Source organism: Dendrobates tinctorius, unplaced genomic scaffold (genome assembly GCF_039654945.1).
Source record: "Dendrobates tinctorius isolate UK_male_01 unplaced genomic scaffold, ASM3965494v1 ptg000040l, whole genome shotgun sequence".
NCBI lineage: Eukaryota > Metazoa > Chordata > Amphibia > Anura > Dendrobatidae > Dendrobates > Dendrobates tinctorius.
In genome coordinates this window covers 801,854-1,090,211 of record NW_027361708.1, presented here as the reverse complement: position 1 = coordinate 1,090,211, position 288,358 = coordinate 801,854, and the positions used below count along the sequence as shown (strand labels likewise).

The 288,358-nt window shown below is 46.1% G+C and overlaps 2 protein-coding genes across 4 annotated transcripts; one reads left to right on the top strand and one right to left on the bottom strand.

Moving 5' to 3' along the window:
* Positions 1–70,446: 70,446 nt before the first annotated feature.
* On the top strand, positions 70,447–128,722 carry PLAC9 (placenta associated 9). The gene is made up of 4 exons (XM_073574770.1): positions 70,447–70,683; positions 96,775–96,866; positions 120,346–120,469; positions 128,527–128,722. The coding sequence occupies exons 1-4, from the start codon at positions 70,617–70,619 to the stop codon at positions 128,535–128,537; spliced, it is 294 nt and encodes a 97-aa protein (XP_073430871.1). The 5' UTR covers positions 70,447–70,616; the 3' UTR covers positions 128,538–128,722.
* A 554-nt stretch (positions 128,723–129,276) lies between these two features.
* On the bottom strand, positions 129,277–198,273 carry ANXA11 (annexin A11). 3 transcript variants are annotated; one of them, XM_073574769.1, is made up of 15 exons: positions 198,096–198,273; positions 164,311–164,384; positions 163,836–163,930; positions 162,307–162,744; positions 162,042–162,123; positions 161,376–161,470; positions 151,392–151,505; positions 151,225–151,315; positions 150,461–150,540; positions 148,407–148,463; positions 148,187–148,280; positions 146,799–146,894; positions 143,448–143,506; positions 140,102–140,224; positions 129,277–130,227 (listed from the first exon to the last, which is right to left on the bottom strand). In XM_073574769.1, the coding sequence occupies exons 2-15, from the start codon at positions 164,360–164,362 to the stop codon at positions 130,168–130,170; spliced, it is 1,536 nt and encodes a 511-aa protein (XP_073430870.1). In that variant the 5' UTR covers positions 164,363–164,384; positions 198,096–198,273; the 3' UTR covers positions 129,277–130,167. The 3 variants fall into 3 exon arrangements, with proteins under 3 accessions (XP_073430870.1, XP_073430868.1, XP_073430869.1); XM_073574767.1 differs by lacking the exon at positions 198,096–198,273 and adding an exon at positions 197,964–198,092; XM_073574768.1 differs by lacking the exon at positions 198,096–198,273 and adding an exon at positions 174,277–174,418.
* Between the last annotated feature and the right edge of the window lie 90,085 nt (positions 198,274–288,358).

Here is a 288,358-nt window from a genome sequence, read left to right as displayed (position 1 = left end):
TAATAGAGGTCTATGCTCAGTGACCTAACGTACCCGAAAATGCGGTAGACCGCGTTCGAAGGTGCGTTACAATAATGGATGGCAATGGGTGCATTAACGGATCTGTTATATTGTGTTAGTACCGCTTAGTAACGGATCCGCTAAACGGATGGCACCTAACGCGATGTGAACCCAGCCTTAGATGAATTCCCGGAGGAATCTAGTTCCCAAAATGGGGTCAAACCTCCACTGCATTGGTACTACTAGGGCTTTGCAATTACAATCCGGCAACTTAGAACGATTCCAGCAAAATTTGTGCTCCAAATGTCAAGTAGTGCGCCTTCCCTTTTGAGCTTGTCATTTGCCCACATAGTAGTGTCCAACCACATAAAGAGTATTGATGTACTATTAAGAAATTGTGTAGGAAAATGTGGAATAGCTTTTTTCTCACTACTTGATACATAAATAAAAAAGTAACTTAAAACTAATTTTTTAGAAAGATGTTTGTTCTTCATTTTCATGGCACAATGCCATAAAAAAAACTTGAACTTTCGCACTGGTCATTGCACCAGGGCTTTTTTAGACTCTAACTTCCAGTTGTTTCAGGAAATAACACATGTATGTAGCCACAATGAAAGGACTCAGACCATATCTTTTGTATTGAAGCATCTAATGAGGGTGTGAAAGGATGTGCAGCAGTGAGAGCTGTGACATTGCCTATTGTGATTGGTGCATCTAGTGTTATCAGCTATGTATAGAGGTTTTATCGGTCATTGTAGTCCTGCCTCTGATGATAAGGAAATTGCTGTAAACTCGTCCTGGAAAAATTGGAAGAATGCTATTTTTATCTAATGAAGATCGTGATATGTAGAAATAAAATGTTAAATTGTTTTTAAAAATACATATAATGCGAAAGCCTGAGCAAAACAGTAGGTCATTTTCTACTGATAGCTCCCTTTAAAAGATATTAATCACATCCTTCTCTCAAACATCTCAGTTTCATCACAAAATCTAACATATAACCTGCTTGTGGCAAGGAATGGCACATTTACTGATTGTGCTGCCAATAACTGTAGTTTTTTTATGATAGCGCTACCAATCAAGATGAGCAATACATTCTTTTCAGTGGAGCCTCACAAACTAGAAGACACCCACTCTGTTTTAGCAAGCTTTGGCTTTCTACATAAAATATTAGCACAAGTTTTCTTAAAAACCATCTGTATTTACAATGAGTACGGTAACAGTTGTAAGAAAAAAAACTCAGACATTTGCAGGAGAAATAAGAAAACGACGGCAGAATACACAGTTGTAAAAAGAGATGATCCAGAATTGGTATTTCAAAAGAAATATGGGTATTTGCGTTACTAGACAGGTCCTGAATATGCACCAAAACATAATCTACTTTGGCCAGATATAGACTCCACACAGCTCTACTTTTCACATTCCATGTACTAATACACGGACTGGTATCATATATGACACTGCCGCAAGTTATTGTGCATTCTATCTAGATACTAAAACACTATCATAATCATTGCAAACAAACAAGTGTCATTCAAAGTGAAATATACTGCAAAGTACCATTGAGGGATTTACCTATATATCACAGCTACGAAAAATACAGCGATGTGAAGCAAGCACGCCACTACCGCCTGCAGGGGAGGAAGGAGAGGGTCTGGATAAAGAGGGGCACCTAGGGCTCGGTCATTGCCCATGCCTCTTAAGGGTAAACAGCAGACTACAGATTTCCCAACCTGTTCCAGAAGGGATCAGAATCTTCCTCTTTTTCAAATTCCAGGGCTCGACCCCTGCTGCGTAAAATCTTGGAATAAATGAATTGTGCAACAAAATTCATAATTTGCTTGTTTGTTTCCCTTTTTCTCCAGGTACCACCCCAGCAGTGGTGTCACCCCACCCTATGTGGGACTTTTTGCTTGACTACTTTGTTTTTTCTCTCTCAAGTTCAGATCAGAGGACACTGGCAAACACAGAGTGTGTCTGAGTGTTGGCTCCTGCTATATATAGGACTTACTACGCATGACAATCTGTCCCTGCCAATTTCCCTCACACCTCGGATTATGCAGTACTTTAAAGATGGAGAAGTGGCTAAGTCCCTTAGAGGATTAATGACTATTTCTCTGCTACATAACTGCCCAAGTTCATTATATTGTCAGGTTTAATCCTTTTACTGAAAGGAAAGGTAACAAAAAATCCACTATAAACATAGATACTCCACTGGCTATAACTTTTGCTAGAAATTACAGTATGCATAGACAGACCTTACATGATTTGTTTATTAGGAAATTTCCAAATTGGGGAGAACCCCAAATAAACCCTCACTAGAAGACCATTAAATTTAACATTCATTTCTGTTAATTAAAATAGAGAATATACAAAGGGTAATAAAAAGTTTTGTCCTTAATCTGTCTCAGAAGTCTGCAGTTATTTTGTGCAGTATTCCTGCTAATTTATATTTAGAAATTGTATAGCACCCGGCATGCTAATATGTATTGGCAAAGTAGGGCAACAAGTTTTAGTCACACCTATGACTAAGGGTACTGACGTGCCAGAAACGCGTCAGGTTGTTTTTAACCTTCACTTTTTTAAGTTTTGAGAATTAAATAAAGTATTTTTTACAATATCTGAATGGCTGTGCTCACCCACTCCTCCCTCCTTGCTTGTTTCCATATGGCCGCAATCACCCTCTAGAAATCGCTTTCAATTGAGACTCTGCATTACATGGCGTGGTAAGCTGAATATACCCCTCTTTTTTTCAACTTAACTTTTAATAAATCTCTATATATAAATCTGAATGTGTGTGTGTATCACCAACCAATCACAAAGCAGCAGAGTGGGACACCAACCAATCACGAAGCAGCAGAGTGGGACGCGGTTGGAGAGCAGGGCTGAGGATGGATACAGCAGGACAGTGCATGGAGAGCGGGGCTGTGAGGAAGACAGTCTTCAGCACAGGGGCCGAATAGTGCCGGCACCCTCCCAGCCCTGTCCAGGCTCAGTCGGTGCTCCCCGTCGCCAACTGCACTATCCCCCCTCTCCCCTGCAGACTCCCGGCCTAAATTTAGTCCCCGGCTTCTACTGCCACCTACTACAGTGCTAGGCCACGCCCCCGCAGGCCGCCTAATCACACGTGCTGCAGCTCTTCTCTAGCTCCGCCCACTTTGGCAAGCTCTGCCCACTCCAGCCACCCGCGCTAGGCCACACCCCCGCAGGTCACCCAATCACATGTGCTGCAGCTCCGCTCTAACTCCACCCACTCCGCCCAGCTCCCCCCACTCCGGCCGAGCGAACAATCTGCGCACCACTCTCTCCTGGTCCCGGCGTCACCACGTGTGGTGCATGGAGAGTGGGGCTGTGGAGGAAGGAAGACAGCAGGGCTGTAGAGGGAGAGAGCAGGAGAGCAGGGCTGTGAAGGAAGAGAATTGGGCTGTGGACGGAGAGAGCGGGAAAGCAGGGCTGTGAAGGAAGAGAATGGGGCTGTTGACGGGGAGAGCAGGGCTGTGAAGGAAGAGAACGGGGCTGTGGACGGGGAGAGCAGGGCTGTGAAGGAAGAGAACGGTGCTGTGGACGGGGAGAGCAGGGCTGTGAAGGAAGAGAACGGGGCTGTGGACGGGGAGAGCAGGGCTGTGAAGGAAGAGAACAGGGCTGTGGACGGGGAGAGCAGGGCTGTGAAGGAAGAGAATGGTGCTGTGGACGGGGAGAGCAGGGCTGTGAAGAAGAGAATGGGGCTGTGGAGGGAGAGAGAGGGAGAGCAGGGCTGTGGACAAAGAGTCCGGGGCTGTGGAAGAAGAGAGCGGGGCTGTGGAGGGACACCGGGACATGGATGTAGAGTGCGGCTGCGGAGGGATAAAACAGGACAGCGGGTGGAGAGCGGGGATGTTAAGGAAGACAGCGGGACCCACAGTTAGGTACTATGCCCGGGCAATGCCGGGCTCTTCAGCTAGTGTTAAATATAAAAATCAACAGAGGTTACACACAAAAATTAAAACACCCAAAACTTCCCGAATCACAGAATTGTCTAAAGCTGATCCAAAATAGTTCTTTTCATTCTAAATCAGAGACAAAAACAAATTCTTCTCAAAAGACAATGGTCATAAAGTTATAAATGCACTGTTAAGAAAACCGGTCTAAATAACCATGGACTGTTTTTGTTATACAATAGAATATCTGTAAATAGTTTTTACATATAAAAGTGGAACAGTCTCAGGCTGTGTGCACACGATGCAGATTTGCAGCGGATCCGCAGCGGATTTTACCGCGCAGAAACGTTGCATATCCGCATTGTGATGTACAGTAGCCTTAAAATCAATGAAAAAAAAAAAAAAAACGCTGTGCAGACGCTGCGGATTTTTCCGCGCGGTTTTCCTGCGGTACAAAATCCGCAGCATGTTACTTCTTTTGTGCGGTTTTCCATCTCCCCTGTCACCAAATCCGCAGGGGGAAAACCGCAAGAAAACCGCGTGAAAAATGGAAGAAATCCGCAGGAAAAATGCAGGTCATTTGACCTGCGGATTTCTTCCATTCTGTGCGGAAAAGTCCGCAGGGCCAAAAAGTAAGTCTGCATTCAGCCTCACCCATCTGTTTTATCAGAAAGAGGTGAAGGAATCAATACACCATCAGGCCGTACTATGGATCCCCATCTGGTTAGGAGTAGAGATGAGCGAACCTTTCAAGGTTCAGTTCAGATTGGCAAACTTCCCGATGTTCGCCGAACAGTTTGTCAAACATAACCAAACTCCATTGAATTCAATGGGATGCAAAACCGAACGCATAGACAATGCCTTCAGGGGGGCCCAAAAGTTGCCAAAATAGCTCAAATTAGGGGCAGACACCAGGAAAAGTGCCAGCAATTACCCACAGTAGAATTTTTATAAAATGGCAGAGCAAGCTGTCAGGCATGAGCCAGGATCTGGGACAGCATTTACAGCTTTAAATTTAAGTTCAAATTAAGAGGTGGGTGAGGGACAGGTGTAGGCCTGCTGTGCTGGGAGTCATGATAACAAATGCAACATCTCAAACTGCTTTTCTGCTCAGCTACACTCAGGTGTCACAAATATCAGCTTCGTAGACTACTATTGTTAAAAACATTTAAGGATAATACCACAGGTAGTTGACTGAAAGTAAAAACAGGCCTGACGGTCTGGGAGCGCTACTGCTACAGGCAACACACAAGAAGGAGACCCAACTTGGAGTCCAAACATTTCCAAAAATTAGGGGTGGACAACAGTAAAAGTGGCATCAATTGACCCACATTAGAAATGTTATAATGGCACAGCAACACGCCCCCAAAACGTCCGATTATCCACCACATTTGCATCCTTCAAACGGAACCTGAAAACCCATCTCTTCAAAAAAGCTTACAACCTGTAATGTCCACATGGCCACCTCAACACCATCGGACCTGCTGCAACCCCCGACCTACTGTCTCCTTCCCCATAATCCAGTAGATTGCAGGGTCCTCTTCCCTCTGTACCAGTCTGTCATTGTTAGTTTGTTTACTGTAAGTGATATTTGTATTTTGCAGTAACCACTAGAGTTGAGCGAAACGGGTCGGTCATATTCAAAAGTCGGCGACTTTCGCTGAAGTCGGGTTTCAAGAAACGAAACCCGACCATAGTGTGAGGTCGGCCACGAGGTCGGCGACCAGAGCGCCAAAGTCGCGCTTCAAAAGATGCTTCCAGCGCCCTTTTTCAGCCAATGATGGAGGACACACACTGTGGGCAACACGATGACATAGGCATCGATCACCACCATCTTTGAGATGGGCATGCAAGTGATTGGCTGGCTTTGTGTGGCATCACAGGGGCTATAAAAAGGCGTGAACGCCGACCGCCATCTTACTTCTGCCGATCTTAGCACTCGGGAGAGGTTGCTGCTGCTGATTCAGAATAAGGGAGAGCGTTAGGCAGGGAAGAAGAACCCAAAAACTGCTTCTGCTGTTAGCGATTTCCACTTACAACACAACACTTTGTGTGCAGTGACAGGGGAGGCTCTATTTTTGTGCATCAGCTCTGTTGTTTATTAGGCTGCCTTATAAGGCTCCCTGATAGCTGCATTGCTGTTTGCACACTGCTGTGCAAACTGCTTTTTTAAAAGCAAAAATACTTTTCTTACTCTTTTCTGCACAGTTACCAAGCGTTCATTTTTCTACCCTTTTGTGTGTGCAGCAGTCCTGCTTATTAGGCTGCCTGCGTCCATACTTGGACTGAGAGCATCATTGTCAGCGTCCTCAAATCTCTAGTGAGATCCAAATTCTCACCAATCCTATAGACACCCTCCACCTTGTCATACACCATCCAATTTCAGCCTGTTACATTGAGGTGTGATCTCTCCTGGGCCTGAGACAATAGTTCAGCGTCCTCAAATCTCTAGTGAAATCCAAATTCTCACCAATCCTATAGACACCCTCCACCTTGTCATACACCATCCAATTTCAGCCTGTTACATTGAGGTGTGATCTCTACTGGGCCTGAGACAATAGTTCAGCGTCCTCAAATCTCTAGTGAAATCCATATTCTCACCAATCCTATAGACACCCTGCACCTTGTCATACACCATCCAATTTCAGCCTGTTACATTGAGGTGTAATCTCTACTGGGCCTGAGACAATAGTTCTGTGTCCTCAAATCTATAGTGAGATTCAAAATCTCACCAATCCTATAGACACCCTTCACCTTGTCATACACCATCCAATTTCAGCCTGTTACATTGAGGTGTAATCTCTCCTGGGCCTGAGACAATAGTTCTGCGTCCTCAAATCTATAGTGAGATTCAAATACTCACCAATCCTATAGACACCCTCCACCTTGTCATACATCATCCAATTTCAGCCTGTTACATTGAGGTGTAATCTCTACTGGGCCTGAGACAATAGTTCTGTGTCCTCAAATCTATAGTGAGATTCAAAATCTCACCAATCCTATAGACACCCTTCACCTTGTCATACACCATCCAATTTCAGCCTGTTACATTGAGGTGTAATCTCTCCTGGGCCTGAGACAATAGTTCTGCATCCTCAAATCTATAGTGAGATTCAAATTCTCACCAATCCTATAGACACCCTCCACCTTGTCATACACCATCCAATTTCAGTCTTTTACATTGAGGTGTAATCTCTCCTGGGCCTGAGACAATAGTTCTGCATCCTCAAATCTATAGTGAGATTCAAATTCTCACCAATCCTATAGACATCCTCCACCTTGTCATACACCATCCAATTTCAGCCTGTTACATTGAGGTGTAATCTCTCCTGGGCCTGAGACAATAGTTCTGCATCCTCAAATCTATAGTGAGATTCAAATTCTCACCAATCCTATAGATACCCTCCACCTTGTCATACACCATCCAATTTCGAGGTTTCGGTCGAGAACGGTTCGTTCACCAGAAGCATAACTTCATTTTCACATTAATAATGGTTTTCAATGTTAATAGACTGTTTCATGGCATAGTAGCGGTGTGTAGTGTTGAGCATTCCGATACCGCAAGTATCGGGTATCGGCCGATACTTGCTGTATCGGAATTCCGATACCGACTTCCGATATTTTTTCAATATCGGAATTCGGCATCGGAATCGGAAGTTCAAAGTTGATTAACAGCCTGACGTCATCATGATGCGCGGTGTGTGCGCATCATGATGCGCCGTCATTTCGGGCCTTCCGGGGGTCTCTGCCGGCCTGCCGGGGGGCTGTGTGGACTGCCCGGGGTCTGTACCGGCCTGCCGGGGGGCTGTGCCGGCCTGCCGGTGGTCTGTGCACCCTGTGGGGGTCTGTACCGGCCTGCCGGGGGGCTGTGCCGGCCTGCCGGTGGTCTGTGCACCCTGTGGTGGTCTGTACCGGCCTGCCGGGGGGCTGTGCCGGCCTGCCGGTGGTCTGTGCACCCTGTGGGGGTCTGTACCGGCCTGCCGGGGGGCTGTGCCGGCCTGCCGGTGGTCTGTGCACCCTGTGGGGGCCTGTACCGGCCTGCCGGGGGGCTGTGCCAGCCTGCCGGGGGGCTGTGCTGATGTCCGGGGGTCTGTGCAAGCATCGTCCGATGGGACTACAAGTCCCATCTGGCGATGCCTGCTACCATGACAGTGATTGACACATTAGCCAATGATGGGACAGTAGTAGTCCCATCATCTGGCTAATGTGTTAAATGTTAAAAAAAAAAAAAAAAAATACTACATACATACTACATGCATGCTACATACATACTACATGCATGCTACATACATACTACATGCATGCTACATACATACTACATGCTACATACATACTACATGCTACATACATACTACATATATACTACATGCATGCTACATACATACTACATGCTACATACATACTACATATATACTACATGCATGCTACATACATACTACATACATACTACATGCTACATACATACTACATACATACTACATACATACTACATACATGCTACATACATACTGCATGCTACATACATACTACATACATACTACATACATACTACATACATACTACATGCATGCTACATACATACTACATACATACATACTACATGCATGCTACATACATACTACATGCATGCTACATGCATGCTACATACATACTACATGCTACATACATACCACATACATACTACATACATACTACATACATACTACATGCTACATACATACTACATATATACTACATGCATACTACATGCTACATACATACCACATACATACTACATACATGCTACATGCTACATACATACTACATACATACTACATACATACTACATACATACTACATGCATGCTACATACATACTACATACATACTACATACATACTACAAACATACTACATGCATGCTACATGCATGCTACATACATACTACATGCATGCTACATACATACTACATGCTACATACATACCACATACATACTACATACATACTACATACATACTACATACATACTACATATATACTACATGCATGCTACATACATACTACATGCTACATACATACCACATACATACTACATACATGCTACATGCTACATACATACTACATATATACTACATGCATGCTACATACATACTACATATATACTACATGCATGCTACATACATACTGCATGCTACATGCATGCTACATACATACTACATACATACTACATGCTACATACATACCACATATATACTACATACATACAATACATTCATACAATACATACATAGACATACAGTACATATAACATAGAGTAACATACTTACCAATACTTGTCACATTGTTCCCCGAAGCCATTGTCTTTTCCGGAATAAATATTAACATAACAAACCACAAAAATACTCACCCACGATCCGAAGCAGTCCACGAGTGTGTCCCAAGACAATCTTGGGTAGAGAACTGCAGCATCAGATGATGCTGCCGTTCTCTACGGGCTGCAGGAATCCAATGACGGAAGGTAGGTATCCTTCCGCACTGTATTCCTCCGCCACTTAAAAAAAAAAAAGTCCCTAGTCTCACTTTATGCCATTGCTGCGTGGGAAATTCCACTGTTGGAAGGTTCGGAGGTTCGTAGGAATAACGCCGCCCGATCGGCAGTTGGTCTAATTTATGGTGGGAAGTCCGACGGTATATGATAGTCTTCTATTTCAGATTTTTACTGTTTTTTGGTATTTTACATTTCTATTCGAACCTTTTTTGACTTCATAAGGGCATGACATGCCTATATCTGTGTCTCCTCCTCCTCCTTTTACTCCTCCACCTCTTTTCTATATATAGTTGCCGTTTTCCATATGTTATTTTTGTATTCTGAGCATTTTGTCTGCTTTGGGACACCTTTTAAGGTGTTTTGCAATTGTTTTCTATGTGTTTGTATGTGCTTGTGTTTGCCTGCCATTGTTTTCAATGGTGTTCGACGTTGTTCGTCGAACATTCGACAAACATTCAACGAACTTGCCTCGTGTTCGACGAACCAAAACGAACTGGAACACTAGCGGGGTGGCTCAACACTACTCCTGAATATATAGACGTACATTTTTAATGTTTAAACTATGCTATATATACCTGGTATCTGGTGATACTGTACCCTTTCTACCAGGAAGTCCTCCTCCACCCACCACTCTAAGTGTATCATTGACACCTGGAACATTGTCCCACATGTGTGATTATTTCTTGCGGATCTTCTTGTTATATTGTGGTGTGATCCATCCTGAGTGTGTGACAGTCTGTGGGTTACTCCTGCAACTTAGATGTACATTTAAAAATTACCCAACACTAGTGTATACAGCTCTACGCTTGTGATACATTACCCATTTACTGCTTTTTATATTCTGGTCTAATCCAAACTGACCAAGTGAGAGTTATTTTCTGACTGTGGAAATAAATACTGAGATTGACAACAATGACCCCTACACTGTGTACAGCTGTACTCTTCAGATCCATTATCGTTTTACAGCTTTTTATATTGTGTTGTAATCCATACTGAGCCTGAGACCGCCTTACTCTTCAGATCCATTACCGTTTTACGGCTTTTTATATTGTGTTGTAATCCATACTGAGCCTGAGAGCGTCTGTGTCTACTTCCTGAAATATCTACGGAGATTTAGAATGTTTAAACTATACAATATATACCTGTTATCTGACGATACTGTACACTTTTTCTACTTTTTATATTCTTGTCTAATCCATACTGAGCCTGTGAGCGTCTCTGTGTGACTGCTTGTATGTATAGGGAGATTGACAATCATCCTTTGACTGTATAGAGCTGTGCGCTTCTGATACAGTACAATATATCTGATGTTATTTTGGGTTCACTTTCTGCAACATTTTGAAGTTTGGTGGAAGAGGCCGTGGACATGGGCGTGGGGGGGCCAGCTGGTGCTGATGGTGGTGGTGCATCTGCTGGTAGTGGCAAAAGCACAATAGCAGCTAAGGCAGGAGGTGTTGAGCCTGCGTCATGGTCTGGCTCCGGAACGCCTGGAAGGCTACCTTTTCTGGGAGTAGGTTAACCGCTTTTAAAGCCGGAGCATCAGGAACTGGTTTTTGCTTACATTGCCGAAACAGAATCCAGCAAATATGCCCTCCTCTTCTGAAGTTTCAAAAAATGCAAGCACTGAGTCGTCAAGTGCTGGCTCCTGGTCAGGAAGAACCCCTTTCCTTGTGTCTTTCACCCCCACCAAAAGTGAATGATGCAGCAGGCCACACTTCACATTAGTCCATGTAGCTCTTTCTATCATACCATGCCTGGGTTATCAAGTCAAATCGTGAATTCCCCAGTCCAACATGAATCTGACAAGGAGTGTGGGAGGGCAGTCAGGGCAGTGGGGTTAATCGGTACCGGGCCGGTGTCTCAGAGGGATGTGTCACGTTGGTGGTGATGACCCGTTCCGTGGCCCTGGGCGTCCATGCAAAGGGGTGAATAACGTTTATAGGTGAATGATACGTGACGCCACCTGTGGTTTCTGATCAGATTGACCCTCGCTGCAGTGTCGCTTCTCAGGGACAGATGTTGTGGTGCAGCTAAGATGTAGAAGCCCTGCACAGGTAGGGCCGTAGTCGCATGGCAGATGAAAGAGTTGGTAGATGGTGTGCAGTGCAGGATGTAGCAGAGCCGTGCGCCAGGTGCAGGAGAAAGATGACAGACACAGTTGTGCAGTTCCTTTACCTGTACTTGGTAAGTGGCGTCCAGGACCCAGAGTACAGATGGAGAAGGAGTTGGTCAGCCTGAAAGCAAATTTGGAATTCTCTCTCTGCAGATAGGTAGTGTGGCCTCCGTTCTAGCACTTATCTGAGGTACTTGCAGTACTGAGTTCACTGAAGTTCCCCCTTTTGACTCTCTTTTGGAATTTTCTCATATGGCAGGCAGCCATAGCCTTTTCCTTCTGGCTCACACACGTCACTGCTGGGGCCTCCGAGCCTTAGTTGGGAACAGAGCATTTACAGCTGCTACTTCCTCCGGTTTCTGCTGCAGGACAGTCAGAGTCCCTAAAAACTCGGAGACCGGAATCCCAACCATTCGCTCCAGCTAGGAGTGAGCCTTAACTCTGCTCATCCTCCAGCTCCCCTTCTCACGTCCACACACTTCCCCTTCCCTTCACAGACTGCCCTAACTTACCTCCTCCCGACCACAGAGAGCAGCTCCTCAGCAGTCAGGTTCAGAGGTCTCCCTGCTGGCCTGGAGTGGTAACTGTGTTGTCTGTTGGTTTAACTGCTAGAGAGATCCTTCGTTGCTCCCAAGCATGACATCACACTCCCTAGGAGGAAGGTAATGCCACTGTGGCGACCGTACTCCCTCCTGGGGACGCCACAAGTGCACTGATGCCCAGCCACTGCTAGATGATTCTGCTGGTACATTGACCCAGACCACTACATTCCCCTCACACTCTACACAGCCAGAATGTGACCCTGATGAAACTCAGGTTCCCCTTCTCGCATACTATACCACCTTACACGGTGACAAAGAGGAAGGTGCAGATGAAAGTGCAGGTTCCTTGAGCAGGTGGGGGGGGCATACTCATGGGCGACGGCACAGGGCCCACCCGCCGTCAGACACACCGCCGTACTATGAGGGGCCCTGTGCCAGTGCCGTCGCCAATGAGTGGGCACCCCTGCTTCGTCAGGATCACAGCACTTGCAAAGTTGATATACTTACCTCTCCCTGCTCCACCGCCGTGATGTCTTACGCGTTTCCTGACAGTGACATTCTGGTCAGAGAGCGCGATGACATCACGTCTGTACGCCCTCTGCCTAAACAGTCCAAGTGCAGTGAGATGGAAAATGGGGATGACCAGACTAGTCCAGACAAGTACAGGGATTCCCTAGCGAGGAGACTTATTTAATTGTTTTCAATGTTGGGACAGCTATTTTTGGGGAGCACTATACTCTGGAGAATGATATATGAGGCCCACCATACACTGGAGCATTACAAAGGTGGACATCAGACACTGGAGCAGCATTTACAGGGCCCATTATTCACTGGAGCATTAGAAATGGTGCCCATTATATATGGAGCATTATTTGGGCCCATAACACAGTGGAGCTTCATCCATGGGGACCAACATATACTGTAGCATTATGTGGAGCTCATCATATACTGTTTCAAACATTATATGGGACCAATGATTCTGTATGGAGAAATATATGGGCCTCATTACTCTGTATAGCACACTATGCGGTGGCCATAATACTGTATGGAGTAATATACTGTCCGTTTTTAGAGCTATTGGAGAATTTAAAATGGATATCAGTCATGAGATGTAAGAAGTGAAGTATTTTTCATTGTACTATACCGCTATTTCTCTGCCGTATCATAGGATCATGAATTGTGGCATGTGATAAAAGAGCCCAGTGACACTCTTTGGCCCAGGGCCCACGAAAATCTGGAGCCAACCCTACCCCCCCACAACTTTAGCCAAATAACCCCCAGTTTTCAATGCCTAACTATTATTATAACGTAAATTATGGTTGACAAGCTTAAGTAATAAGAATTGATGTTTTTGGCATTAAAATGGGCACTGTTGGTGTGTTTCCTGTCCTCCACTCCCTGCCGACCTTGGTTCCCCATTGACTTGCATTGGGTTTCGTGTTTCAGTCGGCCTTCGACTTTTCACGATAATCGGCCGATTTCGTTCGACCCGACTTTTGAGAAAGTCAGGTTTCATGAAACCCGACTCGACCTGAAAAAAGGCAAAGTCGCTCATCTCTAGTAACCACGTCTCATGTACAGCACCATGGAATTATTGGTGCTATATAAATAAATAATAATAATACTGTGACGTTCATTGGAAAGCTGTAAATGCTGTCCCAGACCCCAATAGCTCATGCCTGGCTGATTGATGCAGTTCCATGCTGCAATTTGTATTGTGGGTGAATTGAGGCCACTTTCCTGGTGTCTGTCCCTCATTTGATGTGTTTTGGCAGCATTTGGGGCCGTTCTAAAGGCCCCATCTCACATAGCGAGATCGCTAGCATCACCGATTTTGTGACACGCAGCAGCGACCGGCCCCCCGCTGGATATCGCTGATCCTGCTCGAATGTCCTGGGCCATTTTTTCATCGTCGGCATCCCGCTAGCCTGCATGAATCGCTGTGTTTGACACCGACCAGCGACCTCGTTGGCGACACAGAACTCAGGGACGCAGGCTGGAATCGTTCAGAATAGCTGCTGTGTGACAACGCACCAGCAATCCTTACCAGGTCGTATCATTGTCGGGATCGCTGGTGCGTTGTTGAAGAGATCTGCCTGTTTGACATCTTACTAGCGATCATTTAGCGACGCACCAGCGATCCCTACCAGGTCGTATCGTAGTCGGGATCACTGGTGCATCTGGAGCGCCCCGAGGGGCCTGGGGGTACTCGGTACCGGGCCTGTCGACTTCCATGGGGGACGGTGTCACGGCGGCAGCGAACTGGTCCATGTCCCAGAGGCGTCCAGTAATAAAAATAGGGGAAATTTGTGTGGTGTTTATGTGGTAAAAATGAAAATAAAGTTATTAGATGGTGAAATACGTGATGCCACCTGTGGTATTCTAGTCAGAGGTGACCAGCGCTGCAGTGTTGCTTCTCTGGGATGGATGTTGGGCACAGCTATGATGTTGTAGCCCTCCACAGGTAGGGCTGTAGTCCCAGGGCAAAGATGTTAAATAAATAGTAAAAATGACTGTGAACGTTGGGGTGCAGAGAAATGAGAGAAAGACAGAGAGGTGCAGTTTCTTTACCTTTTACTGGTAATTGGTTGTAGTCCAGAGTACCACATACAGGTGATGGAATTAGTCCGGCTTGCCTGGAGGCATTCAGGGGATCCACCTTGCCAGGTGGGGATTTAGGACCTTCCTTTCTGCGCTTTGTGTGTGGGTCTCCGCTGTATATAACTATGCTGCGACCCTCTATTCGTGATGGTTTCTCTAACCTGTACGGCTGTCAGCGTGAGCCTATTCCACGGGTACTGTTCTCTTCACCGTCGGTCCCGGGCTCCTTATCCGCTGACGTGCCCTCAGGTGTTCAATGTGCACAGGAATTTACAATCCCCTATACTTTCAGATTCGGCTATGAGGATGTACAGCTCCTGTCAGCCTAGGACTCTGATGTCCCTTTTCTCTTTATTAGCGCTTCACTCAGGGGTCTGCTATATGCAGTATTTTAGCTTCCCTAGAGTCTCTCAGTCTCTGCTCTTGTCCTTTCCCTCTTCACAGATCAGCTCTGCCTATCGAGCTCCTCTCTGTTCAGCTCCCTGTCTTCATCTCTCAGGATCTTCTAGAAAGATCTCTTTACCTCACGTCCTCACATTTAACTGTCATCACCATTTCTCCTCACAGCTCACAGCTGTTTCGTTTCCATGACAACTCCCTCAGCTGATTTCTAGCTGACTCACCAACCCCCTCTGTTGGCCAGAATTTATAAGGTATCTCCCTTTTCTGACTTGCAGCAGGAAATTGTGATTAAATCTATGCTGCCTGGCATGGGGGTCCCTTTTCTGCCTCCAAGCATGACTTCACCTCTTAGAGGGAGGTGATGTCACTGTGACAACCGGACTCTGGGGTGTCACATTCCCCCCCAGTTAAGTTCAGTACTCCTGGACTGAGGAAAATATAACAAGAATTGTTAGCAGCAACAATTAATGAAAATCTACAAAGTCTTAAAAATTGTAAAAATTATCAAAAACTAGACAAGAAAGAGAAAAACAATAGCACAGTTACTGCAGCGACCAGTCCTTAAGCTGCTATCCAGGAATTGTCTTTGTGCTTGTACCTGGAGTTTGGTTGTGGGAACCGCTTTAACCCACTTTGTGTGTCATCCCTGGGCGTGGCTACAGGGCACTCTGTAGATGGGCCTGTTTTTCGGCCACGCCGGTGGCTTATTTCCAAGGCCTTTTTGGAGTAACTATTTACAAATACAGTTCTGACCCCACATAGTCCTGTGGCCCAATTGTCCTTTAACTGGTTATTGCGAATACTTTAAAAAAGGTTCTTACAGTAAGTCTCTGTAGGCTCTCATGCTTAACGGTTACTACTATACATTCTTATTACTTTATTTACATTACGTAATCTCTGTAACGGGAAGGGATCTGACCTCTAGTACTATGAGTGGATCTACGCAGTATAGGTATTTCTGATGACCTGACCTGTTCTCTGATGTCTACTGTTGGTGCATTAGTCACTACGCTATAAGTAGACTTGTGTAAGATAGTTATTCTAGACTGCCTTCTCTCTACTCCTAGACTCACCATGAGATTGTCAGATTCGCTGTTAGCAGGGGACAGATTTCCGCATTCCTCTGCAGATGTGGTATCTGTTACTGGAGCCATTTCATTTAGAGTCTCTTCTTCATCTGGTGCAGTAGGCTGATGAAAGGTTAGTACTGGTGCTACTATTGCCTGATTTACTTGTGTCCACGCACGAGGAAATTCTCCAAGTACAGTTTGAATCTTTTCTTCCACCACTACTATGGGTTGTGAAGTGTCCTGGACTTCTTTCTTATCCTTCAATTGATCAGGGCACATCTTTAGATGATCTCTTGAGACTGCTTCGAAGGTTTCTCCTCCATCTTTGCTGATGATACATACTTTGGTGTTATTAAAGTCTGAAGGTATCATGGTGTATGGCTCTGCTTCCCACTGGTCATCTAGTTTGTGAACACGTCTCTTTCTTTTAAGTACTTGTTCTCCTGGTGTCAAAGGAACTGCAGGGGTGCGTTGGTTGTAATTTCTTTCCTGTCTCTGTCTTGCTTGGGACAAACTTTTCTGCACACATTCTTGTACTTTGCGGTATTGTTGTTGCCGCTCTGTATTCCAGTCTGCATCTGGTGATGTCATCTCAGGTGTTAAGACGCCCATGTCTAAATCAATGGGTAATTTGACAGGTCTTGCTCTCATCAGGTAGGCCGGAGTGAAATTGGTAGAATTTACCGGTATATGATTATATAGATCTACCAGATCTGGCAACTTCTCTGGCCACTGGTTTCGTTCTTCCAGAGGTAAGGTCTTCAATAAGTCAATGACCACTTGGTTCATCTTCTCACACATGCCATTTGTCTGTGGATGGTACGGCGTTGTTCTGATTTTCTTGCAACCGTACATGTTACAGAACTCCTGGAACACTTCTGCCTCAAAGGCTGGACCTAGGTTGTGAGCACTTGTTCAGGGTATCCGTGCGGTCGACAAAAGTGTTGCTGAAACGCCTTGGCTGCTGTCTTCACTGTTTGGTCTTTAACAGGCACGACTACCAAGAACCTTGAGTAATGGTCCACGATGGTCAAAGCATAGGTGTAACCATTCCTACTCGGAGTTAACTTCACGTAATCCAAGGCTACCAGTTCAAGCGGCTGTTTTGTGATGATCAGCTATAATGGGGCTCGCTGGCTGTTACGGTCTTTTCTGCGCAGGTTACATGGGCCACATTCTCGGCACCACTTCTCAATGGAACTCCTCATGCCAACCCAGTAGAATCTTTCACAAAGTAGAATTTCCAACTTCTTCCAACCGAAGTGTCCTGCTCCATTGTGGTACACCTCTAAGACCATTGGCGCATCCCTCTTCGGGACTACCACCTGCCAGACCAGTTTGTGTGTGTGCGAGTTGATGTTCCTCCGACACAGTTTACCCTTGTAGATGAACAGCTTGCCTCTCTCCTTCCATAACTGCTATGCTTCCTGTGGATCATCTGGACCAGGGTGTGAATCAGCTTGTGCCAGCCACTCCTTTACTAGGCGAACAGCTGGATCACTATCTTGTGTCTCTACCCACTCATGATGGGATAATGGGTTCAACGTTACCTCTCGTATGACAAAGCGCTTATTCCTCACTCCTTGAGAGCGCTGGGCTGCAATTGGACGGTGGAAGGCTGGTAACTCGATTTCCTCGAGTTCTTTTGGATCTTCTCCCCCGTCTGGTGAATTAGGCATCCTGGACAACGCATCCACATTAGCATTCTTATGTCCTGCTCTGTACTTGATGGTGAACTCGTAGTTGGACAGCCGGGCCATCCATCGCTGCTCAAGTGCCCCGAGCTTTGCCGTTTCAAGGTGGGTTAGCGGATTATTGTCCGTATAGATGGTGAAATTTGCAGAAGCCAAGTAGCGCTTGAAGCGCTCTGTTACTGCCTAGACTATGGCGAGGAACTCCAGCTTAAAGGAACTGTAGTTGTCGGGGTTCCTCTCAGTGGGACGAGCTTCCTGCTGGCATAGGCAATCACTCTCTCTGCCTTTCTGCACTTGTGACAGCACTGCTCCCAATCCCACGTTGCTGGCATCAGTGTAAAGTACAAATGGTTGGTCATAGTCAGGATAGGCCAGGACCTCATCTCCTGTGAGGGCCAATTTCAACTTGGTGAAGGACTCTTCTATCCTTTTGTTACACTCGAATGGAAGATTTTTGCTCTTGGCCTTCTTGGATTGGCCCACTAGAAGATCTTGCAGCGGTGCTGCTATCTTGGTGAAGTTCTTGATAAATCTTCGGTAGTAGCCTACTAACCCAAGAAATTGCCTCACTTCATGGATAGTGCTGGGTCTTTTCCAGTCCCGGATAACGGTAACTTTGTCAGGATTGGGTGCCACACCTTCCGCGCTCACCACATGGCCTAGGTACTGCACCTTGGGTTTCAAATGGTGACATTTGGACGGTTTTATTTTCAGGCCAAAGTTTGACAGGGCTTCGAATACCTCGGCTAGGTGCTTCAAATGGTCTTCGTAGGTTTTGCAGAAGACGATGATGTCATCCAGGTACAGCAGAACGGTTTCAAAGTTTTTATGTCCAAGGCAGCATTCCATTAACCGCTGAAATGTTCCTGGTGCATTGCTGAGCCCAAACGGCATGTAGTTAAACTCGCAGAGGCCCATTGGTGTTGTAAACGCTGTCTTCTCTTTGTCTGCCTCTGCCACAGGAACCTGCCAATACCCACTGGTGAGATCTAAGGTAGAGAAATAATTAGCCATTCTCAGTGCAGCTAGTGATTCCTCAATTCTAGGCAATGGGTACGCGTCTTTATGTGTAATGCTGTTAATCCGCCTGTAGTCTACACACATTCTCATAGTACCATCTTTCTTCCTAATGAGGACTAATGGAGCTGCCCAGGGGCTACAACTATCTCTGATTACCCCAGCCTCCTTCATCTCTCGTAACATACTCTTGGCACATTGATAGTGTGCTGGGGGTACAGGCCGGTATCTCTCTTTAATGGGTGGATGATCTCCGGTGGGGATATGATGTTTAACCCCTTTTGCCTGCCCCAAGTCTATAGGATGCTTGCTGAAGACCCGTTCAAATTCTCAAGCCACCCGGTAAGCCCCATGCTTTTGGTGCGAAGGGGTGGAGTCGGTGCCTACGTGTAGTTGCTGACACCAATCCTCCTGCTGCCCTTCAGAGCCATTCTCTTCCACTTTGTCAGATGGAAGCAAGGGTTCTAGTGTCTCTATTACATTGTTACTGACAGTGAACAATTTAGCAAGGGTGGCATACCGGGGTAACTGGACCTCTCTCTCCCCACAATTTAAGTTGCGTATTGGTACTCTCCCCTTGCGGAGATCAACTACCCCTCTAGCTGTCAGGATAGTGGGCCTACTATCAGAATACATGGGTTCTACCAAGGCTTGGTAATCTTGACCCCTAAGGCCTATTGCTGCCTGACACCAAATTAACATTTCACTTCTGGGAGGTTCTGCAATGGGGAAAGGATCACTTACTCTGACACTGCTGACTTCTCCACCAGACAGCTCTACCTGTTGTCTCTGCATCAGGGCTCTGATCTCCTTTTGCAGGACCCATTGCTGACTGGAGCTGGCGGTCTCGGCTACCTGTTGTAACAAAACAATAATTTCTCCAAGACAATTTTCAATTACATTAGTGCCTAAAGTGATCATAGGATGGCATTCTCGTTTGTCAATATCAACTATTATCAAACCTTGCGATTGCAATTCTACTCGGCCAATCTTGATGGTCACCTCTTTATACCCCATCTGAGGCAAGGGCTGACCATTGCTGGCAAAAATGACAAGGTCTTTATCTGGGCTGTGAGTAATGTCTGAATCTGCCCAGTATTGCTTAAAAAGAACATATGGTATCGCTGTCACCTGGGAGCCAGGGTCCAGTAAAGCATTCATCGGAAAACCGTCAATCTCAACAGGCAAGACTGGTTGTCCTCCTACATACTTGTCTCGCCAATTTGGTGGGCCTTGTCGTTTTACTCCTGGGGGTTGGCCCTTTGACAGTATCTTGCTAGGTGTCCCGCCTTGTTGCAGCGGCGACAGATGGGCTGTCCGTCCTCGTCATAATGATCGCTGTCTCTCCCTCTGGTCGGTGGGATCCTCTTCTGCTGTCGCCACGGGACGTCTTCTGGACTGGAGGCCAGCTGGATCTTCTTCTTTGGAATCACTTGCAGGGAATGCACAGTTTTTGTGAGTGTAGCCACACTTTTAGTTAGTTCCTTGACTTGGATACATAAGTCTGCAGCAGAATCCTCATCTTGGGATGGCTTGTCAGTCTCAATAGAGGTCTTTTGAAAGGATGCTGTCTCCTGCTGGTATGTAATTGCAGGATGCTTAGAGGGCTCTGTGCGGCTAGGGTTCGGTTCACGCAGCACTCTGATGGCTCTATCCTTAAAGTGTGCAAAGTCCAATTCAGGATTTTGTAGGGCCATTATGCGCAGCTGTGTCCTTTGGTTGTTAGACTGGAGTCCCTCTATGAACTGCTCTGTTAATAATCTATCTTCATCTTACACGCTTTCAGGATCAACCTGCTTTACAGCCCGTAGTGCCTCCTGAAGATTAAGGGCAGAGTCCTGTATACTGTCCTGCACTCTCTGTTTGCACAAAAAGAATCTCATTTTATCTCTGTTGCAGTGCGGGTATCAAAAGTGTCTTTTAGTCTGGCTAAGATTTGTTTGACAGTTCTTTTATCAGTGTCCGGCCAGGACTTTACTTCCCTCTGAGTCGCACCAGTTAACTGGCCAATTAGGATATTGACTTTTTGGCTCTTTGACAGATGGCACACTTGGAACAAACTACATAGTCTTTTTTTAAAATCGCTCAGAGTGTGCGACTCCCCTGAGTCCTGTGGTAACTAGGCTGCTCCTGGTATATATGGCAATGATAGCGGCATTATTGAGGCTACGGCTTAGTTTTTCCAGAGCCTTTGTGCTACCAGTAAGGTGGGAGCCCCCTATATTTCCATTAACACATGACAGACCTGAGTGAGGACTTGCTTTTTTTGTGGACTGAGTTGAAGCTTTTATTGGGAACATTTTACATAACGTTAGGGATCACATTTATCCGGCGCTCTACGCTGAGCACTTTGGGGTTTCCATCTAAATCTCTGAGTGACGTGACAGATTAAACCCCCGAGGGATCCATTCACTATAAGGAGGCAGCAGATTTACTTTGGACTCCGTCTGACCTCTGTTTAGTGGTGTCCTTTTCAGAAGTACCCAAATCTGTGGCTGACGGCACTTTTATACAATCCTAAAAAGACGGACACTGCCGGGTCATAGGTCCTATGGCGCCCACAGTGCCTCCATCTGCCTCATTACAGGGAATCTTCCACCAGGGGTTCTGTCTGGATCATGTATTTTCAGAGATTTACACAGAAACCCCGGTGTAAGCGCTCACGCAGATTGCACGATAAATGTACGCTGAGCTTTACTGCAATCTTTGGGAGGCAGAATGAAAAAAAATCGAATGTGAAGAATTGGTTTTATTTACTTTTATGCCATTTGTTCTGCCTTCTTCCACGTATGATGCTGTGTGGATTCCAGTATACGGCTAAACCCTTCATCCACTCCCAGTAACAAGACTGTATGGGTGCTTAAGTCTATGTTTATTGGGATGATATGGATATGATATATGTTTATTGGGATGATATGCTTTTTGTTTTTTTGTTTTTTTTATACACTTCTGCATGTGGTAAAATTGGTAAGACAGCGTTATTCTTCGGGTCAGTAGGATTACAGTGATACCTCATTTATATAGTTTTTTATGTTTTGGCGCTTTTACACAATGAAAACTATTTTGAAGAAAAAATTATTATTTTTGCATCGCTTTATTCTGACAGCTATAAATTTTTTGTTTTTCTGCTGATGGAGCTGTATGGCAGCTTGTTTTTTGCGGCACAAGATGTCCTTTTTCAGCGGTACCATTTTTATTTTACATGCGTCTTTTTGATTGCGTTTTATTGCACTTTGTGTTGGGATAGTTTTATAGAACGGGTAGTTACAGACGTGGCAATACCAAATATGTGTACTCTTATTGTTTTTACATTTACATAAATAAATGTATTTATTGGAAAATATTTATTTTATTTTTCTCTTTATTTAGAAATTAAAAAAATATATATTTTTACACATTCTAACTTTTTTTTTTAACTTTTTTTACATTGTCCCAAAATGGGACATCACTATATAAGATCTGACACTTTTCACTGCTTAATATCAAATCAGCGATCTGACAGGCAGGGAAGGAGGCATGCTGGTGCCTGCTCTCAGCAGGTGCTCACAAGCCACCTCCCTGCAGGACCTGGAAGGAGCCCACGGCCATCTTGGTGCCGGGGGTCTCCATGAAGACCATCAGGCCATCGCAATCGCATCGCGATGTCCCGATGGAAGTGTGCAGGGAGCCCCCTCCCTGCACGATGCTTCTCTATGCTGCTGTCACTACTGACAGCGGCATCAGAGGGGTTAAGGTTAAATGCCCGCAATCAATGCTAGCATCATTCGTGGGCATTGCTGCGGGGTGTCAGCTGTCACATACAGCTGACACCCGCACCTGATCGCCGCGGCGCTCAGCGTGAGGCACGAGATCGGTGCGCCATACTAGGACTGCTGTTTGTGGGAACGCACCTCCCGCAGAGCAGTACTAGTACGGTGCATGTTGGGAAGGGGTCAAAGTCAGGTCCCTTACTGTATGACGTTAATAACAGAAGAATTTTTTGTGGCCTATGGATCAGGTCTCTATAACACACTAGATGCTACAAATTATTTTAAAGTCAGGTTCCTTACTATATGACATTAATAACAGAAGAATATTTTGTAGCCTCTGGATCAGGACTCTACAGCTTAATTTCCAACCAAATGACAAAGTGTGATACGGTTGGATGTCTAACTTTTGCAACTGAAAAATTATAACTTTTTTTAATGTGCCTTAGGTCTGCAGACAGGTTCATATCACCGCCACAAAATGACAACATGGGATACTGCAGGCTGTTTCACATTTAGCAACAGAAAAAAATTGTAACTTTTTTAATGTGCATTAGGTCTTACGTGCCCTGCTGGCTTTCTTTGAGGACCTCAGGAATGTACAAAAAAGAAAAAAAAGTGCTGGAAGGTAAATTTAACAGCCACACTGGACAGTAGCTAGCTACACTATCTGACTGATATACAACAGCCTAACTAGCTAGCTAAAATCTTGCTGTTAACAGTGACAGCGTCAGGAGCGCCTCTCTGCGCTGTTACAGTGTCAAAATTGTTAGGCGTCTGGGTTCTGAGTCTGCTCTGCAGGAATCCAGAGCCTCACATTCTGCGGTCTCCTGCTGTCTATCTACTGCAGAGAAGATTACTTTGCAGCAGACCGCTCCAGAGACTAAGTTCCTCTGTGCTCCTACTGGGCATGCTCACGAGGCAATCTCCAATTGGAGATCGGGAGTCATGTGCTCCAGATCTCATTGGTCCATCTCGGAGATCTGGAAGGTCCCGCACGGCTATAAAAAGCGCGCATGACCGTTCGGCCATGCGCTAGTATAGACTTTTCAAGCTGATGTGTGAATGGTGACGGATGTATGACTCTGGTGACTGACTCATTTGAAACCCCTTGCCTCTGATATTACGCGTGTGGATAGGGAATTAGTGCAGCAGTCAGCGCCAGTCAGTGGCAAGCCTTAGTCCACTCTGCACACCTCACCTCTACTCTAGCGTCCAACATTGCGCCTGCTTCCTAGTTTTGTCGACTAGCGGCCGTGCCCTACGCCGCACTGCAGTTGCAGCCCTCCTTGGCGTCCACAGTAGCGATGCCGCACACACGGTAGGTCTAGACGGACGCAGCTCCTCTGCCTTGGGTCCTGTGACCAGATACCGTGAGTGCATTTCCCTGTGGTCTGTGACACTAACAGGCTCAGCGTTTTCATATGTTTATGTTGCGGCGCCTCTGTGTGTGCACAGAGCCCGCTTTGCGCACTTCGGGTGAAGTCTAACCCGTGCGCATTATACCGCCATATTGCTCGTCTGTCATTACCTAGCAGCGGTGTAACATCTACTGCACGGTGGACCCCGAGCGGCGAACGCACTTTATTATTTATTTTTATTTAGTGCGTTCCGCTGTTCCTGACAAAAATGGTGCAAAAACAAGATGTCCGCTCTTTATATGGAGAGGGACATGTGATTTCAGTAGCCAATCCACAAGCCATTATGTCAGGATATTGAGGGCGTTTCCTGCGCCCTGATTGTCTAGCTGCAATGTGCATATATAAAGTTAGGGGGAAAAAAAGACTGTTTACAAGAACGCCATAGCTCTGAGCTCTGCAAACCCCCTCCCATCATTAACAACTTAATCCCATATGACGTACTATCCCGTCTATGTGCCCTGGGACTTAATTCCCAGGGACGGGATAGTACGTCATAGCGATCAGCGGCGCCCACGTGGTGAGCGCCGATGATCGCGGCCGGGTGTCAGCTGATTATCACAGCTGATACCTGGCACAATGTGTCAGGGGCGGTCACGGACCGCCCCCGACACGATAACCCCTTGCACACCGCAATCAAACACGATCGCGGTGCACTGGGGGTTAAAGGGAAGCATCGGCAGGGAGGGGGCTCCCTCCGTGCTTCCCTGAGCCCCACGGCAGCGCAATGTGCAGCGCTGCTGCGGGGGCTCCTTCCCTGCAGGCCCCCGAATTCAAGATGGCGACGGGGGCCAGCAGGGAGCCGGCTTCCTCAGCGCCTGCAAAGCGCAGGCAGGAGGAAGTCTGCTGCACTGCCTGTGACAGATCGCTGATCTGTCACAGTGACCTGGGACAATGTAAGAAAGTTAAAAAAAATTTTTTAAAAAGTGTTAAAATAATTTTTAAAAAATCGCCAAATAAATTAGGAAAAAAAAAATATTCCCCCAATAAATTCATTTTTTGGAAATAAAAAAAACAAAACAATAAAAGTACACATATTTGGTATCGCCGCGTCCGTAACGACTTTCCCTATAAAACTGTCCCATTAGTTAACCCCTTTAGCGAACCCCTTAAAAAATAAAAATAAAAAACGAAGCAAAAAATAATGATTTATTATCATACCGCCGAACAAAAAGTGCAATAACGCGCGATCAAAAAGACGCATATAAATATCCATGGTACCACTGAAAACGTCATCTTGTCCCGCAAAAAACGAGCCACCATACAGCATCATCAGCAAAAAAAATTAAAAAGTTATAGCTCGCAGAATAAAGAGATGCAAAAATAATTATTTTATATATAAAATAGTTTTCATTGCATAAAACCGACAAAACATAAAAAAAGACCTAAATGAGGTATCGCTGTAACCGTACTGACCCGAAGAATAAAGCCACTTTATCAATTTTATCGCACGTGGAACGGTTTAAACGCACCCCCCAAAAGAAATTCATGAAATGCTGGTTTTTGTTCATTCTGCGTCACAAAAATTGGAATAAAAAGCGATCAAAAATTGTCACGTGCCCGAAAATGGTACCAATAAAAACGTCAACTCGTCCCGTGAAAAATAGGACCTCACATGACTCAGTGGGTCAAAATACGGAAAAATTAAAGCTCTCAATATGTGGTGATGCAAAAACTATTTTTACAATAAAAAGCGTCTTTTAGTGTGCGACAGCTGCCAAATATAAAAACCGCCATAAATAGTAAATCAAACCCCCCGTTACCACCCCTTTAGTTAGGGAAAAATAATAAAATTAAAAGAAAATGTATTTATTTCCATTTTCCCATTAGGGCTAGGGCTAGGGCTAGGGTTAGGGCTAGGGTTAGGGCTCAGATTAGGGTTAGGGGTGTGTTGGGGTTAGGGTTGGAGTTAGAATTGGTGGTTTCCACTGTTTGGGCGCATCAGGTGCTCTCCAAATGCAACATGGCATCTGATCTCAATACCAGCCAATTCTGAGTTGAAAAAGTCAAATGGTGGTCCTTCCCTTCCAAGCTCTGCCATGCGCCCAAACAGTGTTTTACCCCCACATATGGGGTATCACACTACTCAGGACAAATTGCAAAACAACTTTTGGGGTCCAATTTCTCCTGTTACCCTTAGGAAAATAAAAAATTGGGGGCAAAAATATCATTTTTGTGGAAAAAAATTATTTTTTTATTTTCACGCCCGGGCGTTATAAACTTCTGTGAAGCACTTGGGGGTTCAAAGTGCTCACCACACATCTAGATAAGTTCTGCGGGGGGTCTAGATTCCAAAATGGGGTCACTTGTGAGGAGTTTCAATAGTTTAGGTACATCAGGGGCTCTCCAAACGCACAGACCATTCCATCGAAGTCTGCATTCCAAAACGTCACTACTTCCCTTCCGAGACCCGACGTGTGCCCATACAGTAGTTTTCTCCCACATATGAGGTATCAGCGTACTCAGGAAAAATTGGACAACAACTTTTGGGGTCCAATTTCTCCTGTTACCCTTGGGAAAATAAAAAAACTGGGGACTAATTGATCATGTTTGTGGAAAAAATACAATTTTTTTATTTTCACGCCCGGTCGTTATAAACTTCTGTGAAGCACTGGGGGGTTCAATGTGCTCACCACACAACTAGATAAGTTCCTTGGGGGGTCTAGTTTCCAAAATGGTGTCATTTGTGGGGGGTTTCCACTGTTTTGGCACATCAGGGGCTCTCCAAACGCGACATGGTGTCCGATCTCAATTCCAGCCAAAAACGTCAAATGGCGCTGCTTCCGTTCCGAGCTCTGCCATGCGCCCAAATAGTGGTCTACCCCCACATATGGGGTATCAGCGTACTCAGGACAAATTGCACAATAACTTTTAGGGTCCTGTTACCCTTGGAAAAATAAGAATTGAAGGTGAAAAGATCATTTTTGTGGAAAAAATATGATTTTTTAATTGTACGGCTGTACGTTATAAACTTCCATGAAGCCCTTGTGGGTTCAAAGTTCTCACCACACATCTAGATAAGTTCCTTGGGGGGTCTAGTTTCCAAAATGGAGTCATTTGTGGGGGGTTTCCACTGTTTTGGTACATCAGGGGCTCTCCAAACGCGACATGGTGTCCGATCTCAATTCCAGCCAAAAACGTCAAATGGCGCTGCTTCCATTCCGAGCTCTGCCATGCGCCCAAATAGTGGTCTACCCCCACATATGGGGTATCAGCGCACTCAGGACAAATTGCACAATAACTTTTAGGGTCCCGTTACCCTTGGGAAAATAAAAATTGGAGGTGAAAAGATCATTTTTTTGGAAAAAATATGATTTTTTAATTGTACGGCTGTACGTTATAAACTTCTGTGAAGCCCTTGTGGGTTCAAAGTTCTCACCACATATCTAGATAAGTTCCTTGTGGGGTCTAGTTTCCAAAATGGGGTCACTTGTGGGGCGTTTCCACTGTTTAGGTACATCAGGGGCTCTCCAAACGTAACATGGCGTCCGATCTGAATTCCAGCCAATTTTGCATTGAAAAAGTCAAACGGCGCTCCTTCCCTTCCGAGCTCTGCTATGAGCAGAAATAGTGGTCTACCCCCACATGTGGGGTATCAGCGCACTCAGGACAAATTGCACAATAACTTTTAGGGTCATGTTACCCTTGGGAATATAAAAATTGGAGGTGAAAAGATCATTTTTTTGGAATAAATATGATTTTTCAATTGTACTGCTGTACGTTATAAACTTCTGTGAAGCCCTTGTGGGTTCAAAGTTCTCACCACATATCTAGATAAGTTCCTTGGGGGGTCTAGTTTCCAAAATGGGGTCACTTGGGGGTTTCCACTGTTTAGGCACATCAGGGGCTCTCCAAACGTAACATGGCGTCCGATCTGAATTCCAGCCAATTTTGCATTGAAAAAGTCAAACGGCGCTCCATCCCTTCTGAGCTCAGCCATGTGCCGAAAAAGTGGTTCCTCCCCACATATCAGGTATCAGCGTACTCAGGACAAATTGCACAACAAATTTTGCAGTCCAATTTCTCCTGTTACCCTTGGTAAGATAAAAAAAATTGAACCTGAAGTATTTTTTTGTGAAAAAAAGTTAAATGTTCATTTTTTTTAAAATATTCAAAAAATGTGACGCACCTAAAGGGTTAGTAAACTTCTTGAATGTGGTTTTGAGCACCTTAAGGAGTTCAGTTTTTAGAATGGTGTCACTTTTGGGTATTTTATATCATATTGACCCCTCAAAGTGGCTTCAAATGTGATGTGGTCCGTAAAAATAAAATAGTTGTAGAAGGATAGGGAAAATAGGGGAAGTCAGCTCACCAGTCTCAGTTGTGATCCATAATCCTCCTGCGCACGGAGTCACCTTGATCAGGGGCGTTGACTGAAGCAAAATAGAGGATAGAATCTCCAGCGCTGGACTTCAGTTAAAAATTCATCATTTATTATAAATTCTTAAAATCGGACAAGAAAAAAGTATGAATAAGGACATACAGGCAGATGGGGTCTCTGGTGGTCTCCAACCAACGCGTTTCGACCTAGAAGGTCTTACTCATGGTTCAACCATGAGTAAGACCTTCTAGGTCGAAACGCGTTGGTTGGAGACCACCAGAGACCCCATCTGCCTGTATGTCCTTATTCATACTTTTTTCTTGTCCGATTTTAAGAATTTATAATAAATGATGAATTTTTAACTGAAGTCCAGCACTGGAGATTCTATCCTCTATTTTGCTTCAGTAAAAATAAAATGGTGTTGCAAAAATGAGAAATCGCTGGTCAATTTTTAACCCTTATAACTTCCTAAGAAAAAAAAATTTTGGTTCCAAAATTGTGCTGATGTAAAGTAAACATGTGGGAAATGTTACTTATCAAGTTTTTTGTGTGCCGTATCTCTGTGATTTAAGGGCATAAAAATTCAAAGTTGGAAAATTGCGAAATTTTTAACATTTTTGCCAAATTTCCATTTTTTTCACAAATAAACGCAAGTTATTTGAATGAAATTTTACCACTAACATGAAGTACAATATGTCACGAGAAAACGATGTCAGAATCACCGGGATCCATGGAAGCGTTTCAGAGTTATTACCTCATAAAGGGATAGTGATCAGAATTGTAAAAATTGGCCAGGTCATGAACGTGCAAACCACCCTTGGGGCTTAAGGGGTTAAACATGTGACAAACGCTCATGATACACCACCATTATTGTTGCTAAAGTGCCGAAAATACTTTTGTGGCAACGCAAATTTTTCCCCGCACTTTTACCGAATGTTACAGATTTTTACCGATTTTATAAAATTTTGCTTGTGTTTCTGATCACGAATTCGAATGTGTCATATTCATGCCGAATTTATGTTTGGCGATCGTTTTCCGAATAAATTCGCTCATCGCTATTAAGGACCTTTTCACCCTTCTGCACAGTTTTGAAATGGCCACTAAAATGGTTAGTACTGATGATGCCATCATCAGCATCACTATTCTGGTCATATATATGCTGGAGTAGACTTTGAATAGCCAGCGGGAGGAAGTGGTGGTCCCAGAGGAAGAGGAGGAAGCAGTCGAGGATAAATGGTCTCAAAGTCCCAGACTGTCGTCACACAGGTGGGTGCCAAGGGAGGGTGGATTACTGCGATCGAGAAGGGCTGGTGATAACAGACAAACTGTTAGTGAAGATGCAAGATCCGAAGAACAAATGGAGGAGGAAGAGGTGATGGGTGAGCAACTGTCAGGAAGTGAAGAGGATAATCATCCCCTCCCTGATGTTCGTGGTTGGCAGGAGGGGATGAAGGAAACAAACATCAGCGTTACCCAGCCACCAACACAGCATGGGCTTGGACCTCATGAAAGAGCCCAACATAGGAGTGCCTTCTTGCTGCACTATCTTCAACAAGATCCCCATATAGTTATGATTCGAAATAGTGCTGACAATTGGGTTGCCACTCTGTTAGATCCACATTATAAGAGAAAATATTGCCAGATTCTTTCCGCCCTGCAAAGGGACCCACGAATGCTGGAGTATTGAAACATGCGGAACCTTAAAAGAGGTTTTAAAGAGGTTTTCCACAAGACAGCAGTGAGGCACACAGTGTGCATCGCAGCTCTAAACTTACTACTTCCGGCATGTCAATTCGTCAACTCCAAAAAAATAGCTGCATTAGCAGCTGCAGTAGTGAAAGTGGAAGAAGCAATTTCTGCGAGTCCTTTGACACTTTTTTTTAGACCAGCTTGTGCACTGGCACAACAGAGTCCAAGTCTTACAAGTGGCGAACGAATGGAGAGGATGGTGCAGGAGTATCTAGAACTGAATATCAATACCATCAGGGAGGGTTTGGAACCTTTCACATTTTGGTTTTTCAAAATGGATGAGTGGCCCGAGCTTGCCTCACACGCCTTGGAGGTTTTATCATGTCTGGCAACTAGCGTTCTCTCAGAACTTGTCTTCAGCGCTGGTGATGTCCTGACAAATAAGCGCAGCCTGCTGTCCCTTGAAAGTGTAGACAGCCTAACTATCCTCAAGATAAACAAGTCATGGTTCTAAAAAGGACTTTTGCACCCCAATTGCAGAATCACAGACTGTACAGACTAGATGTTGTTGTATTTTTTAGTGTGATGCATTAATCTTGTGTAACTGCACTCTGTGATATCCTTAGTGTGGTTTCTGTGCCTGCTGTTGCTGCTGCAGATGTTAACAAAAGTTTGTGGAAATGTGATCAGTCATGGTTGGTCTACATCTGCTGGGTTGGCTGTAGTGGAAGACGTTTCGTTCCTTATTATACTATTTCTACTCCTGTTAAATTGATGCCACTTCAATGGCATCAGGCCCTAATTTTTGGAAATGTGAACACTCCTGGTTGGGTGTCCATGTAATGGGTTGACTGTGATGGAAGAGATGTCGATCCCTATTATACTATTTCTACTATTGTAAATTGATTCCACTTCAGTGGTGTCTGCCAATAATTTTTGGAAATGTGAATACTCCTGGTCCATCTGCTGGGTTGGGTGTAGTGGAAGACCTGTCGGTCCCTAGTATACTATTTACACTGTGGTGAAATTGATGCCAAATCATTGGTGTCTGATATTAAATTTTGGAAATTTGGAGAGTCCTGATTGTGTCTCTCCATCTGCTGGGTTGGCTGTAGTGAAAGAGATATTGTTCTCCATTATACTATTTGTACTCTGGTGAAATTGATGCCACTTAGTGATGTCTGCCAATAATTTTGGTAAATGTGTAGACTCCTGGTTGCTGTGGGTGAACTGAGGTCCCTTTCTTGGTGTCTCCCCCTAATTTGATGTGTTTTGGCAGCTTTTGGGGCCATTTGAAGACGTTGTGCATGCTTTCGTTTTTTGCTTCCCATTAATTGTAATGGTGTTCGGTGAATATTCAATGAATAAATCGTCGAATATTGCAAATTCGGTGAATGTGATCTGAACCGAACATTGAAATATTCGCTCATCTCTAGTTATGACCACTTAGTTTTGTGGGTGAAACAATTGTTACCCCTCTAAAAAAAAAACACTGTTTAATATTCAATTTGTAAGCCTCAGCGGTACCTTACAGATTCGATATCTCGGCCTCACCATGGCTGTGATAGGACCTAATTAAAAGTATGCATTTAACGGGGGAGTAGTTCGGCTTAATACCTATGCCGGCATGAGCTGTAATTCCGATCATGCCTGTTGTTCGCTGTTGTTGAAGCCTGCTGGGATATTAGGACCATGTAGGAGACACGCTTCCCAGCGGTAGCCAAGATTTTCAAGAGATGATATGTTTTAGTGCATATAAATGATAAAAACATGTGGCAAGACGCAGGTTGTTTTATAAAATATTGTGATAATGACAAACACTCAATAGGCTGAGGATGATTTGGATGTTTTTAATCAGAACATATGAACACTTTCTATACGGTTTCATCATCTTTTATTTCTTAAATGTTAGATAAAAATATTGATTGTAAATAGAAAGGTCCCTAGTGAAAATGCAAGTGTCTTGGGTTTTGCCTGCATCAATGGAATCCAAAGTCCTGGCAACAGAAACATCATGCAAACTCATACTGGTGTGATGCCCTACGGTGCTGATTGCAGGACTTCAAACATCCCTGTGATTTCTGTCTTCAAACATTTGCTGTGCTGTAGCGAGAGTGCTTACAAGGCTTACAAATCCCATATTAACTCATCCGGAGACCTGAAATGGCTGTGTAATCCAAGCTTGGAATGAATTCCTCCACTGAGGTAAAAGGTCACTGGGATGTCTGATAGTGTCTTAGACAATATGTCTACTTGTTCTTATAGAAATCCTTATGGAAAGATATTTTAGGTAACTTAGTAAGGAGTGATGAATAGAAGATTAAGGACTTTCTAAAATTTCATGAACTATGTATACCATCTCAAAAATCATTGTAATTTAGTGAATGCAAAAGTTGATTGTAGGTGTTAAAAAATAATAACTAAGCCCAATAGGTGAACATTAGAAGATATTAAACATGGTTTTCAGGTTCTTAAAGGGAATCTGTCACCAGGTTTTTGCTATGTAATCTGAGAGCAGCATAATATAGGAGCAAAGACCCTGATTACAGAGATATGTCGCTTACTGGGCGGTGTTTTGCTATTTGAAAACAATCAGCATTTTACCAGCAGGAGATTATCACTACAGGACAACTGGCCTCATGCATCCTAGTCCAACCACACCCCCACCACTGATTAGCAGCACTCTATCACTAGACAACCTACACAGAAAGCTGTGGTGTGGGCAAAGTAATACACAGCTCAAAAAATGAGCTCTGCTAGATCTGCAGTAAAGAAAACTGATTCTGTCACAACAGCAGCACCCATTAAACTAAGCAGCCACTGGAATCAGGATCTCTTACCCTACCTCATTCATACATACAAACATATACAAATATAGTTGTACATGTACGTGCGCTTTCGCTCCCTCCTCTGCTTTCATTAGCCGCAAGCGCGCACTGTATGTTGGGCTGAGACATGCAGTGAAACTGTGCCCACAGCGCGGTCACTCAGGAGGGGTGCACAGAGGTCATGTGATGCCGAGCGATTGTTCAGCAATAGAGGTGCTCGCAGGCAGAGAGGACAAAAAGAGGTACCGTATTTTTCGGACTATAAGACGCACCGGACCATAAGACGCACCCCAATTTTCAGAAGGAAAATAGGGAAAAAACTAATAATGTGTCAAATGGGGGTCCGTCTTACAGTCCGAATTCAGCTTACCTGGGAAGGGATCCGGCACAGGTGGAGGAGTGGTCACAGGGGTCATTCAGTGGTCCAGGCTCGTGCAGTGGCGGCTCTGTGCTGGGGCAGATTGGTTGTGCTGGAGCAGCTGGGCTATACTGGGGCAGCTGGGCTGGGCTGTGCTGGGGCAGATGGGCTGTGCTGGGGCAGGTGGGCTGTGCAGGGGCAGCTGTGCTGGGGCTGGGGCAAGTGGGTTGTGCTGGGGCAGCTAGGCTGTGGCAGCTGTGCTGGGGCTGGGGCAGCTGTGCTGGGGCAGCAGGGCTGTGCTGGGGCAGCTGGGCTCTGTGGGGTGAGGGTGGCGGCTCTCTGTGCTCCGGTGCAGGGGCGGCAGCTCCGCCGGCATTTCCTCCAAGCCCGGAGGCCCCCGCACATCCCTTGCTGGCCACCGCCATGTTGCGGTGACCTCCGGGAGCATGGACGCTGGAAAAATGGCCGCCGGTCCGGGGACGGCGCATGCGCAGGTTCAGATCTCGTCCCGAGATCTCGGGGGACGAGATTCAAATCCAGCTTCCTTCCTGTCCCGGACCTTTTGTCTGTTCCCCAGTGAACCTGGCTGAGGCAACCCCCCGGATCTTCCTGTGTTTCACCCCCTTACAAATGTACGTCTGGCAGTGGTCTGGGAGAAGCTGCTCAGTTAAGCAGACATGGCATATACCCGGGATAGTGAACACCTGGAGACTACCGATGCCTCCCAGTCACAGATTGGCTAGTCGAGCTGTCAATCAACACAGTGACAGCGCAGCATGCCCCTGAACCAGATTGGATGGCCGTGCTGTCAATCAAAGTACTGACAGCTAATCATGCCCCTGTACTGGATTGGACGGCCGAGCTATCAGTAAGTGCATCCCAGACACCCTGAGGGGTGGAACCATGACAGCTGCTCAGTTTGGCATATTAAGCTGGTCTGAACCTGGTTTTTAAATAGTCCATGTGAACTAACCCTCATAATAAAGTTTCTTTTATGTGTGAAAAAGAGTGTGTACTAAGGGCGTGGAAATGTGAATTTCATATCAAATGAGGTAGGATATACGTGGCATTGCTATGGTATAGTGTGCAAGGGGAAAGTCACATGACACGCCTCATGTGACTAAAGGGGCGGAGCGACAGGTCACATGATACCGGTAGAGCCGCTCAAGCAAAGCGAAGCTGTTCTATGTTTTACATATAGAGGCCTCACAATGCACCATATTTAATTAAGAGGGCAGAGTAGTGTGACGGTATTTGCATCATCATCTAAAGGGGCCAGGACAGCAGTTCAGGTGACCGGAATCCTATAAGGCAGACCGCATCACCATAGCAACGACCTAAACAAAAATGGTCACACGATGCGTATTATGCATCACAAATGGAGTTATCAATTTAAAGAGCATTTTCGAGCAATTAAAGATGTAATAAAGCTAAAAAAAAAAGGTGTAAATATTGGTATACAAGATCTAGCTGATAATTATATGAAAAAACAGTGTACGTGATACAATATACTAATTTTGATGTTGACATGCTGTAAAGTATAAAGATGTATAAAAGTAAAGTTTAGGATGTATAATAAAGTACCCCAGTATGAAAGAAAGGAGGAAGAGTGAAAGAAAACAGAAAGACCATCCTAAGCAAGGAAAGTACCCAAAGAAGACATATATAATAAACAAAGGAAAAGAGTATAAGACCAGGGCCGTGGTGATACCGGGCCGGTTCTTAAGGGGATGTGTCACGGCAGCAGTGACCCGGTCCGTAGCCCTAGCGTCCAATGAAAAATGATGATAAAAGGGGAATAAAGTTTATAAAAGATAGTTCGTGACGCCACCTGTGGTATTCGGCAAATAGGAGATGTTAGCCGACGCTGCTTGAGGAGACCGCTGGGGCTGATGGTGATGCAGCAGAGTTGTTACAGTTCTCCACAGGTAGAGCTAAACCCCAGGGCAGTTGTAGTGAAATAGATGGTGATGATTGTGTTTGTAGTGCAGAGCAAGTGACACAGTAAATAAATTGGAGGACATAGCAGTGTGCAGTCTTCACAAGTTTTACTCACAGTTCTGATGTTACAATCCCCAGCCAGGGTGCTGTGTCCTCAGGGTCAGTTGTCCAGCCAGCTCTCAGGTAATTTGGGGTACACTGTGTCAGAACCCCCTTCAGATGTTCCTTTCCTGGCCATCTCACTGCGCTGGCTCACTCCTCTCCTGCCCTGCGCCTTCACACACAATGTCCCAAGTCAGCAGCCTCAGATCTTGTTGGGCGATGTGCTGTAGGTCCCCTGGATCCTATCCGGCTGCCTTTTCAGCGAATGTGTTGGATGTGGCTGCCTCACATGAAGATACTGCAACCTCCATTTAGCTAGCTGAGTCCTTAGTTTCTCGACTAGTCTGGGGCCAGTCCCCTAACTGCGACCTGGTCCCTCCACCCGACTACGGTCAGCGTGGATGCGGGCCCCACAGGTGGATCTCTCACTACCTGTGCCCCTAGGACCCCTTCCTTCTCTCTTCCACTGAAGCTTATCTTTCTGTTCTTCTGTCTTTCCTTTCTCTCTTTCCACTGTCTGCTGGTCCAGGGCTGAGCTCCTCACTGCTCAAGTCCCCAGCACCAACTGAACATTTTCCCTCCAACTGTCACTTCCTTCAGTTCCCCCTGCTGCTTATGGGTCGCCCTCCCAGGGCTGTGGGGTACTCGGTACCGGGTCCAATGAGCTTCAATGGGAGATGTCACAGCAGCTGGGACCCGGCCCATGGCCCTGGGCGCCCAATTTAAAAGGGGGGAATGTTCAGTGTGCTTATGATGATCAGAGTTTATGAATGAATGAGTCGTGACGCCACCTGTGGTGCTCGGCAATGAAGATGTTGAGCCGACGCTGCAGACAGATCCTCTGGGACAGATGGTGTGGTGCAGCAATGATGTTATAGCCCTCCACAGGCAGGGCTGTAGTCCCAGGGCATAGTAGGTGAAGTGACACTTAGATGATGTAGTGTCGGGAACAGGAGATGTAGCAGGTTGACGCAGGAATAAGGGGAGGACACCAGGGCATGTAGTTCCAAAGCTTTACTCACAGTCTGTTGTGGCACCAGAGCCCGCATCCGTGCCATGTCCTCCGGGTCAGGAGCTCAGCCAACTTCCAGGCAAGATGAAGCACTCCTTTCCAACACTCCGCCAACATATGTGCCTTTTCTGAACGTCTCCCTCTTAGTGCCTTTAGTGAAGTACTCACAGTACTGAGTTACACTGGAGTTCCTCCTGTCAGATGTTTCTATGAACTCTACTTGTACGGCAGACAGCTGTAGCCTGCTTCGGGGACTCCTTACTACCTAGTCCCGGCTCACACACGTTGCTGTTGTGCCCCCAAGTCTTGTGTGGGAATCAAGTGGTGACAACTTCTATTCCTCCGGTGTCTGCTGCAGGACCATTAGTATCGATACAACCTCGGGGACCGGACTCCGGCCTTGCGCTTAGAACTTGGGAAGGGTTCTCCTCTAACCCTAATCCTTGGTTCTCTTCTTCTCCTCACGTTCTGTACTAATCTTTCCCTTCTTATGGAGAGTCAGGCTTTCTATTAATGTTCCTTTCCTGTGCCAGCGGACCCAGGTCACTGAGGTCGGCTGCAGCACTTCCTTCATCCATCCCACTCCGGGGATCTCCTTTCACAGACTGACCTCGTCAGACTCCTGTGACAAACTGACTAATTCCTACACTCTTCCCGCTCTTTTGAGTGCAAAACTAAACTCCACCCACCTCCCAGCACGTTTCGTGTTCCAAGCAGGGAGCCACCAAGGGTGCTTTGCTACACTACTATGTTGTGTGGGATGCAGGTGTTGGAGTGTGGTCAGGTGTCTCCACCTTACCTGAATGGTGGGGTACCACACCTCAGGAGGAGGTGCAGTACCTCTGTGGCGACTGAACCCTCAGGGGTGCCACACTTTCTCCACCCACACCCTCTACCTAGCTCCTCCGGAGCTCTGAAAGGTCTGGTGTTGGATGCATGTGTGTGAGTTCTGTTTGGTGCTCCTCCTTACCTGAGAGCGGAATACCACACCTCTGGATAAGATGCAGTACCTCTGTGGCGACTGAACCCTCAGGGGCACCACAATGGTTGTACTACTCATACTGAATGTGGTATCCATCAACGATTCTGTAAAATAAAGAATGAAAAAACTAATAGCATTGGGTATATAAAGGACATCAAATCATCAAATCATATTTCCTATTGAGTCCCCTAGGTGTAATTGTCTGCTAGGTATGTATCCAAAATGATTCCCGTTTCTTAAGAGCCTTGATATAATAAAAATAATAATAATAATCTTATATCTGTAGCACAAACATATTCTGCAGCACTTTACATTTTAGAGTTGACTTGTACAGACAATAAAAGACATTACAGTATAACAATAAACACATAGATCAAAACAGATACCAAGAGGAATGAGGGCCCTGCTCGCAAGCTTACAATCTATGATTGCTGCTATAATCTGAAATCTCAACTAAGATATGGAATGTTTGGCATTAATGAAAGGTTTGGGAACAGGAAGCCATTTTTTTTAACACCTAATGGTGGATTTATTATTTGAAATCCTATCTTTAATCATCTGTGTCGTCTCTCCAATACATAAAAAACTGCACGTACATTTTATTAAATAAATTACATTGTTGGACTCATATGTATAGTGACCTTTAACAGGGAAGGTTTGTTCCGTACTGGGGCCCTGCCATAAAAGGGACCTAACAGAGTTGGGGCAGCAATCTGAGTGAGAAGGTGGATGAGGGTTATGGAAGGGTTTAATCTAGTAGGGGAGGCTATTGTGAGCACTAATGTGGGAGAAGAGACTGAACAAATCCAGGTGTGAAAAACTTGTTGCATCATTCACAAGAAGACTCATGGCTGTACCAGCTCAAAAGTGTGCTTCTACTCAATACTGAGCAAAGGGTCTGAATATTTATGACCATGTGATAGTTCAGTTTTTCTTTTTTAATAAATTTGCAAAATTTTCTACATTTCTGGGGTTTTTTTTCAGTCAAGATGGGGTGCAGAGTGTACATTAATGAGAAAAAAGAACTTTTTGAATTTACCAAATGGCTGCAATGAAACAAAGAGTGAAAAATTTAAAGGGGTCTGAATACTTTCCATACCCACTGTAATCTGAGCACTAATACTAATCCTCATCAGAGTTAGATTTTGCTGCATGCCTAAAGGAGGGAGAGAAGTTGGTATGAGAAGGAGTACTGGAGGAGTTATAAGCGACTGTTGTTTGGTTTGTATGCTTGGTATTTCCTTATCCTTCCCTGTTTTGCTTTCTTCCTCTTCCTACAAACCTCGGTGGATTCCTCTGTTATATGTGAATTTTTTTTTGTGTGTGGAGTTTTCAGTTACCCCTTGAATTTGTTGCCCTGTTGGTGTTAGGTTGGTGTACTGAGGTGCACAGTAGCGCCCCCTCTTCCTTGGGTAGGGGAAGAGAACAAACGGAGGGCTAACTTAGGAGAATAGGCAAGGGTGGAGGTCTCGGCGTCTTCGCCAACTGAAGTATCCCAGGGAACAGGGCGAGCTGGGGCCCAGCCTAGTGTTAGGGCCAGGAAAGGAGCCCCTGGTCCCAGGTCACCCAACAGCTGTGTTGTGACAGTTCAGCAGCATGGAAACATCCACAAAAATCCCTCTTTTTGAAGAAACAGGCAGAGGGAGACACAGAAAGGTCCTCACCTGGAGCTTGATTTACATCCAAACAGGTCAGCTTTGCTATATAACTTTTTCCACGCTGCTGCTTGTTTTTTTATGCTAAAAAATAATGAAGAGTAGAAATGTATCTCTATGTATGTGCTGTGTATGGCAGAGATTGATTCATAGCAGCTAATCTCCTCTCCCAGCTCAGTGTGGATTGCAAATTAGACCTAGGTCATTCAGAGGGGAAAACTGGTGAAAACGCAGGATAAAAGTCATATAATGGCCAGAAATGGTGTCATTCCTTTTGTTTATGTATAAAGATAAACGGGGTGCTCACTGTTTAATGCCTGGTGCTCAGAGGTAAATCCAACACTGAATATAATACAAAAAACCTCGGCACACAAAATTCAAATGAAACTCAAATGAGCAGAAATCAAAGTTTATTATTTTTCATAATATCATGAAGACCCAAAAAGATAATAAATGACAAATGTTCCACAGAAAAAAATTCAACGTTTCGGCTATAGCGCCTTTTTCAAGAACTTATCTGTGGAAATAATAATCCTTGGACATCTGAATAAGATGAATCTTATTGAAAAGTTCTTGAAAAAAGCGCTATAGCTGAAATGTTGAATTTTTTTCTGTGGAACATTTGTCATTTATTATCTTTTTGGGTCTTCATGATATTATGAAAAATAATAAACTTTGATTTCTGCTCATTTGAGTTTCATTTGAATTTTGTGTGCCGAGGTTTTTTGTATTATATTCCTTATGTTTACACAGGACAGTTTATTCTGAAAAGTTACTTGAAGGTACAGTCAGTTACCCTTTAAATAGTGCCACGCTATTCTGCAACACTTTACACTTAATTGACAGCACTGTCCCCATTGGGAATCTCAATCTAAATTCCTTAATTATATGTCTTTGGAGAGTGGGAAGAAAACGTAGAGGAAACCCATGAAAACATACAAACATAATGTGTAGATGTTGTCCTTGCTGGGAATTGAATCCAGGAGACCATCAACAGTATTAACTACTGAGCCACCATTTACCATTTAACCATCACTACTCTTTTCTACACTTCATTTATACAAACCATTTATTACACTTGTGCAAGTGGTTTTCTAGAACAGAGGTACACACATACTGACCTAGCTATGGCAGCAAAGTGGAAACTAGGTTTGTATCAGAGACTGGAAAGCCACGACAGAAACATAATTGTTGTGGCTTCTGTTATTATTGTAGAAGCGGCCATATACATTAGGTTGAAGTAGGTAGTGGACATTTCTTGAGTGCACAATCGTCTGGGAAACACTGATTCATCTATTCTAAATAAGGATCATTTTATCTACTTTTGACTTGCTCATCTACACAGACTGACTATTGCTAACACTGCTTATTATGTGCTGCATTACACTAAATTACTCCATGTTAATGGACTCTAACATGGCTTCTTTTTTACTGTAGCCCCAGGTTTAGCTGATTTTCACAGTCATAAAATAACAGTATGTAGACTGTTCTTAAAAGTGATTTTCACAGCAGTGCAGAGGAATTCATGTAGACACACATTCAGAACTACAAATGAGTCTCCAGGGGAATTCCTTTTATCATTTAACGCAATAAACATGTCTGAAACTGAATATACCAAACCTATTGGGGCAAACCTATGTAAAATATGCCCCGATGCTAAATTTGGACCTGGGTCTACACCTCTCCCCCGCATGTTGGCAGGGCCGGCCCGAACGTATAGGCGAACTAGGCGGCCGCCTAGGGCGCTGACCCAAAGGGGGCGCCAGAGAAAAAATAGAAAAAATTATAAAAAATCTTTTCAAAAGGCAAAAAGTTTTAGGGATGGAAAGAAAAGTGTACATATTTAAGGGCAAATATGACGCAAGAGAGGTTGGTTGGGTTGGCAACAATTTCGATAGAATCTGAAGTTGCTAAACAAATTAATCTCGGTGACTTAGTGTCATCCTTTTAAAAAAAAAAAAAGGCAAGGAAACAAAAATTTTAATTACCTATGGTCGTTTTTGTTTTGTGTTATTGATTACTTTGTATATATTTGTCCTATACAACTTCTCAGAAGATTAAAGAGTTAGGAGAGCGTTAATTAATCATTGTTGTTGTGGTTTATCTTGCTCCTAAATTTATATCCTAATACAGCAAAGCACAGAAAGAGGAAAAAATCCTCCAATAATGATACACAGCAAAGGAACAACAAGGTTTACCCGTACAGGCCTCCAGACAATGCACTATCAGGGTGCAGTGGACCCATATAATTAGGATAGCAACACAGGTGCAAAAATACCAACAAAATAACCTGCTCACATCCTACCAATATATGGAGGGGGCGGTTATCTGGTATATAGATGCACAAGAAACTTGTGTTTGAAACCAAATGGGCCCAGCTGCACCCTGAAAAAAAGTGCAAAGAAAACACTTTGCTATCCTAATTATATGGGTCCACTGCACCCTGATAGTGCATTGTCTGGAGGCCTGTACGGGTAAACCTTGTTGTTCCTTTGCTGTGTATCATTATTGGAGGATTTTTTCCTCTTTCTGTGCTTTGCTGTATTAGTATATATTAGTGTTAGGTACCCGTAAACGTGGAGATCTTTGACGCAGGTTACAGGCTCACGTATTTTGGCCAAAATATCAGCTAATACTCCACATTTTTTAAATGTGTTTTCTTTGCACTTTTTTTCAGGGTGCAGCTGGGCCCATTTGGTTTCAAACACAAGTTTCTTGTGCATCTATATACCAGATAACCGCCCCCTCCATATATTGGTAGGATGTGAGCAGGTTATTTTGTTGGTATTTTTGCACCTGTGTTGCTATCCTAATTATATGGGTCCACTGCACCCTGATAGTGCATTGTCTGGAGGCCTGTACGGGTAAACCTTGTTGTTCATTTGCTGTGTATCATTATTGGAGGATTTTTTCCTCTTTCTGTGCTTTGCTGTATTAGTATATATTAGTGTTAGGTACCCGTAAACGTGGAGATCTTTGACACAGGTTACGGGCTCAAGTATTTTGGCCAAAATATCAGCTAATACTCCACATTTTTTAAATGTGTTTTCTTTGCACTTTTTTTCAGGGTGCAGCTGGGCCCATTTGGTTTCAAACACAAGTTTCTTGTGCATCTATATACCAGATAACCGCCCCCTCCATATACAGTCATATGTTAAAGTTTGGGCACCCCTATTAAAGTTAACCTTTTTTCTTTATAACAATTTTGGTTTTTGCAACAGCTATTTCAGTTTCATATATCTAATAACTGATGGACTCAGTTATATTTCTGGATTCAAATGAGGTTTATTGTACTAACAGAAAATGTGCAATCTGCATTTAAACAAAATTTGACCGGTGCAAAAGTATGGGCACCTCAACATAAAAGTGACATTAATATTTCGTAGATCCTCCTTTTGCAAAAATAACAGCCTCTAGTCGCTTCCTGTAGCTATTAATGAGTTCTTGGATCCTGAATGAAGGTATTTGTGACCATTCCTGTTTACAAAACAATTCCAGTTCAGTTAAGTTTGATGGTCGCCAAGCATGGACAGCCCGCTTCAAATCATCCCACAGATGTTCAATGATATTCAGGTCTGGGGACTGGGATGGCCATTCCAGAACATTGTGATTGTTCCTCTGCATTAATGCCTGAGTAGATTTGGAGTGGTGTTTTGAATCATTGCCTTGCTGAAATATCCATCCCCTGCGTAACTTCAACTTCGTCACTGATTCTTGCACATTATTGTCAAGAATCTGCTTATACTGAGTTGAATCCATGCGACCCTCAACTTTAACAAGATTCCCAGTGCCGGCATTGGCCACACAGCCCCAAAGTATGATGGAACCTCCACCAAATTTTACTGTGGGTAGCAAGTGTTTTTCTTGGAATGCTGTGTTTTTTAGCCTCCATGCATAACGCCTTTTCGTATGACCAAACAACTCAATCTTTGTTTCATCAGTCCACAGGACCTTCTTCCAAAATGTAACTGGCTTGTCCAAATGTGCTTTTGCATACCTCAGGCAACTCTGTCTGTGGCGTGCTTGCACAAACGGCTTCTTTCACATCACTCTCCCATACAGCTTCTCCTTGTGCAAAGTGCGCTGTGTTGTTGACCGATGCACAGTGACACCATCTGCAGCAAGATGATGCTACAGGTCTTTGGAGGTGGTCTGTGGATGGTCCTTGACTGTTCTCACCATTCTTCTTCTCTGCCTTTCTGACATTTTTCTTGGCCTGCCACTGCTGGGCTTAACAAGAACTGTACCTGTGTTCTTCCATTTCCTTACTATGTTCCTCACAGTGGAAATTGACAGGTTAAATCTCTGAGACAACTTTTTGTATCCTTCCCCTGAAAAGCTATGTTGAATAATCTTTGTTTTCAGATCATTTGAGAGTTGTTTTGAGGAGCCCATGATGCCACTCTTCATAGGAGAATCAAATAGGAGAACTACTTGCAAGTGGCCACCTTAAATACCTTTTCTCATGATTTGATACACCTGGCTATGAAGTTCAAAGCTCAATGAGGTTACAAAACCAATTTAGTGCTTCAGGAAGTCAGTAAAAAGTAGTTAGGAGTGTTCAAATCAAGAAAATGATAACGGTGCCCATACTTTTGCACCGGTCAAATTTTGTTTAAATGCAGATTGCATATTTTCTGTTAGTACAATAAACCACATTTGAATCCAGAAATATAACTGAGTCCATCAGTTATTAGATATATGAAACTGAAATAGCTGTTGCAAAAACCAAAACTGTTATAAAGAAAAAAGGTTAACATTAATAGGGGTGCCCAAACTTTAACATATGACTGTATTGGTAGGATGTGAGCAGGTTATTTTGTTGGTATTTTTGCACCTGTGTTGCTATCCTAATTATATGGGTCCACTGCACCCTGATAGTGCATTGTCTGGAGGCCTGTACGGGTAAACCTTGTTGTTCCTTTGCTGTGTATCCTAAATTTATATCCCAAGTTTTCATCTACTGCCAAGAATAGTAGGGGCGCAAAAAATAGTTTCGCCTAGGGCGCCGTAATCGCACGGGCCGGCCCTGCTTGTTGGTAAGATGTAAAGGCCCTTGTGGTGTACTAAATCCGATAAGGACATAAACGTTGCCCCCTCTCCCCTATTATGCAGCATTGTCCCCCATCCTGAGCTTCTTCCTGGTATATATGTCCCCCATCCAGGGCCAATTCTAGTATATACAGTCATGGCCAAAAGTGATTAATTATTTCCAGGAAATTATCTCCCAGAAAATTATTGCATTTACATATGTTTTGTTATGCACATGGTTATCTCCTTTGTGTGTATTGGAACAACACAAATAAACAGAGAAAAAAGGCAAATTGGACATAATTTCACATAAAAATGGGCAGGACAAAATTGTTGACACAATCTCCCTGATGAAGCTGTGTTTCACAGCGATACGCGTGGGGTGTTTGGGACTACATACCAGATGGGTCTTTATGGGTGATTTTGACTGTTCCTGTATCTGTTATAGCAATTGTTGGTATTATGGGGCTATAGGATATTATCTTGTCTAAACTGTCTTATTTTTTATTGATATGGATGTATATATACAGTCATGGCCAAAAGTATTGACACCCCTGCAATTCTGTCTGATAATATTCAGTTTCTTCCTGAAAATGATTGCAAACACAAATTCTTTGGTATTATTATCTTCATTTAATTTGTCTTAAATGAAAAAACACAAAAGAGAATGAAGCAAAAAAGCAAAACATTGATCATTTCACACAAAACTCCAAAAATGGGCCGGACAAAAGTATTGGCACCCTCAGCCTAATACTTGATTGCACAACCTTTAGCCAAAATAACTGCGACCAACCGCTTCCGGTAACCATCAATGAGTTTCTTACAATGCTCTGCTGGAATTTTAGACCATTCTTCTTTGGCAAACTACTCCAGGTCCCTGATATTTGAAGGGTGCCTTCTCCAAACTGCCATTTTTAGATCTCTCCAGGTGTTCTATGGGATTCAGGTCTGGACTCATTGCTGGTCACCTTAGAAGTCTCCAGTGCTTCCTCTCAAACCATTTTCTAGTGCTTTTTGAAGTGTGTTTTGGGTTATTGTCCTGCTGGAAGACCCATGACCTCTGAGGTAGACCCAGCTTTCTCACACTGGGCTCTAAATTATGCTGCAAAATTTGTTGGTAGTCTTCTGACTTCATAATGCCATGCACACGGTCAAGCAGTCCAGTGCCAGAGGCAGCAAAGCAACCCCAAAACATCAGGGAACCTCCGCCATGTTTGACTGTAGGGACCGTGTACTTTTCTTTGAATGCCTCTTTTTTCTCCTGTAAACTCTATGTTGATGCTTTTGCCCTAAAAGCTCTACTTTTGTCTCATCTGACCAGAGAACATTCTTCCAAAATGTTTTAGGCTTTTTCAGGTAAGTTTTGGCAAACTCCAGCTTGGCTTTTTTATGTCTCGGGGTAAGAAGTGGAGTCTTCCTGGGTCTCCTACCATACAGTCCCTTTTCATTCAGATGCCGACGGATAGTACGGGTTGACACCGTTGTACCCTCGGACTGCAGGGAAACTTGAACTTGTTTGGATGTTAGTGGAGGTTCTTTATCCAACATCCGCACAATCTTGCGTTGAAATCTCTTGTCAATTTTTCTTTTCCGGCCACATCTAGGGAGGTTAGCCACAGTGCCATGGGCTTTAAACTTCTTGATGACACTGCGCACGGTAGACACAGGAACATTCAGGTCTTTGGAGATGGACTTGTAGCTTTGAGATTGCTCATGCTTCCTCACAATTTGGTTTCTCAAGTCCTCAGACAGTTCTTTGGTCTTCTTTCTTTTCTCCATGCTCAATGTGGTACACACAAGGACACAGGACAGAGGTTGAGTCAACTTTAATCCATGTTAACTGGCTGCAAGTGTGATTTAGTTATTGCCAACACCTGTTAGGTGCCACAGGTAAGTTACAGGTGCTGTTAATTACACAAATTAGAGAAGCATCACATGATTTTTCGAACAGTGCCAATACTTTTGTCCACCCTCTTTTTTAAGTTTGGTGTGGAATTATATCCAATTTGGCTTTAGGACAATTCTTTTTGTGTTTTTTCATTTAAGACAAATTAAATGAAGATAATAATACCAAAGAATTTGTGTTTGCAATCATTTTCAGGAAGAAACTGAGTATTATCTGACAGAATTGCAGGGGTGTCAATACTTTTGGCCATGACTGTACAGTATAAGGTGCTTGCTGATGTTAGCTAGCTAAATAACATGACTGCGTAGACCCGTGAGTCTTAAACAGTGCCTTCCCCCCTCCAGCAAATCCCCCAATGAAACACAGACAGGCCTAGGTGGGTTGAAACAGGTCGGTCACAGTTTATTAATTACATAGGCATAGAAAGACATTTACACTTCGTAACGTCTCATCGTCGTAGGCCCTGTCCCCTGCCGACATGCGAGCCGGCCAACGAGCGGTCACAAACCTTTGCCTTATTCTACAACTTCCGCCAGGGAGGATCATGTGTATGACCTACACAGGACTCCGACCCCCACCCAACAACCTAAGTGCCTGCTCGACTCCGTCCTGCAAGCAGGATAAAAATATGTCAAGCCCAATGTCCGTTAGGTGAACTCCATCCGATCATAATAATGCCGCATTATCTCCTTCCAGCTGGTAGTGGCGAACCACAATGCCATATTTTCCTTTTACAAACTTTGCCATCCGCACGTTGATCTTACTTCTTGAACGCTCTATGGCTTTTGCATCCCTTGCTCCATGCCAGCTCCTGGCACTATTTCCGACCACACCAATACCATATCTGGTAACATGCAGGTAAAACGCTCTATGTCTATTGACATCACCGTACCGAGTTCAGCACTTTTCCTTTTAACAAGGTCATTGCCACCAGCGTGTAGCACCAAAATAACTGGCGGATTGGCTGTCTTAACGATGTTTTTCATTTCCGAGAAAATCTGTTGCCATTGTAGCCCTCTGACATCTCTCCATTTGAACTCAATATCTGAGATTCTTTCCTCCCGGCCCGGTTTTCTGCCCAATAGACATAGGAGTGTCCTAATACCTGAACTATGGGCTTACCGATACAAAGTGTGTTACTTAAGCATATCAGGTCTTATATATCTTGCGAAACATGCGGATTTCGAACAGCCTATTTGCTGCACTTCTGGTTCTGATACTTCTGCCTTAGCTGCTTCTGTTGCTGCCCCGATCCAGAATGAATGTGTCCCGGATTCCTTAGGATTTGCGCCGTTTTTTTCTAAGCACTGCTTAAAAATCACCTGAAACTTGTACTTGGTGAGAGGGGACCGTCTGTATGAGAGAGAAAAAATTTGCTTGCGTGCCTTAAAACCGCGTAGCGTTTGACTATTTTTATTGGGCATACTGGGCCATCTGATGAATTAACTAGGACCCACGTGCCCCTACCGGTGGGTTCGCATTTGGAGCGTCATTGCATATGACTACAGTATGTCGTCGCTGACCAATCTGCCTTTCGACGCTGCTTTTGACCGCGGCAACAACTCGCTAACACGTAATGCTCCGAAAAATGCGATAGTGAAAGCTGCAGATAATAGTGACGACTCATATTGTGACTTGCACACTGCTATGGAGCTTGCTATAATATTGTGCAATAGTTTTAGTGATATAGGGTGACGACATTCCTGACTCGGTTGAAGCCTCTTCCAGCCTTTGATAGCTTGTCTAATGAAAAAGACTTTAGTAACGTCAGCCCACCCCATCAAGTGGAAGACAAAGGCTGTACCTGATAACTGCCGTTGCGCTGATGTAACCGAGACACCTTTTTCCCTGAGCCGATTCAAAAATTCCACAGACACCTCGCATCTCACACGTCGCATTGCTTGACCGGTCTACCGTGAACTAGTGAGCACCACTCTTCCCACGCCTTACCGTAGACCTGCCAGGTAGCCGGTGCAACCGAAGAGCGGATTATTGGCATCAGTGATTGGCCACTATATCCCAAAGAGATGGAGGACACTGGACACTTGATGGGCACGCATTGGGGAGAAGCACTGTGAAAGCCTGCCAATCAGAAGATAACAATGAGTTAACAATATTAAGATCTACGTCCGTTGTTACGGTGGCTCAACACCAAATGTTGTGTTTCAGGCATAGTAGAGTTAGTCGACGTAGAAGGGCGAGCAAGGGCGGGGAGGCGGATGACATCTTGTTAAGGCTGTTTGCGGTTTTCTGATATTTGGTTAAAAATCGGATGTTTTTGTTCTCTAACATTGTACCCTATAACTCGATTGATGACACTATTGCAAAAACTTCTATCAGTGCTTGATCCCCTCCCCAGTTTGATCTAGCCAAAAGCTCTGGCCAGGTGCCTTTGCACCATTGGTTTTTGTAGATTGCTGCAAAACCGTCTCGGCTATTTCCCCCTACCGCTAGTCCTAGTTCCTTACTTGTCGTCTCTTTTGCCATGATGCAGGTATGGCCATTGTAAGATTGCAAGAATGTTTTCCATACCAGTAAATATGCCCTCAAGAGTTGAGTGATTCTAATTCTGTGGCTAGGTTGGGAGATGCCCTTTGTTGCCAGCGACAACCGGCGGGAGAAGGCCCTGCTGGCTGGCATCACCCAACAGGCGAATGTCAGCAGGCCGAGTAAGGTCTGCATTAGCTGGACTTTTTTAGCTACATAACAACTTTCGACCATCTGTATCATTTTTTGTATTTTCTCTATTGGCAAGCAAAAAACCATTGCATTGGTGTCTATTTCGATGCACAGGAAAGGCAAAATGTTACATGGGCTGACTGTTTTGTCTGCTGATAGTGGAACGCCAAATTGTTTTGATATGAATTTAAATTTTTCAAGCAGAAAGATGCAGAGTTTGGAATTTTTAGTTCTGACAAACAAAAAATTGTCGAGGTAGTGAATTAGCGAATTGCTGCCTGTTTCATAACGGACCACCCAGTCCAAGGATGTACTGAATAATTCAAAATAGTGACACGAAATGGAACATCCCATCGGCAGGCACATATCAAAGTAATATTGCTGGTCCACCTTGCAACCTAACAAGTGGATGCATTCGGGGTGCACGGGTAACAGGCGGAATGCCGACTCTACAGTATGTCTGATTTAGCCAATAGTGCTAGGGGGCCGGCTTCGCGAATTAATTCCACTGCCCTATTGAACGACCCGTATGTGACGAAAGCTTCTTCTGGAGTAATAGCATTGTTAACCGAATTGCCCTTTGGGTGAGAGAGGTGATGAATTAGCTGATATTTGCGGGGCTCCTTTTTAGGGATAATGCCCAGTGGTGAGATTCTAAAATTTTTGAATGGCACCAAAAGAAAAGGACCCGCCAATCTACCTAGTTCAACCTCTTTTTTGATTTTTTTGTTGCAATATCTCGGGGAATTTGCGCGCGGATTTTAGGTTGTTGGCAAATGTAGGTGTACTACTGAATTTGAAGGGGATGAAAAAAACATTTTTAAGGCCGGAGTATAGTTGCAGAGCTGCTTCGTTATTGGGGTAAATGTTTAGCCAGGGGCCCATCGCAGTTACGCTCACCGGGGTTTTGCCTATTAGGCGCTCTGTTTCCCTGACGGGTACATCTTGCTGCTGGATGTCCCCCCCCTACAAGCTGAGCAGTCGTGTCTATATCTACATGACGCGTGAAAACAACAGCTTCCCTCATTAAACAGCCAGCAACTGAGTGTTGGCCTGTGGCTGCGGAGTAATTAGTGGTCGCTGATCAAAAGGGGGGCTGCTTTTGCGATAGCATTAGGCGTAACCACACATCAGTCGCTTTCACTCCCCAACCTAAATCGGGCTGTAGGGCCAACCGCCTGCGAAACTCTTCATCATACCTCTGCCAGGCTGAACCTCCATGGGATTTGTAGGAATTATATATTAGGTCCTGATAAATAAATAAATCCGAACAGCGTTCAGGATGCTTCTGACCCATAATACAACCCATGACCATGAAGGCCTGTAGCCAATTATTCATAGTCATAGTTTGTGCCATTTTGGGCCTGTATCTATCGTATAACCATTCACTTGTCCTTCTTTCCTTATCTACAGTCTGTTGGTCCACTGATAGTAATGACCATATGTCCAGGTAATCCATATTCTCTGTCTAGTGTCTTTGTCAATGTGTGCACCTAGCGGGCTAATCCCACAGAAAAAAGCGTCTTTATGTAAACTAGCTGATTGAAGTGTTGTCCTATTATTGCTTGGCTCTCATGGTCGTGTTAAGTGTTGGGCTAGCGCTTTAATAGGTGCGGCTAATTTGTCGTTGGTTGTATTATGTACGACATGGTGTTCGTTGGATGTTAAAGACACACCGCTGTTTGGCGCATGATGGGTTTCTTCTGGTGTTGGATGAAACTCTGCTTCTGCTATATGTTTGCTGATGCTATCTAGCGCTTCTTGATATAATATCATTAATTGTGGATTCACTGTGCCATCTTTCTCGCCTTTTTTCTGTCTGCACACAGCACTGTATGGCCCTTCTACATCACGTTTTTCTTGAGTATTATCTCAGGTAGCCTCAGACCTTTTGATGGTTACTTTTGGTCAATCCCCATAAGTTTTTGGTTTCTACTCATGCCATAGTGTTTATATGACGTTAACCCTTTTGATGTACAGTGACTTATGCATCAGGTTACATTGTTGGTTACAATTATTTTTTCAAATGATTGCCTAATAAAGTATGTTTTTACAATGTTTATGACGTGAGGTGTGCACATCACTATTGCATTTCTTTTTCTCCTCTTTTCATGAAGAGCTATGGTAGCTCTGAAGCCTCTGTCACTCCAGCTTTATTCCCTGCCCAGCGCTACCTCCTCCTGCTTGACTGACAGCCTCTATGCTGTCTGCCTTCAGGCAAAAGAGCTGTCAGTCAAGAATCGGGAGAACACCAGACACATTAGACTGCCAGCCGATGCCTCTAGTATTAGCAGGTTTGTCCGACTTTAGTCTAAGGGTCCGCTTACAGTATGTGATACACAGCATTAAAGCTACGTTCACGCGTAGAGGAACTCCCGCGGAAGTTACAGCGAGAATTCCGGAATTCCATTCCGCGGGAAAATCGCATTTTAAATTCCCGTGATTTTCCTGTGGAAAAAATAGCAATTTGCAAGTGTAATTAGCTTGCAGAATGCTAGCGTTTTCCAAGCGATCTGGAGCATCGCTTGGAGAACTGATTGACAGGTTAGTCACACTCGTCAAACATAGTGTTTGACAAGTGTGACCAACTTTTTACTACTGATGCTGCCTATGCAGCATCAGTAGTAAAAGATAGGATGTAAAAAATATTAAAAAATTTAAAATATTGTTATTCTCACCTTCCGGCATCCCGCGCAGCCTTCCCGCCTCTCTCCACGCTCCCGGCAACTTCCGGTCCCAGTAATCCTTTGCGCGAATGACCGCGAGACGTCGCACGCCCGCGGCGTCATCGCCAATGACCGTGAGACGTCGCGCTCCCGCGAGACTGCGATGTCATCGCGGTCATTCTCACAAAGGATTACTGGGACCGGAAGATGCCAGGAGCGTGCAGAGAGGCGGGAAGAAGATCGCCAGCCGTCGGAAGGTGAGAATAACAATATTTTTTATTTTAATTTTATTTTTTACAGGGATATGGTACCCACAGCCTGGAGGACAGTCTCCTCTCCTCAGGACTGTGGGTATCATCCGCAAATGTTCTGCTTACTTTTCGCATGGTGGGCACAGCCACATTCGGAAAGTACGCAGAACAATGCATTCCTATGTGGGCGGAATCGCCATGATTCCGCAAAATTAATGAGCATGCTGCGTATTTTACCGCGATATGATTCCGCCGGGGGAAAATCCGCAGCATTAGCACAGCATTGCGGAATCCCATAGGATTGCATGGGATGCTTTTTTTTGCGTTTTCGCAGCAAAATCGAGCATTTAAAATCGCCGCGAAAGCGCAAAAAAAGCTACGTGTGAACCCAGCCTAAACGATGGCTGACCAGCATCATGTTTGCCAGTCAGCCCGTATATACAGGTCATCCCAGCTACAGATGCACAGTAATCGATCAGTAATACATTGTTCAGTGCACATAGGCTGCCATTGTGCTTTGCAGTGCAGGTCCAGTTTATACTGGAGGATGCATTGGTGAGAACGATGATCTTTTGGGCAGCTGAAAAGATTATTTCACCCAACGAATTTGCATTTTGCTCGTCCATCAGATGATTGCAGAAATATCAGGAAATGAGTATTCATGATAATGGTTCAGTATAAATGTGTAAGGGGCCTTTGTTGGCAATCATTCGTATGTTGGGCAAGGTCCAAGTTTATGGGAAATATTGTAATGTAGGACTTTAATTATAACGTAGGGGAGTTTCTTACTCAGTTTGTGCTCATCTTGTCGTACACTAAGGCTATGTGCACACGGTGCGGATTCTGCTGCGGATCTGCAGCGGATTTGGCCCTGCGGATCTGCAGCAGAACTGCAGGTGATGTACAGTACCATTCTAGCCTATGGAAAAATGAAACCGCTGTGCAGACGGTGCTGATTTTTCCGCGCGGTTTTGCCTGCGCTTTCAAATCCGCAGAAAGAATTGACATGTCATTCTTTTCTGCGGATTCCGCTGCGGTTTGCCATCTCCTCCATTGTGGAGGTGAGAAACCGCAGGGTAATCCGCAGGTAAACCGCAGGTCTTTTGAAAAATCCACGGGTGAATCCGCACCGTGTGTACATAGCCTTATATTACCATTACCGCTCTTGCCATATAGGCATAGCTACCAATAAGGTTGGTGCCACCTACAGTTGTGGCCAAAAGTATTGACACCCCTGCAATTCTGTCAGATAATACTCAATTTCTTCCTGAAAATGATTGCAAACACAAATTCTTTGGTATTATTATCTTCATTTAATTTGTCTTAAATGAAAAAACACAAAAGAGAATGAAGCAAAAAGCAAAACATTGATCATTTCACACAAAACTCCAAAAATGGGCAAGACAAAAATATTGGCACCTTCAGCCTAATACTTGGTTGCACAACCTTTAGCCAAAATAACTGCGACCAACAGCTTCCGATAACCATCAATGAGTTTCTTACAATGCTCTGCTGGAATTTTAGACCATTCTTCTTTGGGAAACTGCTCCAGGTCCCTGATATTTGAAGGGTGCCTTCTCCAAACTGCCATTTTTAGATCTCTCCACAGGTGTTCTATGGGATTCAGGTCTGGACTCATTGCTGGCCACCTTAGAAGTCTCCAGTGCTTTCTCTCAAACTATTTTCTAGTGCTTTTTGAAGTGTGCTTTGAGTCATTGTCCTGCTGGAAGACCCATGACCTCTGAGGGAGACCCAGCTTTCTCACACTGGGCCCTACATTATGCTGCAAAATTTGTTGGTAGTTTTCCGACTTCATAATGCCATGCACACAGTCAAGCAGTCCAGTGCCAGAGGCAGTAAAGCAACCCCAAAACATCAGGGAACCTCCACCATGTTTGACTGTAGGGACCGTGTTCTTTTCTTTGAATGCCTCTTTTTTTCTCCTGTAAACTCTATGTTGATGCCTTTGCCCAAAAAGCTCTACTTTTGTCTCATCTGACAAGAGAACATTCTTCCAAAACGTTTTAGGCTTTTTCAGGTAAGTTTTGGCAAACTCAAGCCTGGCTTTTTTATGTCTCGGGGTAAGAAGTGGGGTCTTCCTGGGTCTCCTACCATACAGTCCCTTTTCATTCAGACGCCGACGGATAGTACGGATTGACACTGTTGTACCCTCGAACTGCAGGGCAGCTTGATCTTGTTTGGATGTTAGTCGAGGTTCTTTATCCAACATCCGCACAATCTTGCATTGAAATCTCTTGTCAATTTTTCTTTTCCGTCCACATCTAGGGAGGTTAGCCACAGTGCCATGGGCTTTAAACTTCTTGATGACACTGCACACGGTAGACACAGGAACATTCAGGTCTTTAGAGATGGACTTGTAGCCTTGAGATTGCTCATGCTTCCTCACAATTTGGTTTCTCAAGTCCTCAGACAGTTCTTTGGTCTTCTTTCTTTTCTCCATGCTCAGTGTGGTACACACAAGGACACAGGACAGAGGTTGAGTCAACTTTAATCCATGTCAACTGGCTGCAAGTGTGATTTAGTTATTGCCAACACCTGTTAGGTGCTACTGGTAAGTTACAGGTGCTGTTAATTACACAAATTAGAGAAGCATCACATGATTTTTCGAACAGTGCCAATACTTTTGTCCACCCTCTTTTTTATGTTTGGTGTGGAATTATATCCAATTTGGCTTTAGGACAATTCTTTTTGTGTTTTTTTCATTTAAGACAAATTAAATGAAGATAATAATACCAAAGAATTTGTGTTTGCAATCATTTTCAGGAAGAAGCAGAGTATTATCTGACAGAATTCCAGGGGTGTCAATACTTTTGGCCACAACTGTATGTGCCCATGTGGCTCACTATGAATAAAACACTGTACAAAAAGATTTCTAAAAGTTCTGAAGTGCATGAGACGAGGAACCTGCAGCCTCATCCCAGCCTGTGTGTAAACCCGTAATCCATGCACTTTGTCACAGAACTGGGAAGGAGGTTTTTCATATCTGAACTCTGACTCTTCTTATACATCATGCGGTTGTTATGTGGGAACAAATGAAGTAATTATCCTGCACTGCAGAGAGTGGGAGGAAATCGGAGCTTAATCTTGTGGTGGGGTCTAACAAGAAACAGTCCTTACCCAGAGTGAAAGACAGTATTCCCATATCATAACAAGCATCACATCCTGGACCACAGCTACAGAGTCGGGAGTGGCATGGAGCACAGCCAGCTGTCTTCTATAGGAAACCAAGCTCCCGTAGACTGAGGGCTATTGTATGAAGATATTATTGGAAAGAATAAAGTCAAAGCTGTTTTTTTTTTCTTTTTAAATTGACCATTTAACACATTTGTCACCAGAGACCGATAATATAGCTAGGTCTCTATGATGAATCCTGTGTGAGGTGCGTTAGAAAGTAACATAATGGGATTTCTTTTATTTTAGTTTTGTAGCTATGAGATCACAATTCTCCAACTATTATCACTGAAGAATCCTACGGATGATTTTTCTTTCAGTGGGTATTCATACAGTACATGCATATATCTTTGACAATAGAGCACCCACATTTCTAATCTGTTGCAGACGCATGAAGGTTAAACATATTCTGTATATTCTTATGGAAAGGGTTAAAAGCTCAAGAGCTATAAAGGTTAAATGGCATTTGGAAAACTTGTGTGTTTTTTGCTAAATGGCTTTTTAAAGATTTGGGAAGCCATTCATGCTCTAGAGTTGTTCTTCCAAAAGTAAAGGCAACAATATTCTGGAGACAGTGGACAACTAGGTCACCCAACCTCATGTTAGTGTCTTCAAACTCTTTGCAGCTCTTCTACTTCCACCCCCTGATCTATATATACCTGTGTATCTGCTATATACAGGTACTTCTCACAAAATTTGAATATCATCAAAAGTTCATTTATTTCAGTTCTTCAATACAAAAAGTGAATCTCATAAAATATATTGAGTCATTACAAACAGAGTGATCTATTTCAAGAGTTTATTTCTGTTAATGTTGATGATTATGGCTTACAGCCAATGAAAACCCAACAGTCATTATCTTAGTAAAATAGAATAATAATTAACAAAAAGCACCTGAAAAGGCTTCCTAAGCATTTAGAAAGGTCCCTTAGTCTGTTTCAGTAGGCTCCACAATCATGGGGAAGACTGCTGACTTGACATATGTCCAGAAGGTAGTCAATCACATTCTCCACATGGAATATAAGCCACAAAAGGTCATTGCTAAAGAAGCTGGCTGTTCACAGAGTGCTATATCCAAACATGTTAATGGAAAGTTAAATGGACGGAAAAAGTGTGGTAGAAAAAGATGCACAAGCAACCAGGATAACAGCAGCCTTGAAATGATTGATAAGAAAAGGCCATTCTAAAATTTGGGAGAGATTCACAAGGAGTGGACTACTGCTGGAGTCATTGCTTCAAGAGCTACCACACACAGACGTATCCAGGACATGGGCTACAAGTGTCACATTCCTTGTGTCAAGCCACTCATGACCACTAGACAACACCAGAAGCGTCTTACCTGGGCCAAGGAGAAAAAGAATTAAACTGTTGTCCAGTAGTCCAAGGCGTTGTTTTCAGATGAAAGTAAATTTTGCATCTCATTTGGAAATTAAGGTCCTAGAGTCTGGAGGAAGAGTGGAGAGGCCACAATCCAAGCTGCTTGAGGTCTAGTGTAAAGTTTCCACAAGCAGTGATGGTTTGGGGAGCTATGTCATCTGCTGGTGTAGGTCCATTGTGTTTTATCAAGACCAAAATCAGCATGGTCATTAACCGGGTGATTTTTAGAGCACTTCATGCTTCCCTCTGCCGACAAGCTTTTTGGAGATGGAAATTTTATTTTCCAGCAGGACTTTGCATCTGTCTACACTGCCAAAAGTACCAATACCTGGTTTAAAAACAACAGCATCATTGTGCTTGATTGGCCAGCAATCTCACCTGACTTTAACCCCATAGAGAATCTATGGGGTATTGTCTACAGGAAGCTGAGAGACACCAGACCCAACAATGCAGACAAGCTAAAGGCTACTATCAAAGCAACCTGGGCTTCCATAACACCTCAGCAGTGCCACAGGCTGATCGTCTCCATGCCACACCGCATAGATGCAGTAATTGATGCCAAAGGAGCCCCGACCAAGTATTCAGTGCATTTACTGAACATACATTTCAGTAGGCCAACATTTCAGATTATAAAGTAATTGTTCAAGCTGGTGTTATAAAGTATTCTAATTTACTGACATAATGACTTTTGGGTTTTCATTGGCTGTAAGCCATAATCATCAACAATAACAGAAATAAACACGTGAAAGAGATCACTCTGTTGGTAATGACTCTACATAATATATGAGTTTCACATTTTGTATTGAAGAACTGAAATAAATTAAGTTTTTGATGATATTCTAGTTTTATGAGAACCACCTGTATATTATATCTGTATAATAATGACCTTATTTCCAAATCAACCAGAGCAGGCCTGTACAAACTGTGGCCCAAAGAGTGGAACAGTCAAAGGGCTGGAAACAGTGGGGTACCGTCCGTAAGTTGGGGTGATCTGATAGTGCTGAACAGGACGGGAGGTGGGTAGCCTTTGGGGGATCTTGTGTTTGGGGATTGTGGGGGATCATACTGTCTGGGCATCTCACTATAGGGGGTGACTAGAAGCAACATAGTGTGTGAGATGCTGTTGATCAAGGTGCAGCTAATTATTTTACTTAGGGTTGAATAACAGGAGTAGTATGAATTATTGCTTTTTCAAAAGCTGTAAATTATACAGTTTTTGTTAGTTATTACTGATAAGAATACAAGTTACAATAAGTCCTATCATAACATGTAATAGAAATTGCAATGAGTCAGCAGATTAAATTATGTTCAATAATGAGTAATAACATTAATATTAATGTATTATTTCATAATAATAATTATAATACTATATTAAGAATAATATGAATATTGAGCAGAATTAATTTCAGATTATTGTTTCTGCAGTCCACCAGTCATGGTCTCTCATGTGGCCCATTGCAAAGAGCCACCTCACAACTCATTAGTACAGTGGGAGCTAGACAAGCAAATTCTCATTTCAATTTAGGTCACAGTATTAGTAAAACATCTTTAACAATGTAGTAAATTAAGCACTTTTTTAAAAGTGTATCACAAGGCAGTCTTACATTAGGTTTTAAAGCGCCATGCCGTAGTAGTATCACTGAAGTAAGTTCCCTGTGGGGCCATGCATATCATGGGGGAAGGCTACTGAGGGGCCATACATGCAGTGTAGAGGGGGAGCCATACATATAGAGTGGGGGAGGCTACTGGGGGCTCTGCATACATTGTGGGAGAGGCTACTGGGTCCCTGCATACAATGTGGGGGGCTAATGGGGGCCCTGCATATAGTGTGGGGGGCTACTGGAATACTGGGGCCATGCATAGATTGTGGGGGATGCTATTTGGGCACATACATACAATGTGGGGGAGCTACTGGGGGCTATGCATACAATGGGTGGGCTACTGTGGGTATATGCATACAGTGTGGGGGCTACTGGGGGCCATGCATTATGCATACAGTGTAGGGAACTGCTGGACTACTGGGGGCCATCCAGACAATGTAGGGAGACTACTGGTGGCCATACATACAGTGTGAGGGGGGCTACTGGGGTCCATGCATACAGTGTGGGGGCCTAGGAGAAGCCATGCATATACTGTGGGGGGCTAATGGGTGCCATACATACAGTGTGGGCGACTACTTAAATAGTGGGGGCCATGTATACAGTGTGAGGGGACTACTGATGGCCAACCATACAGTGTGAGTACTGTAATTACTAGGTACCATGCATACAGTGTGGGGGACTACTAGACTACTGATACCCATGCATACAGTGTGGGGGCCTACTGGGGGCCATGTATACAATGTAGGTAGCCTACTGTAGAGTCATGCATATCATGTGGGAGGGCTACTGTTTTGCCATACATACAATGTAGGGACGCTATTGGGGCCCATGCATACAGTGTGGGGAAACTACTGGAGGCCATGAACACAATGTTGGCGAGCTACTGTAGATTCATGCATAAAATGTGGGTTGGTTACTAGGGGCCCTGCGTACAGTGTGGGGGCTACTGGCGACCATACATTATGTATACAGTGTGGAGGACTGCCTAGAATTCTTGGGGCCATGCACACAGCATGGGGAGACTACTGGGGCCCTGCATACAGTGTGGGGGGACTACTGCGGGCCATGCATATAATGTGGGAGACTACTTGAATACTGTGGGTCATGTATACAGTGTTGAGGGACTACTGGGGGTCATCATACAATAGCGGGACTAATGAGGACAATTATACAGTATGGGGGTCTACTGGGGGTTGTCATTCAGTGTGGTGGGCTACTTGGTGTTGTCATACGTGGTGTGGGAGGATGTTACCTTGGGGCCCATCATGCTGTGTACAGGGAGCTGTGGGCTCAACATGCTGTGTATATGGGGGGCATCATGCTGTGTACAGATGAGCTATATATGATGGTACGTGGAACATTATTAAATGTTATGTGGGCACTTAAGCATAACTTATAGTGCACTCAGGGTATTGTGACTGTCAACTAGATAAAGGGACAAAATGTGCACTCTTTTCTAGTGCATGTGCACATGGCCTTAATATTTTCTAGAGTGCAATTTTACCATTTAAAGGGCACAAAGAAAGCATTTTACTTTGTAAGAGGCACAGAGGTGGGCATTATTATATGGGGTACTAAGAGGATTAGTAATAGGGACGCACATAGCAGCAGCTCAGAATTTGAGTATCAGCAGGATGAGGAGTTTGTACAGATTGGTAATAGATGGGGACAGTGCTGGAAATGTTAGAAGTCATAAGTGTCTTTGTTGTAATCTACAGTATGTAGATGAGTCTCAGCTTAAGAAGTTGTCATGCCGGTCTGGGTCAGATGGAAAAGCCGAAAAAAGTGAATGACTCCATAAGAAAGAATGTCAACAGTAAGTCACTATCTGTAACTGCACAATCTCTTTTGTGTTCTTCAGGACTGATATCTACCACTATGTGGTCACTATATATGGTGGAATCAGTGTTAATTATTGTATAGAGACTTTCTGTAACAGAATAGTCATCTGCTGAGTTTCCCCTACACTTATGATTAGGGAGCGCTACGGTAGTTGTACACACGGTTACCTGGCCCACGCAGATGCCCCCCACGCTCCACCCCTAGCTATGCCTGGGGAAGTGGGATATTATACAGTAAATGATATGTTATGAGTAGTGTTGAGCATTCCGATACCGCAAGTATCGGGTATCGGCCGATACTTGCTGTATCGGAATTCCGATACCGACTTCCGATATTTTTTCAATATCGGAATTCGGCATCGGAATCGGAAGTTCAGTTGATTGACGGCCTGACGTCATCATGATGCGCGGTGTGTGCGCATCATGATGCGCCGTCATTTCGGGCCTTCCGGGGGTCTCTGCCGGCCTGCCGGGGGGCTGTGCCGGCCTGCCGGGGGGCTGTGCACCCTGTGGGGGTCTGTACCGGCCTGCCGGGGGGCTGTGCTGGCCTGCCGGGGGGCTGTGCTGATGTCCGGGGGTCTGTGCAAGCATCGTCCGATGGGACTACAAGTCCCATCGGGCGATGCCTGCTACCATGACAGTGATTGACACATTAGCCAATGATGGGACAGTAGTAGTCCCATCATCCGGCTAATGTGTTAAATGTTAAAAAAAAAAAAAAAAATACTACATACATACTACATGCTACATACATACTACATATATACTACATACATACTACATACATGCTACATACATACTACATGCATGCTACATACATACTACATATATACTACATACATACTACATACATACTACATGCATGCTACATATATACTACATGCATGCTACATATATACTACATGCTACATACATACCACATACATACTACATGCATGCTACATATATACTACATGCTACATACATACCACATACATACTACATACATGCTACATATATACTACATGCTACATACATACCACATACATACTACATACATGCTACATACATACTACATACATACTACATGCATGCTACATACATACTACATGCTACATACATACCACATACATACTACATACATGCTACATATATACTACATGCATGCTACATACATACTACATATATACTACATGCATGCTACATACATACTACATGCTACATACATACTACATACATACTACATGCATACTACATACATGCTACATTCATACTACATACTACATACATGCTACATTCATACTACATGCAACATACATACTACATATATACTACATACATACTACATACATGCTACATACATACTACATGCATGCTACATATATACTACATGCATGCTACATATATACTACATGCTACATACATACCACATACATACTACATGCATGCTACATATATACTACATGCTACATACATACCACATACATACTACATACATGCTACATATATACTACATGCTACATACATACCACATACATACTACATACATGCTACATACATACTACATACATACTACATGCATGCTACATACATACTACATGCTACATACATACCACATACATACTACATACATGCTACATATATACTACATGCATGCTACATACATACTACATATATACTACATGCATACTACATACATGCTACATTCATACTACATACTACATACATGCTACATTCATACTACATGCAACATACATACTACATATATACTACATGCATGCTACATACATACTGCATACTACATGCTACATACATACTACATATATACTACATGCATGCTACATACATACTACATGCTACATACATACCACATACATACTACATATATACTACATGCATGCTACATACATACTACATGCATGCTACATACATACTACATGCTACATACATACCACATACATGCTACATATATACTACATGCATGCTACATACATACTACATATATACTACATGCATGCTACATACATACTGCATGCTACATGCATGCTACATACATACTACATACATACTACATGCTACATACATACCACATATATACTACATACATACAATACATTCATACAATACATACATAGACATACAGTACATATAACATAGAGTAACATACTTACCAATACTTGTCACATTGTTCCCCGAAGCCATTGTCGTCTACGGAATAAATATTAACATAACAAACCACAAAAATACTCACCCACGATCCGAAGCAGTCCACGAGTGTGTCCCACGACGATCTTGGGTAGAGAACTGCAGCATCAGCTGTTGCTGCCGTTCTCTACGGGCTGCAGGAATCCAATGACGGAAGGTAGGTATCCTTCCGCACTGTATTCCTCCGCCACTTAAAAAAAAAAAAGTCCCTAGTCTCACTTTATGCCATTGCTGCGTGGGAATTTCCCACACAGCAATGGCATAAAGTGAGACTAGGGACTTTTTTTTTTTTTAAGTGGCGGAGGAATACAGTGCGGAAGGATACCTACCTTCCGTCATTGGATTCCTGCAGCCCGTAGAGAACGGCAGCAACAGCTGATGCTGCAGTTCTCTACCCAAGATCGTCGTGGGACACACTCGTGGACTGCTTCGGATCGTGGGTGAGTATTTTTGTGGTTTGTTATGTTAATATTTATTCCGTAGACGACAATGGCTTCGGGGAACAATGTGACAAGTATTGGTAAGTATGTTACTCTATGTTATATGTACTGTATGTCTATGTATGTATTGTATGAATGTATTGTATGTATGTAGTATATATGTGGTATGTATGTAGCATGTAGTATGTATGTAGTATGTATGTAGCATGCATGTAGCATGCAGTATGTATGTAGCATGCATGTAGTATATATGTAGTATGTATGTAGCATGCATGTAGTATATATGTAGCATGTATGTGGTATGTATGTAGCATGTAGTATGTATGTAGCATGCATGTAGTATGTATGTAGCATGCATGTAGTATATATGTAGTATGTATGTGGTATGTATGTAGCATGTAGTATGTATGTAGCATGCATGTAGTATATATGTAGTATGTATGTAGCATGTAGTATGCAGTATGTATGTAGCATGCATGTAGTATATATGTAGTATGTATGTTGCATGTAGTATGAATGTAGCATGTATGTAGTATGTAGTATGAATGTAGCATGTATGTAGTATGCATGTAGTATGTATGTAGTATGTATGTAGTATGTATGTAGCATGTAGTATGTATGTAGCATGCATGTAGTATATATGTAGTATGTATGTAGCATGCATGTAGTATATATGTAGTATGTATGTTGCATGTAGTATTTATGTAGTATGAATGTAGCATGTATGTAGTATGTTGTATGTATGTAGCATGTAATTTTTTTTTTTTTTTTTTTTTTACGTTCAACACATTAGCCGGATGATGGGACTACTACTGTCCCATCATTGGCTAATGTGTCAATCACTGTCATGGTAGCAGGCATCGCCCGATGGGACTTGTAGTCCCATCGGACGATGCCTGCACAGACCCCCGGAGCCTGCACAGCCCACCGGCAGGCCGGCACAGCCCCCCGGCAGGCCGGCACAGCCCCCCGGAGCCTGCACAGCCCCCCGGCAGGCCGGCACAGCCCCCCGGCAGGCCGGCACAGCCCCCCGGAGCCTGCACAGACCACCGGCAGGCCGGCACAGACCACCGGAGCCTGCACAGACCCCCTGGCAGGCCGGCACAGCCCCCCGAAAGGCCCGTACAGACCCCAGAGAGGCTGTACAAGGGCAGGAAAGGGTTTTTCTTATTCCGATACCGGAAGTCCCATAGACTTGAATGGGACTTCCGGTATCGGAATCGGCGATACCGATACTTTTTTTAAAGATCGGCCGATACCATCCGATACGATACTTTGAAGTATCGGATGGTATCGCTCAACTCTAGTTATGAGACCAAAAGGGAACATGCTGATGTCTGCTGCATATGCTCTGATTTACTGCCTGCTGTGTAGTAAGAAACCCCAGTCATATACATTTCTCCCCCAAATACAATGGCTAAGAACTTGTCTTCAGAATGCTGTCAGCTCTTTTATTTCCTTTCCATTTGCATCCTTCCTGTACCAGGAAACTACTAAATCCAATTATGTAGTATGTAGCACAACATTTACAGATGTGTGAGTAACTGAGCAGAAACAGCTATCTCTGTAATAATAGTGGTCAGTTCATGAACTGTAAGATATATCATATTAGGGGGTAAACATAGTAAACATAGACCATCGCAGTAGCATAGGGTCCTTGCTAGTGGCGTACCGCCACTGGCGGCAGGCCACGCAACTGCTATGGGGCCCCGAGGGGTGAGATGGCCCATCAGCAGGGCCGCCATCAGGGAATTACTGCCCTGACTGGCGTATGGGGTCCGGTCTCCACTGCTCATCGGGCCCCAGTGGCAGTAACTGTTGGCTGGCAATAGTTAAAAGCCACCAGCCAATCGGAGTCCGGCAGCTGACGACAGCGTGCTCGTCGCTGGCGTATGACATCATTATCATTCGGCGGAGAGTGCGCACTTGAACTGCATGGAGGGATCATCGCCGCAGAAGCGCGGCCAGGTAAGGAGAAAGTTTTTTTATTTTTATTGAAAGCGGCACGGGGGCAGGATGGGAAACGCAGGGGCAGGATGGGACACATGGGGGCAGGATGGGAGACACAGGGGGCAGGATGGGAGACACAGGGGGCAGGATGGGAGACACAGGGGGCAGGATGGGAGACACAGGGGGCAGGATGGAGACACAGGGGGCAGGATGAAGACACAGGGGGCAGGATCATGGAGCAGCATGGAGACATATGGGGCAGGATCACGGGGCAGGATAGAGACAGATGGGGCAGGATCACAGGGCAGGATGGAGACAGATGGGGCAGGATTACAGGGCAGGATGGAGACAGATGGGGCAGGATCATTGTGCAGTATGGAGACACATGGTGCAGGATCATGGTGCAGTATGGAGACACATGGTGCAAGATCATGGGGCAGGGTGGAGACACATGGTGCAGGATCATGGGTAGGATGGATACAATGGCGACAGATGGGGTAGCATCAAGGGGCAGATGGTGCAGGATCACGGGACAGATGGTGAAGGATCACAGGACAGATGGGGCAGGATCACAGGACAGATGAGGCAGGATCACAGGACAGATGGGGCAGGATCACGGGACAGATGGGGCAGGATCACGGGACAGATGGGGCAGGATCATGGGACAGATGGGGCAGGAATCGGATCATGGAACAGATGGGGTAGGATCAGGTGACATATGGGGCAAGATCTCCTGTGTATAATGGCACTTATTGTGATATTAGTATTGTGTTTTTTATTAATGATCAGTATTGTAGTATTCAATCATGTGGTGGTAATTCAGTCATGTGGTGGTAATATGTTGTCCGGCCATGGTGTGGCGGTATTTGTTCCTTGTATGTGCTATTTGGTCACTATGTGGTGGTAATATGTGGCTTGGTCATGGTGTGGTGGTATTTGTTCCTTTTATGTGGTATTATTGGTAACCATGTGGTGGTAATATGTGATCTGGACATGGTGCGGTGGTATTTGTCCCTTTTATGTGATATTATTCGGTCACTGTGGTGGTAATATGTGGTCTGGACATGGTTTGGTGGTATTTGTTCTTTGTATGTGGTATTATAGGTCACTATGTGGTGGTAATATGGTGTCTTGTATGTGATTTTATTGGTCATTTTAAAAATTGAAAAATAAATAAAAATATACCTAAATTGTATTGGATATTTTAACAAATGATTAATAGGATAGAGTAGAGCTCGTCCAAATGAGTCTACCTTGTCATTTTAGCGACTTAAAAAATCTTTTGGCAAAAGCTGCTGGCTATATGTGTGATCTGGTGATGGGAACTGTTAATGTGTGATTGGTGAGAAGTGGAGTTTTTCCAAGACAGTGCGGTAGGGCTGTGAACAGTTCAAGGGGTAGAGTCTGGGTGGAGTCTCAAGGGGGTGCCGAAAATGTTGCCAGTATTGGGCCCCGAAATTCCTAGTGGCAGCCCTGCCCACCGGAGTCGGACCACAATGGCTGTGCAGTGCCGTATGCCTTTAATTAAATGTGCACACCGACGTCACTCTGTACCTGGCTCCTCCTATCTCCTCATTTCTAGTCCTGCACTGTTCCCTGCTGAACTTTATGGCTGGCTTTGCATAAGGACGCCATGCCTCCTGGCTGAGGTAGCTTTCCAGCCAGAGAAAGCACATGCAGGGGCGACACTGCACTCTTAATTGTGCTTTTGTGTCGCCCGGCCGCGTCATTATTAGCAGACACAGCCGCACTTCGCGCTGCCATGTCTGTTGAAGTGACCGTACTCAAACATTGGGGGAGCGGCCCAAGCCCCGACGGCAAGTGGGCCCCTCTGATAGTCCAGGGCCGTTTCTGTGACTGTGGCAGTCCTGCCCTACCACATGCCTGAGGAGCAGGATGGGACACACACTGGCTCTGGACAGGTGAGCGAGGTTTGTTGCAAGCTTCCCCAATCCCCATATTAAAAATATTTCTAATGTGTGTGTGTGTGTGTGTGTGTGTGTGTGTGTGCATGTATGATGTGAATATCTGTGTATGTCAGTGTGTATGACTGTGTTCAAATATGTGTGTATGTCTGTATGTGCACATATCTGTGTATATGTTTTCTATTTCAAGGCAATCTCTTTCTTGGACAATGTTTGGCCTATATCTATAACATACATGCTTGGAGTTAAGAGCACCTGTTGATTATTTTATTTATCTACTAGCTGAAGAGCCAGGCGCTGACCGGTCATAGTAACTAATGGTTAGTTATAACAAATTATAATGATTATATCTATATATGTATAAAGCTGAGTGTAGAGCCCTGCCCACTCCGCATAGCCACATTCACTACAATATCCCACATCATCCCATCAGCCAGAGCCACCGGACAACTACCACTAATATCCCACATCATCCCGTCAGCCAGAGCCACCGGACTACTACCTCTAATATCTCACGTCGTCCCATCAGTCAGAGCCACCGGACTACTACCCCTAATATCCCACATTATCCCGTCAGCCAGAGCCACCGGACTACTACCCCTAATATCCCACATCATCCCGTCAGCCAGAGCCACCAGACAACTACCACTAATATCCCACATCGTCCCGTCAGCCAGAGCCACCGGACTACTGCCCCTAATATCCCACATCATTCCGTCAGCCAGAGCCACCGGACTACTACCCCTAATATCCCACATCATCCCGTCAGCCAGAGCCACTGGACAACTACCACTAATATCCCACATCATCCCGTCAGCCAGAGCCACAGGACTACTACCCCTAATATCCCACATCATCCCGTCACCCTGGGGTCAGAACCAGAGCGCTAAGTGGAACGGTCCTAACTTCCATACCGGGGATCCCTTTAAGAGAGGCCTGGTGTCATAACCAGAGCGCTGAGTGGATTTGCCCTGACTTCCATAACAATGATCCATTTAATAGAAGCCTGGGGTGAGAAACAGAGCGCTGAGGGATTCACCATAACTTCCATACCGGAGATCCCTTTAAGAGAGCCTGGGATCAGAACCAGAGCGCTGAGTGGATTTGCCCTGACCTGACTTGCATACCAACGATCCCTTTAATAGAACTCTGGGGTCAGAATCAGAGCGCTGAGGGATTTGACCTGACATCCATACCGGAGATCCCTTTAAGAAGGGCCTGGGGTCAGAACCAGAGAGCAGAGTGGATTTGCCCTAACTTCCATACCAATGATCCCTTTAAGAGACCCTGGGTTCAGAACCACAGAGCTGAGTGGAACTGTCCTAACTTCCATATCGGGTATCCCTTTAAGAGAGGCCTGGGGTCAAAACCAAAGCGCTGGATGGATTTGCTCTGACTTCCATACCAATGATCCCTTTAAGAAGGAAGATGTGCCTATGGGATGGAGGATGTGTGATGTGTATATGGGCACGGGAGGGGGTGATTCATTTCTGTTATGTGCTCTCTGCTCCTTTCAGGGGGCAGACAATGGCTGGGAGCTTATGTTCCCAGGGATGCTAGATTTCTCCCTCCATGTCAGTGTCTGCTGAGGTGTTGTCAAGTGGGAAAATTGGCTCATAGCAACCAATCACAGCTCAGCTTCTTTTAACCAGCTCTGGTGAAATGAAAGATGCTTCGTGATTGGTTGGTGATACACACACACACACATTCAGTTTTATAAATAGAGATTTATTTTTTTTGGGGGGGGCATTCAGACTTTTGCTATAGGGCCCTATGATTTCTATGTATGCCCCTGGTCCTGGGGAAAATAAATAACTTTGACATTATATTATTTTTCCTAAACGTAAGGCGACGGGCATTAAAAAAAATCTTGAAACACATTTCCTACAAAAAACTCATACTAGACTCAAAAAAAAAATCACAGTGCAAATTGTAATATAAGTACAGCGGATATCTTATCACCACAGTTAGTTACTATGCCCGGGGAGCGCCGGGCTCTTCAGCTAGTATCTTATAAGCACAGTGCACACATCAGACACAGCACACATATCAGACATGTCACACAAGCACAATGCACTCAGTCGTCAGACGTGTCACCCAAACACAATGCACACATCAGACACCACACAATCACACCACACACCAGACATGTCACACAAGCAAAAATGTACACATCAGATAAATCACACCACTCACATCAGACATGTCACACAAGCACAATACAGTCATCAGACACATCACACAATCATAGCACACACAGCAGACATGTCACACAAGCACAATGCACACATCACGCATTCACAGCACACACATCACACACATCACACAATCACAGCACACACATCAGACACGTTGCATGAACATACCATATCAGACAACACACAAGCACAGTGCGCACATCAGACAGGTTACACAATCACAATTGACACATCAGATACATTGCATGAACACAGAGCACACATCAGACACATCACACAAGTACAAAGCACATGTGTACAAGCCTATAACCTGCAGTAACCACCGATCGACCAAACCGCTGCACGACCAGCTCTACCCTCTCCTACTGTATTATCACCCATCCCTTGAAGATTGTGAGCCCTCGCGGGCAGGGTCCTCTCTCCTCCTGTACCAGTTATGACTTGTATTGTTTAAGATTATTGTACTTGTTTTTATGTATACCGCTCCTCACATGTAAAGCGCCATGGAATAAATGGCGCTAGAACAATAAATAATAATAATAATAATAATGTGCCACAGCACAGCCCCAGGTGCATTACTCACTTAAAGCACCACTCCAGCGTTTTTTTATTGCACCGCGGAATGGTGCTTTAAATGTAAGTCTCCCCTGCTAATTGTGTTCATGATGAATCATACTATAAATTTAGGACATGTACCTAAACAATGAAAACATTGCATAATGTATTTTTTTATGTACAGTATTCTGCTGCTATGATACATTAATAAGAATAATATGTTATTGCATATTAATTGAAAACAATGCTTAAAAATGTACAATTAAACGCACAATAAAACACCTTATATAGCTGTGTAACTGCGAATACTAGGGGTGAAGTTATTCAGGATGTTTTTAATCGTACTGCTGTTAAACCGCACCCAATATTTAATATCTTTGTATCCACTAAGGGTATGTGCACACACTGCAGATTCACCTGCGGGTTTTTTCCTGCGGAACCGCAGGTAAAACCGCAGGTAAAGTGACCTGCGGTTTTGCTGTGGTTTGGCCTGCGGTTTCACACCTCTACTATTTAAGGTGTGAAACCGCAGCAGAATCTGCAGAAACAATTGACATGCTGCGGAAAAAAAAACGCAGCTTTTTCGCAGGTAAAAAACCGCAGCGTGAGCACTGCGGTTTTGAAAACCCATAGGCTAACATGGTGAAGTACCATGTCTGTGGAAATGCTGAAGTTTTGCAGGGCCAAAACCGCAGCAAAACCGCAGCGTGTGCACATGGCCTAAGTGGACAGGTCAACTTCACCCAGAAAACATCTTTTTGGGTAGTTGTTATTCTGTATGAAGATGTTTGGTTTGTTTGTTTTGCTTAATCTCATTTTTATTATGATGAATAAGTATGAAATACAATTAAATAGCAAACATTACACATTGACGGGCAGTACAAGAAAAAGTACATTTCACCAATGCACAGTATAAGACAATACAGAATAATGATCATAGCATGTAACAGTATTGATATCACACCAAAAAAGCCAATAAATTTAAGGTAGGCAAAGCATATAAAAAAAACTTTACTGCCTTCATAAATATCCTCAACTTAAAGAGAGAGAAGAAAGAAAAGAGGAGAGAGAAGAGAGAGAAAAAAAATAAAAAAAAAGTAAAAAAAGGATTGGATAGAAGGATTAGAAGAGAGAAGTAAGGCTAGTTTCACACTAGCGTATTTTACATGCAGTGCACGGTGCCGCTAAGCCCCGCCCCCTGCCCGCTCCGTTCGGTCATCTCCTCCTACTATCGCACACGGCCGCATGTGATCAGCGCAACCTATCTTTAGCATAGGGTGCGCAGGCCGTGCGCTGGTTGTGCGCTAGTAGGATTTTTGCGTGCGCTGCGCACTTTTGAAGGTGCGCCAAAATGCAACATGGTGCGTTCGGCACACACCGGCGCACCTTCAAAAGTGCAAACTATTCTACCCTAAGCTTTCTACAGCTTGTCATTAGAAAATAACTCAGAAATTAAAACTACCCAAAGTATCATCTAAATCTGTCACCTGATGTTTTTACCTAAAGCAATAGCTCTCTAAGCATGTGGCTTGCCAGCAATGACTGCATCACAAGAGGTTCATCTAAAATCTGAAATGTTTTTGCCCTAAGGCACAGAGGGAGTTAAAGTGATAAATCTTTTTTTTTCACCCACTTTTCCTGTAAGGTTAAATGCTGGCCTTTGAATTCCATGCACGCCCTGTGTGTATAAATACAAAGGGGGTGGACTTGGGAGTCTCTCTGGACTTCTGCCAGACTGCTGGAGAACTGGCTCTGTGTTAGGCAGACATACCCTGGCCAGATTCTGTACTATCCTACTTTCAGAGCTCCTACGGTCTTCAGGATAAAGTGACATAGGACATCTTAAGCACCCTGGAGCGGAAACATTTGTGTCTTCTGTCAGCTGGATGAACATGGGCACCATCATTCCTGTTGCATTCCTGCTGCTGGTTGCACTGGATAAAAGCTTGACTGGTAATGTTATACATATTTGCATGTTTTTTAGTGTCTACATAGGAAGCTTAACTACATATGCTTCCATGGTCACTGTGACATTACCGCTGGAGGCGTGAAATAAAACATGACCAGTTTGTATCCTGGGGCAGAATACAGACTGTCCTAATAGCACATGTAGGCGGCATGTTTAGCGCCTAGAGCGAGACCGCATGGCTGGACATACTGCTGTCTACATCTGCCATTTTACATGATTACATATTTAAATAACACTTATTTTTAGGACCACAGTATTTCTTTAAATAACTATTTTTTTTTAGATTTCTCACAATGTAGCTAAAAATATAGACTAAAGTACAGGAAGCCACTTAGCTTATAAACACACATATTAAGAAATCTATGACATGACATTAATAGTATTGGTCTCATGTGGGGAGGGGACACATTTTGGGACCCCTCACACTACAGATCTCAGGTATGACCACAACTCCAGGTACCTACTATTCCTCTAAGCATAGTGATATCCAATATCCTATTCCTTCTAGAGCCAATCACAAGAGTCTAGAAAGCTAAGACATAAGTAGATATATATGCCTTCTAAATGCGGTAGAACTGATTGCACGGTCTATGTTCCTTGGAGGAGACACTTCTGACAAGCAGATGGTTCACTAGACATCATTAATCAGTCATCTGGTTGTGTGCTTTTAATAGTATTTTAATAAACGTTGGACCTACACAGAAAAGCTAAGGGGAATGTTGTGATAAATTCTGCATGGTTTCTATGTAGATGTATGCACTAGACAGGAATAAGCGAATATTGCCTCTGATCCTTTCCTATACTTACATGGCCAATTACTGTTACAAAGCGTTCTAAAGAAGAAGAAAACTATACATCTTTTTAATCATATATCTAGCACCAATAATTCCACATCTCTATAGACACTAATACCACTGTCCCCAGTATGTCTTTGGAGTGTGGGAGGACATTCCTCACAGATGTTTATAAATCTGACCACTGTCACTTATTACATAGTTACATAGGTTGTAAAAAGACCTAGGTAATATTATGTGCATTGAGGAAATCATCCAGACCTTTTTTTACTACAAGTGCATCTCACTAAATTAAAATATCATCAAAAAGTTAATTTATTTCATTTCTTCAATACAAAAACTGAAACTCATATATTATATAGAGTCATTACAAACAGTGTGATCTATTTCAAGTGTTTATTTCTGTTAATGTTGATGATTATGGCTTACAGCCAATGAAAACCCAAAAGTCATTATCTCAGTAAATTAGAATACTTTATCACACCAGCTTGAAAAATTATTTTAAAATCTGACATGTTGGCCTACTGAAATACATGTTCAGTAAATACACTCAATACTTGGTCGGGGCTCCTTTTGCATCAATTACTGCATCAATGCGGTGTGCCATGGAGGCGATCAGCCTGTGGCACTGCTGAGGTGTTATGGAAGCCCTGGTTGCTTTGATAGCAGCCTTCAGCTCGTCTGCATTGTTGGGTCTGGTGTCTCATCTTCCTCTTGACATTACCCCATAGATTCTCTATGGGGTTATGGTCAGGTGAGTTTGCTGGCCAATCAAGCACAATGATACTGCTGTTTTTAAATCAGGTATTGGTACTTTTGGCAGAGTGGACAGGGGCCAAGTCCTGCTGGAGAATGAAATTTCCATCTCCAAAAAGCTTGTGCACCTTTTTCTACCACCCATTTTCCTTCCAATCAACTTTCAATTAATATGCTTGGATACAGCACTCTGTGAACAGTCAGCTTCTTTAGCAATGACCTTTTGTGGCTTACCCTCCTTGTGGAGTGTGCCAATGACTGCCTTCTAGACATCTGTCAAGTCAGCAGTCTTCCCCATGATTGTGGAGCCTACTGAAACAGACTACGGGACATTTGTAAATGCTTAGGAAGCCTTTGCAGGTGTTTTTTTATTAATTATTCTAATTTACTGAGAAGATGACTTTTGGGTTTTCATTGGCTGTAAGCCATAATCATCAACATTAACAGAAATAAACACATGAAATAGATCACTCTGTTTGTAATGACTCTATATAATATATGAGTTTCACTTTTAGTATTGAAGAACTGAAATAAATTAACTTTTTGATTATATTCTAATTTTGTGAGAAGAGCTTGTACCTCTTGTGGTAGCGCAGTACACATTCTGACTGCTCTAATAGTAAAGAACCCTTTCCTATTTAGCTGTCGGAATCACCTTTCTTCCACCCGGAATCACCTTTCTTCCAGGGGTATCCACAGGGGGTACTCCTGTTTCTTAGTATGGTCCTTGGAAGGAATAAGTCATTTGCCAGTCCTTTGTATTGACCACACATATTTATACAGTTGTGGCCAAAAGTATTGACACCCCTTCAATTTTTACAGATAATACTCAGTTTCTTCCTGAAAATTATTGCAAAGACAAACTCTTTGTTATTATTATCTTCATTTAATTTGTCTTAAATGAAAAAACACAAAAAGAATTGTCCTAAAGCCAAATTGGATATAATTCCACACCAAACATAAAAAAGAGGGTGGAAAAAAGTATTGGCACTGTTCGAAAAATCATGTGATGCTTCTCTAATTTGTGTAATTAACAGCACCTGTAACTTACCTGTAGCACCTAACAGGTGTTGGCAATAACTAAATCACACTTGCAGCCAGTTGACATGGATTAAAGTTGACTCAACCTCTGTCCTGTGTCCTTGTGTGTACCACACTGAGCATGGAGAAAAGAAAGAAGACCAAAGAACTGTCTGAGGACTTGAGAAACCAAATTGTGAGGAAGCATGAGCAATCTCAAGGCTACAAGTCCATCTCCAAAGACCTGAATGTTCCTGTGTCTACGGTGCGCAGTGTCATCAAGAAGTTTAAAGCCCATGGCACTGTGGCTAACCTCCCTAGATTTGGACGGAAAAGAAAAATTGACAAGAGATTTCAACGCAAGATTGTGCGGATCATAGAATCATAGAATCGTAGAGTTGGAAGGGACCTCCTGGGCCATCTGGTCCAACCCCCTGCTCAAAGCAGGATTCGCTAAATCATCCCAGTCAGATGTCTGTCCAGCCTCTGTTTGAAGACTTCCATTGAAGGAGAACTCACCACTTCTCGTGGCAGCTTGTTCCACTCATTGATCACTCATTGATTTCAACGCAAGATTGTGCGGATGTTGGATAAAGAACCTCGACTAACATCCAAACAAGTTCAAGCTGCCCTGCAGTCCGAGGGTACAACAGTGTCAACCTGTACTATCCGTCGGCATCTGAATGAAAAGGAACTATATGGTAGGAGACCTAGGAAGACCCCACTTCTTACCCCGAGACATAAAAAAGCCAGGCTGGAGTTTGCCAAAACTTACCTGAAAAAGCCTAAAACGTTTTGGAAGAACGTTCTCTGGTCAGATGAGATAAAAGTAGAGCTTTTTGGGCAAAGGCATCAACATAGAGTTCACAGGAGAAAAAAGAGGCATTCAAAGAAAAAACACGGTCCCTACAGTCAAACATGGTGGAGGTTCCCTGATGTTTTGGGGTTGCTTTGCTGCCTCTGGCACTGGACTGCTTGACCGTGTGCATGGCATTATGAAGTCTGAAGACTACCAACAAATTTTGCAGCATAATGTAGGGCCCAGTGTGAGAAAGCTGGGTCTCCCTCAGAGGTCATGGGTCTTCCAGCAGGACAATGACCCAAAACACACTTCAAAAAGCACTAGAAAATGGTTTGAGAGAAAGCACTGGAGACTTCTAAGGTGGCCAGCAATGAGTCCAGACCTGAATCCCATAGAACACGTGTGGAGAGATCTAAAAATGGCAGTTTGGAGTAGGCACCCTTCTAATATCAGGGACCTGGAGCAGTTTGCCAAAGAAGAATGGTCTAAAATTCCAGCAGAGCATTGTAAGAAATTCATTGATGGTTACTGGAAGCGGTTGGTCGCAGTTATTTTGGCTAAAGGTTGTGCAACAAAGTATTAGGCTGAGGGTGCCAATACTTTTGTCTGGGCCATTTTTGGAGTTTTGTGTGAAATGATCAATGTTTTGCTTTTTGCTTCATTCTATTTTGTGTTTTTTCATTTAAGACAAATTAAATGAAGATAATAATACCAAAGAATTTGTGTTTGCAATCATTTTCAGGAAGAAACTGAGTATTATCTGACAAAATTGCAGGGGTGTCAATACTTTTGGCCACAACTGTACATGTAAATGAGATCCCCTCTGAGGCATTTTTTTTTCTAAGCTAAACAAGCCCTTTTTCAACCTCTGATCATATTAGAGGTTTTCCATCCCTTGTAATAATCTAGTTGCTCTCCTTTGAACTGACTCTAAATTCCGAATGTCCTTTTTTAAATGTGAAGTCCAAAACTGGGTTTCATATTCTAGATGTGGCCTCACAAGTTATTTGCAAAGGAGTAACAATACGTTGGGATCACAGGATTTTCTCTCTCTTGTTATACACCATAAAATCTTGTTTGCTTTTGCAGCTGCTGCTTGACATTGAGTACTACTGCTCAGCTTACTTGTAACCAGAATTTCCTTCTTCTTTTTTGTAGTCCCAAGTATGTTCCCATTTAATGGAAATGCAGCAATAGGATTACTCCTTCCCAGGTGCATTACTCTACATTTATCTACATTAAACCTCATTTCACAAGTGTTTGCCCATTCAGATATCTTATCCAGAATCCAGATCGTTTTGCAGAATTATAATGTCAAGGTCAGATTTTAGTATCCTACATATTTTGGTGTCGTCAGCAAAGACTGACCACTTCGTGTATGGGCGTTACAAGTCTAGGAGACCCGCTCCTTAACATTGGGCCTAGTTTTTAATGAGGCCTTCAATCAATTTCTCCTCATTCTCCACCACTAGATGACCAGGGTTAACGTGTTCTGTGCTGCTACAGGCAGGGTTTCTATGATGCCCATAGTATATTTTAAAAAAATGTACCCCTCATGGGGAAATGTTTGTCAGCCCATGCACTATGTGTGTGGGGAGGAGGACTCCCAGACAGTGACTGGGCCGGAACTCAGGGGACCGCCATCAGGGTTCCTGAAGGAACAACACCGGGGGGCAGCAAAGGGAGACACACGGCTGAAGGTGTCAGGGCAACAGGGGGCAGGGCAAAGATAAAAGGAGCAGAGGGCGCGCTCAGGTGGCAGTTGGTAGAGAGTGTGACAGGAGGGAGGAAGCCGAGTGACATCGAGAGAAACGGGGTACCGGGCAATGTGTTTTGGAGACACCGTCAGGATTCTGTGAGGGGTAAGAGACTCACTCACCGACAAGTGAGACGTGAGAGACTTTCACTGGAGGCTGCTCCCCGCACATGGTCGCACATAGCTGCACCTGCTGTTCCCCGCCCTATTGAGACAGGTCCGTTACCTCAAGTCGCCGCTGCGACTCGACATCTAACAGCGTCAGCAGCCTGGACACTGCCCCCCTGCCTTCTCCCACAGCTGCGGCCCTGTCATCACCGGCCTCAGTGGACGCCACCCCACCACAGGCGACAATATAGGCCCACGTTCAATCTACAGAGGGACCCTGAGGAGAGGCCGGCCAACCGTCAGTTTGGTAAACTGCATCATTACTGCGCTGTGAGACGGGAGCCGGTAAAGACGTCCTGAAAGGCCCCACCAGCACAGATTCTTCAGGGCCTGTTGTGCCCCACCAGCATAGAGTCTTCAGGGCCTGTTGTGCCTCATCAGCACAGAGTCTTCAGGGCCTGTTGTGCCCCTCCGGCACAGATTGTTCAGGGCCTGTTGTGCCCCACCAGCACAGATCCTTCAGGGCCTGTTGTGCCCCACCAGCACAGATCCTTCAGGGCCTGTTGTGCCTCATCAGCACAGAGTCTTCAGGGCCTGTTGTGCCCCTCCGGCACAGATTGTTCAGGGCCTGTTGGGCCCCACCAGCACAGATTCTTCAGGGCCTGTTGTGCCTCATCAGCACAGAGTCTTCAGGGCCTGTTGTGCCCCTCCGGCACAGATTGTTCAGGGCCTGTTGTGCCCCACCAGCACAGATCCTTCAGGGCCTGTCGAGCCCAAATCATCCCAGAATATCAAGGCGTCAAGGCAGCCGCATCAGCGACCTCTAAGCGGCCGCGTCTGCGATCCTGAATGACGCCTGGAAGGATAAGTCGACTATAGGAAATAAGGACCCATAGTTTGGCCATACGTGGCCTTCAACACCCAGACTAGCCGGATTAGTCGCATTTAATATAAGAAAAGTATTGTTTATGTTGTTCATTCCCTGCGAGGACAGATTGTTGTTACCCCTTTTATTTGTTCAGCATAGCCTCAGCGGCTCCAAGTTATAAACGTTGATTTTACAAATCATATCCTGTCTCGTCACTGCATCCTGAGAACCTGCTCAACCCTACACTTGGCGTAGTCGGCAGGATGCAGTCTCCGAGCATGGACAGTGGTGCTCCCGACCTGGGTGGAGCTGTCAACTCTACAAATAATGAGGGTCCCCTCTCCAGCATTTCATTGGGGCCATACTGAACAACCTGCCTAGATTTTCCGGCTCCAATACTATGCTATGGAGCTGAACAGAGCGGATGCGGGGGCTCTTTCGGATGCACCCAATCACCCCTGATCTGGAAGCCGAAGTGGCACTCATGGCACTAGACGGGGAGGTGCAGAGGTCAGTGATGTTGAAACCTCCGGGGCACCGCAACACTTTTGAAAAAGTGTTACAGGTAGTAGAACAGACCCATGGGGACCCTACTAATGTGGGAGAGTTAAGGACCCGTTTGTTTACTTGGATGCAGGCAGAGGGGGAGACAATCACTCAGTACATGAATGTCCTCCAAGAATTGCATACGGCTATTGAAAGAAAGGACGGGGTAGGGGTAGGACCTATTGACATTACCCTACGTGACCTACTGGTGACTGGTTTGTGAGATCCATTAATAAAACAGGCATTGCGGGAGCAGATCAGAATGAATCTCCGAATAGACTTTTCAGAGGTGGGAAGTCAGACACAGGATCGAGAGCAAGAGCAGGGGATGGCGGTCCCCGTGGGGAAGGTCCGAGGTGTGGATGCCTCCGCGAACGCAGTCGAGGAGCCTCAGTGGGTGGAGGAGATGAAGCAAGAGTTGAAAAATATTAAGGGCGAGTGGGTCGAAGTAAAGAGAAGAACCGAGACCGGGACTGGACGACCTAGCTTTAACCCCGGCCCCTGGGGATCACGCTCCCCGCGGGGTGGTCAGCCTACACAGGCCCAGTGTTATGAGTGTGAAGAACCAGGCCACTTCGCCCGAGAGTATCTGCGGCGTGGTAGATACCCACCCCGGCGGCCATTAAACTAAAGGGCTCCGGGCCGGGGGGACGCCGCTTGGAGCCGAAAACCACAACTAGGGGTGGTGGAAGTCACGAAGATATGGTAGCAAAGTGTCCGGTGGTTTGGGCAGAAGTGGAAGGCCGGGCCGTCTGGTGTCTGGTAGACACGGGGTCACAAGTAACCACCATGCCCGCAACGCACTTTCAACAAAACTTCCCGGAGGCAGCGAGACCTCAGTGGGGGCCCATGATCAGACTAATAGCCACCAACCAACTGCCGGTCCCGGTTGCCGGGGTAGTATGGGTGCAGGTGACGCTGTGCGGTAAATCCCTTGGTCGCTGAGGGGTGGTGCTAACTCACGGAGAATCTGATCAACGGCACCCCGTCACCCTAGGCATGAATATTTTACAAGAGTTCGTCAACTTACTATTAAATGATCCCACACAGAAGATTCTGAAGCAGGGTGGTTCTCGCACAGCTCAGGGACAGGTGTTTTGAATGTGTCACCAAGGAGAAAAAAGCAAAACAAGCTAAGCCACAGAAAACCAGTGTGGTTAGTAACTATGGAGATTGCAGATCCCTGATCTTACCACACAACTAGCAGTAGCCATGAAGCGTGCCTACGATGAACCCAGACGCCTCGTCACGGCCGGAGGACTACATAAGCCTAAAACCAGAAAAGGGAAAACTAACTGCCCCAGAGCAGACCCCAAAGGAATAGATAGCCCCCACACATGTATTGACGGTGAAACAAGATGAAGGCACAAACACAGGCAGGAAAATAGGCTGAGCAAATGATGGGGCCCAAACTAACTAGACAGGAAAGGAAAAGGAAGACACTGTCTGCAACCTGCAAAAAACCCTACAAAAATAATGTCCAACACTTCTGATAGCAAAATTAACCCTGAAGTCACTAGACTTCTCCCACTATATCAGCACTCTGAAATATTCTGAGACAGAGCAAAAAGAGACCGAACTAGTAAGGGACAAAAAGCCAATTGGCAAAATACTGATAAATAAGAGTGGAAATTCAGCTCAGCCCCCAGCCGGGGCTGGCAGACCACACAAAAAACTGAATAAACCAACAAAATCAAGTGTGAACATTAGCAGAAAAACTTAGCTTTAGATGAGTGGAACAGAGCTGAAAACCAAGAGCTGACAAGCCAGAAGGAATCGCCAGCAACTGAATAGGGCGCCGGCTGTCTTAAATCCAATCTGAGAATCCTGAGATCCAATCGTCATCCTCATTCTCAGGTGGCAGGTCTCCACTGATCAAACCAGCCGCACCACCTCCCATCACCACCAGAGGGAGTCCAGAAGGGGAACTCACAACTGGTGAACCCGAGAATGAACTCACAACAGACAGGTATTCCAGCAGCTGGTGCGAGGTGCACGGGTGCATCAGGACTACCAGGAGGGCGAGGCTCTGGCAAGGTCATCGCGTCAGCAGCTCCCCTGCTTGTGCTACCTCCTGGACAGACTGTGGTGGCCCTGCCAATTCGAGCCCCGATACTTTTGGAGGGCGTGGAGGTGCAGGTGGAGCCGTGCCACTCGGAGCGCTTACCTCCTGGCATACTGGTGCCCCGTTCCCTGGCTACGGTGCAAAAAGGAACCATCCTAGTACGCTGCGTTAACCTTGAAGACTGAGACACCGTTCTGAAAGCATGGACTGAACTGGCCAAACTAGTAAGGCCTTAAGAGGAGGTGCTGCCAGCTCCCGCAGTTCAATTGCGAGTACACCCCGAGGATCCTTGGGAAGTAACAATTCGAACCTTACAGGCCAACGAAGTCTCGGCAGAGGAGAAGGGTCGAAATATTCTGGAGCAGATGCGGGCCGAGCTTTCTGGGTTAACTGCAGCCCAACTTTCACAGGTAAAAACATTGCTTGGACAGTACCATGAAGAATTTGCTAGTCATGAGGATGATTTTGGGTGTACCACCGCCTTCACTCATGAAATCCCTACAGCGGGATCGGCCCCTATCCGGGAACGATACCAACAGATCCCGCCACAACTCTATCAAGAGGTCAAAACTTTGCTGGCCCAGATGCTGTGAAAAGGGGTGATATGGGAAAGTCAAAGCCCCTGAGCGGCTCCAATCATGTTGGTCTGGAAGAAAGATGGTACACTATGATTCTGTGTGGATTATCGTAAACGAAACACTTGCACTATTAAAGACTCATACCCACTGCCCCGCATAGAAGAATCCTTGTCTGCCTTGGGGAAGGCAACATATTTTTTGACCCTGGACTTGGCCAGTGGGTACTGGCAGGTGCCCATGTCAGAAGAAGATAGAGCCAAGACGGCGTTCATATTGCCCATGGGGCTATTTGAGTTTAATCGGATGCCGTTTGGGCTGGCCAACGCCCCCGGGACCTTTCAGCGGTTGATGGAGCGGTGTATGGAAGATCTCAATTTTGAGGCCACGTTGATCTACCTGGACGACATCATCGTCTATGCCGCCACATTCGATGACCACCTAAAGCGGTTGGGACAGGTACTCAGCCGGTTGCAAAAGTACGGGTTGAAGGTGAAGTCTCAGAAATGCCACCTATTTCGCTCCCAGATTGAGTATCTGGGTCATGTCGATTCGGCAGAGGGTGTGAGGGAGGCCATCCCGGGAGAAGGTTGCTGCTATCCAGGAATGGCCTACCCTCGAGACGGTAAAAGATGTGCAGACTTTTCTGGGGTTAGCCGGATATTACCGCCATTTCGTAAAGAATTTTGCATGTCAAGCTCGAGCCCTGCACGACCTGCTGAAGGGGGCTCCCGCTGGGGCCAATGGGCGAAGAATCCAGTGGCAACGCCCCCAGGAAGAGGCCTTCCGAGACCTCAAGGCTGCGCTCTCGGATGCCACAGTGTTGGCTTATGCGGATTTCTCACAACCATTCATCTTGCACACTGACGGGAGTCTTCACGGGCTGGGGGCTGTGTTGTCACAAGTTCAAGATGGCCGGGAGAGGGTGATCGCATATGGAAGCCGCTCACTCCATGATTCCGAGCGCAACCCTGACAATTACAGCTCCTTCAAGTTTGAGCTCCTCGCAGTAGTGTGGGCCATGACGGAGAGATTCGCAGAGTACCTAGCGGGCTCCGAGGTGGTGGTGCGTACTGACAACCCGCTGGCTCATTTGGAAAATGACAAATTGGGGGCTCTGGAACAGCGATGGGTGGCCCAGATGGCGAAGTTCAATTATAAAATTATCTACCAAAGAGGGGCCGAGAATGTCCATGCGGACGCCCTCTCCAGGATTCGACATACAACTCCAGGACAGAATCGTGACGAAGAATTAGGAGAGGAAATACCGTTCGCTCTCACTGCTGCCATGCTCACAACTGCCAATCAAAAAATATCTTCCCCCGAGACCCCAAGGGGCATATTGGAACAATCTCGGGATAAGTGGATACAACAACAAGAAGACGAAGAAGTTGGCCTTCTCAGGACGTGGGTCGCGGCTGGCCAATTACCCACTGACTCTCAACGACAAAATTTGACTCAAATTGCTGCGACAATGGGAGAGGTTGGTTATCCCAAAGGGACTTTTGTACCATAACATAACATCACAAACAACCTCAATGACGGTTTGGCAGGTGGTTACGCCAGGAGTCCAACTTCACATACTGGCTCGGGAGGCTCACGAAAAAGGGGCCCACTTTGGAACAAAAAAGACCTTGCAATGGCTGCAACAGAAAGCTTACCACCCGCGCTTGCCAGCTGTTGTGGACCAAATTTGCCAGACCTGCCGCTTATGCGAATTAGCCAAACCACCCGCTCAGCGAGCTGCAACACAGACCATTGTGACCTCAGCGCCCCTTGAGCTTCTGACGGTGGATTACCTGACCATTGGGCCTGCATTTCAGGGATACGAACACTGTCTCGTTATGGTAGATCATTTCACCAAGTTTGCTGTGGTCACCCCCACTCGGGATCAGACCGCAGAGTCAGCTGCCTCCGCAATTTGTAGAAACTTTATACAAGTATACGGCTGTCCTCAATGAATACATTCTGATCAGGGAGCATGTATTTTAGGAAAAGTTAGGGAGGAACTACATCATCTCTATGGAACTGACAAATCCCGGACCACACCGTATCACCCGCAAGGAAATGGGGCTTGTGGACGATTTAATCGGACATTGATTCAGATGTTGCGCACTCTGGAGAGTAACAAGAAGGCCCGTTGGCCCGAATATGTTTCTGAATTAGTATGGGTCTATAACAATCGGGTACATCGAGTTACTGGCTATACCCCCTACTCCCTGTTTGGACGAGAGGGTAAAGGGATCACGGAGGTGGAGTTGGACCCCGAAGAACCTCAGCCCTGGACCGGAGTGTCGTCTTGGGTCCGAAATCATCGCTACCGGCTGCAAACTCTTCACCGAATCGTACACACAAAGCTCCGAGACTGGGAGCACCCAGGGAAGAATGCAACCCCACCTCCTCACCTCCAAAGCGGGGACCGTGTGCTTGTACTAGATGAACGCCCCCAGAACAAACTAGAGACGCGTTGGGAAGAGAGTCCTTATCGGGTCTTACGCCGTATATCCATCCGGAAGGACCAGTGTACGAAATACGACCCGAGGAGGATGAAACACTGCCCACCCGTATTGTGCATCGTAATATGTTACGCCCGTGTATTTCCACCGACCCGAAGCAACTGGAGCCTGCCCCGTCGACATCTGAACCGTCATCCATATGTTGGGACCCGGACGACGACGAAGATCAATCAGTCCACCAATTTCCACCACCCCAGAAGACTCTCCCCCAGTCGAGCTAAGACACTCTGAGCGGTCAACAGCCGGCAAACCCCCTGAACGATATGAACAAGATCAGTTTGTATGGCAACGAACATTGATACCCCTACAGACCGACCTCAATAGACTAAGGCCCTCGCCCGAGGACTGGCGAGCTTACATGGTGGAGGAATGTGGGGAGGAGGACTCCCAGATAGTGACTGGGCCAGAACCCAGGGGACCGCCATCAGGGTTCCTGAAGGAACAACACCAGGGGGGCAGCAAAGGGAGACACGCGACTGAAGGTGTCAGGGCAAAGATAAAAGGAGCAGAGGGCGACGCTCAGGTGGCAGTTGGTAGAGAGTGTGACAGGAGGGAGGAAGCCGAGTGACATCGAGAGAAACGGGGTACCGGGCAGTGTGTTTTGGAGACACCGTCAGGAGTCTGTGAGGGGTATGCGACTCACTCACCGACAAGTGAGACGTGAGAGACTTTCACCGTAGGCTGCTCCCCGCACATGGTCGCACACAGCTGCGCCCATTGTTCCCCGCCCTATTGAGACAGGTCCGTTACCTCAAGTCGCTGCTGCGACTCGACATCTAACAGCGTCAGCAGCCTGGACACTGCCCCCCTGCCTTCTCCCACAGCTGCGGCCCTGTCATCACCAGCCTCAGTGGACGCCAACCCGTCATAGGCGACAATATAGGCCCACGTCCCATCTACAGAGGGACCCTGAGTAGAGGCCGGCCAACCATCATTTGGCAAACTGCGTCATTACTGCGCTGTGAGACAGGAGCCGGTAAAGACGTCCTGAAAGGCCCCACCAGCACAGATTCTTCAGGGCCTGTGGTGCCCCACCAGCACAGATTCTTCAGGGCCTGTTGTGCCCCACCAGCACAGATACTTCAGGGCCTGTTGAGCCCAAATCATCCCGGAATATCGAGACGTCAAGGCAGCCGCATCAGCGACCTCTAAGCGGCCGCGTCTGCGATCCTGAACGAAGCCTGGAAGGATAAGTCGACTATAGGAAATAAGGACCCATAGTTTGGCCATACGTGGCCTTCAACACCCGAACTAGCCGGATTAGTCGCATTTAATATAAGAAAAGTATTGTTTATGTTGTTGAGTCCCTGCGAGGACAGATTGTTGTTACTCCTTTCATTTGTTCAGCATAGCCCCAGCGGCTCCAAGATATAAACGTTGATTTCACAAATCATATCCTGTCTCGTGTCTCGTCACTGCATCATGAGAACCTGCTCAACCCTACACGTGTATGGGCATTACGAGTCTAGGAGACCCGCTCCTTTACATTGGGCCTAGTTTTTAATGAGGCCTTCATCAATGCCGCCTCATTCTTCGCCACTAGATCACCAGGGTGAATTTATTCCGTGACGCAAAAGTCACTAAATTTTTGTGCAAGGGTGTTTTTATGATGCCCGTTACCAATTTGAAACCAAAACAAATGTTACTCCCCCAGGGGGAACTGTCATAAAACTGAAATGTACGTATATTCTTCACATTTATTCTTATATTTACCATTTTTCCTATCTGTGGAACATTCTCTTATGACCTAGTGTATACCTCTCCAATATAAAAATAGTGAAATCCTATTACATTATATTTTTATATCCCTGTCTCTGAGCTGTTGCTAGGGACAAACATATCTCATTGAACACATTCTGGCTTCATATCTATGAACCTGTGTTCGCCCCTCCCTTTTGTTATTTTCTTTCATAGGTGGATTCACATTTTTATTTGTTTGATTTCAATATGATTTATCATTATGTCTCCTCCTTCTCCACCACTAGATCACCAGGGTTAACGGGTTCTGTGCTGCTACAGCCAGTCCAGGTTTTGGCAAGGGTATCTATGATGTCCATAAAATATTTTTAACAATTTTACTCCCCCAGGGGGAAATGTTTGTCAGCCCATGCACTTAGTGTATGGGCATTACGAGTCTAGGAGACCCGCTCCTTTAAATTGGGCCTAGTTTTTAATGAGTCCTTCCTCCACGTCTCATTATCCGCCGCCACTAGATCACCAGCGTTAACTTGTTCCATGCTGCTACAGCCAGTGTCGAATTCCGAACAAGGGTGGGTGGTTTTGCTGCTCGTAAAATACTTGTTATGGAAAAGGTTGAGGTGTACCACACAGGGGAAAATGTTTGACAGCCAACACACTTAGTGTATGGGCATTCCAAGTCTAGGAGACCCGCTCCTTTAAATTGGGCATAGTTTTTAATCAGGCCTTCCTCCATGTCTCATCTTCCGCCACTAGATCACCAGCGTTAACGTGTTGCGTGCTGCTACAGCCATTGTCAAAATCTTAACAAGGGTGGGTGTTTTTGCTGGGTGTTAAATACTTGTTATGGAAAAGTTTGAGGTGTACCCCACAGGGGGACATGTTTGCCAGCCAACACACTTAGTTTATGGGCATTATGCTTATGACTTGGTAGAAGGGCAGGCCTTGCAGTCAATCCATAAGAAAACAGAATGGGAGTAAAAAATGAATAATGTGAAGTGGATTTTCCTGTGCCCATCCAGTATGTGGGTTCAAAGGCTTATTGGGGTGCATATGACTTGGTAGCAGGGCAGGCCTTGCATTCAATGCAACATTTTTTATAGAAGCCCTCCTGGACATCTCGTGAAAGGGGTATTGGGGTGCGTCATAATTCATAACAGTTTAGGAGACCCAATGTTTAATAATGGCCCTTTAAGCAGATTAATGCTGCCTGATGCCCCTGTAAAAATAGGCTCTGTGACTTTAACAGTCCCTCCTTCATAAATGAAACAAGATATGTCTGCTTATGTGTCACACACCACATGGCCAGCTTGGGTTGGTAAATGTTACAATGACAATTCCCAGTGAATGCATTTGTTTTGGTTGAAAGCAATGTAAAAGTTGAAAAAGGCTTCAAAAACGCTGCGTCTGAACATAGCCCAAGTGGTGGAGGAACATTTTGGTCCGGGGTTAATTATTTTGCCTTATATACAAGTCATTAACCTGGAAAGGATGTACCTTAACACATTTCCCAGCAAAATCTGTTTGGTTTCGTTTTGGTATGTTTTTTGGTGCACCGGTAAAAATGGCATGAAACTCTGACAACATTGTTTACAGCTGTGAACTAGGAGTCAGTAATGCTTCCACAGGCGATCCCCATGATGTCCCTGTGTGATTTGAGCAGTGTTTCCATCATTTTCAGATGTTTTTAGACCTTAAAAGGACCCCCAGGAGGGATTGCGGTAAAAATGCTCAGGTCTCCCATAGACTTACATTGGGCTTGTTGTTCTGTCCGAGTACCCGAGTATTACAATTTGCTCGACCAGAGCAACGAGCACCTGAGCATTTTAGTGCTCGCCCATCACTAGTTACTAGAGTTTGCATCGGGGTGTTCTGGTATGCACGAAGTATCGTGGGTGTTCGAGCAACCACTATGAAAACTTGAGTAGCGAGCACATGCGCTCAACAATAGTCATCATACAATCATCTTTCTTTAACTTTTGAAAAAACCCTAACCGCAATGCTAGCCCTAACCATAGCTCAATCCTAAACTTACCCCAACCCTAACCTAACCTCAACCCTAACATTAGCCTAACCCCAACCCTAATTCTATCCTAACCCCATCCCTAACCATAATGGCAAAGAATGAAAGAAATAAAAATTGTAAAATAAAAAAAAATCTGACTAAGGATTAAGAGGGATGACATACTAATTATTGGCTTATGATCTCTGTGATAGGGTCTATCACAGTGATCAAAATGAACCAATAAGAAAAATCCCCGCTGTTGCTAGGTGCCGGCCTTCAAATGTTGGCGAGCGCATGCGTTTTACAACAGAAATGAGGGAATAAGGCCCCTTAACGGCTGCTGTTTTAATGCCTATAGGCAGTCATTAAGGGGTTAAGCTATTGCTTTCTGTGTTTTTTTACTGTGTGACAAGATCACTGACTGGCACAGCTATTTCCAGCAGCACTTGTCACACTGTTTCTCCTCTGATCTCTCACTGACAGAAGATCAGAGAAGAAACAGTGTTTTATGAGGCAAATAACATGGGAAAGTTTGATACTACAACAAAGTTTCCCAGTGTCGGCTTTCATTGGCTGGTATGACGCTGACATCATCAGGACCTGAACCAATCAGTTTTCGAGGTCAGGGGTCACAGCCAACATTTTACGGTGAAAACCCCACTTTAGAAGGTACTAGCTGAAGAGAATAGTAAATAACTACTGTTAGTTATAAAAAATTATAATGATTATATATATATATATATATATATATAAAGCTGAGAGTAGATCCCCGCCCACTCCACATAGCCACATTCACTATAATATCCCACATCATTCCATCAGCCAGAGCTACCGGGCTACTACCCCTAATATCCCACATCGTCCCGTCATCCAGAGCCACCAGACTACTAATATCCCACATCATCCCATCAGCTAGAGCCACCGGACTACTACCCCTAATATCCCACATCGTCCCATCAGCCAGAGCCACCGGACTACTACCCCTAATATCCCACATCGTCCCATCAGCCAGAGCCACCGGACTATTACCCCTAATATCCTACATCTTCCCGTCAGCCAGAGCCACCGGACTACTAATATACCACATCATCCCATCAAAGCCACCGGACTACTACCACTAATATCCCACATCATCCCATCACAGCCGCCAGACTACTACCCCGCCAGAGCCACCGGACTACTCCCTCTAATATTACACATCATCCCGTCAGCAGAGCCACCGGACTACTACCCCTAATATCCCACATCATCCTGTCAGCCTGGGGTCAGAACCAGAGCACTGAGTGGAATTGCCCTAACTTCCATACCAATGATCCCCTTAAGAGACCCTGGGGTGAGAACCACAGCACTGAGTGGAATGGTCATAAGTTTCATACCAGGGATCCCTTTAAGAGTGGCCCGGGGTCAAAACCAAAGCGCTGTATGTATTTGCCCTGACTTCCATACCAATGATCCCTTTAATAGAGGCCTAGGGTCAGTACCAGAGCATTTGAAGGCAATTGCCCTGACTTCCATACCGGGGATCCCTTTAAGAGAGCCTGGGGTCAGAACCAGAACGCTGAGTGGAATTGCCCTAACTTCCATACCAGGGATCCCTTTAAGAGAGGCTTGGCATCAGAACCAGAGCGCTGAGTGGATTTGCCCTGACTTCCATACCAATGATCCCTTTAATAGAGGCCTAGGGTCAGTACCAGAGCATTTGAAGGCAGTTGCCCTGACTTCCATCCCTTTAAGAGAGCCTGGGGTCAGAACCAGAACGCTGAGTGGAATTGCCCTAACTTGCATACTGAGGATCCATTTAAGAGAGGCCTGGCATCAGAGCCAAAGCACTGGATAGATTTGCCCTGACTTCCAAACCAATGATCCCTTTAAGAGAGGCCTGGGGTCAGAATCAGAGCGCTGAGGGATTAGCCCTAACTTCCATACCGAAGATCCCTTTAAGAGAGGCATGGGGTCAGTACCAAAGCGCAGAGTAGATTTGCCCTCACTTCCATACCGGGGATCCCTTTAAGAGGGGCCTGGGGTCAGAACCAGAGTGCTTAGTGGAATTGCCCTAACTTCCATACCAATGATCCCTTTAAGAGACCCTGGGGTCAGAACCACAGAGCTGAGTGGAACGGTCCTAACTTCCATACCGGGGATCCCTTTAAGAGGGGCCTGGGGTCAGAACCAGAGTGCTTAGTGGAATTGCCCTAACTTCCATACCAATGATCCCTTTAAGAGACCGTGGGGTCAGAACCACAGAGCTGAGTGGAACGGTCCTAACTTCCATACAGGGGATCCCTTTAAGAGAGGCCTGGGGTCAGAACCAGAGCGCTTAGTGAAATTGCCCTAACTTCCATACCAATGATCCCTTTAAGAGACCCTGGGGTCAGAACCACAGCGCTGAGTGGAATGGTCCTAACTTCCATACTGGGGTTCCCTTTAAGAGAGGCCTGGGGTCAAACCAAAGCACTCGATGGATTTGCCCTGACTTCCATACCAATGATCCCTTTAATAGAAGCCTGGGGTCAGAATCAGAGCGCTGAGGGATTTGCCCTAACTTCCATACCGGAGATCCATTTAAGAGGGAAGATGTGCCTATGGGATGGAGGATCTGTGATGGGTATATTTGGGCACGGGAGGGGGTGGATTCATTTCTATCATGTGCTCTCTGCTCCTTTATGGGGGGAGACAATGGCTGGAAGCTTATGATTACGGGGATGCTAGATTTCTCCCACCTGGTCACTGTCTGCTGAGGTGTTGTCATGGAGTGAGAAAACTGTTGCTCATAGTAACCAATCACAGCTCAGCTTCTTTTAAACAGCTCTGGTGAAATGAAAGATGCTTAGTGATTGGTTGCAAGGAAAACTGTTGCTCATAGCAACCAATCAAAGCTGAACTTCTTTTAAACAGCTCACCAGCTCACTCTCTCCATCTGCGCTGACTGCATTGGTGGAGGAGGGGCTTCTGGCCACTTCCTCCACCAATCAGCGTCTGAAACAGTTGACATGATTACGTAAATTCGTTGCGTCAGCTGTGTACTGTGGAGAGTCGGCGCACAGGAAACACCAAGACAGGAGCATAGAATCATAGAATCATAGAATCGTAGAGTTGGAAGGGACCTCCTGGGCCATCTGGTCCAACCCCCTGCTCAAAGCAGGATTCGCTAAATCATCCCAGTCAGATGTCTGTCCAGCCTCTGTTTGAAGACTTCCATTGAAGCAGAGCACCAGGGAACGGGAACGAGGTGAGTATGTGGCATTCTTTTTTTGGATGGGCATAGGGAGGCTATGGGGGTGTCGTGTAGAACATGGGGATGCTATGAGGGTAATATGCTGCACATGGGGGAGGCTACGGGAGTGTCCTGCTGCACATGGGAAGGCTATGAGGGTGTCGTGCAGTATATACATTCAGTATATGAGGAGGCCGTGGGGGCCTCATGCTGTATATAGGGAGGCTGTGGGGCTCATGCAGTATACGTGTATACATAGATATATAGAAGTCAGTGGCACACATGTAAATATATTACATACATAGAAAAGCTGACAATTCATCTGCCGTGTACTGTAAAATCACTGCAGGAGCCGATAGGATAGAAGAGATGGATTGCATACGGTAAATACTCACAGAACAGATAGATATTGTCACGCTCGCGCCTTGGCTGAATGGCGCGAGCCGGGGGTTGTGGCCCCACTGTGCCACAGACCAGACTACCCTGGAAGGGGCGTGACTGCGACAGCTACCTTGGTCTTCACTGGAGCCTCTGATGGTGAGGTCAGGCTTGTGCGGCAGATAGCTGTCGGGTGCCACTCCAGGGTGGTGTCTGGCTGTGGGGCTGATCCCAATTGGAGACAAGTCACTTGGACAGATGTGACTGACAGGCAGACTGAGACACAGGGCAAGAAGGTACGACAGATACAGGGCAAGCAGGCACGGCTTGGAGACACAGGACAGGCAGGCACGGCTTGGAGACACAGGACAGGCGGGCACGGCTTGAGACACAGGACAGGTGGGCACGGCTTGAGACACAGGACAGGCGGGCACGGCTTGAGACACAGGACAGGCGGGCACGGCTTGAGAAGGAACAGGTAGGGACCTGTTCACACAGCAGGTGCAGGGATGGATGCAGGCAGGAGTGGAATATGAAGGAACGGGTTTGGACCTGTTCACACAGGAGGTGATAGGTATGGATGCAGGCAGGCATGGAATATGAAGGAACAGGTCTGGACCTGTTCACACAGGAGGTGCAGGTGAAGGCAGGAGTGGAGAGAGAAGCTGCAGAAAGAGGTTCTGCAGCGGCAGCAGAAGTGGAGCAAAGCTGAACCACAAGGTCTGTGGAGAGAAGCTGCATCAAGAGGTTCCGCAGCGGCAGCAGGAATGGAGCAAAGCAGAACCACAAGGTCTGTGGAGAGAAGCTGCAGCAAGAGGTTCTGCAGCGGCAGCAGGAGCCGTGCAGACAGAGCTGCTAGAGTGCACAGATAAAGCTGCGAGAGTGCAGATGCACAGACAGGGAGGACACAAGGAAAGACACAGCAAGGAAGGGAGCCACGGACAAGGAGAAAGGGAGACTGATAGACAAAGGTAAGACTGAGTTCAGACAGAGAGGCCGGTACAAAGACACAAGGACCAGGATATTCTGCCTCCTGGCAAGCGGACAGAGAACAGACAAGGCCCTGGGAACAAGGCTCAAGGGCCAGGATATTCAGCCTCCTGGCAGGCAGACAAGGTACAAAGCAAGACTAGGAGTAAACCTCCAGAGAAGGAGATACACAGAACAGGGCCTGGCTTCCTCAGCAGCAAGATACTAACTGAGATTAGACATTGCACAGGCAATGTTTCAGTGGGAGTGGCAAAACTAAATAGTCAAGGGCTCCAGGTGATTGGTCAGGGACAGATTACACAGGTGCACCCTGACTGCATAAGAACCAGAGAGTTCAGGCGCCGCCCCCCTATACACACATAGCCAGGAAACATACAGGAGAGCAGAGGCACAGAGTACGGAACACAGGGCTGGCAACAGACAGAATTCACAGCATGGCTTGAAGCAGAAAGTAAGTTGGTGTGCGGGGGGATGGGAGGCCATGCAGTGATGCCAGCAAGGTTGTTACAGATATACAGATGTATGTGACAAATGCAACTAGTACAGTGTGTGTGTGTGCAGCTTACTGTACATGTATTTAATTAATAAAAGATTATTAAAAAAAAAAAATGGTGTGGGCTCCCAAGCAATTTTCATAACTAGCAGAGGGAAAGTTGACGGCTGGGGGGGCCAATGTTTATAGCCTGGGAAGGGGATAATACCCATGGAGCTTCCCAGGCTATTAATATCAGCTCACAACTGTATAAAAATCCCAAAAAAAGGCTGGTAGTATTAAAGCTCATCCATTATAATATCACATGAACCCAAGAAAAAAAGGACCAGGAGGAGTACATAAAATGTATATAGATTTTATTATTATGCAAAAATTAAAAATAAAAAGAGGATTGTAAATAGATAATTTATGATTACATACATAAGGGAATAAGCAACACCTAGGTACCACACACAAGTTGGGTTAGGTAAAAAAGTGGCAATTTGATGTAAATCACATATACCAATAAAGATAGCCGTAAAAAGTACACAAAAGGTATTAATTTATATGCAAAAAATAATAACCACCAAAAAAAGGGGGCTATACAAAAAATGCAAAAGACAGATATCTCTCAGTAGTCATATAAAGTGCAACAGTGCATTATTTAGTGATCCGAAACACGGACCTACAAAAGTAGACCACAAAAAGGAAGTTATAGTCTGATACCTAATGTGACTACCACCAATAATAGCCAAATTGCCAAGGAGGGTATATGAGACTTAAATAAATGAAATAAAGCCAAAAACCAACCTTACTGTGATGTGGGCTGAAAGACCCCAACGCACGTTTCGCTACTTAGTTTCTTCGGGGGGCGTCAAGAAGAAGAAGCTAAGTAGCGAAACGCGCTTTGGGGTCTTTCAACCCACATCACAGTAAGGTTGGTTTTTGGCTTTATTTATTACATTTATTTAAGTCTCATATACCCTCCTTGGCAATTTGGCTATTATTGGTGGTAGTCACATTAGGTATCAGACTATAAGTTTCTTTTTTGTGGTCTAATAATAATAATAATAATCTTTATTTATATAGCGCCAACATATTCCACAGCGCTTTACAGTTTAACAGTTTGAAAACACAAGTCATAAGTAACAACGTTAACAATACAGTAATTAAAGTAAAATAAGACGACCCTGCTAGTGAGAGCTTACAATCTACAATCTATTTTTGTAGGTCTGTGTTTTGGATCACTAAATAATGCACTGTTGCCCTTTATATGACTACTGAGAGATATTTGTCTTTTGCACTTTTTGTATATCCCCATTTTTTTGGTTATTTTTTGCATATAAATTTAATACCTTTTGTGTACTTTTTACGGCCATCTTTATTGGTATATGTGATTTACATCAAATTGCCACTTTTTCACCTAACCCAACGTGTGTGGTAGCTAGGTGTTGCTGATTCCCTTATGTATGTCATCATAAATTATTTATTTACAATCCTGATTTTATTTTTAATTTTTGTATAATAGTAAAATCTATATACATTTTATGTACTGCTCCTGGTCCATTTTTTCTTGGGTTCATCTCACAACTGTATAATTAGCCTTTACTGGCTATTAAAATGGGGACCCTAAAAAAATATCATAGGGTCCCCCTATAACTAATAACCAGCAAAGGCTATGCCGACAGCTGCAGGCTGATATTAATAGCCTAGGAATGGGCCATGGATACTGGCCTCCCCTGGCAAAAAAACATCAGCTCTCAGCCACCCCAGAAAAGGTGTATCTCTAAGATGCGCAAATTCTGGCACTTAGCTTTGCTCTTCCCACTCGCCCTGTAGCAGTGGCAAGTGGGGTGATAGTTGGGGGGGTTGATGTCACCTTTGTATTGTCAGGTGACATCAAGTCTCAAGTTTATTAATGGAGAGGTGTCAATAAGATGCCCCCATTACTAACCCCATAGTCACATTGTATGAAAATGCAGACACCCAGAAAAAAGTCCTGACAATACAAAAGTGACATCAAAAGTGTGAAAAAACTGAAAATATGTCTTATATTCTAGGTTCTCCAAAGTAGGCACCTTTTGCTTTGATTACTGCTTTGCACATTCTTGGCATTCTCTTGATGAGCTTCAAGAGGTTGTCACCGGAAATGGTTTTATCTTCACAGGTGTGCCCTGTCAGGTTTAATACGTGGGATTTCTTGCCTTATAAATGGGGTTGGGACCATCAGTTGTGTTGTGCTTAAAAGTCTGGTGGATACACAGCTGATAGTCCTACTGAATAGACTGTTAGAATTTGTATTATGGCAAGAAAAAAGCAGCTAAGTAAAGAAAAACGAGTGGCCATCATTACTTTAAGAAATGAAGGTCAGTCAGTCTGAAAAATTAGGAAAACTTTGAAAGTGTCCCCAAGTGCAGTGGCAAAAACCATCAAGTGCTACAAAGAAACTGGCTCACATGAGGACCGCCCCAGAAAAGGAAGAACAAAAGTCACCTCTGTTGCGGAGGATAAGTTTATCCGAGTCACCAGCCTCAGAAATCGCAGGTTAACAGCAGCTCAGGTTAGAGACCAGGTCAATGCCACACGGAGTGCTAGCAGCAGACACATCTCTACAACAACTGTTAAGAGGAGACTTTGTGCAGCAGGCCTTCATGGTAAAATAGCTGCTAGGAAACCACTGCTAAGGACAGGCAACAAGCAGAAGAGACTTGTTTGGGCTAAAGAACACAAGGAATGGACATTAGACCAGTGCAAATCTGTGCTTTGGTCTGATGAGTCCAAATTTGAGATCTTGGGTTCCAACCACCATGTCTTTGTGTGACGCAGAAAAGGTGAACGGATGGACTCTACATGCCTGGTTCCCACCGTGAAGCATGGAGGAGAAGGTGTGATGGTGTGGGGGGTGCTTTGCTGGTGACACTGTTGGGGATTTATTCAAAATTGAAGGCATACTGAACCAGCATGGCTACCACAGCATCTTGCAGCGGCATGCGATTCCATCCGGTTTGCGTTTAGTTGGACCATCATTTATTTTTCAACAGGACAATGACCCCAAACACACCTCCAGGCTGTGTAAGGGCTATTTGACCAAGAAGGAGAGTGATGGGGTACTACGCCAGATGACCTGGCCTCCACAGTCACCAGACCTGAACCCAATCGAGATGGTTTGGGGTGAGCTTGACCGCAGAGTGAAGGCAAAAGGGCCAACAAGTGCTAAGTATCTCTGGGAAATCCTTCAAGACTGTTAGAAGACCATTTCCGCTGACTACCTCTTGAAGCTCATCAAGAGAATGCCAAGAGTGTGCAAAGCAGTAATCAAAGCAAAAGGTGACTACTTTGAAGAACCTAGAATATAAGACATATTTCAGTTGTTTCACACCTTTTTGTTAATTATATAATTCCACATGTGTTAATTCATAGTTTTGATGCCTTCAGAGTGAATCTACAATTTTCATAGTCATGAAAATAAAGAAAACTCTTTGAATGAGAAGGTGTGTCCAAACTTTTGGTCTGTACTATATATATATATATATACATATATTATATATACGTCTGTGTCACTTACATCTATATATCTGTGTGTATATATCTATTCTATCTATTCTGTTCTAACCTGTCAATATTGATTTTACTATACGCGACACATGAATTGCTGGTTTTTCAAAGGACATGGTGCGTAAAAATCGGACAGCACTTACATGGTCTGAGTGCCATGCGTTTTTTTTTTTTTTTTCTCACACCCATAGGATTGCATTGGTGAGTCTCGGCCGAGTCTTGGTGACAATCGCAGCACGCTGCGATTTTACACGCACGCTGAATGCGCCCGATAAAATAAAAGGTGATGTGAGCTGCCCCATAGATTAACACTGGGCCAAGTGCTATGCGATGTGTTCTCGCATAGCTCTCGCCTGAATTCTACGGTAGTGCAACGCCGTCCTTACAGTGAGTATATTACACATTGTTAGAGCTTTTTTTCATGTTTTTTTAAATGTTCCATAAACACTTTTAGCACAAAATCACATTTAACAGTGTGTTCTAGAAAATGATGTACTATCGCAGTATAACATGACTTGAATGCACTTATAAGTTATAACGATAACAAAATGACAGCACTCTGTACTTCCTAGTCCCATATTCTACACAACAGAAATAGCGCCTCAGGTAATCACTGATCACTCTGGTGACTGACGTATGCCAGTGATTGGCTGAAGGGGCATTTCTGGCGTACTGAGGACAGGATCAGGAAGTAAAGACCAGCAGGGTAGGTCCTGGAATGGGACTGGTGGTTTATCAGGGAGGTTTACTGTTCAATAACAGGTCAAGGCATTTCACTGATAATTTATATTGCCCTGACAGCTCTTTAAGGAAAAAAAAATCAAAAGCAATGCTTTACTGGTAAAACTGAATAATATGCTTCCCATAGGATTTGTCAATGGCTGAAAGTGTGAACAGATGTAAGAAAGGATTATATATGTTCTGTAAGACTGATTGCTCTCAGTAAGGGCTTGTGCACATGACTGTATTTTAAGTGCAATCCATCAAAGGGGCAATAGGGATTATACTGACCAAATCTGTGTGTGAAAAATACTTTAGCATGCACACTTTTCCTCTAGAAATCAGATGAGACTCACCCATTCAAAGGTATGGGTGTGATAAAAAAAAATCAGACACTACAATATAGCATCTGATTTTTATGGATAAATTGCAATTCTGTAAGATAAACTGTAAATGGTCTTGTAAGGAATAATAGCTGCTATCATGTCCCACGATTTCAGAATCATACATTATTGTATTATCATTGTATTGTTGCTATGCAATCAGGTTTGACTTTTCAAGTTTGTCCTGTCTCTGTGCCTGTAGCCAAGCTCTGTTGTATATAAGCCCCCCTTCTTCCCCAGTTAGTATTTCAGTCATCACTCCTGGTTCAGACTTGTATTTTTACCTGCAGCCGTTATTGCTACCGCTGTTACTATTGTGCATAATACAAGAATTCAGCCTGATAATAAGCGCCTTCTGGAATCTGCACCCATGCCTCTGCAGTCGAGCTGATGCTATCTGACAAAGTTCTTTTTGGGAGTACTGGTTCAATATACAGACATCCATAGAAATGCTTTTGCAAGAGCCCAACACTTGCAGCCTAGTTATGGAGTCAGAATAGCGAGAAAATTGCCCCACTTTTCTGGATGAAACTTTGAATGATTTTTTTATACGCTTGTGTGGATCTATCGTAACAGAAACAAAATGATAATCTTCTAGATATGCGACCCTTTAGAAGCTAACATTCTCAATAAACAGGAAAACATGCTGATGGTAAAGTAGAATATCTATTGAGTCCTAGTTTGATTACCAGTTGGGATCACGGCGAAACCTTTTCCCTTTCTGTCAAATTAGTTTATGCCTGGTGGAGTTGACCTTCTATAAAACCCACTTTGCGTGCATTATGTGTTATGGTTGACTTGACATTTTATATAACTATATCTTATGTCCTAATTTGCTTCCTTCAAATTCTTAGATGCGGATCCGGCAAGTACCTTATACAGAGAGAGAGGAGAATGGTGTAATGAGCACCAGAAGATCCACAAACGATTAGAGGCTATAGAAGAGGTAATGTTTAGTGACAATTTGGCTCACAACCTCAAGCTGTAATCTATCAAACAAACAATACTGTAAAAGTTGAAATATTATTTCTCTATCGCTTTTTGGGGGGACACAGGAAACCATGGGTGCATGCTGCTGACACTAGGAGGCTGACACTTTGTAAAAAAAAAAAAAGTTAGCTCTTCCCCAGTAGTATATATCCACCAACTGGAACGAAGCTGATCAGTTTTAGCTTAGTGTCAGTAGGAGGCAAACACGGGGCTGCACACAGCCCCGCTTCTACCTTAGATTTGTTGTTTTTTATGACTTGCATCATACTAGTACTGCACATGTTGTGTCTCTTCCTTTGATGTGGGCTCCAGCGCTGATCCCACATCTTTCTCGGCACACATCAGCTGTTTTGAACAGCTGACATGTGCCTCTAACGATCCACCTGTGGCTGTTAACCTGTTAAATGCCGCTGTCAAGCTCTGATGCAGTATTTATCTCGCGTTTACCGGCAGTGAGACAGAAATCTCATCCAATCCATCGGTGACCACATCACGTGATTGCGGGTCACCGATGGGTTGGCATGACAACCAGAGGTCTCCAGCAGACCTCTATGGTTGTTGTCACAGCCAGATTAGTGGAATTTTTTTTCTGTTTTCGAGTACATGATATGGTAAAATCAATGGTGTTGTTCAAAAGTCCAACTCGTCCCACAAAAAACAAGCCCTCACATGGCCATATTGACAGAAAAATAAAAAAGTTATGTCTCTGGGAAAAAGGGGAGAGAAAAACAAAAATGCAAAAACGAAACAGGGCTCCATCATGAAGGGATTAATAATCTCACTTTTTCAGATTCAACTTATGACTACAGGCAACAGAATGGAATTATGTTCTCTTTTCTACCGAACGAGAACACAATGTGGGGTTGCGTCAGTACTGTTGTCTCCCTGGTGCATCCGACAGATGCCCTGAATAAGAATGTTCAGGGCATCCACACAGAGTGACAGGCGGACTGATTATCACTAGAGTTGAGCGAAACGGGTCGAAAAATTTCAAAAGTTGCCGACTTTTGGCAAAGTCGGGTTTCATGAAACGAAATCCGACCCTAGGATGAGGTCGGACACGAGGTCGGCGACTTGCGCGCCAAAGTCGCGTTTCAAAAGTTTGATTTGACTTCTTTTTCAGCCAATCAGGATCCACGGACACTGTGGGCAACGTGATGACATAGGCAGGGGTCACCACCATCTTTCAGAAGGGCATGCAAGTGATTGGCTTGCTTTGGTGGGCGTCACAGGGGTTATAAAAGGGCGTGTACGCCGACCGCCATCTTACTTCTGCCGATCTTAGCATAGGGAGAGGTTGCTGCTGCTGATTCTGTAGGGAGAGCGTTAGGCAGGGAAGAAAAAAAAACTGCTTCTGCTGCTAGCGATTTGGCCTGTACAACACACCAGTCACTGTGTATGCAGTGCAAGGGGAGGCTATATTGTGGTGGATCAGCGGTGTTGGTTGTTAGGCTGCCTTCTAAGGCTTCCTGACAGCTGCATTGCTGTTTACCCACTGCTCTGCAAACTGCTTTTTTTAAAGCAATCCCAATTTTTTTTTTTTTCCTGCTGAAGTACTGAGCGTGCATTTTTTCACACCATACAGCGGTGTACGCTCCTCACACAGTACCGTGTAACAGCTGTTATCACAGCCACAGTGAAGCTATCTGTGTGTCACTCTGTGAGAATAAGTCGAGGACATGTTCCGTTCTTACAGACCTGCACCTACTAGTTTTGTCTAGCTTTCAAACAGTTAAATATATTTGCTGTTTGATCACATTCAAAACTATAGAGAGACAGCGTGTGTCAGTCCGTATACTTAAAAAAAACACGGAGCTTGACAATTTTACGTACACCGGACAGCCGTGTACATGCACGCTCCTCTCAGTACCGTGTAACGGCTGTTATCACGGCCACAGTGAAGCTATCTGTGTGTCACTGTGGAAGGATAAGTGGAGGACTTGTTCCGTTCTTACAGACCTACACTCTAGGGAGATTCCTATTCTGCCCAATTCTACATACACTTTGTAGTTTGTGATACACTAGCCAATTTCTGCCTGTGACATAGCGCTCTGATATTCAGTGGGCCTCACACAATCCAAAAGTGTCCAGTGTCCACTAGTGTGTGTGCAGAAATTCAAAATCTCCCTTATCCTGTAGTCACTTTTTTCACATCTGTGCCATCGAGCCTGTGACATAGCGCTTTGATATTCAGTGGGCCTCACACAATCCATAAGTGTCCAGTGTCCACAAGTGTGTGCAGAAATTCAAAATCTCCCCTGTCCTATAGACACCTTGTACCTTGTTTTACATTACTATATAGTTTGTTGGATTTTGTCTACATTTCTACAAAAAATGAGGAAGGCTGGTGGAAGAGGCCGTGGAATTGGGCAGGGGTTGGCAGCTGGTAATGATGGTGTTGGTGGTGGATCTGATGGTAGTGGCAAGAGCAAAATAGGACCGAATGCAGGAGGTGTTGAGCCTGCGTCATCGTCTGGCTCCATAAGGCTTCGAAGGCTTAGTTTTCTAGGAGTTGGCAAACCGCTTTTAAAGCCAGAGCATCAGGAAAAAGTTTTGTCTTACATTGCTGACTCAGCCTCCAGCTCTATCGCCTCCTCTTCTGAAGTTGTAAAAAGTAAAAGCACTGAGTCGTCATTGGAGGCTCATGTTCATGAACCACACCTTTCCTTGTGTCCTTCACCCCAACCAAGATTGAAGGATGACGCAGGCCATACTACTGATTACTCCATGGAGCTGTTTTCACATACCATGCCTGGATTATCAAGTGAAATGGTGAATTACCCAGGCCAAGATGAATCTGACATGGAGTGCACTGATGCACAGCCGCTGATAGATGATTCTGCTGGTACATTCACTCAGAGCACTACATTGTCCTCGCAGTGTACAGAGCCAGATTCTGACCCTGATGAGACTCAGGTGCCCCTTCCCGCACACTATACCACCTTACACGGTGACACAGAGGAAGGTGCACATGACATTGAAGAGGAGGTGATGGATGACCCAGTTGTTGACCCAGATTGGCATCCATTGGGGGAAGAGGGTGCTGCTTCCAATAGCTCAGATGAGGAGCATCCACAGCAGACATCGACATCGCAACAGCTGTTATCTGGCAGGCCCGGAGCACTCCAAAGACAGGTTCCAAAAATCAAAAGAGTTGCTGGACAGCTTGTCCAGAGGGTCAAAAGATCACAGCGTGCTAGGCCGCAAAATGTCTGCCAAAGTAGGAAGAGTGCAGTGTGGCATTTTTTGAACAAAATCCTCATGATCAGGCCAAGGTTATCTGTAAGAAGTGCGCAAAGACCTTTAGCCGAGGGAAAAATCTGAAAAATTTGAATACCAGTTGCATGCTTAGACATTTAACCAGCATGCACTTGCAAGCGTGGACACAACACCAAACCTCAAGTGCCACATGTGCAACTGATCACAAAGAAGGTAGTCAGCAACGCTACATTGTTTCCCCCACTGTAAGCCCACCGGTTAGCACAGCAGCAAATGTTGAGGTGTCGTTGCAAGGCCACAGCAGTCAGGGAATCCCACTGTTATATCAATGAAATACTGAATCTAGGCCATCAAAAAGAACACCAACTCCATCACCATCATCCACCCTCTCTCAGTCCGCCCTGTCCACCGCTACTTCCACCATATGCAGCTCTCAAGTCCAGCTCACCCTCCCAGACACTATGAGTAGGTCAAGAAAGTACTCAGTCTCTCATCCGCGTACACTGGGTTTGAACGCCCACATTGCCAAACTAATCTCGTTTGAGATGATGCCCTATCGGTTGGTGGAAAGCGCAGCTTTCCGCGAACTCATGGCCTATGCAGTACCACGCTATGACCTACCCAGTCGCCACTTCTTCTCTCGCAAAGCCATCCCAGCCCTCCACCATCATGTAAAAGACCGCATTGTCCATGCACTCAAGCAGTCAGTGAGTGGAAAGGTGCACCTCACAACTGATGCATGGTCCAGTCGGCATGGCCAGGGCCGTTACGTGTCCATCACTGCGCACTGGGTTAATGTGGTGGATGCAGGGTCCACAGGGGACAGCGGTGGTGGGACAGTGCTGCCTAGCCCACGGTATAGGAAACAGTTGGCTGTAGGCGTTCGACCCTCCTCCTCCTCCTCCAGAAGCGAAAGCCCGTCCACAGAGCGCAGTCATACGAGCACTCCATCTGCAGCTGCCACTGTTGCACACGAGGTGTCCCCCTATCGAGCAGCTAGTGGAAAGCGTCAGCAGGCTGTGTTGCAGATGATGTGTTTGGGCGACAGACACACCGCCGAGGTGCTGGCCGAGTACTTGAAGCGACAAACTGAGTCATGGCTGGGCAGTGTACATCTTGAGGCAGGCAAGGTAGTTAGTGATAACGGCTGTAATTTTGTGGCAGCCATAGCCCTTTCAAAACTCAGCCACATACCTTGCTTGGCTCACACCTTGAACCTGGTGGTGCAGTGCTTCCTCAATAATTATCCGGAGTTAACAGCCCTGCTCCAGAAGTTGCGAAGACTGTGCGCGCACATCCGCCGGTCGCCTGTACACTCCGTTCGTATGCAGAAGCTGCAGCGATTGCTCCACCTTCCCAACCACCGCCTCATTATCGACATTGCAACAAGGTGGAACTCCACCCTGTACATGGTGGAGCGGCTGTGCGAGCAGAGGCAGGCCATAATGCATTTGTGGGAGGATACACGGCCAGGCACTTTGAGAGCAGACATGGAGTTGACAGGTGTGCAGTGGTCGAAGCTGAAAGACCTTTGTAAAGTTCTTCAGTGTTTTGAGGAATGCACACGGCTGGTAAGCGCAGACGACGCCATCCTAAGCATGAGCATCCCACTTATGCGTCTGCTCATGCAAACTTTGACGCACCTTAAGGAGCAGGCGTCTGCAGCCAATGTTGACGAGGAGGGAATCCTTGATGACATTCAGCCATTGTCTGCTCAGGGACCTCTCCTGGACGAGGTGGAGGAAGAAGAGGAGGAGGAGGATGATGATGGGGATGATTACTTAGGGGAGGAGGATGCATCTCGTGGGGCAAGTGAAAATGTTGGCGTGGCAAGGTATGGTACAGGGTTTGTGCGTGACTGGAGGGATGTGGATTTGCCAGAAAGTGCTCCTCCAACCAGCACTCGCAGTGCATCATTGACACCGGGAACATTGGCCCACATGTCAGATTATGCCTTGCAGATCCTAAAAAGGGACCCCCGCATTGCCAAAATGATGAACGATGACGACTACTGGTTGGCCAGCATCCTGGATCCACGCTATAAAGGCAAATTACAAAACATCATGCCACAGGAGAACCTTGACCTAATATTGGCTAATAAACAAGCAACTCTGGTAAATCGGTTGCTTGAGGCATTCCCAGCACACAGCAGCGGTGATTGTTCTCACACGAGCCGTACGGGACGGGGGCAGCTTGGCAGATGTGTTCATGGTGCACACAGCAGAAGTGGCGTTGGAGACAGGGGTTTCATGACAATGTTGTGGACTGATTTTTCAAGTACCGCTCACACAACTGGTAATACTGCATCGATGGAAAGTGACAGGAGACAGCAGTTGTCAACTATGGTTACAAACTACTTTTCCTCCCATATCGATGTTCTCCCACACAGGTCATTCCCCTTTGACTATTGGGCCGCTAAACTGGACACCTGGCCTGAATTGGCACAATATGCCTTACAGGAGCTCGCTTGCCCAGCTGCAAGTGTGCTATCGGAAAGAGTCTTCAGTGCAGCTGGATCAATCCTGACAGAAAAAAGGACCCGTCTGTCAACCCAAAATGTGGATGATCTAACCTTCATTAAAATGAACCATGCATGGGTTTCCAAGGATTTTGTCCCACCTTCCCCTGATGACACATAGGGTGACAGAAAAATGGCTTGCTTTGGTCCACCTCTTCCTGGGACTTGACCTATTTCGCCTTTTGCATCAGCTGAATGTCCAACATCAACATATGCCACTTTCTAAAACTCCCTAACTGTGCTGCCTCCCCCCCCATGGCCGGGGTCACCACCTAGCGCACGACACCGTGCGAGTGCCGTTGCCCTGTACAGGTGGGTAGGCCGACTCTTGGGCGCGGGCACTGGCACAGGGTCCCTCATAGTGCAATCAAGTGTCTCTGACGGTGGTGGTGCACACCCGCCGTCAGACACACCGCCGTACTATGAGGGGCCCAGTGCCAGTACCGACGCCCACGAGTGGGCCCCCCTTGCTTGGGCAGGGCCCCAGCATTTGCAATCTTTACCTCTCCCTGCTCCTCCGCTGTGTAGTCTGGGCCGTCAAATCCATACTGTGCCTGACACCGTCTGAGCCTGCCTCCTGTTGTATAGACATATATTTTGAATGTGTACGCTATCCATACATGTTATCCGGGGATACGGTACCCTTTCTCACCTTTGTGCAATCCATACTGGGCCTAACACCGTCTGAGCCTGCCTCCTGATGTATAGACATATATTTTGAATGTGTACGCTATCAATACATGTTATCCGGGGATACGGTACCCTTTCTCACCTTTGTGCAATCACGTGTAATCCATACTGGGCGTGAGAACGGCTGGCGAGCTGTTAAGCAACCTACAGCACCTGTGGTTTGCACACGTAAGTTTTTCATTTTTTCAGGAATGACGGTTAGGCCTAATTCCGGAACTGCGGTTGACCTGCACTTACTGGGAAATCATCGTTCACGGGTAATAATTGTAATCAGTGATCCCCATCACTAACGTTGTTCAGCGGGTTATCTGCACCTGTAAGCGACAAACGCTGGCCTTTTCAGTGTAGCGCACATGCAGCCACGGACATGTAAGGGCATGACACACCAGTTATTGGCCAATCTCATGTGCCAGAGCCTCACGTGTCCCTCTAGTAAGCCGGACTCGGAATTAAGCTTGCAATGTGTGCATCTGTTCTGTAGCTGGCATGGTTGAGGTTTCCCAGGTGGAGTTGAATTTAACCGTAGGCTCCACTCCTGGTGGTGCCCTTCTGGACATTCCTTTAAGGTTCAGCTTTGCAACCATACTGCCCACGTAAAACAAACACTTTGCCTTCATGAACGCTCTTTGGAGGGTCATGACACGTGGGAATAACGCCGCCCAATCAGTTAACCTGCTAGAGAGATCCTTCGTTGCTCCCAAGCATGACATCACACTCCCTAGGAGGAAGGTAATGCCACTGTGGCGACCGTACTCCTGGGGGCGACACAAGTGCACTGATGCCCAGCCACTGCTCGATGAAACTGCTGGTACATTGACCCAGACCACTACATTCCCCTCGCAAGCTACACGGCCTGAATCTGACCCTGATGAAACTCAGGTTACCCTTCCCATATACAGTTCCATCTTACACGGTGACAAAGAGGAAGCTGCAGATGAAAGTGCAGGTTCGGCCCACCCGCCATCAGACACACCACCGTACTATCAGGGGCCCTGTGCCAGTGCCGTCGCCAACGAGTGGGCCCCCCCTGCTTGCTCAGGATCACAGCACTTGCAAGGTTGAAATACTGTGCAGTGAGATGGAAGATGGGGACGACGAGGAGTCCAGACTAGTACAGGGATTCCCTAGCGAGGAGACTTATTTGATTGTTTTCAATGTTGGGATAGCAATTTTTGGGGAGCACTATACTCTGGAGAATGATAGATAGGGCCCACAATACACTGGAACATTCCAAAGGTGGACATCAGACACTGGAGCAGCATTTACAGGGCCCATTATGTTTGGAGCATTATTTGGGCCCATAAGACAGTGGAGCTTCATCCATGGGGACCAACATATACTGTAGCATTATGTGGAGCTCATCATATACTGTTTCAAACATTATATGGGACCAATGATTCTGTATGGAGAAATAGATGGGCCTCGTCATGAGATGTAAAAAGTGAAGTATTTTTCATTGCACTATACCGCTATTTCTCTGCCGTATCGGAGCATGATGAGTTGTGGTATGTGTTAAAGGGGCGCTCTTTCGCCCAAGGTTGACAAGCTTAAGTAAGAAGAATTGATGCTTTTGGCATTCAAATGGGCACTGTAGGTGTTTCCTGTCCTCCTCACTGCCGACTTTTATTCCCCATTGACTTACATTGGGTTTCATGTTTCGGGACGACCCCGACTTTCCCTATAATCGGCCGATCTTGCTCGACCCGACTTTTGGAAAAGTCGGGTTTCACGAAACGAAACTCGACCCTAAAAAACCAAAAGTCGCTCAACTCTAATTATCACCATCACCCCCGACCTGTTCGCCCCCCCCAGAGCCAGACATGTAAGGAGGGAAGACGGACACATTACCGGTCACAGACCTGATGACAGCCCGATGATCTGCGTCCAGCCGCCCAATGGTTTTTACCCAGGTCCTTGACGTCCGTCTTCTATCCTTGGCCTGCGATGAAGGATACGGGATCTTCAGGACCAACCAGGCAGTAAGGGGGCTCCTTAAAAAATATATTATGCTCCAACTCCCAGCTCCACAAAAAATAATAATGATAGAAAATTCCCTTTTTCACATAATAGCGATCCCCGAGGGATGGAGGGCATAATCTGTCTGTCTCGCATCTACCACACTCCCCTGCACTCTTCCATGACCTTTATTGCTAAATTTAGCTCCCGACTCATTTCTAGGTCTTCTCCGCAGGCTGGACAATGCCCCCTTCCGCCCGACCAATCACGCGCAGCGGCTCATCGCATGGCCTTGCCCACTGCTCTCAGCCAATCAGAACATCCCTGTCTCCCAGTGTGTGGGAGTCCTGCACGCTTTTTCTCGGCACCACCTCCCTCTCCTGTCAGACGCGCGGTTATCTAGTGTGTACTTTTCCTGGCTCCACCCCTCCTATCTGGCGCCACCTCCACTTGCAGATTCTCAGTTCCACAACGGCCGCTCTCAAGAGAATAGCATCCACAGGGTTCCTTCATGGCCGACTCAGCGCTACAGGAATCAGGATCCAGGGACTGAGTAATCTATGGCACCGGGGAGCAACTCTCTTTCCTTGCATAGCTCACATAGGCACATTCTTTGTCACTCTATGCCTAAACCAAGGGAGTCTCACTCCCATCCTACTCCTAGTGTCCTACATTTCCACCTGTTATAAAAAGTTCCCATCTAGTCAGACGTTGTCCCTCTGCCCAAATTGCAAGTCATCTAGCATGCATTCCCTCTAACAGCCCCCCACTGCCCGAAACGAGAGTGTGTCTTCCCCTGAGTAGGCTGCATCTCTCTCCCAGTCAGTAGCTGACTTTACCAAGGTATCCCAAACCATGGTTTCCGTCTTAGAATGATTATCTAGCCCTGCCTCTGCCACAAGACCCCTGTTTGCTCCCTCAGACCCCACTGCCCCCCAAACCCAAAAGGTTACACCAGGCAGGAGATCCATGGGTCCTAAAAATTGTGCCCGCACTAGCTAATGCTCTAGCTCATCACCATCCTCTCCATCCTCCAGGATCCCATATTTTTCCCCTTCCCCCCTCTCCAATACCACGGCTGTGCAGGAGTTAGACCCCCAGTTTGAGTCAGATGCTGATCTAAACTCAGAACAGATCTCCATATTGAGGGACATTTTAACTGTTAATCAACCCTTAACATAGAATCCAGAGATATCTTCCTCTGAGCAGACTGTATCATTCAGAAAGAAGTGCTTTCCACGAACATTCACCATCCAAAAGGAATTCACAGGAACCTTTACTAAGGAATGGGAACACCAATATAACTGAGAAGACAATCTTTGTATCCTTTTCCATCTAACCTGCTTCAAAAATGTGTCTCCCTCAGTGAACACCTTGGTCTCCCGGCTCTTCAATAGCACCATAATCCCTCTCTGATGCAGCCTCCCTAGAGGAGCTCTCTGACAGACACACCTATGCCATCACCAAATCAGACTTCGAGTCCCTCTGCCTGTCCTTTGCAGTGACATGGGTACCCAAGTCAGTTTTGACCTGGACAAAATTCCTCCGCCAGGGTATCTTGTCGGCCGCCCCCCCCTTTCGAGGTGGTGGACCTAGTAGACCAAATCGGTCGCATAAGGAAGTATCTCCTGACAACCTCTCTCGACGAAGCCGCTTGCTCCTCCTTGGCAGCCAGCAACATCGTCACCATTCACATAGTCTTATGGTTGAAGACATGGCACGAAGACACAGCTTCCAAAAGGGTTCCTCACCAGCCTCCACTTGCAGAATTCACATCTTTTCACTGAAAAATTAAATAATTACACCATGGGGTTAAGAGTACTTTACTCCCTCAACAGAGGCGAAATTCCCGCCTCTCAAAAATTGCACAGTGCAGTTTTGTTCCGTTTGGAGAATCTAAGGCCAAACGGAAAATCCAAAATCTCCAGCCCGTCAAGATAGGAAAAGGCCTTTCCTTCAAGCGGCACCCACCAGCGCTGACCTTCCAGACCAAGATCCAACAGATTTTCCTCAACATAATGGGCCGCTCCCACCTGGGAAGCCTCTCAGGGTGGGCGGACGTTTCCTTCAATTCCGGAACGAGTGTCTCTCAGTGGTCGAGCCTGGGTTCGAGAGGTTGTTTCTTATGGTTACAAAATAAAATTTTCAACACTTCCTCATTTTCATTTTTCGAGTCCCGTCCACCAAAGAACTCTTTCCTCATTCCTGTGTTTTTCAAGGCTATCAGCTCGCTCTCCAAGACAGGGGTCATCTTCTCTGTTGCCCTACCAGAATGCTTTTTTATTCAAACCTGTTTGTGGTTGCAAAGAAGAATAGCTCCGTTTGTCCCATTCTGGATCTCAAGCAATTGAACAGACATTTTTTGCTACGTCACTCCAGAGTGAAGTTCCTGTGATAGGCTCCATGGAAGCCGAGGAATTTCTATTGACATTCAAAATGCCTATCTACACATACCCCATTTTTCCCCTAACTAGATATTTCTTTGGTTCTCAGTACAGGAATCCAACTTTCAATTCACGATGCTGCCATTCTGCCTAGCCATCGCACCCAGGGTTTTCAGAAAGATAGTAGGGACGATTATATCAATTCTTAGGATCAAAGGCATTCTCGTCACCCCTTATTTAGATAACATTCTCATCAAGACTGGGTCCTCCTCAGCATGTCATTAGAGTCTACAGATCACACTGAACATCATCTCCGGTTTAGGCTGGATTATCAACATCCCAAAGTCGTCTCTGATACCAGTCCAACATATTGTTTTTCTAGGAATGCTGTTCGACACCGCATGATCAAGAGTTTTTCTGCTCAGAGAAAAGTACTCAGCACTATCATGCAGTATTTGCTACCTCAGAGGCACATCTCCTCACTCTCTCCGCTTTGTATGAGTGTCCTAGGCAGGATGGTTGTGTCAATGGAAGCAGTTCCATTCACTCAGTTCTAATCACGTCCTCTTCAACTTTTTCTTTTCTCAAGATGATCTTTTCCTCTATTAAGATGGAATAAGTCCCTAGAATGGTGGACAAGATCTCACCTAGTCGATCGCGGGAAATCGATCCTACCACTACGTTGGAAGACCATGACAACGGATGCCAGTCTATTCGGTTGAGGAGCGGCTTTTCAAAACTCAACAGTCCAGGGTCGATGGATCACCCAGTAATCATCTCTTCCCATCAACATTCTGGAGCTCAGGGCAATTTTTCTTGCTCCATTTCACTGGCAGAATTTTCTCCCCAACCACCTGATTTTGGATCCAAACCGACAATGCAATGGTGACATACATAAACCACCAAGGAGGAACTCAAAGTCAAGCAGTATTGTCAGAAGAAACGAGGATTCTATTGTGGGCCGAGCCAATAATCTCAGTAGTACATATACCAGGAGTTGACAACTGTGCCACCGATTTTCTCAGCTGAGAAGGTCTTGCCGAGAAGCGGGGGTGCCATTTATCTATTTAGATATAGATCTAGATATATAACTATATATATATATTAGTGCCACTCTCCACTGCTAGGCAGGAATAAAGGTCAGGAATTATATCTACAGGGTTGACCTAGAGTGCACTCCTTTATGTGTGGTCTGTGTCTTTTCATTGTTGTTAATACTTTTCAATCATTGTCATTAAAAGTTAGATTTTATTCTCTTTATATTTGGGTTCTTCATGTATCCTGTCTCTCAGTTCTCTCAAGAGGCAGGTGTCTGCCCTTTCCATATGCTTTCAAGATAAACTAGTATCTTTCCTGCAGATCAAGAGCTTCCTTCAAGGAGTTGCACAGTTCATTACGATTAATCGACCTCCGGTAGAACCTTGAGACCACAATTTAGTGCTCAATATCCTTCAGTAGTCACCATTGAAACCAATATGAGAAATTTCCCTTTCCTTCCTTTCCTGGAAGGTTGCTTTCCTGGTCATTATCACTTCTGTCAGACAAAACTCTGAATTCATCTCTCTCTCTTGTCATTCCCCTTATCTAGTACAACCCCTGGCAAAAATTATATAATCAACGGCCTTGGAGGATGTTCATTCAGTTTAATTTTGTAGAAAAAAAAGCAGATCACAGACATGGCACAAAGCTAAAGTCATTTCAAATGGCAACTTTCTGGCTTTAAGAAACACTAAAAGAAATCAAGAACAAAAAATGTGGTAGTCGGTAATGGTTACTTTTTTTAAACCAAGCATAGGGGAAAAAATTATGGAGTCACTCAATTCTGAGGAAAAAAATTATGGAATCACCCTGTAAATTTATTCCCAAAACTAACACCTGCATCAAATTAGATCTGCTCGTTAGTCTTCATCTAAAAAGGAGTGATCACACCTTGGAGAGCTGTTGCACCAAGTGGATTGACATGAATCATGGCTCCAACACGAGAGATGTCAATTGAAAAAAGGACAGGATTATCAAACTCTAAGAGGGTAAATCATCGCGCAATGTTGCAAAATATGTTGGTTGTTCACAGTCAGTTGTGTCTAAAATCTGGACCAAATACAAACAACAATGTCCACCAGGACAAGGTAGTTTTACATCTGATCATTCTTTCCCCCTTAGTCTCCATAACAGCACCCATCAAACTTGCAGACTCGCTCTTCATAATTCCAGAAGGTCCTCCAAAAGGCTTGGCTGCTTCTAGGTCTACCATTGCCCGCTGGGTTTGTTTTGCCATTCTGGAAGCCTGCAGACTAAGGGACAGTACGCATCTACTTGGGGTCACCTAGCACTCCACTTGAGCAGTGGGGGCTTCCTGGGCCATCTGCCATCAGGCATCAGCGGTACAGATTTGCAAGGCCGCTACATGGTGTTCCATTCATACTTTTGCCAAGTACTACAGGGTTCACACCTATGCCTCGTTGTATGCGAACCACAGTCAAAAAGGTCCTGCAAGCCGCAGTGGCTGATATGATTTGAGGAGTCTACTTTTTTACCCACCCTTGGGACTGCTTGTGGATATCCCATGGTTTACAGTGTCCTAGAATAAAGTGATAGAGAAATGAAGATTTTGGGTACCTACCATAAAATCTTTTTCTCTGAGCCTTTATTGGGGGACCCCGCACCCACCCATGTTTATTGTTGGTTATGTTATGATTGTTGTATTCTTGTTGCATCTCCTACTTTCTCACTTTCATTTACTTCGTGCCAGTTGGTGGGTTATATACTGCTGCGGAGGAGCTAACTTTTTTGCATACTGTCAGCCTCCTAGTGGCAGCAGCATACGTCTATGGTTTCCTATGTCCCCAATGAAGGCTCCGAGAGATTTTATGGTAGGTACCAAAAATCTTCATCTTGCTGATAGAGCACAGTGTATAAAAACTAGTGGCTAGCATTCCACTTGCGCAACGCAGTGTGCACTACATTGACAGTGTGGGTTACATTTATATCAGATAATTGAAGGGCCCTAACATGACTACCCAAGACTATATTACATGCCTTCACAATTTACCATTCTTTAGCTCCAGTGGGGGAGATTGATCAATACTGTTATAGAGTGCATACAGTTAGGAGTCCGTGAAAATGTGCCACGTTTATCAGAATGATCCTTTTCTAGATATCTCGTCCACCACAAGCATTAAAATCTCATGAATTTCTTTACAAAAAAAAGGATTATTAAAATGCTCCAATTTTAATAGACACTTTGAAAACAAACTGTAGAGGTAAATGTAAAGAATCCAAAATGGGAAAATCTTAGTTGCTAAATATTTTCTGAAGTAAACACTGCTATGATACTGGAATGTAACCATTAAATAGAAGCTAACATTTGATATGCACATAGCACCCTCTTGTGTATCCAAAAGAAAAAAAAAACTCCTCCAGCCGAAAATCCAGGTAAACAATGGAACTTTATTCCAGTGCGATTAAAAAATGAATGACATATTCAATTTCATCCAGCAATGTAATGTAAATTTCCTATGCGTTTCTGACTGTTAGGGTGTGTGCACACGCTGCAGATTTTTTCTGCAGAAAAATCTGCATCGTTTGGCAGAAACCGCAGGGTAAAACGAGAGAGAGACTTTTCTATGTTTGTTGTTCCCTGAATGAAAACTGCAGCGAATCTGCGTGGAATTTTCAGCAGCATGTGCACAGCAGATTAGGTTTTCCATAGGTTTACATGGTACTGTAAGCCGCATGGAAAACTGCTGCGGATCCGCAGGACCAAAAATGCTGCGGATCTGCAGCAAAAACCGCAACGTGTGCACACACCCTAAACCACTCCTTGATCATGGATAACTGAAGTACAGATTCTATTTAAATAGGTAGAAAAGGGTTGGTAAGGGAGATCACCCTCTTGTCTATGCCTGAATCTATCATCTACTTGATGTTCACTACTGATGTATAAAAATGCTGTACTGTATGTACGTTGGACGATATAAGGTTAATAATAAGCTTTATTTTTTTATATAGCGCTAAAGATTATACCATTAAGGCCAGTTTCATGCATCAGTTTTAGGGTGGTTTCACATTAGCGTTGAAGGCCGCAGCGTCGGACTGCGCACGGCTGCCGATAAGCCCCGCCCCTGCCGCGCCTCCTCCGGTAGCTCCGCCTATCGCCGCACACATCAAATCATCAAATCGTCGCACCCGCATACAAGGCATGCCCCTGTGTACCCAATGATAGGTACGCAGGGAAACGCTAGACGCATACAGCGGTAGGCGGAGCGTGGACGGAGCTTCACGGAGGAAGTAAGCAGCAAGTGTGAAACCAGCCTTAGCCATACTACATATGCTAGGAGCCCTCTTTCCTTCTGGGTATCTATACACTAGAGCACCTTATTTTTTATTTTTTGCTTTGGAGGCAAAAGAACATGCATTTTACTTCATGATTTTCACTCTGCTGCTGAATGTTATCTTTAGACATATGATGATTTTTTTTCTCCATTGATAATCCCCCATTATAAGCGTATTTTGTGATTCCTTGGATTGATTTTATCTGGTATATAATAATGTTTTTTACATACTTAGATCTTCATCTAATAAAGCTTGACAGTTTTTCCACTATTGTAGCAGTTTCTCTTTCTCTCTTGGTTTTTCGGAATAGAATGCAGAATAGAAATGACAGATTTTTAGGTGTTAAAGCTGTGCTGTGCAAATACAGAGATGGGTATCCGTGAGATAGATAATTAGTGCCTTGCTTGTTTAAATTTACTCTACATGTATTAACCAAATAAATAATTAAAACGACTTGTGGTCCCCCTCATTTTTGGTAACTTGCAGAAAGCTGGAAGCTGACATTATCTGGTTGGGAAGGTTCCTGGTTATTGGGCCCTTACCAGCCTAAAAATACCAGCCTGCAGCCGCGCCAGAAATGGCACATCACATTACATGCTCCAAATCTGATTCTTCGCCTTCACTCTTACAGATTGTACTGGTGCACTGGCAATTGGGGTAATGGGGCTTGGAGTTGATAGCTGCTGTGTCTTTGGACAATTCACAGTTATCAAGCCCTGGTGTTTGTATTGGAGAGGTGCCCATTAGCCCTGTAATAATAATAAAAAAATAAGTTTATATAAAATAAACTATTAAAAAAAAAATGCAACGCAGGTTCGACGTAGTTCAGGGAATCTGACCAAGTCCACAAATGGAAACAAGAAAAACATAAAAAGAGAGAAAAAATAAAATCAAGCCACTGTCTCTCATTCACCAATTATAAAAAAAAGAAAAGTTCCTTCGCAGGTCTGACATAGTCCAGCACTTTCCATGAAGTTTCCTGAATCCGGCTCATGTTGTGCTCAGCGAGACCCAGCGACTGTGTAAAGCAGCAACATTACTAATGTCACCACTAATCACAGTCGCCGTGTCTTGTTGAGTGCAGCATGAGCCGGATTCTGGGAATGTTGTGGGAAGCGCTGGACTATGTTGGACCTGGCATGTGAACTTATTTTTTTTTTTTTTTTTTTAGAAATTGGCAGTGTCTTGTTTTTCACTCTTATTTTTTTCATGTTTCCCTTTTTGGACTATGTTGGATTTACTGGACTACGTTGGTCCTGAAGTTTGATTATTTTTTTTTCCCCTTTTTTTTTAAAATAAATTTATGAACCAAGGAAAGAGTTGGGGAGTGGTTATTTAAATAAAGCATTTTTGTGTTTTTTTTATTACTGGGTTAGTATTGCATATGTTTGATAGACACTTTTCTGTTACTTATCTTTCACACATAAAAATCTGTAATTTCTATTCTACATTCTATTTCAGTACGTGTCACATGGATGACACACGGGTGCCACACTAATGTCATCCGTGTGCGGAATGTATTGCTATCTGTGCTGCCAGAATAAAACGGATAAGTCTGCGTGTGGGAAGCCCTACAGATTATAATGGGTGGGCTATGGGCATCTGGCTCCAGTAAGTGTGAAAATAGACGCCACACGTTCTGGAAACAAAGACGTGTGAAGGGGGGCCTTTGTCAGGTAATTGCACTAGAAGGACAGATACTTTATTATGCACAGCTTGTGAACTGAAGGATATTAACGTACATAGAAAGAGGATCTCCTTTCTGGCCTTTTCATCTAAGATATATAAAGAAGCAGGACTTAAGGCCCCGTCTCACATAGCGAGATCGCTAACGCATCACCGATTTTGTGACGCAACAGCGATCTCGCTACATGTGACATGCAGCAGCAACCAGCCCCCCTGCTGGATATCGCTGATCGTGCAGGAATGTCCTGGGCCATTTTTTAGTCGTCGGCGTCCCGCTGGCCAGCATGCTTCGCTGTTTGATCACTGGATCGTTGATGTGTCGCTGAAGAGATCTGCCTGTTTGGCAACTTACTAGCGATCATTTAGCGACACACCAGCGATCCCTACCAGGTCGTATCCTTGTCGGGATCGCTGGTGCGTCGCTAAGTGAAACGGGACCCTTACCGTATTTTAAGATGTGAAGCACAGACTTCTTTATACAATGCTAGATCCTGTAAAACTATAAGAGATTGCAAATGGAAAGCCCAAAGTAGAAGATTAAATAGATGGAACAAAGCAAGAGACAGATGCAAAGAAGGGATAATTGATAGGAGAACAATAAAAAATTAAATAAACAACTGGCAAAAACTATGCTTGATCATCATACCGCCAAGCAAAAAGTGGAATAAAACGCGATCAAACAGTTGAATTGAAATAAAAATGGTATAGCTGAAAACACCATCTTGTCCCACAAAAAACACGCTGCCATACAGCTCCCGTCAGTGGAGAAATAAAAAAGTTATAGCTCTCAGAATAGAGAAATGCAAAAACAATTATTTTTTTCTTTAAAATAGTTTGTGTAAAGTCGCCAAAGCATAGAAAAATGATATAAATGTGCTATTGCTGTAATCGTACTGACTCGAAGAATAAATCTACCTTATCACTTTTACCATAAGGTGAATGGCATTAAAAAAAACAAAAAGCAATTTCTGAATTCCTGGATTTTGTTCATTCTGCCTCCCAAAAAATGGATTAGAAAGTGATCAAAAAAAAAGTTATGTGACAGAAAATGGTACCAATAAAAAATGATACCTTGTCAGCGCAAAAAACAAGCCCTCACATGACTGTCATCAGAAATATAAAAAAAATTATAGCTCTCAAATATGGTGATGTAGAAACTTGTTTTTGCAATAGTGTTTTTTTTAGTGTGTGACAGCCAAACATAAAAGTACTCTAAATCTGGTATCGATGCAATCGCACGACCCAAAGAATAAAGTCACCTAATTATTATAGCGCCATGTATTCCATGGCACTTTACATGTGAAATCGGGTATACATAAAAAAAAAAGTACAATTATCATGAACAATATAAGTAATCGACTGTTACTGGAGGAGAGAGGACCCTGCCCGTGAGGGCTCACAGTCTACAAGAGATGGGTGGGGATACAGTAAGTGATGGGAGAGCTGGTCATGCTGCGATACAGTGAAGCGAGCGTTACTGTACTGCAGGTTGTAGGAAGAGGTGGGTCTTCAGGTTCCTTTTGAAGGTTTCCATTGTCAGTGAAAATCATATACTTTGGGGTAGAAATTTCCTGAGTAGAGGGAATGCACGGGAAAAATCTTGCATGCGATTGTGGGGAGAGAAGATAAGAGGGGAGTAGAGAAGGAGATCTTGTGAGGATTGGAGGTTGCGTGCAAGTCAGTACCAGGATACAAGTCACAGATGTATGGAGGAGACAGGTTGTGGATGGCTGTATGTGTGCCATGATTAGAGTTTTGAACTGTAATCTCTGGGCAATGGTGAGCCATTAAAGGGATTGACAGAATGGAAAGGCTGAGGAATAACGAGGGGACAGGTGGATTATTCGGGCAGCAGAGTTCAGCATAGATTGGAGGGGTGTTAGAAGGGAAGTCACAGAGCAGGAGGTTGAAGTAGTCGAGGCAGGAGATTATGAGGGCATGCACTAGTGTTTTTCCAGATTCTTGGTTAAGGAATGTACAGATCCAGGAAATATTTTTGAGTCTGAGTCAGCAGGAAGTGTAAAGGGTTTGGATATGTGTTTGAAAGAAATCAGAGTCAAGGGTTACCATGAGGCAGGGAGCTTGCTGAACAAGTGAGAGCAGCCATTGAGTTTGGTGGATAGGTCTGTTGGAGGTTTGTGTGAGATGGAAGAAAGATAAATTCTGTTTTGTCTATTGTAAGTTTTAGAAATCAAGTAGTGAAGGAGGATGAAATAGAGGACAGATATTGCAGGATTCTGGTTAGAAAGGAGGCGATATCGGGTTCAGAGGTAGACCTGTGTGTCATCAGCATAGAGATGATACTGAAAGCCGTGGGACTATGAGCCATCCCAAGCCAAGGGTGTAGATGGAGAAGATTAGGTGTCCTAGAACTGAACCTTGGGGAACACCAACATATAGGGAACGAGATGAGGAGGTGGTGTGTGACTGGGAGACGCTGAATGTCCAGTGTGTTAGGTGTGAAGAGATCCAAAATAGGGCCAAGACTGAGATTCAAGAGATGAAAGAATTTGTAGTAAGAGGGAATGGTCTACTGTGTCGAAGGCAGAGGACACAGTTCTGGGATGTATTAAGAGAAGCATAGAGTCTAGATCACGTGAAATGATTATCCCCCTCTACTCCTTGGTCAGGCCTCATCTGGAATACTGTGTCCATTAATAAACTGGAGCAAGTTCAGAGACAAGCTACCAGGATGGTGAGCAGAATGCAAAGTATGTCCTACAACAAAAACTTAAAGGACCTGGGAAAAAGAAGGCTAAATGGAGGCTTAATAGCGGTCTACAAATATCTGATGGGACAGTGTAGAGGGATCATCCTTATTCTCATTTGCACGTGGAAACACGAGAAGCAATGGAATTAAACTAAAAGGAAGGAGATACAGATTAGATATTACCAAAAAGTTTTTTCTAGTGAGGGTGACCAATAAACAGCATAAAAAAAACAATTCTTCACCTGCTGTTGATTTGTTTATTCTGCCTACCAAAGATCGCAGTAAGGCTTAGATAAGATTTATCCTGCGCTGAGCTCTTACTCCCGAGGTTTCCGTGTAAATCTCTGAAATACGTGATTCAGACGGAATCCCCAAAGGAAAATTCCCTACAATGAGGCAGATGGAGGCACTGTGGACGCCGTCTGGTCTATGATTCGACGGTGTCTGTCTTTTTAAGCGTGCGTAAAAGAGTGATCGGCCACTGTTTTGTGCATCTCTGTAAAGAAGGACATCGCTAAACAAGGTCCACACAGAGTTCACTGTAGCTATGCTGCCTCATTATAGCGAATGGATCCCTGAGTGGGGTTTCATCTGAATTGTGTCATTTGGAGATTTAGATGGAAACACTGATGTAAGTGCTCAGAGCGTAGAACGCAGAACTCAATCCACAAAAAAAGCATGTCCTCACTCAGGTCAGTCATCTGTCAATGTAAATATAGGGGGTTTCCACGTTACTGGTAGCACAAAGGCTGTGGAAAAGCGCTATATCTCCTCTCCTCTCAAAAGAAATCCAGCAAATTCTGAGCTCCCAAATGCAAATGCCCCCCCTCCCATCTGAGCTTCACAGTGTGCCTAAACCACATTTGGCATTTCTGTAACAATGAGAGCCCCAGTACAAGCGCCCCGACACGGCGGCTCTGTGCTCCGATGGTCAAGATGCTTTCTCTGGTGAGCTGGAATCTTTGCTTTATTATAACAATGAGAGCCCGCCTAATTTACGGGGTCCAAGTGCCCAGAAGCAACAGCTAGGCACAATGTATGGGTATTTTCATTCAGCAACATTCACTACTTGTTTTTGGAAAACACACATGGCATCAAAATAGTCACTACACCTGTAGATTTATTGCCATTGGGGTGTAAACTTCCAAAATAGGGTCACCTAAGGGAGGATTCTGCTCTTCTGGTGCTTAGAGGCTCTGTATATGGAGTCCGCAAACTATTCTACTGTAATTTGTTCTCTAAGAGTCAAATAGCACTCTGTCTCTCCAGAGTCTAGCTGTGTGGCTATGCAGTACTGTACAACCACATATGGTGTATTGCCATTATCAGCATAAATTGTGTGACAAATTTTGTTGACAGTTCTACTAATTTCCCCATGTAAAAAAGTAAAATCTGGGGCCAAAACAATTTTTTTGTGGTAAAAATGTAATTTTTTTGCCTTCACTGCCCAATGATATAAGATTCTGTGACACAGTCATAGTATCAATGTGATCACTGCAGCCTTAGGTGAATTCATTGAGAGGTCTGGTTTGTAAAATGGGGGCCATTTAAGGGAAGGTTCTGCTATTCTGGCAACTCAGGGGCTCTTCCAGTGGACCATGGCACCTGTAAACCATAACAGCCAAATCTGCACTCAGGAAAAAAATGGATCTGTTTGTTGTGCAATTTCTTTTATTAGCTCTTATAAATATTGAAACGGATGCAGTTTTTAAAATGGTGTCACTTTTTGGGTATTTAGTGCCATATAGGTCCCTCAAAGTAACTTCAAATGTGATGTGGTCCCTACAAAAATTAGTTTTGTAAATATTGTTGGAAATTTGAGAATATGCTGATCAACTTTTAATGCTGCGTTCACACGTTCAGGTTTTGTTGCGCGATTTTGCTGCGAAAACGCAAAAAAACAGCATCCCATGCATTCATGTGGGATTCCGCAATGCTGTGCTAATGCTGCGGAATTTCCTGTGGCGGAATCGCATCGCGGAAAAATTCACAGCGTGCTCATTAACTTGCGAAATCGCGGCGATACCGCCCACATAGGAATGCATTGTTCTGCTTACTTTCCGCATGTGGCTGTGCCCACCATGCGAAAAGTAAGCAGAACATTTGCGGATGGTACCCACGGTCCATAGGAGAGGAGACGGTCCTCCGGGCACCATATCCCTGTAAACAATAGAATTAAAAGAAAAAGAAAATCGGGAAAATCGTCCCCAGGCTTCAGCAATACACGTGGCAGCTCCTGTTCCCAGTAATGCATTGCGATGACCTTTGCTGACGTCGCGTCTCGAGATGCTGTAGCGGTCTCACGAGACCGCGACGTCAAAGGTCATTGCCGCAATGCATCACTGGGAACGGGAGCTGCAGGAGCAGCGCAGAGTCCTGGGGACGCTGCACGGGACGTCGGAAGGTGAATATAACCCGATTTTTTTTTTTTTTTTTTTTTCATTATTTTTAACATTAGATCTTTTTACTATTGATGCCGCATAGGCAGCCTCAGTAGTAAAAAGTTGGTCACACTTGTCAAACACTATGTTTGACGAGTGTGACCAACCTGTCAATCAGTTCTCCAAGCGATGCTACAAATCACTTGGAAAATGCTAGCATTCTGCAAGCTAATTACGCTTGCAAAACGCTAGTTTTTCCGTGGGAAAAATCACAGGAATTTAAAATGCAATTTTCCCGTGAAATGGAATTCCGGAATTCTCGCGGTAACTTCCGCGGAGTTCCGCAATGCGTGAACTTAGCCTAACCCTTATAACCTACTAACAAAAATTAAATTATGTTTAAAAAATGATGCTTATGTAAAGTAGACATGTGGTAAATATAAAGTATTAACTATTTTGTATGGTATAAGTATCTGGTTTAAAGGCATGAGTTAAAGTAAATTTGGAAATTCGCAAATTTTTTAAAAACTTTCCAATATTTTCGCAAATAAACGCAAGATACATCAAACAAATAACATGAAGTAAAATATGTTATCAGAAAACAGTCTCAGAATCAGTGAGCCACTGAAGTTTTCCAGAGTTATTACCTCACAGTGACAGTGGTCAGAATTGTAAAATTTTGCCTGGTCGGGCTGGGTAGTGAAGAGGTTTAATAAAGTGTTAACAGGCTTCCCTGGCAATATGCTTCACATTTTTTGGAGCTGTCAAAAATTAAAGAGTATATGGAGAGAAACAACTTTGCACATCAACGCCTTAACAAGTCATAAGATTACCATCACTCCTCACATGGCTTTGTTCTCTCTTGATCTAGAAGATATGGATTTGACATTTAAGTACGTCATAATTCATATTTTTTTAGTTTTTAAAAACATTCTGGCTTCCTGGTGGAAAAGGGAGGACGTCACTAATTTTTCTATTATTTTGGATGCCCTAGGACAACATAGTCAGCTGGAATATAGATTTGCTATTAACAATGATTTGCTGAGTAAATACAATAAAAAATTGGACAAATGGAACGCTAAATACATGGGGCTTTGAACCAGGAATGTCTTTCTTATTTTTGTTTTGTTCTGGGTCTGGTAACTTATTAATTAGTCTTAGTTTGACTTTGTATAGTTAGACTATATTATTTTAATTTAATTGTGTACTGTGTTATTATTATATAATTGTAAGTGATTTCTATGTACTTCTTATATTTTGTATTTTACACTTACACAATTTTGGCTACAATTAATCCATGTTAATGGGTTCTCTAATTTTTATAAAAAAAAAAAAAAAAATCCCCTTTCCTACCTCCCTATCCCTTCACCTCCTTTCCTATTATTAATAATCAAAAGTTCAATAAAAATTATTTGAAAATAATAAAGTGTTAACAGTAGTTATTACTTTTGTTAGTGGGTAAGGCGCTACCGTAATATGGAAGCCAACGCTTTATTTCACAATATAAAAATCTAAAAATTACAGAATTAAATTCCTTACTCATCATGTATGTTTTTCAGAGAGTGAAAACTACAGTGGAGCACCTGCATTCTGAAGTCAATTCTTTGCTTAACGCCATTTCTGGATCGTCTTGGGCTCTATCCGTTTCTCCCAGTGGTCCTCTTATAGATATATTTGAGGAAGGTTAGTAAAGATATTAGAAATATTTCACTCCCTGTGTATTGGCCACCACTCCATGTCAAACTCCAAAACAATGGCAAGAATATCTCAAAAATAATGCAAGAGAAAACTGCAAGACTATAACTGAAAAGACAAGCCTCAATATGTGCCATGATGCACTCAGTCAACGGAACGCCATCAGTCATCTGAGATAGCGGATTCCTTAAATAATGGGCATTGCAGCCACTTTCTTGGTGGTCTTTTGCTGTGCCCTTGTGATTCTAGTGTCTTACTGATAGTGATTGGCACTGAGGCACTTTGCACACAATGTGGGAAGGGGTTAAAGAGATTTTTATGAGAGAAATTCATAGTATATCCATACAATATTGACCACTATTTAGCTGTAGAAACCATGGAGCAGGAATGAGCTGAATGCATAGACTCTACATTGTAGGTTGCAGCAGCTATTAACAGAGATGAGTAAACACTGCCATTGCTGTACAGAGAACATGTAGCTGCCATGGCCACCTTTTAACTAGCACTGCAAAAGTCAGCGATCAGATACACTTCAAACCAGGGCTGTGGAGTCGGTAAGCCAAACCTGCGACTCCAACTCCTCAATTTCCCTTACACCGACTCCCACATATATTGTGTATATTTAAGTGAAAAATTTATTGTAGTACAATGTGAACATCAGACATTTAATCATTTTTATGATACAATAATCAAGATAATTAGAACATAATATATATTTATTGGAATACAACTTTAGAACACAAACTAATAAATTGTAAATATGTAATACACTATGTAATATTGATTACATATATACAGTACAGACCAAAAGTTTGGACACACCTTCTCATTCAGAGTTTTCTTTATTTTCATGACTATGAAAATTGTAAATTCACTCTGAAGGCATCAAAACTATGAATTATCACATGTGGAATTATATAATTAACAAAAAGTGTGAAACAACTGAAAATATGTCTTATATTCTAGGTTCTTCAAAGTAGCCACCTTTTGCTTTGATTACTGCTTTGCACACTCTTGGCATTCTCTTGATGAGCTTCAAGAGGTAGTCACCAGAAATGGTCTTCCAACAGTCTTGAAGGAGTTCCCAGAGATGCTTAGCACTTGTTGGCCCTTTTGCCTTTACTCTATGGTCCAGCTCACCCCAAACCATCTCGATTGGGATCAGGTCTGGTGACTGTGGAGGCCAGGTCATCTGGCGTAGCACCCCATCACTCTCCTTCTTGGTCAAATAGCCTTTACACAGCCTGGACGTGTGTTTGGGGTCATTGTCCTGTTGAAAAATAAATGATGGTCCAACTAAACGCAAACCGGATAGAATAGCATGCCGCTGCAAGATGCTGTGGTAGCCATGCTGGTTCAATATGCCTTCAATTTTGAATAAATCCCCAACAGTGTCACCAGCAAAGCACCATCACACCTCCTCCATGCTTCACGGTGGGAACCAGGCATGTAGAGTCAATCCGGGTCACCCTTTCTGCATCGCACAAAGACACGGTGGTTGGAACCAAAGATCTCATATTTGGACTCAATCAGACCAAAGCACAGATTTCCACTGGTCTAATGTCCATTCCTTGTGTTCTTTAGCCCAAACAAGTCTCTTTTGCTTGTTGCCTGTCCTTAGCCCTGGTTTCCTAGCAGCTATTTTACCATGAAGGTCTGCTGCACAAAGTCTCCTCTTAACAGTTGTTGTAGAGAAGTGTCTGCTGCTAGAACTCTGTGTGGCATTGACCTGGTCTCTAATCTGAGCTGCTGTTAACCTGCGATTTCTGAGGCTGGTGACTCAGATGAACTTATCCTCCACAGCAGAGGTGACTCGTCTTCCTTTCCTGGGGCGGTCCTCATGTGAGCCAGTTTCTTTGTAGTGCTTGATGGTTTTTGCCACTGCACTTGGGGACACTTTCAAAGTTTTCCCAATTTTTGGACTGACTGAACCTTCATTTCTTAACCGGTCCCCGACCTATGACACAGCGTATGCGTCATGAAAGTCGGTGCCAATCCGACCTATGACGCATACCCTGTGTCATGAATTCAAAGCCCCCCTGCGGGTCGGGTGACCGGGGTCACTGAAAGGTCACCTGACCCGCAGATACAGGGGGCTTTGTAATTCACCACAGGGGGCGTCGCTTCGCCCCCACGTGGCTACGATCGCTCCGATTGGCTGTTTCACTTTTAACAGCCAATCAGAGCGATAGTAATATTTCATCAATGAAAATTGATGAAATATTACAATCCAGCCATGGCCGATGCTGCTGTAGCATCGGACATGGCTGGAGACACCGATTCGACCCCCCCCCACCGGCGATCGCCCCCCCGCCACTGAATGACAGCGGCGATCTGCCGCCGCTGTCATCTGCCCCCCCTGCCATTCCCTCTGCTCCCCGCCAGCATCCGATAACCCCCTCACCCACTCTCACCGCCCCCGGCACCTTCTAAGTGCTCCCAGTGTCCGGCGGGTCCGGTTCATGGGCGCCACCATCTTAGAAAATGGCGGGCGCATGCGCAGTGCGCCCGCCCGAATCTGCCGACTGCAGATTCCATTATTTCATTTTGATCACTCTCACAGTGATCAAAATGAAATAAAAAGTAAATGAACCCCCCGATTATCACCCCCATAGGTAGGCATAACTAATAAAATAAAGAAAATATTTTTATTTTTCCATTAGGGTTAGAGTTGGAATTAGGGTTAGGGTTGGAATTAGGGTTAGGGTTGGAATTAGGGTTAGGGTTGGAATTAGGGTTAGGCTTGTGGTTAGTGTTATGGTTAGTGTTGGGGTTAGGGGTGTGTTGGAGTTAGGGTTATGGATAGGGTTGGGATTAGGGTTAGGGATGTGTTGGGGTTAGGGTTGGAGTTAGAATTGAGGGGTTTTCACTGTTTAGGCACATCAGGGGGTCTCCAAACGTGATATGGCACCACCATTGATTCCAGCCAATTTTGCGTTCAAAAAGTCAAACGGTGCTCCCTCCATTTCGAGCCCCGACGTGTGCCCAAACAGTGGTTTACCCCAACATATGGGGTATCAGCGTACTCAGGAAAAATTGCACAACAACTTTTGGGGACTTATTTCTCCTGTTACCCTTGGGAAAAAAAAATTGGGGGCTAAAAAATTATTTTTGAGGAAAAAAAAAATGTTTTTTTCATTTTCACGTCTCTGCATTATAAACTTCTGTGAAGCACTTGGGGGTTGAAAGTGCTCACCACACATCTACATAAGTTCCTTGGAAGGTCTAGTTTCCAAAATGAGGTCACTTGTGGGGGGTTTCCACTGTTTAGGCACATCAGGGGCTCTGCAAACGTAATGACGACCGCAGACTACTCCATCAAAGTCTGCATTTCAAAACGTCACTACTTCCATTCCGAGCCCTGACGTGTGCCCAAACAGTGATCCCTCCCCACATATTGGGTACCAGCGTACTCAGGACAAACTGGACAACAACTTTTGGGGTCCAATTTCTCCTGTTACCATTGTGAAAATAAAAAATTGCGAGCTAAAAATTCATTTTTTGAGGAAAAAAAATGATTTTTTATTTTCACACCTCTGCGTTATAAACTTCTGTGAAGCACTTGGGGGTTCAAGGTGCACATCTCACATATAGATAAGTTCCATGGGGAGTCTAGTTTCCAAAATGGGGTCACTTGTGGGGGGTTTCTACTGTTTAGGCACACAGGGGCTCAGCAAATGTAACATGATGCCCGCAGACCATTCCATCAAAGTCAGCATTTCAAAATGAAACTACTTCCCTGCTGAGCCCCAACATGTGCCCAAACAGTGGTTCCCCCCCACATATGGGGTACCAGCGTACTCAGGACAAACTGGACAACAACTTATGGGGTCCAATTTAACCTGGTACCCTTGTGAAAATAAAAAATTGCCAACTAAAAAAATTTTTTTTAGGAAAAAAAAAGTTTTATTTTCACTGCTCTGCATTATAAACTTCTATGAATCACCTGGGGGTTCAAAGTGCTCACTATGCATCTAGATAAGTTCCTTAAGGGGGTCTAGTTTCCAAAATGGGGTCATTTGTGGGGGAGTTCCAAAGTTTAGGCACACAGGGGCTCTCCAAACACGACATGGTGTACGCTAACGATTGGAGCTAATTTTCATTTCAAAAAGCCAAATGGCGCTCATTCCCTTCTGCGCCCTGCCGTGCACCCAAACAGTGCCCCCCCCACATATGAGGTACCAGCGCGTACTCAGGACAATCTGGACAACAACATTTGTGGTCCAATTTCTCCTGTTACCCTTGTGAAAACAAAAAATAGCATGCTAAAAAATCATTTTTGAGGAAAAACAAATGATTTTTTATTTTCACTGCTCTATGTTATAAACTTTTGTGAAGCACTTGGGGGTTCAAAGTGCTCACTACACATCTAGATAAGTTCCTTAAGGGGTCTAGTTTCCAAAATGGTGTCACTTGTGGGGGAGCTCCAATGTTTAGGCACACAGGGGCTCTCCAAACGCGACATGGTGTCCGATAACGATTGGAGCTAATTTTCCATTCAAAAAGTTAAATGGCGCTCCTTCCCTTCCGGGCCTTGCACCTAAACAGTGGTTTATGACCACATATGAGATATCGGTGTACTCAGGAGAAATTGCCCAACAAATTTTAGGATCCATTTTATCCTGTTGCCCATGTGAAAATGAAAAAACTGAGGCTAAAAGATAATTTTTGTGAAAAAAAGTACTTTTTTTTACGGATCAATTTGAGAACCACCTGGGGGTTCAAAGTGATCACTATGCATCTAGATAAGTTCCTTGAGGGGTCTAGTTTCCAAAATGGGGTCACTTGTGGGGGAGCTCCAGTGTTTAGGCACACAGCGACTCTCCAAACACGACATGGCAAGCGCTAAATATTCCAGCATATTTTCCATTCAAAGTGTCAAATGGCGCTCCTTCCCTTGAGCCCTGCCGTGCGCCCAAACAGTGGTTTATGACCACATATGAGGTATCGGTGTACTCAGGGGAAATTGCCCAACAAATTTTAGGATCCACTTTATCCTGTTGCCCATGTGAAAATGAAAAAATTGATGCTGAAAGAAAATTTGTGTTGGAAAAATTAAAATGTCCATTTTTTCCTTCCACATTGCTTTAGCTGCTGTGAAACACCTGAAGGGTTAATAATCATCTTGAATGTGGTTTTGAGTAGCTTGAGGGGTGCAGTTTTTAGAATGGTGTCACTTTTGGGTATTTTCTGCCATATAGACCCCTCAAATGTGAGGTGGTCCCTAAAAAAATGGTTTTGTAAATTTTGTTGTAAAAATGAGAAATCACTGGTCAACTTTTAACCCTTATAACTTCCTAACAAAAAATATTTTGCTTCCAAAATTGTGCTGATGTAAAGTAGACATGTGGGAAATGTTATTTAGTAACTATTTTGTGTCACATAACTCTCTAATTTAACAGCATAAAAATTCAAAATTTGAAAATTGCGAAATTTTCTAAATTTTCGCCAAATTTCTGATTTTTTTCACAAACGCAAAAATTATCGACCTAAATTTACCACTAACATGAAGCCCAATATGTCACGAAAAAAAAATCTCAGAATCGCTAGGATGCGTTCCAGAGTTATTACCTCATAAAGGGACACTGGTCAGAATTGCAAAAAATGGCCAGGTCATTAAGGTCAAAATAGGCTGGGTCATGAAGGGGTTAAAGTAATGATGGCCACTCGTTTTTCTTTACTTAGAATTTGTATTATGGCAAGAAAAAGCAGCTAACAGTCTATTCAGTAAGACTATCAGCTGTGTATCCACCAGACTTCTGGACAACATAACTGATGGTCCCAACCCCCTTTATAAGGCAAGAAATCCCACTTATTAAACCTGACAGGTCACACCTGTGAAGTACAAACCATTTCCGGTGACTACCTCTTGAAGCTCATCAAGAAAATGCCTATATATCACTGACTTCTCAGCTAAGACAAAGCCTAGATCCTCAGGCTACATTCACACCATGGGCGTAGCCAGGATCAAACCTGGGGGGGGGGGGGGTGCAGAACTTCATACTGTTCTGCAGAACCTCATACTGCACACCCCTACACTTGAAAATAAAGCCTGCACCTTAAGAAGATGTGGTGATAAATGCAGTCTATTTATTCCAACTATCAATTGATGTTGATGTGTTGCTGAAGACGAGCAATGCCTGTCCTGGGCGTCCTTTTGGGCAGCTATGAGGTGTACCTGACTGGTGCTAAAAAAAGGAGTGCAAGTGTGTGCTACCCGGCTTTGATTCGTTTTGGTACAGATAAGATATGGATAGACAGATATGGATAAATGGATAGAGCAGATTTCTAATCTGCTTTTGCTATTGAAAACATTATCTATGAGCTCAAAAACCTTTCAGGTGATGTGGTTTTTTAAAAAGCTGATCTGCTTTTGCAGCTGCAAAACGTATCCTCAAAAAATGCAGCAAAAACACTGTGTGAATGTAGCCTTAGATCAGGAATAGAACAGCCAATTATAGGACATTTTATAATTTTCCCAAATTCCTATGAATAAATATTCAGCACATTCTGCATTGAACTACTGTACCCAATTTATTATATATTTTAGGAGTCTGTCCATTTTATACCGACTCCACAGCCCTGCTTCCAGCTATTCTGTTATGGTATCAATGTGGAACCCCTTGAAAATACAAAAAAAAAAAAAGTCTTCACCGTTAACTATTATAGCTGCTTTCTATAGAGACCTGAATGTAGCTCATGAAGGCATGTTCTTCTAAGTGAACTGTGTAATCTCCCATTCCACAGGACAGGAGGACCTATGCATTGAAAAAGGCCCTTTCACAAGGTCAATAGTGGACAGTTTTTGGTCTTATTTCATTCTTGCTGCTCCCATGTATTCCGTTTTTTGTTTTTTTAACTCTATCTTCTGTTCTAGAGATGAGGATTTTTATTTAGTAATAATTTATATGGTTTTTACCAAGGGGGCGTTTATTCTCTAAGGCCATGTCTTTAGGCTGCTCAGTTTAATTACCCTGTGAGCTAAACCCCTTTGTAAAGACCATAAACAATAGCACTAAATAAAAAAAGCCCCATATCGCTGGAAATATATGGTGAATGTAAAAAAAATTAATAAAATAACTGGGATACTTGGCGCAACTACTGGATCTTTAAAAGGGGGTTTATTACAATCAAAGTATTTACAATGACATACATAAGGGAAGTCTAACTAAGAGGAAAGGGTACAATTAAAGGGACGAGGTTATAGGAGAGGGTAGTAGAAGATGTGGGATGACAGATATAAATCTGATCCTTACATATATACTAAACCAATACACATCCACACCCATATACAAGCCATGACTCCACCCTTGCTCCGGTATCCTTTGTAGTAGAGTGTCCAATCATCTTCTGGTAATATGAGAAATCACGATTGTAGTGGTCATAATCTTCCCCTTGATGGCGTCCTTGGATTTAGGATAAAGTCCTGGTGTCAAAAGGCCTGAGGGCATTCAGTTTAGGCCAAGACTATTCTCTAAGGCCATGTCTTTAGGCTGCTCTGTTTAATTACCCTGTTAGCCAAATCCCTTTGTAAAGACCATAAACAATAGCACTAAATAAAAAAAAAAGCCCCATATCGCTGGAAATATGGTGAATGTAAAAAAAATTACTAAAATCACTGGGATACTCGGCGCAGCGATAATAGAATGAAAGAAAAAACTGGCCACTTTTGACCATGGGTAACCACTTAAAAGTCTCCCTTGGGAAAGATGAAACATACAAAATTACGATATTTTACAGCTCAAGCACCTTAGCTCCCCATCGAGGGAACCTTGGACATGTAACAAAATATCAACGGTCTCTGGAACGTGCATAGCCCTAAACCTGAATACAGCACAGGTCCGATCTTTTAACCATACTGCCATAATGAGAATTCCTCTCAAGTTCCACATGTAAATTATCATAACTGTTTTTAGTTCTTCTACCAATACTTACTAATAGTACTCCATAATAAGACACAATTATTACAGGTAAATCTATGGTTACATTTTTGAGCATTGTTTTCGCCATAAAAAAACTAATGTGAATCTTTCTATTTCTTGCAGAATCTAGATGAAGACATCCCATGTTCCTGTGCAGGACAATACCTACATTTTAAACATACTTTATAGATTTTTACATTGTGCAGTTTATGACATATAAAGGTATATTTTACTACACAAGAAGCTTGTGATGTTTTGTTTTCAAGGAACTGTGACGTGTCAAATGTATTGGACATAAAACATAAGCTTTGCATACAAACTGTTTCATTTCTTTGAAACCAAACATGGACATTACCTCTGCACAAACCCTGGGGTGTAAAAAGTTGGTTGGGAAATTTGGCATATTGCTAGGATATGCAATCATTTGCTTGCTGAATCTTCGCCTGAATGAAGTATACGGGCTTTGCTGCAATAACTGTACAGTGTGTGTATGGGAGTGTGGCTGTGCAGGCAGAATTGTGAAGGACTCGGGTGCTCTGCAGAGGCCATGGGCAGCGCCCCTTGAAATCAATAGGCGGTCAATGTAATCACTACATAGGTTTTGCTAATAGATTAAGTTCCAGGAGAAATTGCATTGCTTACTTAACCCAAAACCTTATAACATGGTTCTTCAAAATGGGTTTTGGGCTGGTCATTACACATGCTGCTCTGTATCGCCCTGTTCTTGAGATGGCTGGTGGTCCCAGTGGTTCAATCCCAATGGGGTCAGCAAGTTATCCCATATCCTTGGTTTAGCTTTTCTGGATCGGTCTTGCACAATATAGACTACTGGCCCATAAAAACTCACAAAAAATAATCAGAAAACTCCAGAACTTGGATAGTAAACGTTTAATCACACATGAAACCTTTGTTAACATCTGTAGACACAATATAAATTGTAGACAGACTGGAACATCATGACATCTTCAAGAAACATATTTCACCCCTTTCACCAATTCTAAAATGTTTCTAGTCAGATCATTGTGCATGGAGAATATAAAAACCTCACCAGGTAAACAAGACTGGAGCTAACATTACACATGTTGCAGGTTCACTTTACAAAACTGTATTTATTGGAACAATATTCTTTGACGGATATTTTTTTGCTTGTCGCTCTGACACTTCAGCACGCTTCAAAAGAATCATTCTGCAGTTCATGTTGAATCCATACAAGTATATTTATTAACACCTTTAAATAGGTTGTCTAGGATAATACTTGTTGTTAGAAGAATTTTTCGAACAAAGATACATCACTATGTCCTTTTTAAAAGCGCTCTTATGCCAGACAACCTCTTTAAGTGTAGTTAATGCCCCTTTTTTTCTGCAAGTAAATATTTAAAGCAGAACAAAACTTTTGGAAAAACAGTCCCGTGACAGCAACGTAAAAATAAACTAGCAGATAATTGTGGCCTATGGAATCCACATAAATGATGAAAAATGTAGTTTGAAAATTGCAAATAATAAAAACACAGAACAAAAACAAACAAACCTAACCTAAGGAGAAGAAACACATAACACAATGTAATGAGATAGAAGACTAAAGTGTGCTTATTTGCAATAAGATTCCTGCAGGTGCATCTTGTAGAGGTGCAGTCTACCACTGACGAGCTGAGTGCCCAGTGGCTAGTATAAGGACAATGGGCAGCCAGCTCATATTGTGTCCAAGCATAGAAAATACGGCAAAAACATAGATGAGTCCTCGAGTCAGAAGGTAGGGACATAAGCTCAGTCATTACCACCACAAAGCTTCAGCAGTATCTTCTTGTAGTCTCCTGATGTGTCACCCTATGAAAGTGCAACAAGAGTTTAATACCCAGAAAAACTCTTAGGCTACTTTCAGATTTGCGTTCAGAGGCGCAGCGCAGGGCCGCCGCTAAGCTCCGCCCCCTGCCGTGCCTCCTCCGGTCAGCTTCTCCTCTGATCGCACCCTTTTGGCGCTGCGACCAAGCGCACAAAAATGCAACATGGCGTGTTTGTGTGTGCTCGGCGCAGCGCCAAAAGGGTGCAAGCGCCGACAAAAGTGTACCAGCGCACGACCAGCGTACCAAACGCTAACTATAGGGTATGCTGATCGCATGCAGTGTCCAGCAATCAGAGGAGCTGACCAGAAGAGGCGCGGCCGGGCGCGGAGCTTAGCGGCGGCCCTGCGCCTCCGAACGCAAATCTGAAAGTAGCCTAATATTATAAACATTATTCTGTGTGCAGGGATGAAATTAAAAACACTGTGTCCCAAAGTTTTGACAGTGTCTCTCCTCATAACCCACCTACTTATTGTTAGTTGTCCGATGACCATCTCTACAAAAAAAAACCATGTTGACATTGGCATGAATTTCATGCGAAAAGTCTGCAGCAATGTACAGATTTTGAATTGTTAAAGGGAACCTGTCACCCCCGCAGGGCGTTTTTCAGTTAAAGAGCCACCTTCAGCAGCACTAGAGCTGCATTCTGTGAAGGTGGCTCTTCTTTTTCTGACCCCCATTAACGCTGAAATATTGAATTTTATAACCATCTCCTCATACCTGTAATGTGTCCCATAGGTATGGTGTGTCCCCCTGTATCAGCCGCCTACCATCCGTCCACAACATGCAGGCGCAATAGCCTGATGTCGGTTCTTGGGCAGCGCGCACTGCGCATATGCCCGAGAACTCGTCACAGCGCAGGCACCGGCATTCAAAACAGGAGGATGCAGCGACGCACAGGGGCATCATGATAGGATGGTGGGCGGTGCCCAGACACAGGACAGGCATGATGGACGGATGGAACGCGGCTGATACAGGGGGACACTCCATACCTATGGGACACATTACAGGTATGAGGGTCTATTTATAAAAGTCGATCTTCAGCGTTACTAGGGGTCAGAAACAGAAGAGCCACCTTCACAGTGTGCAGCCTTAAGGCCCCTTTACAATTAGCGATGCACCAGCGATCCGACCCGGTCAGGATCGCTGGTGCATCGCTAAATGATCGCTAGTGAGCTGTCACACAGGCAGACCTCACAGCGATGCAGCGCACGATACTCACCTTTCACACACAACGATCCTGACGTCCTCCCGCCCGCCTCCACACGTCGCTCGTCGGCGCCAGCAGGAAGCGCACGACGAGAAATGGAGCCGGACATTCTCGCGCGATCAGCGATGGACAGCTGGGAAGCCGGTCGGAGGCAAGTATCACACATAGCGATATCGCTATAACATCACAAAATCGTTGACGTTATAGCGATATCGCTATGTGTAAAACCCCCTATAGTGCTGCTGAAGTTGGCTCTTTAACTGAAAAACGCCCTGGGGGGGGGGGGGGGGGGGGACAGGTTCCCTTTAAACGACATCTGTAATGGTTACCAATCGGCTATCGTTTTATAGCCTATTTACACAGGCAGACCGCACTTAAAGCGCCACTCCAGATAATTTTTTGTACTTTGTTAGGCACCATATGTGTAAATGTCATGAAGATAGTAGCATACTCACTGGATGCAGTCTTCTCCCGGGTTTCAGAAAAGCTCCGGTCTGTTGCGATGCCACGTGATTTGTGTCCGTACAATTTACACAGTGGTTGCTGTGTGGAGTGGTTGTCAGTTACTGTATTTATGAGACTCACAAAACTCAAGATAAAAAGCGGACGGCACCGCTGTTACCGTGAGACTTCAAATGATGTGCGGCATGCAGAAGCCCAGCAGCTGGGAATCTCGGGTGCCAGACCTAGAAACAGTCAATCCTGGGAATCCATGCAAAGAAAAGAGGTCGCACTCATCGAGATGGAAGTTTCACTGATTTATTGACAGATCATGAACATGTCAAGTCGGGGGAGTGACATAAGGAGTGCAAGAAAGGCTGACAACGGCCGTTAAGCGCTCCTTATGTCACTCCCCCGACTTGACATGTTCATGATATGTCAATAAATCAGTGAAACTTCCATTTCGATGAGTGCGACCTCTTTTCTTTGCATGGATTCCCAGTATTTATGAGACTGTATGAGAACTCAGAATAAGGTTAGAAATCCAGAGTCTCAAAGGCTTATATTGAGTGACGGCCGCTCCACACAGTGATACGACAGGTTACAAAAAATGGTGCAGTCAGTATGTTACTGCCCTCATGACACTTACACACAATTCTTAAAAGGGGGAAACTAATAACAAAACAAAAAAAAAAAAAAATCACTGGATTGATGTTTTAACGATGCACACTGAACAAACTCTAATAGATTATGGCTCGCCTAGCTGAGAACATTCATCCAGGACTAGGCACTGTAAATAACCATTATCTTTTGTGAAAACTAAAAGATGGCTTCAACCAATGAACAAGAGTTTTCCTCCATCAGGTGACTGGCAGCCTGTGTAGACAGATTATTATGGAACAAGTGTTCCTATGAACACCTATTCATGATAATCTTGCAGTGTAAATGCATCTTAAAGTAAACCTGCCAGTAGGACATTGCTAAGTAAACTACAGACACTGTCAGGGTACCGCTGTTACACTAATTAAAATGATACCTGGGGTGAAGAAATCCGTCTTGTGGTTCTTGTGTAATCAGTGTTAGAAGTTTTCAGTTAATGAGATGCCTGTGCTCCAGGGCAGGACTGTAGGCAGAGTATTATCTTCCTACTCTAAGCCAGAGAAACCAAGGAAAGACCTGATCATAGCGCAAACATGTTCCTCATCATAGAGACAAACTGTTTGTGCTGTGGGGTGGCCTGTGGGTAGGCGTGTTTCCTTGGTTTCTCTGGCTTAGAGCAGGAAAATAAGACTCTGCCTACAGGCGCACACAGGAGCATGAACATATCATTAACTGAAAACTTCTGACACTGATTACACAAGAACCACAAGATGGACTTCTTCACCACAGGTATCATTTTAATCAAATTAACACTGCCAATCTGACAAATCCAGTAGGTTAAAGGCCCCGTCACACTAAGCGATATCGCTAGCAATATCTCTAACGTCACTGGTTTTGTGACGCAGCAGCGATATCGCTATGTGTGATACTTACCTCCGACTGGCTTCCCCGCTGATTATCGCTGATCGCGCGAGAACGGCCTGGGCAGTTTCTCGTCGTCAGCTTCCTGCTGTGGAGACGAGCGACGCGTGGACGTCTTCATCGCCTCGTCTGACAGGTAAGTAGCGACCGCCGATCGCTGCTATGTCGCTGGTGAGATCTGCCTGTTTGGCAGCTCACTAGCGACCACTTAGCGATGCACCAGCGATCCTGACTGCGTCAGATCGCTGGTGCATCACTAAGTGTGATGATACCTTTATTTAGCAAAATCCCGCTGATGTATTCACTTAAAGCAAATCTATTATTCAAACCCAATTGAAACAGATACTACAATTTACACTATGCTTTAGGCATTTCAAAAATGTTAAATCCATCACCTTTCTGATGCAGATCTAAAAATCTATGAAAATTTTGTTCCATAATGTGTGAACGGTGTTTCTTTCTTGGAGCCTTCACTGGGGGACACAGATTACCATGGGTGTATGCTGCTGCTGCTAGGAGGCTGACACTATGCAAAATAATAAAAATTAGCTCCTCCCCGGCAGTATACACCCACCGACAGGCACCAAGCACCTCAGTTGGTCAAAAAGCAGTAGGAGAAGCAAAGAGAAAACTCTAAACATATGTACCAACCCAACAAGGGACTGTAAGACCCAACATGGTACAAATTAAACAGGGAGGGTGCTGTGTCCCCCAATGAAGGCTTCAAGAAAGAGATTTTACGGTAAGAACCAAAAATCCATCTTTCTTTATCGCCTTATTGGGGGACACATTACCATGGGACGTTCCAAAGCAGTCCCAAGGGTGGGAACAGCAATAAGGAACAAAAGTAACGGAAGGGCTTAAGTCGGCCGGTGAGCCACCGCCGCCTGCAGAACCTTCCTACCAACAACAGCATCAGACGAGGCCTGGGTATGAACCCTGTAGAACCTCGTAAAGGTATGCAAAGACGACCAGGTTGCGGCCTTGCAAATTTGCATGGCTGAAGCCTGGTGACGAACAGCCCACGAAGCCGCCACAGCCCGGGTGGAATGAGCTCTTACTCCCGGAGGGGGTCGTTTTTCCTGAAGACGATATGCTTCCAGAATGGTAGAACGAATCCAGCGAGCGATCGTGGATTTGGAAGCCGGAAGGCCCTTCTGGCGACCTTCAGAGATGACCAGCAAGGAATCGGACAGACGAAAGGAAGAAGTCCTGGCGAGATAGACACGCAGGGCTCTAACTACGTCCAGTTTGTGGAGAGACTTCTCAAGCGGATGAGAGGGAGCCGGACAAAAAGAAGGAAGAACGATATCCTCATTGATATGGAAAGAGGAAACCACCTTTGGAAGAAAGGAAGGAACGGGCCTGAGGACGGCTTTGTCCTGATGGAGAATCAGGTAAGGGGAACGACATGACAAGGCCGCCAATTCAGAAACTCTTCTGATGGATGAAATGGCGATCAAAAAGGTGACCTTCCACGAGAGAAGAGACAAAGGAATGTCCTGGAGAGGCTCGAACGGCGCCTTCTGGAGAGCGCTAAGAACGAGGTTGAGATCCCACGCGTCTATTGGCGAATGATGAGGAGGAGCCACATGGGAAACCCCTTGGAGAAAGGTTTTCACCTGCAGTAGAGAAGCTAGCTCTCTTTGGAAGAGGATCGAGAGAGCGGAAACCTGCCCCTTGAGCGTACTGAGGGACAGGCCCGCTTCTAATCCGGACTGAAGAAACCCAAGGATAGATGGGATAGAAAAGGACATTGGGAAGACTTTTTTATCATCGCACCAACGGAAAAAAGCCTTCCAGTACCTATGGTAAATGCGGGAAGAGGCTGGTTTCCTGGCTCTGATCATAGTTTGAATAACCTGACTGGACAGATCTGATTCCTTCAAGACTGCGGTCTCAATAGCCATGCCGTCAAACACAGAGACTGAGAATTCTCGTGGTAAAGGGGGCCTTGCGAGAGAAGGTCTGGAAGCCTCCAGGGGATGTCCGCGAGCATGTTGACTAGTTCCGCGTACCAAGGCCGTCTTGGCCAATCTGGAGCGACTAGAATCACTGGTACGCCTTCCGATTTTATCTTTTTGACCACTCGTGGAATCAAGGCCAGAGGCGGGAACAGATAAGGAAGTTGAAACTGGGACCAAGGAGTCACCAGCGCGTCGCATGCGACGGCTAGAGGGTCCCTGGACCTGGCTAAGAACTGCGGCACCTTGTGGTTCATCCAAGATGCCATGAGGTCGACATCCGGGGTGCCCCAACGGTGGCATATCTGATTGAAGACTGTGGGGTGCAGGGACCATTCGCCGGACGCTAGGCCCTGGCGACTCAAAGTCGGCTGCCCAATTTTCCACCCCTGGAATATGGACGGCGGAGATTGCCGGAACGTAACGTTCTGCCCAGCGGAATATCTTGGCCACTTCTGACATTACTTGCTTGCTGCGCGTGCCCCACTGATGGTTTATGTACGCCACGGCCGTGGCGTTGTCCGACTGAATACGGACCGGCTTGCCGGAGAGGAGAGGCTGCCAATGAAGAAGGGCCAGGAAGATTGCTCTGATCTCCAGAAGATTGATTGGGAGGAGAGACTCCTGTGGATTCCAGCGTCCTTGGGCTGCTTTCTGATGGAACACGGCTCCCCATCCTAGAAGGCTCGCATCGGTGGTGACGACTTGCCACTGAGGCGGAAGGAAGGACCTCCCTTGGAGAACTGACGCTGGCCGTAGCCACCAAGTGAGAGACTGCCTCACTCTGAGAGGGAGCCGAATAGGACGGTCCAAGGACAACGTGGTCTTGTCCCAGGCTGAAAGCAGAGACAGCTGGAGGGGGCGAAGATGAAACTGCGCAAAGGGTACTGCTTCCATGGAAGCCACCATCATCCCCAGGACCTTCATGCAGGACCGAATGGGAATGGGAGTAGGTCTCTTGAGAGTTCTGATGCCCTTAGAAAGAGTCGCAAATTTTTCCCTTGGAAGAAAAACACGGGCTAGATTCGTGTCGAATTCCATGCCCAGAAAGGTCAGACGCTGGGTGGGGGACAGAATGGACTTCTCCTTGTTGACTAGCCAACCGAGGCGGCCGAGAGTGTCCAGGGTTATCTGCAGACTCTGGAGACAGTCCTGGCGAGACGAACCCTTGATCAAAAGATCGTCCAGATAAGGGATGATGAGGATCCCTCTGGAGCGAAGGATGGCCATGACGGTCGCCATCACCTTCGTGAAAACACGGGGCGCTGAAGCTAGGCCGAAAGGAAGGGCCGTGAACTGAAAGTGGTCTCCCTGAATCGCAAATCAAAGATACTTCTGATGCTGCACACAAACTGGAATGTGCAGATAGGCATCCCGAATGTCCACCGAGCAGAGGAATTCCCCGGGTTCCATGGAAGCAATCACCGACCGAAGAGACTCCATTTTGAAATGAAGAATCTTCACGTGGCGATTGAGCAATTTGAGGTCCAGAATTGGACGAAGAGAGCCGTCTTTCTTCGGGACTACAAAGAGATTGGAGTAGAACCCGGAAAACCGTTCGTTTGAGGGAACGGGAACAATGACTCCGGCGGAAAGAAGGGAGGAAATGGCCTGCAGAAAACCCGGAGTCTGGGACCGCTGTCGCGGAGGCCGAGACCGGAAAAAACGTCTGTTCGGGGGTGAAGCAAATTCGATCTTGTATCCGGATGCGACAATTTCTCTGACCCAAGCGTCGTCGACAATGGACAGCCAAGCATCCACGAAAGAGGAAAGTCTGCCTCCCACCCTGGAAGAAATTCCAGGTTGGGGTGACCCGTCACTTAGAAGAAAATCTGCCGGAATTGGCGCCTGAAGATCTGGAATATTGTCCTCTAGATCTCCAGCGAGGAGCGGGTTTGTAGGAAGGTTTCCTCTGATCCCGCTTCCTGGTGGAGGGCGGCCGATCTTGTTGAGCAGATCTCTCTGTGGCAGAGAAGGGACGAAAGGGCCTGAATGGACGAAAACCTTTTCTGTTGAAAAAACGTTTTGGTCGAGACTGGGGAAGCGAAGTGCTTTTACCACCAGTGGCATCGGAAATTATCTGATCCAGCTTTGCACCAAAGAGTCTAGAGCCATGGAATGGCAGACTGGTAAGCGACTTTTTTGAAGTAGTGTCTGCATTCCATGACTTTAGCCAGAGGACTCGGCGTACAGCAACTATGTTGCTGGTAGCCCTTGCTACGCAGCCGGCCGCGTCCAAGGAGGCGGCCAAAAGGTATTTTCCCGCATGGTTAACCTGATCTGCAAGATCCGCCAACTCATCTTGAGGAGCTGATGCTAAGATGCCCCTGCGAAAAATTTTAACCCAAGCGGAAATGACTTTCGCCACCCAAGCGGATGCGAAGATAGGACAGAGAGAGGCGCCAGATGCCTCAAAGATTGAATCTCTGGCTAAGTCTATCTGCCTGTCAGTAGGATCTTTAAGCGATGCCCCATCTGGCAGAGAGAGCACCGTTTTTGAGGCTATCCGGGAAACTGGAGGATCCACCTCGGGAGCCTTGGACCACTTTGTGAGCAGGTCTGCATCAAAGGGGTACAGTACGTCTAAGTACTTGCGGCCCGAGAAACGTTGCTCAGGGCGCTCCCAGTGTTTGGATAAGGTAGTATCGAAATCTTTGTGATTGGGAAAGGTTCGAGATGGAGGTCTTGCTCGTTTAAGGAGAACAGAGCATTCCTGAGGTGGAGTCTTATCCTGCTTAATCTTTAGCGTTTGGAAGATAGCTGAAATAAGGCTATCGACCATGTCCCGTGTTTTAGAAACGCTGTTCCCTTCCGAACTAGCTTCCGATTGAGAGTCATCGCCCGACTGAAGGTAGTCATCCGAGGAAGGTCTGGGGGAAGCAGAAGGGCCCTGCGAGCTAGAGGACGAAGAAGACAGAGCCCGCTTCCTAGACCTCCTGCCCTGTCTGTCTCTCTGAAGGTCGCGGTCAGGTGCGGACGACTCACCCTGAGAGGCGGTCGGGGCACAGGTGGCTGTAGATAGCTGAGGTAATCGTTCTAAGACCTGGACCAGCGACTGTGATACTTTTGTCAAGTCAGATACAGACAGACATTACAACGGCCCACTCCGGGGGGAGGGAGGAGGGGAGAGTGCCCTCAGCCCGGGACTCTGTGCGCTCCTGAGATGCTGACATATTTGAAGGACTGCAGGGGGGGCAGAATGGAGACGACTGACCCGATGCCCACTTCTTTTTACAGCGCGCACAGGCGTAATAGATAGAGGTGGGCCTGAAGCAGAGATCCCCTGAAGGGTTGGGCATAGGTAAACTGCACTAAATGGCCGCAGGAATTTAGGGAATAACTGCCGAGGAGAGCTAATCTTTGCCTCAGAGCAGAGCCTACCGAGATTCTGGCGAGCAGCAGAAAACGCTGAAGTGTCCCCCAAGCAGCGCAGGAAGGAGTGAAAATCCAGGAAATCCTTGTGCTGGAGGCTGGGGGCGGAGGTTAGCGGCTGCGTCGTGACTGGCTAACAGCGAAGGAGAGGGCATGGCCGAAGGAGGAGGCTGGCATATCAAAAGAAAAGGAGCCCTGTGATGGGCTAGAAAAGGCGCGCTGAAAAGAGCGCTCTCAGGAAGGGAGGAGAGAGAATGCTGAGGGAAAGTGAAAGTGAAAGGAAGACGCCGCAGCCCCATGCCTACGCCGACATAACGGAGCCTGTCTGACAGTGGCCCTGGGAAGTCTGCCTCCCCTGCTTGTGACGCTGTGTGGTGAGTGGAGGAATCCCCAGTGTCTCCATGGGAGTGAGGAGCAAGCGGCGTGAGCGCGCGGCAGGCAGAGAGGGCGGGAGATTCAAATTGTGGACCTGTAATCACCAAGGTCCAACTTCTCCCATTCATGGAGCTTATGCGGGGCCAGAGGGAACGTACAGGCACTTACCTGACGTCCCTGAAGAGGATGACCACAGGGGCCCACGGAGAAACGGCAGGCTGCTGGGGGGGGGTCCTCTGTACCCGCATCCTGCAGAAGACAGCCTGAACCTCCTGCGATCGCCGTCTTCCTCTCAGCCCTGTCCCGAGAAAGGGGTGAGGAGGGGGATTCGGCAAGGACCAGCCACCTGTCCACAACCCTTATCACCAGAAGGTGATAGGGAAAAAGTCCAGCCTGCGGTACTGAGAGTTGCGATGTGGGCGACACCACACTGCTCGCTCAGCCGCACGATATGGGAAATCAGGGTGATAACTATACCCTGTTTCCCGACGGAAAAAACCTGAAAGATAAAAGAGAAAAGATTAAAAGGTTCGATCTAAACCCTAAAGGAAAAAATGGATTAATAACTGCGGATCTGGGGAGATCCCGGTCCGCCTCCTACAGACACTAAGCACAAACTGAGGTGCTTGGTGCCTGTCGGTGGGTGTATATTGCCGGGGAGGAGCTAATTTTTATTGTTTTGCATGTCAGCCTCCTAGCAGCAGCAGCATACACCCATGGTAATCTGTGTCCCCCAATAAGGCGATAAAGAAAGTGAGACTTATTCATATTTTTATAGATCCAGTTTTCACATCACTTGTTTTCATGAGTTTTCTGAAACTTCAGGAATTTTTTTTCTTTTTTTAAACTGCAACTTCAATTGCGGTTCAAAAAATATAATCATGTTGATAAGGCGATAGGGTTTACACAATCGGTGGGCTGCTTAGCCCCGAGCCCTCCTGATCTGGCCCCACTGAAGCATACATGTGTTTTCTTACCGTAATATCTGTGTACAGAGATTTGCCGTACATTCTTTTGTATTCCTGACGAATATCCAGCAGATCCACTTCACTCCGAGACACCAAGATACGGATCAAAGTCTTGTCTTTTGTTCCAGCACCCTGCAGAAAAAAAGCACAACTGAAACAAAGTACAGATATTGAAGATCCAGATGCTACTGCCTAAACAGAAAACTAGCCACTCAAAGTTTGCCACTCCCACTTTACCACCTGTGGGCTTGATCCTACCCCATCCTAACCAGACATCTGTGCTTATGCCAACTCTAACGCATCTCTTCAACTTTATTTATCACAGGTGTCTTCCCTTCCTCTTTCAACCACACAACCATCACATCTATCTCTTGACACTTCCTCTACGTCCAGCCATCTCCACATATCACTATCTCTACGTCCAGCTACCACTATTCCCATTAGCCTCAACGCTCTTACCCGCAGGTCCATATTCAACTCTCCTCTCACCTCTCATCCAACTACAATACAGATTCCAGACCCATCACTCTACTAAAACTGCACTAACAAATCACAAACAACCTGTCCATTTCCTGAATCTCCTCATACCTCTCACACACCGTACATTTGGCATCTGCAATCTTTCTGCCATCCAGAATGTTTATCAGCCATATCCTCCTCATTACACTCCCTAAAACTCAATGCGGACCAAGTCTCCTTTCTGACCTCCCATTTAACAATCTCAAATCCATCCAGTCTGCCACTCGATTACCTCTCCCTTCATAATTCATCCACCTCTTTCCTCTTCCAATCTTTTCACTGACTTACAATCCGCTAGCGAATTCAGTTTACATGTCTAGCAATGACCGGCAAAGCCATCCATAATCTGTGTACCCCATACATCTCCAAACTAATTCCCCTGATATCTCCCCACACAATCTACTATTTTCACAAGACCTCAGCTTTTCCTTTGCCTTTAAATGCTCCTTCAACAACAGTCTCCAGGATTTCTCCTAATCATCCCCTATTATCACTTCCTCAGTTCATCAGATTGTTTTCCCACAATCAAAGCCTTCACGCATAACTTGAAAACAAAATGATGACACCAAAACTTTTTCTCCACTCATGGTTAGTGGTTGGATGCAGCCATTTATTGTCAAACCACTGTGTTCTCTTTTTAAATCATAATGACAACCCAAAACATTAATTGACCCTGATCAAAAGTTCACATAACCCATTTCTTAATACTGTGTATTGCCCCCCTCTAACATCAATGACTGCTTGAAGTCTTTTGTGGTAGTTGTGGATGAGATTCTTTATTTTCTCAGATAGTAAAGCTGCCCACACTTCTTGGCAAAAAAAGCCTCCAGATCCTGTAAATTCCTGGGCTGTCTAGCATGAACTGAGCGCATGAGATCTCCTCAGAGTGGCTCAATGATATTGAGGTCAGAAGACTGAGATGGCCACTCCAGAACCTTTACTTTGTTCTGCTGTAGCCAATGACAGGTCGACTTGGCCTTGTGTTTTGGATTGATGTCATGTTGGAACATCCAAATATGTCCCAAGCGCAGATACCAGGATGATTATCGCAAATTTGCCTCCAGTATTTGCTGCATTCATCTTTCCTTCAACTTTAAACAAGTTTCCTGTGCCTTTGTAGCTCACGCATCCCCAAAACATTAGTGATCCAACTCTGAGCTTTACAGTAGGAATGGTGTTCCTTTCATCATAGGCCTTGTTGACCTTTCTTCACATGTAACATTTATGCTTGTGGCCAAAAAGTTCAATTTTGGACTCATCACTCCAAATTACCTTGCTCCAGAAGTTTTGAGGCTTGTCTCTGTGCTGTTTTTTGCATATTGTAGGTGAGATACATTGTGGCATTTGTGCAGTAATGGCTTTCTTCTGGCGACTTGACCATGTAGCCCATTTTTCGTCAAGTGCCTCCTTATTGTGCATTTTGAAATAGACACACCACTAGTTTTCAGAGAGTCCAGTATTTCAGCTGATGTTATTTGTGGTTTTTCTTTGCATCCCGAACAATTTTACTGGCAGTTGTGGATGATATTTTTGTTGGTCTACCTGACTGTGGTTTTGTTTTTATAGAGCCCCTGATTTTCCATTTGTTAATCACAGCTTGAATGCTGCTGACTGGCATTATCAATTCCTTGGATAGTTTTTTGTATCCCATTCCTGTTTTATACAGTACAACTACCTTTTCCCGTATATCCATTGACAATTCTTTTGCTTTCCCCATGACTCACAATCCAGAAACGTCAGTGGCTAGATGAAAGATACAAGTCTGTCTGGAACCCAGAAACTCACTCAGCTTTTATGCACACACACTGATTACAAGCAAACAGGTCACAGGTGAGGATGTTACCTTTAGTAGCCATTCAAACCCATGTGTGTCAACTTCTGTGCATGTTATCAGGCCAAAATCACCAGGGTATGTGAACTTTTGATGAGGGTCATTTGAATGTTATTATGATTTAAAAAGAGGAAAACACAGTAGTTTGACAATAGTGGTTGGGTGAAGCCATTTCATCATGAGTGGAGAAAGTTTTGGTGTTATCATTCATATTCTCTGAAAAAAGGCCCAAAGAAAGGAAAAATTCTGCTGGGGTATGTAAACTATTGAGCACAGCTGTATGTACTGTATGTAAACCCTGATCACATGAACAGCACCATGGTATTAATGATGTCAGCATTACTGATGCAGGATAATATAAATGAAAGATGGATATCTGGTCACCAGTACATATTAAAAAGATCCAACTCTGCACTTGCCTTTACAAGTTTAGCTAAGTTTTCTACTTTATGTATGAGGAAAGTGTAAATCTCTTCATGCATTAAATATTTGCTGGAAGAATACACTCCCTACATAATGTCAGAAACATGTAGCGGAGAGATGGATCAGGAGAATGGTTGATAGGAAGAAAATCCAAAGACTCTTAGAACACAACCTTTTCTTTAAGCTTTTGAAAAGTGAGTATTCTACAAAAATAGTAGGAAAATGTAATTAGGATTCTGTTTTCATCGCTGCTGTTTTTTTCTCATCCTCCCCACAAAAATGATTAATATATTCCTTGTAACCAATTAAGGTGCCATTAAAAATACAATCCATCCTGCAAAGGAAACAAACCCTCATCTAGCTAGGGTGACAAAAAAAAAAAAAAAATCAGTCCTGAATGTGGTGAAGAAACAGTATGCTTTTATGCTCAAAATTTTCCTGCATCCTTAAGAGCTATTGTGTGCTCATAAAAAATAAAATAATTTAGTTCTCTCTTCATCCCATTTCAGGCTTTTGTCTGAGTGTCGTCTTCTGACATGTGCAAGTACAGTACACGCAGAGAAGAATATCTGCTACACTCACCTTCATTGATTTGTAGAGGCGTTCCGCAAAGAACGCGGAGGTGTTTTTAAGGCATTTTACTGCAAAACACAAGGTGCAAAACAAACAAAAAAAAACACAAGTCAGTCCAGTTCTGAAACGATGGAGCAGATTTAGTATTACTGTCTGAGACGGCATACAGATGAGAAGGACTGAAGATGCTTCAAAATGATCACAGTAGTAAGCGCATTGTTGCACGTGTCTACTACCAACACATCTTGATTGGATCACTATATTCAATATTTTATGGAAAAATTGTGGCTTGTGTGATATCATTTGGTGCAGTGTCACTTTTTTTTTTTTTTTTTTTTTAGACACTTTTGAAAATTGGTGAGTGGCAATCTGTCTAAAACATTTTAGGAAACCAGGCACATCAGTTTTAATAATGCATCATACCTGCCATAGTAAATATGCCCTTTACTGAAAATGTATAAAAGATTTTTGAAAGAAAAAAAATAATTTTAATACTTAGCTGAATGCAGCCTCTGATTGATAGCAAAATATGAAATTTGGAAATAGCCAAACTAATCACCTTAATGCTAGTTTAAGGAGTATTTCTTATTTTATTAATCAATGTCACATGAAAATAAACTTTGTAATATATGTTATCAGAGAAATCTGCTTGTTTCTCTCTGCCAGAACTGATAATTTATTCTCAAAATTCTCAATTCACAGGTAAACTGTTTTCAGTGTAGACAGAATGTTACATTACTGAGATAGATGAGGGAGAGGGGAAGAGACGGTAGGAACTAGAGGCCGAGCTCCTCCAACCTCTCTACATAGAATCTTATCAGTAACATCTCATGTCTCAGCAATGAGACATTCTGTTTACACAGAATACACATTTTACCCGTGAATTGAGAATTCTGAGATCAAATTATCAGTTCTGGAAGAGAAAGAAGCAGATTTGTCTGATAAGATGTGCTCTGACGAGCAAAATGGAACAAAGGTTTTGAATGTTTGACCTTCAGGCTCCATAGTTCACCATCTACTACTGCTTTGAACGTGAGACTACCATTATTTTCTAGACAATCATCTTGGCCATTTCCTACATAAATTTGACTTGCAGCCAACACCTAACACAGAATGCAATGAACGATGCCCTCCAATGCTACTATCAGAATATCAAATTCAATTTTGGGAATACGATATATCTGGAACTGTTGTGCTGTTACTGAAAGCCGTGCCAATAATGTAATCCACTGGAAGTTATATTAAAAGGAATTCAAGAACATTAAATAACTTTATAAAGTTTGGGAATTTGAGATCTACAAGTTTAAAATTGTTCCGACAATGGAATAAATGACAGTTCTTTCAGCCTGGTCACTTTTAAGTCATTTCTGTCCTAGAAGGGCTAACAGACATGAGATGGAAAAGTAGAGTTTGAAGATTAGGAGCATGTAAAAGACACAACACAGCAATCATACATGCAGAGAAATGTACACTGTCACAGAACACTATGGATCTTTGCAATATTGTCAATGGCACCTGGATGCTATAGGCAATCTAAGAATTACCAGACATCATCTGGAGGCTAATATGTGATTAAAGCAAGAGAGAGATAAGCAGCATTAGCATCAACAGACAAGTTATACACCAAGACCATACATATAAGCAGAAAAATACTGAACAATCCAGGAAGCCTGCAGGGCATGTGTAATGCCTGTCCTTGCCTCTGTTGTCATCATGGCGGAAGAGGCTGTCACAGTCCCCATCAATACACTGAAACGGTCTCTGCAGCTAGTCCATTTATAGGAAACACATTGTGAACAAAAGGCAAGGCATAAAAGGGTGTCCAAGCAGACAACAGATTCAAAATATTCAGTTTTTTGTGATGAATTTCTTGATAAAACATAAGTTTTCAATTCACAAAAGTAAAGTAAATATCCCTTTTATTATGGACACTTTTCTATTATCAGTCAATCATGATTTTGTAATATTATATCATTTATTGAACACCTGTCACGAGGAAGATATAAACTGAAACATATGCAAAATAACAGGAATTGTTTTCAAACATTTTTATTGGATTTTAGTAAAAAAATAACAGGAATTGTAACCTGGAAGCTTCAGACAATCCGCATCAGTCTGACACCTACGGTAAATCAGCGAGGCGATTGTCAAAAGCCACAAACAGATAGGGCTTCTTGTAAGATTACATAGCCAAGATTATCATGAATGAACGCTCCTAAGAATGAGCTTTTCATAATAATCTTACAGTGTAAACAGGTTGCCGAACACTTGAATGAGCAAAATGCTTGCTGATCAGGGGAAATCCAAAAGATCATGGTTCTTGGTAGCACATGGGCCTGAGTAAACTTCCAAGAACAATGGCAGCTTATGTGCAAAGCCCTATTAAACGACAGCCTATTGATAAGCATTTACAGATATGAGGTTGTTTAAATCCTTGCTGCAATATAACGTAACTATACATCATTGCAAAAGGATGCGGTGTGTGGCGGAGGCTCAGGTGATGAACTCTCTCCACAGGTGGTGGATGTTGGCCATTTTACATAGCAGGCATCTGTATCTAACAACCATGGCTGCACCTGAGCTCCACCCGCAGCTGCTAACCAGCAACTTTTAAATGGAACTCACACTGGCTCCCATCAGCCCTCCGTGAGCTGGGGTCCTGCTGAAGTGAAGGCCCCTGTTGCTGCCATTTTGGTCCTCCTGTGAGGCTTAGCCACATAAGAGAATGAGATTTCAATTACATACTGCAATACTACAGTATATTGTAGTATAAAAAACAAAAATATTTCTGTATTTTCATACAAATTTCTGAATTGTGTGCCTTCACTTAAATGAAAAAAAAAAAAAAAAAATCAATGCAAAATTTGTTATCGCTGTCATTTCAGTGTCATTGTTAGCACAGAATTTACACAGTAAAAACAAGACCCCAAAAAAGCAAAAGGCAAAATTGCATTTTTTTTTCACAAGTTCATCACACTTGTAATTTTTTTCCCCATTTTCCAGTACATTATGGTAAACTTGTTAATGAAATCATTCAAAACTACAACTCGTCCAATAAAAAAAAATGAGCCTTCATATGGCTATATCAAAAGGAAAAAAAAAAAAAAAAAAAAAATGATATGGTTTAAGGACAAAGAATAAAAAAAAAAGAAATGCGCATTCCCATGGTGGAAATACAGCAAAATCAGGTAGTGTAAATGCACCTTTATGCTGTACTACTTAACCTGCCAAGTGACCATGAAGGCTGAATGGTACAGTAGCCCACAATCTGCTACGTGGGGGCTGTTCAGCGACTCCACTAATACTCTGTAGATCACACGCACCGTTGTATGGGTTTTCTCTTAACAATAAGACACTTACCCACTGCTAGCATGCCTCTCTCCAGATCCCCAGACATTTCACGGCAGATACTCTTCTCCAAGTCCCGATTACACATTCTCTGGTACTCGGAGAACACTAAAGGCATGAAATCACAAGTAAAAAAATTAAGTAAAATACATGTCTGCTTATACATTAACTGTATAATGCATTACTACAACAGGAATAAATCTAATATTTAATTATGATGAAATGCTTACATTATATTACTACCCATAGCCTCCAGGTACATCGTGTCATTTATCATGAACTCCTGTTACAAACTCTAAATGTTCTCTTTATGTGAGCAGACATTATTTATATCTGGGTAAATATCTCTTCATTGGCTCCCAATTCCTCAATGTATCCAGTTCAAACTACTAACACCGCCCATAATCTCTCTCCTCCAAAAATCTCTCAGCTAATCTCCAGATATCTTTCCACACGCACTATCCGGCCCTCCTAAGACCTTCCCTTCTCCTCCATACTTATACGTTTCTCACCCAATCGCCTCCAAAACTTCACCTAAGTATCCCCCGACCTCTGTAATTCTGTGCCCCAACATATCCAATTATCCACCACATACAGAACTTTTAGACAAAACTTCAAAATGTATCTATTACAGCCTGCAATGACCCCTACCACCTCCAGAGCTGCCGCAAACCCCCTAATCTACTGTCTCGCTCCCCATTACCCCGTAGGCTGTAAGCCCGCAAGGGCATGAGCAGTCTTGTGGCCAAAGTCACAGCATAGCCTCAGACCTATAGGACAAATATGAAGTTTTTGTTGTAACAAATACATAAGATGTGAATGAACTATTACAGATTAGCCATTAACTGTTATACCCCGACATGAATAACATGGCCTGTGGGGCCTGTAGATTTCTATCATGCACTGCATACCGCCGGTTTATGATTAATCTCATGGAGAGGTCACAAATGCTTTAGATGAGAAAGTAACTCTGCAATGTATTAATGATAATTTTTTTCCACTCCACAACTAATCATACTTTTCTCTAATCTGATTCATCTTCAGATTGCATATTTTTTTCAACACATTATGGGGATAGTCATTTTGTCTGAACAGATTTCAGTGTCATTTTCTGACCAAGAAAAAATATTTATAATGTGTTCCCTTATTCCAATTTTTTTTATTTAAAAAAAATGTAATGTACTAAAAAAAAACAAAAAACAAAACAGGTTACAGAGAACATCTTCTGTATGGCATGTGAAAGAATTCTATTTGGATTTGTCAGTTTGTATTAACATAAGAGTCAACTTAAAGCAGTGGAGGATATGAAGATATTATTTATTTCTTCATGTAAGTTCTACACTTTGTGATCCTTTAATAAATGTGCTGTTTTTGTAACAAGTCACAATGCATTCCATTACCGGCATTAAGGTGTGCCCTGCTGCGTGCGCACAGGATGGCGTTAAACTTAGACTCATCAGTCCCCAGGCGATTTTCTCCAGCTGCGTACAACTCCTAGAAATACATTGTTATTGATCCGAGTACACACACATCGTATATATGTATGGGAGATATGGCGACAATCACAAGAGTCTGTAATGAGCAGCGCCTAACTCCCCACACAATAGCAAATGTGCTCACCTGTACATCCCGCTGGACCAATGACATATCTACATTGCTGCTCTCATCTCTATTTCCCTGTGGAAAACAATTAAATCAACTAAGGAAAATCTGGTCACAAAAGTAATATTATTGTCTTTGACAACTTTGCACTACGGCCGATAAAGCAAAACACAAACATGAGACAGGACTAGAGTTGAGCTAACAGAACCGCACATGTTCGAATTTCGAACATTTTTATCGAACATTAGCGGTTTTTGTGCAGTTCGATCGATTTCGAACTGGTTGTGCGGTCCGATACTGTTCGAAATCGTGTTCGAAATGGCTGTTGTGTTCGAAATGGCTATTGCGTCGCACTTTCAGTTTCGCCGCCATGCCCGACATTGTGTCACCGCGAATAGAACCAATCATCATGAAGCGAGGGAAGGGTGCCGCGGCCATGTTCGTTCCTGGCATTACACTGATTGGCTCAGAGCGGCGCGTCATCGGTCGCGCAGCGCTCGCGTCCTCGATCGCGTCATCGCCCATATAAAAGACTCGAGAGCGCGTACGCCGGACACTGTTTTGTGGGAGCTCAGATAGTAGTAGGTGGTTGGACAGTTAGAGCAAGCAAAGCAGTCAGTTTCGCAGATTAGTGGCAGTTAGTAGTCAGAGCACACGCGAACGCACTCGCAGATAAAAGTGTATTCGAACAATGTTCTATTTGAATTCGAAATGAAATCGAACATTTTCGAATCGAACCGCACTTTTTGCGGTTCGATTAGAAATTAGATTCGAATAGAACATTCTTTTGCTCGCTCATCTCTAGACAGGACTTTCAGACAGTACAGGTCCCATGTTGGATGGTGCCCCAACATTACCTGTGCTGTCATGCAGTGCACATATAACTATACTTACAGCATTATAGCAAAGTAAATCTTGCCTCAATAACAATATAGTTTTAAAAGTACCACAAAGTGTAATCGTAATATCCTGTACTAGTAATACACAATAAAGTGCTGAACAATACCGGCATAAGGTGATGAAATAAATGCGGACATGCAGTGTCTAAATAACACTGCTATATAATCAACATTAACAATTTTATTGACTGCAAACCTCTGATGCCAGCCATCTTTTGCGGACATGCCCTGTGTTATGGCATATTACATCACCCATACAATAAGTCACACATTCCTAGGACTAGCTATATGTTTACATCGTCAAATAAATTTTAATGGACTCAAATTAGGCAATATTACAGTTTATTTGCACATACACCAGACGTGAGGTACAGCTCAGCAAATTAAGTGAGAAAAATACTATAAAATGTAAAAAAAAAAAGTTATGTTACTGAATCATAGTGAAAAAAATATAAAAAAAAAAAAATCAGAAAAACTGATGAAACATTTGAGGGACACATTCTGTGTTAAAGAGGAAACAGGTAAGTAGAATCAAACAGTGACATCATGATACGTCTAGCATTAAATAACTGATTTAAGCATATAATAAAGAATTTGTTGCAATATTTGAGAAATTATTCCTGGCAGCGAATCCTCCTGGCTATGCTTATAGTGCTGCTGCTGCCACAACAAGAAGTGTTAGTTGCAATCACACACGGCTCTGCAGTAAGATCAGAAGAGGAGACACACTCCTTTTCATTTAAATTATGCTCTGGAGGCGGAGTCTCATGCAGATCAGTGATCGGCGCATAGATCTTAGCTCATTTACGTATTAAGAAAAACGTGGACTTATTACAGAAATGATTTTATTCAGCTTCCTATGACCTGCATATCAGTATAGACAGCTTAGGAGGGTTGATCCTACTGACAGAATGCCTTTAAATGTATCTCAATTCTGCCTGATTTTTGAATTAGTAGTCACCACATACACAAGTATCCAACCTAGCTGCATGTCTCTGAACCCTTTTCAGCTCTCGTATACACTGTACTTCAATATGATGTTCTAAACAGTTTGTCATTGCATTATTTTCAGTTTTGCAGTATTTCTACTAATGTGATACACGAGAAAGGTGGGCAAAAAATGTCAGGAACGTAAGAATATGCTGTCTTTTTAAGTAGACAGATGGAAATTACCTGACTAAGGGAAACCAGCAGTCTCTCGAAGTGTCCAGATGTGTCGCTCTTAATCGCTTGCTCCAGAGTCTTCTTAAACTCTGAGGGAACAACACAATGCATCACTTTCTGTAGACCGATACAAGGCCAGTGAAATAACAGATCACCATTCTGTAGGAATGTTACTAATAACCTACTTACGTAGTTTGTGCAAATAATATAAAGTGAATTGGGTGTGTAATAGGGAACCTAAGAGGTAACTTTTCTCCTTGTGGAGAGTGACAAGCCAGGCCTGTCATCTGAGAGTGTGGAGACATACGCCATGGATGCTCCTCTGGGAAATTAAATATGCAAAATGCCTCTTCAGAGAGGAAGAAGACTTGAACTCTAGTGCCAGCCATTGGAAGCAACGATCCTAAAAGTCAATATTGACCCTTTAACGAGCCATGTCATATGACTTAGGATACCGGTCACAAATCATGCAGTCCAAACCATAGGTAGCATGAAACAAAGCCTACCTGCACAACTGCTTGAGCGTTTTATAAAATAAATAAATAGTTAGAAGACAGGTCTTTCACCATGGAAGAGACCAATCAATCACCTGGAGCAGAAGGTCTCAGACTGTGGTAAATCTTCTAAGTAGATGTTCTCCACAATGTTGAAGCATTTCAGAGAAAAAAATACACTTGGCTGAAATTGTGCAGCCAATCAGATTCATACTGCCAAAATCATGGGCAATATTAATCACGAGACAACTTCCCTTTTAAAGATTGTGGTCAATTTACCCGTTTTATACACTCTGTTGATTTCTTGTATCTCTGCATTTGTCCTAGATGCCAGGATCTCAATAAGACATTCTTCATCTGTCCCAGCACCCTGAGCAAATACAAAAAAAGTTAGCAGCTATTCTTTTCTGATCATAATTTATTATACTATTTTGAACAGCACTCACTTTAATTGCGTCATGGATTTCATGGGCATCATACAGGGTTGGTGCTTTCATCATTGCTAAAATAGTTTTTTCAAAGTTCCCTGAAATTTCAGACTTCAGTTCCTTTATTAAATCCTAATACAAAAAAAAGAGAGAAAATTAGTTTTGCCAGAAAGTTCTGGGCACTCAAACAGCCCAAGAAATATACGCAATTGCCTGTTCTTGAGATCCCAAGGAGGCACTAGACCTTGATTTGCCTGACACAGCATTTATGTCCTCCTGCAGGTATATTTACCGCATATAATGTATGCATTACATTTATATGAAGGCATTATCTAAGTGAGGCAGAGGCAAAGGCTGAAAACAACTTTCAAAGAGTGATTATCTGTCAGGAGGGCGAATGAATTGAGACTGATATCGGGTGGTGGTATGCCAAATGCTGCACCCTGAAAATTAATATAGTGCAAAAAGTACACAATTAGTGAGGTATTATCTGATATTTTGGCCAAAATACTTGAGCCCGTAATCTGCGGGCCCGTTAACCCGTAAACTGCGAGCCCGTAAACTGATTAATTTTCAGGGTGCAGCCGATCCCAAACATGTTTGGTCTCGTATGAGGGGTGTTCATTGAGGGTGTGCTGGCCAGCCCGCCTAGTCGAATAGTAGGGGCGTGACTAATAGGCTGTGAGCCAGACACTGTGTAGTTCCCTTGTGTGAACAGCGTCCTATGCGGGCTTTTATTGTGCAATTTTATACTGGGCAGTCACCCCCTCCAGGAATGGGTAGGTGGAGAGTGGCTGTTAATCTGGTATTTTGCACCTGTGTCTTGCTTTATGGGCTGAATGAGGTTGCACTGTGACAAGAGAAGCAAATAGCAAAAAGTCAGAACCTGAACATTGGAATTTTTGCAACATGAATGTTGCAATGGCAGTAGCTTGTGCTTATAGTGCGACCCCATTCATCTACATTGTGCAGCAATGTAGCACTGGCAAAGACTCATTTTTGGCCGTACGAATTGTGTCATGACTAAAATAGCAAGCCTAATAATGACTTCTATGGTTTCACCTCCATGAGAGAGTGCAAAAAATAAATGTAGAGGAAGAAGAAATAGTGTGACATGTCCACCAAGTAAAATGAAAAATCTTTATTAAAAAAATTTTTTCTTTAGCCCCCAATTTTTTTACTTTCACATGGGCAACAAGAAAAAATGGACCCCAAAGTTTGTTGTGCAATTTCTCCCGAGTACACTGTCTTTTTGAACGGAAAAATGGCTGGAATCGATAGAGGACGCCATGTTGCGCTTGCAGAGCCCCTGATGTGCCTAAACAGTGTACACCTCCCCCCACAAGTGACCATATTTTGGAAACTAAACACCTCAAGGATTTTATATCCAGGCATTTAGTGAGGAATTTTAACCCAAAAGTGCTACACGGTATGTGATAACATTAGGTTGTCATTGAATATGTCGTTAGTGTTAAGCGCAAGTCCTTGCTACTCGAGTTTGCATCAGGGTGTTCCAGTATGCTCAAGAGAACCCATGCAAACTCAACTAGCAAGCACTTGCACTCGACACTAGTCGCCATATAGTCATCATTTTATTATTTCATTTACTTTTGAAAAAACCCTAACCCCAACCTTAACCCTGGCCAACTGAAACACTGAGCCCAAGTCCTAACCGTGAGCCCAACCCCTAACCGTGAGCCCAACCCTGGCAAAGAATGAAAGAAATACAAATTAGAAAATTTATAAAAAAAAGTTATTCTGACTAAGGCCTGTTTCACACTTCCGTTTTTTCAAATCCGTCAAAATCCGTTGTTTTCCGTAAAAAAACGGATCCGCCATTTTTTGCAGGATCCGTTTTTTTGTCCCATAGACTTCCATTACGGTTACCGCGGATCCGTCAAAAAAACGGATCCGTTTTTTAAAAAACGGATCCGTTTGCATCAGTTTCCGTCAAAAAAACGGAAACGGATCCGTTTGGCGGACACAAAAACGGAAGTGTGAAACAGGCCTAAGCGGATGACATACTAATTATTGGCTTTTGATCACTGTGATAGGGTATATCACAGTGATCAACATGAATAAATAGGAAAAATTTCTGGGCAATTTCTCAGCACCAAAACATATTATATTAGAACATATGTGGTTTATTACTGATAATTCTATCAAGCTGTTAAGTTAGATCTTTTCTGGAAATTAAGAAAATGTTGGGGGCGTGGCCTGGACAGCATGTTGGGCAGACTGCAAAGTGTGAGCTCCCTCAGATTATCCTGTGTTTATCCTGCCACCAGTGTTTTTTGCTATCTGTGACCCCTCTGCTCTTTCACCCAAATCCTCCTGTACTAAGAGATTATCTGGAGAATGAGTGTGGCTTCTTCCCGAGGCAGGGGGACTGATATGGACTCGGCAAAGGGTAAGGGCCCCGTCACACATAGCGACTCACCAGTGATCCCGACAACGATATCAACTTGTCAAGATCGCTGGAGAGTCGCTATGTGATCGCTGGTGAGCTGTCAAACAGGCAGCTTCAACAGCGATCAGGACCAGCGACATGCGGGTAACAAGCGACGCACGTCGCTTAGTTACCCGCAGTGTATCTTAGTTACCAGTGCCCTGATGCAGGGAGCTGGTAACCAAGGTACACATCGGGTTTCTAAGGGGCGCAAAGCACTTATAAACCCGATGGGTACCTTGGTTACCAGCTTCCTGCATCAGCACGCTGGTAACTAAGGTACACATTGGGTTTCTAGGTACAGCGCGCCCCCTTAGAAACCCGATGTGTACCTTGGTTACCAGCTCCCTGCATCAGCGCGCTAACTAAGGTACACATTGGGTTTCTAGGCACAGCGTGCCCCCTTAGAAACCCGATGTGTACCTTAATTACCAGCTCCTGCTCGCTGGTCTCCCGCCTGTCACACGCAGCAATGCGTGCTGGCCAGCGGGAGACCAGCGACCCCAAAAATGTCCAGACATTTCAACAGCGATACCCGGCAGGGGGGCCGGTCGCTGATAGCTGTCACACACAGCGATCTCGCTGATGAGATCGCTGTTGCGTCACAAAACTTGTGACTCAGCGTGTGACAGGGGCTTAAGAGAGGATAATCTAAGATTGTGACTATACACTGCTCTCCTGCAAACAGGAATTCAGATGCACATGCTAAACTTGAGAAGTTTGCCAGAGTCCATCTTCATGAGGAGGAGCAGCGTTCATTATCTGCAGAGACCAGTACAAATGTCCCTGTTAGCTCCACAAAGCAGGCTGATAAGACCAGCAGGAAGGATGGAAAGGCTGAGAAAGACAGTTCACAGGTTAACTCCTCGATGTCTGAACCCACGCTGAGTGAGATTCTAGCAGCAATAAATGCCTGTAATTCCACTCTGAAGGATGTAACCACTCAGATGGCAGAGATGAAAGCGGACATATCCTGTATAAAGCATGATCTACACACAGTGAATGAGAGAGTGGGTGAGTTGGAGAGGCGAGTGGGCATAACTGAAGATAAATTGACCCCTGTGACTCGAGACCTGGGTAGAGCCATCCACAATATATCTCTACTGATCAGCAAAGCTGATTTGGAAAATTGCTCTCGCAGAAGCAACCTGCGCCTGGTGGGGGTCCAGGAGAGAGCGGAGGGCCGAAATTCGGCTGCCTTTCTCGAGACGTGGCTGACAGGTGCCATGGGAAAGGACATTCTCTCCCCGTTTTTTTCCATAGAGAGGGCGCATAGGGTCCAGACTCGACCTCCCCCACCTGGGACACCCCCACAGCCCATTCTCCTGAAACTCCTGCATTACAAAGAGACGCCATCCTCAGGCGGGTTAGAGAACTTCAGGAACTCATCATTGATGGCAAGAGGATTTCTATATATCCAGACTGTTCCCTGGAGGTGCAGAAAAAGAGGGCGCAATTACTAGATATCAAGAAACATCTGAGGAATATCCAAATTCCCTATGCTATGCTCTACCCAGCCAAGCTACGTGTGGTGGCCAAGGGGACTACTCATTTTTTTGACTCTCCAAAAACCACCCTGGACTGGCTTGATGATAACGAGAAAGACTTACGGAGGAGCATACATTAACACCAGCACTTTATAGCAATCTCTAGGGCATCTGCTGCTAAGCCGGTGGCTCGCATATCCACTTGCACTTGGATTTTTTCATCCTTGCAGCTGTGGATCTGGATGATATGCGGGATAGCCTTAAATTGTTTATCCTACCACACCAAAACTTGCGCAGATTTTTGGTTGACTTGAACTTGAGGAGGGGCTAAGTGCCATCTAGTCCCGCCGGATGGCGGGTCTCCGTGTGTGGAAATCTTTGTATCTGCCTATGTGCATGACACACTGCCTTAACTGCGGTGTTGGCCTAGTTTTCTTAAAGGCCCCTAATCTCTCTTCTAGAGAGATGTTTTGTTGTGTAGATATTGTTTGGGTTTGTGTGTGGGGGTTTCAGTATGGAACAGATGCTCCCTAGGGGGCCCAGGTTTCAGTTATATTATGCAGGCATAGTCAACTTAGATAATTTGGATATGTTGGTAAACAATTATATAAATATGATATGGCTCAAAACGTGAACCTATTGGCCTGGAACGTAAGAGTTGGGGGAACGCCAATAAAAGGTACGCAATTTTTCCATCCCTCTGTAAATAACACCCAGCTATTGTTTGCTTGACAGAAACACATTTAGTCAGGGACAATCTCAAGACACTTAGGAACCCCTGGGTGGGTGCGTAATTCCACACATGCTCGAGGGGATAGCATTCTAATTCATCGCTCCATCCCATTTGTGTGTGACAGCTCTTCTATTGATGCAGATGGAAGATATGTTTGTTTGGTCTGCTCTGTTTATGGTATTCATATGATATTGGTTGCCCTGTACATCCCACCCCCCTACTCTAGTGAAGTTCTTAGGAAAATATCTCTTTTTATTAGCAAAAACCCTCCTGCCCCAGTCCTAATGTTAGGGGACTTTAACAACTACCTCCATCCCTTCTGGGATAAATTCCATTCAGGTAATATATCAGAGCTTTCCCCCCACATGAAAATGGCTGCTGTACTCACTGAGATGGATCTTCATGATATTTGGCAGTTAAAAAATCCTAAACTTAAAGTGTATTCCTGTTACTCCTCATCCCACCACACATTGTCAAGAATTGACTTGGCGATAGGTTCTGATTCGATGCCGACTCTGGTGGCCGAGGTCGAAAACTTAACAAGAAGTGTTTCGGACCACTCACCAATTAGAGTGCAGATGAGATGGGGAGCTGACGGAGTGAGGAGTTGGGCCCCATGGTGGCTAAACCCAAATTGGCTTCTTCTGATTAATGGGAATACTATAGAAGGGTGTATTAAGGAATATCTACATCATAATATTGACACCGCCCCGCAAAACATTGTCTGGGATGCTCTTAAGGCTTTTTGTAGAGGGGTTCTTTCAAAAGAAATTTACCAATTTAAGACCAAATCCAGAAGGTTGACATCCTTCCTTCGTGAAGCGGTAGATAAATATGAACTTAAATTTACACCATCAGACTCCAGTAGGAGGAAGTGGAAGGAGGCTCAGAAAGTATACTCTGAGCATTTACTTGACAAAGCTGAGCATAAACGTTTTTTCTATAAAATGAAGTTTTTTGAGGCGGGAGAAAGTACGGGACACCTATTGGCTTCTGTTATTAAGGCACAGGAGGGCTTGGCCCATATATAGAGTATACATAATACAGAGGGGGTAACCATCACAGATAATAAGGACATTTTAGCAGAGTTTAAAAAGTACTGTTCTGAACTGTATGCTTCTAGGGCCCTGCCTTGCGAGGGAGAAATGGACACATCTGTCCACGATAAAACTTCCTAAACTTTCTAAGTAGGCAGTTAAGGAGTTGCATAGGCCCCTGACGATTGAGGAGCTGGAGTATGCACTTTCAGGGTTTCCGAATGAGAAGGCCCCAGGGTCGGACGGCATCCCTGGTGAATTTTACAAACGCTTCAGTAGTGTTTTATTGCCTCTGCTGTTAAAAGTCTTTCAATCTGCAAGTGATATGGCACAGCTTCCTCCGTCCATGCTAGAGGTTATTATAGTGGTCATCCTTAAGCAGGGTAAGGATCCCCTCCATCCTGAGTCTTACAGGCCCATTTCTCTACTCCAGATAGATGTTAAAATTCTTGCCAAAGTTCTCTCGGTCAGACTGGCTAAGGTTATTGCTGGGGTCATTCATGAGGATCAGTCAGATTTCATGCCAGGGAAGTCTACTGCCATTAATTTGCGTTGGTTGTTCCTCAATATGCAGTTAAGTTCTCCTGAGGCGGGGGCCAGGGCGGTGCTATCGCTCAAGGCAGCTAAGGCCTTTGATACGGTTGAGTGGAGCCATCTTTGGAAGATTTTAGAAAGAATGGGGTTTGGCCCTAAGTTCTTGGCCCTCATTAAGCTACTCTATAATGGTCTGTCAGCTAGGATTGGGGGTCAATGGTGAGTTGTCTGGGGTGGTGGCGATGGGAGGGAAACAAGACAGGGATGTCCTCTGTCGCCCCTCCTTTTTGCCATCGCTATTGAATCCTTAACATGTATTATTAGGGCCTCTAAGGAAGTGCGGGTGATTTAGGGTGGGGGGACCTGGAGGAACGCATCTCGCTCTATGCGGACGACATGCTTCTGTATCTGGGGGACGCCTCTTCCTCTATAAGACCAGTTATGGCTATCCTTGAGGAATTTGGTAAGTGGTCGGGCCTCCTTATAAATTGGAACAAATCGGTACTTATGCCTATAGACCCATGTGTAGACACGCAGGGGTTAGAGGAAATCAATATTAAACTGTTAACAAAATTTAAATATCTGGGGATCAATGTTTCAGCTAAACCTGTTGACTATGTGCCTCTTAATCTGACACCCCTGTTAGATAGATTTGTAACTAAAATTGATGCATGGTGTAGACTTCCCCTATCAGTTGTTGGGAGAGGAAATCTCATCAAAATGGTTTTAATGCCCCAACTGCCCTATATACTTCACAACTCCCCGGTGTGGATCCCGGCATGGTGCTTTCAGAGGGCTCATAGGTTATTCAGACAATTACTTTGGAAAAAAAGCAGGCTCGAATCCGTCTGGAGTACCTACAAAGAGAAAAAACAAATTGGGGGCTGGCTATCCCGAATGCTTGGATCTACTATCTCGCGGCTCAGATTCAGCAACTGAAGGGTTGGGATCAGTGTGGTGCACTAGAGAAAAATGGGCGACTGGCAATTCAGAAAAGCCCCTGGAGAGTACCAATGTATATCGTAGACGCTCGGGGAGGGGGAAACAAGTTATCTCAAGCTCCAACTCTGGCCATGATCTATAAGGTTTGGGATAGAGGAAAGCACCTGTTGGGTGGTTCTGATTGCTCTTTGTTTACACCATTTTGGCATAATCCTAGTCTTCTGAAATTTCAAAATTTAGAAGGGTGCTCTGATTGGGAGGCGAAGGGGGTGATGACGGTGGCACACATTCAGTCTAATAATACATTAAAACAGTTTGAACAACTGCGCACTGAATTTGACATTCCCCATAGGTTTTTCTACAGATTTTTACAGCTCCGGCATGCGTATGGAGCTCTAATCAAAACTAGAGATCTTAGTATAGACCCTAATCCCTTCACAATTTTGGTGGGGGGCTTGGGCTCCAGAAGAGGACTGATTTCCTCCATCTATAGAATACTTCTCAATGCATTCCACGATAAGTACCCCCTTTGCACAAAAGCTAGATGGGAGGAGGATGTTGGCCAGCTCTCAGATGATCAATGGGACTATATATTAAATTCAGTGCCCTGTCTTTCCTTATCGGAGGCCCAGAGAGTATCGCAGGTGTATCTAATACATAGGAAATATAAAACACCTGCATTCTTGCACAAAATCGCGATAAGGAGTGACTCATGCTGCCCCCGATGTAGCCTACCTGATGCACACCTTATGCATATGTTCTGGGAGTGTCCTCAGCTTGGACGGTTCTGGAATAATGTTCTGAATATGTTGGCAAGAGTTTATGGTACAAGATTGCGCCCTGATCCAAAGGTCTGTGCGCTAGGTATTATACCGGATATTCCTGTGGAATACCCGCTGGCGATCGGTATGGCTAGAATTCTATATATAGCACGGAAAACCATTGCCTTGCACTGGAAGCAATCTGCACCCCGACGGTGGAGGAGTTCATTAATAGAGTCAATAGTTCTATAAGGCTGGAAAAAGAAGTGTATATTAAAAGAAAAGCTATCGGAAAATTTGATAAAATCTGGAGCCCCTGGCTTAACACCCCAGGTTTGCCATCCCAAATTTTGCTGCTGGAGAATCTGTTCCCTATGCTTCATTAATTATGGTACCCCTTATTCCGTCTTGGTTCCATATGATCTCTTGCGTTATGAATAGGTTTCATGAATATGTCTATTGCTCATTTTGTACTATGTGCCTGACTGGTCATAGTTCTATGCTGTACAAGTCTTACCTTGTTTCATATTGTTCCCCTTAAAAATTGTTTTGGTTTTTTTTGCGTGTTTCTTCCTTTTTTCTACTATACATTTATAGGTCACAATCTAAGCGACCCACGGTTATATTAGTTATAATTTGATAATGGGGGGTTGGGTTGTGTATAAGAGGTATGTCTCAAATCTGTATGTTAAAACTGTGTGTGCCTTGCCTCAATTTTGTACTGATTTAAAAAAAATTAAGAAAATGTTGTACACTTTCTATATGGAAAGATATCCATTTATTACGATAAATTATAGAAGAAAAAAAGTCCACACAATAATTGTTAAGTAAAAAACTCTGCTACATCTCTGTTGCTGCTCTATAGTCCAGGGTTTAAATGCAGTCAAGGGCAACATCTGCATGGAATTTGTATATTTTCACTGTTTTTCCTGTGGGTTTCCTCCCAAGCTCCAAAAACATTAAAAGGGAACCTGTCACCAGTTTTGGCCAATATAAGATGCGGCCACCGCCTTTCAGGGCTTATCTACAGCATTCTATAATACTGTAGATAAGCCCCCGATCCAACCTGAAAGATAAGAAAAATAAAAAATTTATTATATTCACCTAGGGGGCGGTCCGGTCCGATGGGCGTCGCCGGTCCGGCGCCTCCCATCTTATGATTGCCGCCCTCCTGCTTGCTTCATGGCTCCATGGCATCGTGCTCCTGTGCAGGAGTACTTATCTGACCTGTGGAGGGCAGAGAAAAATACTGCAGTGCGCAGGCGCTGGGCCTCTCTGAACTTTCCCAGGGCCTGCACACTGCAGTACATTTGGTCTGCCCTAAACATGGCATATAAGTATGCTTGCGGAGGAGCGCGATGCCAGGGAGCGATGAAGCAATAGGAGGGCGGCATCGCAAGAAGATGGGAGCGCCGGACCCGGACCTGAGACACCCATCGGATCGGACCGCCCCTCTCCGGGTGAGTATAATAAAACTTATTTTTCTTATCTTTCATGTTGGATCAGGGGCTTCTCTACAGCATTATAGAATGCTGTAGATAAGCCCTGAAAGGCAGTGGCCAACGGTGACAGGTTCCCTTTAAGTGGCCCTATAACGTATCCAAAATAAGTAACGTAATGTTGTGTACACCAATGGGGACAGAGACGGAGATGAATGGTGAATTTCTCTGCATGGTGCTGCAGAATATTTTGGTGTCAAGGAGCAAGATAAAAATGAATAATAACCTCTGCATATCAATGTATTTGTACATTGAGAACAAAAAAAAAAAATATAGACTTGACTTTCATGTGAACATATACAAATATACGTGCCTACACAGTCATGGTAACCAGAATAAAAATATCCAATGTGTCCAAGGCTGACTGCAATGAGAGACCAGAAACATGATGTATAATGGAAATGTACAAATCTAGAATGATACAGGAAAGATATATATCTTTGTATCGTGTTAGCCAGTGGATAGAAAAATATTTAGAATTGAGAGTCCTCAGTGGTTGAATGAGTGGTTCAACCACTGAGGATTCTAAATACTTTTTCAAATCTAGAATGAACACCTACCTTTCCATAAGCCGTTTTGAAGGATAAACTGATTTGCTGCCTTTGCTTGTTTGACCGGCTCCCCAGACATTCAATAATGGCTTTTTCATCAGTTCCTGATAGCAGAACATAACAAATTGTTATTTTATTTAATGTTTATCTCAAGCCTCAAGCGAGAAAAATAATCAGCAGCAGATTATAAATGGCAAGAAGAAAAGTGAACTCACACAGAGCTTACTGATATTTATGTTTTCCATGATAATGTTCTAGGTAACAATTTACCCGTTGTTTAACTTCAATGCTTGGGTGTACTATATAGATTTCCTTACACCAACAGCACAAGCAAGGGATTTTTTTATTTGAGATGCATACAGTATCAGGCACAACAGTGTGCACACCTCTGGAGTAATTCTGATTGCAAAGCAGTCAATGTGGTTCAGTCCTGTGTGCTATATATGGCACCACCATGCTCAACAGTGGAGCATTCAAGTATGAGATAGGCCATCCTATGCAGATGCTACTAGTACATGGCCAAATATATACGCCACCATTCATAATGGCTGATTGAAGAAGTAATTTATCATTTTCAATTTTGAAGATTTATGATGACAAAAATTATAGATTTGGTACATAAATAAGGTAAAAAATATAAACTGCATTAGAAAATGTTCTTTTGCAATTCCTTACCAAATCCTTTCATGGCCTTTCTGAGAACTTCAGCATCTCTAAGTGGATCAAAGTTTGGAGCATCTGTGATAGTGCCTCGATTCTAGACATAAAACAAGTGAGTGACGCAGTGCTATCATCATACTGTGCATTGTGTGTATGTAGGGTTTTATGTAAAGCATTCACAAATTAAAATCAAACAGTTCATCCTCCATAAAAAACTCCTTTCAATACACTCAATTTTGGCTTTAATAGAAAAAGACTGCAAATTATCATATGGCATTACCTTCATGTGAGGAATATTGTGTGTTACTGATGGTTGCGATGGATACTGTGGCATAGAGGGGTTTACTGCTGGAGCTTGTGGATAGCCTGGCATTGGTTGCTGGCCAGGGAACGCCATTGGGGGCTGTCCTGGTGCTGGCACTGGTGCCTGTCCTGGTGTTGGAAGTGGTTGTCCTGGAAGCTGACCTGGGTATCCTGCATTATACCCCGGCATCCCTGGTTGAGGTCCACCATCTGGAGCAGGATACATACCATAACCAGGCCCTTGAGGTTGTTGTGGTGCCCCAAAGCCAGGTGCAGGTGGATAACCACCACCTGCTGGTGGATAACCACCACCTGCTGGTGGATAAGCACCAGCTGCTGGTGGATAACCACCACCTGCTGGTGGATACATTCCTTGGGCAGGGTTCATTCCTCCAAATGGGTAGCCTGATCCTGGCTATGACAAATAGAATACATTTAATCAATACAATGTAAGTTACATAGAAGTTCTACAACTCCTGTATATGCAGACTTTATCTCTAAATTCTTTACAACACTCATCAAATCAACAGGAAACGGTAGCACAAATCTGACAGCAAACTATTTGTTAAATGGAATCTGTCAGCAGGTTTTTGCTACCCCATTTAAGAGCAGTGTGATGTAGGGGCAGGTTCCCTGATTCCAGCCAGCAGTGTGTCACTTACTGAGCTGCTTGCTGTAGTTTTCATAAAATCACTGTTTTCAGAGTAGCAGATTAAACCCCACCTCACCCCCGATTGGCAGCTGTCTGTACATTGTATGTGAGCAGAAAGCTGCCAATCACAGGTGTGGCGGGGTTAAACAGAGAACTGCTAGCATAGTAATTACATTACAGTGCTTGATCCTATATTAGTTACTGGGGGTTGAAATTTCTGTGTTTTGGGTTACAGATTGTATTCTGCTAACAGATTTGAAGAGGATGTCACCATTTAACAAACTTCTTCCCACACACTCAGTTATGTGTAAAAATAGCAACTTTGCTTTACTTCCTTCCAGGATCCAGCACTGTTTCCACCGCCAGTCCGGTCTCTGTTTGACTGCAGCGGTGAAATCATGTCAACAGCACTGCAGCCATCACTGGCCTCAAAAGTGTGGCGCTGTCTAGATCGGCAAAGACACAGATTTCAGTCATTGGCAGCACCGTCTACGTCATATCACTTCTGCAGCCAAACAGACTAGTGCAGCAGTGGACACAGCACTGGACCTACTAGACCTATGAGTAGAAGTCTGCTCATTGTTGCCTCCACACTCGACAAAAATATTTCTTTATACTCAAATACCTTTTTTGATCTTTACATGGGTATTCTCCAATTCACTATTATAGGAATTACAGAAACAGCAAAGCGCAGCCTGCATGGCTGTCCCCGCAAAGCAGGCCTCCACTGGCCACACAGACAAGTATTCCCATCTCATACATGAAATGCTAAGATGGGAATATACTATAATGCCAGGTTTCCGTTAAAGGCTAATATTAACTAGTTTATTGTTCCAATGACAAACAGTACTCACCATATATTGCTGTGGATTGTACTGCTGAGAGAAGCCCGCTTGCATATCCAATCCTATGGAAGGTGGGTTACTGGGTGCACCCCATGGATTACTGCCTGTAGTAGAAAAACAAGCAAAACAACCATTCTATACCCAAGAATAAGCATAGCCTCTTGTGTGTGCATAAAAATAAAACGGGAAGTAATACCACAATCAGATATTCTAAAGCAATATCTGAAATCAAACAATACCCACTATGTAAAAAGAACTGAGGCCTCCCTTAAAGGGGATACAAATGCAACACAAAAAAAAAAATAAATAAATAATATCAAAACTTTCTGAATGAAATAAGTAAGAGAATACGATTCTTTCCCCCCTATGGAGACAATGAGCAATGTGAGTAAAATGATGCAATGAAGAACTGGTAACGGCATACGCGATTCATTTTGACATATAGTAGTAATAGTGTATAAAGGAAGGATTAAAAATTTCTTACCTGTAGGAACAGGAGGAAACCCGCCCATCGGAGGATAACCGGGATAACTCATTGTTTATTCTGATTGTCTACACCTAAAATGAGAGGTTGTGTGTTAAAAATCAATGTTTATTTTTTATCTCAGCACATTTACAACACAGTTGTATTGCAGTGGCTTCCGATTGTAGAAATCCATACATACAGTTGTCACCAATGCAGCCCTATTCAGATAAATAGACCTGATTTTCAGTTGCTGGAATTTCTACGCTATGTGAAAATCTCCTAAGGCTAAGTTTACACTGGGCGTTTTTGCCGCGTTTTTTTTCCCAGCAGCAAACCATGATTTCTTGGCAGGAAAGAAGCTGGGGCAAAAATGCAGTTTTGGTACGTTTTTTACCTGCGTTTTGGTGGCTAACTTGTCTTTTTGTGCATGCTAATAAGTTGAGTGCCTCCAGAGGGGGGGAAGAAAAAAAAAAAAAAAAAAAACTACTTCCTGTAGAACCATACCTCTAGATCCTTTGAAAAGCCGGCAATTCAGCAGCCGCGTACAGTAAAATCACAGCAGGACCCAACAGGATAGAATAGATGGATTACATACAGTGTATATACACAAAATAGATAATAGATGTCAGTGACAAATACAATTAGTACAGTGTGTGTGCAGCTTACCGTACATGTATTTAATTATTAAAAGATTATCTTTCTGAAAATAATGGTGTGGGCTCCCGTGCAATTTTCTTAAACAGCAGAGAGAAAGCAGATGGCTGGGGGCCGATGTTTATAGCCTGGGAAGGGGGTAATACCCATGGAGCTTCCCAGGCTATTAACAGCTCACAGCTGTATAATTAGCCTTTACTGGCTATTAAAACTGGGGACTCCCCCTAAAACTGAAGTAGGGTCCCCCTATAATTAATAACCAGCAAAGGCTATGCAGACAGCTGTGGGCTGATATTAACCCCTTCCCCCCGAAGCCTGTTTTCACCTTCCTGACAAGGCCAATTTTTACAATCCTGAACAGTGTCACCTTAACTCATAACTCTGGAACGCTTCAATGGATCCAACTGATTCTGAGAATGTTTCCTCGTGATATATTGTTTATTAATATTAAAAAGAAAAAAAAAAAAGGAAATTTGGCAAGTTTCAAACTTTTAATTTTTATGCCCTTTAAGGGAATCGGTCACCCCTTTTTTCGAATATGAGCTGCCGGCACCGACATCAGGGCAGAGCAGAATACTGCAGTGCGCAGACCTCTCCCGGCGCCTGCACACTGCAGGATTCTTTTCTGCCCTCTCAACAGGGCAGAGCAGTGCGCCTGCGCCAAGATAGGAAGAAAAGAGGACGGCATCGTATGAAGATGGGAGGCGCCGGACCGGACGCCAGGGTGAGTATAATCTAACTCTTTTTTCTTATCTTTCAGGTTTACATCGCTTGCTTATCTACAGCATTACAGAATGCTGTGGATAAGCCCCTGATGGCGGTGGCCGCAACTCATATTCGAAAAAAAGGGTGACTGATTCCATTTAAATCAGAGAGTATTATTGCACAAAATAGCTAATAAATAACATTTCCCACATGTCTACTTTACATCAGCAAAATTTTTGAAACATAACAAAAAAAAGTACACTCACTGGCCACTTTATTAGGTACACCATGCTAGTAACGGGTTGGACCCCCTTTTGCCTTCAGAACTGCCTCAATTCTTCGTGGCAGAGATTCAACAAGGTGCTGGAAGCATTCCTCAGAGATTTTGGACCATATTGACATGATGGCATCACACAGTTGGCGCAGATTTGTCGGCTGCACATCCCTGATGCGAATCTCCCGTTCCACCACATCCCAAAGATGCTCTATTGGATTGAGATCTGGTGACTGAGGAGGCCATTTGAGTACAGTGAACTCATTGTCATGTTCAAGAAACCAATCTGAGATGATTCGAGCTTTATGACATGGCGCATAATCCTGCTGAAAGTAGCCATCAGATGTTGGGTACATTGTGGTCATAAAGGGATGGACATGGTCAGCAACAATACTCAGGTAGGCTGTGGCGTTGCAACGATGCTCAATTGGTACCAAGGGGCCCAAAGAGTGCCAAGAAAAAATTCCCCACACCATGACACCACCACCACCAGCCTGAACCGTTGATACAAGGCAGGATGGATCCATGCTTTCATGTTGTTTACGCCAAATTCTGACCCTACCATCCGAATGTCGCAGCAGAAATCGAGACTCATCAGACCAGGCAACGTTTTTCCAATCTTCTACTGTCCAATTTCGATGAGCTTGTGCAAATTGTAGCCTCAGTTTCCTGTTCTTAGCTGAGAGGAGTGGTACCCGGTGTGGTCTTCTGCTGCTGTAGCCCATCTGCCTCAAAGTTCGACGCACTGTGCGTTCAGAGATGCTCTTCTGCCTACCTTGGTTGTAACGGGTGGCAATTTGAGTCACTGTTGCCTTTCTATCAGCTCGAACCAGTATGCCCATTCTCCTCTGACCTCTGGCATCAACAAGGCATTTCCGGCTACAGAACTGCCGCTCACTGGATTTTTTTTCTTTTTCGGACCATTCTCTGTAAACCCTAGAGATGGTTGTGCGTGAAAATCCCAGTAGATCAGCAGTTTCTGAAATACTCAGACCAGCCCTTCTGGCACCAACAATCATGCCACGTTCAAAGGCACTCAAATCACCTTTCTTCCCCATACTGATGCTCGGTTTGAACTGCAGGAGATTGTCTTGACCATGTCTACATGCCTAAATGCACTGAGTTGCCGCCATGTGATTGGCTGATTAGAAATTAAGTCTTAACACACAGTTGGACAGGTGTACCTAATAAAGTGGCCAGTGAGTGTAAGTTATAAGAGTTAAAAGTTGACCAGCAATTTCTCCTTTTTCCAACAAAATTTGCAAAACCAACTTGCGGCCAGGGGTCTCCATGGAGACCATCAGGACAACATGATCGCATCGTGTTGTACTGATGGAGGCGCACAGGGAGCCCACTGCTGTGACTAGTGACAGCACCATCAGAGGGGTTAAATGCCTGCGATTGGTGCTAGCACAGATGGTGCGCGTTGCTGCGGGATGTCAGCTCTCACATAGAGCTGACACACTGACCCAATCGCCGCGGCGCTCATCGTGAGGCCGCACGATCGGTGCACTGTACCTGTACTGCTCTTTGCGGTAACGCAGCTCCTGCAGTGCAGTACAGCGCATGTCGGGAAGGGGTTAATAGCCTAATAAGGGGATATGAATATTGCCTGCCGCCCCAGAATAGGCACATCTATAAGATGTGCCAATTCTGGCACTTAGCCTCGCTCTTCCCACTTGCCCTGTAGCGGTGGCAAGTGGGGTGATAGTTGGGAGGGTTGATGTCACCTTTGTATTGTCAGGTGATATCAAGCCCAGAGGTTAGTAAAGGAGAGGCGTCAATAAGACTCCCCAATTACTAACCTCATAGTCATTGTATAAAAACACACCCCCCAAGAACAAATTCCTTTAATTGAAAGAATGACTCCTTTAATAAATCTTATTTATATCATACTTACTGCATCGCTCATTCCAGTTACGCCATTGTCCCCTGCAAGAGAATTAAAATAAAAACAATATCCCTCACTTCATCATTCTGTCCCACGCTGTAATCCATGTCTGGGGGATAGACAGTTTTCAACCTGGATGGTGCCAAGATGCGACCATGCCAGCGTCAGTGTCTAACAGTGAAGTCATCGAGGTTACTACGGGTCACTGAGGCTGCATTCTCAGCCGGGCTGAACTGCGGTGACCTTGGTGAGATTCCTGCTAGTACAGTGAGAAAGTCAAACGGTGCAGAGAGTTCACCGGGAGAATTTCACTGCAGTGAATTTGAAGTCGGGTAAACTCTGTTCTGCACCGTGTGACTTTCTCACTGTGCTAGTGGGGATCTCACCAAAGTTCAGCCCTGCTAGGAACGCAGCCTCAGTGACCAGCGGAAACCTCAATTACATCACTGCTAGTCACTGATGCTGCGCTCGCAGCAGCTCATTTCCCAGTGGTTCTCAGTCTGGACGGTCGCATCTTGGCACTGTCAAGGTTGAAAACTTTATCACACAGACATGGCTTACAGCGTGGGACAGAATGATGAACAGGTGAGGGATATTGTTTTTTTTTATTTCTGTTTCATTACAAGAGACGAGGGCTTTGGTGGAATTAGGCGTTAAGTGACTATAACTGTGTTTGTTATTTTTTTAATAATAAAAGTGCCTTTTGTTTTGTTTCAAATAAAAAAGACTTTAGTATTAATCCATGGGCTTGATGTCACCGGACAATACAAAAGGTGACATCAACCCCACAAATATGAACCCCACTTGCCAAAACTACAGGGCAAGAGGGAAGAGCCAGGCAAAGCACCAGAATTGACACATGAAATAGATGCGCCTTTTCTGGGCAGCTGTGGGTATACCAATATCCATGGCCCCTTACCAGCCCGAGAATACCAGGACCCCAGCTGTCTGCTTTAGCAAAGCTGGTTGTCAAAAATGAGGGGGCCCCACGCCATTTCTTTAAATTAAATAAAAAAATACCACGTGGGGACCCCTCTATTCTTGATAACCAGCCTTGCTGACAGCTGAGGGTTGCAGCCCCCAGCTGTGAGTTTTGCAAGGATGGTTATCAAAAATACATGGGAACCCATGCAGGTTTTTTTAGTTCTTTATTTACAGTGCAGCCATCATCCGCTTCTGCTCTCACTGTCTTGACAGCATGGGAACCGCGGCTGTCTGACTGGCGGGGACGATTTTACTGGTCAGAAGCAGCGTTTGCAGCGCTGACTTGCACATGACAGCGTGGCAAACACTATGTTCGGGCCCTCATTCAAGTGAATGGGGTTCGGGTCCGCTGCTCAGTGTCTCTGCTGGATGACAGGCTGTATGGTCGCAACATGCAGCCTGCCGTCTAGATGTAGCAGAGCTGACTGTGAAGTCACATCCTGCTGTCGTTGACTTTTCTGCAGCAAATACGCTGCAAGAAAATCAACCTGTGGTCTTACAGTGTTTTTCACCATCCATTCAAGTCAATGTGTGAAAAATGCTGCAAAAATGTTGAAAAAAGGGACATGCTCTATGTAAAAAAAAGTAGCAAAGCACAAAATACTGATGACAAAAACAATGTGTGTGCGTGAGATTTCTGAAATCGCATAAATCTCATAGGCTTTGCGGGTACTGCAAAAAGCAGTTGAATATTAGCATAGAAAAGCAGCAAAAGTGCTCAGTGTGAACACACCCTTAAAATATATTCCCATCACAGACTTATGGCATAGACAAAGGCTATGATTAACATGGAGCAAATCTCATTATAAATACCTATTACACCGACTGCATTTTCTACTGCATAAAGTAGACAAATATGTAAAAAACCCTAACAAGCTAATATTTCTACAATACTTTGAGATATTCATGACAAGAGTGCTCACCCGACATGGAGGTGACAGACAGCTGGCCATTGTGCCTGTTTATAGAGCGGCTCATCAGTCACTGAATTAAAGAGAAGGACTAGCGACGAGCAGAAGTATCTGCAGGATTCCAGGCCCTGTGTCCAGGTCAGTGGTACATGGCTGCTAGACAGGAGGCCTGCGAATCTCTAAAGGCCCCGTCACACATAACGATGTCCCAGCGATCCCCACCAACGATCCGCTGGAACATAGTTAGACAGCCCCTCCAGCTATCAGGACCAGCGAGCAAGCTGGTATCTAAGGTAAACAGCAGATTTCTAAGAGCCGTGCAGCTCTTAGAAACCTGCTGTTTACCTTAGATACCAGCGTGCAGCGTCGCTGATCGTTCGTCTCCCGCTGCCACACGCAGCGATGCGTGCTGGCCAGCGGGAGACCAACAATCAAAAAATGGCCCAGGACGATCAAGCGCGATCAGCGATACCCAGCAGGGGGGCTGGTCGCTGATCCCCGTCACACACAGCGATCTCGCTGGCGAGATCGCTGATGCGTCACAAAATCAGCGATCTTGCTAGCGATCTCGCTGTGTGTGACGGGGCCTTAACTTTCTGGCACTCCCGGTGTGGCTTTTGATTAGCCAGTGCTGGTGCGAGGTCATCTGTGCATCACTTTGCATCAAGGATGCCGGATGGCGAAAGATTCACCGGCCTCTCGTCTAGCTGCCAGGTACCACAGACCTGAATGCTGGATCGGAGTCCTGCAAATCGATCCGCTCATCTCTAGTAGGGAGCGAAAGCGGTCAACCTTCATGGCTATAGCAAACTCACAAGAGGCAATGAGAGGAATTCATGAAGTCAGATTTGCTTGTGGATGCATTGCAGTTATTTGCAACAAGTGTATCAAATTATTGATCCGCTCATCTCTAGTAGGGAGCGAAAGCGGTCAACCTTCATGGCTATAGCAAACTCACAAGAGGCAATGAGAGGAATTCATGAAGTCAGATTTGCTTGTGGATGCATTGCAGTTATTTGCAACAAGTGTATCAAATTATTGATCCGCTCATCTCTAGTAGGGAGCGAAAGCGGTCAACCTTCATGGCTATAGCAAACTCACAAGAGGCAATGAGAGGAATTCATGAAGTCAGATTTGCTTGTGGATGCATTGCAGTTATTTGCAACAAGTGTATCAAATTATTGATCCATGTTTCATACATTTTGGGCATTTAAGATATTACACTACTGTGTCAAGAAATTACTCCATCCTCCTACTCTAATTTAAAAAAAGCAAAATCATAAGTCAAATATAGCTATAACAGGTAAAATGCTGGGGGACGTGATCCTTTGGACAAGTTAAAAGTAAAAATAACAGACTTGGTGCAAAGTGTACTAAAAATGGAGTACAACTTTTATAAATCTACCTAAAGAGTAAAAATGATAAAATTCCCCCCTCATAAGGGTATGTGCACAAGTTCAGGAATTAGCAGCGCTTTGGACTCAGCACTATGCTGTAACATCTGGACGCTGTGGGATGGATGCTGCGCAAGTACGCAGCATCCAACCCACAGTGTTTACTGATCATGTGCACATACCCTATGGTGGTGTTTACAGGTTGCATTTTTTTTTTCGGGGATTCACCAAAAAATACGCTTAAAAAAACGCTTAAAAGAAGCTTCCCATTCATTTTAACGCATTTTGCACTGTGTGCATATTGATGCGTTTTTTTCCCCGCAAAAAACGCTTTGCGGTAAAAAAAAAAGCATCATGCTCATTAATTTCGCAGAAAATTCCGCATTTCTTGCTATTTTCTTTGTGTCTGGGGACGCGTGGAAAAAAACGCATAAGAAACGCACTTTTTTTGCGCGAAAAACGCGTGTTTTCTGGGAAGGAGTCCTGTTTTTATGCAGAAATTTTCCGCATACGTGTGCACATAGCCTAAGTGTTTGTGGTCTTCTTTAATTGCTCCTGCTAGTCAAACAGTACAACATGAAATGTGCAAACAAGAATGGAATATATTCATTTTCAAAGCCGGTATGAAAATGAAAGCAATTATCAGGTTAATTGGTAAGTGAATCATGTATGATATAATACATACACAATACACACTGATCAGTTGCCTCCTAGTAAAGCCCATGATAGAGCACAAGCCCTGGGCCTGGTACTCCTCAAAAATTCAGTTATACCCAATTCTGGACTGTACAACTGCTGGGAGCCAAGAAAAAGGCTCTGCAGCCCCCCCTTGAATGGAGCAGATGTTGACATGCTTGGCCTCCGCTCCATTACCTATTTGGGCTTCTGGTGAAAAATGGCAATCTAAGAGCAGAGGTCGAACACATGCACCTCCGCTACAGTCAACATGAGGAAGCAAAGCACTGTTCTCAGAATTCCAGAGCACCGATCTTGCGAGCTTTCAGACCTCTAACGATCAGTAAGTTATCTCCTATCTCATGACTAAGATATAACATGATCTTTATGTTAATAACCCTTTATTAGAGTGGAGTGTCTTCCTCTATATCCACTCCAGCAGAAAAAATCATTACATTGTGGTCCACGTGTTGGACACTCAGGTTTCCTTATTGTTATTTGGTGCCTCCAGGATATAGCATATACAGAGCAATTAGAGAAATTACTGAGATTAAGTAATGCTTGGCAAATAAAACCGGGCGTTTGCATGTCCAGTGAAAACATCAGACTGGGCTTGGAGAACTTCTGGGCATCATAGGTCAATGCAAATGTCAGAAAATACCCTTCCATAAAAGTATAAATCAGTATTAGTATAAGTAAAAATACCCCATGTCGAAATAAGTAAAAAATTAAAGATAATTATGAATAGACAACCCTCATGGGATCATAAGACTCCAATAAAGTGAATACAAATGCAGGAAAATGGTGACGTCCCAACCATAATGTGTAGAGAGGACACCACACCAATGAGAAATCAGGCAGAAAATATAGGAGGACCTATATATAATGTCCCTATTATAGCCATGTTTTGATCTTTATCCCATTATAGGGGCCGCAGAGGTTGGCCCCTTTAATGACAGAATCCCTTCAATGACCCTTAAGTAACAATTCAAGAATAAAACTAAATTAATAGAAAGGTTTATATAATGTTAATATGACTAATGCAATCCAATTACTTAACCTCATGAAGCAGGAAATGAAGCTATGTGGGGATTGATTATTCCCCCTCCAAGTGGTCGTGGTCCATCTGGATCCAGAGTGGTAGTCCTGACCCGTTTACCTCATTTTTTAGTGCAAGGCTATGTCCACATTGCGTTATGGCCCTGCGTTTAACGCATCCGGTACACAGCGGCACTAACACTATGTAACGGATGCGTTAACGCACCCATTGGCCGCCATTCTTGTAACGCATCGTAACGCATGTCAGATTCGGCATGCGTAAGCGATGATGCGATACTTTGTGACGCACCCGAGAACGCTGTAGTTCGTGGTTTCGGGTGCGTCGGGTCTAACGCACAGACGCGTTCACTGTGCATAGACCTGTATGGCTAACGCATGGTAACAAAATGCTACCATGTGTTAGCGCATACGCTGGCGCTAAGGGAACAAAAGATGTAAAAAATGACATCAGCGTTAGCGCATTAAACGGATGCCCCTAAGGCAATGTGGACCTAGCCTAAGGGTACGTGCAGACAATCTGGAAATGGCAGCGCTTTGGACGCAGCGCAATTTTGCTGCGTCCAAAGCGCTGCCGGCTATTGAACGCAGGTGAATCCTCATGTTATCATTGAACCATGCGGAATCACTGCGTCCAATATATTCTATGGGTGACATTTCTCTTGTGGAGACGCTAGAAACTGACATGCTGTGGTCTGGAGATGTGGCTGCATGTCAATCTCTGCGGATGAGCTGCAGGCATCTCTGGACGCATAGTGGACAGAGGATTTCTCTGGACGTTGCAGGTTGGACGCAGCACAAGTACACAGGGCCCAACTCGAAGTGTTTACTGATCGTGTGCACATACCCGAAGGCAAATTTTTACATGCGTTTTACGTACCAGCAAAGTCTATGAGATTTCAGAAATGTTATGCACAGATGTATCAGTTTTTGGTGCCAAAACTCAAAGTAGAATACCTTTTTTATGCACTAAACTTTATCAGCATCCACAAGAGACAACTGTACTATGATAAAAAATGGAGGAAAAAAAGGCACCAAAAAAGCAAAAACGCAACAAAAACTAAGCAAAACCTGCTTTTTTTTTTCTAAACAGCAAGTTTCTTAAGTGTCGATATTGACAGGTTCATCAGACACGGATCTAATGAGTATAATGGCTCCAGCCAACTGATGACTGGGAGAGATGTCAATTGTGTATGTCTGATTTCAGACTGCTGATCGCTCAGAGATAAGCCTCCACCCAATGTGCCAGCGGCTTTCTTACAGAGAACACAGAAGCTCTCCGCCGAGTGGGCACTCCTGTATATGGGAGAGTCGGACGAGACGGCTGTCAGCTGCATGAGTATTTTTCAGCCGACGGCCATCTAATATGTATGGCTGGCTTTACTATGGTATTCGGGTAATAAATTATGACAGCTGGAGCTCTGTTTGTTTCCTACTCACCAGTATCTATTGTTGGCACACTTGCAAGCTGTGACTTCGCAGAAACCTAGTAATGCTCTATGTGGATGGTAAGAAGTGGGCATGCAGCATTTACCTAGTGAAGACTAGAGCGGCCAGAGAACTGCTGTAGATACATACAAGCTTCCTGGATATGGTGATTTGTTGAGAAGGGCGTACTCCTCACACAGCTATCTACAAGGCCTGGAGCCATGCACCTAATGCACTTAGGGAGTGCTAGCTATGAAAATAGCTCCAGCAGCAGCTGCCATACCCTGCAGACCCACCCACACAGTATTTGCTAACACTTCAGCCTGCCTAGTAACTAGCACTGCGCTACATGCCCTGCTCAATGTACAGGAGGTTATGAACTGTAGCACCATGGTATTCCCTTACAGACGTTATCACACAGGGTGAATGTCACTATAAGAGCTTTTACAGTATTTTTCGTGCTTAAAATTGGGTTTTACACAGTGTTTGGAATCAGCAGCTTGTGTAGACTGTGAAACGATAACCTTGCAATGTTGCTGGACCTAAAGGCTATGTTGCAATTTTGCTGCTTTTTTATGCAAGTTAAAAGCTGCATTTTACAGTACCAGCAAAAGCTATGAGATTTCAGAAATGTCATTCAAATCAAATTTTCCTTTTTTCCCCAAAAATGTTTTATGGTTTCACATGTCTTGTATTGGTGTCCTAACACCTTACATTGTTCATACTTGTACGGCAAAAGCAAAGCTGAACTTTGGGATCCTGAATAAGGCATAAAAAATGCAGCAAAAAAGTCAGCAAAACCTTCTTTGTCTGTAGCCTTTTTTTTTTTTTTTTTTTCACTGCCATGAGATCAGGTTTTGGCTGTAGAAAAGAAAAAAAAAACACAGCAAAAAAAGCAACATGTGAACATAGCCAGATCAATTGTGACCAGTATTTCCTCTTTCTTTATTCCCACTGCTCTTCAGAGTATTTAGCTTTTTTTTTTTTTTTTTTAAACTCTGGCATAGGGGTTCCAGGGCATTTTATTTATTGCTAGTTTTTATGGTCTCATAAGGAGGCAAGGTCACAGGATTCTCCGGGGGAGGGCTCTGTTCACATTTTCTTCTTTAGGCCTTCTGCACACATTGCGGATTTTGACACAGATCCGCAGTATTTTTGGACGTGCGGAATTGCACAAAATCCGCAATTAAATGCACAAACAATGTTAGTCTATGGGAATCCTGAATTTGTTGTGCACATGCTGTGGAAAAATACATGCGGATTTGCAGCGTTTTATTTTCCGCAGAATGTCAATTCTTTTTGCAGATAGATCTGCAGATTTCTGCACCCATTGACTACCACTAACTCAGGCAAATCCGCAGCAAAACCACAGGTGTAAAAAGATTTGCGGTTTTGCTGTGCAGTTGCATGCGAAAAACGCTGCAGATCGGGAGGAGGAAGAGTGTGTGGGCGGAAACTATGCGCATGTGTGTGTGTATGTAGGTGTCTGCGGGTGTGTTCGTGCGGGTGTCTGTGTGCAGGCATCGTCCGATAGGACTACTATCCCTTCCGATTATGTCTGCTGTCACATAGAACAGTGACGGCATTAGCCGATAATGGGATAGTAGTCCCATCATTCGGCTTCTGTGTTCAAGTGTAAAAAAAAAACAAAAACATTCACATACTCAAACAGCTAATCCCCGAAGCCATCAATCGCCTGCAAAAAAAATAAACCAACAGTATACTGTTCCGACGTAATCCATTTAATGACGAGTGTCCCACGACGATCTCCCATGTAGAGCTGTCACACTGGGAGATGTGACGGCTCTCCAGGAACCTCCAATGATACAATGGCGGAAGGTGTATCACTCCGCCGCCTAGAGGTCACTGGAGTTCGTCCTGTCACTTGTGGCACCGCTGCTTGGGAAAATTCTCTTGCAGCAGTGCCGTTCAGTGAGAGAATGAACTCCAGTGAACCTTCAGTGATAACACTGCAGGAGCCATTATCTCCTGTCAGTGTGTCACTGGAGACCCTGTAGTGTGGTCACATCTCCTGATGTGACAACTCTACACGGGAGATAGTCGTGGGACACGTTATTAAAAGGACTACAACGGAACAGGGAGTATTTGTGTTGGTTTATTATTTTGGTTTATTTTATTTTTTTGCAGATTGATGGCTTCGGGGAATTAGGCATATAATAAATATGGGAAACTGTAGTGTTTTATTTCATTAAAATACTTTATTCTGGCGGTGTCTTTATTTAACCCCTTAACTATAGGATTAGTAATGGATAGGTATCTTATACACGCGTGTCCATTACTAAGCCGGGCTTGATGTCACCTTACAATGCAAAGGTGACATCAGCCCCACAACTATTACCCCATATGCCACCACTACAGGGCAGTGGGAAGAGAGAGGCTAAGTGCCGCCATTGGCACATCTTAGAAATGCGCCATTTCTGGGGGGGCTGTGAGCTGGGGTTTTTAGCCAAAGGGGGGGTAATATACATGGTCCCTTCCTAGGCTATTAACATCAGCCTGCAGCTGTTTGCATTGCCTTTCCTGGCTACTAATTATAGGGAGACACCACATCATTTTTTTTTCCATTTTGCTTTAATTAAACAGATATTGCATTTAAGGCCGTGGTCACTCTTGCAAGAAACTCGCACAAGTCTTGCACCTCAATACCTGGCACTGCCGCCGGCACTCAGGACTGGAGTGTGCGGCTGCATGTACAGTTAGGTCCATATATATTTGGACAGACACAACATTTTTCTAATTTTGTTTCTAGACATTACCACAATGAATTTTAAACAAAACAATTCAGATGCAGTTGAAGTTCAGACTTTCAGCTTTCATTTGAGGGTATCCACATTAAAATTAGATGAAGGGTTTAAGAGTTTCAGCTCCTTAACATGTGCCACCCTGTTTTTAAAGGGACCAAAAGTAATTGTACAATTGACTCCAAGGCTTTATCATGGACAGGTGTGGGCAATCCCTTTGTTTTGTCATTCTCAATTAAGCAGATAAAAAGCCTGGAGTTGATTTGAGGTGTGGTGCTTGCATTTGGAAGGTTTTGCTGTGAAGGAAACATGCGGTCAGAGGAGCTCTCCATGCAGGTGAAACAAGCCATCCTTAAGCTGCAAAAACAGAAAAAACCCATCTGAGAAATTGCTACAACATTAGGAGTGGTAAAATCTATAGTTTGGTATATCCTGAGAAAGGATGCACTGGTGAACTCATCAATGCAAAGAGACCTGGGCACCCACAGAAGACAACAGTGGTGGATGATCGCAGAATAATCTCAATGGTGAAGAGAAACCCCTTCACAACAGCCAACCAAGTGAACAACACTCTCCAGGAGGTAGGCGTATCAATATCCAGATCTACCATAAAGAGAAGACTGCATGAAAGTAAATACAGAGGGTTCACTGCACGGTGCAAGCCACTCATAAGCATCAAGAATAAAAAGGCTAGACTGGACTTTGCTAAAAAACCTCTAAAAAAGCCAGCACAGTTCTGGAAGAACATTCTTTGCACAGATGAAACCAAGATCAACCTCTACCAGAATGATGGAAAGAGAAAAGTATGGCGAAGGCGTGGTACAGCTCATGATTCAAAGCATACCACATCATCTGTAAAACACGGTGGAGGCAGTGTGATGGCTTGGACATGCATGGCTGCCAGTGGCACTGGGTCACTAGTGTTTATTGATGATGTGATACAGGACAGAAGCAGCCGAATGAATTCTGAGGTATTCAGAGCCACACTGTGTGCTCAGATCCAGCCAAACTGATTGGTCGTCATATCAAACTACAGATGGACAATGACCCAAAACATAAAGCTAAAGCAACCCAGGAGTTTATTAAAGCAAAGAAGTGGAATATTCTTGAATGGCCAAGTCAGTCACCTGATCTCAACCCAATTGAGCATGCATTTCACTTGTTAAAGACTAAACTTCAGACAGAAAGGCCCACAAACAAACAGCAACTGAAAACCACCGCAGTGAAGGCCTGGCAGAGCATCAAAAAGGAGGAAACACAATGTCTGGTGATGTCCATGAGTTCAAGACTTCAGGCAGTCAATGCCAACAAAGGGTTTTCAACCAAGTACTAGAAATGAACATTTTATTTAATCTGTCCAATTACTTTTGGTCCCATTAAAAACAGGGAGGCACATGTTAAGGAGCTGAAACTCCTAAACCCTTCATCCAATTTTAATGTGGATACCCTCAAATGAAAGCTGAAAGTCTGAACTTCAACTACATCTGAATTGTTTTGTTTAAAATTCATTGTGGTAATGTCTAGAATCAAAATTAGAAAAATGTTGTCTCTGTCCAAATATATATGGACCTAACTGTATACTTGATCGATGCTCGTTATGGGCCTGAAATCTGGATGGGTCTACACTGTCTTAAAGTTTTCATACTTCTGATACAGTTTAGCTGAATTTCAGACCTCGCTTCAGCATAAAACCCATTTAGTAAATGCTGCAATCCCAAACTATGAGTAGAGTATACGGTTTGGATACTCAATGATCCTATATTGGTTTGCCAAGAGACGCACTTCTTTCTGCTGCTGGAAGACACATCTATCTAACTTTTCCTCTTGTCATAACACGTCACTGTCAAAAAGAGCCCTACCCACAGGTATACGTGGCGAGGAAATTACAGGCAAGATTTACAAGTATTCCCTGAAATACCATGGTGTAATGATCACATAGGACTGCTAATGAGCTACTCTCCAGTCTGTTTGCATACAACCCTTGTTCCAATTCCATTTTTAATCCACTAGCAAAGCTCAGCTTACAATTAAGGTACTGTCACATTTAGCGATGCACCAGCGATCCCAACAACAATATGACCCGGTCAGGATCGCTGGTGCATCGCTAAGTGGTCGCTAGTGAGCTGCCACACAGGCAGATCTCATCAGCGACATAGCAGAGGTCGCTACTTACCTGTCAGACGAGGCGATGAAGACGTCCTCCCGCCCGCGTCCACGCGTCGCTCGTCGCCACAGCAGGAAGCTGCCGACGAGAAACGGCCCAGGACGTTCTCGCGCGATCAGCGATAACCAGCGGGGGAGCGGTCGGAGGTAAGTATAAGGCTGTGTGCACACGCTGCGGATTTTGCTGCGGTTCCGCAGCGGTTTTGGCTGCTGCGGACTCGCAGCAGTTTTTGCTGCGGTGTACAGTACCATGATTCCCTATGGGAATCAAAAACCGCAGTGCAGACGGTGCGGAATTTTCCGCGCGGATTATCTGCGGTTTTCAATCCGCAGAAAGAATTGACATGTCAATTCTTTCTGCGGATTCTCCTGCGGTTTGCCATCTCCTCCATTGAGGAGATGAAAAACCGCAGGGCAAAACCGCAGAGCAATCCGCAGGTAAAACCGCAGGTCTTTTGACCTGCGGTTTCACCTGCGGATTTTACAAAATCCGCGCGGATGAATCCGCACATAATCCGCAGCGTGTGCACACAGCCTCAGACATAGCAATATCGCTGCTGCGTCACAAAAACCAGTGACGTTATAGCGATATTACTAACAATATCGCTTAGTGTGACAGGCCCTTTAGTCTGAGGCTGTGTGCACACGCTGCGGATTTTGCTGCGGTGTACAGTACCATGATTCCCTATGGGAATCAAAAACCGCAATGCAGACTGTGCGGAATTTTCTGCGCGGATTATCTGCGGTTTTCAATCCGCAGAAAGAATTGACATGTCAATTCTTTCTGCGGATTCTGCTGCGGTTTGCCATCTCCTCCATTGAGGAGATGAAAAACCGCAGGGCAAAACCGCAGAGCAATCCGCAGGTATTTTGACCTGCGGATTTTACAGAATCCGCACCTAATCCGCAGCGTGTGCACACAGCCTTACAGGGAAATCACGTTTGCATTTCTTCCAGGTATTCTATAGTGTAACAAACACTGCGGATCTCTAGTCTGTCGTCCCAACATTGTGGAACTAGTTTACAGAAGACCCTTCAACACACACAAAGCCAGGTCCATGAAGACCTGGTATGACAAGCTTTCCTGGCAGAGCTCGAGAGGCCTGCACAGAGTCAAGACTTCAACCCCATCAAACGCCTTTATGTTTAATTACAATACTAACTGGGAAGCCGATCGTCTCACCCAACATCAGCGCCTGACAGACCCCCAGAAGAGTGGAGGATATTATGTTGTGAGAAGGGGTCCAGCTTATTATTGACAAAACAGGATGTCCAACTAACGTATACGGACGCCATTTTCGGCATATTGTGTGCATCAGTAACAAATAGATTAGTAATTCCTGAGGGAAGGTATTGTCCCAAAGTGCATGTCACTATCAATGTCTATACATGCTTCAGGTCTAAAGTCTCTTTTTCTGCAGTTAGCTCTCAGACCTACCTATGGTCCCTATACACCCCTGCTATACAATATCTCCTGTACAATCTGTGATAAGTATAATGGAGAAGGTTGTGTTACATCCTGAATAGTGGACACATTCTGCAGTCTGAAGGCAGCGTCATACCTGCCATGACTGGAAACTACCAACTCTTTCTGCAACATGCAGGGACATAGCCATGAAGCCCCAGGAAAATAGTCGTCATGAGCTAGAATAAAGCGACCTCTGTCAGGACTGTATTTACAAGATTGTAGGAAACGGGAAACTTCAAAAACATTAACATTTGGCTCCAATATTACTTTCCACCCGCTCAGGAGAGTAGTGTTCTGACATCACAATGCCACCATTTTATGCTCCTAGCGCTGCAAACACGCTATTTGCATTACAAGCAATAAGACGACCTGTAAAGAACGGAGCGCACGTTTAACCCACGCATCACCGGGGGCCGTGCCCGAGCTGCAATGCCAAGACGGGCTTTAGGAGACTCTTCTTCATATTACTATAACCTGTACGGCCAGTTTCTGAAATCCCTGCCCCGATTTAATCTGACTACATCTGCACCCAGCAGAGAGGGAAATAAAGATTAAGAATCCTATCTGTACAGCACAAATCTTAAGGGCCCGTCACACTAAGCGATATCGCTGTGTGTGATACTTACCTCCGACCGGCTCCCCCGCTGTTTATTGCTGATCACGCGAGAACGGCCTGGGCCATTTCTTGTCGTTGGCTTCCTGCTGGCGCCGACGAGCGACGTGTGGACGCGGGCGGGAGGTCGTCTTCATCGCTGCGTCTGACAGGTAAGTAACGACCGCTGCTGCATCGCTGGCGAGATCTGCCTGTTTCGCAGCTCACTAGCGACCACATAGCGATGTACCAGCGATCCTGACCGGGTCATATCGTTGTCGGGATCGCTGGTGCATCGCTAAGTGTGACAGTACCTTTATTTCTGGCATAAAACGTTCCATACACATAACTAACAACATCTCTCAGAACAACGTCAGAAAAGCTGCACCTCTGCTGGGGCGTGTATGGCTAGCTATAGATCTACACTTATGGTGACGGATGACAGGTGACCCCACGTAACGGGAGAGCCCCATTAGGACAGCGCTCTGTAAGAGACATCAGCTAATTATGAGGATTCTGGGGATCGAAAGTATTAGGAGCTCTTCTCTCTGCTAATAGAATGGGGTCCAAAGTGAGCTGTCCATTATATAAGGTCCATTCACCCATAATGTAACCACCCCTTTAATGCATACGCTCTCATTTACACCAACATTGTCCAAAGCACCTTGACCATACAGGGTATGAGTCTTTTATAGGAATTGTTCCTCCTAAGAAACAATCTAATAATCCACACGGGTCCCGAAAGACCCCCCATCCCAATACTAGCCCCTAAAGCATTTCAGTCACCCAATCTCACATTACTAACTGCATACACCATTAAATAGATCTCCCAGACACAATGAGGCTGGTGTACTTCCCTTTAAAAATCCATATTCATGTCAGAAATTTCCGGTTTCTGTCATAAAATGCAAATATTGCTATCTAGAGACAAACAAAATCATCTTAATATGAGGATTATACAACCGTACTGCCATGGGTTCTCAAAATAAGAACACCAGCCTCATTGGGTCTACGAGATCTATTTAATAATTTACATAGATTGAACAGTGAAATCCAATGACAGATTTGCTTTAAATAAAAATTTCATAAGTGATATATTCTATAATATACATGGGATATGACTTGTATTTCATGGCTGGTAATGAAAACGTGCAACTGAGAAGAAACGTAATACTTACATATTAGTAAACATTGCAAAATCTGGTGCCCAACACGTTTACTAAAACAATATGCACGTTTCCCATTGCTGACCTTCGTGACCTAGCCATAGTCACATTCCTGTAATACTTCTATTACTAGAATCACTCCATTTATGTAGAAGCGGTGCCAGCTATAGTGCAGGCCAAGCACACAGAAAGCAGCAGCATCTCGATGCAACACAGACTATCGATCCAACATATACCATGGAAGTGGCGGGTGTACAACACTCACCAATGTGCGTGTAGTAAGGCATGCAGTCTGCAAGGTTTGTAACACTGCACCAATCACTATAAAGACATTATCCCCAAATGGAAATTCTAGCAGAATTGTAACCTCTTTGGGAGAGGATGGTGTCAGTAATAATATCGTCATTTTATGAATATAACCCTTTTTAAGCCGGGCTCCTTTCTAGGGGTAAGTGTCATGGCACTGTGTGTGTGCCTTCTACAGTGTAGCCAGATCTGTGCACTGACACCTTGCCCTGCGACATCTGTTACCACGATCCCAAACTGGCAGTGCTTTTTTCTGCAGCAAAACCTTCTGTCTTGCCAGGAAAGAAGCTGGTTTTCTTGTATTTTTTTGTCATGCTGATTAATTTTAAGGCAAAAAAATAAAAATCTCATTCTATTTAATGAGATTTTAGCACAAAAACAGCTGCAAAACCTGATACCTGCGTTTTTTGGTGCAGATTTTCAGCATTTTTTCACCAGCGATTACTTTCAATAGGTGAAAAATGCTGAAAAAACGCTGAAAGAAGTAACACATGCTCTATTGTGCAAAAAAATCATGCAAAGTACAAAATACTGATGGCAAAAAATAAACAATGAGTGTACATGAGATTTCCGGAATCTCAGGCGTTGCTGGTACTGTAAGATGTGGCTGAAAATTTGAAAAAAGTTGAAAACCGCCTAATACGGTATTAAGATAGCCTATGACTTATTCAAGAAAAATGTGCAAATGTAGCCTTTTTATGGATAGAACAGTATATTAGTATAGTATATAGTGTAGTCCCTTGCCAAGTATAGCACCGCCCCCTATTTCATAGCATCCTCCCGTGTGTGGTTAGAGCAGGACGTGTAGCAGTAATGCCAGTGCCCCGCGTGTGGTAAGAGCAGGGCGTGTAGCAGTAATGCCAGTGCCCCGCGTGTGGTTAGAGCAGGGCGTGTAGCAGTAATGCCAGTGCCCCGTGTGTGGTTAGAGCAGGGCGTGTAGCAGTAATGCCAGTGCCCCGTATGTGGTTAGAGCAGGACGTGTAGCAGTAATGCCAGTGTCCCGTGTGTGGTTAGAGCAGGACGTGTAGCAGTAATGCCAGTGTCCCGTGTGTGGTTAGAGCAGGACGTGTAGCAGTAATGCCAGTGTCCCGCGTGTGGTTAGAGCAGGGAGTGTAGTAGTAATGCCAGTGTCCCGCGTGTGGTAAGAGCAGGGAGTGTAGTAGTAATGCCAGTGACCCGTGTGTGGTTAGAGCAGGACGTGTAGTAGTAATGCCAGTGTCCCGTGTGTGGTAAGAGCAGGGCGTGTAGTAGTAATGCCAGTGTCCCTGTGTGGTAAGAGCAGGGAGTGTAGTAGTAATGCCAGTGTCCCGCGTGTGGTAAGAGCAGGGAGTGTAGTAGTAATGCCAGTGTCCCGCGTGTGGTAAGAGCAGGGAGTGTAGTAGTAATGCCAGTGACCCGCGTGTGGTTAGAGCAGGACGTGTAGTAGTAATGCCAGTGTCCCGTGTGTGGTAAGAGCAGGACGTGTAGTAGTAATGCCAGTGTCCCTGTGTGGTAAGAGAAGGGAGTGTAGTAGTAATGCCAGTGTCCCGTGTGTGGTAAGAGCAGGGAGTGTAGTAGTAATGCCAGTGTCCCGCGTGTGGTAAGAGCAGGGAGTGTAGTAGTAATGCCAGTGACCCGTGTGTGGTTAGAGCAGGACGTGTAGTAGTAATGCCAGTGACCCGTGTGTGGTTAGAGCAGGACGTGTAGTAGTAATGCCAGTGTCCCGCGTGTGGTTAGAGCAGGGAGTGTAGTAGTAATGCCAGTGTCCCGCGTGTGGTAAGAGCAGGGAATGTAGTAGTAATGCCAGTGTCCCGTGTGTGGTAAGAGCAGGGAGTGTAGTAGTAATGCCAGTGTCCCGTGTGTGGTAAGAGCAGGGAGTTTAGTAGTAATGCCAGTGTCCCACGTGTGGTAAGAGCAGGGAGTGTAGTAGTAATGCCAGTGTCCCGCGTGTGGTAAGAGCAGGGAGTGTAGTAGTAATGCCAGTGTCCCGCGTGTGGTAAGAGCAGGGAATGTAGTAGTAATGCCAGTGTCCCGCGTGTGGTAAGAGCAGGGAGTGTAGTAGTAATGCCAGTGTCCCGCGTGTGGTAAGAGCAGGGAGTGTAGTAGTAATGCCAGTGACCCGCGTGTGGTTAGAGCAGGACGTGTAGTAGTAATGCCAGTGTCCCGTGTGTGGTAAGAGCAGGACGTGTAGTAGTAATGCCAGTGTCCCTGTGTGGTAAGAGAAGGGAGTGTAGTAGTAATGCCAGTGTCCCGTGTGTGGTAAGAGCAGGGAGTGTAGTAGTAATGCCAGTGTCCCGCGTGTGGTAAGAGCAGGGAGTGTAGTAGTAATGCCAGTGACCCGTGTGTGGTTAGAGCAGGACGTGTAGTAGTAATGCCAGTGACCCGTGTGTGGTTAGAGCAGGACGTGTAGTAGTAATGCCAGTGTCCCGTGTGTGGTTAGAGCAGGGAGTGTAGTAGTAATGCCAGTGTCCCGCGTGTGGTAAGAGCAGGGAATGTAGTAGTAATGCCAGTGTCCCGTGTGTGGTAAGAGCAGGGAGTGTAGTAGTAATGCCAGTGTCCCGTGTGTGGTAAGAGCAGGGAGTTTAGTAGTAATGCCAGTGTCCCACGTGTGGTAAGAGCAGGGAGTGTAGTAGTAATGCCAGTGTCCCGCGTGTGGTAAGAGCAGGGAATGTAGTAGTAATGCCAGTGTCCCGCGTGTGGTAAGAGCAGGGAGTGTAGTAGTAATGCCAGTGTCCCGCGTGTGGTAAGAGCAGGGAGTGTAGTAGTAATGCCAGTGACCCGTGTGTGGTTAGAGCAGGACGTGTAGTAGTAATGCCAGTGACCCGTGTGTGGTTAGAGCAGGACGTGTAGTAGTAATGCCAGTGACCCGTGTGTGGTTAGAGCAGGACGTGTAGTAGTAATGCCAGTGACCCGTGTGTGGTTAGAGCAGGACGTGTAGTAGTAATGCCAGTGTCCCGTGTGTGGTTAGAGCAGGGAGTGTAGTAGTAATGCCAGTGTCCCGCGTGTGGTAAGAGCAGGGAATGTAGTAGTAATGCCAGTGTCCCGTGTGTGGTAAGAGCAGGGAGTGTAGTAGTAATGCCAGTGTCCCGTGTGTGGTAAGAGCAGGGAGTTTAGTAGTAATGCCAGTGTCCCACGTGTGGTAAGAGCAGGGAGTGTAGTAGTAATGCCAGTGTCCCGCGTGTGGTAAGAGCAGGGAATGTAGTAGTAATGCCAGTGTCCCGCGTGTGGTAAGAGCAGGGAATGTAGTAGTAATGCCAGTGTCCCGTGTGTGGTAAGAGCAGGGAGTGTAGTAGTAATGCCAGTGACCCGTGTGTGGTTAGAGCAGGACGTGTAGTAGTAATGCCAGTGACCCGTGTGTGGTTAGAGCAGGACGTGTAGTAGTAATGCCAGTGACCCGTGTGTGGTTAGAGCAGGACGTGAAGTAGTAATGCCAGTGTCCCGCGTGTGGTAAGAGCAAGGAGTGTAGTAGTAATGCCAGTGTCCCGCGTGTGGTAAGAGCAGGGAATGTAGTAGTAATGCCAGTGTCCCGCGTGTGGTAAGAGCAGGGAGTGTAGTAGTAATGCCAGTGTCCCGCGTGTGGTAAGAGCAGGGAGTGTAGTAGTAATGCCAGTGTCCCGCGTGTGGTAAGAGCAGGGAATGTAGTAGTAATGCCAGTGTCCCGCGTGTGGTAAGAGCAGGGAATGTAGTAGTAATGCCAGTGTCCCGCGTGTGGTAAGAGCAGGGAATGTAGTAGTAATGCCAGTGTCCCGCGTGTGGTAAGAGCAGGGAATGTAGTAGTAATGCCAGTGTCCCGCGTGTGGTAAGAGCAGGGAGTGTAGTAGTAATGCCAGTGTCCCGCGTGTGGTAAGAGCAGGGAGTGTAGTAGTAATGCCAGTGACCCGTGTGTGGTTAGAGCAGGACGTGTAGTAGTAATGCCAGTGACCCGTGTGTGGTAAGAGCAGGGAATGTAGTAGTAATGCCAGTGTCCCGTGTGTGGTAAGAGCAGGGAGTGTAGTAGTAATGCCAGTGTCCCGTGTGTGGTAAGAGCAGGGAGTGTAGTAGTAATGCCAGTGACCCGTGTGTGGTTAGAGCAGGACGTGTAGTAGTAATGCCAGTGTCCCGCGTGTGGTAAGAGCTGGGAGTGTAGTAGTAATGCCAGTGACCCGTGTGTGGTTAGAGCAGGACGTGTAGTAGTAATGCCAGTGTCCCGTGTGTGGTAAGAGCAGGGAGTGTAGTAGTAATGTCAGTGTCCCGCGTGTGGTAAGAGCAGGGAATGTCGTAGTAATGCCAGTGTCCCGTGTGTGGTAAGAGCAGGGAGTGTAGTAGTAATGCCAGTGTCCCGCGTGTGGTAAGAGCAGGGAGTGTAGTAGTAATGCCAGTGACCCGCGTGTGGTAAGAGCAGGACGTGTAGTAGTAATGCCAGTGTCCCGCGTGTGGTAAGAGCAGGGAATGTAGTAGTAATGCCAGTGTCCCGTGTGTGGTAAGAGCAGGGAGTGTAGTAGTAATGCCAGTGACCCGTGTGTGGTTAGAGCAGGACGTGTAGTAGTAATGCCAGTGTCCCGCGTGTGGTAAGAGCTGGGAGTGTAGTAGTAATGCCAGTGACCCGTGTGTGGTTAGAGCAGGACGTGTAGTAGTAATGCCAGTGACCCGTGTGTGGTAAGAGCAGGGAATGTAGTAGTAATGCCAGTGTCCCGTGTGTGGTAAGAGCAGGGAGTGTAGTAGTAATGCCAGTGTCCCGTGTGTGGTAAGAGCAGGGAATGTAGTAGTAATGCCAGTGTCCCGTGTGTGGTAAGAGCAGGGAGTGTAGTAGTAATGCCAGTGACCCGTGTGTGGTTAGAGCAGGACGTGTAGTAGTAATGCCAGTGTCCCGCGTGTGGTAAGAGCTGGGAGTGTAGTAGTAATGCCAGTGACCCGTGTGTGGTTAGAGCAGGACGTGTAGTAGTAATGCCAGTGTCCCGTGTGTGGTAAGAGCAGGGAGTGTAGTAGTAATGTCAGTGTCCCGCGTGTGGTAAGAGCAGGGAATGTAGTAGTAATGCCAGTGTCCCGTGTGTGGTAAGAGCAGGGAGTGTAGTAGTAATGCCAGTGTCCCGCGTGTGGTAAGAGCAGGGAGTGTAGTAGTAATGCCAGTGACCCGTGTGTGGTTAGAGCAGGACGTGTAGTAGTAATGCCAGTGTCCCGTGTGTGGTAAGAGCAGGGAATGTAGTAGTAATGCCAGTGTCCCGCGTGTGGTAAGAGCAGGGAGTGTAGCAGTAATGCCAGTGTCCCATGTGTGGTAAGAGCAGGGAATGTAGTAGTAATGCCAGTGTCCCGCGTGTGGTAAGAGCAGGACGTGTAGTAGTAATGCCAGTGACCCGTGTGTGGTAAGAGCAGGGAATGTAGTAGTAATGCCAGTGTCCCGTGTGTGGTAAGAGCAGGGAGTGTAGTAGTAATGCCAGTGTCCCGTGTGTGGTAAGAGCAGGGAATGTAGTAGTAATGCCAGTGTCCCGCGTGTGGTAAGAGCAGGGAGTGTAGTAGTAATGCCAGTGTCCCGTGTGTGGTAAGAGCAGGGAGTGTAGTAGTAATGCCAGTGACCCGTGTGTGGTTAGAGCAGGACGTGTAGTAGTAATGCCAGTGTCCCGCGTGTGGTAAGAGCTGGGAGTGTAGTAGTAATGCCAGTGACCCGTGTGTGGTTAGAGCAGGACGTGTAGTAGTAATGCCAGTGTCCCGTGTGTGGTAAGAGCAGGGAGTGTAGTAGTAATGTCAGTGTCCCGCGTGTGGTAAGAGCAGGGAATGTAGTAGTAATGCCAGTGTCCCGTGTGTGGTAAGAGCAGGGAGTGTAGTAGTAATGCCAGTGTCCCGCGTGTGGTAAGAGCAGGGAGTGTAGTAGTAATGCCAGTGACCCGTGTGTGGTTAGAGCAGGACGTGTAGTAGTATGCCAGTGTCCCGCGTGTGGTAAGAGCAGGGAGTGTAGTAGTAATGCCAGTGTCCCGCGTGTGGTAAGAGCAGGGAGTGTAGCAGTAATGCCAGTGTCCCATGTGTGGTAAGAGCAGGGAGTGTAGTAGTAATGCCAGTGTCCCGCGTGTGGTAAGAGCAGGACGTGTAGTAGTAATGCCAGTGTCCCGTGTGTGGTAAGAGCAGGGAATGTAGTAGTAATGCCAGTGTCCCGCGTGTGGTAAGAGCAGGGAGTGTAGCAGTAATGCCAGTGTCCCATGTGTGGTAAGAGCAGGGAATGTAGTAGTAATGCCAGTGTCCCGCGTGTGGTAAGAGCAGGACGTGTAGTAGTAATGCCAGTGTCCCGTGTGTGGTAAGAGCAGGGAGTGTAGTAGTAATGCCAGTGTCCCGTGTGTGGTAAGAGCAGGGAGTGTAGTAGTAATGCCAGTGTCCCGTGTGTGGTAAGAGCAGGGAGTGTAGTAGTAATGCCAGTGTCCCGCGTGTGGTAAGAGCAGGGAATGTAGTAGTAATGCCAGTGTCCCGTGTGTGGTAAGAGCAGGGAGTGTAGTAGTAATGCCAGTGACCCGTGTGTGGTTAGAGCAGGACGTGTAGTAGTAATGCCAGTGTCCCGCGTGTGGTAAGAGCTGGGAGTGTAGTAGTAATGCCAGTGACCCGTGTGTGGTTAGAGCAGGACGTGTAGTAGTAATGCCAGTGACCCGTGTGTGGTAAGAGCAGGGAGTGTAGTAGTAATGTCAGTGTCCCGCGTGTGGTAAGAGCAGGGAATGTAGTAGTAATGCCAGTGTCCCGTGTGTGGTAAGAGCAGGGAGTGTAGTAGTAATGCCAGTGTCCCGCGTGTGGTAAGAGCAGGGAGTGTAGTAGTAATGCCAGTGACCCGTGTGTGGTTAGAGCAGGGAGTGTAGCAGTAATGCCAGTGACCCGTGTGTGGTAAGAGCAGGGAGTGTAGCAGTAATGCCAGTGTCCCGTGTGTGGTAAGAGCAGGGCGTGTAGTAGTAATGCCAGTGTCCCGCGTGTGGTAAGAGCAGGACGTGTAGTAGTAATGCCAGTGTCCCGTGTGTGGTAAGAGCAGGGAATGTAGTAGTAATGCCAGTGTCCCGCGTGTGGTAAGAGCAGGGAGTGTAGCAGTAATGCCAGTGTCCCATGTGTGGTAAGAGCAGGGAATGTAGTAGTAATGCCAGTGTCCCGCGTGTGGTAAGAGCAGGACGTGTAGTAGTAATGCCAGTGTCCCGTGTGTGGTAAGAGCAGGGAGTGTAGTAGTAATGCCAGTGTCCCGTGTGTGGTAAGAGCAGGGAGTGTAGTAGTAATGCCAGTGTCCCGCGTGTGGTAAGAGCAGGGAATGTAGTAGTAATGCCAGTGACCCGTGTGTGGTTAGAGCAGGACGTGTAGTAGTAATGCCAGTGTCCCGCGTGTGGTAAGAGCTGGGAGTGTAGTAGTAATGCCAGTGACCCGTGTGTGGTTAGAGCAGGACGTGTAGTAGTAATGCCAGTGTCCCGTGTGTGGTAAGAGCAGGGAGTGTAGTAGTAATGTCAGTGTCCCGCGTGTGGTAAGAGCAGGGAATGTAGTAGTAATGCCAGTGTCCCGTGTGTGGTAAGAGCAGGGAGTGTAGTAGTAATGCCAGTGTCCCGCGTGTGGTAAGAGCAGGGAGTGTAGTAGTAATGCCAGTGACCCGTGTGTGGTTAGAGCAGGGAGTGTAGCAGTAATGCCAGTGACCCGTGTGTGGTAAGAGCAGGGAGTGTAGCAGTAATGCCAGTGTCCCGTGTGTGGTAAGAGCAGGGCGTGTAGTAGTAATGCCAGTGTCCCGTGTGTGGTAAGAGCAGGGAGTGTAGTAGTAATGCCAGTGTCCCGTGTGTGGTAAGAGCAGGGAATGTAGTAGTAATGCCAGTGTCCCGCGTGTGGTAAGAGCAGGGAGTGTAGTAGTAATGCCAGTGTCCCGTGTGTGGTAAGAGCAGGCAGTGTAGTAGTAATGCCAGTGACCCGTGTGTGGTTAGAGCAGGACGTGTAGTAGTAATGCCAGTGTCCCGCGTGTGGTAAGAGCTGGGAGTGTAGTAGTAATGCCAGTGACCCGTGTGTGGTTAGAGCAGGACGTGTAGTAGTAATGCCAGTGTCCCATGTGTGGTAAGAGCAGGGAGTGTAGTAGTAATGTCAGTGTCCCGCGTGTGGTAACAGCAGGGAATGTAGTAGTAATGCCAGTGTCCCGTGTGTGGTAAGAGCAGGGAGTGTAGTAGTAATGCCAGTGTCCCGCGTGTGGTAAGAGCAGGGAGTGTAGTAGTAATGCCAGTGACCCGTGTGTGGTTAGAGCAGGACGTGTAGTAGTAATGCCAGTGTCCCGCGTGTGGTAAGAGCAGGGAGTGTAGTAGTAATGCCAGTGTCCCGCGTGTGGTAAGAGCAGGGAGTGTAGCAGTAATGCCAGTGTCCCATGTGTGGTAAGAGCTGGGAGTGTAGTAGTAATGCCAGTGACCCGTGTGTGGTTAGAGCAGGACGTGTAGTAGTAATGCCAGTGTCCCGTGTGTGGTAAGAGCAGGGAGTGTAGTAGTAATGCCAGTGTCCCGCGTGTGGTAAGAGCAGGGAGTGTAGTAGTAATGCCAGTGACCCGTGTGTGGTTAGAGCAGGGAGTGTAGCAGTAATGCCAGTGACCCGTGTGTGGTAAGAGCAGGGAGTGTAGCAGTAATGCCAGTGACCCGTGTGTGGTAAGAGCAGGGAGTGTAGCAGTAATGCCAGTGTCCCGTGTGTGGTAAGAGCAGGGAGTGTAGTAGTAATGCCAGTGTCCCGTGTGTGGTAAGAGCAGGGAGTGTAGTAGTAATGCCAGTGACCCGTGTGTGGTTAGAGCAGGACGTGTAGTAGTAATGCCAGTGTCCCGCGTGTGGTAAGAGCTGGGAGTGTAGTAGTAATGCCAGTGACCCGTGTGTGGTTAGAGCAGGACGTGTAGTAGTAATGCCAGTGTCCCATGTGTGGTAAGAGCAGGGAGCGTAGTAGTAATGTCAGTGTCCCGCGTGGGGTAAGAGCAGGGAATGTAGTAGTAATGCCAGTGTCCCGTGTGTGGTAAGAGCAGGGAGTGTAGTAGTAATGCCAGTGACCCGTGTGTGGTTAGAGCAGGACGTGTAGTAGTAATGCCAGTGTCCCGCGTGTGGTAAGAGCAGGGAGTGTAGCAGTAATGCTAGTGTCCCATGTGTGGTAAGAGCAGGGAGTGTAGTAGTAATGCCAGTGTCCCGCGTGTGGTAAGAGCAGGGAGTGTAGTAGTAATGCCAGTGACCCGTGTGTGGTTAGAGCAGGGAGTGTAGCAGTAATGCCAGTGACCCGTGTGTGGTAAGAGCAGGGAGTGTAGCAGTAATGCCAGTGTCCCGTGTGTGGTAAGAGCAGGGCGTGTAGTAGTAATGCCAGTGTCCCGTGTGTGGTAAGAGCAGGGAGTGTAGTAGTAATGCCAGTGTCCCGTGTGTGGTAAGAGCAGGGAATGTAGTAGTAATGCCAGTGTCCCGCGTGTGGTAAGAGCAGGGAGTGTAGTAGTAATGCCAGTGTCCCGTGTGTGGTAAGAGCAGGGAGTGTAGTAGTAATGCCAGTGACCCGTGTGTGGTTAGAGCAGGACGTGTAGTAGTAATGCCAGTGTCCCGCGTGTGGTAAGAGCTGGGAGTGTAGTAGTAATGCCAGTGACCAGTGTGTGGTTAGAGCAGGACGTGTAGTAGTAATGCCAGTGTCCCATGTGTGGTAAGAGCAGGGAGTGTAGTAGTAATGTCAGTGTCCCGCGTGTGGTAACAGCAGGGAATGTAGTAGTAATGCCAGTGTCCCGTGTGTGGTAAGAGCAGGGAGTGTAGTAGTAATGCCAGTGTCCCGCGTGTGGTAAGAGCAGGGAGTGTAGTAGTAATGCCAGTGACCCGTGTGTGGTTAGAGCAGGACGTGTAGTAGTAATGCCAGTGTCCCGCGTGTGGTAAGAGCAGGGAGTGTAGTAGTAATGCCAGTGTCCCGCGTGTGGTAAGAGCAGGGAGTGTAGCAGTAATGCCAGTGTCCCATGTGTGGTAAGAGCAGGGAGTGTAGTAGTAATGCCAGTGTCCCGCGTGTGGTAAGAGCAGGACGTGTAGTAGTAATGCCAGTGTCCCGTGTGTGGTAAGAGCAGGGAATGTAGTAGTAATGCCAGTGTCCCGCGTGTGGTAAGAGCAGGGAGTGTAGCAGTAATGCCAGTGTCCCATGTGTGGTAAGAGCAGGGAATGTAGTAGTAATGCCAGTGTCCCGCGTGTGGTAAGAGCAGGACGTGTAGTAGTAATGCCAGTGTCCCGTGTGTGCTAAGAGCAGGGAGTGTAGTAGTAATGCCAGTGTCCCGTGTGTGGTAAGAGCAGGGAGTGTAGTAGTAATGCCAGTGTCCCGCGTGTGGTAAGAGCAGGGAATGTAGTAGTAATGCCAGTGTCCCGTGTGTGGTAAGAGCAGGGAGTGTAGTAGTAATGCCAGTGACCCGTGTGTGGTTAGAGCAGGACGTGTAGTAGTAATGCCAGTGTCCCGCGTGTGGTAAGAGCTGGGAGTGTAGTAGTAATGCCAGTGACCCGTGTGTGGTTAGAGCAGGACGTGTAGTAGTAATGCCAGTGTCCCGTGTGTGGTAAGAGCAGGGAGTGTAGTAGTAATGCCAGTGTCCCGCGTGTGGTAAGAGCAGGGAGTGTAGTAGTAATGCCAGTGACCCGTGTGTGGTTAGAGCAGGGAGTGTAGCAGTAATGCCAGTGACCCGTGTGTGGTAAGAGCAGGGAGTGTAGCAGTAATGCCAGTGACCCGTGTGTGGTAAGAGCAGGGAGTGTAGCAGTAATGCCAGTGTCCCGTGTGTGGTAAGAGCAGGGCGTGTAGTAGTAATGCCAGTGTCCCGTGTGTGTTAAGAGCAGGGAGTGTAGTAGTAATGCCAGTGTCCAGTGTGTGGTAAGAGCAGGGAATGTAGTAGTAATGCCAGTGTCCCGCGTGTGGTAAGAGCAGGGAGTGTAGTAGTAATGCCAGTGTCCCGTGTGTGGTAAGAGCAGGGAGTGTAGTAGTAATGCCAGTGACCCGTGTGTGGTTAGAGCAGGACGTGTAGTAGTAATGCCAGTGTCCCGCGTGTGGTAAGAGCTGGGAGTGTAGTAGTAATGCCAGTGACCCGTGTGTGGTTAGAGCAGGACGTGTAGTAGTAATGCCAGTGTCCCGCGTGTGGTAAGAGCTGGGAGTGTAGTAGTAATGCCAGTGACCCGTGTGTGGTTAGAGCAGGACGTGTAGTAGTAATGCCAGTGTCCCATGTGTGGTAAGAGCAGGGAGTGTAGTAGTAATGTCAGTGTCCCGCGTGGGGTAAGAGCAGGGAGTGTAGTAGTAATGCCAGTGTCCCGTGTGTGGTAAGAGCAGGGAGTGTAGTAGTAATGCCAGTGACCCGTGTGTGGTTAGAGCAGGGAGTGTAGTAGTAATGCCAGTGTCCCGTGTGTGGTAAGAGCAGGGAGTGTAGTAGTAATGCCAGTGACCCGTGTGTGGTTAGAGCAGGACGTGTAGTAGTAATGCCAGTGTCCCGCGTGTGGTAAGAGCAGGGAGTGTAGTAGTAATGCCAGTGTCCCGCGTGTGGTAAGAGCAGGGAGTGTAGCAGTAATGCCAGTGTCCCGTGTGTGGTAAGAGCAGGGAGTGTAGTAGTAATGCCAGTGACCCGTGTGTGGTTAGAGCAGGACGTGTAGTAGTAATGCCAGTGTCCCGCGTGTGGTAAGAGCTGGGAGTGTAGTAGTAATGCCAGTGACCCGTGTGTGGTTAGAGCAGGACGTGTAGTAGTAATGCCAGTGTCCCGCGTGTGGTAAGAGCTGGGAGTGTAGTAGTAATGCCAGTGACCCGTGTGTGGTTAGAGCAGGACGTGTAGTAGTAATGCCAGTGTCCCATGTGTGGTAAGAGCAGGGAGTGTAGTAGTAATGTCAGTGTCCCGCGTGGGGTAAGAGCAGGGAGTGTAGTAGTAATGCCAGTGTCCCGTGTGTGGTAAGAGCAGGGAGTGTAGTAGTAATGCCAGTGACCCGTGTGTGGTTAGAGCAGGACGTGTAGTAGTAATGCCAGTGTCCCGCGTGTGGTAAGAGCAGGGAGTGTAGTAGTAATGCCAGTGTCCCGCGTGTGGTAAGAGCAGGGAGTGTAGCAGTAATGCCAGTGTCCCATGTGTGGTAAGAGCAGGGAGTGTAGTAGTAATGCCAGTGACCCGTGTGTGGTTAGAGCAGGACGTGTAGTAGTAATGCCAGTGTCCCGTGTGTGGTAAGAGCAGGGAGTGTAGTAGTAATGCCAGTGACCCGCGTGTGGTTAGAGCAGGACGTGTAGTAGTAATGCCAGTGTCCCGCGTGTGGTAAGAGCAGGGAGTGTAGTAGTAATGCCAGTGACCCGCGTGTGGTAAGAGCAGGGAGTGTAGTAGTAATGCCAGTGTCCCGTGTGTGGTAAGAGCAGGGAGTGTAGCAGTAATGCCAGTGTCCCGTGTGTGGTAAGAGCAGGACGTGTAGTAGTAATGCCAGTGTCCCGTGTGTGGTAAGAGCAGGGCGTGTAGTAGTAATGCCAGTGTCCCGTGTGTGGTAAGAGCAGGACGTGTAGTAGTAATGCCAGTGTCCTGTGTGTGGTAAGAGCAGGGAGTGTAGTAGTAATGCCAGTATCCCGTGTGTGGTAAGAGCAGGGAGTGTAGTAGTAATGCCAGTGTCCCATGTGTGGTAAGAGCAGGGCGTGTAGTAGTAATGCCAGTGTCCCGTGTGTGGTAAGAGCAGGGAGTGTAGTAGTAATGCCAGTGTCCCGTGTGTGGTAAGAGCAGGGAGTGTAGTAGTAATGCCAGTGTCCCGTGTGTGGTAAGAGCAGGGAGTGTAGCAGTAATGCCAGTGTCCCGTGTGTGGTAAGAGCAGGGAGTGTAGTAGTAATGCCAGTGTCCCATGTGTGGTAAGAGCAGGGAGTGTAGTAGTAATGCCAGTGTCCCATGTGTGGTAAGAGCAGGGAGTGTAGTAGTAATGCCAGTGTCCCGTGTGTGGTAAGAGCAGGGAGTGTAGCAGTAATGCCAGTGTCCCGTGTGTGGTAAGAGCAGGGAGTGTAGCAGTAATGCCAGTGTCCCGTGTGTGGTAAGAGCAGGGAGTGTAGTAGTAATGCCAGTGTCCCATGTGTGGTAAGAGCAGGGAGTGTAGCAGTAATGCCAGTGTCCCGTGTGTGGTAAGAGCAGGGAGTGTAGCAGTAATGCCAGTGTCCCGTGTGTGGTAAGAGCAGGGAGTGTAGTAGTAATGCCAGTGTCCCGTGTGTGGTAAGAGCAGGACGTGTAGTAGTAATGCCAGTGTCCTGTGTGTGGTAAGAGCAGGGAGTGTAGTAGTAATGCCAGTGTCCCATGTGTGGTAAGAGCAGGGAGTGTAGTAGTAATGCCAGTGACCCGTGTGTGGTAAGAGCAGGGAGTGTAGCAGTAATGCCAGTGACCCGTGTGTGGTAAGAGCAGGGCGTGTAGTAGTAATGCCAGTGTCCCGTGTGTGGTTAGAGCAGGGAGTGTAGTAGTAATGCCAGTGTCCCGCGTGTGGTAAGAGCAGGGAGTGTAGTAGTAATGCCAGTGTCCCGTGTGTGGTAAGAGCAGGGAGTGTAGTAGTAATGCCAGTGTCCCGTGTGTGGTAAGAGCAGGACGTGTAGTAGTAATGCCAGTGTCCTGTGTGTGGTAAGAGCAGGGAGTGTAGTAGTAATGCCAGTGTCCCATGTGTGGTAAGAGCAGGGAGTGTAGTAGTAATGCCAGTGACCCGTGTGTGGTAAGAGCAGGGAGTGTAGCAGTAATGCCAGTGACCCGTGTGTGGTAAGAGCAGGGCGTGTAGTAGTAATGCCAGTGTCCCGTGTGTGGTTAGAGCAGGGAGTGTAGTAGTAATGCCAGTGTCCCGTGTGTGGTAAGAGCAGGGAGTGTAGTAGTAATGCCAGTGACCCGCGTGTGGTTAGAGCAGGACGTGTAGTAGTAATGCCAGTGTCCCGTGTGTGGTAAGAGCAGGGAGTGTAGTAGTAATGCCAGTGACCCGCGTGTGGTTAGAGCAGGACGTGTAGTAGTAATGCCAGTGTCCCGCGTGTGGTAAGAGCAGGGAGTGTAGTAGTAATGCCAGTGACCCGCGTGTGGTAAGAGCAGGGAGTGTAGTAGTAATGCCAGTGTCCCGTGTGTGGTAAGAGCAGGGAGTGTAGCAGTAATGCCAGTGTCCCGTGTGTGGTAAGAGCAGGACGTGTAGTAGTAATGCCAGTGTCCCGTGTGTGGTAAGAGCAGGGCGTGTAGTAGTAATGCCAGTGTCCCGTGTGTGGTAAGAGCAGGACGTGTAGTAGTAATGCCAGTGTCCTGTGTGTGGTAAGAGCAGGGAGTGTAGTAGTAATGCCAGTATCCCGTGTGTGGTAAGAGCAGGGAGTGTAGTAGTAATGCCAGTGTCCCATGTGTGGTAAGAGCAGGGCGTGTAGTAGTAATGCCAGTGTCCTGTGTGTGGTAAGAGCAGGGAGTGTAGTAGTAATGCCAGTGTCCCGTGTGTGGTAAGAGCAGGGAGTGTAGTAGTAATGCCAGTGTCCCGTGTGTGGTAAGAGCAGGGAGTGTAGCAGTAATGCCAGTGTCCCGTGTGTGGTAAGAGCAGGGAGTGTAGTAGTAATGCCAGTGTCCCATGTGTGGTAAGAGCAGGGAGTGTAGTAGTAATGCCAGTGTCCCATGTGTGGTAAGAGCAGGGAGTGTAGTAGTAATGCCAGTGTCCCGTGTGTGGTAAGAGCAGGGAGTGTAGCAGTAATGCCAGTGTCCCGTGTGTGGTAAGAGCAGGGAGTGTAGCAGTAATGCCAGTGTCCCGTGTGTGGTAAGAGCAGGGAGTGTAGTAGTAATGCCAGTGTCCCATGTGTGGTAAGAGCAGGGAGTGTAGCAGTAATGCCAGTGTCCCGTGTGTGGTAAGAGCAGGGAGTGTAGCAGTAATGCCAGTGTCCCGTGTGTGGTAAGAGCAGGGAGTGTAGTAGTAATGCCAGTGTCCCGTGTGTGGTAAGAGCAGGACGTGTAGTAGTAATGCCAGTGTCCTGTGTGTGGTAAGAGCAGGGAGTGTAGTAGTAATGCCAGTGTCCCATGTGTGGTAAGAGCAGGGAGTGTAGTAGTAATGCCAGTGACCCGTGTGTGGTAAGAGCAGGGAGTGTAGCAGTAATGCCAGTGACCCGTGTGTGGTAAGAGCAGGGCGTGTAGTAGTAATGCCAGTGTCCCGTGTGTGGTTAGAGCAGGGAGTGTAGTAGTAATGCCAGTGTCCCGTGTGTGGTAAGAGCAGGGAGTGTAGTAGTAATGCCAGTGTCCCGTGTGTGGTAAGAGCAGGGAGTGTAGTAGTAATGCCAGTGTCCCGTGTGTGGTAAGAGCAGGGCGTGTAGTAGTAATGCCAGTGTCCCGTGTGTGGTAAGAGCAAAACATGCCCACGTACCTGCTAGTTGTGTCCTGTCCCGCTCCTCCGCCCGTGTTTCCGTGTCCTCCCAGCGTCTCTGACCTGAGTCTGTGAGAGGAGGAGACGGATCCGCCCATCAGGCGCAGACGTCTGTACATGACACACACTCACGTGAGGGCGGCTCTCCGGTGCCAGGGAACTCCTGAGGCGGGGATCACAGACACTGTGCAGTTCCGCCGTTGTTGCGGGGCGAGCTCGTTCTCAGCCCTCACCTCCAGGACTGGCACATGGCCACTGCACCCGTCAGCAGTCTCCCCGGGCCAGAAGAGCCCACACACCGTGCAACTCAGTGTCCGGCAATCCTGGGAGCAGGAGGAGCGCCGCACTGAGGAGGCGCCGAGACACCTGGTTGGTGCGAGGGTGAAACGATCCCGAGAGCCGCAGAGGGTGACAGCCAGCACGGATTCACCTGCCTTGGCCGCATTCACACGTCAGGTTCTTTTGACATACAAGAGAAAAGGGCTGATTGTCAGCAGTTCTTTCACAGATGAGAAAAAAAACTTTCTCCACTTTTTCCTGTCAGTCAGTGAAAAACCGGACAGCACGTGGCTGCCATCTGAGTGGACTGTAGCGGACACGCAGTTTTGCACTGATCACTCGGTCCGCAAAAATCCCTGACATGAAGGGCACCATAGCCTGCCACAGGAACAGGGAAAATAGCAGCACTCGTACCTGAAGAACTGACGTGTGAACGAGGCCTTAGGCCTGATTCAGACATCAGTTTTTTTGGTCAGTCAAAATCTGCTAAAATGGCGGATAACGTATCCGTTCCTGTACTGACCACAACGTTTGGCACCGGACCGTTGTTTTAACGGATCCGTCAAAGGAAGAATTTTAAAGGAACCGCTGCTGGGGAAGGAGAGAGAGAATTTTTCAGTCACCAGAACAGAGTTTAGGGTTAAATTTGCAGTTGAGAAGTCTTTCAGGCATGCGCAGTGACAAATGCGGATCCAGCCGCCCGAAAAAACGTTGCATGTTCCGTTTGGGCATGTCGGCGGACGTCAAAATTTTGGCGGATCTGCAAATAAATGGATCCAGCGGATGGCCATCCGTCAAGATCCGCCGGTAATGCAACTCAATGGTAAAAAAACGGATCCGCCAAGCAAAATGGCGGTTCCTTTTTTTTTTTGCAAAACGGCAGATTTTGACTGATGGTAAAATACGGAAGTGTGAAACAGGCCTTAGTCCCACCACAGACCGTGCCCGTATATCCTCAAAAGGCGCGTACATACCAGGACAAATTAGCGTCAGCCCCTGAATTGTGACATGTGGTGACGCTGTGCATGGGGCCACCACAGGCCGTGCTAGCAGGGGGCTCACACTCCCCTCGGGGGCACACTTTATATACCCAAAGCATTGTCGTACAACTCTGAGGTCATGTTGTGCCCACTCTCATTTATGTTGTAATAATAGCTTAAATTTCTAGCAGTACTGTGCTCCAGTCCATGGATGAAGTGCTGCACATCTCCTGACTATGGCGACCAGGCAGCCGAGAAATGAGCCAAATGTCTTAGGAAAGCACACCTCTTAATGATTGTGATGGATCTTACTCCAATAGAGTCAGAATCAAGAATGGCGGACCGAGTGCCAATCTATTCTGTTGTTTCTAAACACTCTTTTTCGGTGATCACTCTATCTCCGTTCATACTGCACCCACACACACGATACACCATTTGAAAGGTAAACTTGCCCCCTTCAGCAAGAAAATAGCCAAACAAACCACACATCCACGATTTGATCACAAAATACAGTTTAAACATTAATTTTCATAAACCTGCAGTAAGGACAAATGACCTGCAGGTGGCACCACACTACCCCAAAGCACACTACCAACACAGGGCCGTATTTAGAGTTCATGCTGCCCTAGGCACTTTTAGTGCTGCCTCCCCCATTGGTGAGTACGACTAATGCAGACACTTTGGCAAAAATCGCTGATGTGAAAGTAGCCTTTCTCCCTAGTGCAGCCATCTCCCCAGTGCAAATATCTCAGTGCAGCCATCTCCTCAGTGCACCCATCTCCATAGTGCAGACATCTCAGTGCAGCCATCTCCCCAATGCACCCATCTCCCTAGTGTAGCCGTCTCCCTATTGCACCCGTCTCCCCAGTGCACCCTTCTCCCCAGTGCACCCTTCTCCCCAGTGCAGCCATCTCCCCAGTGCAGCCATCTCCTCAGTGTACCCATCTCCTCAGTGTACCCATCTCCCCAGTGCAGCCATCTCCTCTGTGCAGCCATCTCTGTTGTGAATTCCCTTTCTAGGCTCCCTCTGGTGGGTTACTGAAGGTAGTGGAGCTGGTCAGATTGACAGAGGTGTTGCAAGTTCTCTTTCTAGGCTCCCTCTGGTGGTTACTGGAGGTAGTGGAGCTGGCCAGATTGACAGAGGCTTGCCACCTGATAATGATGATGACGATTGGAGATCTGGGGTTTCTGACTGGATTAGACAGCTGACTTCCTTCAATCCCTGCTGCCTCCCCCATTGGTGAGTACGACTAAGGCCGGTTTTACATTTGCGTTAAAGGCCGCAGCGTCGGCCTGCGCACGGCTGCCGCTAAGCCCCGCCTCCTGCCGTGCCTCCACCAGTAGCTCCGCCTCCGGGCCTGCATCCTCAGTGATAAAATAGGGGACGCATGCAGCGTCATGCACCCGAGGCGGAGCTACCGGTGGAGGCGCGACAGGGGGCGGGATTAGGCGGCCGTGTGCAGGCCGACGCTGCGGCCTTTAACGCAAATGTGAAACTGGCCTAATGCAGATGTTGCGCCCCCGAGGGGTATGGTCGCCATAATGGCATTGCCTTCCTCCAGGAAGGGTGATGTCAGGCTTGGAAGCAATGAAGGGTCTCTCCAGCAGTTAATCATTTTAATACAACACAGTTCCCACTTCAGGCCAGCAGAGGGAGCTCTGAACAAGAATTGGGGGAGGAGTGCTCTCTGAGGGCCAGGAAGGGGAAATGAGGAGTTAGTGTGAGGAGAGAAGCTGGAGGTTGAGCTGAGGATAAAGAGCTCCCTCCCAGTGATAGCGCATGATCTGGAGCCTGGTCTCCACGGTTGTATGGATACTGAAGGTCCTGCAACAGAAACCAGAGGAATAGGAATCTGTCAATGCTCTATTCCCACCTAAGACTCGGAGGCACAACGGCGACGGGTGAGCCAAGAGAGATAGAGGGCTACAGCTGTTTGCCATACGAGGTAGTTCTAAGAGAAGATAAGGAGGAACTTCTGTGTAAGGGTGGTTTGCAACAGGTTGCGTTTGGCGCTGGTCGACGCACCGTCAAAAGGACGCATGCGCCGCCAAACGCATACTGCGCACGGCCTGCATCCCCAGTGATAAAGATAGGGGACGCAGGATGCATGCAGCGTCATGTGCCCGTAGGCGGAGCTACCGGAGGAGGGGCGGGGCTTAGCAGCGACCGTGCGCAGGCCGTCGCTGCGCCCTGTAATGCTAGTGTGAAACCACCCTAACATGTACTGAATGTACCTCAAGCCAGCGCTAGGAAGGAGACTACACAACCCATCTGAGAGATCCCTGAGTTGCTTCCAGGCTAGCCTGCTCCTGTGCCATCTGTAACCAGGACCCTGGACTGCGTTTGACAAGTAAAGGTAAAGAAACTGCACCCTGTTGTGTCCTTGCCTCCATCCTGCAACATCCTCAGCACTGCTACATCTCTGTTCCAAGCACTGCACCCTCTTCCTAAACATTCACCTACTCTGCCCTGGGACTACAGCCCTGCCTGTGGAGGGCTATAACATCATTGCTGCACCACACCATCTGTCCCAGAGGATCTGTCCGCAGCGTCGGCATAACATCTTCCTTGCCGAACACCACAGGTGGCGTCACGAATCACTTATAAACTTTATTCCCAACTCAACCCCTTTTACATGGGCGCCCAGGGCCACGGACCGGGTCACTGCTGCTGTGACATTCCCCTCTGAGAGACCGGCCCGGTGCCGAGTACCCCACAGCCCTGGGAGGGCGACCTATTTTGGCGTCACAAACAGGATTTCGGAGCCTGGTATCCCCGGGTCCTGTGTGCCAGAGACTGTTTTGTGTACTGTGGACTGTTGGCGCCATTGCCGCCATTATCCCGCTGCTTGGCGTGCGGGAAACCAAAGAGGCGGGCCTTCGTGGGCGGAGCCTGCCGGAGAGCGCGAAGCAGTGAAGTACCGCACGGGAAGAGAGGACAGTGCGTGAGAAGCAGAGGCCTGCGGCCCGATCATCCAGCCTGTAACGTGGCAGCCGGTAAGCCTGCTCAACCCCAGGCCCTGGCTAACGTTAACTAGGGGGGAGAAGAGAATGTCTGAGGCAAGCGCCGATGCAGCAGCGGACGCCCCCGCAAACCCCTTAGCGCCGCAAGGTGCAGGGCTCAACTTGGCTGCGGCTCTGATAGCACCGCTGAATCCAGCAGCCAGTGTTGCCTCCAGGGCACCGCAAGAATCAGTGCCCGCAGTGGTCCCCATAATGCTGCTGTCTATGCCCTACATACCTGGAGCCGCCTGGCTACCGCAGTATTCAGGGGAGTCACATACCCTGAGTGAATTTAAAGAGAGACTGTGCAGTTTGTTTGAGGTGTATCCTCTATCTGAAAGCCAGAAAGTGAATATCCTAATTGGGCAGCTAACAGGTGCAGCACAGAGGGAAGTAAAAGCCTGGCAGGACACTGACAAAGAGACTTAAAAAGATTCTGGCCAAGCTGAGAAGCACCTTTGACACCCGCACTGCAGCTGAAATCAAAATGAGGTTCTTTGGGTGTAAGCAGAAAGCGCAGGACAGTATACGGCAGGGGTCCCCAACCACCGGGCCGTTGCAGTGCCCTTGCTGGTCCGTGGACGCAAAGGGAGCCGGCGGCGGTGCAGCAGCTGATACTCACCTAGCGGTCCCTGTCGGCGCGGCGGCTTCATCCAGCTCTGAGCAGTCAAATGTACCGCTCATTTAAGGTCATGAATATGGACACCACTCATCTCCCATAGGCGTGGCGTCCATATTCATAGACCTTAATGAGCGGTAGCATGTGACCGCTCCGCACAGGAGCTGAAGCACCACGAGATACAGGGAGGGAAGTTCAGCGACGGGAAGGAAGGTCAGCATGAGGGGGGAGCCGAGTGGAGCCATATATACAAGGGAGGGAGAGTGGGAGCGGAGCTATATATATAAGGGAGGGAGAGTGGGAGCGGAGCAATATATACAAAGGAGGGAGAGTGGGAGCGGAGCCATAAATACAAGGGAAGGAGAGTGGGAGCAGAGCCATATATACAGGGGAGGGAGAATGGGAGCGGAGCCATATATTCAGGGGAGGGAGAGTGGGAGCGGAGCCACATATACAAGGGAGGGAGAGGGAGCGGAGCCATATATACAGGGGAGGGTGGGAGCGGAGCCATATATATAAGGGAGAGAGAGTTGGAGCGGAACCGTATATATATATAAGGGAGGGAGAGTGGGAGCGGAGCCATTTATACAGGGGAGGGAGAGTGGAAGCGGAGCCATATACAGTTATATGTTAAAGTTTGGGCACCCCTATTAATGTTAACCTTTTTTCTTTATAACAATTTTGGTTTTTGCAACAGCTTTTTCAGTTTCATGTATCTAATAACTGATGGACTCAGTTATATTTCTGGATTCAAATGAGGTTTATTGTACTAACAGAAAATGTGCACTCTGCATTTAAACAAAATTTGACCGGTGCAAAAGTATGGGCACCGTTATCATTTTCTTGATTTCAACACTCCTAACTACTTTTTACTGACTTCCTGAAGCACTAAATTGGTTTTGTAACCTCATTGAACTTCATAGCCAGGTGTATCAAATCATGAGAAAAGGTATTTAAGGTGGCCACTTGCAAGTAGTTCTCCTATTTGATTCTCCTATGAAGAGTGGCATCATGGGCTCCTCATAACAACTCTCAAATGATCTGAAAACAAAGATTATTCAACATAGCTTTTCAGGGGAAGGATGCAAAAAGTTGTCTCAGAGATTTAACCTGTCAGTTTCCACTGTGAGGAACATAGTAAGGAAATGGAAGAACACAGATACAGTTCTTGTTAAGCCCAGAAGTGGCAGGCCAAGAAAAATATCAGAAAGGCAGAGAAGAAGAATGGTGAGAACAGTCAAGGACAATCCACAGACCACCTCCAAAGACCTGCAGCATCATCTTGCTGCAGATGGTTTCACTGTGCATCGGTCAACAATGCAGCGCACTTTCCACAAGGAGAAGCTGTATGGGAGAGTGATGCGAAAGAAGCCGTTTCTGCAAGCACGCCACAAGCAGAGTCGCCTGAGGTATGCAAAAGCACATTTGGACAAGCCAGTTACATTTTGGAAGAAGGTCCTGTGGACTGATGAAACAAAGATTGAGTTGTTTGGTCATACAAAAAGGCGTTATGCATGGAGGCTAAAAAACACAGCATTCCAAGAAAAACACTTGCTACTAACCCACAGTAAAATTTGGTGGAGGTTCCATCATGCTTTGGGGCTGTGTGGCCAATGCCGGCACCGGGAATCTTGTTAAAGTTGAGGGTCGCATGGATTCAACTCAGTATCAGCAGATTCTTGACAATAATGTGCAAGAATCAGTGACGAAGTTGAAGTTACGCAGGGGATGGATATGTCAGCAAGACAATGATCCAAAACACCGCTCCAAATCTACTCAGGCATTCATGCAGAGGAACAATTACAATGTTCTGGAATGGCCATCCCAGTCCCCAGACCTGAATATCATTTAACATCTGTGGGATGATTTGAAGCGGGCTGTCCATGCTCGGCGACCATCAAACTTAACTGAACTGGAATTGTTTTGTAAACAGGAATGGTCACAAATACCTTCATCCAGGAACTCATTAATAGCTACAGGAAGCGACTAGAGGCTGTTATTTTTGCAAAAGGAGGATCTACAAAATATTAATGTCACTTTTATGTTGAGGTGCCCATACTTTTGCACCAGTGAAATTTTGTTTAAATGCAGATTGCACATTTTCTGTTAGTACAATAAACCTCATTTGAATCCAGAAATATAACTGAGTCCATCAGTTATTAGATATATGAAACTGAAATAGCTGTTGCAAAAACCAAAATTGTTATAAAGAAAAAAGGTTAACATTAATAGGGGTGCCCAAACTTTAACATATGACTGTATACAAAGGAGGGAGGGTGGGAGCGGAGCCATATATACAAGGGAGGGAGAATGGGAGCGGAGCCATATATACAAGGGAGGGAGAGTGGGAGCAGAGCCATATAAACAAGGGAGGGAGAGTGGGAGCGGAGCCATATATACAAGGGAGGGAGAGTGGGAGCGGAGCCATATATACAAAGGAGGGAGGGTGGGAGCGGAGCCATATATACAAGGGAGGGAGAGTGGGAGCGGAGCCATATATACAGCGGAGTTGTTAGGGTCGGCGGAACGCACCAAATATAAATAATAGGTGCGTTTGCCGCCTGGGGTCCACCGTGCGGTAGATGACAAGACCGCTGCTGAACAATGGCAGATGCACCTAATAGGTGCAGGACTGCGCTCGGGTTAACGTCACCCAAACGCTAAAGCAAAGGCATAGGCCCTGTTGGCTTCACAGAGACCTGCGTGTGGCGTCGCAGCCGCGAACACCAATAGTTGCTACAGCGCAGCGGCAGAGAAAAGCCGCAAGCGTCGGCGCCGAGGACCGGGCGCCGGCGGACGCTAGTGTAGGTGTGGAGCAAGTGGCGTGTAGCTTGCCACAACCCTGGAACTGACTATTCACACTCGGTCACCACTCGTAATATCAGAGGGTAGGGGTTTCAAATGAGTCAGACACCAGTCCATACATCCATCACCATACACACACAGAATAATATGCTACACTAGCGCATCGCCGAGCCGCCATGCGGGCTTTTTATAGCGATGCGCTTCCGGGACCTTCCATTAGCTTGGGAAGGACCAATCAGATCCGACATAGGACCTGAGCATGTGACCCCTGCTCTCCAGTGAGAGGTCAAGTTGCGGGCATGCCCAGTAGCACGGCATGAGGACTTAGCCTCAGGAGCAGTTCCCTGCAGAGCAGGTTGCGCTGCTATTGCTGCACCAGAGGTGGCAGCAACATCCAGGCTGTCAGCAACATCCAGGCTGTCAGAGCGAGTCTGAGTAGCAAGCCTGGCTTGCCGTGATTGCTGAGCAGGAGTCTAAGCGGTCGGAGGAGAATGGGAGACCGCAGGATGTCTGGCTCTGGATTCCCGCTGTGCAATGCCAGGAATCCGACTCCTAACATTACCCCCCCTCCTAGGGCACCCCCCCCCCCCCGAGCCTCACTGCGCTCAAAGGCCGCGATCAGGAGCGGTGCATGAATGTTTTCCACCGGCTCCCAGGTCCGAGCCTCGGGACCATGACCCTTCCAGTCCACCAAATAAAATTTTTTGCCACGGACAAACCTACGCCCCACGATGGCGTTAACCTCAAACTCGTCAGACGATAAGTCTGATGACCCGGCAGGTGACTCAGGAAACCGGATCATGTGAACTGGTTTGAGGAGGGACACATGGAACACGTCCGAAATGGCCAAATGTGGAGGAAGAGCCAGGCGGTAGACCACCGAGCTAAGTCGCTCAAGGACCTTGAATGGTCCAATGTATCGCGGTGCAAACTTGGGAGACTCGACCCGCAGTTTAATATTTCGGGTAGAGAGCCATACCATGTCGCCAGGGGAGAAGCTTGGCGCGGGCCGCCGATGCGTGTCGGCGGACGCCCTCATCCTTTCTTTAGATGCCCGGATAGCATCCTGAGTGCGATCCCAAATGTCCCGGGCCTCCACTGCCCAGTCTGCCACCCTGGAGTCAGTGGAGGACACTGGCATCGGGACAGGGACGCGTGGATGTTGACCGTAGTTTAAGAGGAAGGGCGTCTGTCCAGTGGAATCAGCCACCGCATTGTTTAGGGCAAATTCAGCCCAAGGTAGCAAGGATGCCCAGTCATCCTGCCTGGCAGAGACAAAATGCCGTAGATAGGTGACCAAGGTTTGATTGGCTCTCTCGACCAAGCCATTCGTCTCGGGATGGTAGGCGGAGGACAGATTTAGCTCGATGCTGAGTAGGCTGCAGAGCTCCCTCCAAAACCGAGACGCAAACTGGGGACCTCGGTCACTCACGATTTTGTCCGGCATGCCATGCAAACGGAATACGTGCTTAATAAACAAAGTGGCCAGACCTCGAGCGGAAGGCAGGCGTGCGAGTGGCACCAGGTGCACCATTTTGGAAAAATGGTCGGTGACCACCCAGATGACCGTACTGCCACCAGACTTGGGCAGGCCAACTATGAAATCCATGCCAACCATCTCCCACGGTCTATCCGCCACTGGCAGGGGAAACAACAGCCCCGCCGGCCTCTGTCTAGAGGGTCTGTTCCGAGCACACGAAAGACATGCTTGCACGTATTCCTTGACATCTCGAGCCATATGTGGCCACCAATATGACCTTGCCAGGAGTTCGGCGGTCCGTTTATTACCAAAATGGCCACCCACCCTGGAGGCATGTGCCCAGGCGAGGACCTCCGGCCGTAGCCGAGGAGGCACCAAGGTCTTGCCCGGTGGTACAGACTCGAGAGCAACTGGAGCCACGGTCGTAAAACTCTCCGGCGGGAGAATTAACCGAGGCTCAGCTTCGGTTCCATTTCTTCCGCTGAGACCACTGAACGTGAGAGAGCATCCGCACGGACGTTCTTCTCTCCAGAGAGGTAGTGGAGGGTGAAGCGGAATCGGGAAAAGAAGAGCGACCACCTGGCCTGACGGGAATTCAGGCGTTGGGCCGTCTGTAGATAGACCAGGTTTTTATGGTCCGTATATACCTGAAAGGGAAACCGGGCTCCCTCCAGGAGATGTCTCCACTCAGAGAAAGCCATCTTCATGGCTAGCAGCTCCCTGTCGCCGATGGAGTAATTTTTCTCCGCCGGTGAGAAGGTTTTGGAATAGAAGAAGCAGGGATGCTTCCGACCTTGAGCATCCTTGTGATAAAGGACTGCTCCTGCACCGACGGAAGAAGCGTCTACCTCAAGGATAAACGGCTTATCCACATCAGGACGATGTAATATGGGAGCGCCAGCAAAATGTGATTTTATAGCCGAGAAGGCCTTGGAGACATGTTCTGACCAAGCATTGGGGTTAGCTCCCTTCTTGGTGAGAGCAACCAAAGGAGCCACCAGTGTGGAAAAGTGTGGTATGAACTGGCGGTAGTAATTCACGAACCCCAAAAAGCGCTGCACCGCTTTGAGGGAATGGGGTTCCTGCCAGTCCATTACCACTTGTAGTTTGGCAGGATCCATGGCCAGCCCCTGGGCCGAGATGATATAGCCCAGGAACGGCAAGGACTCCTCAAACTGGCACTTCTCCAGCTTGGCAAATAGCGAGTTCGCCCGCAGACGGTCGAAGACCCTGCAGACGTCTCTCCGGTGGGTGGTCAAATCTGGCGAAAAGATGAGTATGTCATCCAGATAGACCACCACCGAGGTAGAGAGCATGTCGCGGAAGACGTCATTGACAAAATCTTGGAAGACAGCTGGCGCATTACAAAGGCCAAAGGGCATAACCAGGTATTCGTAATGGCAATCCCTGGTATTAAAAGCTGTCTTCCATTCGTCTCCTTCGCGAATGCGGATCAGGTTGTATGCACCCCGCAGATCTAATTTAGTAAAGATCCGGGCCCCCCGCAACCTGTCAAATAACTCCGAGATCAACGGTAGAGGGTATTTGTTTTTAACCGTGATAGCATTGACACCCCGGTAGTCAATGCAGGGGCGTAACTCTCCGTTCTTCTTCTGTACGAAGAAGAACCCTGCACCAGCCGGCGACACCGATTTTCTGTTGAAACCCCTAGCCAGGTTCTCCCGGATATATTGGGACATAGCCTCCGTCTCAGGGAGTGATAAGGGGTAAACACAGCCTCGGGGAGGCTCTGTGCCTGGCAGGAGATCAATCGGGCAATCATAGGAACGGTGCGGCGGGAGCGTCTCCGCAGACTTCTTAGAGAAGACGTCCGCGTACTGGTGGTAGGGTTTGGGGAGCGCGGAGAGATCCGCAGGCACTTCAGTGGAAGCCACCTGAACACTGCCCCTCAGGCACCTTCCCTCACAGTCCTTGCCCCAGCCCAGTATCCTCCCCGAAGCCCAGTCAATATGAGGGGAGTGGCAACGAAGCCAGGGAACTCCGAGGAGCACCTGATCGATGCCATTGGGCATAATAAGCAGGGACAGAGTCTCCTGATGTGAGGGTGAAATAGAGAGTCTGAGTGGGACTGTCTGATGGGTCACCTGAGATGGTAACGGCGCCCCATTTACCACCCTAATGGTCAGAGGTTGGGGGAGTAACACCAGAGGGATAGCGTGTCTCTGGGCAAAAGTCGAGGACATAAAGTTCCCCTCGGCCCCAGAATCCAGGGTGACCTCTGCCTCCCAGGTGGAGGACCCACTATCTAACGTACCCCGGAACACCGGTTTGGGTGAAAAGGGTCCCACCTTGGATTGACCACCACCTACGGCCACTGAACGTGGTCGTCTTTTCGGCCGCTGAGGGCATGTGCCAGCCGAGTGGCCAAACTGTCGGCACTGATAACAGCGCACAGAGCTTCGCATCGGACGCGACAGTGCCGGTGCGAGACACCTCCATAGGCTCAGAGGAAGGGAGCTCCTGTGCGTGATATATCAGCGGCTCGTTAAAGGTGGGAGCCAAATTAACCATACGTCTGGATTGCGCTCGTTCCAACCCGCGCTCCGTGAAGCGGAGATCAATGCGGGTGGAAACGGCGATCAACTCCTCCAGACTTGTGGGAATTTCCCTAGTAGCTAGAGCATCTTTTACGTGCTCAGCCAGGCCTCTCCAAAATACCGGGACCAACACTTTGTCCGGCCACTCTAACTCGGAAGCCAGTGTCCGAAACTGGACAGCATGATGGCTAACCTAGAGTGACCCTTGTGTTAAGGATAACAGTTGGAGAGCCGTATCGTGTGTGACCCGTGGTCCCAAGAAGACTTGCTTCAGAGCCGCGAGGAACTGAGCAGCTCCCTGTACCACGGGATCATCACGTTCCCACAATGGCGTGGCCCACTGTAATGCCCGGCCAGACAACAGGGAGACAATAAATCCCACCTTAGCCCGCTCTGTAGGAAACCGTGCAGCCAGCAACTCCAGCTGAATGGAGCACTGACTAACGAATCCCCTACAGGAGGTACTATCACCCGAAAACTTATCGGGGAGCGGGAGGCGAGACATTGTCGGCGAGGGCAAAAGTGTGGGCGCACGTGAGACAGCCTCAGCGACTGTCTGAGCAGCAGCTAGCGCAGCATTCGCAGCTGAGTTGGTGCTCTCAATAGCCGCCAACCTGCTCTCCAGCTGCCGAATGTAGCGCTGCAGCTGCTGCACGTCTGCCATTGCCAGCCAGACCCTGGCGCTAGTGTAATGTTAGGGTCGACAGAACGCACCAAATATAAATAATAGTAGGTGCGTTCGCCGCCTGGGGTCCACCGTGCGGTAGATGACAAGACCGCTGCTGAACAATGGCAGATGCACCTAATAGGTGCAGGACTGCGCTCGGGTTAACGTCACCCAAACGCTAAAGCAAAGGCACAGGCCCTGTTAGCGTCACAGAGACCTGCGTGTGGCGTCGCAGCCGCGAACACCAATAGTTGCTGTTGCTACAGCGCAGCGGCAGAGAAAAGCCGCAAGCGTCGGCGCCGAGGACCGGGCGCTGGCAGACGCTAGTGTAGGTGTGGAGCAAGTGGCGTGTAGCTTGCCACAACCCTGGAGCTGACTATTCACACTCGGTCACCACTCGTAATATCAGAGGGTAGGGGTTTCAAATGAGTCAGACACCAGTCCATACATCCATCACCATACACACACATAATAATATGCTACACTAGCGCATCGCCGAGCCGCCATGCGGGCTTTTTATAGCGATTCGCTTCCGGGACCTTCCATTAGCTTGGGAAGGACCAATCAGATCCGACATAGGACCTGAGCATGTGACCCCTGCTCTCCAGTGAGAGGTCAAGTTGCGGGCATGCCCAGTAGCACGGCATGAGGACTTAGCCTCAGGAGCAGTTCCCTGCAGAGCAGGTTGCGCTGCTATTGCTGCACCAGAGGTGGCAGCAACATCCAGGCTGTCAGCAACATCCAGGCTGTCAGAGCGAGTCTGAGTAGCGAGCCTGGCTTGCCGTGATTGCTGAGCAGGAGTCTAAGCGGTCGGAGGAGAATGGGAGACCGCAGGATGTCTGGCTCTGGATTCCCGCTGTGCAATGCCAGGAATCCGACACCTAACAGGAGTGAGGGTGGGAGCGGAGCCATATTTACAGGGGAGGGAGAATGGGAGCGGAGCCATATATACAAGGGAGGGAGAGTGGGAGAGGAGCCATGTATACAGGATGGGAGAGTGGGAGCAGAGCCATGTATACAAGGATGGGACAGTGGAGCCATGCATACAACAGGGGGAGCTGGACAGGACAGGGAGAAACACACATACATTTTCTGATGATTAGAAAATAATCAGCATGTACAGTACTCCAGTACAATTTTTCTTAAGTGCTCAATGCTCCATTTCCTTGTAGGTTCCAATCATCATTAGCAGTGACGGTCATCAGTAGAAGTAGCCCAGTGCTCCCACTGAAACAGAGAAACAAGCCAGGTGCTCCCACTCATTCAAAACCTATGGTGAGTTGAGTCACATTATAAATGTTATAATTAAATGATAAGTATGCACTGCTAAACTACAACCAAGTCCATAGCCCCACCCTCTTATGACCAAAGCCCCGCCCCTGTCACACCTCCATCCCCTCCCTGCCGGGCCATGGAAGAATGGTCTTGCTTGAAGCCGGTCCATGGTGCAAAAAAGGTTGGGGACCACTGGTATACGGGACTATGCTCTTAACTTGCAGGAGGCGCTGCGAGCCGTCAACCAGATTGACCCGGACAGTGTGAAAGATGGAGATGGACTGTTAAAGGAGCAATTCATTGAGGGACTCCTATCCAGCACCCACCGAGCACAGCTGCGCATTATAGCCCTACAGAACCCTGAACTGGACTTTGCTGATTTCAAGGACAGGGCTATCCAAGTATTGCAAGAACCAACTGTCAGCCGTCCAGCGCCCCCTAGGCGCCCAGCGATCACCTACCACCAGGAAGCAACATCCTTCCCTTCCATCCCTGTGGAGGCTGATGCACAAACTCTGGACAAAGATCCTTCGGCAGACCTGCGCCTTCAGGTCCAGAAGTTGACCAAAGGTATGGCTGCACTTCCTAAAACTGTGCAGTCCCTGCAGGAATCCTCCAAGGAGAAGATCCAGCTCGCCTCCAGTCCAGAGGATGTCCTGTGGCTACGGAAGAAGAGGATCCCGCCACTCCGAGGAAGGAACAACGATCGCTATGACCAGGACGGACGTCCCATCTGTTGTCACTGCCACAAGGCAGGCCACCTTGCAAGATTTTGTTATTTAAATGAGCAACCCCTGGGGCAGAGGGCCAACCCCCAAGAGTAGGACCACAAGGCCCAAAGAACTGGCGAGCCAAGTATGTTGGAGGGAGACCAATCCTTCCAGTGGTGATTGACGGTATTCCCATGAACGCTTTGCTGGACACTGGCTCCCAGGTGACAACTATGCCCTATATCCTTTACAAGCAGTATTGGGCTGATTCTGAACTTGCTCGTGGCCTAAGTGATGAACTGACAGTAGTGGCCAGCAAGGGTCAGTCTTTACCACAAGTAGGATGTAAAGAAATTACTGTTAAAGTGGGTCAGGTAGAGCTAAAATCTCAAGGTCTGATAGTTGTGGATATTGATCGACGAGAATGTAATCCAATGATGACTCTTGGTACCAATGTAATTGAAAACTGTCTTTCCGAGGTTATTGTCTTGTTGCAACAGGTGGCTAAGACTGCTGGTTCCAGTGAACAACGAGTCCTGCAGAAGGAGCTCAAGGCCCTGATGCAAAGACAACAGGTAGAACTCTCTGGCAGAGAAATCGGCAGCGTCAGAGTGATGATTTCCCCATTGCAATACCCCCCAGATATGAAATGTTGATTTGGTGTCAGGCAGCTATAGGTCTCAGAGGAAAGGATTACCAGGCATTGGTAGAGCCAGTATACTCTGATAGCAGGCCCACTGTCCTGACAGCCAGAGGGGTAGTTGATGTCCGTAAAGGGAGAGTACCTGTACGCCTCTTGAATTGTGGGGAGGAGGAGGCCACAATACCTCGGTATGCCACAGTTGCTAAGCTGCTCACTGTCAGTAACAATGCAATGCAGGCAGTAGAGCCCTTGGTCTCATCCGACCAGGTGGAGGACAATGGCTCTGTCAAGCAGCTGGAGGAGTGGTGCCAGCAACTGCAGGTGGGGACTGACTCTACACCTTCATACCAGAAAAATGGGGTTTACAGAGTGACCCAGGAATATGAGCGGGTATTCAGTAAACACCCCCTAGATTTTGGGAAGGCAAAAGGGGTTCAACACTATATCCCCACTGGAGATCATCCACCCATTAAAGAAAGGTACCGGCCTATACCCCCAACACAATACCAATGTGCTAAAGGTATGTTGAGAGAGATGAAGGAAGCTGGGGTTATCAGAGACAGTTGTAGCCCCTGGGCAGCTCCAATAGTTTTTGTAAAGAAAAAGGATGGTAGCATGAGAATGTGTATTTATTACAGAAAAATTAACAGCATTAGGCCTGTTTCACACTTCCGTTTGTCAGTATCCATCAAAATCCGCCGTTTTGCAAAAAAAAACGGATCCGCCATTTTGCTTGACGGATCCGTTTTTTTCCCCATTGAGTTGCATTACCGGCGGATCTTGACGGATAGCCATCCGTTGGATACGTTATTTTGCGGATCCGCCAAATTTTTGCTGTCCGCCGACATGCCCGGACGGAGCATGCAAAGTTTTTTCTGCTGCAGGATCCGCATTTTATAGTGCACATGCCCGGGGGAAAGAAGTCAGCCGTAAATTTAATTCTGAAATAATTTCTGGCGGCCGCAAAAATTCTCTCTCTCTCCCCCCCCCCCTCCGTTATTTTGCGGATCCGCCAAATTTTTGCTGTCCGCAGACATGCCCGGACAGAGCATGCAACGTTTTTTCTGCTGCAGGATCCGCATTTTATAGTGCGCATGCCCGGGGGAAAGAAGTCAGCCGTAAATTTAACCCTGAAATCATTTCTGGCGGCCGCAAAAGTTCTCTCTCTCTCACCCCCCCCCCACCCCGGGCTACGGTTCCTTTAAAATTCTTCCATCGGATCCGTTAAAAAACTGGTCCGGTAGCATCTGTTGTCATCAGTACAGCAACAGATCCGCTTTCCGCCATTTTGGCGGATTTTAGCTGATGCTAAAAACTGAAGTGTGAAAGAGGCCTTACACATAAAGATGCCTACCCAATACCTAGAATTGAGGAGTCATTAGCCGCACTTGAAACTGCTAACTACTTTTCCACCTTGGATCTCACTAGTGGGTATTGGCAGGTTCCCGTGGCAGAGGCAGACAAGGAGAAAACCGCATTTACCACCCCTATGGGTCTCTGTGAGTTCAACTATATGCCATTTGGGCTCTGCACCGCCCCAGGAACATTTCAACGGCTGATGGAGTGCTGCCTGGGACACAAGAACTTTGAGACAGTCCTGTTGTACCTTGATGATGTCATTGTTTTCTCCAAGACTTATGAAGACCATCTGGAGCACCTGGCTGAGGTGTTCGAAGCCCTGTCCAACTTTGGCCTGAAGGTGAAGCCTTCCAAATGCCACCTCCTTAAGCCCAAGGTACAGTACCTCGGTCATGTAGTGAGTGCAGAAGGTGTGGCACCAGATCCGGACAAAGTCACAGTCATCCAGGACTGGCCGAAGCCCAGCAACCTCCATGAAGTACGTCAATTCCTTGGGTTGGTAGGCTACTACCGAAGGTTCATCAAAGGCTTCACGGAGATAGCCACCCCTATGCAAAATCTTCTGGTGGGGCAGTCCAAGAAGGCCAAACAGAAAAGTTCCACCTTTGAATGGACTGAGGAGTTGGAGAGATCCTTCACTCGACTGAAGATGGCTCTCACATGGGATGAAGTTCTGGCCTACCCAGATTACGACAAACCATTTGTCTTGTATACTGATGCCAGCAATGTGGGACTTGGAGCAGTACTGTCACAGGTACAGAATGGCAAAGAAAGAGTGATCTCCTACGCCAGCAGGAAGCTTCGTCCCACTGAAAGGAACCCAGACAACTACAGTTCCTTCAAGCTGGAGTTCCTGGCCATAGTCTGTGACTGAAAGATTCAAGCATTACCTAGCTTCAGCCAAGTTTACCATCTTCACAGATATCAACCCGTTGGCTCACTTGGAGACTGCAAAACTAGGTGACTGGAGCAGCGATGGATGGCTCGGCTGTCTAACTATGAGTTTACCATCAAGTACCGAGCAGGGCACAAGAATGCCAATGCTGATGTGCTGTCCAGATGCCTAATCTGCCAGATGCAGGAGAAGACCCTGAGGCTCTTGAAGAAATAGTTACCTCCCTTCCACCGGCCAATTGAGGCCCAACGGGCTCAAGGAGTGAGAAACAGACAGTCTGGCTTGAAAGAGGTCACCCTAAATCCATTGCCCCATCACGATTGGGCAGAAACGCAGGATAGTGACCCCGCAGTCCGCATGGTGAAGGAGCTACTGTCACAAGCTGACAGTGGAAGGAAAGAGGCCGGCTGTTCATCTTTGAAGGAAAGCTGGAGGAGTATCAATGCCCGCACTCATGAGCTGGTCTGGCAGGTGGTAGTCCCAAAGAGAGAGGCATCAATGGTCTTGGAAGCACACCACAATGGAGCTGGCCACTTTGGATGGAAGAAGTTGGAAGCATTGCTCCGGGAGAGATTCCACTGGGCTGGTATGAGGAAAGCCATTGAAAGTTGGTGCCAGGAGTGTGGACAATGTAACCTGCGCAGAAAGGATCGAAACAGCAAGAGAGCTCCTCTACAGCCAATAATAGCCAAACAGCCACTCGAGTTGGTCGCCCTCGACCATGTGAAGCTGGTCCCAAGCCGTTCAGGCTACATCTATGCTCTTACCATCGTGGACCACTACTCAAGATTCCTGATAGTTGTGCCTGTCAAGGATCAAACGGCCAGGACAGCAGCCAGAGGGTTCCAACAGCACTTCTGTAGGCCACATGGATACCCAGAGCGAGTGCTTACAGTTCAAGGTCCAGCTTTTGAGGCAGAAGTGTTCCAGGAATTCTGTAACTTGTACGGTTGCAAGAAGATCAGGACAACACCGTACCATCCACAGACCAATGGCGTGTGTGAAAATATGAACCAGGTAGTGATTGACCTACTGAAGACCTTGCCTTTGGAGGAGATGAATCTGTGGCCAGAAAAGTTGCCAGACCTGGTAGATCTCTACAACCACATTCCTGTGAATTCCACCAATTGCACTCCAGCCTACCTAATGAGAGCGAGACCTGGCAAGCTGCCTATTGATTTGGACATGGGAGTCCTTACACCTGAAGGGACATCCCCAGATGCTGACTGGGATACAGAACGGCAGCAACAGTACCGTAGAGTACAAGAGTGTGTAGAGAAGAGTCTAGCTCAGGCGAGACAAAAACAAGAAAGGCACTACAACCAATATGCACCTGCAGTTCCCTTGTCACCAGGAGAACAAGTCCTCAAGAGGAAAAGAAGACTGCATAAATTGGATGACCAATGGGAAGCTGAACCCTACACCATTCTACCCTCAAACTTTGACAATACCTAGGTGTGCCTTATTAGTAAAGATGGAGGAGAAACCTCAACAGCAATATCAAGAGATCATTTGAAGTTATGCCCTGACCAGTTAAAGGAAAGATTGGAAGAGCAAAGTAACATCCAACCCATAGAAGAAGAAGAAAAGGTCAGCACTATACTTGGGGAATTCCCTGCCAATTGGACTAAAGTAAATGATGCCATAGTGATGCCAGTGTTAACATTTCCCCAACTGGTAGTACAAGAAGACATGACTCAAGAGAACTCTGAAAATCAGGAAGTTCAGGTAGCAGAAGCCACACCAGCAGTGGAGCCAGAGAACCCTCGCCCTGCCAGTGGTGAATCTGTCATACCCATGGTGAGTCTATGAGGTTGCAGACTACTACCCAGTTTACCCACATCAGAGTTACACAGGTCTACCCATACAACCCAAGGTATACCACCCATTAGATTCCGCATATAACCAAGTTAAAGTAATGTAACTGTTTAAGTTTTGTGCCTACAGATAATCTGTAAGAATTTTCCTTTTTGAATTTTTCCAGTTTTGTTTGATGGACATTTGGACCACTGGACTAGGTGTGGTCACTAACCTTGTAAATAGTTCACCATTTGCCCAGGAATGGACCATGGACATTGATGCTTGGACTTATCATCATAGGACTATTTTTGGAGCTTTTGGTTTTTGTAAAATTTTTCATTTTTCTTAAATCTTGTAACCTTCATATTGTTTATTTGTTACTTGTTATTTGTTTTTCATGTTTTTCATCAGTCCAGGAGTACTGACTTGCACTAGGGGGGAATGTGGCACCCCCAGGGGTATGGTCGCCACAGTGGCATTGCCGTCCTCCAGGGAGGGTGATGTCAGGCTTGGAAGCAATGAAGGGTTTCTCTAGCAGTTAATCATTTTCATGCAACACAGTTCCCACTCCAGGCCAGCAGAGGGAGCTCTGAACCAGAATTGGGGGAGGAGTGCTCTCTGAGGGCCAGGAAGGGGAAATGAGGAGTTAGTGTGAGGAGGGCAATGTGTGTAGACATGAGGAGAGAAGCTGGAGGTTGAGCTGAGGATAGAGCTCCCTCCCAGTGGTAGCGCATGATCTGGAGCCTGGTCTCCACGGTTGTATGGATACTGAAGGTCCTGCAACAGAAACCAGAGGAATAGGAATCTGTCAATGCTCTATTCCCACCTAAGACTCGGAGGCACAACAGCGACGGGTGAGCCAAGAGAGATAGAGGGCTACAGCTGTCTGCCATACGAGGTAGTTCTAAGAGAAGATAAGAAGGAGGAACTTCAGTGCAACACGTACTGAATGTACCTCAAGCCAGCGCTAGGAAGGAGACCACGCAACCTGTTAGGGTTTCTAGGTAGAAAACCTCTGGGTCGTGGGTCCAGAGCCCCCGAGGGCGAGCGGACCAGGTGATGACCACCCCCTATACAGGGAGTGTTAGGGGCAGGCCCAAGGGAGATGGAACCACGACAGCCGGAACCAAAGGGACGACCCGGGGTAAATACAGGAGAGCAGATCAGAGTGGAGAAAGGTATACGAGGGGTAGCGTAGATCCAACGAGCAGGAGGCAGGCTGTGGAAGCCCGAAGGGTCAGGACGGAACTGGGACCAGAAGCTGAAAGGAAGATGAGGGAAAGGGGATTAGGAAAGGCTGGGCCTGGGAAATGAGACAAGGAATGAGACAGGGGAAGGAGCGTAAAATACAGGAGGGAGGTAACAATAGGGCAGAGGTACAGGGACCGGCACGGGAACACAGAGCAGAGGAACCAAGGAGGACGGTAGGCAGAGACAGGGAGACACGGGAGCAGGCTACAGACGAGGACAAAGGCTGAGATACAGGAGAGCGCAGCACAGAGGGTGCGTGGGGACCTGATGGCCAGGGGTGACGCTGCACAAGGATAGCGGCGCCACGGACTAAGACAAACAGGCGTCTTACCTGTCCCGACGCCCGGCTGAAATACCCGGTGGGCGCCGCCATGATGGGGGCGGAGCCACCCGGTCACGTGCCCCCATGATGCACAGAGGCCGAGGAAGAGCGAGCACGCATGCGCGGGCCTCCGACGCGCCGAACCCCTGCAAAGCCAGAGAGGGGACGGCGCGAGAGCGGAGAGGAGGGGCGCCGGCTGGAGGAGGACCCCAGGTGAGCGCCGGCAGGCACAACCCAACCCATCTGATAGATCCCTGAGTTGCTTCCCGGCTAGCCTGCTCCTGTGCCATCTGTAACCAGGACCCTGGACTGCGTTTGCCAAGTAAAGGTAAAGAAACTGCACCCTGTTGTGTCCTTGCCTCCTTCCTGCAACATCCTCAGTACTGCTACATCTCTGTGCCAAGCACTGCACCCTCTTCCTAAACATTCACCTACTCTGCCCTGGGACTACAGCCCTGCCTGTGGAGGGCTATAACATCATTGCTGCACCACACCATCTGTCCCAGAGGATCTGTCCGCAGCATCGGCTTAATATCTTCCTTGCCGAACACCACAGGTGGCATCACGAATCACTTATAAACTTTATTCCCAACTCAACCCCTTTTACATGGGCGCCCAGGGCCACGGACCGGGTTACCGCTGCTGTGACATTCCCCTCTGAGAGACCGGCCCGGTACCGAGTACCCCACAGCCCTGGGAGGGCGACACACAGACACTTTGGCAAAAATCGCTGATGTGAAAGTAGCCTTTCTCCCTAGTGCAGTCATCTCCCCAGTGCAGCCATCTCCTCAGTGCACCCACCTCCCTAGTGCAGACATCTCAGTGCAGCCATCTCCCCAATGCACCCATCTCCCCAGTGCAGCCGTCTCCCTAGTGCAGCCGTCTCCCTAGAGCAGCCGTCTCCCCAGTGCAGCCGTCTCCACAGTGCAGCCATCTCCCCAGTGCAGCCATCTCCCTAGTGCAGCCATCTCAGTGTACCCATCTCCCTAGTGCAGCCGTCTCCCCAGTGCAGCCGTCTCCACAGTGCAGCCATCTCCCCAGTGCAGCCATCTCTGTTGTGAATTCCCTTTCTGGGCTCCCTCTGGTGGTTACTGAAGGTAGTGGAGCTGGTCAGATTGACAGAGGTGTTGCGAGTTCTCTTTCTGGGCTCCCTCTGGTGGTTACTGGAGGTACTGGAGCTGGTCAGATTGACAGAGGCTTGCCACCTGATAATGATGATGACAATTGGAGATCTGGGGTTTCTGACTGGATTATTTAAGACAGCTGACTTCCTTCAATCCCTGCTGGTGATTTTCTTCCTGTGCCTTCTGAGGTCTGATGTCTGATGTCTTCTGCTCTGTTTCTGCATGGTTCAGCTAAGTGGTTCATTTGCTAATCTTTTTGCATTTGATCTTTTTTTTGTCTATCTCTGCTTTGTGCGGGTCAGCTTGCTCCTGCTGGGGCTGTGATGGATCACCGCCCATATGTTACTGCTTGTGTCAGTTTGTTCTGTCCTCTGTTATATTGGTCTCTTTTTGCTTTGATTTCAGTATATACCAGAGTGCTGATATAGTGGGGGCAAAGTCGTGTGACTTCAGTGTTTTTTGTGCATCAGACGTGTTGGATTTTTCAGGGTTTTTTGCGTGATTGCCGACAGTGTCTTTCCTTTCCTGTCCTGTCTAGTCAGTTTGGGCCCCATCATTTGCTCAGTCTATTTTTCTGCCTGCGTTTGTGTTTTCATCTTGTCTCACCGACAATATATTTTTGGGGGCTGTCTATTCCTTTGGGGTCTGCTCCGGGGCAGTTTAGATTTCACTTTCTTGCTTTAGGCTGAGTTAGTTCTCCAGGTGTGCCGAGGCGTCTAGGGCATCGTAGGTATGCTCCACGTCTACTGCTAGTTGTGTGGATAGGATCAGGGGTCTGCAATCCGCTTAGTTACCAACCTCTCTGGTTTTCTGGTGGCTTAGCCTGGTCCTGCCATCCTCCTCGGTGACCCATTCATAACAGAATCAGCAGCCTTTCTGTAGACTCTAGGGTACTCTAAAGAAGGAAAGAATATAAAAAAAAAAAAGTGTCAGAATTTTTTTGGTATATTTTTTCCTCTTTTTTTCTGGGGCCGTAGGAGGATATTTTTTTGTCTAAATGGAGACTAAGCAATTGTCTGATCGTGTTGAGCAGCTCGCTGAAGTGCGGGGAATTTCTGCCTATCTCGCTCAATCATCTGCTGTTGAACCAAAGATCCCTACTCCTGATGTGTTTTCTGGGGATTGGTCTAAATTTTTGAATTTTAAGAATAATTGTAAACTATTTTTTGCTTTGAAACCTAACTCATCGGGGAGCTCTGTGCAGCAGGTTAAAATTGTCATCTCCCTGCTGCGTGGCGAACCCCAGGATTGGGCCTTTGACACCCGAAGATTCTATTCTGGCTAATGTGGACGCGTTTTTTCAAGCCTTGAGTTTGTTGTATGATGAACCTAATGCTATTGATCAAGCTGAGAAAACTTTATTGGCATTGAACCAGGGTCCGGATTCTGCAGAGTTATATTGTCAAAAATTCCGAACGTGGGCGGTCCTTACTAAATGGAATGACGATGCACTCTCTTTCGGAAGGGTTTGGCAGAAACCGTAAAAGATGTTATGGTGGGATTTCCTGTCCCCTCTGGTCTTGACGACTCTATGTCATTGGCCATTCAAATTGATCGGCGATTACGTGAATGTAAAACTACACGAGGGGCGTTGCCTTTCGAACGAACTTCTGAACCCATGCAATGCGATAGGGTTTTGTCTAGGGCGCAACGTCAGGAGTTTAGCAGGCGTAATAAGTTGTGTTTTTTCTGCGGGGACACCTCTCATACTATTTCTGTCTGCCCTAAACGTGAAAAGCGTTTTGCTCACGCATTTGCGGTGGGCAGTGTACAGCCTAAGTTCCTTTTGGCTATTACCTTGATCTGCTCCTTGTCTACATTTTGCGCTAAGGCTTTTGTTGATTCAGGAGCAGCTTTGAATCTGATGGATTTTGACTTTCCCAAACATTGTGGTTTTCCCATGATACCCCATGATACCCCTGTGGACTCCTATCCCTTTGAGGGGTATTGATGCTACTCCTTTGGCGGAGAATAAACCCCAGTTTTGGACCCAGGTGATAATGCGGGTCGCCCCGGACCACCAAGAGAATTGTAGATTTTTAGTGTTGCACAATTTGCATGATACTATTGTTCTGGGTTTTCCTTGGTTGCAAACTCATAATCCTGTTTTGGATTGGAAATCTGTGTCTGTGGTGAGTTGGGGTTCTCAATGTGTTCTTAGTGACTTTCCAGTTTTCTCCACCTCTCCCCAGTCTCATGATATTCCTGACTATTTGGCTGATTTTTCTGATGTATTTAGTGAGAGTAAGTCTGCGTCTTTGCCTCCTCATAGGAGTTATGACTGTGCAATTGAGTTAATGCCTGGGTGTAAATTTCCCAAGGGTCGGCTTTTCAACTTATCGGTACCCGAACATGATGCTATGCGATCTTATATCAAGGAATCGTTGGAGAAGGGTCATATTAGACCATCCTCTTCACCTTTAGGTGCTGGGTTTTTTTTGTGGTCAAGAAAGATGGCTCATTAAGGCCATGTATTGACTATCGTTCCCTTAACAATATCACTGTTAAATATCAGTACCCGTTACCCCTGATTTCTGATTTATTTTCCAGAGTTAAAAGAGCCTGTTGGTTTACCAAACTTGACCTAAGGGGGGCATATAATCTTATTCGCATCAAGCACGGGGATGAATGGAAGATGGCGTTTAATACCCCGGAGGGACATTTTGAATACCTGGTGATGCCTTTTTGGCTCACTAATATTAGGGACGGCAGAATGCACTAAATAATAAATAATAGAAAGTGCGTTCGCCACCCAGGGTCCACCGTGCAGAGGTGTTACACTGCTGCTATGTAATGGCAGACGCTCGATATGGCGGTATTGCGCACGCGGGATGAACGTCACCTGGTGTGCGCTGGGCGGACTCTGTTAATTCACAAAGACATCGAGGCGTTAACCACAAATGCTGAGCCTGTTGAACTCAGAGGACTCAGAGCAATGCACGCACGGTATATGGTCACAGGACCCAGACACAGGGTCAGCGTCCTTCTAAAGCTATCGTGCGTACGGCGTCACAACCGCGGATGCCTATAAGTGCTGCTGACTGCAGCGCGGTGACAGACACTGCCGCAAGACTACAATGCCCTGTAGCAGGCACACTGTCGGACGCTAGTACTGTGGATGATATGCACTGTGGCCTGTAGTTTGCCACTGACTGGCGCTGACTCTATCACTAGTTCCCTATCCACAAATGTAATATTAGTGGGAGGTGAATCTTAATGAGTCATATGCAAGTCCATGCATCCGTCATCATTCACACAGGTAGCAACTAGAGTCTATACTAGCGCATGGCCGAGCGGCCATGCAAACCTTTTATAGCCGGGACCTTCCGGAAGCTTCCAGATCTCTGAGATGGACCAATCAGATCTGGAGAAGGACCTGCGCATGTGACTCCCGATCTCCAATGGGAGATCATCTCGTGAGCATGCACAGTGGAGCGACGGAAGGACTTAGCCTCTGGAGTGGCTTGCTGCTGAGCAGCCTGCGTTGCTATTGCTGGCCCAGAGGTGGCAGCAACAACCAGACCTACAGAGCTGGTCTGAGCAGAGCGTCGGGAATGACGGGACTGCTGAGCAGGCTCCTCTGCGGTCGATGGAGAATGGGAGACCGCTGAATGTGAGGCTCTGGATCCCTGCTGTGCAGTTGCAGGAACCCGACGCCTAACATTACCCCCCCTCCTAGGGCCCCCTCCCCTCTAAACCTTGCTATGCTCAAATGCCGCGATAAGGAGCGGGGCGTGGATGTTCTCCACTGGTTCCCAGGTCCGGGCCTCTGGACCATGACCCTTCCAATCCACCAAATAAAACTTTTTACCATGCACCACCCTGCGTCCCACAATGGTGTTGACTAGAGTTGAGCGACTTTGGTCGGATCGGGTTTCGTGAAACCCGAATGAAACAAAATAAGTTTCAGATGAAACTCGTCCGACTAGAGCAAAAAAAAGTCGGAGTTTCGTCCGACTTTTATTTCCCATTGACTTGCATTGGGGTCGGGTTTCGGACGAAACTCCGACTTTGTTTTGCTCTAGTCGGACGAGTTTCATCTGAAACTTATTTTGTTTCATTCGGGTTTCACGAAACCCGATCCGACCAAAGTCGCTCAACTCTAGTGTTGACCTCAAACTCATCCGAAGACAAGTCTGATGTCCCAACAGATGACTCGGAAAACCGGGACATGTGAACAGCTGTGAGAAGGGACATGTGGAAGACGTCAGAGATGGCCAAGTGTGGTGGAAGGGCCAGACGATAGACCACCGAGCTGATCCGCTTGAGGATTTTGAAGGGACCAATGTATCGCGGCGCGAACTTGGTAGACTCGGCCCGCAGCCTGATATTTCGGGCAGTGAGCCACACCAAGTCGCCAGGGGCAAAAGTTGGAGTGGGGCGCCGATGTGTGTCGGCAGACAACCTCATTCTCTCCTTAGAGGCTTGAATGGCATCCTGGGTGCGATCCCAAATGTCGCAAGCCTCCACTGCCCAGTCTGCCTCCCTGGAGTCAGTGGAAGACACTGGAATCGGGACAGGGACGCGCGGATGCTGGCCGTAATTAAGATGGAATGGCGTCTGACCAGTGGAATCAGCCACTGCATTATTCAGGGCAAATTCAGCCCACGGTAGTAAGGATGCCCAGTCATCCTGCCTGGCAGAGACAAAATGTCGCAGGTACGTGACCAGAGTTTGGTTGGCTCTCTCAACCAACCCGTTTGTCTCGGGATGATAGGTGGAGGACAAGTTTAGCTTGATACTGAGTAGACTGCAGAGCTCCCTCCAAAACCAAGACGCAAATTGGGGACCTCGGTCACTAACTATTTTGTCCGGCATACCGTGCAAATGAAATACGTGCTTTATGAACAGTGCGGCGAGACCTCGAGCGGAAGGCAGCCGCGCGAGTGGCACCAGATGCACCATTTTAGAAAAATGATCGGTGACCACCCAGATGACCGTGCTGCCACCGGACTTGGGCAGGCCGACCACAAATTCCATGCCAACCATCTCCCAGGGTCTGTATGCCACCGGCAGGGGATACAGTAACCTAGCCGATCTCTGCCTAGAGGACCTGTTCCGAGCACAAGAGACGCATGCCTGAATGTAATCTTTTGTGTCCCCTGTCCCGCGCCATGTGGGGCCACCAATAAGACCTTGCCAGGAGTTCTGTGGTTCGCTTATTGCCAACGTGACTACCCACCCTGGATGTGTGTGCCCACGCGAGAACGTCCGGCCGCAGGCGAGGAGGAACAAAGGTCTTGCCCGGAGGCACTGACTCGAGAGCAACCGGGGCCACGGTCCCCAGACTCTCAGTGGGGACAATTAGCCAAGGCTCAGCCTCCTCCTCCTCCGCCGAGACCACCGAGTGAGAGAGAGCATCAGCACGGACGTTCTTCTCACCGGACAGGTAGTGCAAGGTGAAGCGGAAGCGAGAGAAGAAGAGCGACCACCTAGCTTGACGAGAGTTCAAGCGCTGGGCCGTTTGTAAATAGACCAGGTTTTTATGATCAGTGTACACCTGAAAAGGAAACCGGGCTCCTTCCAGGAGATGTCTCCACTTGGAAAAGGCCAACTTCATTGCCAGCAACTCCCTGTCCCCGATGAAGTAGTTTTTCTCCGCCGGTGAGAAGGTCTTTGAGAAGAAGAAGCAGGGATGCTTCCGACCTTGAGCATCCGTCGGGAAAAGGACTGCTCCTGCACCGACGGATGAGGCATCCACCTCTAGGATAAAAGGTTTATCCACATCGAGACGGTGTAGGATAGGAGCACCAGCAAAATGGGTTTTCAGAGACGAGAAGGTCATGGAGACCTGTTCTGACCAAACCTTGGGATTAGCACTTTTTTTGGTGAGGGCGACCAAAGGACCTACCAGTGTGGCGAAGTGGGGAATGAACTGACGGTAGTAATTAACGAACCCCAAAAAGCGCTGCACCGCTTTAAGAGAATGGGTCTCCTGCCAGTCCATTACCGCCTGCAGTTTGGCAGGATCCATAGCAAACCCCTGGGCCGAGATGATATAGCCCAGGAACTGCAAGGACTCCTGCTCAAATTGGCACTTCTCCAACTTGGCGAAGAGAGAGTTCGCCCGCAAATGGTCGAAGACCTTGCAGGCGTCTCTCCGGTGGGAGGCCAAATCTGGAGAAAAGATGAGAATGTCATCCAGATAGACCACCACCGAGGTGGAGAGCATGTCACGAAAGACGTTGTTTACGAAGTCTTGGAAGACAGCAGGTGCATTACAGAGGCCGAAGGGCATGACCAGGTACTCCTAGTGGCCATCCCTGGTATTAAAGGCTGTCTTCCACTCGTCTCCTTCGCATATGCGGATCAGGTTGTAAGCCCCCCGTAGATCCAACTTAGTGAAGATCCGGGCCCCTCGCAACCTGTCAAACAACTCAGAGATCAAAGGAAGAGGGTATTTGTTTTTTACTGCAATAGCATTGAGACCTCTGTAGTCAATGCAGGGATGCAGCTCTCCTCTCTTCTGCACGAAGAAGAACCCTGCCCCAGTTGGCGACACTGACTTTCTGATAAACCCTCTTGCCAGGTTCTCCCGGATATATTGTGACATGGCCTCCGTCTCTGGGAAAGATAGAGGATACACGCGGTCTATCGGAAAGTCGTAAGGGCGCTGTGGTGGAACCGTCTCTGCTGATTTTTTGGAGAAGATGTCCGCGTACGGCTGGTAGTGTCTGGGAAGCACGGAGAGATCCGCAGGCACCTCCGTGGAGGCTACTTGAACGCTGCCCCTCATGCACCTTCCCTCACAGTCCTTGCTCCAACCCAGTATATTCCCCAAAGACCAGTCTATATGAGGGGAATGGCAACGGAGCCACGGAACTCCGAGAAGCACCTGGTCGATTCCCTCTGGCATAATGAGCAAGGACAACGTCTCGTGGTGAGATGGTGGGATTGAGAGTCCAAGGGGTGCTGTCTGGTGGGTAACCTGGGATGGTAAGGCCGAACCATTGACCACCCTGACGGTCACGGGGTGAGGCAGTAGCACCAGCGGGATTGCGTGCTTTTGGGCGAAGGCCGAGGACATAAAGTTTCCTTCTGCCCCAGAGTCCACCGTGACCTCTACCTCCCATGTGGAAGCACCGCTATCTAACATCCCTCGGAATACTGGTTAGGGGGAGAAAGGTTTCATATCAGATAGACCCACACCTACTACCACTGGACATGATCGTTTTTTTGACCGCTGCGGACACCTGTTAGCCGGGTGACCAAACTGTCGACACTGGTAACAGCGTGAGGAGCTTCGCATCGGGTGCGGCTTGGAACCGGTGCGAGACTCCTCCATGGGTTCAAGAGGTTCAGAGAAGGTGGGAGCCAACTTAACCTGTCTGGATTGAGCTCGCTCCAGCCCGCGCTCAGTAAAACGGAGATCAATGCGGGTGGAGATAGCAATCAGCTCCTCCAGACTTACGGGAACCTCCCTGGTAGCTAGAGCATCCTTGACATGCTCCGCCAAACCCCTCCAGAACACAGGGACTTATCAGGCCACTCCAGCTCGGAAGCCAGTGTCCGGAAACGGATGGCATAATGGCTGACCGAGAGGGATCCTTGTGTTAGAGCTAATAACTGGAAAGAGGTGTCGTGAGTGACCCGTGGTCCCAAAAAGACCTGCTTTAGGGACATTAGAAACTGAGCAGCGCTCAGAACCACGGGGTCATCACGCTCCCACAGTGGCGTGGCCCATTCTAACGCCCTGCCCGACAGGAGGGAGATAATAAACCCCACCTTAGCCCGCTCTGTAGGGAATCGTGCGGCCAGTAACTCAAGCTGGATAGAGAACTGGCTCACGAAACCCCTACAGGTGGTGTTGTCACCCGAAAACTTGTTGGGCAGCGGGAGACGGAATAATGTCGGCGCAGGCGTGGATGTGGGCATACGAGAGACAGCCTCTGCGACTGCCTGAACAGCGGCCGTAGTAGCGTTCGCAGCTGAGGTGGGACTCTCGAGAGCCTCCAACCTGCCCTCCAGCTGCCGAATGTACTGCAGTAGCTGCTGCTTGTCCGCCATCACTATCCAGACCCTGGCGCTAGTATAATTTTAGGGACGGCGGAACGCACTAAATAATAAATGATAGAAAGTGCGTTCGCCGCCCAGGGTCCACCGTGCAGAGGTGTTACACTGCTGCTATGTAATGGCAGACGCTCGATATGGCAGTATTTTGCACGCGGGTTGAACGTCACCCGATGTGCGCTGGGTGGACTCTGTTAATTCACAGAGACGCCGAGACGTTAACCACAAATGCTGGGCCTGTTGAACTCACAGGACTCAGCGCAATGCACGCACGGTATATGGTCACAGGACCCGGACCCAGAAACAGGGTTAGCGTCCTTCTAGACCTACCGTGCGTACGGCGTCGCAACCGCGGACGCCAATAAGTGCTGCTGACTGCAGCGCAGCGACAGACACTGCCGCAAGACGACAATGCCCGGTAGCAGGCAAATTGTCGGACGCTAGTACCATGGATGATATACACTGTGGCCTGTAGCTTGCCACTGACTGGCGCTGACTCTCACTAGTTCCCTATCCACACACGTAATATCAGAGGGAGGGGAATCTTAATGAGTCATTTGCAAGTCCATGCATCCGTCATCATTCACACAGGTAGCAACTAGAGTCTATACTAGCGCATGACCGAGCGGCCATGCAAACCTTTTATAGATGGGAATTTTCCAGAAGCTTCCAGATCCCTGAGATGGACCAACCAGACCTGGAGAAGGACCTGCGCATGTGACTCCCGATCTCGAATGGGAGATCGTCTCGTGAGCATGCTCAGTGGAGCGACGGAAGGACTTAGCCTCTGGAGTGGCTTGCTGCTGAGCAGCCTGTGTCGCTATTGCTGGTCCAGAGGTGGCAGCAACAACCAGACCTGCAGAGCGTTGGGAACGACGGGACTGCTGAGTAGGCTCCTCTGCGGTCGATGGAGAATGGGAGACCACTGAATGTGAGGCTCTGGATCCCTGCTGTGCAGTTGCAGGAACCCGACGCCTAACAACTAAAGCCCCTTCTGTCTTCCAATCTTTTATGAACAATATTTTCCGGGACTTTCTGGATAAGTTTTTGATCATTTATCTGGATGATATTTTGATCTTTTCCAGTGATTGGGATTCTCATGTGGAACATGTCCGGACTGTGTTTCGGATTTTGAGGGAAAATTCTCTGTATGTTAAGGGATCGAAGGGTCTCTTTGGTGTACAGAGGATTTCATTTTTGGGATTCATTTTGTCCCCATCTACTATTGAAATGGACCCGGCCAAGGTACAGGCCATTTATGATTGGGTTCAGCCCACTTCTTTGAAGGCTCTCCAGAAGTTTTTGGGTTTTGCTAATTTCTACCGTAAATTTATAAGTAATTTTTCTGTTATTGTTAAAACACTGACTGATTTGACCAAAAAGGGCGCTGATGTGGTGAATTGGTCTCCAGAGGCAGCCTCGGCATTTCAGGAGCTTAAGCGGAGATTCACTTCTGCTCCGGTTCTACGGCAACCTGATGTCTCACTCCCATTTCAGGTGGAAGTAGATGCTTCTGAGGTTGGTGCAGGAGCCGTTTTGTCCAAAAGAGATCTGGTGACTTCTAAGATGAATCCCTGTGCCTTCTTTTCTCGAAAATCTTCCCCATCTGAACGTAACTATGACGTGGGGAATCGGGAATTGTTGGCCATGAAATGGGCATTTGAAGAGTGGAGACATTGGTTGGAGGGAGCTAGACATCAAGTTGTGGTCCTCACCGACCACAAGAATTTGATTTATCTTGAATCAGCTAAACGCTTGAATCCTAGACAGGTTAGGTGGGCCTTGTTTTTCTCACGTTTTAATTTTGTGGTCTCTTTTCTTCCGGGCACTAAGAATGTTAAGACGGACGCCCTTTCTAGGAGTTTCTTTACGAATTCTCTTGATGTGACCGAGCCTACTACCATTCTAAATGAAGGTGTAGTTCTTTCCGCCATCTCACCCGATTTGAGACGTGCCCTGGAGGAATTTCAGGAGGACAAACTTGAATGTTGCCCTATGGGAAAATTGTATGTCCCTGACCAGTGGAGGAAAAGAGTAATGTCTGAAATTCATTGCTCCACGTTGGTTGGTCATCCAGGTATTTTTGGTACCAGAGATTTGGTGAGTCAGTCTTTTTGGTGGCCTGCCTTATCTCGTGATGTCAGGAATTTTGTGCAGTCCTGTGGGACTTTTTCTCGGTCCAAGCCCTGTTCTCATTCTAGTGGTTTGTTGATGCCCCTGCCGGTGCCCAGGAGGCCATGGACCCATATCTCAATGGATTTTATTTCTGATCTTCCTGTCTCTCAGAGAATGACTGTAATCTGGGTGATCTGCAGGGCCGGACTGGGACTAAAATTCAGCCCTGGCATTTGAAGTTACACAGGCGCACTAGTCACTAGTGGTGACTATATAATATCTTTGTACACTTGTAGTTTACAAGAAGTGAGAGGAGATTAACACGACTATATAACATGTAGTCACAGCTGTGCCCAGTATTTCAGCTCAGTCCTATTTATTGCTTTTAGGTACAGTACTCCTCCCAAATCTCTGTACCCTTTTGTATGCATGATTACAGAATTCCTGGCAGAACTGCTCTCTATTGGGCAACCAGACCCCCTGGTCATAGCCGCCCCTATCATACCTCCCAACTTATGAAGAAGGGAAAGATGGACAAAGACTGTGGCGCGCGCGCCGCTGCAAATTTTGGCCACGCCCAGCCACACCCATTTCACAACTAGTCACACCCATGTCCACACCTAATCGCACCCATTTAGCACTGCTGATCACACTGACTGGTACTGAGGGCACAGTGGCTGGCATTATGGGCACACTGACTGGCACTAAGGAAGAGAGAAAACAGAGAGAGAGAGAGAAAAAAGAAAACAGAGAGAGCGAGAAAGAAAGGGGAAAGAAAGAAAGAACAGTGAGAGACAAAGAAAGAACAGAGAGAGACAGAGAAAGAACAGAGAGAGAAAGAAAGAAGTAAAAAAAAGAAAGAAAGAACAGAGAGAGAGGAAAGAAAAAGAAAGAAAGAGGGGAAGAAAGAACAGAGAGAGAAAAAAGAAAGATTAGAGAGAGAATGAAAGAACAGAGAGAAAGAAAATGAGGGAAAGACAGAACAGAGAATGAAAGAACAGAGAAAGAAAAAGAGAGAAAGATTCTACAAAGATACTATAGCAGCCCGGCTCCCATTGTAGTGCCCACCTGAGCCTCCCGATGCTGGACATATCATGATCCGCTCACATGGCCGGCATCCCCGATTCCAAGGCGATCCTGCTGTCTGCGCTGTCGGAGGAGGACACGGTGATGGATCTGAAACATTCCTGGTTCCGTCACAATCTCCTCAAGAAATTATCTCATTTCCGGTCAGCTTCCAGCACATCACTTCCGGTGGAACGTCATGTGTGTGTTTTAAAATGCTCCTCGGGGCTCTGCCGTGTACTCCTGTGTCCGTGGGAAAAGCCCGCTTTGTATGCTTTGTACACACTTGGCTCCGCTCCGTACATCCCGTACACATATGGCTCCACTCCATACACACACGGCTCCACTCCGTCCACCTCGTACACGCGTGGCTCCTCTCCGTACACCTCGTACACGCGCGGCTCCGCTCCGTACACCTCGTACACACGGCTCCGCTCCGTACACGCGTGGCTCCGCTCCGTACACCTCATACACACGGCTCCGCTCCGTACACCTCGTACACACACGGCTCCTCTCCGTACACCTCGTACACACACGGCTCCGCTCCGTACACCTCGTACACACACGGCTCCGCTCCGTACACCTCGTACACCCACGGCTCCGCTCCGTACACCCACGGCTCCGCTCCGTACACCTCGTACACCCACGGCTCCGCTCCGTACACCTCGTACACCCACGGCTCCGCTCCGTACACCTCGGCTCCGTACACCTCGGCTCCGTACACCTCGTACACACACGGCTCCGCTCCGTACACCTCGTACACCCACGGCTCCGCTCCGTACACCCACGGCTCCGCTCCGTACACCCACGGCTCCGCTCCGTACCCCTCGTACACCCACGGCTCCGCTCCGTACACCTCGTACACCCACGGCTCCGCTCCGTACCCCTCGTACACCCACGGCTCCGCTCCGTACACCTCGTACACCCACGGCTCCGCTCCGTACACCTCGTACACCCACGGCTCCGCTCCGTACACCTCGTACACCCACGGCTCCGCTCCGTACACCCACGGCTCCGCTCCGTACACCTCGTACACCCACGGCTCCGCTCCATACCCCTCGTACACCCACGGCTCCGCTCCGTACACCTCGTACACCCACGGCTCCGCTCCGTACACCTCGTACACCCACGGCTCCGCTCCGTACACCCACGGCTCCGCTCCGTACACCTCGTACACCCACGGCTCCGCTCCGTACACCTCGGCTCCGTACACCTCGTACACACACGGCTCCGCTCCGTACACCTCGTACACACACGGCTCCGCTCCTTACACCTCGTACACACACGGCTCCGCTCCGTACACACACGGCTCCGCTCCGTACACCTCGTACACACACGGCTCTGCTACATCCACACTGTAAATCCTGACCCCACACATACATACCTCAACCAGCACCATGACAACAGCAAAGCAGAGTCTTGCAGACGGTAGAGGCAAGGCTGAGCGCACAGGGCCTGTGATGAGGTCACAGGAGGGGCGGAGTCAGGGGTGACATGTCGGGGGTCTGGACAAAGGCTCCTGATCATGTGACCCCCTGACTCCTCCCCTCCTGTGACCTCATCACAGGTCCTGCGAACAGAGCGAGCAGGCAAGCAAGTGCGACGCTGTGAGTGGCTGCGGGGGAGGGGGTCTTATGCTAAGGCGAGGATGGGGTGCGAGGGGGGGGCGTGGCGGTTTATCTCCCTGCAGTGTGGGAGGAACTTGAAACTATCACTGCCGTGCCGCAGAGGGCCGGCGGCAGGAGCAACAGTGCCCACAGCAGCTGGCAAGCGGCCAGATGATCGGGCGCTGCCGCCTGCGGCCCACGTGACAGCGGCCCAGCGGGAAAATGCCCGGTTGGTTATATTGCCAATCCGGGCCTGGTGATCTGTGATAGATTTTCTAAGATGGTCCATCTTGTACCACTCCCAAAGTTGCCATCTTCTTCTGAGTTGGTGCCTTTGTTTTTACAACATGTGGTTTGTTTGCACGGGATGGATTCCTGAGAACATTGTGTCGGACAGAGGAGTCCAATTTGTTTCCAGATTTTGGTGAGCTTTTTGTTCCAAACTGGGAATTCAGTTATCTTTCTCCTCTGCACTTCATCCTCAGACCAATGGGCAGACTGAGAGAACAAACCAGACTTTGGAATCCTATTTGAGATGTTTCATATCTGCTGATCAGGATGACTGGGTCTCATTTTTGCCCTTGGCCGAATTCGTGCTAAACAATAGGTCTAGTTCTGCCACTTTGATGTCGTCTTTTTTCTGTAACTTTGGGTTTCATCCTCGATTTTCTTCAGGGAAAGGCCCAACGGTTTTCCAACCGGCATAGGACCATTTGTCCCTGGTTTAAAGTGGGTGATATGGTTTGGTTGTCTTCAAAAAATATTCCTATGAAGGTTGCATCTCCAAAATTCAAGCCAAGATTCATTGGACCTTATAAGATTTTGAAAAATCCTTAACCCCGTTTCTTTCCGTTTGGCTCTTCCAGTTACGTTTAAGATTCATAACGTTTTTCATAAATCTTTGTTGAAGAGGTTTGTGTAGCCAGTAGTTCCCATAGCGATGCCTCCTGACCCTGTATTGGTTAAAGGTAATTTGGAGTATGAGGTAGGGAAGATATTGGATTCTCGTTTGGCTAGACGGAGACTCCAGTACTTGGTCAAGTGGAAGGGTTATGGCCAGGAGGATAATTCTTGGGTCTCTGCTTCTGACATTCATGCCGAAAGATTTGTTCGTGCTTTTCATCGGGCCCATCCTGACCGGCCTGGTGGCGTGTATGAGGGTTTGGTGACCCCCTCCTCAAGGGGGGGGTACTGTTGTGAATTCCCTTTCTGGGCTCCCTCTGGTGGTTACTGAAGGTAGTGGAGCTGATCAGATTGACAGTGGTGTTGTGAGTTCTCTTTCTGGGCTCCCTCTGGTGGTTACTGGAGGTAGTGGAGCTGGTCAGATTGACAGAGGCTTGCCACCTGATAATGATGATGATGATTGGAGATCTGGGGTTTCTGACTGGATTATTTAAGACAGCTGACTTCCTTCAGTCCCTGCTGGTGATTTTCTTCCTGTGCCTTCTGAGGTCTGATGTCTCCTGCTCTGTTCCTGCATGGTTCAGCTAAGTGGTTCATTTGCTAATCTTTTTGCATTTGATCTGGTTTTGTCTATCTCTGCTTTGTGCAGGTCAGCTTGCTCCTGCTGGGGCTGTGCTGGATCACCGCCCATATGTTACTGCTTGTGTCAGTTTGTTCTGTCCTCTGTTATATTGGTCTGTTTTTGCTTTGCTTTCAGTATATACCAGAGTGCTGATATAGTGGGGGTGAAGTCGTGTGACTTCAGTTTTTTTTTTGTGCATCAGAAGTGTTGGATTTTTCAGGGGTTTTTGTGTGATTGCAGACAGTGTCTTTCCTGTCCTGTCCTACCTAGTCAGTTTGGGCCCCATCATTTGCTCAGTCTATTTTTCTGCCTGCGTTTGTGTTTTCATCTTGTCTCATCGACAATATATGTTTGGGGGCTGTCTATTCCTTTGGGGTCTGCTCCGGGGCAGTTTAGATTTCACCTTTCTTGCTTTAGGCTGAGTTAGTTCTCTGGCTGTGCCGAGGCATCTAGGGCATCATAGGTACGCTCCACGGCTACTGCTAGCTGTGTGGATAGGATCAGGGGTCTGCAATCCGCTTAGTTACCAACCTTTCTGATTTTCTGGTGGCCGTCTCCTCAGTGCACCCTTTTCCCAATGCACCCGTCTCCCCGGTGCAGCCATCTCCCCAGTGCAGCCATCTCTCAAGTGCAGCCGTTTTCCCAGTGCAGCCATCTCCCCAGTGCAGCCATCTCCTCAGTGTAGCCATCTCCCTAGTGCAGCCATCTCCTCAGTGCACCCATCTCCTCAATGCACCCATCTCCTCAATGCACCCATCTCCTCAATGCACCCATTTCCCCAATGTAGCCATCTCTCCAGTGCAGCCATCTCCTCAGTGCACCCATCTCCTCAATGCATCCATTTCCCCAATGTAGCCATCTCTCCAGTGCAGCCATCTCATCAGTGCAGCCATCTCCCTAATGCAGCCATCTCTCCAATGCAGCCATATCCCTAGTTCAGCCATCTGCTCAGTGCAGCCATCTCCCTAGTGCAGCCATTTCCCTAGTGCACCCATCTCCTCAGTGCACCCGTCTCCCTAGTGCACCCGTCTCCCTAGTGCAGCCATCTTCTCAGTGCACCCGTTTCCCCAGTGCAGCCATCTCTTCAGTGCAGCCATCTCTTCAGTGCACCCATCTCCCTAGTGCAGCCATCTCCCTAGTGCAGCCATCTCCCTAGTGCAGCCATCTCCCTAGTGCAGCCATCTCCCCAGCGCACCCATCTCCCCAGCGCACCCATCTCCTCAGCGCACCCGTGTCCACAGTGCACCCATCACCCCCCTCTCTTCTCATCTCCCCCCTCCCTCCCCGCTGGGCTCATTCTCATCTCCCCCCTCACTCCCAGGTGGGCTCATTCTCATCTCCCCCCTCACTCCCAGGTGGGCTCATTCTCATCTCTCCCACCTCCCTCCCTGCTGGGCTCATTCTCATCTCCCCCCTCCCTCCCCTCTGGGCTCATACTCATCTCCCCCCACTCATACTCATCTTCCCCCCGGGCTCATACTCATCTCCCTGCTCATACTCATCCCCCCCTTGGGCTCATACTCATCCCCCCGGGCTCATACTCATCTCCCCCCTCGCTCATACTCACCTCCCCCCGGGCTCATACTCATCTCCCCCTCCATGTATGCATAGCTGGGCTCACCTCGCGCTTCCTGCATGTATCACATTTACCGCTCCAGGCGCCGGCATTCTTCCTGTGTGTGTGAGCGGTCACGTGATACCGCTCATTAAGGTCATGAATACGGACGCCACGCCTATGGGAAAGGAGTGGCGTCCATATTCATTATTGTAATGGTCGGTATCACGTGACCGCTCACACACACAGGAAGAATGCCGGCGCCGGAGACCATTGGAGCTGCAGGCACCGCTGGAGCCGAGGAGGTGAGTATGATGTCTTCAAGAGGGGAGGGGAGGAGAGGGGAGCAGAGGAGAAGATGCGACCCGGACTTCTATTTTAAAAAAAAATCTTTGCCCAGGTGCCACCCCCCCGTATTGTCCCACACTAGGCACGTGCCCGCGGGTGCCTAGTGGCAAATACGGCCCTGACCACACAGTTGCTTATAGACATCACAAACAAATCCAAACATTTGCCTTGGGGGCTTTCCAGCTTGCCGAACTGCTTGCCCAGCCTATTTTAGCCAAATTGGAGGATTGCACACTTCACTGCAGATGAGTCACATATGCAAACACATTTGTAAACATGCACTGCTATTCAATTGCACACTTGCTCTGTTCATACTCCACCCACACAAACAAATGATATGCGATTTGAATGGTCAAATTACCTGCAGGTGGCAGCACACTACCCCAAAGCACACTACCACAAAGCTGCTTACAGACATCACAAACAAATCCAAACATTTGCATTGGGGTCTTTCCAGCTTGCTCAAGTGCTTGCCCAGCCTATTTCAGGCACATTGGAGGATTGCACAGTTCACTGCAGGTGAGTCACATATGCAAACATGCACTGCTTTTTCGGTGATTACTTCGCCCCACAAACACACATGATACACCATTTGAAAGGTAAACTTGCTCCCTTCAGCAAGAAAAGGGCCAAACAAACCACACTTTCACGATTTTATCACTAAATACAGTTTAAACATTAATTTTCATAAACTTGCAGAAAGACACAATGACATGCAGGTGGCACCTCAACCGGAAGTCATTTTTGGCCTCTACTTATCAAACCAATTTATTGTATTACCAATCTACATATATAAATACCTGTCTGTGTTCATCATCGCATGAAATACATTTACCTTTGACCAGCTTGCTTTTTCTGAAATTGCCTGCGCCCCCGACGACCAATGTGCGAAAATTTCGCACGTACCAAGATAGTCTTGATGAATTTCCCATTTAACGAGTTCTCAACATAAAACATCATAGTCCTACGTCCAGTTTCCATGTATGGAGAGTGCTCCGGAACTGAGGATGCACCAAACCCGGCAGATCCCAATTGTGTCACCCAATCGGCATCTACCTGAAACCTTAGCGACCAGAGTTTGCTTCTGGCTGGGCTTCATGGAAAAATGTCATTTTATAAACAGACTACAATACAGTAATAGCTTGCAGGTTCCTGTCCATAAAAGGAACAAAAACAAAAAAAAGTTAAAAATATATATATATATATATATATATATATATATATATTTATATATCAAAATTTGAATCTCCCCTCCCCCATTGACTCAGTTTAAAATAAAGAAATGAAAAATAAGCATATTTTGTATCACCTCTTCTCTAAATGTCAATGCAATCAAATTCTAAAAGTAATTAACTTGTACATTAAACATCGTAAGGAGAAGAAAAGTTGAAACACAAGAACTGCCTTTTCTTGGTTGCTGCACCTTCATAAAAAATACAATAAAAAGTGAGTAAAAAGGTTAAATGTATCATATGTACCCAGCAAAGAACAAACAGATGAACGGCATACTAGGGCACACAAATCACCACATTAACAGACGGAGCTATTTATCTGAATTATTGCGGTATATATTTCAGTCAAAAACTGGAGGTGCTTGCAAGAAAAAACATGAGTAGTTCAATGTGAAGCGAAAAAAGGAGAAATATGCAGCACTCACCAATATAGCTGAAAAACTGTGCATCTTTATTTCACATGAATAGATATGTGGACATGCAGGACGTTAGAGGAATGCTAGGGGAGGGAGGTGCCGGACAACGGCAGTTTCGCGATTACTCGCTTCTACGGGTCCAGGTGAGGGGATTAGCTAAAGGTCATTCCCTTTATAAGACCACAGACCTTACTAATTAACATACATAACGAGTTGTGAGACAAACATTTACAAAAAAATATAGTTATGCAATATACAGAGTGCAAGATACTAGTAAAGAATAAATCTTTCCATATCGATTTACAAGATAATCTGTATTTTTACAATATCATAGGAAGATTATAATCTAAATAACTTTACATACAATTTTTTTACATAACATTTTTTATAAAAATACTGATAGATCGATCCAGTCATTTAGTCCCAAAGGACCTTGTGCGTTCGCTTTCAGGATCCATTTTGCTTCTTGTTGCAATAAAGCTTTGTCATGATTGCATCCTTGAGGTGGAAAATTGACCTTTTCAATCCCTGCAAAACTCAAACTTTCTGTGTTAGCTTTATGCATATCTTGAATATGCTTGATTATTCGCAGTGAGCCCTTTCCTGAGGTGATAGATCTATAGTGTTCACCAAAACGTATCGTAAGTGGTCTTATAGTTTTTCCAATATAAAAATAACCGCATGGACAAAAAATAATATATTTCTCCTTTTTTCGCTTCACATTGAAATGTATCATATGTACCCCAAATACTATCATTAAAAACATCAGGCGGCCAAGCAAAACCCAGCCCCCAATTGATAAGAAAATTAAAAGTTTGGGGTCTCAAAATATGGCAACATACTCTTTTTTCGTACAAATTTCAGGAATTATTTTAAACCACTGTAAAAAAAATTTATGAGCCTGGAAGCTCCATAATCGTATTGACTTAGAAAATCATGTATCCAGGTCTCTTACTGCACAATTAACACAAAAAAGACCTGAAAACAATTGCGCAGTTGGAATGTTTTTTCCATTTTTGAGTGTATTGTTTCGTAAAATGGACTCTTTGAAGAAAGGCCAGAAAAAAAAAAGAACAAGTGCGAAAATTGGCCACGAGAAAATGGATTTACTCTATCTAATGCAGGAGTTTCTTGTAGAAGTCAGTATGTTATATACATGCCTCTGTATTTTGGGTTTGGGTTGGGGACGCTGAACCATGTTGCGCTGCCTCAACTGCTGATTCCATAGGACGGCCAAGACACGGAGTAAACATTATGCCATACAGTTCCGTACCCTGCTGAATTGGCCTGAAACAATGACGCACGCTCCTGGCTGACTTCTACGCCGTCCTGTCCTGTCATGTCAAAGATGAATTTGAGGGTAGAGATTTGCATTCTTCACTTAGTTTAATTTATCTCGCTACTTGTATGGACTTATGTTTTAAGAAACGATCTAGGGAAAAAAAACTCTGGATTCTCGTGTTTCACTTTCAAGAGCTTCATCAAAATCTTCTCCCAGCCTGGCCGCATCGGCACTATGCAAATTAGTCGGAAAAGATTTTCAAAGACGAAAATATCCCATCGACTCTCACAAGGACTGTTTATATTGTAGGGATGACTCTCGTACAAACGTTTCTAAACTGAAGGCCAAACAGAAATTTCAACCCCTAGGTGAGGAGGGAGGAATTGCCCTGGGAGTAAAGGCCCCGTCACACACAGCGAGATCGCTAGCGAGATCGCTGATTTTGTGACGCATCAGCAATCTCGCCAGCGACATTGCTGTGTGTGACAGGGATCAGCGACCGGCCCCCCCGCCCGGTAGCGCTGATTGCGCTTGATCGTCTTGGGCCATTTTTTGATCGTTGGTCTCCCGCTGGCCAGCACGTATCGCTGCTTGTGGCAGCGGGAGACGAACGATCAGCGACGCTGCACGCTGGTATCTAAGGTAAACAGAAGGTTTCTAAGAGCCCCGCGGCTCTTAGAAACCCGCTGTTTACCTTAGATACCAGCGTGCACGCTGGTTTCCAGGGTAAACAGCAGGTATCCAAGAGCCACGTGGCTCTTAGGAACCCGCTGTTTACCTTAGATACCAGCTTGCTCGCTAGTCCTGAGCGCTGGAGGGGCTGTCCATATGTGACAGCTCACCAGCGATCAGCCTAACGATGTCCCAGCGATCCCATCCATGTCGGATCGTTGGTGGGATCGATGGGACATCGTTATGTGTAATGGGGCCTTAACTCTGCCCTCCACTAAAGATAAATTACTTGTGACTAATGTATGTCTGTTTACTTTGGTTTTTACGTGTTCACAGGACAAACATTCATTGATTCTGCAGCAGCAGTGAATTTCATGGACTTCTCCTTGGCCAAAAGGCTGAAAATTCCTTTTGTTTCCTTGCAAACGTCTCTAAAGCTAATCTCCGCAAATAGCTCTGCGATCCCTGTTGCTCGTATCCAATTTCAGACAGGTCTCGCTCCAGATTGATGCTCTACAGGTTCATGACATATTTGTTTTTTATTTGGCCACTTTCTGACGCATAGGTGCTTTTGGGATTTCCTTGGCTACGGCTTCATGCTCCAGTCATTGGCTGGTCAACTGTCCAGATTACCCAGTGTGGTCCGTCTTGTTTTTGCAACTGCCTCAAAGCTCTACCTCAGCCACCTCCTCTGAAACTCTGCTCTGCATTCACTGCCTCCAATTTTACTGCTTCCTATCAGGACTTTAAAGGGAATCTGTCACTCCATTTTTCAACTATGAGCTGCCGGCACCGACATCAGGGGTTTATCTACAGCATTAATGCTGTAGATAAGCCCCCCCCCAATGTAACCTGAAAGAGAAGAAAAACAAGGGCAGGGCTGTGCCGGGCTGGGCCGGGTGGCAGAGAGGCATTTGCCCCCAGGCCGGTTAATTAGCATCAGGCAGGGGCCACGCCGCTCGCTCTCCCGACCGCCCCGCAGCTGCAGCACGTGTACACATGACAGAAAACATGGCTGCAGTAGTGGAGAGGGGAGTGACAGCGGCCACCGGCCAAACACAGAGCAGAGGAGACCAGACAGTGGGGCAGGTGGGCGGGACTCAGTCATTGCACTGACTGCAGGCTGAGACCGCTTTGCCATTGTTACCGGCGGCGTGCTGGGATTGGAGCCAGGTCTGAGTCTGAAGACAGGCAGCGGCCGTCATTGTTCCCACAGCCAGCCACAGTCCACTCAGTGCTGAGTGCTCACACACCAGCCCCAGGGGTCCCGTATATCCTCCAGGCAGGCTCCTCCAGCAGCAAGTATGGGAAAACGTTTTAACAACATCAATAATGTGGATGTGACCCTTTGTAATGGGGATGTCTGTGAACCTCTAAAATGTGGATGTGGGTGACATCATCCACATTTTAGAGGGCCACATCCACATTACAGAGTCTGTAATGTGGATGTGATTACAGAGTCTGTAATGTGGCTGTGACCCTCTAAAATGTGGATGATGTCACCCACATCCACAGTTTAGAGGCCATCATACTGTATATATGGGGTTGGGGCCATCATACTGTATATATGGGGGAAAACTGAGGCCATCATACTGTATATATGGGGTTGGGGCAATTATACTGTATATATGGGGGTTAGGGCCATCATACTGTATATATGGGGGAAAACTGCTGCCATCATACTGTATACAGTATATGGGGTTGGGGCCATCATACTGTATATATGGGGGTTGGGGCCATCATACCGTATATATGGAGGCTTGGGCCATCATACTCGATATATGGGGGAAAACTGCAGCCATCATACTGCATATATGGGGGAAAACTGGGGCCATCATACTGTATATATGGGGTTGGGGCCATCCTACTGCATATATGGGGGCTTGGGCCATCCTACTATATGGGGGAAAACTGCGGCCATCATACCGTATATATGGAGGCTTGGGCCATCATACTCTATACATGGGGAAAAATTGTGGCCATCATATTCCATATATGGGGAAAACTGGGGCCAATATACTGTATGTATGGGGGCTGGGGCCATCCTACTATATATATGGGGGAACTGGGGCCATCATACTATATACAGGGGGGAACTGGGGCCATCTGTGACGAGCGTCAGCTTGCGCTGAGTCGTTTTCCTTTTGAATGAGTGGACCCTCTGGGCCGTGGCACCCACCCACCTAGGGCGAGCTGACCTAGTGAGAATCCACCCCCTACACAGGGAGTGTCAGGGGCAAGACCAAGGGGGTGAGCCACCGCAGCAGCTGGAACAGACGGCCGGCTCAGGGAAACAAGACAAGGCGAGACAAGACGTTAGTTCAAGGAAACTTCATTAAGGAACACTTCTGGGTACAACAGGTGCAAAACGTGAACACACAAAGTACATAAAGCAAGATGCGTGCAAGGGCACGCCGAGGTCCAAGGCATGAGGAACACTTCAGGGTATAACAGGTGCAAAACGTGAACACACAGAGTACATAGAGCAAGGTGAGTGTAAGAGCACGCCGAGGTCCAAAGCATGGTACGTGCTGATGGTAGACAGAGGCATGAGGACATCGGACTCCGGACAGCAGGCAACGATCAACCGGGACATCAGGTTCTGTAGCTCTGAAGGTGATCGGCAGGTTCCGGACATCCGGTAAGCAAACCAGGGTTCCATGCAAGGAGACAAGACAAAATTAGAAACAGGATGCGTGTCAACGAACACGCCCGGGTCAGATTTACAGGACGGAGGCCTGCGCATGCCAAGGGGCATGCCAGGGACAGGTACAGGGATGGTGGCTTGCGCGTGCGAAGAGACACGCCAGGGAGAGATACAGGACGGAGGCCTGCGCGTGCAGCAATGAGGCAAAACAGACATGGCGGACATGACAGACATGGCGAGCATGACACCATCATACTATATTTATGGGGGAACTGGGGACATCTTACTATACACAAGGGGGGAACTGGGGCCATCATACTATATATATGGGGTTGAGGCCATCATACTGTATATATGGGGGAAACTGGGGTCATCATACTGTATATATGGGGGTTGGGGCCATCATACTGTATATATGGGGGTTGGGGCCATCATACTGTATATATGGGGGAAAACTGCTGCCATCATACTGTATATATGGGGGAAAACTGGGGCCATCATACTGTATATATGGGAGTTGGGGCCATCATACTGTATATATGGGGGAAAACTGGGGCCATCATACTGTATATAAGGGGTTGGGGCCATCATACTGTATATATGGGGGTTGATGCCATCATACTGTATATATGGGGGAAAACTGGGGCCATCATACTGTATATATGGAGTTGGGACCATCATACTGTATATATGGGGATTGGGGCCATCATACCGTATATATGGAGGCTTGGGCCATCATACTCTATATATGGGGAAACAGCGGCCTTCATACTGCATATATGGGGTTGGGGCCATCCTACTAGATATATGGGGGAACTGGGGCCATCCTACTAGATATATGGGGGAACTGGGGCCATCCTACTAGATATATAGAGGAACTGGGGCCATCATAATAGATATGTGGGGAGAACTGGGGCCATCCTACTATATATGGGGGAACTGGAGCCATCATACTATATACAGGAGGGGAACTGGGGCCATCATAGTACACATGGGGGAACTGGGACCATCCTACTATATACAGTATATGGGGGAACTGTGGCCAACTTACTATATACAAGGGGGGAACTGGGGTCATCATACTATATATATTAGGGAACTGGAGCCATTCTACTATATATATGAGGGAACTGGGGTCATCATATATATGGGATGAGCTGGGGATATCTTACTATACATATGGGGAGAACTGGGGTCACTATACTATATATATATGGGGGAACTGGGACCATCCTACTATATACATGGGGGCAACTGGAGCCATCAAACTATTTATTTGGTGCAGTGGGGATCTATATACAGGGCAGTGGGGCCATCATACTATACAGTTGAAACCAGAAGTTTACATACACTATATAAAAAGACACATATGCATGTTTTTCTCATTATCTGACATGACATCAGTATAAACCTTTCCTGCTTTAGGTCAATTAGCATTACCATAATTATTAATATTAATATTTGTTTTAAGGCATTTTTATTACTTACTGCAAAGTCAAAAGTTTACATATACTAAGATGACTATGCCTTTACACAATTTTGGACTGCCCATATGATTATGTCATGTGTTTGGAAGCTCCTGATAGACTTTTTTTGACATGTGAGTTATTAGAGACACACCTGTGGATGTACTCTAATGCACACCTGAAACACACAGCTTCTTGTGTAGCATCATGGGAAAAAGTCTCAAGAAATCAGCCAAGATATCAGGAAGAGAATTGTGGACTTGCACAAGTCTGGCTTATCCTTGGGTACAATTTCAAGATACCTGGAGGTGCCTCGTTTTATCTGTACAAACAATTATACGCAAGTACAAACAAGATGGGAATGTCCAGCCATCATACCGCTCAGGAAGGAGATGGGTTCTGTGTCCCAGAGATGAACGTGCTTTGGTCCGACGTGCATATCAACCCAAGGACAAAAGCAAAAGATCTTGTGGAAGCTGGTAAGATTGTGTCAATTCCTACAGTGAAGCGAGTACTGTTTCAATATGGGCTGAAAGGCCACTCTGCCAGAAGGAAGCCATTACTCCAAAAGAAACATTAAATAGCCAGATTAATGTTTGCAAATGCACACAGGAGCAAAGACCTTAATTTTTGGAGACATGTCCTCTGGTCTGATGAAACTAAAATTGAACTTTTGGGGCATAATGACCATTGTTACGTTTGGAGGAAAAAGGGAGAAGCTTAGAAGCCTAAGAACACCATCCAAACTGTGAAACATGGTGGTGGCAGCAGCATCATATTCTGTGTTTTTTTTGCTGCAGGAGGGACTGGTGCACTTCATAAAATAGATGGCATCATGAGAAAAGAAGATTATGTGGCAATGCTGAAGCAACATCTCAAGGTATCAGCCAGGAAGTTAAAGCTTGGGCGGAAATGGGTCTTCCAAATGGACAGTGACCTGAAGCATACTGACAACATTGTCAGAAAGTGGCTTAATGATAACAAAGTCAATGTTTTTGAGTGGCATCACAAAGCCCTGACCTCAATCCTATTGAAAATTTATGGGCAAAGCTGATAAGGCAGGTGTGATCAAGGCGACTTACAAACCTGGATCAGTTACACCAGTTTTGTCAGAAGGAATGGGCCCAAATTCAGACCAACTATTTTGAGAAGCTTGTGGAAGGAGATCCCAAACATTTGACCCAAGTCATTCAGTTTAAGGGCAATGGTACAAAATACTAATGAAATACTAATGAAATGTATCTAAACTTTTGACTTTGCAGAAAGTAATAAAAATACCTTAAAACATTCTCTATCTCTCATTATTATGGCATTTGGCAAATATTAATAATTAAGGTAATCCTAATTAACCTAAAACGGGAACGTTTTATTCCGATTTCAAGCCAGATGTTGAGAAAAACATGCAGATGTGTCTATATATATATATATATACACACATGTATATATATATATATATATATATATATATATATATATATATATATATATATATATATATATATATATATATATATATATACACACACACTCACTGGCCACTTTATTAGGTACACCTGTCCAACTGTGTGTTAAGACTTAATTTCTAATCAGCCAATCACATGGCGGCAACTCAGTGCATTTAGGCATGTAGACATGGTCAAGACAATCTCCTGCAGTTCAAACCGAGCATCAGTATGGGGAAGAAAGGTGATTTGAGTGCCTTTGAACGTGGCAAGATTGTTGGTGCCAGAAGGGCTGGTCTGAGTATTTCAGAAACTGCTGATCTACTGGGATTTTCACGCACAACCATCTCTAGGGTTTACAGAGAATGGTCCGAAAAAGAAAAAAAATCCAGTGAGCGGCAGTTCTGTGGCCGGAAATGCCTTGTTGATGCCAGAGGTCAGAGGAGAATGGGCATACTGGTTCGAGCTGATAGAAAGGCAACAGTGACTCAAATTGCCACCCGTTACAACCAAGGTAGGCAGAAGAGCATCTCTGAACGCACAGTGCGTCGAATTTTGAGGCAGATGGGCTACAGCAGCAGAAGACCACACTGGGTACCACTCCTCTCAGCTAAGAACAGGAAACTGAGGCTACAATTTGCACAAGCTCATCGAAATTGGACAGTAGAAGATTGGAAAAACGTTGCTTGGTCTGATGAGTCTCGATTTCTGCTGCGACATTCGGATGGTAGGGTCAGAATTTGGCGTAAACAACATGAAAGCATGGATCCATCCAGCCTTGTATCAACGGTTCAGGCTGGTGGTGGTGGTGTCATGGTGTGGGGAATTTTTTCTTGCCACTCTTTGGGCCCCTTGGTACCAATTGAGCATCGTTGCAATGCCACAGCCTACCTGAGTATTGTTGCTGACCATGTCCATCCCTTTATGACCACAATGTACCCAACATCTGATGGCTACTTTCAGCAGGATAATGCGCCATGTCATAAAGCTCGAATCATCTCAGATTGGTTTCTTGAACATGACAATGAGTTTACTGTACTCAAATGGCCTCCTCAGTCACCAGATCTCAATCCAATAGAGCATCTTTGGGATGTGGTGGAACGGGAGATTCGCATCAGGGATGTGCAGCCGACAAATCTGCGCCAACTGTGTGATGCCATCATGTCAATATGGTCCAAAATCTCTGAGGAATGCTTCCAGCACCTTGTTGAATCTCTGCCACGAAGAATTGAGGCAGTTCTGAAGGCAAAAGGGGGTCCAACCCGTTACTAGCATGGTGTACCTAATAAAGTGGCCAGTGAGTGTATATATATATATAGTGGATGTAAACTTCTGGTTTCAACTGTATATACATAGGGGGCATTGGGGACTTTCATACTATACACAGGGAGTAGTGGGGACCTTCATACTATATACAGGGGGCAGTGGGGACCTTCATACTATATGCAGGGGGCAGTGGGGACCTTCATGCTATATACTGGGGGCAGGGGGACCTTCATACTATATGCAGGGGGCAGTGGGGACCTTCATGCTATATACAGGGGGCAGGGGGACCTTCTTACTATATACAGTGGGCAGTGGGGACCTTCATGCTGTATATAGGGGGCAGGGGACCTTCATACTATATATAGGGGGCAGTGGGGACATCATATATTATATAGGGGCTATGTATCCATTTTACGATATATAGGGAGCTCTGGGGTCCTCAATGTATAATAAATACATGTATAATAAAGGGCTTTGTGGACCATCATATTGTGTTTTGTGGTATGTAGGACCATCATTCTGTATAGTCAGAGCGGTGTGGGCACTCAGAGGACATTATTTGTTATAAATGGGGACATTATTAGTTTTGATAGGGGCACTCAGGTTCCATTATTTTTTTCTGGGGGGGGCATTGTTATCTTTAAGTGAACACTCAAGGGTATATGTTGCTAGAAGGGGGCATTTGGGATATTATCTTCTTCAAAGGAACACACAGGGCTTTTCTATGTAGCACAGTGGGGGCATTAATACTTTATATGGGACACTTTAATTTTGGGGGGCTGGGATTAATCTTAGTAATGACACAGTTTTTTAAATATTGGGGTCACTGTTCCTCTCCTCAAGTGCACGCAGAGTGGGGAGTTTTTGTAGGTTGGTAATAGAAGGAGACGTCGATGGAAATGTGAGATGTCAGATGTGTTTTTGTTGTAATCTGTGCAGATGAGTTATGGCTGGAGAAGTGGTAATGGAGGTCTGGGCCAGATGGAAAAGACGGGAAAAGTGAGCGACCCAAATCAGAAAGAACGTCCGCTGTAAGTTAGTATATATAACTGTACTGTAATCATGTGTGTGTTCTGCAGGACTGGTATCTACTATGTATGGTTCCTGTAAGGTGAGAATATTGCTCTTTTTAGTATCTTTTTTTTTTATTTAGTAACAGCTTAATGTGTTTCGGTCATTATGTAGTAGAAGGTGTATGGTGGTGTCATTGGTAGAGTTGAGCGATACCGTCCGATACTTCAAAGTATCGTATCGGATGGTATCGGCCGATCTTTAAAAAAAGTATCGGTATCGCCGATTCCGATACCGGAAGTCCCATTCAAGTCTATGGGACTTCCGGTATCGGAATAAGAAAAACCCTTTCCTGCCCTTGTACAGCCTCTCTGGGGTCTGTACGGGCCTTTCGGGGGGCTGTGCCGGCCTGCCAGGGGGTCTGTGCAGGCTCCGGTGGTCTGTGCCGGCCTGCCGGTGGTCTGTGCAGGCTCCGGGGGGCTGTGCCGGCATGCCGGGGGGCTGTGCCGGCCTGCCGGGGGGCTGTGCAGGCTCCGGGGGGCTTTGCCGGCCTGCCGGGGGGCTGTGCCGGCCTGCCGGTGGTCTGTGCAGGCTCCGGGGGTCTGTGCAGGCATCGTCCGATGGGACTACAAGTCCCATCGGGCGATGCCTGCTACCATGACAGTGATTGACACATTAGCCAATGATGGGACAGTAGTAGTCCCATCATCCGGCTAATGTGTTAAATGTAAAAAAAAAAAAAAAAAATTACATGCTACATACATACAACATGCATACTACATACATGCTACATTCATACTACATACTACATACATGCTACATTCATACTACATAAATACTACATGCAACATACATACTACATATATACTACATGCATGCTACATACATACTGCATGCTACATACATACCACATATATACTACATACATACTACATGCATGCTACATGCATGCTACATGCTACATACATAACACATATATACTACATGCATGCTACATACATACTACATGCTACATACTACATATATACTACATGCATGCTACATACTACATGCTACATACATACTACATATATACTACATGCATGCTACATACATACTGCATGCTACATGCATGCTACATACATACTACATGCTACATACATACTACATATATACTACATACATACTACATACATACTACATGCATGCTACATGCATGCTACATACATACCACATACATAACACATATATACTACATGCATGCTACATACATACTACATGCTACATACATACCATATACATACTACATGCATGCTACATACATACTACATGCTACATACATACTACATATATACTACATGCATGCTACATACATACTACATGCTACATACATACTACATATATACTACATGCATGCTACATACTACATGCTACATACATACTACATATATACTACATGCATGCTACATACATACTACATGCATGCTACATACATACTACATACATACTGCATGCTACATGCATGCTACATACATACTACATACATACTACATGCTACATACATACCACATATATACTACATACATACAATACATTCATACAATACATACATAGACATACAGTACATATAACATAGAGTAACATACTTACCAATACTTGTCACATTGTTCCCCGAAGCCATTGTCTTTTCCGGAATAAATATTAACATAACAAACCACAAAAATACTCACCCACGATCCGAAGCAGTCCACGAGTGTGTCCCACGACGATCTTGGGTAGAGAACTGCAGCATCAGATGATGCTGCCGTTCTCTACGGGCTGCAGGAATCCAATGACGGAAGGTAGGTATCCTTCCGCACTGTATTCCTCCGCCACTTAAAAAAAAAAAAAGTCCCTAGTCTCACTTTATGCCATTGCTGTGTGGGAAATTCCCACGCAGCAATGGCATAAAGTGAGACTAGGGACTTTTTTTTTTTTAAGTGGCGGAGGAATACAGTGCGGAAGGATACCTACCTTCCGTCATTGGATTCCTGCAGCCCGTAGAGAACGGCAGCATCATCTGAAGCTGCAGTTCTCTACCCAAGATCGTCGTGGGACACACTCGTGGACTGCTTCGGATCGTGGGTGAGTATTTTTGTGGTTTGTTATGTTAATATTTATTCCGGAAAAGACAATGGCTTCGGGGAACAATGTGACAAGTATTGGTAAGTATGTTACTCTATGTTATATGTACTGTATGTCTATGTATGTATTGTATGAATGTATTGTATGTATGTAGTATATATGTGGTATGTATGTAGCATGTAGTATGTATGTAGTATGTATGTAGCATGCATGTAGCATGTAGTATGTATGTAGCATGCATGTAGTATATATGTAGTATGTATGTAGCATGCATGTAGTATATATGTAGCATGTATGTAGTATGTATGTGGTATGTATGTAGCATGTAGTATGTATGTAGCATGCATGTAGTATATATGTAGTATGTATGTAGCATGTAGTATGTATGTAGTATGTATGTAGTATGTATGTGGTATGTATGTAGCATGTAGTATGTATGTAGCATGCATGTAGTATATATGTAGTATGTATGTAGCATGTAGTATGTATGTAGTATGTATGTAGTATGTATGTGGTATGTATGTAGCATGTAGTATGTATGTAGCATGCATGTAGTATATATGTAGTATGTAGTATGTATGTAGTATGTATGTGGTATGTATGTAGCATGTAGTATGTATGTAGCATGCATGTAGCATGCATGTAGTATGTATGTAGCATGCATGTAGTATGTATGTAGCATGCATGTAGTATGCATGTAGTATGTATGTAGTATGTATGTAGTATGTATGTAGCATGCAGTATGTATGTAGCATGTATGTAGTATGTATGTAGTATATATGTAGTATGTATGTAGCATGTAGTATGTATGTAGCATGCATGTAGTATATATGTAGTATGTATGTAGCATGCATGTAGTATGTATGTAGTATGTATGTAGTATGTATGTAGTATGTATGTAGTATGTATGTAGCATGCAGTAGGTATGTAGCATGTATGTAGTATATATGTAGTATGTATGTAGCATGCATGTAGTATGTATGTAGCATGTAGTATGTATGTAGCATGCATGTAGTATGTATGTAGCATGTATGTAGTATGTATGTAGTATATATGTAGTATATATGTAGTATGTATGTAGCATGTAGTATGTATGTAGCATGCATGTAGTATGTATGTAGTATTTTTTTTTTATTTTTTTTTAACATTTAACACATTAGCCGGATGATGGGACTACTACTGTCCCATCATTGGCTAATGTGTCAATCACTGTCATGGTAGCAGGCATCGCCCGATGGGACTTGTAGTCCCATCGGACGATGCTTGCACAGACCCCCGGACATCAGCACAGCCCCCCGGCAGGCCGGCACAGCCCCCCGGCAGGCCGGTACAGACCCCCACAGGGTGCACAGACCACCGGCAGGCCGGCACAGCCCCCCGGCAGGCCGGTACAGACCCCGGGCAGTCCACACAGCCCCCCGGCAGGCCGGCACAGCCCCCCGGCAGGCCGGCAGAGACCCCCGGAAGGCCCGAAATGACGGCGCATCATGATGCGCACACACCGCGCATCATGATGACGTCAGGCCGTCAATCAACTGAACTTCCGATTCCGATGCCGAATTCCGATATTGAAAAAATATCGGAAGTCGGTATCGGAATTCCGATACAGCAAGTATCGGCCGATACCCGATACTTGCGGTATCGGAATGCTCAACACTAGTCATTGGTCTTTGTATATAGTGTTTTGTTATGTAGAGGTTCTGGTCATATTATGCTATGTATTCGCGATGTGGTGGTGATGGTAGTGGACATTGTGCAGCCGTATTTTTGCCTTTTTTAGTAGTAATATTGATAATATTGGTCTTTGCATTGTGTGTTTTTGATAGCACTGTAATTATATATACATGATATTTTAAATGGCTAAAGGTTGGTCGTATGGGGCGACATGCACTTTGGGGTTTGGGCCCTTGATCTTTAAGGACTCTAGCAATGTGCCTGCTGTACGGTGGATTTACATGTCCGTGTTTCTAGAGATATATTGTATGTATGTTTGTAAGTAAGCTCAGTTTTGGTACCATATCTAAGCAGTAACCTTGGTTCTGGTACTGTATCGATGTAGTAATCTAGATTCTGATACAATATGCATGCCATAAGCTTGGTTCTGTTTCTGTATCTTGTAGTACACATAGTAAGCTCTGTTCTGCTTCCTTATCTCTGGTGTAAGCTCAGTTCTGCTCCCATAGCTCTGCAGTAAGCTTGGTTCAGCTCCCATATATCTGTGGTAAGCTCTGTTCTGCTCCCTTATCTCTGTAGCAAGCTCTGTTCTGCTGCCTTATCTCTGTAGTAAGCTCAGTTCTTCTCCCTTATCTCTGTAGTAAGCTCTGTTCTTTTCCCTTACCTCTGTAGTAAGCTTGGTTCTGCTCAGATATATCTCTAGTAAGCTTGGTTCTGCTCCCATATCTCTGTAGTAAGCTCAGTTCTGCTACCATTTCTCTGTGGTAAGCTCAGTTCTGCTTCCATATCTCTGGAGTAAGCTCAGTTCTGCTCCCATATCTCTGTGGTAAGCTCTGTTCTGCTCCCATATCTCTGGAGTAAGCTCAGTTCTGCTCCCTTATGTCTGGAGTAAGCTATGTTCTGCTCCCTTACCTCTGTAGTAAGCTCGGTTCTGCTCAGATATATCTGTAGTAAGCTTGGTTCTGCTCCCATATCTCTGTAGTAAGCTCCAGTCAGCAATCCTGGTTTCGGTCTTGTGTCTATGTAGTCAGTTTGCTTCTGTTACAGTACCCATGTAGTCAGCAAGCTTGTTTCTGCTTCCATATCTACAGTATGCAGCTAACTTTATTCTGTTCCCATATCTATGTACCAGCCTGTTTTTAAAGCCTGTTATCTCTACTGCTTTAATGCAGCGGCCAGAGATAAGCAGGGCAAAAGCACCGAAACTGGAGAGCCACTGCCTTGTGATTGCCCCCCCAGGCTGAAAAGTGCCAGCCAGTCCCTGCCGGCGCCTCCCTTTTTCTAACGGTGACGTCCTCTTCTTTGCCGCCTGTCGTGGCTCCGGTGCAGGACGTCACCGTTAGAAGTTGGGAGGCGCCGAACCGGACCGCGACACACATCGGACCCGAACTGGACCGGGACCGCCCCTGGGGGAGAATAATATAACTCCTTTTTCTTCTCTTTCAGGTTACATCGGGGGCTTATTTACAGAATTACAGAATGCTGTAGATAAGCCCCTGATGTCGGTGCAAGCAGCTCATAGATGAAAAATGGGGTGACAGATTCCCTTTAAAGATGTATTCTCCAAACAGAGGGCCAAGTATGAACTTTTCGGCAAAAAAAAGGAAGGTTGAAGAACTCACAAGTGGGCAAGATTCTTTCCATCGGACTCTTTTTGGTAGTACTTCTAAGTACTTTGTTGTTTGTCTTAACTTTTAAGTCTTGTTGACAGTTAGTTTTATTGCAGGTTCTTTTGTGTTCATTAAACCGATTTTCATTCTGTAAGCATATTCTCGACCTCTTGCCATATTTCAGAATACAGCTATGAGCATTAAATTATTGACCTATAATGTTAGAGGTTTGAATAGTCCACAAAAAAAGATTTACTCTTTGGAACGAAATCATACACTCCCATGCAGATTTAATATGCATCCAAGAATCTAAATTCAAAAAAGACAATCGCCCAAAATTTTCCCATAAAAATTTCCCCCACATCTTTGAATCGGAAAATATTAAGAAAAAAGCTGGAGTTATTACCATCAAAAAGAACAGCATGTCCTTCAAAATCATCAAAGAACACAAGGACACTCAAGGGAGATTTCATATTCTAATATGCCACCTGAATAATCAAGCCTGTATGATTGTTAATACATATGCCCCTAATAAAGGCCATCTAAGGTTCCTGGATAAACTTTTTAAACCCTTTCTGACATATGAAGTACTATCCCATCCAAGTGCCCTGGGACTTAATTCCCAAGGACGGGATAGTACGTTATAACGATCAGCAGCTGATCGCGGCTGGGTGTCAGCTGATTATCACAGCTGACACCCGGCACTATGTCAGGGGCGGTCACGGACCGCCCCCGGCACGTTAACCCCTGGCACACTGCGATCAAACATGATCGCTATGTACCGGGGGTTTAGAGAAACATCGGCAGGGAGGGGGCTCCCTGCGTGCTTCCCTGAGACCCCAGCGCAGCGTGATGTGCTGCGCTGCTCTGGGGGCCTCCTTCGGGGTCCTGCAGGGAGGCAGCTTCCTCAGTGCCTGCAGAGAGCAGGCACGAGGAAGTCTGCTGCAGCGCCTGTCAGATCGCTGATCTGACATAGCGCTGTGTAATGTGTCAAATCAGCGATCTGACTCACGACAGTGATGACCCCCCCCGGGACAATGTAATAAAGTAAAGAAAAAAAAGTGTAAAAATAATTGATAAAAAATTGCTAAATAAATTAAAAAAGAAATTCCCTAAGGCTGGTTTCACATTCGCGCTTTTTAAGCGCACGCACGGCCGGGGGTAGCTCCGCCCCCGAGCCGGCTCTCTGCCCGGCGTGCCCGCCCCTTCCTTGTAGCGCCGCCTCCTAGCGCACAGCGGCGCCTGCGATCGGCGCACCCTATCTTTAGCATAGGGTGCGCAGATCGTGCGCAGGCCGTGCGCTAGTTGCGCTTTGACCTGCGCTGCGCACTATTGACGGTGCGCCGTGCGCGCCAAAATCCGAAAAGTTTGATTTTGGCGCGCACGGCGCACCGTCAAAAGTGCGCAGCGCAGGTCAAAGCGCAACTAGCGCACGGCCTGCGCACGATCTGCGCACCCTATGCTAAAGATAGGGTGCGCCGATCGCAGGCGCCGCTGTGCGCTAGGAGGCGGCGCTACAAGGAAGGGGCGGGCACGCCGGGCAGAGAGCCGGCTCGGGGCGGAGCTACCCCCGGCCGTGCGTGCGCTTAAAAAGCGCGAATGTGAAACCAGCCTTATAAATTCATTTTTTGGATATATATATATATATATATATAAAAATAATAAAAGTACACATATTTATCATCGCCGCATCCGTAACGGCCCACCCTATAAAACTGTCCCACTAGTTAACCCCTTTAGCGATCCCCTTAAAAAATAAAAAAACAAAGCAAAAAGCAATGCTTTATCATCATACCGCCGGACAAAAAGTGCAATAACGCGCGATCAAAAAGACGGATATTATAATTAACCATGGTACCGTTGAAAACGTCATCTTGTCCCGCAAAAAACTAGCCACCATACAGTGTCATCAGTGAAAAAATATAAAAGTTATAGCTCGCAGAATAAAGCGATGCAAAAATAATTATTTTTTATATAAAATTGTTTTCATTGCATAAAAAGCGCCAAAACATAAAAAAAGACATAAATGAGGTATCGCTGTAATCGTACTGACCCGAAGAATAAAATTGCTTATTTAATTTTACCACACACGGAACGGTGTAAACGCACCCCCCAAAACAAATTCATGAAATGCTGGTTTTTGTTCATTCTACTTCCCAAAAATCAGAATAAAAGGCGATCAAAAATTGTCACGTGCCCGAAAATGGTACCAATAAAAATGTCTACTCGTCCCGCAAAAAATAAGTCCTCACGTGACTCGGTGGGTCAAAATATGGAAAAATTATAGCTCTCAAAATATGGTGATCTAAAAACTATTTTTACAATAAAAAACGTCTTTTAGCGTGCGACAGCTGCCAAACATAAAAATCCTCTATAAATAGTAAATCAAACCCCCCTTTATCACGTCCTAAGTTAGTGAAAAATAATAAAATAGAAAAAAAAATGTATTTATTACCATTTTCCCATTAGGCTTAGGGTTAGGGTTAGGGCTAGGGCTACGGCTAGGGTTAGGGCTAGAGTTAGAGCTAGGGTTAGGGTAGGGGCTAGGGTAAGGCTGTGTGCACACGATGTGGATTCTGCTGCGGATTTTTCCGTGCAGATTTGGCTAAATCCAAAGGTAAATCCGCAGGTCAAATGGCCTGCATTTTACCTGCGGATTTATTGCGGATTAGCCTGCGGTTTTCCCTTGCGTTTTGACACCTGGTAATGGAGCAGGTGTCAAATCGCTGCGGATTCTGCACAAAGAAGTGACATGCTGCGGATTTAAAACCGCAGCAAATCCACATGGAAAAATCCACAGCATGTGCACTGCATTTTTCATTTGCCATTGAATATAAAGATACTGTACAATGCAGCAGAAACTGCTGTGAATCCGCAGGGCAAAATCAGTTGTGGATCCGCAGCAGAATCCGCAACATGTGCACACATCCTTAGGGTTAGGGCTAGGGTTAGTGCTGAGATTAGGGTTAGGGGTGTGTTGGGGTTAGGGTTGAAGTTAGAATTGGGGGGGTTTCCACTGTTTGGACACATTAGGGGGTCTCCAAATGTAACATGGCTTCTGATCTCAATTCCAGCCAATTCTGCGTTCAAAAAGTCAAACGGTGCTCCTTCCCTTCCAAGCTCTGCCATGTGCCCAAACTGTGGTTTACCCCCACATATGGGGTATCAGCCTACTCAGGACAAATTGCACAACAAATTTTGGGGTCAAATTTCTCCTATTACCCTTGGGAAAATAAAAAATTGGGGGCAAAAATATCATTTTTGTGGAAAAAAATATGATTTTTTTATGTTTATGGGTCTACGTTATAAACTTCTATGAAGCATTTGGGGGTTCACCACACATCTAGAGAAGTTCCTTGGGGGGGACTAGTTTCCAAAATGGGGTCACATGTGGGGGGTTTCTACAGTTTAGGCACATCAGGGGCTCTCCAAAGGCAACATGACACCAGCAGACCATTCCATCAAAGTCTGCATTCCAAAAGGTCACTACTTCCCTTCCGAGCCCCGACGTGTGCCCATACAGTAGTTTTATCCCACATATAGGGTATCAGCATACTCAAGACAAATTGGACAACAACTTTCGGGGTCCAATTTCTCCTGTTACTCTTGGTAACATAAAAAAATTGGGGACTAAAAGATCATGTTTGTGGAAAAAATATGATTTTTTTATTTTCACGCCCAGGTGTTATAAACTTCTGTGAAGCACTAGGGGGTTCAAAGTGCTTATCACACATCTAGATAAGTTCCTTGGGGGGGGTCTAGTTTCCAAAATAGGGTCACTTGTGGGTGGTTTCCACAGTTTAGGCCATCGGGGCTCTCCAAATGCAACATATCACCCGCAGATCATTCCATCAAAGTCTGCATTCCAAAACGTCACTACTTCCTGTTAGGGGCTGGCGGAACGCACCAAATAAAATAGAAGGTATTTAGGTGCATTCGCAGCCCGGGGTCCACCGTGCAGAGATGGTAACTGCTGCTCGGTAATGGCAGATTCTATATAGCGGTATAATAGGTGAACACACGTGGATTAACATCACCTGGTGTGTACGAGGCGGACTCTGTTGCCTCACAGAGCCGCACCACCGCTGAACATAAATGCCGAAGCCTGTTAAGCTCACAGAGCTCGGCGAGGTGAGCGCTGGTGTAAAGTCACAGGACTCTGCCCCAAGACACAGGGTCGGAGTTCCTCTAGACTCACCAGCACTCGGCACCGCAGTAGATGTGGTACTATGTACCTTGTGCTGGATGGCACAATATGACGCTACGTGAGATGCTGACCTGGACGCCCTGTGGCCTAAAGCCTAGCCACTGACGGGCGCTGACTCTAACACCAAGACCCTAACAGGCACAACAAAGGGTATGGTTTCAAATGAGTCAGTCACCAGATACATGCATCCATCATCATACACACCTTAAGCATAAGAGTCCATACTAGCGCATGGCTAATTGGCCATGCGACTCTTATAGCGGCGTCCTTCCGGGACCTTCCCCGTAGTGGACCAATCTGAGCAGGAACGGGACCTGCGCATATGACCTCCGACCTCCAATGAGAGGTCGTCCCACGGGCATGCTCAGTAAGCAAAGGACAGGACTTAGTCCCAGAAGCGTCTACTTGCTGCTGACTCAAGCATGGAGCTTTAGCAGAGCCAGAATGAGCAACCAGATGCCTAGCATCAGCCTGGGCAAGACGCCTGGAGCGACGTCTCTGCTGAGCAGGAATCTCTGTGACCGCAGAGGATATGGCTTGAGATTCCCCCTGTGCAGTGGGGGAAACTCGACGCCTAACACTTCCCTTCTGAGCCCCGATGTGTGCCCATACAGTAGTTTTCTCCCACATATAGGATATCAGCATGCTCAGGACAAATTGGACAACAACTTTTGGGGTCTAATTTCTCCTGTTACCCCTGGTAACATAAAAAAATTGGGGACTAAAAGATCATGTTTGTGGAAAAAATATGATTTTTTTATTTTCACGCCCGGGCGTTATAAACTTCTGCGAAGCAGTTGGGGGTTCAAAGTGCTCACCACACATCTAGATAAGTTCCTTAGGGGATCTAGTTTCAAAAATGGGGTCATTTGTGGGGGGTTTTGGCACATCAGGGGCTCTCAAAACGCACATGACACCCGCAGACCATTCCATCAAAGTCTGCATTCCAAAACGTCACTACTTCCCTTCCGAGACCCGACGTGTGCCCATACAGTAGTTTTCTCCCACATATGGGGTATCAGCGTACTCAGGACAAATTGGACAACAACTTTTGGGGTCCAATTTCTCCTGTTACCCTTGGGAAAATAACAAAATTGGGGACTAATTGATCATGTTTGTGGAAAAAATACGATTTTTTTATTTTCTTGCCCGGGCATTATAAACTTCTGTGAAGCCCTTGGGGGTTCGAAGTGCTCAACACACATCTAGATAAGTTCCATAGGGGGACTAGTTTCCAAAATGGGGTCATTTGTGGGGGGTTTCCACTGTTTAGGTACATCAGGGGCCCTCCAAAAGCAACATGACACCCGCAGACCATTCCATCAAAGTCTGCATTCCAAAACGTCACTATTTCCCTTCTGAGACCCGACGTGTACCCATACAGTAGTTTTCTCCCACATATGGGGTATCAGCGTACTCAGGACAAATTGGACAACAACTTTTGGGGTCCAATTTCTCCTGGTACCCTTGGGAAAATAAAAAAATTGGTGAATAAAAGATCATGTTAGTGGAAAAAATACGATTTTTTTATTTTCACGCCCAGGCATTATAAACTTCTGTGAAGCACTGGAGGGGTCAAAGTGCTCACCACACATCTAGATAAGTTCCTTGGGGGGTCTAGTTTCCAAAATGGTGTCATTTGTGGGGGGTTTCTACTGTTTTGGTACATCAGGGGCTCTCCAAAAGCGACATGGTGTCCGATCTCAATTCCAGCCAAAAACGTCAAATGGCGCTGCTTCCCTTCCGAACTCAGCCATGCGCCCAAATAGTGGACTACTCCCACATGTGGGGTATCAGCGTACTCAGAACAAATTGCACAATAACTTTTAGGGTCCTGTTACCCTTGGAAAAATAAGAATTGAGGGTGAAAAGATCATTTTCGTGGAAAAAATATGATTTTTTAATTGTACGGCTTTATGTTATAAACTTCTGTGAAGCCCTTGGGGGTTCAAAGTTCTCACCACACATCTAGATAAGTTCCTTAGGGGGTCTAGTTTCCAAAATGGTGTCATTTGTGGGGGGTTTCCACTGTTTTGGTACATCAGGGGCTCTCCAAACGCGACCTGGTGTCCGATCTCAATTCCAGCCAAAAACGTCAAATGGCGCTGCTTCCCTTCCGAGCTCTGCCATGCGCCCAAATAGTGGTTTACCCCCACATGTGGGGTATCAGCGTACTCAGCACAAATTGCACAATAACTTTTAGGTTCCTGTTACCCTTGGGAAGATAAAAATTGGGGGTGAAAAGATCATTTTTGTGGAAAAATATGATTTTTTAATTGTACCGCTGTACGTTATAAACTTCTGTGAAGCCCTTGTGGGTTCCAAGTTCTCACCACATATCGAGATAGGTTCCTTGGGGGGTCTAGTTTCCAAAATGGGGTCACTTGTGGGGGGTTTCCACTGTTTAGGTACATCAGGGGCTCTCCAAACGTGACATGGCGTCCGATCAGAATTCCTGCCAATTTTGCACTGAAAAAGTCAAACGGCGCTCCTTCCCTTCTGAGCTCAGCCATGCGCCGAAACAGTGGTTCCCCCCCACATATCAGGTATCAGCGTGCTCAGGACAAATTGCACAATAAATTTTGCAGTCCAATTTCTCCTGTTACCCTTGGTAAAATAAAAAGATTGAACCTGAATTAATTTTTAAATGCTCATTTTTTTTTAAATATTCAAAAAATTCCTGTGACGCACCTAAAGGGTTAATAAACTTTTTGAATGTGGTTTTGAGCACCTGAAGGGGTGCAGTTTTTATAATGGTGTCACTTTTGGGTATTTTCTATCATATAGACCCCTCAAAATGGCTTCAAATGAGATGTGGTCCATAAAATGGTGTTGTAAAAATGAGAAATCGCTGGTCAATTTTTAACCCTTATAACTTCCTAACAAAAAAAAATTTTGGTTCCAAAATTGTGCTGATGTAAAGTAAACATGTGGGAAATGTTACTTATCAAGTTTTTTGTGTGCCGTATCTCTGTGATTTAAGGGCATAAAAATTCAAAGTTGGAAAATTGCGAAATTTTCAAAATTTTCGCCAAATTTCCGTTTTTTTCACAAATAAACGCAAGTTATTTGAATGAAATTTTACCACTATCATGAAGTACAATATGTCACGAGAAAACAATGTTAGAATCACACGGATCCATGGATGCGTTTCAGAGTTATTACCTCATAAAGGGACAGTGGTCAGAATTGTAAAAAATGGCCCCGTCATTAACGTGCAAACCACCCTTGGGGTTTAAGGGGTTAATGAGTAAAAAAAATGAACTTTTTTGATTTTACCAAATGGCTGCAATGAAACAAAGTGAAAAATTTAAAGGGGTCTGAATACTTTCCGGTCCCACTGTGTGTGTGTGTGTATATATATATATATATATATATATATATATATATATATATATATATATATATATATATATATATATATATATATATATATATATATATATATATATATATATATACACACATACACAGTCATATGTAAAAGTTTGGGCACCCCTATTAATGTTAACCTTTTTTCTTTATAACACTTTTGGTTTTTGCAACAGCTATTTCAGTTTCATATATCTAATAACTGATGGACTCAGTTATATTTCTGGATTCAAATGAGGTTTATTGTACTAACAGAAAATGTGCAATCTGCATTTAAACAAAATTTGACAGGTGCAAAAGTATGGGCACCCTTATCATTTTCTTGATTTGAACACTCCTAACTACTTTTTACTGACTTCCTGAAGCACTAAATTGGTTTTGTAACCTCATTGAGCTTTGAACTTCATAGCCAGGTGTATCAAATCATGAGAAAAGGTATTTAAAGTGGCCACTTGCAAGTAGTTCTCCTATTTGATTCTCCTATGAAGAGTGGCATCATGGGCTCCTCAAAACAACTCTCAAATGATCTGAAAACAAAGATTATTCAACATAGCTTTTCAGGGGAAGGATACAAAAAGTTGTCTCAGAGATTTAACCTGTCAGTTTCCACTGTGAGGAACATAGTAAGGAAATGGAAGAACACAGGTACAGTTCTTGTTAAGCCCAGAAGTGGCAGACCAAGAAAAATATCAGAAAGGCAGAGAAGAAGAATGGTGAGAACAGTCAAGGACAATCCACAGACCACCTCCAAAGACCTGCAGCATCATCTTGCTGCAGATGGTGTCACTGTGCATCGGTCAACAATACAGCGCACTTTGCACAAGGAGAAGCTGTATGGGAGAGTGATGCGAAAGAAGCCGTTTCTGCAAGCACGCCATAAACAGAGTCGCCTGAGGTATGCAAAAGCACATTGGGACAAGCCAGTTACATTTTGGAAGAAGGTCCTGTGGACTGATAAAACAAAGATTGAGTTGTTTGGTCATACAAAAAGGCGTTATGCATGTGCTGTATTGTTGACCGATGCACAGTGACACCATCTGCAGCAAGATGATGCTGCAGGTCTTTGGAGGTGGTCTGTGGATTGTCCTTGACTGTTCTCACCATTCTTCTTCTCTGCCTTTCGGATATTTTTCTTGGCCTGCCACTTCTGGGCTTAACAAGAACTGTACCTGTGTTCTTCCATTTCCTTACTATGTTCCTCACAGTGGAAACTGACAGGTTAAATCTCTGAGACAACTTTTTGTATCCTTCCCCTGAAAAGCTATGTTGAATAATCTTTGTTTTCAGATAATTTGAGAGTTGTTTTGAGGAGCCCATGATGCCACTCTTCATAGGAGAATCAAATAGGAGAACTACTTGCAAGTGGCCACTTTAAAAACCTTTTCTCATGATTTGATACACCTGGCTATGAAGTTCAAAGCTCAATGAGGTTACAAAACCAATTTAGTGCTTCAGGAAGTCAGTAAAAAGTAGTTAGGAGTGTTCAAATCAAGAAAATGATAAGGGTGCCCATACTTTTGCACCGGTCAAATTTTGTTTAAATGCAGATTGCACATTTTCTGTTAGAACAATAAACCTCATTTGAATCCAGAAATATAACTGAGTCCATCAGTTATTAGATATATGAAACTGAAATACCTGTTGCAAAAACCAAAATTGTTATAAAGAAAAAAGGTTAACATTAATAGGGGTGCCCAAACTTTTACATATGACTGTATATATATATATATATATATATATATATATATATATATATATATATATATATATACACACACACACACACACATACACTTACCAGGTTGCTCTTCCTCTGTACAATACAGGACCTTTGGTGACATCACCATGACCGGTCATGTGAATGTAATGCCTCTGGTGAGTGGGGGCCATGGGCAAATGCCCAGTAACTTATCCCTAAACCAGCCCGCTCATATTCTTAATTAATCTACAGTGGATTACAGCTGTGTATGATCTCCAGTAATTCAACTCTGCTGGTATAATATCCACCACCAGTAGGAATTCATTGTAGTAGCAATGATGTGCCATATCAGCACAGGACCTTTTCGTAGCAATCGATGGGCACAGTGGACAAGCGTAGTAGCCTCACTGCGGTTAGTGATTGTACACATTGTAGCAGCAATGAAACCTGCAGCCAGATAGTGGTTGGAAACCAGATCTGCATCAATCTCTACTTAAGATTGATGTACCTCTAAAACGGGCATACATAGCACACTGGGAGAGGGACTTGGGTACCTCCTTTTCTAACTCACAAATTAATCATATGTATAGGAACTACCACGGCCCTTCACAGTGTGTACGAATTCAGGAAAACTCATTTAAAATTATTACTAAATGGTATATTACACCCAATCAAATTCAAAAATGGCAACATACTGCAGAGACAAATTGTTGGAGATGTGGAGAGAACGATGGCAGCTATATACACTTATGGTGGTCTTGTTCTGCGCTTTAACCCTTTTGGAAAGAAGTATCCACAACCATAGGCAAAGTACTGGGCAAACACGCCATTTTGAATCCAGAAAATGTTTTATTAAAATTTCCACTCTGGCAGAAAGATAAAGTAGCGAACAAACTAGCTCAATTTATCCTGGCAGCCGGGAAATCTTGATCCCTATCAATTGGAATACCGCAGTCACACCTACTACACAGCAACTTTACTCAAAAATTGATCACAGAAGAATTAGCAGCGAGAGTTAATCATAGTTCTACTAAATTTACTAATATCTGGAGATATTGGTCCCAATTTAGGACACAATCATCCTTTCACTCAGTAATTACTCTGAAATGTTTTTTTTCTTTTTCATTAGACACATATCCCAAGGTGCTACCCCCATTCCCATCTCCCTTCTTCACCACACGCCCACCTGCCCTGTTGATCCCACCCTGTCTTCCCTTTCCTAGTCTCTTGTTGTCTTCTCGTCAACAAAAAATGAAATGTGAAACTGTCTATTATTCCTTTGTTTGCAGTGTTTGAGAATCTGACACACAAAAAAAACTTCTGCTCTGTTTTTTGAATATTTATATTACTGTTTTTAGCACTGATTTGATTGAGTTCTCGATCACTGTTTGTTATTTGCAAATTTCTCAATGAAAAGAACGTTGAAAGAAAGGAAACCAGATCTGCATATGCATATGTGGGGGATTTCATACATTTACTATATGAGTATTCACTAAATTGTTTTATTAACATGTTTAATAGCCAAATTAATAAAGGCAATTTTTTTTTGTAATAGTGGTGGCAACAATGCCTATCAGTGATCACTCTAAGTTTACAAAAATGATGCAAATTCTGTTTTGTAGGATCAGAAAAATTCTGGATTAACTAAAACACAAGTAATGGGGTCTTTGACCCCAGGACAGACTTTCAGCTTTCCATGTATCTTGCAGAATACTAAGAGTGTGTAATATAAACAATGTCAGGATTCGGCTCTGCTAGCCAGTTTGACAGGTCCTCCATGTGGTTTGCATACTTGCTGTCACATGTCAGCTAGATTTTCATTCGTTTCCCTTGATATTCTATTAAGTGAGGTTGTTCTGCAGACTATTACGCACTGTTACTATTTTTCTAGCTGCACTACTTGCTGATAGTTTGCCCTTGAGTGCAAAAATCCATTAGAAGGTAGAACATCTGCTGCCTGCAATAAATTCAGTGTTGACTAGCAGCGGCCTTGATCTGGAGCTGCTGAGATCAAGTAACACTCCCTAAAGTGCTATAGTCCTGCCCTGTGTATTTCCTTTCTTCAAAGTCAAGTACAAACGAGATCCCAATTCACACCCATTTTACTGTCACACTCTGTACTGCCCAACATACTGACACGGGGGACTGGGCAGAGCGCTGGCAGATCTGCTCAACCCCAGCCGACTGTGCACCTCCATCAATCAGCTGGAATTTACTTTCGATGCAGTCACCACTCACAATACTGTGACCAGCTGATATAAGCACGCCCCAAAACATTCAATGACTAAAGTTCATCTTCTCCCAAGTGCGTCACTTTCAGTACAGCGGCCGGGCACTTTCATAGCACTATTAATCTGCAGAGTAGCCAGCTATCTGCAGGTTAATAGTGTTCTTCCACCATACAGGTTTCCTTTCTGAGCTTCTCTGCTGCCTGCTTTCACACTAGATAAGAACTTTACCTCTGCAGACAATCTGACTGATCCACATGGCTTGGCCTTTTTTTGACTCACTCAAACTTTTGCTGAACTTGCACTTTCTCAATACTTCCTATAATCAGTGAGGTAACTTGAAGATCATGCGCCCCAATGCAAAAAACTCCAACAGGACCCCCAATTATGGCAAGTTTATAATAATATTGGTCTTTTTCATACAAACCAAATGGACTTTTTGGGCCATCTAGGCTCCAGAGCCTGGGTGCAATTACAACCCCTGCCCCTATTGTGGCTACACCCCTGCTTATAATTGCTGACCCTTCCCCAATAAGCCCCCTCCTGACAGTACTTGCCTTTGGCAGAAATCACATAAGCCCAATGTAGTGAAACCTCCACCAGGGGGAGCTCGTGAGGGAAGAGAGGTTACACACTAAGAGCAGCAACCCTGAGCAACAGTACAGGTGCCACAGGTAACGAGAGAGAATAGTCAGATGAACCGAGTCAGAAACTAGCAGGAGCAGACGTACCAGAAGGAGCAGCAATACACGTAGTCAAAATACCAAGCCGAGAGTCAGAAAGCCAGAACATGAGCACGGGGTCCAAAACGTGAGACGAAATACGTGGTCGGGGTACAAGCCAGGGAGTCAGATGCCAGAGAGGGAACGTAACAGCAGAGACAAATACCAAGAGACGGGGTCAGAAATCAGTCCGGGTCATACACGTGAATATCAGTCAAAGGCAGGAGGAACACCAAGGTACAAGGGTCAGAGGCTCTAAACTGGAAGCTTGAGCTATCACTAACACTGGTCAGCAGGCTGTGAGAGACTGAAATAGCCCAGCTAGCTCCAGAACGAGGCTGAGGAGATTAACTCTCGCATGACCAGTCCAGAGTGAAGACAGCAGAAAATAAACTCTGGACTGGACCATGACAGTACCCCCCTCTCAATGGGGGGCCACTGGACAACGAGCGTGAAAGGCCCGGACCAACCGATCCGCATGGACCGAACGCGCCGGCACCCATGACCGATCCTCAGGACCGTATCCTTTCCAATGGACCAAGTAATGAAGTGAACGACGGAGCATCCACCACCTGTTCCACCTCATACTCGGTCAGACCATCTACCATAACAGGCGGCGGGTGCGAGGGAGACTCATCAGAGGAAGGCACCGACGACTTCAGAAGCGCTTTAGGGAACACATTAGGAATCCGCAATGACGGAGGCAAACGCAGGCGAAAGGCCACAGGATTAATCACCTCTAAAATCTCATACGGACCAATAAACTTGGGACCCAACTTAGCAGAGGGAATTCTCAGCCTTATGTTTTTGGTGGATAACCATACCTTATCCCTCACCTGATAAGTCGGCCCCACTGAGCGTCGTTTGTCCGCAAAAAAATTATATTTGCCCTGAGCCTCCCCAATGTTTCTCTGAACCTCTCTCCAAACCTCCAACCGCAAAAAGGCTGAATCAGCCCCTGGACACTCTGAATCTAGTCTGTAGAATTCACCAAAATGAGGGTGAAACTCATAGTTGCAGAAGAAAGGAGAAGTACCAGTAGACTGATTGACATGATTATTGAAGGCGAATTCCGCTATAGGTATCACAGAGCACCAATCATCCTGTCTGGATGTGACAAGACACCGCAGGATCTGCTCCAAAGACTGATTGGTCCTTTCAGTCTGACCATTGGTCTCGGGATGGTAGGCCGATGAAAAGGTCAGACTGATGTCCAGCCTTTTACAAAAAGCTCTCCAGAATTTTGCCACGAATTGCACCCCTCTATCAGACACCACACTGACAGGCACACCATGCAACCGAATCACATGCTCAATGAATAGCTTAGATAGAGTCTCAGCATTAGGAAGGCCCTTAAGGGTACAAAATGTGCTTTTTTACTGAACCTATCCACAACTACCCAGATCACGGTTTTGCCATTAGAGGGTGGGAGATCGGTGATAAAATCCATGGACAGGTGAGTCCACGGTCTATCCGGAATTGGCAGTGGCACCAATTCCCTGGCCGGCCGGTTGTGGGAGGCTTTAGCGCGGGCACAAGTTTCACAGGAGGACACAAAACCAGTGACGTCAGAAGTCAACGAGGGCCACCAGAACAGCCTAGTGATGGCTTTACGAGTGGCCGAGATTCCAGGATGCCCACTCAGAGCTGAGTCGTGGAACTCCCGAAGCACCCTTAACCGATACTGGACAGGCACAAAGAGCTTATTTTCAGGTATGGATGGAGGAGCAAGAGATTGGGCCTCACGAATCTCCTGCTCCAATCTCGGGGACACCACAGCCACCACCACCTCGCGTTGAAGAATGGAGGAAGGAGGCTCAGGAAGCAATACCGGATCTAGGCTGCGAGACAAGGCATCCGCCTTCACATTCTTGGAACCTGGTCTGAAAGTGATGGAAAACTGAAATCGGGAAAAAGAAAAGTGACCACCTTGCCTGTCTCGGTGTCAGACGTTTGGCGGATTCGATGTAAGACAGGTTCTTGTGATCTGTAATGACAGTGATACGATGGACAGCCCCCTCCAAAAAATGCCTCCATTCTTCAAAAGCCAATTTAATGGCCAACAACTCTCGGTTACCCACATCATAATTCCTTTCAGCAGAGGAAAATTTTTTAGAAAAGAAGGCACAGGGTCTTAAGTTAGTTAATGTGGTGGGCCCCTGGGACAACACAGCCTCCACTCCCACCTCAGAGGCATCCACTTCTATGATGAATGGTTTAGACAAGTCAGGTTGCACCAGTACCGGAGCAGTCAAGAAACGTTCTTTGAACAAAGAAAACGCCGCCATAGCTGGAGCTGACCAGTTTTTGAGATCCGCCCCCTTTTGGGTGAGATCAGTGAGGGGTTTGACCACTTGAGAGAACCCCTTGATGAATTTTCTATAATAATTGGCGAAACCCAGAAATCGCTGCAGACCCTTGAGATCTCTGGGTTGCACCCAATCTACAATGGCCTGTACCTTCCTAGGGTCCACACAAAACCCCTCAGCAGACAGGATGACCCCTAGAAAGGACAATTCTTGAGTAAAAAATGAACATTTCTCCAATTTGGCAAAGAGTGAGTTCTCCCTGAGCCTCTGGAGAATCGCATGAAGATGACCCATATGACTTTGTCTATCAGAAGAATTATGAGTATATCGTCAAGATAAACAACTACAAAGCGTCCAATAAAATCAGAAAAAACATGGTTAATGAAATTCTGGAATACCGCTGGTGCAGTAGTCAAACCGAAGGGCATAACCAAATTTTCAAACAGACCCTCAGAGGTGAGAAACGCAGTTTTCCATTCATCCCCCTCCCACATACAGATGAGATTGTATGCTCCCCTGAGGTCCAACTTAGAGAACCACCTGGCCCCCGACAATTGATTGTACAAATCAGGTATCAGTGGGAGAGGGTAAGCGTTTCTTATGGTTATTTTATTCAGTTCTCGAAAATCGAGGCATGGGCGTAAACCACCATCCTTTTTTTTCACAAACAAGAACCCCGCTGCCACAGGAGAGACAGATGGCCGTATATGCTCTTTACGGAGGCTCTCAGAGATATACTCCTTCATAGCAGCCCGCTCAGGGACGGAGAGATTGCACAGCCGGGCTTTGGGCAATTTGGCACCGGGAACAAGATCCACAGCACAATCGAATGGGCGGTGTGGTGGTAGAACCTCAGCCTCCTTTTCGGAGAACACATCCTCAAAATCCTTCAGGTACTCCGGAATACCCTCCAGACTGACGGATGACATAGACACAGGTCCCCATTTGACAATATCCCGGGACCCCCAGTCAATAACCGGGTTATGCCGTTGCAACCAGCAGGGAGGTTATCCAAAACAAAGCATGACATGCGCTCCTGGGGTAGGGCCCCCACCCTGAGGGTGAATTCTTTAGAAATGAAATGGAGACCATCCTTAGTGAGAGGTGTAGAGTCAATAGTCACAATTTTTAAGGGAGTCCCCAACCTAACTGTCCCTAATCTACAGTGAGCCACCAGCTTAGAGTCAATCAGGTTCAGGGATGACCCACAGTCTACAAAAGCCGAAGTATGGAAAAAGCCATTCTCAACACCATGTTCCACCTTTAGCAGTATCTTTGAAAAAGAAGAAAAAGGTACCTGAGAGTCTGGGTGACCTCCACGATTATCACCCAGACTCAGCCGCTTGTTAGTCGGAGGACAGGAGGGGCAGTCTTTTTTCCAATGTCCGGGATCTCCACAGGAACACCAAGGTACAAGGGTCAGAGGCTCTAAACTGGAAGCTTGAGCTATCACTAACACTGGTCAGCAGGCTGTGAGACTGAAATAGACCAGCTAGCTCCAGAACGAGGCTGAGGAGATTAACTCCCGCATGACCAGTCCAGAGTGAAGACAGCAGAAAATAAACTTCGGACTGGACCATGACACCCTAATTCATCATTGCCTTTTCTCAATTTTTCTTGAGTAATTAGTCCTTTTTTGGAGGCAATAGTATTTACGCCTTATTTTTAAGTTTTCTTTCTTTTTCAAGTCTTTTTTTAATATTTTTTCTTGACAACTTTGCTTATCCAAATGTTTTAGACTCCCGAATTGCAGCTTATACCAAATATCACATTCTTTGGCACATCTCTGTCTAGTCCCTACCTGGAGTAAGATTTCTGGAGGAATTTTCAATGTGACGAATTTCTGTGACTTATGTGAGTTTTGGTGCTGAAAAGAAAAAAAAAACATGGAAACTGCCAGTCTTGGGGAATCGAGGTGAATTCTTTACTTGTACGGTCCTCATTTAAGAAATGTGCTGGATGCAGTGAGTGTCACGATCCATTTTTGGATCTGTCAGATTCTGGATTCTCTGATATAAACTTTTTTCCTTTCTGGCCCTCGGGGGTTAATATCAGTTTTTGCCCCCGGTGGTCACTGGTGTTACTACATGTTTAGTCTGCTGGTGGAGACCACTCCCGCCTTCCTATATAAAGTCACCTGGTACACCAGCTGACTGTTGGTAATAGCAGGTTCTTTGCAAACCAACCTTTGAGAAGAAAGGAGCTATTTAGAGCAGTGCTTTTTGCAGCTTATCTGGAGCAGTGGTGTTTCTACTGAAAGCTGAGTTCGGGTGCCTTACTCTGCTGCCTCGGAGCCTTATCTTTGCACATATAAACCGGTATGATAAAATTATTGATAATCTCTTATATATACTCTATGTGCGTGGTTCACGTTTGTTTGAACATATTTTGTCTTTATTTGTGGGGTTTTGCTGTGGAGGGTCATTGTATCATAACCACATGACATGACTAGTTTATGCTCTTGCATGTTTTTTATTGTTTTTACGGGTCCAGTGTTGTATCGTGTGTTTTTTCTGCTTAATAAAAACATTTCTTGATAATTACATACATTAGCTATGTGGTGTTCCCTTTCTATGGGCAAGTCGCTCTTTCTCTGTACGTATATCTCGAACATCGGCGCCAACAGACTATTGGATAACAAAATTGATAGAAAAGACACAAAAAAAAACTGATCATTTATTCAATATAGCAAGTCATAAAAATTAGTGATGAGCGAGCAGTAAACTGTACGGGTACTCAAATTGAGCCGGTCGAACTGCTCCTGTGCTCAACTCGAATACCGAGCCTAATGAAGTCAGTTGAGAAGTTTTCCAGGAGACCTGTACTCGAAGGCCGGACAGGAGAGAGAGATTCTCCAGTTCCCATAATAAGCTTGCAGCACTGAAGCCGGGAATTCCGCTGCTGTGAGCAAAGGTACTCCTCTGTCAGCCGGACCCTGTGTGATCTCTTTCAATCTCTCCTGGCATCCTCTGTACTGCTGTGGCAGGGCCTCTCCTGACACCCTCTGTGCTGCTGTGGCAGGGCCTTTGGAGGAGGCAGTGTACATATGATTGGTTGATGTAGATGAGAGAGCTCACTGAGTCCGGCTGACAGAGGAGTCCCTGTGCTCCCAGCAAGGGTATTCCCGGCTTCAGTGCTGCGTGTGGCTCAGTGGATTCATATGAGCTTATTACAGGGACCCGAGCATGCTCGCCCATCACTAACAATATGTCATAAAAGATGGATTTACAGAAAGAGGGCACACATCATAATCATCATGTGAACTGCATTGTATTTTTATATGGTATGCATTGCTGAATTTCACCCCTCTCTCCCATACTCCTGAATGCCCCATGTGAAATGCTTTGTATTTTTATATGGTATGCATTGCTGAATTCCACCCCTCCCTCCCATGCTCCTGAATGCCCCATGTGAACTGCATTGTAGTTTTATATGGTATGCATTGCTGAATTCCACCCCTCTCTCCCATGCTCCTGAATGCCCCATGTGAAATGCATTGTATTTTTATATGGTATGCATTGCTGAATTACACCCCTCTCTCCCATGCTCCTGAATGCCCCATGTGAACTGCATTGTATTTTTATATGGTATGCATTGCTTACCCATCTTCTTGTATCCATAATTGTACTCCATTCTTGTTATCTCTACCACACATCAAAGTGGTCTGTATAGCCCCTTCCCCCTTTTATGACCTTTGCTTAACTCTGTGCATTTGACCTGGGCAGTCACACCCCACTTTCACTCACAACTGATTGTATTTAGCTGCACATATATTCAGCACCATGGATCTTCTCCAGACTTAGTCGGCTCCATCTACTTCAAAATCCATATTTCAAAGTACATATTTCTAAGTACTAGAATTTACTGGAATTGACTGTAAGGTAACGGACTATAACACCACAACAATGTTTCACCTTCTTTTTACTATCACCCCCATACTACTCTATTTCTCCCTAACTCCTGCAAACCCTCCACCCAGTAAGGAACTAGACATTTCCCACCCCATCCTTCCGAGCCATCTCACCTCTTCGTCACAACTGTTCCTCCACATACAATCCTTTTTCTCCAGACACACACGGCCACATCATGTCCTATCCCGCTCCCACCTTCTAACGCTCTGTCTACTACTCCTCATTGCTGGCGATGTATTCCCAAATCCTGGCCCTCAACACATCCCCACACTCATTTCTAACATCCTGCCATGATCCTCTATACTTTTTTGCAACCATGACAACCTCATACCTATTCATCCAGCCCCCACTCCCCCGGTCCCCCTACCTGGAGCACTATGGAACGCACACTCTGTCTGCAACAAGCTATCGTTTATCCATGACCTCTTTATCACCAACAAACTCTCCTTCCTTGCCATCACTGAAACCTGGCTCACTCCTTCTGACACAGCATCTCCAGCTGCGCTTTCCCATGGCGAATTCCATCTCTCTCACACCCCTCGCCCTAGCAACAAACGTGGTGGAGGAGTTGGCTTGCTCCTCTCCAATACCTGCTCCTTTATCCCAATTCCTTTGCCACCCTCCGCTACTCTTCCCTTGTTCGAGGTGCACTCCGTCCGCATCTATTCCCCCTCCAACCTCCAACTGGCTGTCATCTACCGCCCCCCAGAACTAGCCATCTCCACCTTTCTCGACCACTTCACCACCTGGCTACTCCATTTCCTTTCTGCTGACATCCTCACCATCATCATGGGTGACTTCAACATCCCCATTGACACTTCCACCCCATCTGCCTCTAAACTTCTATCGCTCACGGCTTCCCTTGGCCTCACTCAATGGTCCTCTGCGGCCACTCACAAAGATGGTCACACGCTGGACCTTATCTTCACCCGTCTCTGTTCCCTGACTAATTTCAATAACTCACCCCTCCCCCTGTCTGACCACAACCTACTGACATTCTCTTCCCTCTCCTCTCCTACTGCGCAACCCCCGCTCCATAAACTCACTCACCCTCGCAGGAATCTCAAACAACTCAATTTGCAATCACTCTCTGAGTCCCTTCTCCCTCTAACAGACATAGCTTCCCTTCATGACACAGATGCTGCTGCCACTTTTTATAACACCACAATAACAGCACTACTTGATTCAGCTGCCCCCCTCACGCAGAGCAAAACTCGTACAATCAACAGGCAGCCCTGGCTGACCAGCCTGACCAAAGAACTGAGACGGGTTTCCAGGGCCACTGAGCGGAGATGGAAGAGAACCCATTCTACTGAGCACTTCAGCGCATACAAGCAGTCCCTTGCCAGCTTTAAGTCCACACTCTCTGCTGCTAAACAAACTTACTTCGCATCTCTCATATCCTCCCTGTCTCACAACCCTAAACAACTCTTCAACACTTTCAAGTCTCTACTCTGTCCCACAGCACCTCCTACCTCTCCTCTCATTTCTGCTGAAGACTTTGCCTCCTTCTTTAAGCAGAAGATCAACAAGATCAGACAAAACTTTGGCCCGCAGCCCCCAATGCCCCTCTTAGCCGCTCAGCCCTGTTCTGCAAAAGCCAGCTTCTCCACCATGACAGAAGATCAGCTCTCCACCCTTCTGTCAAGATCACACCTCACCACTTGTGCCATCGACCCACTCCCTTCTCACCTCATCCCTAACTTGGCCACAGTCTTCATCCCATCTCTAACACACCTCTTCAACCTTTCACTTACAAATGGTGTCTTTCCCTCATCCTTCAAACATGCCTCAATCACACCCATCCTCAAAAAGCCCTCCCTTGATCCATCCTCTGTGTCTAACTATCGCCCGATATCTCTGCTCCCTTACGCCTCAAAACTACTGGAACAGCAAGTATATCTTGAACTGTCCTCCCACCTCTCCTCCTGTTCCCTCTTTGACCGGTTACAATCTGGCTTCCGACCGCATCACTCAACTGAAACTGCCCTAACTAAAGTCACTAACGACTTACTAACTGCCAAGAGCAAGCGACACTACTGTCCTTCTCCTGGACCTGTCCTCTGCCTTCGACACCATAGACCATTCCCTCCTGCTACAGACTCTCTCATCTCTTGGCATCACAGACTTGGCCCTATCCTGGATCTCATCATACCCAACAGACCGATCACTTAGTGTCTCCCTCTCACACACCACCTCCTCACCTCGCCCCCTGTCTGTTGGTGTTCCTCAAGGCTCTGTCCTAGGACCCCTACTATTCTCCATCTACACCTTTGGCTTGGGACAGCTCATAGAATCCTATGGTTTGCAGTATCACCTCTATGCCGATGACACGCAGATCTACCTATCTGGACCCAACCTCGCCTCCTTACTGACTGAAATCCCACAATGTCTGTCTGCTATCTCAGCCTTCTTCTCTGCTCGCTTTCTCAAACTGAACATTGACAAAACAAAATTCATCATCTTTCCCCCATCTCACTCTACCCCTCCACCAGACCTATCCATCAATGTCAATGGCTGCTTTCTTTCCCCAGTCCCGCACGCTCGGTGCCTTGGGGTGATCCTCGACTCTGCGCTCTCTTTCAAACCACATATCCAAGCCCTCGCCTCCTCCTGCCGCCTCAAACTCAAAAATATTTCCCGGATCCGCTCATTCCTCAATCATGAAACCACAAAAACACTAGTGCATGCTCTTATCATCTCCCGCCTCGACTACTGCAACCTCCTACTCTCTGGCCTCCCCTCTAGCACTCTGGCTCCGCTCCAATCCATCCTACACTCTGCTGCCCGACTAATCCACCTGTCTCCCCGCTATTCCCCAGCCTCCCTCCTATGCCAGGTCCTTCACTGGCTTCCTATTGCCCAGAGGCTCCAATTCAAAACCCTAACCATGACATACAAAGCCATCCACAACCTGTCTCCTCCATACATCTGTGACATGGTCTCTAGGTACCTACTTGCACGCAACCTTCGATCATCTCAAGATCTCCTTCTCTACTCCCCCCTTATCTCTTCTTACCACAACCGCATACAAGACTTCTCCCGTGCTTCCCCCATACTCTGGAACTCTCTGCCGCAACACATCAGACTCTCATCATCAACGGAAATCTTCAAGAAGAACCTGAAGACCCACCTGTTCCGAGAAGCCTACAGCCTGCAATGATCCTCGGTCTACTGAACCACCGCACGACCTGCTCTACGCTCTCCTACTGTATCCTCACCCATCCCTGTAGACTGTGAGCCCTCGCGGGCAGGGTCCCCTCTCCTTATGTACTTGTGTGTCCCTTGTCTTACACATGTTTATTATACTTGTCTATATTTCCTCTTTTCACATGTAAAGCGCCATGGAATAAATAGCGCTATATAAATGCATGATAATAATAATAATAAATATAACTGGTAAAATAGTGTATGCAAAAATAAATTAGGCTCACTGCCAGTGGTGTAACTACAAAGTTATGGGCCCCGGTGCAAACTTTCAAATGGGGTCCCCCCCCCCACCCCGGGCTGCCACTAGGAATTTTGGGGCCCCATACTGGCAAAATTTTTGGGGCCCCCCTTGAGATCAGCCCAGGCTCCATCCCTCGAACTGTCCACAGCCCCACTGCTCCCATAACTCCACCCCCACATAGAGAATGAAAGGAGCGGAGGGCAGGTGTCTGACTTGCTACACCATAGAATATAATGTCACCCCCTATATTATATAACACAACCTCCCCCATAGAATATAATGTACCCCCATGGGATATAACACAGTCGCATAGTATAGAGCACAGCACCACATGGTATATAGCACAGCATCACGTGGTATACAGCACAGCACTACATGGTATACAGCACAGCACTGCATGGTTTACAGCCTCCCATGGTAAACAGCACATCACCCCCATGGTATACAGCATCGCATGTTATACAGCACAGCACTCCCCATGGTATATAGCACCACATGTTATACAGGACTGCATGGTATACAGCCCCCCATGGTATACAGCACAGCACCCCCCCATGGTATAGAGCACAGCACCCCCCATGGTATACAGCATTGCATGGTATACAGCCCTGCATGGTACACAGCACAGCACCCTCCATGGTATACAGCACAGCACCCCCCATAGTATACAACACAGCACCCCCCATGGTATACAACGCCGCATGGTATACAGCACCCCCCATGGTATACAGCACAGCACCCCCCATGGTATAGAGCACTGAATGGTACAGCCCCACATGCTATACAGCCCCCACTGAGAATGGCCCCACAGTCCTAGCTGTACTGTTGCATAAAAAAAAAAAAAAAAACACACTCCTCACCTTCTCCTCATGCCTGCGATGCTCCTGACTCCTGTCTCCTGCTCTGCCTGATACACAGTGAGTGCACGATGACATCATCACGCACCCGCTGTGTGTCAGAGGCAGAGCGGGGAATGATGGGAGAGAGCGTCAGCTGACGCTCTCTCCTCCATCATTTCTTTGAACTGTACCGGCGTCATAGACGCCGGTATAGCTCAATGCGGCGGGGGGAGTCGGCGCTGACATGGTGCCTCTCTGACCCCCCCCCACCCAGCCTGCCCTGCCGCTGGGGCCCGATGAGGGCCCCCTCTGCTCATCGGGCTCCATACGCCAGTCAGAGCATTAATGCCCTGACTGGCGGCCCTGGGGCTCGGGCCCCTAAGCGCTCAGGGGCCCCGTTGCAGCTGCGACCCCTACGACCGCGGGTGTTACGCCCCTGTTCACTAATTAGTACAAAGTCACAAATATAGTATACTAGCTGAAGAGCCCGGCATTGCCCGGGCAAAGTACTTAACTGTGGGTCCCGCTGTCTTCCACCCGCCATCACGCTCTCTCCTTCCGCAGCTCCGCTCTCCACCCGCCGTCCCGTTCTATCCCTCCGCAGCCGCGCTCTACATCCGTGTCCCGGTGTCCCTCCACAGCCCCGGTCTCTTCTTCCACAGCCCTACTCTCCCGCCCTCTCCCTCTACAGCCCCGCTGTCTTCTTTCCTCCACATCCCTGCTCTCCATGCACTGTCCTGCTGTATCCATCCTCAGCCCCGCTCTGCTGCTTCGTGATTGGTTGGTGTCCCACCCTGCTGCTTCGTGATTGGTTGGTGATACACACACACACACACACACACACACACACACACACACATTCAGATTTATATAGAGATAGAATGTAACCATCATCAGAAATATATATAAGCAAATCTGTATAAATATACGTATATAATATTTATGATGTAATCAGAATATATGGGGGTATGATGAGTAAATAATGCTCAAGTGTACAGAGTTGGGGTTAAGGCTGTGTGCACACGTAGCGATTTTTAAGCGTTTTTGCCGCGATTTTTGGCGCGAAAACGCTTAAAAATCGTGTACAGAACGCCCCCCATGCATTCCGCACATGCTGTGCTAATGCTGCGCTTTTTTCCGCGGCGGAATCGCATCGCGGAAAAAATCGCAGCATGCTCATTCTTTGTGCGGAATCGCAAAGAATTGCCGCGATTCCGCACCCATAGGAATGCATGAGAATCGCTTACTTCCCGCATGTGGCTATGCCCACCATGCGGGAAGTTAAGCATCTCATGTGCGGTTGGTACCCACGGTGTGGAGGAGAGGAGACTGTCCTCCAGGCCCTGGGTACCATACCCCTGTAAAAAAAAGAATAAAAAATAAAAAAATCGGGGTATATTTACCTTCCGGCGTCCCGCGATGCATTCCCGGCCTAAGCGTTCCCAGTAATGCCTTGCGGCAAGGCCCTGTAATGACGTAGTCTCGCGAGATCGCTATAGCAACGCGAGACTACCTCATCACAGGTCTCGCAAGGCATTACTGGGAACGCTGAGGCCCGGGAATGCAGCGCGGGACGCCGGAAGGTAAATATACCCCGATTTTTTTATTTTTTTTTTAGCATTTTAACATCCTATCTTTTACTATTGATGCCGCATAGGCGATTTCTGGGAAGGAGTCCGGTTTTTAGTAAGCGTTTTAAAATGCTACGTGTGCACATAGCCTAAAGGTAAATATATTCCCATATATAGCACGGTCAAATATTCAGCGTATACTCAGGATGGATGCGAAGACAATGAGTTTACTGCATAATAGGGGTCATCGCAAGAAGAGTGAGTATAACAGTGCAGCGCGAGCCAATAGAGGGACATAACGTATAAGGCCACAGGCTTGAACTGGTTAAGTCTGGGAGCTTGCCCCGACCGGCGTCACGTGACCAATCGTGTCACAAACTGGGTTGTGACACCTAAGGGCACACATGATACAGGATAGGAGAGCCGGCCGGGCACCAGATCCACAAATGCGCCGCCGGGCCGATCTGCAACAGTAGCCTAGCATTCATAGAAATCAACACTATGCATGGTTGGAATGTGGTACTCGCAGGTACGGGGGATGCAGTGACGAGTCGTGAAACGGTTTGAGCTTTAAGGTGTAACTTTTATATCTATAGATGCCTTTGGGGCTATCTTGAGCAACCGAACAAGCTAACAATAACTGCCCACGCAGGGGATCAATACAAGAAACACACGGTAATGCGAACACGACTAACCCAGCGAAGGCTGGTCACTATAGGGCCGCGGTATGGCCGACTACGGGTCCTTAGTTATAAAAGTGTCACTTATCCTCTCTGACGTCCGGCAGGGTCCTGAACGATGATGCTTCGGCGTTGCAGCAGCTGGGCCCCGCCGACGAGGATCTGAAGAAGACTTCGGGTGTTCCTGTGCCCAGGCAAGGTGGGGGCACAACAGGCCCCGGGAAGAGTTCCACAAGACGGCGCCCCCCCGGCGGAGGCGGTGCGGTGCCGGATGGGGGCTGGAGAATGGAGGTCACAGCCCCGAACGATGCTGCAGGGACCACGGTTGGCAGCGGGCAGGCCGCAGCCGCAGGCTGGAGTGGTGCGGTGGCAGTGTGTGGCAGCAGACAGGCCGCAGCCGCGAACTGGAGGCGGCATCGGCCGCGGGTGGCAGCAGGTAGGCTGCAGCCGCAAACTGGAGCGGGCGGCGGCTGCCGCGGGTGGGAGCGGATGGGCCGCACCCGCGGGGTGGAGTCGGGCGTCAGCTGCCGTGGGCGGGATCGGACGGGCCGCACCCGCGAGGCGGAGTCAGGCAGAAGCCATGGGCGGGAGCGGATAGGCAGCACCTGCGGGGTGGAGTCGGGCGGTGGCGGTCACTAGGATGAGGGGTGGAGTCGGGCGGTGGCGGCCACTAGGAGCGCGGCTGAACGGTCGGCGTCTCCATCCTGGACAGCTAGGTGCCGTCTACCTTCTGCCTGTGGTGAGTCTCCCTGCAGTCTCTCTGGTCACTGCTCTCCCCGCTCTGCTCTGGCTCTTGCTCTGGCTCTCTTGCACTTCCTGGCTTCCTTCCTCCACCTCTCCTGTTCTGCTGACTCACTCTGACCAGCGTCCTCCACCCCTTTTATATACGCTCCTCCCCCAACCAACCTGTCAGTCTCAGCGGTCCATCCCTTAACTCTGCTCCCTGGAAACAGACTCCCCTGGAACCTAGATGACGGTTCCGGCCCGGACACTCGGCGGGGGCCCTTCCTCCCACACTCCCCCATCCTGTATGCTCACCAGTCCTCGGGCGAGGGCTTTAGTAGGCTCGGGTTAGTCTTTGGAGGCGACAGTTCCTGTTCGTAACGCTCGGGGGTTTGCCAGCTGTTGACCGCTCGGAGCGTCTGAGTTCGACTGTGGTGGAGCTTTCTTGGGTTGTGGATGGTGATGGGCTGGTCGATTCTGGCGGGCTGACTGGGCTTACTGAGAGGTCATTTCTTGGAGGGCCCACGGATATGGCTGGGAAGTCTTCTTCCTCATCCAGGTCCCAGACCGCTGGCGGGGTCGGGGACCTGAGGGATAGGCTCAGGTTGCATAGGGTCGGCGGATGTACAGGGCCGCAACATATTACGGTGCACAGTACGAGTGGGAAGTGTCCCGTCTTTTTCAGGTTGTATCTCATACACAGGCCCATCGGGGCTTATTCGGCGCAATACTCGGTAAGGGCTTTCTTCCCACCGAGGTTCTAACTTGTTCTGGGGCGCTGGTCTAGTACGAGTACTTGATCCCCAGTTTGGAAGTCAGTGGGCGGAGGCAGAGTCCCCCCTGGGTGTTCTAGGTCCTGGAGTTTTGTATGGACGATTCGGTGGAGGGTTTGTAGCCGGTGGTTTCGAACCCATGATGATACCCCGGTCCAGAGTTGGGGTTCCTCCGGGTTCAATTCTACTTCTGTGATCCCTTTGCCTCCCCGTCTAAATAGCAGTGAGTAGGGGGAATAACCGGTAACCCGGTGCACCCGGTTGTTATAGACCCACACTAGTTCAGGGACACACTCAGGCTAGTGGGCCTTCCGGTCACTCTCCATGGTATGCAACATTTGAATTAGTGTCCGATTAAATCGTTCGCAGGCCCCGTTTCCCTGCGGGTGGTATGGCGTAGTCCGGGATTTATCGATACCATAGAGACAATGTAATTCATTGTCACCATGACTTTCCCCAGGAAGCATGCTGCCTGGTCAGAATGTATCCGTTGCACGCAGCCGTACACTTGGATAAAGTTTTTACAGATTGCATAGGCGGCCGACTCCACAGTTTGATCTCGGGTGGGGGTTACCACGGCAAATTTGGTGAAATGATCCACCATAACGAGACAATGTTCATACCCCTGGTATGCGGGACCAATGGTTAAATAGTCCACCGTTAAGAGCTCGAGGGGCGCTGATGTCACTATCGTTTGCTCCGGGGCCCGTTGTGCGGGTGGTTTAGCTAGCTCGCATAGGCGGCAGGCCCGGCAAACTTCTTCCAAAGCAGCGTGCAAGCGCGGATGGTAAACTATCTGCTGCAACCATTGCAAAGTCTTTTGAGCTCCGAAGTGAGCCCCTTTTTCGTGGGCTTCCTGAGCCAGTTCACTGAGTTGGGCTCCGGGCACGACTACCTGCCAAGCTGTTGCAGACGTGACACCGCCTTACGATACAATAGTCCTTTCTTGATGACTAGTTTCTCCCTGTGGCGCAACCATCTACAGCATATCCTGAGTCAAAGTCTGTCTCTGAGAGTCGGTGGGCAGTCTGCCGGTGGTCACCCATCGGTGCAGGAGTCCAATTTCTCCATCTTCCTGCTGCTGTTGGATCCATCTGTCCCGTGACTGTTCCAGGATACCCCGTGAGGGTTCTGAATGGGATTCCTCCTGTGTGGCAGCTGTGAGCACGGCGGTGGTGAGGGCGAACGGCGTCTCTTCCCATTCAAATTTGTCGTCCCGACTTTTCCCTGGGGTTGTATGGAGAGGGCGTCAGCGTGTACATTTCCTGCTCCCCTTTAGGGCTAAGTGCACACGTAGCAGAAAATTTCTGCTGAAAAACCTGACTCCCTTCCCAGAAACCGCGCGATTTTTCTGCGCGTTTTTTGTGTAGAAAACGCGCGGTTTTTATGCGGTTTTTTTCCACGCGTTTTCAAAATGCATAGAAATAGCCAGAAACGCGGAAAAATCTGCGAAATTAATGAGCATGCTGCGTTTTTTACCGCGATGCGGTTTTTTCGCGGTAAAAAACGCATCAGTATGCACAAAAAGTGCAAAATGCATAGAAATGAATGGAAAGCTTATTTTTAGTGGGTTTGTAGCGGTTGTATAGGAAAAACCGCTAAAAATATCACTAAAAAAACGCTGTGTGTGAACACAGCCTTATAGATGATCTTATAGTTGAACTTGGCCATCCGGGCCACCCATCGCTGCTCCAGAGCCCCTAGTTTAGCATTTTCCAAATGGGCCAGCGGGTTGTTGTCAGTCCGCACGACTACCTCGGAGCCCGCCAGGTACTCTGCGAACCGCTCCGTCATGGCCCACACTACCGCGAGGAGCTCGAGCTTAAAGGAGCTGTAATTGTCGGGATTTCGTTCAGAGTCATGAAGTGATCGGCTGCCATAAGCGATCACTCTCTCCCTGCCATCTTGGACTTGTGACAATACAGCCCCTAGCCCGTGGAGGCTCCCGACGGTGTGCAGTATGAACGGCTGCGAGAAATCCGCATAAGCCAACACCGGGGCACCCGAGAGTGCGGCCTTAAGGTCTTGGAAGGCCTCTTCTTGCGGTTCTTGCCACTGAATCGTCCGCCCGTTTGCCCCTGCAGGAGCCCCCTTTAGCAGGTCTTGCAGGGCTCGGGCCCGCACATCTTTTACAGTCTCGGGGGTAGGCCACCCCTGGATTGCGGCAACCTTTTCCAGGGATGGTCCAACGCCTTCGGCCGAGACGGTATGCCCCAGATATTCGATCTGGGTGCGAAACAGGTGGCATTTCTGGGGCTTTACCTTCAATCCGTACTTCTGCAGCCGGCCGAGCACCTGCCCCAACCGCCGCAGGTGATCCTCAAACGTGGCGGCATAGATGATGATGTCGTCCAGGTATATCAGCGTGGCTTCAAAGTTGAGATCTCCCAGACACCTCTCCATCAGCCGTTGGAAGGTCCCCGGGGCGTTGGTCAGCCCAAACGGCATCCGATTGAACTCGAACAGTCCCATAGGGAGAATGAACGCCGTCTTGGCCCTGTCTTCCTCCGACATTGGCACTTGCCAGTACCCACTGGCCAGGTCCAAAGTTGAGAAGTGTGTTGCTTTTCCCAAGGCGGACAGTTACTCTTCTAAGCGGGGCAGCGGGTACAAGTCTTTTATGGTACAGGCGTTTGGTTTCCGATAGTCCACACAAAACCGCAGGGTGCCATCGTTTTTGCGAACCAACACGATGGGAGCCACCCAGGGACTCTGGCTTTCCCGGATAACTCCTTTCCGCAGCATTTGGCCCTGTAAAGTTTTCACCTCCTGATACAGTTGTGGAGGAATCTGCCGATACCGCTCTCTGATGGGAGCCGTTCTTGCCATGGGAATGCTGTGTGTAATGGCTGTGGTACATCCAAAATCATCCTCATGGTTGGCAAATACCTCCTGGTACTGGCCCAAAAGCTCTTCTACCTAGACAATTTGGGCCGGGGTAAGGCCAGAGAGTTCTGCTCGCATTCTCTCCAGGATGGCTCGGCCCTTTTCTTCGGTCGAGGTCCCGGTGGTCTGAAGAGGCAGGATAGACACCGACCAAGGATCCCCTGCCTGCACTTTTAGTTGGAACGCAGGGGTCAGAAGCACCTCTTCCAAAGGTCTCACCAGCTTTGCCATTTCGGCACGGGGCTTCAGGATGATGTCTTGGTCTTCTAGGTTGACGCAGCGTACCAGGACGGTCCCTTTCCGTACAGTGGCTAGGGTGCGGGCCACTACGACTCCAGAGGGTAGACGCTCTGAGAAGCACGGCTCCACCTGCATCTCTACTCCCTCCAGGGGCACAGGGGCTCAGATAGGCAAGGCAACTACTGTCTGCCCCGGCGGCAGGACGAGTGGAGGAGCTGCTGGCGCGATCACCTTCCCCAGTACCTCGCCCTCCTGGCAGACCTGGAGGACTCACGCTCCCCGCACCAACTGCTGGAAGACCTGCCCTTGGGGCGTGCGGGAGCCCCACTGACTCAGTCTCTTGCTTGCGCTCATTGAGGAGGAGGTTGCCGAACTCTCGCAATATGTTCATACCCAGGGTGACCGGATGTTTATGTTTGCGTCTCCCTGGGTCAGGATCACTCCCCGGCGGCAAAGTGATTTCCCGCTTAGCGAAATCTGCATCCAGACTACTCCGACGACGGGAACAGGTAGCTGGTTGGCAGCTACCAACTTTATCACGGACCCCCACTGAGGTCTGGCTGCTTCGGGAAAATACTGCCGAAAATAAGTCTCTGGCATGGTCGTTACTTGCGACCCCGTATCTACTAGACATCGTACGGCACGGCCTTGGACCTCCGCCCATACCACTGGACACTGCGCGACCAGGCCTTCGTGACTTTCACCTCCCCGTGTGATGGACTTTGGCCCGAGCGGCGTCCCCCCAGCTCAGGGTCCTCTGATTTTATTGGCCAGTGGGCAGGTTCCTCCTGCAACGTGGGCACTCTCGGGCGGAGTGTCCCAATCCTCCACAATCGTAACAGGCGAGTGGTCGTGGGAACCGGCTCTGGTGAGGGTCGCGATGGTTCATGTCTTCTCTGCCCGGCCCTAGCCGACTTCTTGTGGCCTCTTTTTTCGCTTCGGCCAATTCGCCTTTTATACTTTGTATCTCTTGCACCCAGTGGGGTTCACCCAGGGCACTTACGGATGCTTCGATACTCCGAGCCATCCCCACAAGGACCGTCATCCCTTGCTCCTGTTCCCGAACACGTGCCTCCTTTCCTATCTCTGAAAAGGTCAGATGCAGGTCCACTCGCACCCACTCTCGCAGAGCCTGTTTCGTCGGGGTGTCTCGTAGCCCGGTCACTAAAAGGTCACGTAATGTTATGTCCACGGTCCCCACGCCAACCCCATCCTTCCTTTCAATGGCTGCAAACAACTCCTGCAAAACATTCATATATTGCGTCACTGTTTCCCCCTCGTTCTGCATGCGACTAAACATCCTGGTTCTCAGTTCTCCCACATCAGTCGGGTCCCTATGAGTCTCCTCTAATATCTGTAACACCCTGACGAAGGTGTTTTGCTGCCCCGGGGGCCTCAACATTACAGAATCCCGGACCTCCCCATCCGATGCCATTAGGGCCACTTCTGCCTCTAGGTCAGGTGTCAGCGGATGCATCTTAAATAGCCCCCGCATTCACTCTGTCCAGTTCCACAGCATAGTATTGCTTCCGGAGAACCTGGGTAGATTGCTCAGCATAGCTCCCAAGGATAGGCTGGGCCGGGGCTCACCGTTGCCCCCCTGGCCCATACCATGTCCGCTCGGAGACTGCATCCTGCCGACTACGCCAAATGTGGTACTCGCAGGTTCGGGGGATGCAGTGACGAGGCGTGAGACGGTTTGAGCTTTAAGGTGTAACTTTTATATCTATAGATGCCTTTGGGGCTGTTTTGAGCAACCGAACAAGCTAATAATATACAAGAAATACACGGTAATGCGAACACGACTAATCCGGTGAAGGCCGGTCACTATAGGGCCGCGGTATGGCCGACTACGGGTTCTTAGTTATAAAAGTGTCACTTATCCTCTCTGACATCCAGCAGAGTCCTGAACGATTATGCTTTGGCGTTGCAGCAGCTGGGCCCCGCTGACAAGGATCTGATGAAGACTTCGGGCGTTCCTGTGCCCAGGCAAGGTGGGGGCACAACAGACCCTGGAAGAGTTCCGCAAGGCGGCGCTCCCCAGTGGAGGCGGTGCGGTGCCGCTTGGGGGCTGGAGAATGGAGGCCGCAGCCCCGAACAGTGCTGCAGGGACCGCGGCTGGCAGTGAGCAGGCTGCAGGCTGGAGTGGTGGTGCGGCGACCACGGGCGGCAGCGGACAGGCCGCAGCCGCGAACTGGAGTGAGGCGGCATCGGCCGCGGGTGGCAGCAGGTAGGCTGCAGCCGCGAACTGGAGCGGGGCGGCGTTTGCTGCGGGTGGGAGCTGACGGGCCACACCCGCGGGGTGGAGTCGGGCGATGGCTGCCGCGGGCAGGAGCGGACGGGCCGCACCCACGGGGCAGAGTCGGGCGCCGGCTGCCGGAGGCGGGAGCGGACGGGCCGCACCCGCGGGGTGGAGTCAGGCGGTGGCGGCCACTAGGAGCGCGGCTGAACGGTTGGTGTCTCCCTCCTGGACTGCTAGGTGCCGTCTACTTTCTGCCTGTGGTGAGTCTCCCTGCAGTCTCTCTGGTCGCTTCTCTCCCCGCTCTGCTCTGGCTCTGGCTTTTGCTCTGGCTCTCTGGCGCTTCCTGGCTTCCTTCCTCCACCTCTCCTGTTCTGCTGACTCACTCTGACCAGCATCCTCTTTTATATAGGCTCCTCCCCCAACCAACCTGTCAGTCTCAGCGGTCCGTCCCTTAACTCTGCTCCCTGGAAACAGACTCCCCCAGAACCTAGATGACGGTCCCCTTGGTTGCAGCCCGGACACTCGGCGGGGGCCCTTCCTCCCACACGAGTGTAATACTCAAAAAACGTCACAAGAAGGTGGAGAAAAGCATCATAGTAACTGTATACAGCACAGTGGAGGGACCACAATGTGCGATATTATGACATAAGGAAGGATATCAATATTGCCACAAATAAGACACATATTAATGATAATATCAATAGAGCCAAATGCTGAAAAACAACATGAAATGGAAAATAAATGATGCATTAAATAAAATAAAAATATAATATAAATAATGAATTGAATATGATAAAAAGTGAGTAATTTATAAATGTATGTGATAAAAGGTGAAGAGAGAAAAATAATATATATATAATTTTTATTTATCCAAACAAGCAATGATGAGTGAATGTGGATAAGCGACCACAAAATGGCATGATGTCATTGCATTAGAGTAAATATAGGAATATCAGTGAGTCCACAATGTAACCTGTGTACATAAATAAGGGGGAGTAATGGGGGTGGGAAAGAGGGGGGGAAAGGGAAGGAGAGATGGATGGATGGGGGTGGGAAAAGAAAAACTAAGTACAAATAGAACACATATGAAAATAAATGAGTATAGGGGTCTCACAAATTAAAACCAGAATAAATGGTGTAAAAACCAAACAGGACATTGTTTAAATACACTGTAATATATAGCTAAAATACTAATCATGTTATAAAATTTGTTTATCTACATAGGTGGTAAAAATGCAAATATCAGATGGTTCAGAGGGGCAGTGAATGACGATGAGAATGATGTGACAATACATCGCAGTCACTGCCAAAAACTAAGGACACAAAGTCACTGGGTGCCAAGCCACATGAACACTAAAGTAATCTGAATGATGAGTGAATCGCTGTCACGATGTGTGACTGGCCATGTGTGACACGACCCAGCAAGTGGTCGGTCATTAAACAGCAAACAAGGGAACACCGGGGAAGCAATTACAACGGTGGGCCCTGCTATAGGGAACGGGGAAAGGGACACCTCCTGGACTAACCTGACGTCCCTATACAGCTTCTTTCAAACTGTCACCGAGAAGGATACCTCAGCCCTCACTTACCCTGCACCTATCCCTCACTAGGGAATTGGTAAGTGCGGACACTGGTCCCACTGCTGCACTAATAAAACACCAAGGGGAGATACGACAGACAAGGTTAAACAAAACACTTAGCTTTCTCTGCTGCCAATGCACCATGCAACAGAGTAAGGCTCCTGAACTCAGCTTTCAGCAGAATCACCATTGCACCTGACAAGCTGAACCACCACTGCACCAGGTAGCTCCAGTCTTCACCACGATTGGTATCCAAAAAGGACCTGTCATAACCAACAGTCAGCTGATGCACCAGGTGACCTTATATAGGAAGGTAGGAGTGGTCACCACCAGCAGACTAACTAAACATATAGTAACACCAGCGGCCACCGGGGGCAAAACTGACATTAACCCCCGATGACCAGAAAGGAAAAAAGTTTATATCTGAGAAGCCCAAATTGACACAGATCCAAAAATGGATTGTGACAATCGCATAATAAACACATAAAAACATAATATAAAAAATGAAAGAAAAGTATACTAGGCTGCAGGAAAAGAGGACATGAAGGAGAAAACCTTAATTATACATAGCTACAGGAGCATCTTACAAAATTAGAATATCATCAAAAAGTTAATTTATTTCAGTTCTTCAATACAAAAAGTGAAACTCATATATTATATAGAGTCATTACAAACAGAGTGATGTATTTCAAGTGTTTATTTCTGTTAATGTTGATGATTATGGCTTACAGCCAATGAAAACCCAAAAGTAATTATCTCAGTAAATTAGAATACTTTATAACACCAGCTTGAAAAAATGATTTTAAAATTCGAAATGTTGGCCTACTGAAATGCATGTTCAGTAAATGCACTCAATACTTGGTCGGGGCTCCTTTTGCACCAATTACTGCATCAATGTGGAGTGGCATGTAGGCGATCAGCCTGTGGCACTGCTGAGATGTTATGGAAGCCCAAGTTGCTTTGATAGCAGCCTTCAGCTCGTCTGCATTGTTTGGTCTGTTGTCTCTCATCTTCCTCTTGACAATACCCCATAGATTCTCTATGGGGTTAAGGTCAGAAGAGTTTGCTGGCCAATCAAGCACAGTGATACTGTTGTTTTCGGTCCTTTTAGCAGTGTGGACAGGTACCACGTCCTGCTGGAGAATGGAATTTCCATCTCCAAAAAGCATGTCGGCAGAGGGAAGCATGAAGTGCTCAAAAATTTCCTAGTAGATGGCTGTGCTGACTTTGGTCTTGATAAAACACAGTAGACCTACACCAGCAGATGACATGGCTCCTGAAACCATCATTGATTCTGGATACTTCACACTAAACCTTGGAAATCAAGGTCCCAGAGTTTGGAGGAAGAGTGGAGAGGCACACAATCCCAGGCACACAGAGAAAAACACCAATAATATCATCGTACAGATATGAGAGCCCAAACATTTCCCAATACAATTTCTAATTTTCCTCTCTTCTTCTATAAGGATCAGGATGTGGACAGATATGATGATGACGGGATAAGAGCCTCATTGGCACCATGGTCTATATAAGTGCTCCCTTACCTGCAGGCATCTCTAAACTATAACTCATAGTGTGCAATAATATGGGGAATTCATAAAATGACTGACATGAATGGGGTTGTTCAGCCATGGTGTAATTTTCGGCAGAATGCAGAATGTGAACAGTACCTGATGTTCTACTGACCTGATCACTTGTATGTAAATCACTGACTTTTGGTCACATGACAAATGCTGGACCCGGCACAAATTCTGACAGTGTGTTAGGATGCCATGATTTATGAAAATCCCACCAAGGCTACACAACCCCTTTATATGGTTAAAAAATAGATACAAGCAAAGTAACTCTTACCTGTTGTATTGCAGCCGATCTACATGAAGCTGGACGAAGGCATCAGGATCCGAGAAGACAACGTAAGTGATGGTAGTGATCATCTTAATACTGAACTGACGGGACATGATTTACTTTAGCATTATGTAGAGGAAAAAACTGGAAAAGTCCTTCTGTTTAGTTCTAGTAGTTGTAGAACTACTAGAATCTATACACTTGTAGAATCTATACAATTGTAGAATCTATACACTTGGCCAGGGCAACTCATAAAGTCCCATGGATTCCAGTACCACATTTATACAGATAATACTCAGAT

Excerpts from the sequence above, each read along its gene's own strand:
- ANXA11 (XM_073574769.1), bottom strand. The coding sequence starts at position 164,362 with ATGAGTTATCCCGGTTATCCTCCGATGGGCGGGTTTCCTCCTGTTCCT. Across the intron at positions 151,316-151,391 it reads AAATCCATGACGCAATTAAA|GGTGCTGGGACAGATGAAGA; the intron begins GTGAGTGCTGTT and ends GTATTTGCTCAG. Across the intron at positions 148,281-148,406 it reads TGGTCCAGCGGGATGTACAG|GAGTTGTACGCAGCTGGAGA; the intron begins GTGAGCACATTT and ends ATGTATTTCTAG.
- PLAC9 (XM_073574770.1), top strand. The coding sequence starts at position 70,617 with ATGAACATGGGCACCATCATTCCTGTTGCATTCCTGCTGCTGGTTGCA. Across the intron at positions 70,684-96,774 it reads ACTGGATAAAAGCTTGACTG|ATGCGGATCCGGCAAGTACC; the intron begins GTAATGTTATAC and ends TCAAATTCTTAG. Across the intron at positions 96,867-120,345 it reads GATTAGAGGCTATAGAAGAG|AGAGTGAAAACTACAGTGGA; the intron begins GTAATGTTTAGT and ends TATGTTTTTCAG.